Raw genomic sequence first — 239,383 nt, forward strand, 5'->3', positions numbered from 1 at the left:
TGCCTGCAGGACTTGCTTGACCCTCCCTGCTCAGGTGCCCCGCTGTTTCCCGCCTCGGAGCTTCCCACCTGAAACACCCAGCCCTGTCTCTATCTCTAGAACTTGATCACTTGCCCTGGACTGCTATGTCCCTGGTCTGGATACTTCAAAACTATTTCCCATTTCACTTGAAAGATTGAATCCTTTCTAACTTGTTTAACTGTGAAACCTTTCTTGTGGTAATACATATTCCAGATTCCTAATACCCAGATGTTTGTCAGATTCATCTCTTTTTCTTCAATAAATAATTCTAAGAACAAAAAAATATATTTTTTATTCAACAGTCACTATAATAGAGGCAATTACTTTTCTACCTTCATTTTACAGATAATGATGAAGGTGAAGCTAAACCTTTAAAAAAACTAAAGCCAATGCATTCTAAAGGTATATTTCATGATGGATCTGCCTTTTGCTTCCTAGGTTAAATTTCAGAAATCACATCAAGTGCTGGGGATGGACGGGGGTAGCTGGATGGGAGAGAAGTCCAGCTACAATTTTACAGTTGATGCCAGGCAGTGCCAATTCTGAGCATTTCTATCTATTATGAAAGTCAAAGAGGACTCCAATGCAGTACACCCACCATGAGCTACTGGAATGAAAACAGACTGAAAACTGACCCAATATTCTCTTTCATTCCATGAAATATTTGTATTTTTTTCCATGTCCACAGGGCAAGTACGAGTATCACTGTAATTTTATTACAATTTTATTTTCATGGAATGATTTTGAAATTTTTTTGTTTTTATTATTATACTATGTGTTTATGAGAATACATATCCAATAGAAACCTATCATACTAGGAAATGACTATCCTTACAATGCTGAAAATATCCAAGGGTGAAAACTTCATTAAAAAACTTAGAGGTAGAAAATCTTAATCTTTTCATCTACTCTTTTGTAATTTCTTTTGTTTGACTATTGGATTAGCCACTCCGATTCTCAATGATGTCGAGAAACAGGGTTTTCTCACACTTCCTTACACATGCTCTTCCAGAGGCTAGCAGATCTGACTGATACAGCCTTCTTGATATTCAGATGTAGTCTCTTTTCTTGAAGTTCCCATTGTTCTTATTTATAATTTATATTCTTAAATAACATGTCTTCAGGGTTTCTGAAAAGAAGTCACTGTTTTGAGTCTGTGCAAGCAGAAATGAAGCCAGGCTGGATGCCCACACAGCCCTCTGTGGCTCCCCAGGCCAATCCAGGGACAACCAGGTTCCATAGCTGTGCTCGGAACCAAGGCTGAAGGGTCTTTCTTTTTTTTTTTTAGGTGTCTTTTGAGAGAAGAATAACTAAAAACTTACAAACAAGAGCTATCTTTGTGAAAATTTCCACTTCTTTAACCCTCTTAATTGAGGGTTGCCAACCAATCACCACTGTATTCAACACAGATTAAAATATTCTTAGTACATTTATCTCTTTGGCCATTTCCATCAATTCTTGCCTGGTGTTCAATTGTAATCTTATTAAACAACGGTGTTGAGTATTTAAGGAGGTAATGTCTTTTTGGTACGTAACTGCCTGTTCAATGTCTGATATCTCTCCAGACTTTAAACTCTATGAAAAGAGCGACCATTCATTTCTTAATTACCACCCCATTCTTGTGAATGGATGTTTATAACAAGGAGAAAGTATGCGATGACCTCTTTGTTGTTTAGGAAGTATGAAGAAGAGTAAGTTAAAATCCTAGGGCTTTAAAGACTTACAAAGTAGCGTTTATATTCCCAGTAATCTCTTAATAATATAAACCATATTATCATCAATTAACGAGTGAAAACTGTGTTTGGGCTTTTAAAAAATGGAAAAGATACGTTTGCTGAACCCGTGACTCTAAAAATTAAAGAAAATATTTCCCAAACAGCCATTACATTGAAAGGATACCCAATTTGAAACTTGTTGAGTTATTCAGAGGAAGTAGTGTAAGCCTAAAATTCATTGTTCAGAAACACCTGAGATAATCTGTAAGTTCTCATTTACATGGTCTTTGGGGTATAGCTTTTGACTTAAAGATAACCTCTCCAACTTGACAAATTTATCATTATAATTAACAAATAATCTTCTTTTTCCAGACTGTCTCATCCTCCTCTGCAAATCCCACAGAGGACACAGTAGAGAGGGCAGGAATGCAAAAGAGGCCTGAGGTTTGGAAATGGCCCAAGACAAACCAAATTTTTCTGAATGTACATTAAACTGTCAGCAAAGAGCACCATGACCCAGAGTTTGAACAAAGGGAAAATCCTATAGCTCTCTGAAGTCACTGGTTCTGTGAGTTATTTTAGGGACAGGGCAGACAACCAGGGATTATTCACATGATTAAAATGTGTCCATCCAAGCCCTGATAAAAACTGCCTCATGAACAGACAACCGGAGTTATTGCCCCTTCTCCATCCCTCGTGAAGTGTGCGTTCCCCTGAGCAGCTCAGTTTTGAGAACACTTACTGGACCTGTAAAATCCCCACTTCTCCTCTAAGACTTGCAATGTAAGGTCCTGCCCTCACCCTAAAGGAAGGTCCCAGGAAACTAACATCTAAGACCTGGGATTGCAAGATCATTGGAACCTGAAGGTAAGCAACTGGCCCCAATTCTTCCTGAAGCATCGCATTACAGGGACATCCTGGCGAGCTTCGTGGGATCCCTGGCAGAAGCATGGGAACAGGGAAGGTGGAGGCAGCAACAGCTCTGTGCTCCAGACTGTCCATCTCTTCTTATTCTGGAGTAACTAATGGCAAAATCAGAGGGCAGGTGAGAAACATCTACCCTCACATATTTATTAAGCTCTTAAAGAATAATTCCCAAGTTACTATATTGATTCATGTATTTATACCCTAGGGACATGAAAGTTAAGATAGTATTACTGACACAAAGTAAGGAATATGCAAAAGCATCGAGTTAAACGACTTTAATAACCAGGGTTCTAGTGTCTGCTTAACTAGCCATGTGAATCTGAGCGATTTAATTAACTTCTATAGGAACAGTTTCTCCATCTTCTAAATGAGGCAGATGAGGCCAAAGTTTCTAAGATTACTTCTGGCTTTACAATTATATGGTTATCTGTCCCTTGTAATGAATTTTTATGAATGCTATATGTAAGCCAAATAGAAAACATGTGCTGTAGGATATTCAATAATAATAAAAAGAAAATCATGAGGGATGTGAGTCAATGAATTTGCTGCTCTTTTCCAGTCATCCTGGAGGAATTTATGAAAGAATGGGATGTCTAAATGTGTAAGAATGTCTGCTGAAGTAAAGGGTGCATGCTTCCTAGCCATGTCTTACAGCCAAGAAAATGGAACTGAAGAACAGAATATAAGCATTAAGAAAATTTTTCCTAGATATAAACAAATACAGGCAGCAGGAGTGGAGGAAATGTACAGAAATAAACTGATATGAAGCAGAGAGCTAAAGAGCTTTGAATAGAATGTGAGGACCCAGACAGGTTTCAGAAGGCATGTCATTGTCAAAGCAAAGGACAGAAAAGATGACTCAAGCGCACCATCATGGATATACAGAGAAGGCCAATGGTGGTAACTGGAAATCCATTAGGATAGGATAATTCTATAATCTGTCTTCTGAGCACTTACTAAGTATTAGAACTTACTACTAGAAAATTTATAAATACCTGTCTAATTTCTAGAACTCTCTCCCAGGATATTCGTGCTATCCATCATATAATAAGTAAACAAAAGCTCAGCAAAAGTGACTTCCCAATGGCACACTCAGGTCTATCCGTGCTATTTTCAATATATCATTCCTGTTTACCCATGCATAGGAAAGCCTCCTAATTTAGGGATTTTGGAAATCAAAATTATTAAGAAAAGTAATCAGAGGTAACCACTGATAGATCAAATGGAACTATTTCTCCTTGAGCAAAGGGACTGTGTCTTCTTTATCTACTTGTCCCCTGCACTTAGCCCAGGGTCTGGCACCCTGTAGTAGCCACAAAGATGTGCCACCCAAATTGCCCCTTCAAAGAAAGACCTGCTGCCCAGCTGCTGGAAGTGCAGTCGGCCCCAGCTATAGAAAGAGAATAGCCTCACCTGAAGTCATTCCCTTTTCCAGAAGCCTGCATCCAGTAACCAAGCAAGAAGAGGGGAGTATATCTGGAGGACAAAAGCCCAAAGCTAGTTATGGACAGCTCTGATGGGCAGTGCTGACTCCAGAGCTCACTACCAAGTGGGCCGAGACTTTGTCAGCCCTGCTCTGCAAGCTGACCTCTCCCATGGCCCACTTCTGCTTCTGCCCCCTTCTTTTCACAGGTGTTGTTACCTAATGAATATCTTCCACTCCAGATTCTATCTCCGCAGCTACTTCCAAAGAATACAACCTGCAACATACCCATTATGTACTCAATAAGTATTCAATCAATGAATGGATTGATAGAGTGGTGTGAGTGAAGGAGCATTTCTAAAGATTCCTCCCCCCCACCAAAAAAAGTGTTCCCATTAGCCAATGACTGAGATTCTACAATTAGAAATTTATTCCTTGTCTTAGGACCTGCATTTGTGACTACACACCAGGTAATTAGCATGTTAAGCTTATTGGATACTTATACCCTAGTGTAAAGAAAGTTCTAAAGCACATTCTGATAAGAAGAGAGGAATAAAAAGCACAGAGCACTGATGAAAGAGCATCAAGACCTTAGTGCCTGGATTCAATCCTCATTCTACCACTTACCAGCTGTGTGTCTTTGGACAAACCACTTAACCTCTCTGTGTCTCAGTTTCAGCACTTGTAAAATGAAAACAATAACTGTAACTATCTTAGGAGGGTTGTGAGAATAAAATGAGTTAATTCACAAAAATGTTTCTGACTAGTGACTGGCATGCAGTAGAGCACTCGATAACTACTAGCTGTTTCTATTCCTAAGTTCATACTTTAGCTATTGGGCAGGACTAGCCATGTCTAGACACTAAATATTGAGTAGGGGGAGAAGACAAGAAAAAGTGAATAAAGAAGGATTACATAAGTACTATTAATAATAAAATCAGATTTATATATTTTTCCATCACATTCACCTCCAATCCAGCCTGGGAAATGGGGTTCTGTTATCTCTTGTATATATTTTCATCACTTGAGTTACCACATTGTTTTAAAAATTACCTGTTTTTGTGTTTATTACCAACCTCACCCCACCATTGTGAGATCCCCAAGGGTAAGATATTCCATCTTATTCACCCTCATACTGCTTTTCCATCCATCCATTCAATCACTCATTTCTTCATTTAATAAACAGATATTAAGTGCACTTCATGTGTGAGATAGTGTTTTGGCAATGAGACAGTAAATGAAGTTCCTGCTTTCTTAGAGCTTATATACTGGTGATTTACATGGACAATAATAAAATAAATAAATATTTACAATATTGTCCAGGGAAAGAGTATAAAGAATTACCCAGTGCTGAGCTCAGAATAGGTTTTCAATAAATATTTCTTGAATTATTGCATTTATATAAAAGAAATAAGAGCCAAAATGTGAGTATAAGACATTTTTCTTGGTCTCTCTGCTCAACTCAGAATGGAAGAGTTATGTAGGACACAAATGGGTGGAATGGGGACACTTAGTTTATCTTCCACAGCTCAGCCATTCAGAAGTTGAGCAAAGGGAGGCCAACACAGAAGCACAGGGAACCATGGAGTACATTTAAAAGGAAATATTATTTCCTCATTTATGCTATGTTGACATTGCTTGCACACTAATTTCCACTCTCAGATTTTTTCATCCCTGTGGTGACAGATTCCATCATACAGCAAAAAAGAAGCTCAAGCTTTCTAAAGAGTCTGTTTATCATAATCATCATCATTGCTACAACAGACAAACATTATATGAAATTCTGTCCAGAAAAAGTCCAACCATTGTTAATATAGCAAGAATGGTGTGCATGACATTGATGTAACCAGGCAGCAAAGAGAGTGGCCTGGAATGCACCTGCATGAACAATGACAACTTCACTGTACTAGTCAGCAGGGGTGGTAGACACCATTGAGTGAGCATGCATACTGTGTGGCTGTAGCATTCAAAATGAGCAAGAACAAAAAATCTGCATCGAATTTTGCATTAAGCTTGAACATTCCTCCACAGGGACTATTGGCATGATTCAGAAGGCTGCAGCTATGGGTAGCTGGTGATTGGCAGCTTCCCCACAACATTGTACCCCCTCAGGCATCATGTCTTGGCAGAGTTTTTTTGCAAAACATCAAATCGCCCAGGTGACTCAGCCCCCCCACAGCCCGGATTTGGTGCCCTGTGATTTCTGACTTTCCCCAAAACTAAAATCATCTTTGAAAGGGAAGAAACTTCAGACTGTTAATGAGATTCAGAAAAAAAATAAGACAGGGCAGCTGATGGCGATTGGGAGAACTGTGTGAGGTCCCAAGTTGCTACTTTGAAGGGGACTGAGGCATCATTGTCCTATGTACAGTGTTTCTTCTATCTTGTGTCTTCTTCAGTAAATGTCTCTATTTTTCACATTATGTGGCTGGATACTTTCTGCAAAGACCTCGTGTCCCCATTTTAACTTGCCATAGTGTCAGGGTGGCCACTGTCCTTCTCCAGGCTTATTTCTCCTTCGTATGTCATTGTTTGGCACACGTCTTTAAGACAAAATGAAAATGACACAACTACTTTTATATACAATGATTCGCCGATTCAACCTCCCCTTGGTCAACTGAAGGACAATATCTCTACAACTGAATAGCTAAAAAATATTAAGTTGCTTCAAGGTACTTTCAGTCCTTTTTAATAAATACCTTGCTCTATAGAAATTTCTCATCTCTCCCTTAATGTTTCTCTTCTAAGTATGACCTTACAACCTGAAGACAGTTTTTCAAAATCTAATGCATTCATATCTATTCAGAAAATTCAAATTTTACAGATTTTACATTAGGTTGTCGTATCTAAAATAGTCTTTATATACAATTTGGAAGAGGAAAAAAAAACACCCTAAGGAATTGTGCCCCCCCATAACTGCTCTGTTCTCCCCAGTGAAACACTGACTGGTGATGCTTCCTGTCCTCCTGTTCATCTTTAAACTCCTGTCCAACTCCATAAATTTATCCTCTACTATGACCACACTATCAACATCCCCTGCCATTCCCTATTCAACCGATATTCTTTTCCACCAATGTACATTTTTGCTTCCCTTTATGACTCCAAGTTTTGAAAGGACAGAAAATTATTTCTTTCCTAACTCTGTACTTTCATTTAAAATTTCTCCCCTTTTCCCCTTCTTCTCATCCACTCACCACATCTCCAGCTCACCTTTGACCTCCACACTTCCCCAGTCATTTCATCACTAACTTGGCTTGAGCCAGAGGAATGATTCATGGAATAATAAAACCCAGGGTGGAAGAGACCTTAAAGGTCAGCTAATTCAACCACCCAACTAAGTGGAAAAAACGGCTCTTATTTTTATTCTTTCTTCCCTGACTTCCCATACTTGATTGCAAACTTAAGAAGAGTTTCTCTAACTGTTATAGACCTTCATGCTTTGAATCAACCAAGGTTGATTGCCCTCTCTCTGAGATAGCTTAGGTAGGTAGATTCCTGCCAACAGTAGCTAATGGATTAAAGATGAAAAAACCTATAATCCTCTGAATATAGAGTTGGGCACTCTTTCAAAAAAGTGTTTAAATGTGAGCATATTTATTTTACTTACTCCATATATGCCACAGGACAGCTAAATATTGTTTCCAGAAATAGATGATTCATCAAAAAAAGATATTAAAATGGCCCATAAACATAGTAAAATATAATCAATCTCTTTTATAGATAAGATAAATAAATGCCAATTAAAATTAAAATAAGATAATATTTCTCATTTATCCCATGGCAAAAATTTAAAGCAGGCCTTCCCATACATTGCTGGTTGGTGTGTACAAAATCTTCATGGACAGGAATTTGCAATAGCTAACAAAACTACATATGCATCTACCTTTTGACTCATCAATCCCACTTCTAGAAATTTACCCTAAAAATACACTTCTAAAAACATAAAAATATATCTGTACAATATTATTCAGATGATTGATTGCAGTGTTGTTTATCATCTGTAAGAGGAACCCAATGAATAAAATGAACGAACAAAACAGAACCACAGGCATGGAAACATGGGACAGATTGAAAGTGAGGGGGGACAATGGTGGACAGAAGGGGAAGGGACTAGACAAAGAACACGTATGAGTGACCGTGGACAACAGCGCGGGAAATTGACTGTGGGAACAGCGAGCGGGATGAGTGGAAGACGGCAACGGGGAAAAATAGGGACAACTATAATAGAAAAACAATTAAAAATGGTTTTAAAAATATTGTAAACAACCTAAATGCCCATTTATAGAAGAGTAGTTGAATAAACTATGGTGCATCCACACAATGGAGTACTACGCAGCTGTAAGAAAGAATGAGTCAGATAAGGAGCCAATAGCTGCTCTCCAGAATATGTTGCTAAATTTAAAAACAAAAGCCTTATCTACAGTAAGCTTTTTGTGTAGGAAAGAAGATAAATTTAGAAAATATACATGTATCTACTCATTTGTGCATGAAGAAACGCAGGCAGGATAAAGTAGAAACTAATGAGATTGGTGAAGAGAATAAAAGAAGTACTGGGAAATTACACCACTTTTTATATAATCCTGATTTGTGGAACCATGTGAATCCTTCACATATTCAAGAAAACAAAGGTGAACTAGAAAGTGGAATTCAAATAGAAACAAATAAATGTACCAAACTGGGGGACAGAGGGGAGAACTAACTCAAGTAACTTTTAAGTGAAATAGTTGGACTATATACCTTCAGGCTAAAGACAAATAGAAGTGTTCATTACTGAAGTCCACTCATGAGGGGGTTTTTTTCCTTATAGACCTGCAGTTTCATGATTCTGAATCTACTTTCTGTATATTCTAGGATTAAGCAAATAAGAAAACACACTGTGGTGAGTGACAGCCAGATTTCTCACTAAAAATGAAGAGATACTACTGTGGACAGGAGGAAGGTCTGAATGATCCCTGGTGATTTTCCCGGCTCTGTCTGCCGAAAGGCCTAGAGGCAATGATACCACTCTCCGTGTATAGAACAAAACAAGTCTGGGGAAGGGAAAGTGCAACTTAGAGTCTGAAATATCTTTTTGGGGGCAAAGAATTAGGAAGTTCTCAAAGAATGATGGGGACATATCAAGAGGACAAAGAAGCCAGCTTGAAAGGCTTCCCACTAGTCAAATCTTGGAAATATGAGCATCAAAATAATATGACAGTAACTTATAATAACCTTTTAAAACAATAAGAATTTATGAGTCCATAGTCATAAACATACATACATACATACGTATAAAGAGAAAGTTCTTCCTTATAGTACAAAGCCAGCTAAAAAAATATAAAAGAAATGATGGACTAAGAAAGCCACCATTTAGCAACCATCACTAGAATGTGACTCAGGCAAGAATCATTAATGAATGCTAACCTCGTATGTATGAATTTGATGAATAATAGGATATCTATATCATCTCAAGTTTCTCCCATAGAATATTAATTACAATAAAAATATAGTAATTTTTTAGTGGACAAATCTGGCAGACACCACCTTAACCAAATGATCAAACATCATCAGCAATGGTGCATGTCCACATCCCCTCCTCCTAGTTAGATGGACTGAGAAGGACACAGCATCACTCCTATGAATTTCTGACAAAAATGTGTAACTCAAATCTAATCATAAGGAAAGAGACAAATTCAAATTGAGGAGCATTCTATAACTAGTAATATACTTCAAAAATGTAAATGTCATAAAACATGAAGCAAGATTGAAGAATGTTTCAGATTAAAGGAGACTAAACTGAAAGCAATGTAAGATTGGCAGGTTTATCTCCTTGCTGCTGTTGTTTTCTATATAGAGAAGTACATGTACAATTTGAAAAATCTGTCTGTATATTAGAAAAGAGGTATGTGTCAATGTTAATTTTAATGATTATAATTGACTACATAAAAAATACACCTGGATTTTAGTACATACAGTTGAAATATTTAGGAGTAAATGGCATCATATCTGCAACTTTCAATTTTTGTCTTTTTGAGACTCTAGATGAAGGGTATGTGGGAATCCTTTGAAATTCTGCAACTTTTCTGTATGTCTGAAATTATGTCAAAATAAAAAAGATAAGAAAAGGACTGCTTTCTTTCTGTGGTCAATCCCCCCATTATGTACTGGGCATGTGTTGTGTGCTATCTCCTTCATTTTGTGTTCCATTCTATAGGGTCTTCCATCCACTCACCCGCATTTTAAAGAATGAAGAGTTTGGGTGGATTAGGCAGCCTTTTGATTCTTCTCTCAGATGTAAAAAGCAGACATATTTCCATTTTTGTTTAACATTTACCTAATCCATCCTTCACACACAATAGCAGTTGTTACAGGTACATATGCTGCTCTCATTATGTCATCTACCAAAGGTGGCTGCAAGAATATGATGTGGGACATTTGGGCCAATTCCAACACTTTTCTATAAATCTATGCTAAAGCAGAAACACTTAGACACCAGTATAGTTGGTCCAAAGAAGGCTAAAGAACAATAAAATAGGTACATTTGTACTTTTTGAAAGTATCTTTATACTTGAAGATGAGCTTATGTGCACTATATTTAATTGGATGTTCGAATGTCTGTAACTCATTTATTTATTTATTCATTCATTCATTCAGAAGGTCTTTATGGATAACTTAGTAGTACTTGCTAAGTTTTATGGGCAATGCCCATAGATTTCAAAGCTGAAGGAAATGTTTCTCTTCTAGAACAGTATTTTCAAGAAAGAACAATATGATAAGTGCTGTAATTGAATTACGGTCTAAATTTTATGGAAACACAAAAACAACTAACCTCACACCAATTGACATTAAATCACAGAAGCAAGAGTCAGAAAGCCATAAAAGGTTCCTCCACTAACTGCCTTTACCAGGCTGACGTCCTAAATCTTGCCTGCGGCGTTCCTGACCGGGGAGCACGAGGAGGGGTGTGGTCCTGGCCCTGTGCCTTGGCACTGACACAGAGGCAGGGTTGGGTTAAAGGCGGGGCCCTGCAGAGGGGACACAGTTGACCAGAGCAGCAGATGTCCTAGGCTTCTGCCTCCACCTATTCAGAGTGCTTTCATTGTATTTCTTTAGAATACAGACTTTCTACCTAACAATATTTCATTTGGTAAAAAGACATTAGGCTAAAAGGTTGAACTGAGCATGAATTTTATGACGTGATTTCTTATACGGATATGAGGGCAGGGTGTGGGGTTCCAACTGGAATGTAGTTCTCTCAATACGTGGCATCCAGGTAAACAGAAAGTTTGTTCAGAGAGGCTGTGTTAACAATAGTTGGTTTATGAAAAGCATAATTATTGCAGCAGTATTCATAAGAGTGAAACACTGATACAACTTCAACATCCAGGGAATGGTTCAGTAAGTGCTACACTGAGCCAGCAGTACTATAAAGGGATCTTTAAGGAGGTAGATTTATATGCGCTCATATAGAAGATTGTTCCAGATGTATTGCTAAGCGTACATACACTTCTATTAGCATTACAGCGCTAATGAAGAATGAATCTTGATTTACAAACTCAGATATGTGAGCAATGTAACTTTTTAAAAATAACACATTTATTTTCTGTGTTAATCTTATTCTTATCCGGTCATAGAAAAGTAATTTCTGATGCTGCATGTGAGTTCCATAGAGGTCTACCTACGGCCAAGATGTGAGTGATGGGATATCTCATCCTTGGCTTTACCCTCTACCAGTACGGGTGTCCCAGGATCCAGCCTCACCCTGTCTGGTCACCCATATTAGGATCATGCAAGTCATTTCTGTGTCCTCCCCTTCCCAAGTCTGGCTCTCCCAGTTAATTCCATGCCCTTCCCACGAGTCATTCCATTCATGCTAGGCTACAGGAAATTCTGAGAGACTAACATCCAACTGGTCTAGACACACCCCAGTGGCATTCCTTCTGCCCCTGGGGCCTTGTCACCACCTCTGCCTGTCCATGTACCATGAACGCAGGCACACCCCCTGTATCTTAAAGTTGCCTAAACCTTGCTTCAGTCCTAGCTCTCCATTGCCAAGTTCACCTGAATCGGGAGACAGGGCAGAAGATCTTTTTTCTCAGGAACCCCCAAGGAAGGATGCCTCATACAGCTGTGTGGTTGAGCACTGCACAAAGATCCTTGCTTGGGCATGAGAAGGGCTGAAATCTAAAAAGTCAGGACCCTCGGCAGGGGCCCAAGCATGCTGGAAAAAGAAGGGGACTTTTGTCTTTGTACAAAGGTGTTGTCAGCTTTTTAAGCCACAGTCCCTGGGAAGGATCCACTCAACAAGGCAACTTATTGTAATTCATTCACCAAAATGTGGCCTTTTTCTCATTTTCAGAGAGAAGCAGCATAAGCTGTCAAAAGTCCTTTCTTCCTCTCTGAAACTCTTCTCCCAAGAATTGAAATTTTTTTTTTATCTTGTTCTGCAAGCTCTAAGGCTTCTTCTGACTTATCATATATTCTTCTAAATCTCTTTTTATTCCCACAAGGGCTAGAAACTCTAAAATTCAACACTCAAAAGCTATTGACTTCCTTTTTTAAATGCATTCAGTTGGGTCATCTTTTCCCTGAGGCAATGAATGCAGAATGTGCTAGCTGATGGAATGAGTGAAAGGCCAGGACCACCAGGAAATACAGTGGGGGAAAAAAACTCAGTTAATATTTCAAAATGTCATCCTGCCTGTTGTGTGTGCATAGAATATCTCTGGAAGGCTGCACACTTGTCTAAATTATTAGCAGTAATTCCCCTGAGGAGTGAAGTTTGGAGATGAGACTTCTATTTTTTGCTATATAAATTTCTGCATCTGAATTGTTTTTACAAAGAGCTTGTATGACTTTTTTAAATTTTTCAAAGGGTTTTTTTAAAACTGGAAGAAATTGCTCCAGTGTACTTTCAGGAGTGATATTCAGAATGATAACTTGTTTGTTCTCCCTTCTCATGGGTGTTTTGGGGGGAACCTCTCTACAGAAGAGTTCAATGAATTTTAAATTCTTGCTCGTTTAAATGATATTAGTGTGAGTTATGGAAATGGCAGCATTAACTGGTGGAAACAATATGGATTTAAATATACATAATTTGCATAATTTAATGTAATTTCCCAATTTCTTTTGCAGATGAAGAAGGACCAATACTTACCAGATAATAACAGTAAATTCCTGAGGGTGGTCCAAAGAAACTGAGAGCCTGGGAGAGCTGGGATAAAAGCTCCAATTGTCTAGATTCCTGTCCAGTTCTTACTTTTGCAGAACACACTGTCTCAGTTTGGTTTACTTCTCTGCCTCAGTGAATATAGACAGAATGGTATGCATAGGTGGGTTTAAGTGAATGAATTTCAGCTTTGAGGGCCTCATTCGCATGGGCCTTCTCCAACGGCTGCAGCATTGGATTCACATGGGCACGTAAGTTTATTTAAAATGTGCAGAGTACTATTTTTTTTTAAAAAGTATTTGGTGAAGGCCACTGTCTCTTTCCACTACAGCTTCCCCTCATACTAGGTAGCATCAGGTGGTCATGTGCCTTTTGAGAACATGATTAAGGAGTGGTCAATTAAGTTGGGAACACATATATATATATAGTTTCAGTACATTGTCATATATAGTAGTCCCCCCTTATCCATGGGGCATATATACATGTTCCAAGACCGCCAGTGGGTACCTGAAACTGTAGATAGTACCAAACCCTATACATACTGTTTTTTCCTGTACATACATACCTATAATGAAGTTTAATTTACAAATCAGACACAGTAAGATTAACACCAATAACTAGTAATAAAATAGAACAATTATAACAATACACTGTAATAAAAGTTTTGTAAATATGGTCTCTCTCTCAGAATATCTTGTACTGTTCTCACCCTTCTTCCTGTGGTGATATGAGATGATAAATGGCCTTATTCGGTAGAGGATTTTCACCTTTTCACTTAAAGGAAGCAGTTAACTGCTTCTTTTTGGCATATTTGAATTGTCGCCATCACTGCTCTTGTGCTTTGGGACCAATATTTAGTAAAATAGGGCCATTTGAATACAAGCACTACAATACCAGGGCAGTTGGTCTGGATAATCAGTTGGGCTACTAAGTGATTAACGGGCAAGGGCGTATATCGTGGGAGCTGCCACCAGGATGATTCACGTCCCAGGTGGGTCAATGTTGAGAGATTTCCCAGAGAGATTTCTTCACACTACGCAGAATGGTGTGCAATTTACAACACAAGAACTGTTTATTTCGGAAACTTTCCATTTAATATTTTCAGACTGCAATTGATCTCAGGTAACTGAAACCATGGAAAGTAAAACTGCAGATAAGAGGGACTACTGTATTTACATGGTTCACAGTTATTTACTTCCAGGAAAATTATTGCTGCTATCCCAGTGTAGATAGATTCCAAATATCCCCTTCCTTCCTACTGTGTCAGCTCTCTTCTCTGTTGCTCAGCTCTTACAGCATATTGGGGGTGCAGAGAAGAGGTTGAAATGCGTGGAGCCCAGAGGCTAATCTGTAGAAAATTCTTTCAATCATCAAGTGTGTAAAATTTTAAGAGGATTTGGTTCTCATCAAGATCTAATCGAAACAGATGTTCTCTCCTGTCAGGAATATATGAGAATGCAGTACTACATACAATTATAAAAATGCCATATTTTTCAAAGTTTACAGTAATTGGGTGAAACAAGATTTATCAGAATCGTTAGATTTTAAGGGAACAAACTCATAACTACTAAACATGGAGAGCAGGTCTATTATCAGTTTAATAGTATGGTAAGAGGTTTTCCTAATTTAACACAGCTATAAAAATTTATATGACATTACTAATAATGATGCTGCTAAATTTTGTAAACTATCAATATTTTTAAAAAACAATCAACACTAGAGTAATTATCTTTCTAAACATAAAATTGAACATAAAATTTAAACATAAATCAACATATAATTTATTTTTAGGAAAGAAGCAATCAACAAGTATACAGCTAAAGCAGTATTTTTTTTAAAGTATTATAAAGATGTGGTAGACAATTAATTTAAAAATTGCTCCTTCTAGATCATTTTGGTATTCATGGCTTTGTAAGCATTTATGTACATTGTGTAATCCATGTGATCTTTGTGTACCTTTCATATTCTTCTTTTGAAAGAGGGACCTTGAAAATTGCATAAGCCTCGGAAAGCCATTAAACCCAGATTCACACCAGCAATGAGTGTAGTTTTAGATTTTCTTTTGATGCTTGCCTCTAGCAGTTTCATTAATCCCTGCATTTTACCAAATTCCCATCCCACTTACCCCTATTCCTTGGCTCCCTTATCCTTGAAGGTAACATATACAGAAGGCTTCCTAAGATACCCAGCCAGAATTAATGATTCTTTTTTTAAATTTCCATAGTTGCCAGGGTTTACCTCTGTTAGCATACTTATCAGAGTCTGCCCTGGATTAATTTATTCAACAGTTATGTATGAAGCACTAGTTACATGCTGGGTTCTGTGCTGGGGTTCAGTATCTCCCTTAGACCAGACCTTGCCCAGGTCCCTGTGTTTCAGAAAGTCCCCAATGTATCCCTTCCAAAAGGGCTGAGGGCCTTTTCAGCCAAAGCGGCATGTTCATCCAGAGCCCTCATCTTCCTCCCTAGGTAACATTCTAGACACCTGGGACTCCAGAATTCCTTGCTTAACTCCATACTGAGTCTGTTTGTGAGCCTCTTCCCCTGGTATTCACTCCAGAGCTGTGATTTGCCTCTAGTTTGCTCCATCCTAGGAGTTATAACCCTGAGTTATCAATCCCAGTTAATTGATACTTTTAATTAGTCAGTTCAGATTAAGCAAGGTACTACTAAAATTGGTGGAGTCCAAGACAGCCATCTGTTCCCTTTGTAAGTATTAATGTTATGTAATGTAGAGTTTAGCAAGAAGATGAATTTCTCAACTAGAAATTTTCTTAACATTAGCAAAAGGTGAATGCTTAGGAAATAAAAGGGAAGAGCTAGGGGACAAACTAAAGGCAGGATAAAAGAGGGAAAAAGCCTAGGAAGAAAGGAAATAGTCCAATTATTTGCTATGTTAAGAGAATCAAACTGAGTATAACCTTAGACATCTGTTTGTGCCGGTGTTGCTCTTCATTGGAGTGGAGGGAGGTAATTAAAATGCCATGTAGCTGCTTGCCTTGTATGCATTTCCAAGCATAATTCAAACTCTTATGAATCTGCCCTCTGAAAGAAATAGCTGATTATAGAAACAGAACAAAACCTCTTTGATCCCTCTTGTGATACAACTAGGTCATGAGAAGCAGAATTCCCAATCTACTCTCAGTTTTGGATGACTTTTCATGGAAAATCTGACTGAAGGAGATTTAGAAATGAACAATGATGGAAACCAAGGCAGAATATAAAGTAAAACACTGTTAGCATAAAAAAACACCAACTCTGCAAAGGTTACCTAAATGGACTTTCTGTTAACATGACCATTTTTTGTAACTTCCTTCTAATACGGTTTTTTCCTAATGAACAATGCCTAAAAGTGTGCGTAAAGATGGATGGACTGATTCTGCCATGCAAAACCCATAATAATGTCTTGGATCCTCGGGAAAAGTTCTTAAAAGGGGGACATTTGTGAGTTTCTCATAAACTTCTAGTGGCTTTGTTATCTGAAACACCTAAAGGTCTCTTTGTCTTCTCGTCAGAGGAAAACTTTCGTGCTTTTGGAATTAGTTATGCTTCTCTCTAAAAGCAAAAACAAAATATTTCGTAAAGAAGCTAGCATTTTTTAACATTAACATGTGAAATAATAATATGATTAGAATAAGGTATATACATCAGCTAAGCGTTTTTCCCCACTACTAAGAAGAGACAACCAGATACAAACCAGTTTTGAAGATAAAAGGGACCTTATGTCTCATAACGGTGAAGGTCACCGTTAGGACTGGTTTCAGATGAAGCTCAGTCAGGGACCTGGCTACGTTTTTCTACAGTTTCCTTGATTTTGCCCTTCTCCATAATGTCATCTTCAGACTTTCTTCATGATTCCAAAACAAGATTCTTGGGAAGATGGGTTTCGTGTGTTCTCACCCACATCTCTCAATCTGCTGCCTGACTGAACTTCCCCTGCACCAATCCCAGTGGTTTGGGATGACCACACATGCATCCATGACCCTAGAGCGAGCAGAAGGGGAATGTCTCATTGGTTTGGTTTAAACTAATTCAGGATCCACCCTTTCACTGGAGTCAAGTTCAAACCCACCCCAACTAATGGCTACTACACAATGAGGAGGGGTATCGCTCCTCAAAGGAAAATCGAAGCGCTGCAATTAGAGAGAAAAGGCGTAACCGATATTGGGAAGACAATGTTCACGAAGGGTTGTTCCCATTAACTGTCACAGCAGCTCTTACGTTTTCTCAGCAAGTGTTGACTCTACAATTTTTGCCAATTAAAAAAAAAAGAATCTTTCCATCCTAAATTATATTTTTAAAATGCAGAAATATCAATGGGTTTTTCAGGGAAAAAAAAAATCAAGGAATTGAATTAGCAAGGATTTCAAACAAGGGAAATGGTTTATGGCAGTGGTTTGGATTCACTTAGCAAATATTAACTGAGTAACTTTACATGTACCAGATGTTGTTCTGGGTTTAGACACCAAGCATCTCTTTAATATTTTCCTACATTAATTCTACATTGCAAAAATTTTACCTAGCAAACTACAAAAATACTAACTTGTTTTCCTATTTTAAAAAGCAATCAAAGACACAAAAATTATAAGAAATTCCAATGGTAAAAAATGATCAGTGCTGAAACTTTGGAGACAGCTGACAGTTTTATTAGTTTATTCCATATCGTTGTGCTATAAATAAATAGATATGTTATTTCTTATGCCTAAAAAGCATTATTTCAGATTTAAATAAATAATACATATGTGATTTCTTTTAAGATTTTATAAATAATGACTTTTTTATCTCAAAATTAGTCATTACTACTGCTGTGAACCACTAGTGATGCAAAGACCCCACATTAGGAGCAACGACAAAAAGTGTAGATGCTAAATATATGTATAAGTCATATAAATCCTATATACTATTGCTATTAACTTTAAAGCTCAATTCTTCACTAAATCATTCTCTAGCAGGAAAATATACTCTGATGAGGGTCTCACAAGTGACTTATTTACCTATAGGAGGAGTAAGATCGAGGCATCTGACTCAATCTAAGTCTGTATCATATGACATGAGCAACTAAACCGCAAACCTCAGGGTGCCACTGGGTAAGCAGTAGGCAGTTAACCTTAAGAATTAGTATCTTTAGTATTCAAGTAGCTCATAGCACTCACAAATTTCTCTCTAACAAAGAGTAGCCTGTATTTTATACATTAGTGAAAAACCCAGCAGAAATATACGCAGGACCAGCCAACCACACAGCTGACTTCATATCAGCAATGAATGCAGACTAAGCACCCACTTCCCACTTTCCGTATTTCCATCCTGCCCCCACACAGCCAACCTCTGTTTAGATTACCATTTTTACTAAACACTTCACCTCCCACAAAGCAATAGTGTGTAAGATTTATATAATTAATGTTTGTAAGGGGCCATTAGAGCCTTGTCTGAAAGATGTCTTTTGAAGAGGAAAGAATTGTTGATACTATGATGTCCTGGATTTCTTATACTTATCAAGACTGCTTCTATGAGGAAAAGCTACAGAAATGATAGATGAGACCACTTTTATTCAGCACAGTTACAGGTGGCAAAACACTGCTGTAGGACTCAGGCAAGAATATGTCCCCAGCGACATCAACTGTATAAACATGTATCCTGTCAATCACTAAGAATGCAGGTACAATACTTTGTAGACCAAGGATAATGTTAATTCCATCCTGCTTACAGTGTGCTTTGTACTGAAAAAGTTCAAGGCACTATGCAAGAACCATAATTTAGCAAAGCTTGAAATGAAAGTTGCACATAGGAAAATTGAGGCATTTTTAAAAATTAAGACATCTTTATTTGGCCATTAGTCAAGAAGATTTGACATTCAGTGCTACAAATGCTCCCCGCCCCCTGTACAGACTACTTGTGTTGTTATTTAGGAAAGGGAGGAAAAGGAAATTGACCTTCATTAAGTAATACAATGGACTACATATCGCTAGGAGGTTTCATATTATTTATCTTATTTGTTCTAAAACAACTCAGTGAGGTGTATTTTACAGTTGATACAACTAAGACTTAGAGGAATGATTAAAATGGCTGAGAGAACATAGGCTATTGACTGAACCAGGATCTTAAGCCAGGTCTGCATGATTCCAAAGCTATTGCTCTTTCCACTACATATGTAACAGTAGAAGAATGAACACCACCAATCTAATGGTTTCTTTCTGCTAAGAGCTTGTCCTTACTGTTGCGAACAGAAGAAACATAACTTTTTCCAATAAATTATTGTTGTAACACCCATAAAGCTGTCGTATACCATGCCAGCCTTCATTTCTCTATTCCATCCATAAACTGTGGGCTGGAATACACAGTTTAGAATTTGATTATTTACAGGAAGTCTCTATTTTAAAATAGTACCTGATTTACAACTACCCACTGCCAATCAGACCACCTCCAACACTTCCATAATCACTGGAAATTCAAAAAAAAAAAGTGGTGGGGGGGGGATTAATGGATTCATCAGGGAAAACAGAAGTATCTGGCAAACTAGAATGACTTAAGATGATAGTTTGTATAAGCAGGCAGACTCAAGAAGCTGGCCCTCATCTCAAAAATACGCTACTGTCCTATAGGCCAGAGATTTTCAACCAATGTGCAGTACGAATTTTTAAAACATGAAATATCTGAGTATTTAGTCAGGGGCACTGACCTCTTTTTCCTTAGGTTGTCAAATAAAAAAATGACAACAGTCAACACCATAACTGTCCAGTGTTAATGAATCAAAATTATACCTTTCTTTTGTCAGATCAACAAAAAATATGTTTTTTGGTGTGCCACTGAATTTTAGTTATTTTTTTGTGTGTGTGCCATGAAATGAAAAAAGGTTGAAAATCGCTGCTACAGATTAAAATTTTTAAAGACACTTTGTTATACTATTGAAATTTGAAAAAAATTAAGCAAATAATTTAAGTTCATGAACTTCCTTTTCCTAAAATACACATTTTATTAATACTAAGAGGGCTAAGAAGCATCTAACATTCACAACTTAGACACAATTCAGATTGTTTTTTCCAATACCTCTGTGAGCTCAATTACACTAAGGATCCGTCATTTTTATTAGGATAATGAAGATAGAAGTAGATAATATCGAAGCTTGGGGCAACTTGAGGGAAGGAAGAGTTCAAGGATCAGGGTACAATGTTGGGCCTGGGCCAGTATGAAGGCCCTCCGTACTAGTAACCTGAGAAGAACTGATTAACAGAAGGAAGGAGAGGAAGAAAGAGACGGAGAGGATATTAAGAGGATTTGGAAAAATTACTTGACAAAATGATCTAAAGTTCTTCCAGAAGTATAAATACAAGAGTCACCCCCAAGAGATGAATGGACACAAAAAATGTGATATTACATGCAATGAACTATTTTCAGCCATCACAAGGAATGAAGTTCTGATACATGTTACAATATGGATGAACCTTGAAAACATTATGCTAAGTGAAATAAGCTAGACATAAAAGGACAAATGTATGATTCCACATATATGAAATACCTAAAATAGGCAATTTCATTGAAAGAGGAAGTAGATTAAAGATTATCAGGGGCTGGAAGGAGGGGGTCCCGGGAAGTTATTGTTTAATAGGTAGAAAAGATTCTGTTTGTGGTAATGAGAAATCTAGAAAGATATAGTGACAATCGCCACACAATATTGTAAATATAATTAATGCCGATTAATTGTACAATTAAAAGTGGTTAAAGTGGCAGATTTTGTTATACGTAGTACGAGGTCTGTCCAGAAAGTATCCAACCACTCACCCACTTCGTGATGGGTGATTTACTAGCACACCTGTCCACACCGTACTGAGTGGTCAGCAGTTTTTGACCATAACCAGCGTGACCCTGTGCCCCACCCTCCCTAATCACTCAGTCTTGCCCCAGTGACCTTTTCTTATTTCCTCAGATGAAAAAAGTCCTCAAAGAGAAACGTTTGCCAATTTGGGAGAAGTGAAACAAAAAAAATGACAAAAGCACTAAAAGGCATCAAAATTGTCAAGTTCAAAACTGTTTTTAGCAGTGGAAAAAATGTCTCAATAGTATATTGCATCACATAGAGAGTACTTTTAAGGTAACTGAAGTTTAAACATGTTAGAATAAATACACAATTTTTTATAAATAAATTCTGGAGCTTTTTGGGGTCCCCCCTAGTATATTTATAATGCATGAAATAAACATTAACAGCCTTGATTTATAATTAGCACTATTTAAATTCAATAATAAAATGACAATACCTCAAGAGAAAAATTGATATAGTCACAAAAAATTATAGTCAATAAGTCTATGAAAAAATGCTACTACCATCATTAGTAATCAAAAAATTAAAACTAGTCCTGAGTGGTGTGGTTCAGTTGGTTGTCATCCCCCTGAGCAAGTGGTCGCCAGTTCGATTCCTGGTCAGGGCACATGCCTGAGTTGTAGGCTCAGTCCCCAGCTGGAGCGTGTGCAAGAGGCAACCGATCAATGTTTCTGTCACTCACTGATATTTTTCTCCCTCTCTTTCTCCCTCCCTTACCCTCTCTCTGAAAAATAAATAAGTAAAATCTAAAAAAAAAACCCCTAAAACTAAAAGATATTATTTCACCCATAAGGTGGGCAACTATCAATCTATCTAACATTGTTGATTTTTCAGGGAAACGAGTATTCTCACACATTGACAGCACATATATAAATTGGTATAACTGTTATGAAAGGTAATTTGGTAGGAAATATCAAAAGTGTTTATAATATGAATACCAAAAGTGTTTTTAATACTGATTCTATTTCTAATAATGTAGACTAAAAGTAATTAAAAACATGCACACATTTTTTACATACATTGTTGTTTATTCCATCCTTGTTCAAAATAGAAAAAATGTAAATATTTAAATGCTCAAAGGAACAGTTAAATAAAATTTTTTTACTAATTTTTCTGCAATGAACGTATATTGCTTCTATAACATAAGCAATAAAAGACAGTTTTAATTTTAATAAAGAAACAAAAAAGTAACAGGGAAGTTGGTCTCCTGTTCTCAGGACCCCTAATTGATTAATCAGCTACAATCTCTCTCTTTCCATGTGTCAAGAAAAAGCATTTAATACCATCATTCTATTTGATCCTTACCCTTTTATTAGGTATCATTATCCCCATGGATGAGGCACTGGGTTCAGAGCAAGGAGTGAAAGGCCATGCCCCTAATGACAGAGCTGAAATTGTTGTCCCCTCCTACCTCCACCCCCTAACTCCCACTCCCACCAACCCTGGCGTATGATGCCAAACTACATGTTCTTTACCACAAACTTGTCTGGGGCCTCTTGTGGAGTAATTAGGCTTTTTGAACGTAAATTAAAAAAAAAAAAAACTAAACACCACATATAACACAGTTTTGGCAACACAATTTTTCCTTAAACTTTTGGGCCCTGAAAAGGAAGATACCTACTAAGAAGGGCTTTTGGTGGCTAACTGGGACCATATTTTTTTTAAAAAAAGAGCCTAGCAGCCATTTCTACACAGGGGCCTCTCATGCAAACCGCACTTCACAGAGAAGCCTGCTGAACTGCTTGCCTATGCATTCAACTGCCTGCCTGCACAGTGTTCCTGCCATCTGAGCCAGTGTTCCTTATAAAGGAGTTCCTGGAATCCTACTTCAACCAATAGAACTGAGGCTTTCCCCATCTAATTGGAGCTGCACAACTATAACCTCAACATCTTCACCAACCAGTTAGAGCAACTCCATTCTGACCAATCAGGAAAGTGCCTTTTGGACCAATCAAAATGCAAGGATTTGGAGTCCTTGTTTGCATGAGGACAGACCAGTCGGGGACTGGGCAGCTGGGGGAATGCCGGAACTTTCATCTGTATCAGCCAGCTGCCCTCTGGCTTTAATAGTGCACTTTCCCTTTCCACCAGACTGCAGATTGTTTCCCTGGACGGGCATGGCCCCAGGGCTGCCTCACAGCTGAGCTATTTTCACAACTGTACTGTATCACAGTTGAGCAATTTTTCACTGAACACTTTCCATCTTCACTGCACCCCAAATTGGGGATTCCTGTTGGCATTGAATTGGCACCAATAACCATTGGTTGACAAACTGACATTGCTTCTATCTGTTTAAACTGTGTCTGTGTCACACACAGGATAATGGTTAAAAGCACTGGCCCAGAATTAAATTTCCTGGGTCAAACCTGACTACTTGTTTAAATCATAAAACCTTGGCATTGATTTAACTTCCCTGGGTCTGACTCCTCACCAGGAAAATAAAGATTTGTCCTACCTCAAGAAGTTCCAGTAAAGACTAAATAAACTAATCCACATAGTGTTTTGTTAGCTAAGTGTCTGACATAGCGAGCACTTTGATAAATCATTTAAGTATTCCAATCATTAAAGTATATTCTGGACAATAAATTTCCCAAGGGCAAAAATCGCATGTTACATAACCATTAAATTCCCTAAAGAATTCACTTGATGACTGATCAACGGATTGAAGCTGGACATAAAGTAATACCTGATGGGAAATCTAGGCACTGCATGTTTTCTGCTCTGATTCAACAAGAGCCCTAAACTGCTTAACCTTTTTTCACTAATAGGAACCTTGTTTTATTCTTGCCAGCCATGCAGTGACTAAAAGAAAATCACTATTTTAAGGCTGTCTTGCATTTCCTTATTAATCATTACTGTTCTTTACTGATTATATATTCAATATTTAAATGCAAGTTATTTTCAACAAGACCTTTCATGTAACTTTACCAGTCTAAAAATTGTTAAATAACAGCTGTATTGAAACACCCTTGAATATTTACCTATGGCAGCCTATAGAAAAGTAACCATAACCTATTTCTCTCTTTTAGAAAGAAAGTAGCAGGAAAGAATCATGGCTCAATCTTTCATTGAAAGTATTTAATCTGGATAAATCTGAGATAGCTAGCAGTGTTCATATACTGTGCGTTACTTTGAAGTCAATGAAGCTGAAAATCTCACTTTAGAAAGTTCTTTTAATCCTTGACTGTATAACAGTGTGATTTTAATTATAATGTGGCCAATTTTAAAACAAATCTGTAAATATTGATGTGCAAGTCCTGGCATAATTCTGTGAATACACTACAAAACCGGCAGTGAACATGTACTTTTGTCTAAATCAGGTCACACTCAATAAATCCAAGGAACCCAATTAAAAGCTGTAAGTTTCCCAAGGGCTGAGTCAACAGTCTTGCCTGACAATCCTCTTCTAGTGGTTAAATGACTTGCATTGAGAAACAAAGAATACCAAAAATTGAATTTATTTTTTTTAAAAAACTGTCCTGGAATTCTTCTACCATAAGGTTTTCAATTCAAATTAGTGATGATAACAAAAACAAGGAAGAAACTTGACTGGATCAATCTAATGAATTATAGTTCTGAATATGTCACTTCTCTTAAAAACATCCAGTGACTCCCAAATGGCTTCAAGAGGACACCCAGCTTGGCACAGGGCCCTACCATGCTTTGGCTACAAACTAATTCCTCCCCCAAGACAACTCCTCCCTGCTCCCCCCTCCCCTTTTCCCCCAGATCCTTCACTACAGCTAAGAATCGCCAGTCTTTCCCTAAGAATCACCTGCACACTTCAGCCTCCTTGTGTCTTTACAAACGCAGATCCCTTGCCAAGGCAACATTTTTAAGATTGTAGCCACTCAAGGCTTTGCTCAAATGCCATTTTTCCCTTTAATACTGTGATTGCACCAAGGGGAGTAGACACCTCCCCTTCTCACAATGTTTATCAGCAATACAAAGACATCAAAATAAACATAACATCTAAATAAAAATGGTATGCTCATCTAAAAGGAAATAGAAAAGAAGTATCTTTGGACCATGCCACCCTTCCAATTGGGTTGCTGTCTCTTATACTATGCAAAAATGTTGGAGCTGCTGCTGAAGAGATCTCCCTTTAAAAATGAATCGTCTCTCTCTTTGTGCCCATAGCATGCAGTTTTCCTTTTACTTTGGCCTTGAATATATCCAATCTTGTGTAACAGCTGCTTGTGTTTAGACTCCTGTATTTCACCCTGCTATTTCCTGAGAGCAGGACTTGCTGTGTATTAAGCAGGTATCACCACACTGCTTAAAAGGGAACATTACTCAAAATAGGTGTACAATACTTTGGTGGCCTAGAAATGACAACAGACAAATTAAAAGAGGCACCATCTGAAAAATTAGGCCATGATTACTTTCACCTACACACACTAAGCGTTCTGTCAGTGATCTGTCTATAATCTCCCTGGTTTCATTTTTAAATCATTTCCCCGCAGAGTGCTGTTTTAGTTCTTACCGTGATGTTCCTAACATATCAGTTTCAAACTACATTTTTTTAATGAAAGTAAAGTGTTTCATTCTTACAAGTATGGCCATTCTTCTCTCAGTTTACACTCAGAATACAATTATGACTAGCATTTTTCAGTTTTAAATTTTGCTCAAATCTGTTATCTCAACTGAACTTATGCTCACAAATATATAACTTACCAATATTTCATGGGTTCATGTAAAAAGAACATAATTTTTCATGTGTTCCACCTGAACGCCAGAAGCAGTCTTCCAACTCTTTAACATAGCCTTATTCCCATTGCACCAAGACGTTCAAAATACTAAAGTCTGCTTTTCTATGGGACAATATTTTTTAAATTGCATTAAAAACTGATTTTAAAATGTATATATAATGGACAAAAGATAAGGTATTTTAGTATCTAAAATAAAATAAACTGACACACAGGTGACTCCAATTTTCAAAAATAGAGAAAATATACACAAAATATAAATTTTGCAAATTCACCTTACAAATGGTGGTTTAGTTACAAAACTCAGCATATTTCTCCCTGGCATGAGTTACTGGCCTGTACCATATATTACTATAGACTTTTACATATTAACAATCAGATCATGTCAATTTAAAACCTTTAATTATTTTGTGCTTTTTATATCTATCCATATGTAGATATTTCTATTTGTAGATAGGGTATACACAAGTACCCATATGCAGCATTTACATTGTTTTTTATTTTCTATTTGCTGTGAGTTTTGATTCATGATTCAATCGTGCCCTAGGATTCTCAAAAGTGCTATGGAAATGTACAGTGCACCTTTCTTCCATATTCAAGGCACAATACACAGCCTTCTCTGTGCTGCAGCTGAGCTTGGTTATTCTCTGCTAAGCACCATGACATTTTGTTTCCAAAGGGATTGTATTGTCCTGATGAATATTACAATTCCTCAAAGAACCATTATTTTTTTTAAGTATTCATTTCCCAGAAATGGAACAAACTATTACTTCAGACCCAATTTATCTCTAAAAAATTTTAGTCCAATATTCCCGATACATTATTATATTATTAAATTATTATGAAGACTAAAACCAGAAAAAACAAATTTCTGTGTTGTGCCTTTGAACCAACAGACCAAAAACACTAAACTCTTATCTGCTAGAAACAAAACAGCCATGTCTAAGAAAAAGAAACTTGCTATTTTTCTCTGTTTCTCATAAAGTACGAACCTCAATAGGTTTGCAAAGCATGAAGGTCCAACAGTATTCTGTACTTTTTCCAGAGAAAATCTATTATTGGAAACTTATTCCTAATCTGCGAGGGGTCTTTAGAAAGGTATCAATTTAAAGATAAATTGATAAAGGTATAAATGTGCACACATCTAATAAATTGTTCTAATGAAAGTGTTAAGAAAATAGAGATGTTCATTTGCATTCTAGTGGAAAATACTTTGTCTTGACATTTCAGAAACCTGCAGAACCACTCTCTTTCACTTTCATAAAGTAGTACCAGTCAACTAGCTCCAGTAATCATTAATTTTTTTTTTCTTGAAACTCAAAGCATACCTTTTTTAGTGAGAATCCATGTTTTTGTAGCTCTGTGGATTACTGTCCTATTAATGTCAATTAATTAATCTTGAGACTTTAGTAGATGGCTTATTTAACTGTCAGGAGATAAACTGTTGTCTTCATTTCTGCTTAATATAAATGTTATTATTTATGTTATAATTAATATACATACTTGGAGAATTTTAGACAATGAAAATAATTGTTTAAATAAAATAAAAATTTTAACGTCTGTGAACAAGACAGTTCTTTCAAAATTCAGCAACTGGATAAAACTTCTCTTTTTTGAAAAGCAATGTGCTTCATCTTTTCTGATAATAAGAATTAGAAAACTCAATAACAGTGTTTCTCTTTCTCACTTGTCTGCCAGGAAGCTCAGGGCTGAAATAAGGGTTCATCCATAATAAATGCTTTCCTGCTCATGTTTAAGCATATCCTCTCCATTTTCACATGTTTTTTTCAGTTCATGGTTGTTTAATTTTATTATCCCAATGTATCTAAATTCTATATATATGGAAAGAAACAGTGATTTCATTAATTTCAACAAGAAATTCATTCCAAACCATGTATTGTGCATCCACTATGTGTCATTCCATTCTAGAAGGATGTAGTTATTTTTAAAAGATTATTTTTATGAAAAAAGTGATTATATCTAACTGTATCCTTAAGAGAGGGGAAAAGTTGTCAATCAAACCAACTTTAAAATAGAATTTTTTTTTTAATCCTTAAAAGGAAAACCTGCCAACAACAATTTAACCCTCACAAAGAGGAAGTTAAAATAGTGTTGGACTGTTGCTTATAGGAAAACTGGTTACTTTATTATACAATCTTCTCAAGTTCCTGCAATAAAACCAGACTTCATCCTTGGGCATATGCTAAGCACTAATACCACCACTCACAAAAATAAAAGCTTTTAAATAAATTGCCCCTTAATAACAGAAATCAATTTAAACATTCTAACTTCCAAGAAAGGGGCTTTGCATCTTAGATTTCCTATCTTAGAGCTCGTGATGTAACAAATAATTAGCACCTATTGGAGCAAGCCAAAAAATACGATGCATTTTGTGTGGCTGGCCAGGCAAAAATAATTACCTAGTGAAGCAGTTTTATAGATGACTTCAAGGTTGATGGGCCTAAATTTGCCCTTGCTTTCAGTTTTGTTTTGCTTTACTGGCTTGAAAATAGGTGTCACACAGTGGCCCTATGTTGACCTGCCTGATGCCAGCTTAATGTTGAGAAAGATATTGAAATTTACAAGGATTTTGCCCCTGGCCTCCACTCTCAGGGTGCAATATTCTCATACTCGCTTGAAAGCATTCCCAGCTCACAATAGCCTAGTCGTTAGGGAAGGCAACCCAACAAGCTGCCTACAGATACATGGTGTGTGTCACCTGCCCCAGCAATGAAAAATAGACTACCCCTGCTCAGGACCATCTTGTCCTCACTTTGTAAGAGAAACTGCAACAATTATAACATTTCAGATAGGGCAAAATATTGGACTTAATTTGAAGTCTGTGCATTTAGCCTTCTTAGACTAATCAAGTTCTTAAAATAACAGAGCTGCCTATATTTCACTGAGAAACTACATTAAACATTTTTTAAGTAGTGTCATGCCTTAGGGAATTTCTATGGGAACCCAAACACTGAAGTGACCAGAAACTTTTTAAGTAATTGTAAGCAGCATCTCAAAGGATTCAGAGAAGCCACAAATGAAGTGTGACAACTGATCTTGAAGAAAAAAATCAGATCAAGAAGAATTTTTCTTAAAAATCCCATGTTCGTTCCCAAAATGCTGCAAGGGGAATTTTAGAACTGCAGTAATCACGACATTAATTTGTGCAACATAACTCAAATTTGTGGGACAAGGTAAGCCTAGGTCACAGTCGCCAAATTTATAGATAAGGTGCACAAACTGCAACTTTATAGTACTAAAGGCTGGGGAAAGAGTTGGGGAGAAGGATTAGGACCACTGAGAGTCAGATGTTTCCAGGTCTCTTGCATTCAACATCTCACTCTCACATCTTTTGAGTTAAATCACATAAGCACTAAACGCCGGGGAAATGGCCAAATTCGGGAAAACGGCCGGTTCTCTCTTCCTCCATTCCCTTTAGATCCGTAATGCCGAGCTTTCTTTCCTAATGGCATCTCGTTTGTAGGAAAGTCCCTCGTATCTTTCGGTCTAATTATCTATTTGTACAAATCTTTGAAAAGGAAAGAACTGGGTTTGCTCTGGATGCGGACATCTTTTCTTCTGCGCGGGCTCTTAGGAAGCCTTCAACCAACTTTCGCGGAACAGGACGTCGCTGGAGGGCGATGAGGCTTGAAATCCCGCGGTTTCCCATCTCCTCTATTCTTTCTCTCCGCATACACCGCCCCTACACCTCCCTCCCTCAGCCCCCCACAGTCCACGACCGTTATTAGGAATGCTGGGGCGTGTTAAAGAGTTTCCTCCCTCTGACCCGAGACGCACTTTCTGTGGAAGACACCAGACTAGGCGCCTAACTAGGGAGTAAGAGGCCTAATTGATAAATCTCGTGCTGCCCAATCGCGGTTAAGTATTTTGCAGATAAGTGAGCATATTAATCTTTTCATGGTGTTCAAAACGCGGAATTTTTTTTTTTTTTTACCCTATGCGTTCGTTTGCTTAACAGACTCACATACCGCTTACCGTGTATCAGGCACTGTTCTAACCGCTTGTAGAATATGATCCTCTTTGCTTGTAAAATATATTTAAGCGACATGAAATCCACGTGTGGTTTTCGAACGTCCCCCACTATATTTTTCTTTATAACACGGTACAGCGGTTAACAAAAAAAAATGGGAAAACTAAACCCAGTTGCAAGCAAACCTTTTCCCTATTCGCAATATTTCGCAATTATTGCAATCAAACACACCAGAATAGTAAAAAAAGAACTCAAAAAAAAATTTTTTTTTTCTTTCCAACGACGATCTCAGGTTTTTACCCTGGCATTTGGAACCGCCTGCTAATTTGCTTGGGTAGTGAACGTTAATTGCACCTGCAGGCATTCGCTTTCAGAAAAACGTTACAGCCCTTGCTGAAAGTTGTTGAGTTCGCGCCAGGCAGGCTGCGGCGCTCTCCCCTGTGGCCTGTGCGAACTGGCCATAGGCGCATCCTCCGACGAGTTGGGGCGGCCGACCCCCTAGCGCCCGACTCTTAACCCGCTGGGCGGCGGGGACAGGGAACCAGGTGGCGTCGTGGGAGGTCGGAACATGTGGGATGCGCGCTCGGGACGCCGGTGCTGCAGCCTGGGACCCGCCCCGAGGCCGAGAGCAGAGCTGGGGGTGGGGGTAGAAGGGTGGGGGTCACCGCCCCCGGAGGCCCCATTGTCCTGAGCTGACCCAGTCCAGCCCCGGCAGGCCTCGCCCGGCCCCCGCCGACTGTGTGCTTTGCTCGGGGTTAAGTTTCAGAAGTCAGGATGGAGCGTTTCGGGTTTCTGTTCACACGGCTATTGCAGGCACGGCGGTGGGGACCGTACAAAAAAGAAGAGGGCGTGTGGGGAAGAGGTTTTGTGTTTTAATGAGGGCTTAACACGCCGGCTGCAAATCCTTCCCGCTCTCCCCCTGCCCAACCCCCGCCGGGCAGGGTCTCTCAAGTCGCATCCTTTCCTCTTCTCCCAGTCCCGCGCGGGTCTCGTGTGGGGTGGGAATAGACTGTCGAAGGGACGCTCTTAACAGATCTCCAGAGAAATATGAATCGGTCCGTGGTGAAGGGTGGTGGAAACTGATAGATGTCCCTTTCTCGGGGGCTTTTCTCCACCGAGCACGGAGCTGTCACGGCGCAACGAGTGGAGTCTCCGGCTGGAACCCTATCAACCCGCCACTCGCCTCCCGCCTCCCGCCTCCCGGTACGGCGGCGCCCGGGCGGACAAGCCGACCCCGGCTGCCCTCGCGGAGGCACATCGGTTCAAAAATACCGCAGAGCATGGAAAGCATGAAAACATGTTTTGAACGCACATCTAGAGTTTTTACAACTTTCAGTGTCCGATGCACTGAAAACGGGACACGACTTCGAGCTTTAGAAAACAAATTCAATTTCCAGAGAGATTATTCACGTCCGGGATTCTAATTAAAATTACTGCTACGACTGCACACATCAGGAGGAGTGAAGAATTAAAATTATCTGGATAATCCAAGCCCGAAAAACTAAACTTGAAAAACTACTAAAATTGTGTCCTGAAATACCCGCATTATTGCTCTACTCCTGCCTGCCGCCACAGTAGACACAACTCCAGGCACCGTCTACTCAGTGGGATCCACTATCCACAGCCCCAGTGGCCAAATGGCAATAAGTGACTTAGAGTAAATCGAAAATCGTGTGGGGGCCAACCTCAGACCCTCCGATCGCCAGCGGTTAGGTACCTGGTAGGGGAAACTCACGTGCTTATCTGCTGGCAGGCCAGAGGCCGCGTAATTAGCCTCGGGAGTTGCAGGGGAGAAAAGTAACTCTGATTTAAGGTTTTCAAAAACCCCAGAGGGCAAATGTGACCGCCGGGGTCAGCCAGTCAGCAGTTTTGGTCCCGCCAGGCCAGCCGAGTGGGGCGGCTTGGTTAAGCCACGGCGCCTCCCGACGTCACACACGCTCGCTCACACTCAGCCACGCGCTTGGGGTTATTCTTTAAACTCAGGACTGAAACTTTACCGGCAGACGGCGGGGTGAGAAAAGGGGGCCAAAGCCCGAGATCCAAGCGCCCGCCCCGCGCCGGCCCGCCCTCGCTGTGCCGGCGCCCACGTCTGCGCGTTTCCCTAGCTAGAGATAGCAACCTGGCGCTCACGCTCGCCACGGCCTCTCCCCTCCCGCGCGCAGCTCCCGGGGCCCAGGTGTGAGGCTGTGTTCCCACGCTTCAGCCTGAGCCTCGCCGCGGGCAAGGGCGGGTGCGGCCCCGCCTCTTTGCCCCAGCCAATTGCGGGCCACGTCGACCCCGAGGAGGCGGTACCCGCCGGGGTGGCGGGGGCCGCACGAGGGAGGTGTGAGGGGGGCCCCGCCCGTTGGGGGGGCGTGGCCGGCGCCGGCTCTTGCAGCAGTGCTGGGCTGCGGCGTGGGAAAGAGCCCGGAGGAGCAGACCGCGCCGCCGCCGGAGCTGCGCCTGCCCGGGCCCCGGGAGGGAGGGAGGGAGGAGGCAGACAGGGAGGTCGCTGCGCCACGCTCGGCGTTCGTCGCTCCGGCCGGGCTGCGCCCCGCGCCGTCTTCACCGCGATGAAGCGCCCTTGCGAGGAGACGACCTCCGAGAGCGACATGGACGAGACCATTGACGTGGGGAGCGAGAACAATTACTCGGGGTGAGCGCGGGCTCCGCGAGAGCTGCCCGGAGCCCGAGGCGTCGGGGAGCTTTGTGTAGGAGCCGCTCCATGGAAATCTCTAGGCGCTTTTCTGCGGCGTCCTAAAGGAGCGGGGAAAAGTTTTGCTCGAGAAACTGAGTGATGGGCGCTCAGGAGCGTGCGTTGGGTGGGGCGAGGGATGTTGGTTTTCAGTCTAGGGGTGGGGCGCAGAGGACAGGGGACGCGACTGAAAGGGCAGGAGTTGGCGAGGAAGGGTGCCTGGCTGTCAGCGTGGGGCCCGCGGACAAACACGTCCCGGCGACTGTCGACGCCCCGCCACTGAAACTGTTGGGGGCGCTTTCGAAATGAGCCAAGTGAAAAGAAAGAATAATTTTTATTTTTAAAGAGACTAAAAAGATAGCTTGCTTTCTGGAGAAGTTAAAGCAATTTGCGATGTCACGTCTATCTAGGCTGAGCTTTCCAGGTTGACGCTGTGAGTTGGATGACAGGAGGGTGAGTGACAGATCGTTTCGGACATCATCTCTTTGACTACTCGTTCTTAAGTCTGGAAGAGATCGTGGTCTTGATCACAGAAGCCAGACCTCCACTTTCCAGTGACAGAGGGAGATTACCCAGGCATTTTAGTGCCAAGGCGGGTCAAATGATAATTGCTTCTAATGGGCATCCCCAGAAGCACCTTAATTATTTATCTACAGCTGTCACTCAAAGAGAAAAATTCTTCCTACCTTTGGAAAACTTTTAATACTGTTTTTTTTTTCAGTGCTGTTATTCTAATACATACAAACCAAAGTCTGAAATCAGCAAGAACAAAGATATTTATTTACATGAAGCATTGTTTGCAAAGTATCTTATTAAAATATTGTGCCATCTTAAAATATCAGATCAGAAAAACAGAAAATGTCATGTGAAAGGCGAAACCAGTTGGAAAAGGGTGGGAATGAGAAAGACAGTTATTTCAGAAATAAGATCCAGAAGTGAGAAGATGAAGTAATAAGAACCTGGTGTGTGCAACATTTCTAAAATGAAAGAGAACAAATAATAGCAACCCAGAGAATCTGAGAACATAAAGAAGCAGAGAATCTATGAGTTAGAAAGAGTAGCAGATACGAACTAGAAAGGATGTCAAAAATTCTAAGTAACAAAATAAGATTTGATTGAACATTCAATATAAAATATCTTTTCATGGGGAAACTCAAAATGAGTTGCAGCTCCCAAAGGTTTAAGCTTAGATTGAAGGCACAAAGATATTCACCTACCATGTTTCATTTTCAAAATAAAACATTTGCCTAGTAGGTGACCTAATTTTAATTTTCCTACCAGTGGCATATTTAATTTGGGGCATTCTTTTGGAAGATTAGTATACAAAACATTAAATTTGTCATTTTTTCCTTGCAAAATAAGACTATTTGAAATAGGTAGCTTCTGTTTATTTTAAAGGTTGCATCTAGAAACAACAGTTGGACATGTGATGACTATGTATCTGTTTGATAGTGGTACTAAGCATGGCCTTTATTTTAAAATAGCTTTGCTTTGTTCAGTATGTCTTGACCGGAAAGAGGAGGAGGATGCTATTAGAGATTAGTCGACTTTTAAGAAACATTTATGAGTGGAAGAAGGAAGTACTGATATCTAATTTCTCACCCTGACTGCTCATAATTGTTTCACTGGGAGACTTAATAAAAAAGTTTAGGGATGTTTTTGCCAATGGATTTGGCATCTAAAATACTCATTAAAACTTGAGGGGAAAAAAAAAGGCATAATCTTACCTGAAAAAAGATATACAGGCTGAAAGCAAAGTTATGTGGAGAGTAAAGCAAGAATTAAGAATAAAATAACACAGACCTGAACTGTGCAGTCACTCTCAGTATTTAATGGGTGCCATCAAGTCCTCAGAAGAAACAATGGTTATGTTAATGCAGCACCTGACATAACTCTTTCTATTTCATAGGCAAAGTTCTAGCTCTGTGATTAGATCGAATTCTCCAACAACAACATCTCAGATAATGGCAAGAAAGAAAAGGAGAGGGGTATGTGATTTTTTTTCTTTTTATTTCATGCAATCCAACCTAACGTGTAAGAGGTATGTTTTTCCATTATGAGTAATTTTATCAGTTGTGTATTCATAAATTTTTGTTTTGCTTTCTTGGGATAGATAATAGAGAAAAGGCGTCGAGATCGGATAAATAACAGTTTATCTGAGTTGAGACGACTGGTGCCAACTGCTTTTGAAAAACAAGTAAGCTACCCTCACCCCTGACCACACCAACCAAAAAGCTCAAAAAAATCTGATTCTCTCATCTGGGAATGTGGGTTCCTGTTAAAGCTCATTAAAATAATGGTGTATGTGCCCTGATCTGGCACATAGCAGTGATTTCAATAAAATGCTTTGTTGTGGCAAAACTATTAAAAACATAATCCATGGTGAAGTTGAAAAACATTTCCATTCTTGAGCCTATTTTCCCTTTAAGGATAACAGTGTTCGTGCTTTCTCTGTTCTTTCTATGAAGACCAGTAGTGGTTTTGTTTAAAACCAAGATGTATGTAGTATTCTTCAAATAAAAAAAGATACGTGAAATTTCATTTTTGTTTGTTTTTAAAAAGTCAGCTTATTTTATAAATAACTACAGCCCAATAAGTAACATCTCTAGCTCTATTTCCTTAATAATAATCCTAATAAAATTTATAGACCAACCCACATGGTTTCATTTCTGGGTTAACAGAATGATGTTCGATTTGGAGCATCTTTTTTGGAAGTTTGGTTAAAATCAAACTAGCCATATACATTGTTCAAAATTCAAGTAAGTATTTCTTTACTAAGGGGGAAAAAAAGATTTTGCACACTTAAAAAAGAATAGGAAGCCAAATATGTAAATCTTTCTTTGTCGTTCTGTAGAAGTTATTTCTCCTCCTGCCACCATGGCTAATGGCACAGATTTCTAAGAGTATCTTTCAAAGAATGAGGTATACCCTTGTTGAAAATACTTCCAATTTAATTTAAATAGAGTATAAGACAGCAGTTGCTTCGTTACTTCATTTTGTTGTTTATTTCATGAGCCACAAACATCATAAAGCCCCCGGAAATTATCCAGGAACTACAATTTTGTTACTAGTCGTCTTCACTGAAACTACTGTATATCTTCATGGAAAAATTGAACACTGACAGAAGTACAAGATGTAATATGCTATTGATTATACAGTTTTAAGAGAAACACAGGCACGCATTCTATATGCTGAAACTGTCTTTGATTAAGTAAATGTAATACGGAAATTATAGTTTTGATTAGTAGCACTTTCAATGATTGTAAGCTGAAAATGAAAATATCAGTATTCAGTGGTATTTTTACTCTGAGTACTGAAATGTCTACAGTTATAAGGAGCCATTAAGCTTGGTGTGTATTTTTTTGTATGTTAGGTTTTTTTTTGTTGGTTGTTTTTGTTTTTTGGTTTCTTTGCTTAAATGTCAACTTAAAACCTTAAAAGCAAACCTCAAACCTCAGTTGTTTGATAATTAGTTACCATAAACACAGATTTTCCCTTTTGCAGAGCTTGGCTACCAAGCCTTAGTGAGCTGGCCCTGTCACAGTGTGATTTGGAAGAGTGTTCTTTCAAACAATTTAAATAACTGGCATCGTGCTGATAATTTTCACAAGTAAAGCATAAACTTCAGTTTCCTTTTCAGGAAAACATATTGATTTAATTATTTAGCTCTTTCAGGAAATTAAAAGCCACCCACAGCACCCTGAGACAGTTTGAGGAGACCCATTTTTCAATTGGTTTCTAGAGGTTGCCTAATTTTTAAAACGAAGAACATGAAAATACATTTCCAAGATAATTTTATAAGAGGACAAAATGGTAATGTAAAAAAATTGGAAAAAAAGCTTTTAAAGGGTTTAAATACCCTTACACATTGCTGATACTTACTATATAAGTAGTAAATTATGCTTTCTTATTTATTATCTTGGAATTTGCAGTGACACCTGCTGGTAATTATTGGGAAAAATATTAAAAATCTTCCCTTCTTTATTTTTGGTTCTGCTTACCCGTCATCTAGTATGAATTACTTTAAAGGCTTATTAAAATTTTTTATTTTAAAAAATATACTTTCAACAACAACTTAAGATCGTATTTTCTTAGCCTCCAGAGATGTATTCAAGTGACCTAGACTTCAGCATTATATAGGACTATTGGATGTTCTAAATATAATTGCTAAAAAAAAAATTAGGCAGGCTATTAACCAAGGTACTGATTGGATGCAAAATTTTAGATTTCTGCAATTTTTCATAATTTTTGTTGAGTGATACTGGGAGTGTAGTTATTCTTATGATAAAAAAATATATTTATTAGGTCTTTTAGTCCTTAAACGTTGAAATGGCCCTGGCCAGGTAGCCCAGTTAGCTTAGAGCATTGCCTTGATATGCCAAGGTTACAGGTTCAATCACCACTCAGTGCACATACAAGAAGCAACAACTAATGCATGCTTAAATGGGCTCAACATCAAATGGCTATTCCTCTCTCTCAATAAAAAAATTTACAAGTTAAAATGGCAAATATCTGTCATTAAGTGTGACATAGTAATTAGTGTTTTCATTTAAAGTTTGGAAAGAATTGATTGTCCTGTGAAAAAATTAAAGTTTGAATTTTCTAGTTACAAGGAAAATTGAAAATCCAGTGTAAAATGTTCCTAATTAGTTTTGCTAGGGCTCATAAGACTTTATTATTTGTTTATGCAGGGATCTGCAAAGTTAGAAAAAGCTGAAATACTACAAATGACAGTGGATCATTTGAAGATGCTTCAGGCAACCGGGGGTAAAGGTAAGTCGGTGACTTCATTTTTCCCCCCTTTCCACCTTCCTTTTTTTCATTTTCCCCCCCTAAGATTGTAAGGAAGTCATAGTTGAACAGTTCTTTAACAAGCTAAGATAGGAGGTCCCAGATTAAAGCCGTGAAAATCAATGCTAATGGCAGGATTGAACTCGTGGGAAAGAACTTCTGGGACAAAAGAAGCACTTGACCCTGGGCTTGTGTTTGCTTTCATAATACTGTGGGAGTAAAGCTTCATTCACAGCTGCCTGGTCAGAGATTTGTTTGGGACTTCAGAAGCGCACGCTGGAATCTGTACAGAAAGACAAAACAAACACACAAACATCCAAACATAAACAGGAGGTTAGAAGCAATCTTTTTCTCTTTTTCTTCTTTCCCTCCCCACAAATTCCCCATGAAGCTCGAGCTAGAACTCAGTATAATGCGGCTATTCCAAAGGAAGTGACTCTAGAATGTTTTTCATTGTTTTGTTCAGGTTTTGGTTGGTCTTGGATTCAGATCAGACAGAGCATTTGAAGTGCAGGTAGTGAATCTCTACTGGAAACTGTTAATGGAGCAGTCATTCCTGCCAAGAGCAAACAGTAGCAGGTGCCCTCAGCCCAGCGCCCTGGAGAAATGTCCTCTGTATTCCATAGTGAGTTTGGGAAGAATTGTCCAGGGGACAGGGATGGACCTTTACCTCATGCTAAAATTAGACTTGAGGTTGCAAAAGCTGTAATATTCATTCAGATTTCATCATCCTATTTCTCAATTGCACTGGATTCACTCTTATATCTTTTTCATCCTTCAAACAAGCCTTTGCTATTCATCTTAGCCAAGGGTGTTATTTAGTGCATTTGACAACTCAGTAAGAACGGGTACCACAAGGGACTAAGTGCTGCTGCACGTACACTCTGGAGGCTGCTGTGCTTACTATCAGCCACTTTGCTCTGCAGTGCCATAGGTCGCCCTAGATCATGGCAGGACTAGGGCACTGGAGGAAAGTAGCTGTTTACCAGTTGGTATGGAAGTAGTTCAGTGTTTTAACTCTACTATGGCCATACTGCTGAGAACCTGTGGAACACAGCCCTGACCACCTCTAAATCCAAGACCAAGCAAAATCTGAAAAAAACAAGGAAAGTAATTCTCAAGTCACTTCCTTTGGAATAGCTGCATTATACTGAGCCCTAGCTCTGATTTAATGGGGATTTGGGAAAAGAGAAAGAAGAAAAAGAGAAAAAGATTGCCTCTGACCACCTGTTTATATTTGGATATTTGTGTGTCAGGGCTGATCATTGTGCAGGGAAGCCCACATGGTGTGACTTAGGCTTGGTTATGCTTTCTCAAGGGAGCATCCTGAATGATGGCATTTTTGAAAATTTCTACTCATTAAAATTTAACCCAAAGTTTAGGATGCAAACATTCTTACATAAGGAAGAAAGGAACTGAATGAAATCTTAAAAACCAAGAATCCAGCCCCACTTGGCCACTGCCTCCCCTGTGAGCAGAGGCAGGCGTGCGCCAGTGCTCTGAGCTCTCAGGCCCCTCCAGCCCGGCGATTCCGTCTCTGTACCTGCGGCCTCAGGGCACTAGGGCCCTGACTGAGTGAGTGATGGTGCAAGGGAAGTTGTTTGATTATTCTGCCTCCCTTGGCATTGTTAACCACAAGACTAAGAATTCTTATCGAGGTTTCAAATATTTGGCAGGCAGTATACTTCTAAAAAGGAATATTGTTCTTATGACTTATTATAAAAACTAAGTTCCATCTTGGTTGCTATTCTTGGCTACCTGAAAAGTCCTAAAATTCATCCCAGAATAGTTTATGAACACACATTTCCAAGCAAGCACATATAAGTGGCTTGACTGCCAGGTCGTTAAACAGGTCATCAAGCAGGATAATGTGTGGGCCTTGAAGAAGGGGGGCTGGCAGTGTGAGTTCACATCTTTCAAGACTCACAAATGCTGTAAGGGCCCTTTCATCTCCAAGTCATGTGACAGACAGACAGACTGGAAACTCGTTACCGTGAAAAAGTTGACTAGGGAATTTCACTATCACACAATACAAAGGAGAGACTCTATAAGTATTTCCCCTGTAAGTATTTGAAACATCTATTTGGTTGCAAGAACAACTGTAGTATATAGCATTGCTAGAGTTGTCACACCTGTGCATTGCAAAGTACACTTTCTTAACTTCCGCAAAAATTACAACCATAAATACTTGGCAGTGTTTTCAGAAAGGGTTGTCATTCTGCTTATACTTTCTGAAGGACAGAGTGTAGTATAGTTGGTGGGGCTCTTAGTAACTGGGTAATTTCCTTCTCCCCCACCCACCGCCCACTTCCCCCCCCATCCCCCCCATCCCACTTTGCTCAAACCCCCTTGTAGGCTACTTTGATGCCCATGCTCTGGCCATGGACTTCATGAGCATTGGATTCCGAGAGTGCTTAACGGAAGTGGCGAGGTATCTGAGCTCGGTGGAAGGTCTGGACTCCTCGGATCCACTGCGGGTGCGACTCGTCTCTCATCTCAGCACCTGTGCCTCGCAGCGGGAGGCAGCAGCAATGACGTCGTCCCTGGCCCACCACCATCACCCGCTACACCCGCACCACTGGGCTGCGGCCTTCCACCATCTACCCGCAGCCCTGCTCCAACCCAGCGGACTCCACGCCTCGGAGTCAACGCCTTGTCGCCTCTCCACAACCTCAGAAGTGCCTTCTGCCCATGGCTCCGCTCTCCTCACGGCCACCTTTGCCCACGCAGATTCTGCCCTTCGGATGCCGTCAACGGGCAGTGTTGCCCCGTGTGTGCCACCCCTCTCCACCTCTCTCTTGTCCCTCTCGGCCACTGTCCACGCGGCCGCTGCAGCAGCCACCGCGGCGGCGCACAGCTTCCCTCTGTCCTTCGCAGGGGCCTTCCCCATGCTCCCCCCAAATGCAGCCGCAGCAGTGGCAGCCGCCACAGCGATCAGCCCACCCTTATCGGTATCAGCCACATCCAGTCCTCAGCAGACAAGCAGTGGAACAAACAGTAAACCTTACCGACCCTGGGGGACCGAAGTGGGCGCTTTTTAGGTTTTCACCGAACTTCCTGCAATAGTAACTGAATGTCCTGATCATTTCAGAGTCAGCTTAAAACCTCTGCACCCCGAAGGTAGCCATACAGATAGACGTCTACAGATCCACAAAGTAACAATAAAGCTATTTGGACACAAACCTCACAAATGGAAATGTGGTATTACCTTTTGTTTTGTTTTGTTTTGTTTAAGGCAGCTTGGTAACTGACATCAACAACTTTTGAAAACTTCACACTTGTTTCCATTTAGAATTTTCCTGGAAAATATGTGGACCTTACCATCCAGCAGTGCATCGGTATATCTGAATTGGAGAAGAAAAATGCCCTAACTGAATTCTCTTGAAACTAGATGGAAAAAAATATATATATTTGTATTTTCTAAGTGCCTGAGCTAGTGAAGTTTTTTCCTAAACATATAACATTGCACAAGTAAAGAGCGTAGAATTTAAGTTAAGAAAGGAAAGGGACATAAGGCTTGCGTTAAGCTGCAGACAGAATGCCAGAGAAGAGTACCATGTTGGAACCAACAGGTTTTTATTGGCCAAAAGAATTGCTGAAAATAATTTTCAAGTTGAAGGCCTAGTTTTATTTTAGTTTGCTTTCTTTGTACAGATTTGCCAAGTGGCAACATTCAGCAATGAATTGGAATAAGCAATTATTCCCTCAGTGCTCAGATTAACAAGCATTCTGCTCTGCCTGCAAACCCCTAGGCACCTTTTTCTTTCATGGCTCAAAATATGGTGCTTCTTTATATAAACCATGCATTTATAGAGTGCACCTAGGAGCACTTGCCTACTGTGTGCCCACCAGAGGCTGATTAATGCCAACTTGAAAACGCCAGTTCATAAAAGCTTAGATTAATTTATTGTTTCATTTGGACTATTATCACATTCTCTTCATTTTTTCCTGATAACATGTACTATCTATTTTTGTCATCCTTTTGGGAGAAGGTGTATTTCTGGAGGTGATACACAGGAAGATAGATACCATTAGGAAGAGAAAAGCCACGATTTTTAAATGCTCTTGGTCAAGTTTAAGATTGCATTTGATCCCCAGTCAAGGTGAATGTATGCAATGGGATGTACATAAATTAGTTTTGTCCATGCCTAGACTAGTGCTGCATAATGGTGTTTTGGTTTTGTTTTGTCTATTTTGTTTAATGACAAAATAATCTCTTAATACATTGAAATTGAGCACGTGAGATTTTATGTTTGAAAGATAAAGACACAGCATGTATTATTATGCACTTCATTTCTCTGCTGTGTGGAGAAAGCAATAAAAAAGAATGTTAAACATTATGTAAAATTATACTTTAAAATATTTGTTTTAAAATTATTGTACCTAGGGTTGGTTTGTTGTTTTTGTTTATTTGTTGGGGTTTTTTTTTTGCATTACTTTGTAACCTTTTTCTATGCAAAAGTACGTATCACTAATTAAATGGAGTCCTCTTTGACTTTTTATGCGGATGAGTTGCTTTGCAGAATGGAAAGTTGATAGATTTCAAGCAAAACCTTTCACTGAAGAGTTAAGCCATGGCCTTTTTCTCGTTCAAAGTCATTTGATATAATTCACAGCTTGCTTGAAAATAGCATTTATCTGCACTTGTCAATCAATTGAGCATTGGTGGATATTATGTTATTTGAAGGCAGGAAGTGATCAGTTTTCTTTGCCTTTTATTCTTTACCATGGTTCTTGAAAAAGTGCAAATACAAGAACTCTAAATAATAGTATACTGAGCATAGGATAATAAGATAAAATGTGTCATATATTTTGTAACTCAAAAACATTTGTATGGTGTTTGTAAAAATCACATGCATACATGATAGGCATATAGACGCCTCCTGATGATGAATCCTCTATATCTACCTCAATGAAAATTTCTTTTGATGCTGTAGAAATTATGCAGATATTTCTCATTTAATAAAGCCAGAAAGAGACTATTTCAGAGTTCCCGAAGCTGTTGGGCCAAACATGAAAAAAAAAAGAATGTTTTTATTATGCATTTCACTTACGCTCAAAGCTAAAGACGAAGTGGGAGGCTTCATACATTATTTCAGTTTTAAAAAATCTAATTTCTTCTGCCTGGAAGTGGGTAAAAAAAACTATCAAAAACAGATCACCTTGTTCTTTCTGTCTATAAGCTCTGTGGTTATTAAATTTTCTGCTAGCTCTGATGGAATTAGGTAGCAAATAAAATGGATTTAGTATTTGAAGTTTGCTTTTTAATCATGATTTTGTGAACTGGCATAGAAGTAATTTTTATTTAGGATCTAATAGTTGATTCTATGCCTATTGTAATATCAGCATTTAAATAACTCCTCTTTTGGAATATAAATTGTTATAGAGATCAGGATTTTTTTTTAAATTTGGATTAAATACGTTATGATAAATGCCCTTCCTCCTTTCTTCCCTTTCTCTTACTCTTTGTTTTTTTCATATATTTTTTCTTCCCAGTTGCATATGTGTTATTTTTTCAGCTTAATTGATTCAAATATTTGCAAACCAACTTGCCACCTAATCGCTAAGTGTTATTGGTATCCCTAAAGAAAATCCTTGTTAGTAATTTCATTGCTTATTGTTCTAAATCAGTGTTTCACATCAGCAGCTTTTAACATCAAATTCATGGACCAAATGTTTTTGGTTTTTTGTTTAGGTTTTTTTTTATAAATTTTATTTACAGAGAGATGGGAGGGAGAAAGAGAAGGAGAGAACATCAATGTGTGGTTTCCTCGGGGTTTCAGGGACCTGACCTGTAACCCAGGCATGTGCCCTGACTAGGAATAGAACCAGTGACCCTTTGGCTCATAGGCCGGCACTCAATCCACTGAGCCACACCAGCCAGGGCTAATCAGATGTTTTTTGTTTTTTTTTTAAGTGGTATTCCTTCTTTAGGGATGGGGACTTCCATGTTTGCTAACAAAATAGACAAAAAAAATTGTTTTCATAGTTCATGACAGAAAGAACATTTTGGACTTCATTTATCAGTGACTTTTATTTGTGTAAAAGTTGGTCCCAAAATTAACTCACAGAAATATTGGCAGGAACAAAGGGGAAAAAACAGAACAGGGGACATTTCTAGAAATTTGGTTTTCTTCAATGTTAAAAACTGTATTTATGACTAATTAGAACAGTTTTGTATTTCACATGAGTAAGCCAGGAGATTTTTATGAAATAACTACTGTGTACCCAGCGCAGTGCTGTATACATGTCAGGTTTTGAATGGTGTGTAGTAGCACATCATAGTAACAGGTATGGCTGCTACCTTTGCTTTCACAGAGACCCTCAAGAGAAGTAGGTACCCTGAGAGTGAGGAAAGAGGTTTCTAGAAACTGATCAGGGAGGCTTTTTCTCTCCTTGGAATCTTGCTGTTACAAATATTATATTTCCTATCATATTTGAGAACTATCTGGGACTTTTAAAGTAATGTTGAAACATAGTAAAGTCCAGCTATTAACTGAAGTGATGGCTATTTTACCCACATGTACATATGCATCAAAAATCTTAAGCCTTTGGATTATCTTCCTTATATTTTAAACTTGTTTCTTTTACCAATAATTAAGAAAAAGTAAGAGAAATAACTTTAGGTAACATCAACACAAAGCAAGATGATTTCAGAATATCCTATTTTCATAAGTCAAAGATTCCATCACTTGCAAGATACATTATTGGTTTAAGGTCAGTTTTTACACAAAAGAACCACCACAGCCTAACTTTATACATTGGTCATAAGATATCCCAGTTTCCAGAGTAAAAAAAAAAAAGAAAAAAATGCATTTGGATTTGAGACAGTACTATCACATAATATTGTACTTGAATGCGATTTTAAAAATCCACAGCTATAGATATACATAGATTATAATGTTGCTGATTTAGGTCACTTTAAAAATATCTCATCAGGACAGGGTCTTAATCAAATAAAAGAATCTGGAATGACTTAGTAAGCTTAATGATCTAAAGATAGATATTCTATTTTTTAAGCTTTTCATGTTTTTATTGCACAATGGGACTAATCCTACTTCTACATTTTACTGAAGAATGGAATTTGACTTCCTTTATAATTCTTTTAATATCTAAGCAATAACTGATTGTAAATGCCACAGCAACTACAACAAAGAATTACAGAAAATGTGACATCCTACTGTGGCTCATACTCTTTGGGAGGATAAGTCTTGGAACTCAATGGGAGATCCTAAAAAAAAACGTCCCTTAGCTTTCATAGACACTTTTGTATGAGGAGTCAGAGGCATATGAGAAATGATTCTCTAGGTACCAGGTGGCACCTTCTCACTCCCTTCTAACTTCAGAGGACAGACAGGAATGGGGTTGGTCAGAGAATAGGTTCCCCTGCTATAACTGACAGAACCCACTGTGAGTCACAGATCCAAAAAAAGAAAGAAAATACAATACTAGTTAGTATTGTTAATACTAGTTAATACTGTTTGGTTGGTCTCTGTGCTAAGCTCCATGCTAAGTGTTTGAAATCTGTTATTTAAGGCTCATTAACTATCCTATAGAGTACATAGTATTATTATCTTTATATTATTTATTAAGAATTGGAGAATAAGAGGTTAACTGTCCAAGATTATACCTAACAGTTTGAGCTATAACCCAATCCAGACCTGTCTGGTTCTTAAACGCATACCCTTGATTTTTACACAGTGCTTTTTTGGACTCAGACTCATTCAGACTAACCAAAAATATTTCAACCTTTGTGGGATCACTCTGAACTAATGGCAAGAGTTAATCTGTGTATAGTATTAGCATAAAAACCTCCACCATACCACCTTTTAATATAAGAAAGGATGAGAAAAGAATAACTCCACTTCGTTTTATCATACAACATAAAATTATTTTGTCAGTTCCCTAATTTGAACTTTCAATTTTTAAGCCAGTCACACGTGACTTATCTTAATTTGTGAACTTACTGTAAAGATGAAGCAAAATGGTGAAGTATTAAGACTAGATATCTGAAAATTGAGTACCAAAAATAATCTTGTCTTTCATGAGATGTATCGATAAAAGATTTAAGGGGCATATGCTGGATTATACTGTATGTTTATACATTCCAAGTCCATCATGTCATAAAATAATGTTCTTCCTTTAGCCTATAAAGACCTGCCCAATAACCCATTCACTGTAATAATTCTCATTATCAGGAAGGGCTTTTCAAATAACCTAAATTCCAGCCTACAGTAAAGCATGCTTTCTATAGCAGTTAACAGTTTATATGTGTATAATTTTTCAAAAATCTTATAACTAGAGACATTTTTATATGCCTCTAAATTCTTGGTCTTCTGAGAACTGAATTTTCTGTTTTCTTAACCTCTGTTGTCATTGTATTAGTCTGTGGGAATGATGAGATCCATGCATATGAAATGGTATATGAATGTAATAGAATGCCTTAGAAGCTTTTTTTTTTTTCTCTCGGGTAGAAAGAGGTTGAGTATTTTTGGCAAGTTAAGCCAAAATTTCTTGCATTAAGTTTGAATTGTAATAGTTTTAAATTTTCATTGCAGCAAAAAACAAAGTCACATTTTCTCATGTGGAATAAAAAGTATTTTGCAAAGAATGGCTATTTTCATAATCTTCCACTTATACAAGTGGGATGATAAATTTACAATTACTCATCAACTCCAAAAACAGCTGAGTAATTGAGTTAACTCCTCCTTTACTGATTATAAGCTGTCAAACTAAAGATTACTTACCGTAGTATAAAATTCTGCTTCCTAGATCTTTCATCACTTCTTTTTAAACTTTTTTCCTTAATTACAGAGAAGCTAAAGACTTTTTTTTTTCCCCATTAAAACAGCACAACTGGAGTTTTGCGCAGCTCAGTTTGTGTAGACTTCCCCCGGACCAACAATAGCTGGCTTCTTCCCTGTCCTAGCCAGTCTGTCCCAGCTCAGCTGCTTTAAACAGGCGTCCCTTAGGGTCTGGCAAGATGATGGAGATGTGTCCGCAGTCAGGAGGGCAAATCATAGAGGCACATAGACCATATTTCGCTCTCCTCATAGGTCACAGTCACAGTCTGCCTCCTACACAGGAACTAAGCCAGGCACTTTTTGTGTCTCACAAGTAGCCACTTAGATTTCTTTTATTATTTTGACATATTTCTAAGGGAAGAAATATATGCATAGAATACTACAAATGATCAGGTGTGGTATCAGCATCAAAACCTTCAGACAACCTGGTGACTATCAGGTGAGGGTACTGCCAAGCTCAGTGGGAAGGCATTGCCTTTGGTAACATGCATTCTTTACTACTACAGTAAAGACTTGATAGGCCACTGTGCCCTCTTTCAAGGTTCAATAAGCTGCACCCCTCCAAAAGGTTTTCATGAGTCCATCATTGCTGAATCATTAGCAGGCATAAGGCATATGTGTTGCACCAAGAAAACAGACTTAAACACCAAGGGCCCTCTGACCACAACTATCATGGGAATGAGTCTTACTAACAAACCCAAGATTTATCTGGTCCATTCTTACCAGTTCTTCCAACAAAGCAACTCCTTTCATGTGACCATCAAACCCCAAGTATAGGAGCCAAAGACAAAATAACACAGGTGCAAGTAACTCAATATAAATACTTTGAATCACTTCTCCAAATAACAAGGTCCATCAGGCAGGTTTCTTGGTCTGGGTATCGGGGAGGTTGAGACAAAAGGAGAAACAAAGTCCACCATTGTTTGTCTTCAGGATATCACATAGTTAGAAAAACAGTGAAAATCATTTGTCTAATTGTTCTTTTAACTGTATTAGCTTGGGGGTTAAAATTCTGTAAGCGCATTGAAGGGGACCAAATGTTTACCACTCCTGAACTGTGACTTTTGGGATATCGATTTTTAAGCTGATTATTATGAAAAAAAAACTCAGAATGTTTAACCCTCCCCCTTTCCTGACCGATTTAGATGGAAAGGGCTGCTTCAGGAAGGGAATCTTTTAATTTACTTATTTATATTTATTTATTTATTTATTATTTTTTAAGACTTTTAAAAAGATTTTACTTATTTTATTCGAGAGAATGGAAGGGACGGAGAAAGAGAGTGAGAGAAACATTGCCTCTATAGCGCACCCCCAACTTGGAATGTGGCCTGCAACCCAGGCATAGACCCTGACCGGGGAATCAAACCATCAATCTTTCAGTTTGTGAGATGGCACCCAATTCACTGAGCTATACCAGTCATGGCAGGAAGGGAATCTTAACATATTCACTTTAGTATTAGAGAGGAAGTTTCCAAATAAGACCAGCAGCACTGAAAGAAAAAGAAACCAACAGAGACAAGAGGGAAGGAGGGAGGAGTGGGCAGGGAAAAGGAAGGGAAGGGGCAAGTCAAGGAACATATAGCAAGGACTCACGGACAAAGCCAGTGTGGGGAAGGACTGAGGGAGGGAGAGGGGAGAGGGAGGCAGGGGAAAGTGGTGGGGGGAAGGCAGACACAAATGTATTTGGAAAAATAAATAAATTTTTTAAAAAGTATAAAATGTGTTGCTAAGCTCTTGGTGAGCTGATTTTATTATTTTATTTAAAAAAAAAAAAAAGGAAGTTTCCAGACAGGGGCCTGTTAGCTAGATCCCCACCCTCCACTCTCACTGTTTTTGGCTCGTCTAGCAAGCCTGTCACTTGTGTTCCACTCTCCCTTGTAAATTCCCTATTTCCTTCGAATTTTCAGACCCCTGCCCCTTTTCTCCTTTGTCCCTAATGGCACATAAACCTCAACTGCTCAATGTGTTTTGGGTCTCATGTCTGATGACACCCCCAGCATGTACATCCATAATAAACTTTGTACATTTTTCCTGTTAATCTGTCTCTCGTAGTTTGATTATTAGCCCAGATAGAAGAATTTAGAAGGTGGGAGAAAAAGCATCTATTTTAGCCCCCACAGTATTTTCTATGGCTACAGTAAAGACAAATTAATAAGGAGGTGATTTGCTTATTGTTAGTGCAACTTCACAGCCATATCCAAGATAATACATGTATAATTAGTTAAATTAAGTCTGTTAAGCTGTTTTGTTTAAAATGTGGGAGCTTATTAAAATTCTTGGTACTTATTCAACAAACCACTTAGAAATAACTTGAAATCCATGTTGATAATCCTAGTGACTATATCTCTACTTTACTCAATATTTACAAGTCATTTTTTAAAATCTCAACTCTTCAGTGCATGTAATAAATAGTATAATGACTGAAAGGACAAGTCCTGGAATCAGATGGATCTAGAGATGTATTAACTGTGTGACTTTGGACAAATTACTGAGTATCTGTAAGCTTTGTTTTTCTAATTAGTAAAATAGGATTAAAAATAACACCTACATCAGGTTCTTTTTCTGAGGATTAAGTGAAATAATGTTCATAAGACCTGGCACATACTACACTATCAATAAATGAGAGTATAGCTTATTTAAATTTAGTTTATTAAAAATGACTTAAGATTCAGTCTGGCTGGTGTGGCTCAGTGGATTGAGTGCCAGCCCGCAAACCAAAGTGTTACTGGTTTGATTCCCAGTCAGGGCAAATGCCTGGGTTGCCAGCCAGGTCTCCAGTAAGGGGTGCGTGAGAGGCAACCGCAACCCACATGTTAATGTTTCTCTCTCTCTCTCTTTCTCCCTCCTTTCCCCTCTCTCTAAAAATAAATAAATAAAATCTTTTAAAAAAATAAAAATGACTTAAGATTCAAAATAAGTCTCATTTAGTTTCACTGACCTTTATTCAAGTACATGCCAAAGTAGTACCCCAAAACCTGCTCTCTTTACAGTAGTCACTTAATATACTGCTTTTCATGAATATATTGGCAGATTCACAGAATTTCAGAGTTAGAAGAACATAACCTAGACAAACGCTTCATTTAGCAGATGAAAAAAACTGAGGCCAGCCAAGTTAGATCATCTTTCCCACAACCACGCAACCCATGTCTCCAGATTTCTAAGACATGTTTTTTTTTTCTGAGACATGACCATAAAGTAAACATTTTTTAATACTTTTTATATTTTAGGTGCCAACATTTTCATTTTATTGTAGATGAAATAAGTAGGTCTCTCTTTCTCTTCCCTGCCCTCCCTTTTAAAGATACCACAATTTGTTTCCTGTTTTCAAAAGCAAAGATTTTCAGTCTGATTCAAAATATATAGTACAAATGGAGTCATTTCTTTAAAAGAAAAAATGTAAATCTAATGAATATGGCTGAAATTGAAATTACGTTATTGTTTTATTTTGTTAAACCTTATTTTTATTGTTGACACTATTACAGATGTCCTCATTTCCGCCCCCTTCAGCCACCTCCGCCCAGTCCCCCTCCTTCCATCTGGCCATCCCCACACTGTTGTCTGCGTGTAGGGATCATGCATATGTGTTCTTCGGCTAATCCCTTCACCTTCTTTCATTCATTCTCTTTCCCCCTCCCCTCTGACAGCTGTCAGTGTAATGAATAGTGCTGAGATTGAAATTATATTACTATTTTTAAATGATGTCTTTCACCATTAAAAAAAAACAAAACAAAACAACCAATCACACATAGATGAAGAGAGCTGTGCCATTATTTAGAACTTAGGGCAAAGTCCTTCCTGTGCACTGACGAAGCTACTGATTCACCGGTGACTGGGCAAGGGCTTTGAGCTGCTGCTGTATCCACCCTCCTTTCTGTGGTTCCCTAATGCTCTTCCTGTGAAGACAAACTCCTTCACCTCAGGCTACACAGGTACATAAGATCAGTACCTGGACCACTTCTTAGGCTTCTCTTTACTTCTCTCTGCTATCTCTGACTTGCCATCGAGCCATCCTGGGTTTCTTTCAGCCCCTGGTATTCTCCCTACTCTGTCCTGCTACATAGTGCTGCACATGTTCTTTCTACTCAGAATGCTCTTTTCTCTCCTTTTTGCCTAGGTAACTTGTCTTCAAGACCTCAACAGATCTGGCATCACCAATTGATTCAAAACCTTATTATGGAAATACCTGAACTACATACATCTCCTTCATAGAAGAATTTTTCACTTGCAATTTAAATTTGTTATTATATGATATTATATGATATGTCTGGTGTCCTGGTGTCTCCACCATACTACATCATACATACACTGACTGGTATTTGCTCTCTATTAATTCTCTAGGGCCTCTTTGCTTCTGTCTGGTAAAGAAGGGGAGCTCAAATAACATTAGTGAATACTGGTTAAATGAATGAATGCATGAATGCATTGACTGACTAAATGAGGAATGAATAAATAAATAAATGAAGTGCATGCTAGTTGCATTGAATGTATTTGAATTTCTTCCCCCAAACTTTAATCTGATAACACAGTTTATATGCAAGTCAAATCAAGCATAATTGATGAAGTGAGAAGAAAGAGCCTAAGCGGAAAAAATAACCTTCCACTGTTCCCTGTGACTACAATAAACTAGATTTTAACTATACCCAACATTTCCAAAATATGGGTTACTTGGATTAAATGTAACCCGTTAAATGTTTGAATGAGACACATGAGACTAGGATGCCACCTTGTGGTTTATATTCATATTTATCATTTTTCACCTGCCAAGAACTTTCCTATTTTGAAAAGCACGATTATAAACTACAAAATATCAGTGTTCCCCCTGATATTTCCTGTACCAAACTGGCACCATACATAGTTATTACAATATTATTGACTATATTCCTTAAGTGGAATTTTGCTTGCATGCTATTATCCTAAAGAGTTTATTCAAACAATATCATTCATCACTTTTTGTTTTTATTTTTATTAAATATGGAATTGGTAGAGAAAATAGTACAACATGTGTATAAGTTATAATCAAATGAGAATTAATACCTGTGTGCCCACCACCCAGATTAGCTCTACCAGTGCTTTAAATTTTATTTTATTTTATTTTTTTATTTTTGATCAAGTACAGTTTTCTCCCTTTACTCACCACCACTTTCCCCAGCCACTTTAAATTTTAAGACACCTTTTTGCTTCTTGCAAATTCTTCCTCCATGTTCTCCACTAACCAGAAATAACCACTATTTTGCTTTCATTTATAGTTTAACATTTATGTATATATCAATAAACAATATTTTAACATTTTAAAACTTCATATAAAATGGGATTATTCTGTATTTGACTTGTCTTTTAAATTACATGTTATTTTTCTGGGATTCATCATGTCGATGAAAGAAGTTGTAACCCATTCACTGTCGCTACTCTGCAGTATTTCATTGTATGACTATACCACAACATATTTAGCTGCTCTACTCTTTTTGTTTTAGATTTCTGAGTTCATTAAAATGCAGAAGTTTAATCAATAGGTTGATATTATACTCAAGTTCCAAAATCTAAGAGGAATGTCCAAAGAAAAACACTGGTAAGTGCGAGGGAGCAAATGTCTTAACCTCTACACTGAATTATTTCTAACACAGCATACAGAAAATAAACAATTAAAATAGAATAACATGCTTTATTTGTATCTATGAAAGGTTACTAAGAATTCAAAATCCATGTCAACATTTTTCAAAATTATCCTTTTTCTACCCAATTTTCTTTTTTTAATTTTATTTTTCAATTATAGTTTATATGAAATATTATATTGTATTTGTTTCAGGTCTATAACATAGTGGTTAGACACTTTACCAAGTGTGTCACCTGATATTTCCAGTACCCAACTGGCACCACACATAGTTGTTAAAGTATTATTGATTCTATCTCCTAAGTTGTACTTTACATCCCCATTGGCTATAACCTCTTTACCGCTCCTTTGCTATTTCCTTTTTAGTTATTCTACTTCTTCCCATTCTCTTATATTGTATTCTCACCAGGGTTTTGTTCCTTGGTCTTTTTTGAGAGATCCCAAATCTTCTCAAACTTCTAAGATAATATCTCCAAAATCTGTATCTTCAACCCTAACTTTTATCCTGTAAATCCAACTACAATTTGGCTGTACTGCCTATGTGGAGGTCCAACTGAATTCAACTTCCCTCCCCAGCCTATGTTCTCACCTCAAGCTCCCTATTACTTTTTATGCCACTCCAGTGTTATTAACTGCACAGAACACAAATCACAGTCATTAGTGATTCTTCTCCATTCTTAACCCTTTATATCCTATCAGCAACTAAGTCTTCTTGCATTCCCTTTGAAACTAGCTTGTCTTAGGGTCCTCCGTAGTCTGGCTGCACCAACCTATCTGATCTTGTCCTGTGCTGTTCACCAGCACAGGTCCCCTTATGTAGTCAGTCTGACTTAGCCATCTTGGTACAGATGTCAGGCTTTGGTCATCTTGGATCCCCTTAGAGGGGTGTCCAACCTGTGGCCCATGGGCCACATGGGGCCCAGGATGGCTATGAATGCAGCCCAAGATAAAATCATAAATTTACTTAAAACATTACGAGATTTTTTTTGTAATTACATGTCACAATGTACTTCATGTATGGCCCAAGACAACTCTTCTTCCAGTGTAGCCCAGAGATGCCAAAAGGTTGGACACCCCTGCTAGATAAAATGCCCAATCACCTCCTCTCAGGCTTTCCAGATCCTACTGGCCTTTAACTTAGCTTTGGGATCAGTTTTCAAGTTCAATTTTTATTCTTGCACCTACTTCCTTCTCCCTTCATTGTATGTTATAATTATTTGACAAGCCTACCACATACCAAATCATCAATAAATTGTGCCTATTTTTTTTGTTAATGGCAATAATAAATATATTTCTGTCTTCCTTCCCCAATGGAAGATTCCTTAAACACTAAGGTCACATCTTTTTTTTTTTCTCAACTCCCTGAACCATTAATAAATACTCATTATTTTCCTCTTCCAAACCAGTCTCAGCACAGCTACAAGGAAAGAAAAACAAGGCTATTTTAATCAAGCTGTTAGTTCATTTCTATGTTATTGTGTAATTTTAGGTTTAAAAAGAAATGGCCAAAAAACCCAACAGCTCAAAAATTGACAAAGGATAGAATGTTGTTGAAATTTCGAGATTAAAAAGTATTTGGCTTTGCAGCATCTACTCCAAGGATGAAGACCATTCTCAATAATGAGACTGTTGACATTCCAGAAAATGTCAACAGCACTCTGAAGGGATGGATGCACAGTTGTTGTAAAGGGCCCAGAGGCACCGTGCGAAGGGACTTCAGTAACATCAATGTAGAACTCAGTCTCCTTGGAAAGAAAATGAAGAGGATCCAGGTTGACCAATGGTGGGAAATAGAAAGGAACTCGCTACTCTTTGCATTAGTTGCAGTCATGCACAGAACATGATCAAGGGTGTTACAACTGGGCTTCCATTACAAGGTAAAGTCTGTGTATGCTCACTTCCCCATCAACATCCTTACACAGAAGAATAGTCCTCTCGCTGAAATTAGAAATTTCTTGGGCAAAAAATATATTCACAGGAGTCGGATAAAGTCAGGCATTGCTTGTTCAGTATTGTATGCCCAGAAATTTGAGTTAATTCTAGAAGGAAATGACTTTGAACTTCTATGAAATTCAGTTGCTTTGATTCAGCAAGGCATAAAAGTTAAAAGTAAGAATATCAGAAAAAATGTTGGACGTTATCTATGTATCTGAAAAATGAACAGTTCAGAAGGCTGCTGAATAAGACCAAATAAGACCTGTTATCCAGCTACAGCAACAGCAAGACGCCAGATGATTCCTCAGACTTACTTATCTGTGGTATTTTAAAGATGTAATAAAAGCCATGAATTGATTTTGGGGAAAATATATCTCACTGTCTGTCTTCTCTTTGCCTCCAACATTTTTATATTTTAGGAGGGGTAACTCCCAGAATCCTCCTTTCCTACTTTTTTTCGAATGTAACAATTCCTAATGATACCTAACTTGCTTTCTTGAGAGGCCCATATAATTTATCCTCTGGAAATTACCATGCTGGATGCAAAAAAATTGCCAAATTTGTGGGACTCTATTAGAGAAAATTTAAAACACAACAGTTAAAATAACTAAAATGAAGCATTAAAAGTAAACATAATAAACCATTTGGTAATTAACCAAAAATATACTATTAAATAAATCTTAGATTCATAAATGAAAACAGCATAAGAACAGCTCCAATATAAACAAATAACCTACAAAACACATTACATATATATATAATTATATCTATCTCATGACTCTAAGCATGATGCAAAATAGGTATAATCTCTCCTAAAATAATTTCACTCCCTATATTAGTCAAACAAAGCTCAAGATTAAAAAAAGACTTTTAAAAATTAATTCTTGTATACACATCCAGATTGTATTCAAAAGCTGGAAAATTTAGTTTTACAAGTGGCTTAAAATTTTTTTGGACAAATATTTTAGAGTACTTTAGAAATCAGGGATCTTTTCGGTATGCATTTGAATGCATACAGTACAGGTAAATAGGAATGGCATATTTTAAACTGTAGATTAAATAACACTTAAAAACTAATTGCATTTTTATGAGTAATAAAAATGGCAAGAACCATCCAATGAAAAGCAAACTACAGGACTAAAGCCAAAAAGTACCTTCCCTGACCGGGAATCGAACCCGGGCCGCGGCGGTGAGAGCGCCGAATCCTAACCACTAGACCACCAGGGAACCTGACTAAAAGCCTTCCAGAATCGCCTTTGTTACTTAAAAAAAAAAAACTGCTTTCAAACCTAACCAATAGGAAACAAGATTGCTGTTTCAAGCTCTACCCCATTTCCTTCCTGTTCTGGGCCTTAGTCCCTAAAGCTGGAGGAAATCGTCCGCGCTCCCTGCAGAGTTCCACTGCGGCTCCTAAAAGAAAGAGTTGGAACCTCCAAATCCAAATCGCTTCTGCTGCTGGAAAAGACGTGCTGAAATTGTATTCTAATTACATTACATGTAAATATCTATGCTTAGACTTGTTAAAATACCGTCCAGAACCTTATTTTCTTAATCACCTCGCCGCTTTTTCTAAATCTAGCCTATCTCTGTCCGTCTTTCTCGCTAAAGCAGACGTTAAGTTCCACTAAACATTTTACTAAATCTAACAGTATACTGCCATCGGTGGAGAGCGTTTCACGTTGTCGAGCTGGGTGTGACACCGCACACATTGTTGGCACAAAGCATATGCTCTCTAAATGTGGGTGATGAAGGGCCAGGTGGCCTTATGGACGCGTGGTTTCATTTATATATATAAATAAAATGTATTGATTTGGGGAGAACATTATATATTTATGTGTGTATCTATCTATCTATGTGTCTATATCTGTAACATGATGATTACTTATTTAGGAATCAGGCTTACGAGGCTGAGAGAGCTGTGGGTGGTGCCTGCTGAAGAACCAGGGCATCTGAAACCATATTCATATAAACCCTTCAAACCCTCGATACCCATTATCCTCATATTTTTCAAACAGTATTATTATCTGGGCCGTTGCTTCACCTCTCCGCATTTTGTACGAGACACAGCTAGGAAATGATGCAATTACCAAATGAGTCAAGAAACCTTACCGCCCACCTCGATTCAGAAAGGCTCATGAAATAACGAGCAGAGGCAATAGGATGTAACTCAGCTTTGAAAGTGCCAACCGTTACAGCCAAACAAATGCAACCCAAGAGACCCTTGTTCCGCTGCAAGATGCAAGAAGGCTTAAGTAAAACAGATATAAATTTGTAATGAACTTGCTCATAACATCCGGCGCCACCGTAAATTAGTCTTCATCCATTACCACAGAATTTAGGTGAGCCTGTGCTTGCATATTTTTTCTTGTTTTCAGCAACTCAGAGATGAATTTAGATTGTTGGTAAGATTTATCTAAAATTATTTAATTGCATGCAAACAGGAAAATTAATAGGATTTATTAAGGCTAATAAATAAAGATGGGAAAACCAGAAGAAATTTCTAAACTTTATTATATTTTGGATGAGACACACACCTCTATCCTACAAGGAAATTTTAGGAATTGAGTTCAGTAGATGGAGCTCTTACCTCTAAATTGGGGTTTGCCAGAGTTTAACATTAGTGTCTTGTTTTATTTTTTTAAACTGAGGTAACCTATGTTAACATTACATAAGTTTGAGGTATACAACATTGCAATTCAGTATCTGTATAACTATGGCATATCTGGTTTTGAATAAAAAGATAAAGGAGATAGTACTTATAGAATAATTTTAATTTGTTTTAATAGGTTTAGTCACAGTATTGTACAAAAGGTAGAAAAGGGTACAGTGAAAACCACTGTCCCTCTCTTATCCCCTAATTACTCCTCATTTTTTCTTCCTAGAGGTGACCAGTGTTAACAATTTCTTTTGTACCCTATTAGATATAGTTTGTGGATATACATTATCTATTTTTATTGTCCTCTTTTTATCTTGAAACACTTCAAACCTACAGAAAATTATGACACTAAACACACATAATACTCATCATTTAGATCTGTGCTATCCAGTTTAGTAGCACCAGAAACATGTGGCTACCGTGCAGTGAAATGTGGCTAGTACAAATTTACATGTTCTATGTGTTGAACATATACTAGCCTTATTCTGAAAAAAAATTAAAAAGGTAAAATATCTCAATATTTTTATATTGGTTACATTTTTAAATGATTAAATATATTGAGTTAAATATTATTAAAGTTAATTTTCTTTTTACTTTTAAAAATGTAATGCTGTATATACAGTATTTAAAAGTATATATATGGCTTGTATTGTATTTCAATTTTACAGTAATGATCTAGATTCACCAGTTGTTAATATTTGCCATATTTTTTTTTCCTTGATCTTTTTTTCTGAAGCATTTGAGTTCACTTGCAGATATCATACTTTACTTCTAAATAGTTTATCATATATTTCCTAAAAACAAGAAATGCATTTATGACACTTAAGAATTTTAAATGTGATACAATATTATTATTTATTGCACAGTTAATCAAAATTTCCTCTTGTCCTAATAACACTTTTCATACTTTTTATTCAGCATTCACTCAAGGATTATATACTGCATTGATTTGTCATGTTTCTGTAGTCTCCTTTAATCGAGGATAATTTCCCAGTCTTCTTCCTTTAAAAAAAATTGACTTTTTTGAATAGTGAAGAACATTTGTTTCAGAAAGTCCCTCAATTTAGATACCATTAAATATTTCTTTTGGCAGGAAAACTACCTTAAGTGATGTGCTCTTTTCAATGCATTACATCAGACTGCACATAATGCTGATGTATGGTATTATCTGCAATGTAAATGTGGTAGGCAGACTGACGATGCCCATGGAGATGTCCAAGTCCTAATTTCCAGGACGCAAGAATGTTACCTCACATGCAGTAGAAACCTCATGGGTGCTATTAAATTAGGGATGTTGAGGCAGATTATCCAGCATTAGCTAGGTGGATCCAGAACATCACCTGTATCCTTATCGGTAAAGGAGGGAGGCCCGAAGAGTCAGAGTCCCAGTGATCTGAGGAAGGTTCACTCTGCTTCTGCAGTCTTTGCGGGTGGAGAAAGGGGACCATGAGCCAAGGACTGTAGGTGGTCTCTAGAAGATGGACAGTGCAAGGAAACAGGCTATCCCCTGGAGTCTCCAGAAAGAAGTCAGCCCTGCCAACAGCCAGATTTTAGCCTGCTAAGATGTGTGTCCGATTTCTGGACTACAGAACTAAGGTAATACGTTTATGTCATTTTAAGTTCCTTAGTGTGTGGTAATGTTTCACAACAGCAATAAGAAACTTATACGGAGGTTTGATAATTTCTTTAAGGTGTCTGATGTATTTCTCCATTGTAAAATTACCATTTATTTATACCTGTAATTAATAAATATTTTTAAAAACATATCACTCACAGCTTTGAGAATGTACGAATCTTTGGTTCCTCAGCAAACTTTCACCCAATGGTTTTCATATGCAGTGTTAATCCTAGCCCAAATCAATTATTATTAGGGTGATTATAAAATAATGATATTTCAATTTTTTCATTCTCATGCAAAGAACTTTCCTCCTGCTTTTATTATCTATTTAATTATTAAATATCAGTTTGGACTAATTCTTTTTCTGATTTTGTGGTTTTTTAATTCAATGTTATAATCTATTGCTGTCGTTATTCATAATACTTACATTATCCCTAATTTGTCCAAGAGTCTCTAGGCTGGCTCCTATATTCTGTTGACATGTCTCTATAAATTTTGACCACTTCTTTACTGTCTAGCACAAGATGGTCCAGGCACACCCTGTACTTTATCTACTGACTTAGGGACAATTAACATCTTTATGCATGTATCTTTTAAGTTTCCTTATTTTCCAGTTTCCTTTATTTTCACACGAAGAAGTGTGTACTCTAATACACGTCTCTAACCTTTTTTTAAGTCAACATTATTTGAAGGATGTCCATTTCTTACATAAGACTTTTCTCATTATTTTTGATAACTGCATAATATTCTATTGTATAGATATTTTTAAAAGTGGTTTCTTATCATTGGTCATTTAGATTATTTCTGATAGTCTTCTGTTACCAAAGTAGTACAATGAATAATGTTAGCCTGACATAATTTAGCAATTGGTTTTTATTAATTTGCCTACAAGTGACTTACATAATAGAGTGCCTCAATATCTGATTAGAAAATGTTATATATTGGAATTAAAATCATGGCATCGAAGCAAATTCAATTATAGTTATAACTTACTGACAATTTTATTTTTCAGTATGGTTTCAGTGTGGCTCAGGTATTCTTCTGTTTGTTAATTTGTTCATTCACTGAAAAAATATTTATTGACTAACATATGTCAGGTACTATGTTAGGCATCAAAGACATCGAGGGGAACAAAACAGGATCCCTGACCTTGAAGTTTAGTCTGGTGGGGTTCAAGGAAACAAACAATTAGAGTAGTAGAAAGTAAAAGAGATATGTGGCTATACTTTAATAAATTTATTTAATAGATTAAAAAAATCATAGCTCATCATGCATACTGTGTTGATGGAAATATAAAATGGTACATCCACTCTGGAAAACAGTTTGGCAGTTTCTTATAAAACTAAACATTCTGGGACCATGTGACCCAGCAATTGTATTCTTGGACATTTATCCCAGAGAAATGAAAACTTCTGTTCATTTATAATACCCCAAAACTTACAATACTTCCCAAACTGGAAACAATCAAAATGTCCTTCAGTGAGTGAATAACCTGTGGAACATATCCATACCATGGAATATTTATCTGAAAAAGGAGCAAACTATTGCTACACATAACAACTTGGATGCATTCTAAGAGAATTAGGCTGAGTGGAGGGGGAAAAAGTCAATCTAAAAGGCTACATACTATACGATTCCATGTATTTAGCATTTTTGAAATTATAGAGATGGGAACAGATTAACGACTGGCAGAAATTAGATGTATCAGGCAGAGGACGGATGTGACTGTACAGGGGCAGGTTGTGGGAGCTCTGCAGAGACAGAACGAAGCTGTATCTTGTGGTGGTGGTGGTAGGAGAGACAACTGCATAGAAACACACACACACAGAACTTACGTAAAGCTGCTAAAATGTGAATATGCCCTGAAGATTGTAACAAGGTCAATTTTCTGGTTTGGATACTGTACTGTAGTTATGCAAGATGTTACCATTGGGGGAATAGCTAAGGCAGAAAGGGTGGGGAGAAACTTTCCTCCAAGACTTTCCTCTACATTTCTTGCAACTTTTTGTGAACCTGTAGTTATTTCCTTCGAAAAACTCCCTTTTTAGCTTATTGCAGTGTAAATCTCTTTCATCCAGTAAGTCCAAACAACCACCATCACTTAATGTCACTTTGAGTTTATGGATTCATTTCAGAATTTTAAATTATATCTTAGCACCAGCTTATTTGAATAAGTTTTTCAGAAGATGTAAAAATATCTAATGAATTCTCAAGCTATTGAGCAGACTATTTTTAGCAGAAATAAGACAGCAGAACTGTCCAAGAACAGATATTTTAAAATTTATCGTGAATAAAAGAAAAGGGCAAATTTATTGGGCTTAATTTAAATAATCAGTCCTAAATTCAGCATGCTAACAAGCACACAGACAGCCATCTCTTTCTATGTACATCAGTGTTTTCTTTAGCAATAATACACTCTGGTAGGCTCCTCCTTTTGAATGGTAAGGAGATTTCTACTTCCTCTTTAGCCTTTATAACAAGCCAAGAGAAGCGTGGAACCTAGGCCCCAGTTGTGAAAATGAGCCACTGCCTTCAATACTGTTAAATAGTGAAATCCATTCTGCCTCTGTAGGTGCAGGATGGCTACCCACAGACCTCCATAGATGTCAATCAGCATTTACCTCCTATGGAACTCCTGCCTCTTAACCACCCTGAGTCAGTGTGTGAAAGGAGGTGTTTCTCTTTCTGCTAAAAAGAGGAAGAGATGTTTAACCACTAAAAAGTGAATGTTTTTTGGTGCTAGTAGACTAAACTCATCACCCAATGCATAAATCTCTTCTCTGACATCCTTACTGAGAAAACTTCCAAAGAAGTTCTGTGATCGCATTGGCTTCGGTGGCTGTGAGCTCATTGCATATCCAGGAAGCCTTTCATTTTGGCAGTGTGTAGACCAGCATTTGCCAATGGTCCTGGATCCCACTTTGATGTGAGGTTGCCAGTGTTGTGTTTTTAAAAAGCCATACAAATCGTACTTCATTACAAAGTTATTTTTAGATAGATATGTAAGAAAAATACTGAACACCTTTGCAATAACAGTTGCTGTTGTTTGATGTTTCCTGAAGCCATGGAATTCCTACCCAAGCCCTTCAGGAATTCACCTGGGAGAACACTTAATACCTAAACTCAGGGTTCCAGGTGCCTCCTACTGGTCCAGTTCCTGTCACGTGGCACAACAAAGAGGAGTAGGGCAGGTGAAGTGATCCCTCTTTTTCTCTTCCTTTTAAGAGCTGAGGGGATCTCTGCTTCTCTATAACTACTCCATACAAGGTTACTTATCCCAGAAAACGTGAGATGATAGTCCTACCTACAATGGCCTCTACTCTTCAACAGAGATAGGTCAGTTTTCATATTTAACAGAGGCCCTCATATCCATAAAAATTAATGTAGCATTGTAATTTCTTATTAACTCCGCATTTACCGAGCATCTTCTATTAGACAGGTACAATAAGAGTTACTAGGGATAAAATTTTAAAAAGGAAAAGCTTTATTATAATTATGTATATTATTAGAGTAATAGCTGACTTTTCTTGAAGGTCACATTCTAGACTTTAAGCATCATTCGTGGATTATCTCATTTAATTTTAATCCTTCTGTCTACCTTGTGAAGCTGGTACTATTATCCTCCTTTTACAGATAACGCAATGGGGGGTTAAGTAATTTACCAAAGGTCAGCGTGCAGTAAAGCGGCAGTCGGAAGCCAGAGCCTAAATTCTTAGGGATTACCGTATTCTTAAGAAGGACACATTCTAATGAGGTTTGATCTTTAGTGTACTACGATTTCCAAAATCATTTTATGTGTTATATCTTATCTCCTAATTAAAATTTCACCTATTTAGAGCAGCACTTTCTGGAAGAGTTCTCTGCAATAATGGAAATGTTCTATTTTATTATGCTCAAAATAATGGTCACTAGCCATGGTTCTTGAGTACTTGAAATGTGTCTTCCGGGGTAAAAAACATTTTTTAGACGTTTTTATTTATTTATTTTTAGAGAGAGGGGAAGGGAAGTAGAGAGGGAGACATCAATGTTGCCACTCATGCGCCCCTACTGGGGACCTGGCCTGCAACCCAGACTTGTGCCCTGACTGGGAATCCAACCAGTGACCCTTTGGTTGGCAGGCCTGTGCTCAATGCACTGAACTACACCAGCCAGGGCAAAAAACATTTTTAATTAAATTTAAATTTAAATTTAAATGGCCACATGTGACTAGTGAGTACCGTATTTGACAGCACAGTTATAGAAAGAAAGGAAATGGTTTTATGACTTCTGATTTCTATATAAACACAAGGCTTTGGCAAATGAATGTGTTGAGTTTAATGAAATATAATGAGTGAAGAATCTTTAAGGGGGAATTTCTTCCATCCTCTAAGCTAGGGAGTAGAAATCTTTATTTTACTGGGACTTTCACTGTAATAAAATGTTAAAATAAATATGATACAGCATGCAGTCCTGTGAATTCATGAAGATAGTAAAGAGGATCCTTAACTTACATGCAATGTTTTTGAAAGGCTGACATTTTATAATTGATGGTTACTTCTTTTAAAATACAGGGGTGGGCAAAAGTACTGTGCCATTGTGATACTTTTGAATAAAGCTATTGTAATAATGATAACCTGCATGTTTTTCCCATACAAACAACTGTAAACCTACTTTTGCCCAACCCTGTACATACTTAGTTATATCTTTGCTAATAAAAAAGATCACTACTTAATTTGGGCCCGTAGGTGGAAAAAGAAAGAGGGATTTGGGTGGGAAAGGATGTAATCAGTCTAGAACTGCAACTCAATGAACATTTCCTGCAGAAGCTATATTCTAAGGCAGACCTCTTTACAAATTATGTTAAGCAACTGCCAAAATATCATTAAGTGACTTCATTATGTCACTCATACATCATATACTGTATAAATATCACACACACACATTCCTATAACTGAGTTATTTTGATTTGAGGGCAACATATCATGAATAGTAATAGGCAATTTTGAAAATAAGCTGGGGCTCTAGATCAGCTGGAGTCCCTGGAAGTGGTCAAGTGCTCATGTTTCCTGAACCCAGAGCAGTGAGTCTCCTCCCTGCTTATGCACTGGACCACAGCTTTCCTTAGAGGAACTCATCTCAAAAAGTCTAAGTGATTTTATCACGATTTGTATTGCTTTGAAACATATCTTTTCCTTTGCGTTTTAAAAAATTATTATTTTTTTATTAAAAAACTCCTGGCCGCAGTAAATTCAGCCCACTGTCCATTCCTGTGTTGCGTTTTGCAAAGGAGCCCCGCGGTCTCCCCTCCCTCCTTGTTCCCGGCCGGGTTACAGCATGCCGGATGCTGCCAAATCGCAATCCTTACAGCAATAGGGACGTAGCAATTGGACCCTCCAGCCTGACTCTTGGCAGAGAGCCGAGAGAGCTTGGGCTGGGAAGATCTGCACCGGCAGCCGAGCAGTGCCTGTGAGCTTCCCATTCCCACTTGGGTGCTGTTCATTCTCTGGTCCCATGACCAGCACGGCAAGATGATTTTAGATTTTAAAATCATAAAAGCACTCATCAAAGAACTGTGAGAACAGTTTCTCTGGACATCTCAAACCATGTTCTTTTAATTCCATGAAATCAACTCTATATTTTAGGAGTTTGATTTTCCCATGAAAATAATTTCCAAATAGCACGATACCCTAAAGAAAGAGGAAAACACCTAATTTTTCACGTTGAAATTATGAAGATGTAAACCTGAGGTCCAGTTACATTCATGATGAGTAAAGAATTGGGCGATTATTCTATAGTCTGCAAGATAATACAACATGACCGTTTGCAACTGAAACCCCAAAGCCACCGCTGTTAATTGCTTCCGAACGCCGCGAGAGGCTGTTAAGCAGCGGCAGCAACCGAAAGGAGGCTGCTATCTAATGTGACCGTGTGTGGCCTCTGACACACCAGTCCTATCAGACCAGCTGCAGGCTCTGCTTTGAGCCCCCGCCCGCCCTTCTGAGTAAGGGTAAACCTTGCGGCCAAATCCTCCTAGTCATCTTGCCGTGCTGGTCATGGGACCAGAGAATGTACAGCACCCAAGTGGGAATGGGAAGCTCACAGGCACTGCTCGGCTGCCGGTGCAGATCTTCCCAGCCCAAGCTCTCTCGGCTCTCTGCCAAGAGTCAGGCTGGAGGGTCCAATTGCTACGTCCCTATTGCTGTAACGATTGCAATTTGGCAGCATCCGGGATGCTGTACCGGGGACGGGAGCAGGAGGGGGAGGAGGAGATGGTGGGCCCCTCAGCGAAACGCAGCGCTAGAGAGGACAGAAGGCTGAAGGTACTGGTTCCCGAGCTAGAATGAAACTCTAGGCTTTAAAGCTTGAGGATAACGCTCTAACTCCAGCTCTGCTCTCAAAGCCTTACTTTCCACGTAGAGTGATGGCTCCAGCAGCCCAGCTGTAGGGCATGAAGCCCAGGGAGAGGTAAGATCCTCCCAGGCTCTGCCGCCAAGCGTCTGGCCGCCGGGGCAGCAACGAGTTCGCTGTCGGGAGGCGTCACAATGGGCCGCGGCCTGCGGAGGCCGCGCGCGCAGCTCTCCGGGGCGGAGCCGCCGGGCCGAGGTTGGGGCTGTGCGGGGGTAGCGGTGGTGCCTGGTCTCCCAGCTTCGGAGGTCGCCGGGGCGAGGAGGATGCCGCAGTTGCAGCCCGAGCCACCGAGCCTGGCCTCCGAGTTCCCCGACCCCCGCAGCGGCGGAGAGGCTCAGAGCGTGGCACTGGCCGGGCGGAGCTAGAGGCGGGCGTCTACCCCGCGTCGCGCCACCCGCAGCTCTCCGCCTCCGGCCGGGCCCGAGAGCCTGTGTAGGCGGATGCCCTGACCGCAGGCGCAGCTGCGAGGTTGGCCCGGCGCCGCCGCTCGCGGGGAGAGGCCTGAGGAGTCCCGGGGGTGGCCGCGTCCACCAGCTTCAGACGCCGGTCCCCGGGAGCGCTCGCCCCTGCGCTCCTTCTTCCTGGCCCAGCTCTTCCTTAGCAGACGTTCCCCCCACGACCCCTCCTTCCCCCGACCTAGAGGATGCGTTCCCCTGCGCGGAGCATCAGAGGCCACCACTCCCAGAAATGCGTGCGCCCGATCCCCATCTCCCGGACCCGAGGAGCCGGCGCCCCCGCCCTGTAGGTAGGTGGGTGAGGCGAGTACCAGCCTTCGCCGCCTCCCGCAGCTGATGCTGCAGCTAAGAAGAGGCGGGGGGGGGGGGGGGCGGGGGAGGCGGGGGCAGGGTCCGGAAAACTTGCCTCCCGCCTGTGTCGCTGGAGCGTTCCGAGGTGTGCTGATGGCCCTGGGCACAGCCCTTGGTTAACCTGACAACCTCTTCTTGAGCCCGGGTGGCCGAGCGGAGGCGGAGGGGAGCCTGGCCCTTCCCCGCCCACCCCCTTTGCCCCCCGCGCGCTGCGGGCAGGGGTGGGGAGGACAAATTGGCGTCTGGCTGATCGAGGGGGGGGGAAGACCTTGGATTTTCAGCAGCTCAGGTAGAACTGTGTCACCGTATTTTTTCGGCTGCGTGAGCTGATGCGTTTTTTTCTGTTTTAGCTAAAACCACCTAACTTGGAAAGCGCTATTTTAGCAGCATATAGAAGCCGCTGTGGATTTTTGTGTATTTAAGAGCTGGTTGGCTGGTATGTAAAATAGGTGGCTCAAAGCCTTATGGCCAACATTTTAGGGCCAGTTAGAGAAGGTCCTTTTATTAGTCAAGTTGTGTTGGAGATACGTGAAGCTGGGATATTCCTGTGCTGCCTACTTGGGAGCTTCCTGCTTAAATGGAGGGATGTGTTTAAGAGTGGCAAGTTTGTTACAGGTGTCGGGAGTTGACAATATGCTGGACGCATGCACTGAGCTGGCCAGCAGAGGCAGCCTTGGGCGCAGCCTAGCTTCCAACTAGGTTTACGGTTTGTATTTCTGAGAAACTGGTTAAGAATTCTAACAGGTTTTTAATTTTTCTTTAAACAGTAAGGTTTAGAGTTTTGGAAAGTGGATCATTGTATGGTCCAATTTTGTATTGAGGTATTGTGGTTTAGAGCAGGGGTCCCCAACCCCCGGGCCGTGGACCGGTACCGGTCCTTGGCCTGTTAGGAACCGGGCCGCTCAGCAGGAGGTGAGCAGCAGCGGGCCTGCGAGGCTTCAATCTTACTACCTCCTGTGCTCCACTTCCCGCTACCCCCACCCCTGTCCACGGAAAAATTGTCTTCCACGAAACGGGGACCTGGTGCCAAAAAGGTTGGGGACTGCTGGTTTAGAATTTAGGAAAATAAACCAGTGTAAACGCCAGCAGGGCAGAGCCTCCCTCTGGTTCAATCCCGAAATCCCCTGGATCTGATGCTCTTTGCGCGTTTACCGTATTATATTGGGATTAACTGTTTCAAGCTTCATCTAAAGAAAATTTAGTGTCAAAAATGTATTTTTCTGTCCTGTGGTTGTTGAAGTTTAACTGGATTTTAAAAATGGCTTATTTGTGTATATATATAGTCAAATTCAGTTAACATCTGAGTTTGAATTTTGACATTTTTAGGACCATATGCTATCCTTCTCTATGAGGTAATTCTCCCCAACTTCTAATAAAAGTTCATTTCCTGTCCAAGCTTGCACATTTCCAAGTCTTACTGGTAATCAAACTTATTTCAATTAAACTCAATTTTTAAAAAGTACAATCCATGTTTAAAAGAAAATTCTAAGTTATTCCAGAGGTAACAGTGATTTGGTTAATAAGTGACATATTAACTCACTTTAAAGTTGAGTTGTTGTGGTTGATCTAATTATAATGTATTTTATTACAGGGAAAGATAAAAATAAAATGTAGAATTGTCTATGATTCATAAATGGTTCAAAATATATGGTATACATACACATTTTTAACTATAGGGGTTTTCCTTAGGTTATAAGGATATCAGTTTCCAAGTTTGACAAACCAGGGTGGTTGTGAAATCAGAAATTTGGGAGATTCAGTGCCTTTCTGTTTTTACATTTAATGTTTTCTTGAAAAAAATCGAGGATAACTGCATTATATTTTATTTACTTTATTTTTTGCACTGTGATATTTCCTGTTTTGATTTTGTTTTGGGTTTTTTTTTTTTTTGATATGTAAGTTTTATGAGTTAGTATTAACCTCTTCACTTGCTTAACAAAATTATCTGGGTGTGGTTCAGTCATTTGCTTTCTTTCTTTCTTTTTTGTTATTTCAATACCTCTACACCATCCTCCCTACATACTACCCCAAAGACTCATTTTCACAAAACTGTGGTAAACTGCAGTTTATTCTTATTGCTTCTCCAGCCTACTTGGGTTCTTCCTAGATGAGGAGGAAATAATACTTTGAAACAAAAGCTAGTAAGATTGAAGGAACCAACAGGGGGAGGGCACATAAGAAAAATACGTTATGATTCCTTGAAACAAAGCAAAAGTTCCTTTAAGAAGTAAAGATAATTATATTTTACATATCTTAAATTTGTAATTAAGGATATTGAGCAGTTAATTTACATTGTTCTTTCTTACTTTAAACTTCTCAAAAAACTGTCCCATATGTCTCAGTAAACTCTTTTTACTTTGTTGTAGATAATAAACACTTATTTGTTCACTTGACAAACAGAAGTTGAGTGTTTAAATTGTGCTGGTACATTTGGCCTTGAAATCAGTGAAGTTGGTTCCTAATGAGAGGCATTATTCTGTGTCTACCCTGCACTTAAATGCCAATGTCTCTATGATTGGATGGTTCACTGCCTGGGCCCTGTCTACCGAGCCCCCAGTATCCTACCTCTACAGGCATCACTGGAGTGCAATTCTAAGGCTTGAATTTACTGTGTCTTACTTTTCTGTATCTTCCCTAAGCTTTTATTGCAGAAAGCTCTATCCCTTCTTTGTTAAATGCTGTCTTTTTTAATCCTGGCATAATTTTTTTTATTCCAGGCTTTTTTTTTTTTTTCACCCTAGCCCATGTATTTGTTGTTGTTTATATCTAATAGGATTCACTCAATTCACGTATGTTGGAACCCAAATTGTTATGGTTGCAGAAAAGGTATAAAAAAGAAAATTTGTAGAGCCTTGAATTTCAAGTGTGGGAACAGGTGGTTGAAGAGTAATTGTGTACTCATCGCCCCTCAACAGTAGTATAGAACGCCTTTGTTTTTGCACATACCAGAGAATATGAGTTATCTGCTCATAAATTTGATCAGAAGCTTAATTAAGAGAAATAATGTTTACATAAGGTTGACTGAACAAAGGCCATGACAATCCCGCCTTGTCCCTCCAACTCTAGGTGTTAGGCCAGGAGTCTAGCCACATCTTCAGAAACTCTGTACCTTGGTTACCTTGTTTTGCATCCTTTCCAGCGCCCCGACCCTCCTTGTGCTCACATGGAGGGATTTTATTAATAAAAATAGTCACAAGAAACCTACTGTTATGTTACTTATAAGATGTCGTTATTAAAATCATGGCCCCTTCTACAGCTCCTGTTTGAAGACAGTGCAAGAAATTCCATTCAGTTCTAAATGCCAAAGAAAAGCTTTACTTCCCTTGAACAATTATTGTGTCTATTTTTCATCATGCAAAACTGGAATCAGATAATTGATTAAATTTCCCTTTCTGATTTGGCAACAAAGAAACAGAGACAAATTTGTAACTCAATTTTAATAAACCTATAAAAACCTATGACCTTATATTGATGTTCTGACCTTCCCTTTGGTATTGAGCTTGTGTTCTATCTTGTTTTTGTTGATTCTGATTTTTATCTAGTTATATTTTCCCATTTTTGAATTTACTATTTTAAGCTGACTCACATCCTTTGTGGAACAAAGCAAAACATAAAACATAAAACCAAATAAATGAAAACAGTTGTCAAATTGATCTCTGGACATAGTATGTTTTTGATTAACAGGTTTAATCAGTTCCATTAAATGTTTTGAATAAGTATTGCAAGTTTCACAGATTTGAGTTTACATAGCCAAATAGAAAACAATGTTACATAGTTTTGCAGAACTAAATTGTACTTATTTTTTTACCTGTTAAATAAATGTCCACTTACTGCTAATTTAAAATGAGTGAAACCATTCAATTTAAGTTAGTCATTCTGTAGTACCTACCTTATATGCTATGTTAGGCTGAACAAAAGATTCATTCCATATAATTAAAAAAATCATTTTTAGCCAAAGAGCTAGCCTAAACTAGGGTAACACTAACCACTGGACCTTACATCTGATCTCTTTCTCATCAGTAATTTATTTGATTCATCTTTGTTTTAATAAATCAGATATAGATTCTTCTTTGAGCCTTTTTTATTTATCGTAAAATTTAAAAGATTGAGTTTCCTGGTTAATTGCCCAGACTTCATTCTGGTGTTTTGACAACTACCTGTTCAGTTGGTTGAATTTAACCCAGTAAATAGTTATTTACAATTACATGATATCAAATTAAGTTTGATAAGTTTGGTATGTTTTTTACCCAGGTCGAGAGAGAGAGGCAGAGACAGAGACAGAGAGAGACAGAGAGACAGAGAGACAGAGAGAGAGACAGAGAGAGAGAGACAGGCTTTTCTCAAGGGAATTAAAAAATGCAACTAGAAACATCGAAGAGGATTTGGAGAGAGATGTGAGCACGTTTTTTATATAGAGGCATCTCATTCCAATAACTTTTATGTCTTTTATAACAATAATCTTTATAGTAGGTAGTACTTTAATGTGATTCAAATGGTATAGATGGGTTTACGGTAAAAGGACTCCTCATCTTTCCCCCCTAATTTCCTGCTTTTCCTAGCCACTCGCAACCAGTATTATCGGTTAATTGAGAATCCTCCAGTAACATTTTATGTATATATAAGCAAATATCAACATTTGGCATGCTTTTTTTTTAGGTTTTTTTAAAAAAAGATTTTATTTATTTTTAGAGAAAGGGGAAGGGAGGGAGAAAGAGAGGGAGAGAAACGTTGATGTGTGAGAGAGAAATTGATCAATTGCCTCTTGCACACCCCAACCTGGGGGCCCGGCTGGCAACCCAGGCATGTGCCCCAACTGGAAATCCAACTGGTGACCTTTCTGTTCTCTGGCCAGCACTCAATCCACTGAGCCACACCAGCCAGAACTGAAGTTTTTATTTATTTTTAGAGAGACGCAAGGGAGGGAAAGAAACATCAATGTGCAAGAAAAACTTCAATCAGTTGCCTCTCTCTTGCCTCCCAACTGGGGACCTGGCCTACACCCCAGGCCTGTGCCCTGACTGGGAATGGAACCTTTGACCTTTTGATTCATAGGCTGGTGCTCAGTCCACTGGCCTGCTTCTTTTATCTCTTAATTTCCTTCTCTCCATTCCCACTGCCCCGTTTTGCCCCTTCAGCTGCTTTTGGCAGTTGGACTGCATTTTACTTTCCTCTACATTTAAACTAGTCTTCCTTCTAAATTTCTCTCTTCAAACCTTAAGGATTTCCATACTACACAGGAAGGAGTCCACCGCGAACCTTAGCCCAGTCTCTTGGGCCCTGAGTCATTCATCTCTAGCCCCGCACTCCTTCCCTGCTACGCGTTGGGCCCACAGTTGTTATTAACTCATCCTCTCACATGCACCAAATCACGGGCTCTTTAAAGAAATCTGAAAGTTCATGGTCTCACACACCACACACACTATTTTGTTTACATGTCCTTGTTTATGGAGCTCAAGTTAAGAATATTCAGTAATACAAAAACCGATTGTTCCTTCCAGCACATGCATAGCATATGATTTTTTCTCCTCTATACTGTCCCCTCTACGTGGAACACTCTGTCCTATTTTCATTAGCAAACCACACTTGGTTCTGGTGTCATCTCCAGGGGCTGTTCTTAGTTGAGATTCCATAAACTTATGGAGCCTTCCACATGCAATTTAGTGTCCCAAGCAGGCTTCCATACTGGGAACAGGCATTTCTCATAAATAGCGAATAGTAAAATTGCCCTTCTACTGAAAATTAACTGTGATTTTTGGATAGCATGCTAAGATTGCCCCCCCCCCCAAAAAAAGCCCCTAGAGTTGAAGCTTTTATTAACCATTCATTTCTTCTATCCTCAGTGGAAAGCATGTCTGAATCATTTTCTTTAGCATCCCTGCCTTACAGTATTAATTCTCAAACACTGTGTTGACACTCATTAAAAATAACTTCATATATATTACGGCCTTCTTCTGGGAGAGTGTCTTTTTATGTCTCCCCTCCTGGGTTTGCCTCTGTTGTTGGTACTCAAAAGGGTGAAAACCTCCAAATGGGGTGCCACCAAAGTTTAGGGATCTAATCGGAGAAGGTGTTACTCTTAAGAAATGGAAGCTATGAAATGTTGACCCTGACGGATGATAGGAACCAGCTGGAGAGAGTGGTCCCTTCCTAAGAAGTGGCTCCTTAGTCTATGAATGAGGTATTTTTAATTCCAAGTCAAGTAACCAGACAGTGTCCAAGGTGCTCAGTTTCATTGCAAAGTGCCTGACATTCAGTAATTTTGTGTTGACTGATTAACAGAGGATTTACAGAGTAAGAATTGAACAGCATTTGTTCAGCATTGTTCATGTGGAATCCTCTGACTGGTGGATGACTCTGATCACTAATCAGGTATGTTGTGTAGAATAGGAAAAATTTGTGAGATGACTCCATGTGTGTGAGAAACCTCAAGATCTTTCACCCTCTTTCTGTAATGGTGACCTCACTAAGCAAACCAGACATGTTGGTACCAGGAATCAAGAGTGCCCTGAGTAGCAGTAATGCATATTCTAGCAATTGGATAAGTGTAGCCCCGATGTACAGTATAAAGCACAGTTTCAGGCTGTTAGTCTGTTGGGACAGCCTGCTCAGTCGTTATGGCTCCGGGGGTGCTTACCACTGAGCCTGGAGCCCTCGTCCCTGGAGATGGCCTCCCGAAGTCCTGCCTGGCTGGCGGGTGCCCGTGAAAGAGCTAATTAGCAACACTATTTATCTTGAATCACAGCATCTTCTAAAATAGTGTAAATGTAACATAACCTGAACTCTTTAAAAAGCATTCTACGAACAACTTTAGTCCATTTGGCCTGCTGTAACAGTACCGTAGACTGAGTAGAAGCAGCAGAACTTTGTTGCTGACAGTCTGGAGGCTGGAAGTCCAAGATCAGGGTGCCAGCATGGTCGCGCTGTGCAAATGCCCTGGCTTCTGGGTTGCAGACTGCTGACTTCTCTTTGTGCCATCACAAGGAGGAAGGAGCTAGGGATCTTTGGGAAGCCTTTTTATGAGGGCCCTACTGCCATTCATGAAGGGACTGTCCTCATGACCTAATCGCCCCCCAAGGCCCCACCTAACAGCATCACCTTGAGCATTAGGTTTTCAAAAATTGAATGGGGGTAGGGGCAGTGCACAAACATTCATTCTAAACAGGAATAGAAAATTAACAAAACAGGAACTACAAATTTCCAAGACGTGAAAAAAAATTAAACTTGATTGCATCAAAGGAATGCAACTTAGAATTATTTTTGAAAGATTTTATTTATTTTTAGAGAGGGGGAAGGGAGGGAGAAAGAGGGGGAGAAACATAAATGTGTGGTTGCCTGTCACATGCCCCTTACTGGGGCTCTGGCCTGCAACCCAGGCATGTGCCCTCACTGGGAATCAAACTGGCGACCCTTTGGTTCACAGGCTGGCATTCAGTCCACTGAGCCACACCTGTCAGGGCTTTAATTAGATTTTAAAAGTCCATAGCAACAAAGCCAAAGTAGGGAAGGATTGAGGGTGGGAGGTGGGGGTGTGTGGGGCAGGGGACAGTGGTGGCGGGAAAATGGAGACGTGTATTTGAATGATACAAAATAAAAATAAAGTCCATAACAATGCTGGCAAGGTTTAGGTTGGGTCACATTTTATTACAACAGGTGGTCACTGGGTTTGTGGGTGTATCATAGATAAGAGAGCAGTTAAGCTCATGGTGGAGTCCCTTAGCACCAGTGATTTTAGGAGTGCATCCTAAGGAAATCAGAGATGAGGGTTAATTTCAGTGATGAGCACGGTGTCTCTGGGAGGCAAATGGTATGGCAGACAATGTTAAGAGCAGGGACTCGGGAGCCTGTTGCCTGGATTGGAGTCATGTTCCACTATTTACCAGCTATGTGCACTTAGGCAAGTTAATTTCTTCTTGATTTTCTCAGCTGTAAAATGAAGATAATAGTATCTCCCACAGTGTATTGAGAATTAGATAAGTACATAAAGAACTTGGAACCCTGTCTGTCACAGAGTAAGCAACTGTATAAATATTATTATCAAGGGTGATATTATAAACATTTGAGACAAATTCAACAATGGAATCATTTTTTAAATGATAGTACAACAAACTGTATGTACAAGGAGGTTGTGATTTGATTTTAAACTGCACCTGCAGAGAAGAAAGACAAGAAAGTGACATGTTAAAGCTTTTTTCCCCGTTGATGGGATTATGGTGGTAATGGGACCATTTTCATTTTCTCACATTTTTATTTGTTATCCATATGTATTGCAGTGATATTTGTCACAAATTATTAAAATTATAGGATTCTTACATTCTGTGCTTCTTTATAACATGCATATTCATTTTGACATATTTTACTTTCTTTTCCTGCTTTCAAAGCAACTCATGTTTCACTTCCCCATCCTCTTCACCCACGTGCCATCTGCTTGGTATTTCCTTGTGTTTAACTTGCTTTGTGTATAGATCAGCCCCATCAGCCCCAAGGCTTATTCTTCAAGAATAAGCAGACCAAGTTAAATGATTCGTGAGATTTTATGGGTGTTAGCTTTCTCTTGAAAGTTTAAGCCAGAGAATTCTGCTTAGGTCATAATGGAATTGTGACCTCTTCGCATTTCAGGTCCTCAGCTTTTTCTCCCACTCTCCATGTGCATGAACTCAGCACTCCATCCGGGGCAGAATCCTCAGTACCGCTTATACCAAGCGGGTGGGAGGGGGTGTGCGTGTGGAGGGGAATTCCTGCCTCCATGCTTTTGGCTGCCCCCTCTATCTGAAATTTCGATGCACATTTCTTTTTTTTTTAAAGCCAATAGTCTGCAGCAGGTAGATAGTCAGTCCATGAACCCTTCCTAAGACATCTACTGTACCCCTGATTTCAGATTGTTTGGCACTTAAACAGTTGTACCACAAATTCAGTATTGGTTTGTTTTATGGCTTAGTTCTTACAGCAAGCTGATGGGGGTTGTCTTTTACATTATGCCCTTGTAGCAGTGTTGAGATCTGCCTAGAAAGTATCCAGCCACATAATATGGAAAATGGAGACACTTACTGAAGAAGATCCAAATATAAGAAACATTGTATATGGGACAATGACACCTCAGTCCCCTTCCAAATAGGCACTTTGGGACCTCACACAGTTCTCCCAGTCACCATCAGCTGTGGTGGTGTATTTTCCTGAGTCTCACCCCTGGTCTGAAATCTCATTCTGTTTCAAAGGTGATTTTAGTTTTTGGAAAAGCCAGAAGTCACAGGGCACCAAAGCTGGACTGTATGTGGCTGAGTCACCTGGTGATTTGATGATTTGCCAAAAAACTCTGCGCTGGGCATGATGCGTGAGCAGGAGTGTTGTCCCGTGATGAAGCTGCCAATCAGCAGTTGCCCATAGCTGTGACCTTCTGAATCATCCGAATCATTTCCGCGGAGGAATGTTGAAGCTACATAAAATTTGATGCAGATTCATTGCTCTACTCAGTCATTTTTGAAAGCAATGGCTACACAGTACACATACTCAACAGTCACTACCGCACCTGCTGATGAGTGCAGTGAAATCATCATTGTTCACACATGCGCATTCCAGTCCACTCTCTTTGGCTACCAGGTTCCATTGATGTTAGGCAAACCCCTCCTGTTACACGAACAATGGCTGGACTTTTTCTGGACAGACCTCATGCATGCACATGGAACACAGGAAGACTGGATGTTGTGTTGAAGACAGTCTTAAGAGATGATTTATGAGTTTTCTGTCCCTCCTTCCCCTATGCTCATCCTTATTCTCTCTTATCTTCAAGATCAGGATGTTATATAATTTGGTTCTTTCAGTCCTACAGAAATTTACCTGAAAATTTGATAATTTTTCATTCCTAAAGTCAAAAAACTAAAGGGTTCCATTTGCAGAGAACACCACAACTAGTAAATGCATTTACAGTGGGACTCTACCAATATAAAAATTCATCCTAGTTGCAAGGACAACTCTATAATCACTTCTAAAATATTGCTTGCTCGATCAAGACAATTTAATGAATTTGCCAGGGAATGTATTTAAAGTTCATAAGTATGTTTTATTCTCAAAGATTGTGCATTTCTTGGAAAGGATCAAATCACTGGAAATGTTTTCAGTACCTGCTGTCCTGGTCTGTTCGTTTCTAAACTGATATCCATATGCCCTATGAGGGAAAAAATTGTTAGGATGTCTATATTGTCTTTTTATGACTTCTGTTTTTGTTTCAGGTTTTATAATACATATATTACTGTATATGTACCCAAAGTCAGTTTCTTTCCTTTTTTCCTAATCACCCAAAGACATTTTTTTCATTGCTTTTAGAGAGAGAGGGAGAGAGAGAAACATTGATGTGAGAGAGAAATATTGATTGGTTGCATCCCTTTTGTGCCCCAGCTGAGGATTGAACCCACAACCTAGGTATGTGCCCTGACCGGGAATGGAACCGTGACCCGAACCACACTGGCGAGGGCCAAAGTCAGTCAGTTTCTTTTATGTATTTAGCCCTAACAAGTAAAAAAAAAAAATCAATGTATTAACCATAAATCCTATGTTGAGCCTACACTAGTTGTCATTTGTATGTTTGTAAAGGAGCTTAGAGTCTGGAAGGAACGTGGGTGTGAGGAGCAATTAGATAATAGTACAACACAGCATAAGTGTGTACAAGAAACTCAGCAGTATGAGTTTGTTAGACTAAACTTACTAAAAGTGTGATAAGAGTGGCATAATACATGGTGATGCTACTTTCTCAGAATATGTCAAAACCCTTTTATAAGACTTTTTCCTTGATAATCAGGTCAGCTCTTAGGCTCCCTAATCAAATACGGTGTGTTTGAATTATCTTCTGGGTACAATGTTTACAATGTGAGTTTTCTGCTCTAATCGTCACACTAATATTTACCAATGCTCTCAATTACATGCCCACATTTCCTTTAAATTACAAGAGAAAGTAGCAGGATAGACATGGTGGGAAAGTATTGAATAATACCATTTTTGATGTGGTATCCTTTGGAACAGTAATAGTGTATAAATTTTTTAAAAAGTGATTTAGGTTATTAGGGCTGTTGTACCACAAACTCTGAGGAGCTTAAAACAACAGAAACTCATGATCAGTCCTGGAGGCTGGAAGTATACAGTGTGTGTTAGCAAAACCATGATCTCTCTGAAATTTATAGGAGAATCCTCCTTGGTCTCTTCTGGCTTCTGGTGATTTTGGCATTTTTTGGTTTGTAACTGCAGAACTCTGATACCTGCTTTTGTCTGCATGTGATGTTCTCCCTGTGTGTCTCAATCTTCATATAGCCATGTTCTTGTAAGGGCACCAGTCATATTGGATTAGAGGCCCACCATACTCCAGTATGATCTCATGTTAATTACATTTGCATTGACCATCTTTCCAAATGAAGTCACATTCTGGAATACTGTGGATATGACTTCAACATTTGTGGGGGAGTGACACAATTCAGCCCATAACCTCCCCCCCCCAAAAAAAATTCCAGGCCTATAGATTACTATACTAAGATTTGCAGAAGTCATCCTTGGTGACAGGTGATGCCTTCTTATAGCCATGCCCCTTGGTTAAGGCCAAATGATAACTGGAAGGAAAGGAAGCCTCCTTGGCTCTTTGTGTTAATTGGCTGCTTCTGTCCCTGGGTTTTGGCATTCCAGGTCTTGGTAGAATTATTCATATAGAAAGTAATATGTACTATGTGACTGGTAAAAAATCCACAAAGTAATTTGTACATCAGGATATTTCTAAAGGTATATTGGTTTCTTTGTTGTGATAATGTTACATAGCATCCTCCAAATTTTAGTGGCTTGGAACCACAAATATTTATTTCACCTTCATGAATCTGCAGGATGACTGTGATTGGCTGCTCTTGTCTTGATTGGGCAGGGCTGGGCTGGACTCCAAAGTTGAGGTGGGAGTTGTGGTCTCTCCCACATTTCTTTATCCTGGAATTAGTTGTGAAGAAGGAAAAGCGGCTGCCTGGAATATATACTTCTGGTGAATTGCAGAAACCTGCCAGGCCTCTTAGTCAAATTAGGTACAGTGTTAATCCTTGGTCTTTTGGTCAAAATAAGCCACATGGTCAAGCAGACGGATATATATACTCTGGGTATTAGAACAAAGCAGCACAAAGTGGCATAGCCATTGTACAATTCTTGTTCAGGGAAGGAATTCATAATTGAGAAGAATAATCCAGTCTAAGCAGCAGGCCATTTTTCTTTTGAATTTTGCCAGTACTTTTATATCAAGCAACTTAATAAACCTTTAATAGAAAAGTACTTAAACTGTAGCTGTGGTTTCTTAACCCAGTCTCTTGGAAAATTGTACTTGAAACTCATATACATAATTTTTTTCAAGAAGAGGTCATAGTACTTCACAGTGCTGATTTAATTTCATGTTGGGTAGGTTTCTGGCCCCTTGGACACTTTTCATTATGACTTTGTCCTGAGCCATGTTTGTGTATTTACGACATTTTAGACTGTACCAACTAAAGCACTACTTGCCTCTCTCTCCATCTTTACCTCAGACATGTGAGGCGGAACTTGATAGAATTGCTGTCCTTCTGAGCATGCAGAGAGAGAGGACATTTGCTTTAGGATAAAACTGTTTCTGGTGCACAGATGGTTGTTGACTGCGTCGCACTATTGAAACATAACCACGTATGATTGCTTTGGGTGTTGTCGCGCTTCAGACACCTTCCCTGACAGCCCTGGCCCCTCTGACCTGGCCCTTTTCTTTCTGATAGTACTTCTCTATGCATAACCCATTTTATTTGGTATTAATTTTTATTATACTTTTTTTTTCTGATTGTTTTCTGTAAATTTTATCTCCCTTGCTAGTAATTGAAGTTTCCTTGGAGAACATTGAGTTTAGATTGTATACCCTAAAAGGAAAATTGTCCAGAAAGCTGGTGTTCATCCTCCTACTCTTTTCAATGGTGGGTAAATTCAGGAAGAACCAGGAAGTTGAAGTGAAAATTCTGTGTAGTAACATAGCTTAGCATTAGAGGATGTTATTAGTGGTTCTGCTTTTGGTAGCACACAAAGCTGACTCTTCTGGCTCTAATTCATGTCTCTTTGACCTTGAAGAAGTTCTTTAATCTTTCTAAACTTCAGATTTTTTATTTGAAAAGGATTGAGAGTATTGATTCTCTCATACAGTCATAAAGATTATTCTCTGTGTAACAACACTGAACAAAAAAATTGGGTGCATATGGTTAATGTTCAATAAATGTTTAATTATTGCTGCTTGTTGCTGTCTTTATATTCACTAGAACTGCCTAACTTGAGTTAGTTCACTATATGACTTTAATGTTTGGGGAAAATTTGAATCTAACTTGACAGGTGTTGTTGAAGGTAGGAATCATTTTCATGAGCACATGAATATTTGGGTTCATTGAAATCTCCGTGGATAGAATTTCTGTTCCCTGGGACACTAACTGAGGAAATGTTTAATCTCTATAACAACCCTTTTACAGATAAGGAACTAAGAGCTGGAGAAATTGAGTAACCTGCCCATGGCTACATACCTTAGAAATACTAGAGTCCGAAGGCCAGCCAGGCCTGTCCTGCTTTAGAGGTGCTATGCTGCCTTAATAACATGGGTCAAAGGGGTTAGGTGAAGCACAGAGCATCTTTGAAACGGGGAACTTCTCACATGTGGAGTTTATAAAATACCAGCTTTGAAGGAATTTTTCCAATAAAATATTTTTAATTAAAAAATAATTTAAAATACTACTTTACCCATAGAGCTGAACTTTCCCCTGTAATAATGGTACAGTATTCCCCCACCAACGTGCAGTTTGGTCAGGACGATTCTGGCGGGGGTGGGGGGCGCGTGCACTACTAGCATTTAGTTGGGGGAAGCAGAGTTGCCGAATGCCTTGTAATGAATGGGATAGTCCCAAACAACGAAGAATTGTCCCTTACATTTGGGAATTTCCTATCTTCTGTAGGGCTTAGGTGAATATTTAATGGGACACGAAAGAAAGGAAAGATTGGTTCTGAGTTGCTATGTGTAGAAATATCACTTTGGTTATTATTTATAGCTCTATTTTTTATTCTAAGGTTCCATGAACCACCCCCCGCCCATTACCCATCCTCTCCCTCCTGCTCCTTCATTTTCCCGTACTTCTGGTTATGTAGTGAAATAGTTCCTGATCTCATTTCTCTTCCCGCTACACTTGTCCTATGTAAGTAGGTGTAAGCATCTAAGTGTTTCACTATGTCTGCTAATGAAGAGCTTACTTATTGAAGTATCTGTTAGAAGTTACTTTTCTTTTTGGCATTACATAGACTTTATAAAATTAAATGTGCAAGTAGGCTATATTATCTGTGGACTTCATCTTAATATTAGAAGAGGAATATTATTAAATATATGTTTTTCTATATGTGTGTGTGAGGGGTGCGGATTTTGGTAAGGTGGAGAGCCGCTGGGCTACAGCCGTCCCCTGCGGTGCTTGTTCAACTTGTGCTCAGTCCCTTGGAGATTCGGAAGCCACTCTCTCTGGAGGCAGCTCATTGCATCTGTCTGTAAAACAGTTCTTTCTTACTTGAGACAAGACCCCTCTCCCTCCATATCTAATGCCTGGTTCTAGGGATACCCCTGGAAGGCCTATTGGTACAAGCCTGAATCCTCTATAAGATAAGGTCCAAGACACATTTGCAAATAGCTGTCATTTCATCCCAACTCTTTTCCAGGCTAAACATGACCAGTTCCTTTGACTAATAGTCTTAAAATTTAGTTCTATGTCATGTAACCATTCTGGTTACTCCAGCTTCTGAATATTTCTCCTGTTGTGTGACACCCAGAGTTAAATGCAGTCACCTTGATATACTCTAATGTTCAAAGAGGGTGGGACAGAGCATCACAATCTTTTTATTCTGAGCAGATTGCATTAGTGGCTTTTTCGGGGGGGGCGGCATTGGAATCACATTTGGTTATATGATCTTACTGTCACCTAAAACTGCAAGTCTTATTCAGTTGTGCTAATGGTAAGCTCTACCTCTTTCATTCCTTAGCGCCTCACCCATATGTAGAACCTGAGATTCATGTCGGGTAAATTCCACCTTCCTACAGATAGCTGAGGTCTGTCTGAACCCAAATGCTATTAATCAGTATATGATTTATCCCTCCATAAGTCTAATAAGGGGTCCCCTATTTTAATTCAAGTTAGTGGTCAATTTACTGAGGGCCTAAGGAGGGATACTGCATTAAGCTGTTTACAGTCTCCCTCACATTGAGGATGGAGGTCAGCTCCCAGCTCCATGTTGAGGTCGGTCGGTCAGCATGTACCTCTTTATAGTACAGTGGCTCAATGCTTTCCTTTATTCATTTAATCATACAGGCAATCCACCCATGTCCAGCCCAGTTTTCTCCATCATAATCCATAAGGACACCAGGAAAAACATCAATTGACTTTTAAGAAAATTACACCATGTTTACCTTATTTCTTTGGTGTCCTAGAATAGTAGCTATGTCTAAGGGGGAAATGAGGTCAGTGCCGTTGGGCTAAGCTACCACTCCCTGAACTTCTGCCCCTCCACCAGGTCTGCACACCAGCCGTACCAGACCACTCAGGAATCTGAGCCCTGCACATTCCTTCCCAGTGGCTTGCATATCCTCATGCTGCCTAATGAGCTTAGATTCTTCTACATTCATATCTGGGAAACTCCTGCTCCTCCTTCATAGCCCAGCTCTGGCCATTACCCATGCAGCTTCCCTGCTGCTCCTTCCCTTCCTGGCAGAGGTAGTTGCTTCTCCGCCGTGCTCTGCCAATATCAGAGCACTTACCACTTATCTTAACAGTTGATGGTTTTCAGTTGCTTGTTCCACCTGAACTTCCTGGCCCATGAATACTGTCTTCATCTTTGTATCTCCAGCACAGTACTGAATGGTTGGCTTTCTATGAACATTCTAGATCTCAGGGTTCACTGCTTCCTCTTCCAAGCCCTTTCCAACTCGGCCTTTAATGAACATTTCTAATGTTTTGCTGGGGCTCTGTGTGGTGTTCTCCAGTGTGTAATTTGCATAAACCCTTTTCTAACTATGTTAGAAATTAAAATGCATTTGCCTGTGGTCAGGCTTCTGGCACTTTCCACATTTTCAATAATTCTTGACCCTGCCAGTGACATTTTAGAAAGCCGCTTGCACATTCTCTTGTTAGAGAAAACTTGTAAAATGACCTGTTTAGCCCAGAGATGGGTCTTCATTTGCAGGGGTGTCCAATCTTTTGGCATCTCTGGGCCACACTGGAGGTAGAAGAGTTGTCCTGGGCCACACATTAACTACATTGCGACACACAATGTATTTAATCACAAAAAAATCTCATAATGTTTTAAGTAAATTTATGAGTTTGTGTTGGGCCACATTCACAGCTGGCCTGGGCTGCATGTGGCCCGCAGGCTGAAAGTTGGACACCTGTAAAAGAGAATCTAACTTCTTTGATGCAATCTCTTTGCTCATACTGGTAAGAAAGCACCGACACTCACATTTGTTTAATTCTTTTCAGGTCTAATCTCAGTTCCCTGGGCAAAGAATAATGGAGTAAGAGTTGATGAGTTCTCCATTCATTTTGCCATCCATTTCCCCAGGTTGCAGACCACTGGTCTGTCTTTGATCATCACCTATATTCAGGCATAACTTTTTAGCTCCTCCTTGCTGTTAAGTTCTGTTTTCTGTTGTGTTGTTTCTGTGGTACACATTTGTTTATTAGGGGCATTATCTCCTGGGTGCTCCCCTTATATGTTTGTAGCATACTTTTGTATTTGATTCTATGTCTAAGAGAATATTCAGATTTCTGACTGGTTAACAGTGCCATTTGAATATCCTTCCTTTGTCGTTTTAGATGACAGTGTGGCTCTGAGAAAGACCAAACACCCGTTACACAGGGTCCAGCAGAAGTAACGTCTGCTTGAGTGTGGTTGGTAGGGTAATAATATGGGTGCAGTAATTTATAGTTTTAATTTGAACATTTCACCTAAAATGTCATGTGGTGTGCTTGAGTGTGAAATTGTTATGTTACAGAATTACATGCTTATGGTTTTGTAATAAGAAAGGGGCGTTATTTGTATTGGACCCCGTATTTCTTTTCAGTGCCTGCACAGAAAGAAACATTTTGGTCTGTTCCTTAAATGGCCACACTTAGTGTGAGCAAGCCTCAAAGCATGTTCTTGTCATTATTTCATTTGTATAGTAAAAACATGTTTTGGGGAAAACAGTTGATGGACATCATGAGTATACTGTTTTTTTTCCAGCCTAGACTGGTTATACCTGAATGTACAAGGGGCTGCTGTGCGTTAGATGTGAAGCCAAAAGCTGCCCGGGACTGTGTGGGTCCACACTGGCTGGATATAATTCGGAAGTCTCCAGTAGCTCTGTGCTTAGATTCTTTTTGGTGGCACTGTGGTGTCAAACAAGGAGCACTGTGCTGGCAATCCAGGCATACTTTGTCTTCAACACAGCTCCTACGAGGTAAGGATTATGGATGTGCTGTTTTTATTTGACTAATGAACTGAGTTTAGGTTTAAATTGACTATCCTGATTTAAGATCACAAAATATAAATATTTAGATAGAAGATTCATCTTGTGCTCCCTCATAAAATTCTTTTTGGTCTGTAATACACCGTAAATGCAGGAGACTTGTAATTCAGTGTTTGGATGAGTCTAGAGTTTATTCATGTGAGGAAAAGACAACATTAGGTGAAAGAGGGCTTTTAGGAAGCCCATTATAACCACTTATAATGGAAAATGTAGTTTGCAATAGTGATGGATTTTACAAGCTCTGGTTCTTCACCGAAGCATGAAGGCTGCTGTGTGGTGCAAATCATTTTTATGGCATCCTTTGCTGATTTCTTTCTGGTTAATCTGTTGCTGTGTCTGGAGCTCAAAGGGCTGTATCAGTCTTGTTTAAGGAATATAAAAATTCCCAGAAATTTAAAAGAAACCAAAGATTAGCATATTTTTAAGTTATCGAATAGAATATATTAAATTAAAAAAAAAAAAGATTTGCCAGTTCTAAAGTGACACAGCAGCACCAGATGTGAGTCCTCAGATCATTTAATCCTTTTCTCTTGTGCTTATTTTTGTCAATATTTTTCCAGTGGAACTAATTATTAGTTTTTGGCTCAGCTTGCAATTTAAAAATTTTCCAATTAGATTGTTATGACTTCATTTTTATTCATGAGGGGAAATCTAATAAAGAGAGATCATTGCAGATGGTAGTGTGCAGGAGAAGAACTTTAAAATAAACCACCTGGCCCAGGGCAGGGCAGAGAGCTGGCATTCTAGTCCTGTTTGGGGTCTGAGAGAGGTTGTCTTGAGTCTTCATCCTCTGGGAATCCTTGAATTTATATCAGTTGATCTTACCCCAAGTGTAGATTAGTTTCTTAGCTTTTATGTGGATTTTCTTCTTAGTTCTATGTTAGGTATTAAAGGAAATACAAAGATAAGGTAAAACGTGGTTTTTGACTTGAAGGGACTTTTAGTTTGTGGCTGGGGAGTCTAAGTGAGATGGCTTGTCCATTGTCACCCAGCGTAGGATGAAGTGTCTCCCAGTAAGTGATCAGTGACATGTGAAACAAGCTCCCAAGGAAGAGAGACAAGTGCATGCAAGCAGTCAGAGAAGGCTTCAAAGCAGAATTGGACCTTGTGCTAGATCTGGTTAGCAGGAGGGCTGTAGCAAAGCTACTTCAAGCTTGGGGAAAGGGGAAGAGATGTGGCCCTGTTGGAGGTCTCGCTGACGCAGTCCCCCAGTGCCCAGGTGCATTTGTCTTAATCTGCAGAATTCGTGCTGAGATATGGGTTGGCTGTTGATTCCAATTTTTTTTTTCTAGCTCGTATCAAAATGCTTTCTGGTTCCACAGTTATTGAAAGGCACTGAAGTGTACACAAAACCAGCTTTGTGCTGGTTCAACTGCTGCTGTTGAACTAGGAAAACTAGTACCTCTCAGCCTCATTTTAATGGCTACCTCACTTATATGTGGTTGTCAGGATTAACAGAGATAACATGGAAAATATGTTGAAATGACTTCCCGTAGGCAGGCATCGTGACTCGCTCACTTTTCCCACCTGGTAGCCACTCTTTCCTTCTTGCCTGAATGTCAGGCCCTTTTCACGTCCCTCCCTATGCTCAGGGGTTCCCTCTTCCTGGAATGCTGTTTCTCTCCTCTTTAACTGTTAAAATCCTCACTGTCCTGAAAGATTTACTTTAACATCTCAATCGAAATTGGACTTTGTGTCTTTTGGATTCTTAGTAGTAGTCTTTGGGACAGCTCCAAGTTACTACCCCTACATTTTAGTTATTTGCACGTCTTATTTTCGCTCCATGTCGGTAAACTTGAGGGTGGAGCCCAAGTCAGGGACGTGGAGATAAAGCAGTAAGAAGAGTTCACGCTGCGTTCCCCGGACTGTGTTTCCGTACAAGGCCTTCTGCATAGCTCTCATGGTTGCAGGGTGTTCTCATCATCATATTGTTTCCCCCCCTTAACTATAACCATATGCTGATGATTTCTCAATCTTTTTCTTTAGCCCTGACTGCACCCCTGTGCTTTAGATGTAATCACATCTCTGGTAAATGTCTCCAGGTGACTGCCCCACGGGCACCTCAAAGACAACATGTCCAAAACTGATCTCTCACCTGTTTAGGCTCCCCCGCCCCACGCACAGTGTGATCCCCTCATGTACACTGTGGTATCACAGTCTACCCCGTCCCTGAAGCAGCAACTTGCACATTCTTCATTTCTTCCTTCCCCATGTTGTGTGTGTTGAACGAGTCACCAGATCTCAACTAATCTGCCTCCTAAAGATTTCTTGAGTTTACTCCCCCTCTTTCTGCATTAAATACTGCTTTCTCTCTGAAGTAGTTTCACTGTCATTTCTTTCTAAAGATTTACTGCACCCTATGCTCAGCTCTTTTAAGTCCATCTTCTGCAATCTGTGCATATCGCTCCCTCACGTAAAATCCTGTGGTGGCTTCCTTTCATATACATCAGAGATGTTTATTCTCTTGAACCAGCTCTGGTCAGTTCGGTCATGTCTGCTGCGAGTGCTGCCGTTGCGTTCAGTGTGATTGCTCGGCGACGCCTGACAGGTGCAGTGAAGGGGGTGAGCCGCACATAATGCACAGCTAAGATGAAGTTCAAGCTCTTCAGCGTGATGTAAAAGGTCTTCCTTGACCCGAATCCTGGCCTTCATCCTCCAGTTCCACTGTGCCCTGCTTCACCTTTAATAATGGCATAGCAGGGAAGTACTGGATCATGTCTTCTTGCTTTTGTTCAAGCTGACCCTGCTTCCCTGTACCCCTTAACGAGGAAAGCTCTACTCATCCTTCAGATCTTGGCGTGGCTGAGGAGTGCCTGGGGTGGTCCTGCAGGAGGCTGAGTGCTCTTCTAGGCTTTAGAGGCGCCTGTGCCTTCGTCTTAGCAGCTTGTATCCCATTGACTTGAAACCCTAGATGCTTCCCTTACAAGACAGTAAACTCTATTAGGGCAAATATCGTATCTTATTTATTTTTGGGCTCTGTTACTTATCACAGTTCCTTCCATGTAATACGTATTGTGAATTGTTTATTGAGCTGAAATGAATTAACAAACAATTTGATTGCCGAACATTCTTCGCTTCTACTTTGATACCCCTTCAGGGTTTAAAGATGGATTTTTAGGAAAGGTTAGCACTCTGCAGAAAATTTAGATTAGTGAATCGGTTAGTAAGTAGACATTGGAAAATTTTGAGCAGGGGTATGGTGATGAAAGTGGTATTTAAGGAAGATGGATCTGGAGATAACCTTTTATTCTAGGTTTAAGTTGCTCCCAGAAACATAGGTGAAGGTAGCAGAGGTGGGGAGAGGGAGAGGCAGAGGCAAGCATGTAAAGCCATTCTGAGCAGCTTCCAGAGGCTTTGTACTTTCATTTCCACATTTGCTCAGATGGGATGGACTCACTGGCATGTTTCCGAAAACGAAATAGAACAGTGGTGGTATTTTTATTTTTAAGGAAAGAACATTCCTTTAAAACACCTACCTGATCCATTTTTAATAATATGTATGAAACACATTCATTATTAATTGCTGAAAACGAGATTATGAGTTTACATTTTAAGACTAATAATTAGCTTCTGCATAGCTAGCCTAAAACTCTTCCAGAGTCAGTGGTTTTCATTTTAGCACTTTTTGAAATAATTGTTAATTGTGAGGAAAATACTTCAGTTTCTTTTTCTGGCCGCCTTTTAATTTTCAGTTTAACACCTCCAGTCTAATTTATAGGATTTTAGTCCCGCATGGGCTTTTGTGTTTCATATGACTTGTGATTGTGTTGACTGGTTAAAGCTTATCTTCCATTTATTTTGGGCCATGTAGCTCCACTCTGTCTTATTCTTAATATTGGCCATTGTAAGTGTCTTAATTTACAGTCGTTTTGTTGTTTTTTCTATTACAGGGTTATGACTCATTGATTAAAAAGAAGAACTTTGCCAAGTACTTTGCACTTTTGGCTGCATATTATGGATACCAAGGAAGAGAAGAAGGAACGGAAACAAAGTTATTTTGCTCGGTAAGCATTTGCTTTACAAGATCATATCAGTACTTAAAAAAATTGAGGGGATTTTGTCCCTTTACTTTGCATTTTATGTCTTATGACTGTTGATAAAAAGAGCAAGTAGCCAGTAGAAGTTAAATATATTTTGTTTCCTGCTCTGTAGCTTAATTGGTTGAGCTGTAACTAAAAACATATAACATAGTTAAAGCCTAAGTTGTGGGGTACCTGTTATTTAAAAGTTATTTTTGGTTGAGGGGCTGGGTGAAAAAGGTAAAGGACTTAAGCAAAGGGAAAAATTCATAGAGAAAAAGAAGAAAGTAAACAAATAAGTAATAAATAAATAAAAAGTATTTTTTTGTAGGAGGTTGGAATGGATGAAATTCTATCATTGGTTTCCATGTCATTTTTAAAGCTTGAATTCATCCAGCATATATGCATTTGTTGGCGTCTGGTACAAGTGATCTAGTATATGATCAGTTACTGTGTACAGATTTAAACACCCATATGGAAGCCACTCACTAATCACAATAAAATGAATGATATGTGAAAACATTTATACATCAATTTGATCATTGGAATGTTTTCAAACTCAGAGTGAGAACATAAGCTTAAAATGATCATTCTGGCCTCCTAAACAGAAATACTTCTTAAGAACAGACTTCAGGCTCACCACATCCCCGAAACCCAATTTACACTCATTAAAGAGGCATTTCCTGTTTTCCAAATATAAGCCTTGGAAACAGACAACCAAAGTTTTTTGTTTTTATACAGAAATTAAACTAGGTTTTAGGTTGTTAATGGGAAAAGGAAGGATGTGAATATTTAAGGAAATACTTATTATGTGCCAAGTACTTATTATTTTATTTATCATCACAATAAACCTATATTTTAGGTTTTCTCCTATTTTACCAATCAGGTAGTTAAGACTCAAAGTATTTCGCCTATTTCATGCCATGTAAGAGTCAGTATTCAAATGTAGGGTTGTTTCCAAAGGGTGTGTTCCAGTTGGTAATAGTAGACCCTTAATGAGAAGCTTTGGAAAGCTAGAGTAATGTTTTTCTCTATTAAGACTACAGAGAATAAAAAGATTGTTTGGGCAAGGAAGACATCAGGCATCAAATGGGTGAAACATTAAAAAGACAGGACACTTAGAATAAATGAGAACTGTATAGTGATTTTTAGAAACACTTTATTTTGAGATAATATAGATTCGCGTGTAGTTGTAAGAAATAATACAGAGATCCTATATCCAGTTTCCCACAGTGGTGAAACCTTACATAACTATCCTATAATATTACAGCTAGAAAATTGACATTGATACATTCCACGGACCTTATTCAGATTTCACCAGGTTTCACAAAGCACTCATTTGTGTATGTTTGTGTTTTTATGTATATTTATTCCGCGCGGTTTTATCACAGGTGTGGGTTTATGTGGCGACCATCACCATCAAAGTACAGAACAATTCGGTCAAAAAGATCCCATGTGCTACCCTTTTGTAGCCATATTCAATTCCTTTCCTCTGTCCTCCCCCCTCACAACCACTAATCTGTTTTCAATCTCTGTAATTTGAGATTTCAAAAATATTATATAAATGGAATCATATAGTATATAACCTTTTGAGATTAGATTTTTTTTTCAATTAGTACAGTTCTCTTCATGTCTCAGTTCATTCAGAATGTTGTAACAAAATATCACAGACTGAGTGGCTTGTAAACAACAGAAATGTATTTCTCACAGTTCTAGAGGCGGGATGTGTGAGGTTCGGGTCCCAGCATGAACAGGTTCTGTGTCTGGTAAGAGCCCACTTGGTTCATTTAAGGTCTCCTCTTGGTATAACCACAAGTGATGGAAGAGGCAAGGAGCTTTCTCAGGCCTTTTTTTACAGGACCACTAATCCCATTCATGAGGGGTCTACCTTCATGATATAATCATCTCCCAGAGGTTCCACCTCCTAATACTGTCGTATTGGGCATTAAGTTTCAACACATGAATTTTGGGGGAATATTAGTATTCCCCCAAATACTAATAGTTTGTTGCTTTTAATTGCTGAGTAGTATTCCATGGTTGGAACATACCACATTGTTTCAATTCACCTGTTGAAGCATATTTGGGTTCTTTCCAGTTTAGGACTGTTACACATAAAACTGAGAGATCAATATATCAGTTGTCCTATTTAGAGCAACATGCTGTTTGTGAACTGCTTTAAGGATACAGCCTCACTAAAAGAGGAAGATGTGGTCTTGTTCACTTTTTGTTTTAAAATATTTGGGATATTAAAAGATATATTCAAAAAAGCAGCAGCAGCAGCAGCAAGGCCCCTTTAGATTATTTCTGTTTTCTATATATATCTGTGCCTTATCTAATAAAGAAATAATAAATAAAGCTGATAGTATCATTTGTGTACAAGATTTTGTGTGAATGTAAAAGTTTTAATTTCACCAGATAAATGACCAAGTGTAACATTGCTGGGTCAAATGGTAAATGCATGCTTAATTTTGTAAGAAACTACCATAATCTTTTCCAGAAGGGCTATCCCATTTTTCATTCCTTCCCATCAGCAATGTAGAAATGACCAAGTTTCTCTGAATCCTCATCATCACTTTGTATTATCACTCTTTTTTATGTTAGCTCTTCTGATAAGTGTGCAGCAAATATCTCATTGTTAAATTAACATTTATTTAATAACTAAAAATGTTGAACATCATTTGATGTGCATATTAGCCATCTGTCTATCTTCTTCAGTGCAGTGTCTTTTAATGTCTTTTGTCTGCATTCTAACTGGACTTTTTGTTGTTGTTGAGGTTTGAGAGTTCTCTGTGCATTCTAGGTAGTGCTAGTCCTTTGATATATGGTTTGCAAATATTTTCTCCCAGTCTGTAGCTTTTCTTTTTGTCCTCTTAATATTGTTCTTTTGCAGAGCAAGAGTTTTTAATGTTGATATGATTCAATTTATAAGTTTTTCCTTTTATGGATTGTGTTTTTGATGTCAAGTCTAACAACTCTTTGCCCAGCCCTAGATTTTCTCTTTTCCCCCCATAAAATTTAATAGTATTATTTTATATTTAAGTCAATAACCAGCTTGAGTTAATTTTTATGTAAGATGTGAGTTTAAGTCAGAATTTTTTTGGGGGGGTGTTTAATGGATACCCTCAATAGTGATTTCAAAAGCTGTAGTGCCTTCTCAGTCGGAATCCAAATGGATTCCAATAGTAAGGGTGACTCGTGGGTCCTGAACAACTTGCTGAAAGTTAACCACTTTTTGTTCCTAAGGTGGAGAGTTAGGGGAGTCTCTCAAACTGAGAATGCAAGATCAAACTATTCTGAAAAAAACAGCATAGTTTTTTCAGCTCACAAATGTCAAAGTTAACTGTCATGCTTGCTTTGATCTCTTGTGAAAAGTATTCTAACAATGAAAAGAAAAGCATATCAAAAAATGAAGTGTGACCTTAGAAGCACAGAGATAGCAGGACACGGACAAAAATCAGTGGAGCTATTAAAACAGTAGTAGGTGGACATGATTTTTACTAGGAACTGAGAGAGAGAAAAAAAGACAAACAGACAAACCCATAGTTCATAATGCAATGGCAGCCAAAAATGGTAAGCCCATTAAAAGCAAAAAGCAAACAACAACAAAACCTTTCATTATCAGAAAAGAGACAGCCAAAGTCCTAAGTCTTCTCAAATGCCTCCTGACCAAACCGTAGCATTCCATACAATCAGTTACTGAGAAAGCCAGTAACTTGAAAGCCAGTTCCTGACAACATTGGGCTGATTTCTCTGGAGCAGTATGTTTAAGGTCAGTCCAAGCAAGATCTCAAGAGAAGAATGTAAAGTCAGGCAAAGGGCAGACCGAACTGATGCAATCGCAAATCTCTAGGAGTGTGCAGAGATCAAAAGGAAGATTTCTCCCGACTTCAGCCTGCCACCATACCATGTATCTGAAACCCTAAACATTGCTTTTAAACTCTGTTCACCCCTTCCCCATCCTTTTTCCCTTAAGAGTACTTACTGGTAAGTAGCCTATTTCCTGGGTGCACTATTTTACCTTGTGTTTTCATTAACATTGTGTGATGGTGCTTGGTAAATAATCTTTTACCCCCCTCCTTTGTTGATGTTTCTCTTTCTCTCTGAATTTAACATCAAAGAAAGGTAAGTTTAAAGGACCCTATTTTAACAATTTTGGATTGAAATTAGCCATTTGAGGATCATGCAATACTTTCTCATAATTTATCTTGAAATATGCCTTTGTAACTCTAAATGGAAAGTTTGATTTATTCTGGATAAACCGTAAGGAATTTAAGGATCTCCGGGCCCGGCCCACCTGCTTTTCAGGACGTTCAGTGTTGTTTTTTACCAGCTGTTTATTCCAGATTGAACAATTCATGAGACATTCTTCCATGCATTTCCAAAGAATTTATACGTACGTTACTATGTTACACGTGTGTGTAGCAGTTCCTCGATACTTGACAGGTCTTGAACGCAAATGAAAAGCTGAATTGTTGAAGCAAGCGATGCTCTCTGAACTGTCCTCTGGAGGGATCGTTATTTACTGTGGCCCTCGTGCCCTCTTTCTTCCTCTTGTAGTTAAAGGCAGGTGTTTTCTTCCGCAATGCCACACAGTCGCTTCCACACTCACACGGACATTACTTGGCTTTGTAGAATTTAGAACCCGTTTAGTGATTTTTCTGTAGGTTCCTTTATGTTCTTTGTATGTGTCTTTGAAAATTCTGTAAGAACATCTTTTTCAGGATCAAGGGTTAATTTAGGATATCAAAAATACATTTTAATTTTTTGATTTCGAAGTTCTTTATTAAGGAAAAAAATCAAGAATAATGCAAATGCTAGACTAGTACATAAATATACTTTTTTATTTAATAATTTTTTATTGTATTTTTTCCATTACCACTTAGTAGTTAACCCAAAGTGGTGTTTTCCCGTCTGCTAAGTCTGAGAGGGCCTGTAAATAGTCACTGAGGGATAGAAACCCCTCAGGAGATTGGTGTTCATTTTGGTTCTCCTCCCTACACTTTCTGGCCCCTCCCTCTCTTTTTTCGTTATTAGGAAAAGCAGACCTGCCCCTGCCAGGTCTCTTCTCTTCTCTTGACCACTGTCTGCAGTGCCAATAGTAGGCCGCAAGGAGAGGGATGGGGCTCTTCTTTCTGCCTCAGCCCCGACCCCAAGGAGGCAGAGTGTAGAACACATCTCAGCTGCCAGGCCCACTCCTTGGACATCTCCCCCTTCTGTCTCGAGCCTTTGCCCTGCCAGCTCTTCAGCCTTGAACCCCTGACCCAACAGCAGAATACCTAGCGTTTGAAAATCACTTTGGTGTATAATCTTGGCCAAGTTTTCTAAACTCCTTCATGCAGTGTTTCTTCAGTTTTTAAATGTGGCTAATATAGCTGACTAACAAAACGACTTCAAAGAAGGAAGCATCCCAACCTGAGTTGGGAGGAGAGGTCCGAGCGGGACCCAGCAAGGAGGACCAGAGCTGATCCAGTTCTGTCCACACTGATGGAAGTTGACCTCTTCTTCAGGGAGGAGGATCTAGAGACTGATATCTGACCACAGGACTGTCATTTATTTATTTTATGAAGTATATAGTAAGGTGTGTTGCGCTCTTATTTAAACAAAAGCAAACCGAGATGGCTATGGAGATTGATGTAATGTACGGAGTGCCTGGTACAGCGAGTGCTCAGTCACTCCTGTGAAAACAAATCACTCCTGACCTTAGCAGCTATGCCTGCCTACACCTTCCTCTTAACCTAGAAGAATTCTCATTTTAATACCCCACCCCAGCCCTGCTGTTCAGATCAGGGAGGTAGGAGCAATTACAACAATGCAAAGTGGAATCGTAGTTTCCCAGAGGCATGTTATGAGCACAGCTAGGTTCTGTAATATCATGAAGTCCAACTATTATAGTCCGAAGTGCTTTCAGAAATCTTAGTCACCCTTTTACTTAACATTCGGACCCTAAGCCCATGAGAGGAAATTGTCAGTGATGTCTTGGCCCCCATAAAAGGGCACTTTGTGTGTGTGTGTGTGTGTGTGTGTGTGTGTGAATTTCACAATGCCTACTGATTCTTATATATAAAATATATAAACTACTAATCAGAGCCTCACCACTGGTGTTGCTTGAAAAAATCTCATGGCTCAAGTATTGCCAGAGACCCTAACCCCTTAGCCCTTCGGGTGGCCAGAGAACACAGGCTAGTCAACTTTGGCCATGAGCAGCATCTTACCCCAGGGTGCAGTATAAGTACTGTCTTCTTCTGTACAAGTTTTGATGTGATAAGGGTTGGGAGAAGGGGTCCAAATCATCTTCATACCAAGCCTCTGATATAGAAAATTTTTTATCCCCAAATAGGTCCTGTCATTTGGCTCTTGTTAGCCCTGGCAGGGTAACATTAATTTACAACAATGTAAATTAATTTGCAGAAATGCATCCTGGATTTTGGAGACCTAAAGTATAAGTAACATTTTGCAAAACAACTTGTTTATAACTTGAAGATATCCTATGTTATGTGTCTTGTCAACTTTATCCATCCAGGACATGGTTAATGTCACAGCATTAACCAACCAAAGCGGCAGGAAACATGCAGTCTGTATACCCCAGCTGTGTAAATCAGGGGTTTGCATTACAATGATCCACTTTCCTCTCTCGGATTGCATCTTGTCTAAAAAGAGTTGCAGCCATTGATAGAAATGAGTGCACAAGTGCATTTGGATAGAAAACCTCAGCTTGACCGCTTGTTAAAGTAGAGAGTCTAAGGTTCAGTGGGAGGAGCCACCTGGGTGGGTGTGGCTGGTTAATCTGCAGCACCGCTAGAACATGGGGTGCTCCCCCTTTCCAGCCCCACGGGGGCAGTCTTTGAACCCTAGGAAACAGCTGTCTCTTTGTGGCATGCCTGTGCTAACAATTAATAGACCACATTTAGAAAAAAACCTTAGTGTGTCCAAGACTTGAGGAGAAACTTTATTACCAGTTTTTGGATTAGACATTCAATCAGATTGCAGGTTTTCATTGAGTTGATACATGAAAAGCAAATAAAACCATTTGAAGTGCTTAGTAATTGTTAGACTATAATACCTTCTTTATATTTGGTTAATACTTTATTCTCTCAGTTTCACAATGCCAACTGATTCTAATAAAACTTAACAATAGCATTTTGTTAGTACTTTACCAAGTGTTTTCATATGCGTCTTGTCACTTTCTCCTCACAATGATCTTATGAGTAGATTTAAATGCAGATGATGAATATATAGTTCAGGAGGTTAAATAACTTGCCTTAAGCCACTTAGCCTTTAAATGGAAGGTCTGAACCCTGAATGCCAGTACACTTTGTCTGCATCTATCATTATTTTCTTCATTCCATGTCATCTCATTGTAAATTGCATTAAGCAATAAGTTTTACTTTGTCAGAGAGGGGGGTTAGAACATGGTGTTGTCATCATAATATGATGAGTAGAAAAATTTGTATATGGGTTTCAAAGTAGAATATTTCCGTTGACTTTACTGAAAACCATCCCAGAAAACCTTATGGCTCTTAGGGACACATGCCTATAGTGACCCACAGCACTGCCCAAGAACAGTTTTGAATGTGATCTAAATAGTTCTTGTTCGTTTATGTGTTTATAGTCATTTTGCCCCCAAATGGGCCATCTGGAGCGTGGAGACACTGTTATAGTTCAGTAACTCCTTTCTGTGCCATGTTAAATTGTGGTTGGTATATAATGTGCTAAATGTGTGTGTGTGTTTGTTTTGACTAACTGACAGAATGGTTTGTGAGTCTTAATTTTTGTCATTGCAAACTTTTCAGTATTCAGCCATTTTATTAACCTTAAAAATGATTAAGAATATTTTAAAACCATTTCCTGTGAAAAAGCTATTTGTGCCTTATTTGAAAGCATTACCAATTAAAATCTTGTGTGAGCTGTAATGTTGCTAAGGTTTATGTTTCCTATTTTCTTGACTGAGTTCAGATTAGGCTGCTCTTAAGGGAACATTTACATATTGTTTGTCATTCATTTATGGAAAAAACATCCATGGACAAGTTTGATCTGATGATGTTTTCAGGAAATCATTAACTTTTTTCTACAGATTAAAAAAAGGCTTATAAACATTTACACAGTCATAGTTAGGCTCATACTTTTTGCTACATTTTTAATGAACAGGAAGAGCTACTTGATTTAATTCTATGTAGAATACTGCTTTCAGTCTGTAAATTACAAACCCATTGGAGCATCATGAAATCAATTTAGTGGATGGGAACCAGCATTTTTTTTTAATGGAATGGAATAGATTAGTCTGGACTAAGCTAGACTGATTGGAAAATATCAGTGTATTGTCTGTAGTCATACATACTTAAATACTTAGGTTAAATATGATAAAAAATGATAATGATTTTTAAAGGATTCTTTGGTGGTTAGTACGCTAGAAGTGAGGTTACTTTTCCTCATTGAAAAAATAAAGTTCTTTGAAAATTGTTGATGTAACATACATTAACCAATTGTTCAAAGACAGCTGTACATAAAGTACCTGTTATATAAATATACAGGGGTACCTCAGTACTTGTCATTAATTCGATCCGGAACTCCTGACGAGAGCCAAAACCGACGAGTGCCAAACAATGAAGCATTTTCTCTTGTGGGGTGGTGTCATGACTCATGCAAGTTCTAGCAAGTGCGTCCCGAGCAAGCGCTAAGTGCCGAAACATTTTTTTCTCGTCAAAATGCGATGCGTACGGGGTTTGATGAGTCCCGAGGTAGGGCTGTACTTTCCCATAGTGCAGTGTAATGGGACCATATAAAACTCATTTGAAGGAACAGTGATAAGCATATCTTCATTAGCCTGAAATTCAGGGCTGACCTGGACTGTCCCAGAGAGACCCACTGAGACTGTAACCTACTGAAAGCACCAGATGGAACTAATGTGGTGATGAAGTACGGGCAGCTTCTGTTTGCGGGCCTCCTGCTGGTTTCTTCTCCGTAGAACTGCTGCTGAGCTGTGAGGACTTGGGGATAGTTTTCATCTCTCTAAAATGAGAATAATGGACCTATCTTATCAGATTGTTGAGAGGACTGACCAAATTAAAACACACAAAGTCTTTAGAATAGGCACTAATGAAAAATAAGCCCTGAGGAATTTTAATGTAAAATCACACTGCCTAAATGAGGAACACAAGAATAAATGAGAAAAAGCAAGAATAAAATGCATAGGCACAAATTTTGTGTAAATTTTCAGGGAGTTTATATATCCTTTGAAATGTGTCCATTGACCTCTAGTCACACAGCCTTCAGTGAAAAATCCAAGACTCCACAATCCATACACAGAAAAGGTGGGAGCACATGAAAAGCGATTTAATCTGACCTCCTCCTTTTTAATGTTGCTGCTGACAGTTGAGGAAGGCTTCAGCCAAACTGACTCCTAAATTTGGACCTCAACTTGGTACTATTAACTTAAGATACTTTTGTCACACGCATTTGAAACCTTTTGTTGTTGCTGGTACAACGACTCTTCAGCAAGAGAAAACTGAGTTCTGAACCAGAACGTGCTTTGTGTTTACAGCTCTGGAAACTTTATAGCTCATGGCTGTAGTCCAGCTGTTGGTGACTTTAGTATAAACTCCACCCCCCCCCCGCCCTGAAAATTCATATCTGAAAATTCCAACAGTCTGTCACCCCATCCACCATCATCAGTCAAATGCTAATTGCATATCCTCCCACTCAGCTTCCCAGATTAGTCATCCTGAGACACGGTTCAAATTCGTCACTTCTGCATTCCCAATTCTCTCTCAGAGTTAAGGTTCTGCTCACTATGGCTCACTCCTACCTTTCTGTCTTTATCTCCTACTTTGATTTTTTTCTATAAATGTCTTACACTTTGCCCCCTCCAAAGTTTGCTTTCATTAGACAAAAAAACTGCTCTTTACTGTCCTCTGCTTATAAAATGTGATGTCAAACCCCTCACTCCGACAAACCCATCTTTAATTGTGACATTGTCTCCCCAAGGCCTTTCCTATGTCATTTAATCCTTCACCGGCCCCACCCCCCGCCCCCAGATGTGCTGTCGTCTGCCACTGGACTTACAGGGCATTGCTGGGCTTCCTTTACGCCTTCTTTCTCTTGGAGCCCTTAAATCGGCCTGTCTTTGAAAACACCCAGTAATAACGCTCTCATCTCTGCACTGTTTGACTGTTATTTATTGTTAGTTTCTTTTTTCATTTTTATATTCCTCACAAGTCCTAGTTCCTGCCCTGCACCTAACAGTCATTTACCATGAGTGGTAGCTAACATTTGTTCAACATATACTATGTAACAGAGACTGATTTGCATACTAAGGTAGTCTCATAGTTACCCCATGGAGTAGCTAGGTCCTGTAGAGAGTAGATAGATCCTAACTACAAATAAAGATGATAAGCCTTATGATAGATGATACGTAATTTGCCCAGGGTCATACAACTATGAAGCAGCGGATCCAGAACTCAACCTCAGTGCGTCTTACCGCACAACCCATGTTCTTAATTATTATGAATGTTGAGTTGAATTTTATAGAACCTTGTTAGTTACCCACACAAGGATAAGTGAGACTCTCTGATCTAAATGATTAAATGCACTAGACATTTTTTTCTGATTTTCAGCGGAAAAGTGTTCTTAGGAACTTTTGAATAAACTAGAAGATTGCTGCTTTTCCAAGGAACTTTGAAAGTCCCTGCATACCAATAAAAATGTCATCAATCTTTTGACCTTTCTCTACATTTTTGGGATGAAGCAAGAATTCCCCAATGCCCCTAATTTTTTCTTCCTAGACTCAGAATTGGAGGCTCTCACCGCTGAAATTCAGCTTTGGCACTTCTGTCGTAAAGGTGGTGACCTCCTGGTGCTTGAGCTGAAGAGCATGAGGCCATGCATTTTTATTTTTATTTTTTTTCTCATTTCCCATTTCAAATAAAGGTTGCATAAACAAAATGGTTAACACCCCCTTTTTTTTCCTGTACTCGTTTTGTGATATATGACATCCGTGAAGGTGCAGGAGACCCAGCCTACTTGTTTTAGGTTTTTGCTTCTCACAAATAAAAATGGTAATGAAAAAAGGATAACAGGCGGGTTGCAGGAGACCCAGCAAGACAGAGGGTGGTGTGTGGTTTGCAAATGTGACTCCGCACCAAGTAAAGCCGCTGGTGTGTTAGTACCATAGACCATGAATCTGAGTGTCCTAGGGACAAGATGGGGAGGTGAATAAGTTGGATTGAGGAACCCCCGGGGCCTCTTTCCAAAGCATGACAGAATCTAGCGTCTGCTGAGGCAGAAGGTGGTGGAGAGCAAGAAGGAGATCTTTCCTTAGTAGTTCTGTTACTACAAACATGCAACTGATTTCTCATGAAGAAAAATCAAAGATGACTGTGAGGTGGGGATATCATGAACTGAAATGAGAAATAGAGCTTACGGTTGTGAGCTAAGAGGTGTTTAGGTATGAATGGAGAGTATGAAGTGAATTTAAATGTAGATAAACCAAAGAATAAAAAATATGGATTACATCAAAAATTTTAAATGGTGTTGATTAATGTATTTAGGAAACAATTAACTTAGAGACCAGTTATTCATGCTTAAATATTCTTTTCTATTGGGTTGGCCAAAAAATCTGTTTAGTTTTTTTCCATAAAAGACACATTTTTCATGTTCACCAATGATTTTATTGATTTGGAACCTAATTGTATTTCTAAATTACTCTATGGCATTTAAAATTCAGATTACATATATATTTTCAGTAACACATCTGTTGTACAAAGCAGAATAGAATCAAAATTGATTTACTTTTGAATAGGTGGAGTGATTTAAATCCAATCACTGGGTTGACGATTTGAACTAAGTCATGAGTCATTCTATTTTAATTTTCTCTGTATGTGAGACGATGTTAGTGTTGATTATGGTACATGCTCTTCACACTTTTGAGCTAGAAGAGCTTTTGGTTTTAGAAGTTGCATAATTTAAAGCAGATGAAATTTGATATTTCAGATAATTCTGTTAGCACAGCAGAAAGCTGAGCAATAATTTGAATATTTTATTTTCAGAAGGTAATCGAAGCAGACGTTGGTGGTGAGGCCACTGGGGACTGAGCCATCTCCCTTTCAATGGCTGTATGTTTTTTTTAAGGGGATGGGGGGATTACCTTTTACTCTGCTAAATCAACTGTTTTCACTACATAGTGAGAGATATTTAATTTTTTTTACCACAACTCTGAGCTTATATAATCAGGGTTTTGGGGTTTCTTTTTTTAATAAGATTAGATGTATTTTAAATGTAAAAATTAGTTATATGTATATACACATATATATGCAAATATATGATTTTTCTTTTATAGGTATGGATTTTAAAAATATAAAAGTTATAAACACATATATATCTTTTATCTTTCAGTGCAATTTGTATTTTCTAAGTCATTGAAAGCTTAAAAGATAGTTGGGTTATGGACCTAATATGCATGTTTGCCTTCTTCCTGTGTATTTTTAATGCAGAGAAGACCCTTTCTCTAATTTTGAATAAATGACCATTTTGGTTTTTATATTATCTGATGCAAGTAGATACTTAAGACATCTCCAGTTCTTTGGCTTAATCAAATGTAAGACATTAGTAGAGTCATGTAATGTTTATCCTTGGATTTGAAATAAATTACTGTGTTCTGGGAATACACTTATGCATTGCTTGTATCTCAGACAGACCTTATGTGCCTGTACCTGTTAAGCCCAGATGGTAGAGTAGTGAACACAACAAATATGGGCCTTACACTTATGGAGATTACTTTTCACTAAGACATTAAACAAGTAAACACATAAATGCATATGTCATTAGAAATTGCAGTGTTTGTTGTGAGGGAAAATAACAGGATGTTATGAAATAATTGCAAGGTCAGTATCCACTTCAGACAGGAGTGCTGTTCAAGGAAGATGTGCTAGAAAAGTGGCATGTAAGCTGCTCTTGGGTAGGAGCAGGAATTTGCTAGATGATCTATGTGTCTAACAGAAGGGCCAGGAGAAAGGAAAGGAGGAGATTGTTCCAAGCAGCGGAGACACTTAGCCTCAAAGATTTTAAGGTGGGAAAGAGCTTGGCAGGTTCCTGGATCTTCAAGAGGGCTAGTGTGGCTGGAGCAGAGTGCTTTCAGGAAGGGTGGAGAGGTTGGCGGGGTAGGCCATTCAGGGCCTTGTTGTCTGTGTTTAGGAATTTGGATTAAGCAAGCAGGAGTGTCCAACTCACAGCTCAGGATGGCCATGAATGTGGCCCAATACAAAATCGTAAATTTGCTTAAAACGTTATGAGATTTTTTCTTGTGATTACGTGTCACAATGTATTTAATGTGTGGCCTAAGATGACTCTTCTTCCAGTGTGGCTGAGAGACACCAAAAGGTTGGACACCCCTGACAGAGAGATGGAGGTCCATTAAATGAAATAGGAAAACTAGAAATTAACAGTTTAGAAAAGGGATCTCAAGAATTTAAGTTGGGATGTTTTATGTTTGAGATGCATCTGAGACATCCCATTGGATGTCTGCACAGGCGGGTATGTAAACCTGGAGTGAAAACAGTGTGATCTGGGCTTAGGTAGAAGTTGAGGAGGTGTTGGTCGCAGCCAATGGGATCATATAGCGAGAGGGTATAAACTGAAAAGAGAACAGAACAAAGGGATAGGGGTGCAGAATTGGGTAACTCCAACAATTAGTGGTCCAGTAGGATGAAATCCAGAAGTGGTGGAATCACAGAAGTCAAGAGAGCATTTCAAGGAGAGAATGATCAGCAATTTTCAAAGCAGCAAGAGGTAAATGAAGATGAGGACTGAAAGATATCCATTAAATGTGACCAGTGGACATCACTGGTAATTGAATTAAAGCAATTTCAGTACAAGGGTGAGAGCAGCCCGTTTAATGTCAATAGGAAGCAAGGGAATAGAAACAGAACTTCTTGGCAATTCTTCTGGGAACCGGGCTGGGAAGAGAAGCCAAAACTTAAGGCCAGTATAGGGAAGAGATGTGGGGGTCAAGGAAGGGTAAGTTTTTAAAGAGGTATTAGAGCATGTCTGTCAGCTGATTTGGATGATCCATTACAGATGGGTCCCTCAAAGAGGCAAGCTTGAAGACCAAGCCTCATGTAAAGGCAGGAGGACATCAGCAAGGTGATGAAGGAGGACTTGAGCCACACCAGGATGCCTGCACCCTGCCCACCCAGGGCCTAGAACACATTATAAAGTGTTACTTGTGTATATTGGTGATACGACACACTTTCTGTTCTTTTCTTTCTTTCTTTCTTTTTTTTTTTTAATGATTGCTCACTCCGTGCTAAGTGCTTTACAAATTTGACCTCATTTAATCCTCAGAATGACCTATAAGACAGATAATGGTAATCTTCCTCATTTTGACAGGCAAGGAAACAGGGTTGGAGTGATTTAGTAACTTCTCAAGTTACACAGCTAGCAAGTGATGGATGATGCCAGGATGTCTTCCTATTTGTGGCTAACTCCAAAGCCTTTAGTATTAGCTACCTCCATAGTACCGTTCAAAGGTGTATAAAATTATAATAAATCTGTTTCATAATAAAGATTTTCAGTTTTATATCTTCAATGAAAACTCTGGAAATTTTTTAACAAAAGTTTTCATAACAATTAAAAAAATTATTATAATGTGCCCCTTTATAATATGTATCCAAAGGTAGTTGGAGAATTATGAAGTGTTTTAAGTTTACTGAGTATAACTTTTGCATATTATTTTAAGAAATAGATGTACAGTGCTAGGAATTAGAGTATCTTGGTGGTATTAACAATTCTCCTTACTGATAGGAATTTTTAAAATAAACTGTTAAATGACTGGATTTTTTCAGATCTAATTGACATATGACATTATTGACATATTAAATAGTAAATATTGAAATCTAATTGACATATATAAATTTTTTATAATAGCCAAGATCTGGAAACAGTCCAAGTGTCCATCAATAGATGAGTATATAAAACAACTATGCAACATTTGCGCAATGGAATACTACTCAGCCAAAAAAAGAAGAAAACTTTTCCCTTCGTGACAGCATGGATAGACCTGGAGAACATTATGCTTAGTGAAATAAGTCAGAGAAAGACAAGTACCATATGATTTCACTCATGTGTGGAATCTAATGAACTAACAAGCAAAATAAAGACAGACTCAGAGAGAGCAGGCTGACAGCTATTGGTGGGGGCGGGTGCTGGCAGCAGGGAGGGTCAAGGGATTGAGGGAAAAAAAAGAGACAGAACTCATGGACATGGCCAACAATGTGGTGATTGCTGGGAGGAGGGGGTAGGGAGAGGTGGAGGAGGGTTTGGGGGGGATACCTGGTGAGGAGCAGAGACTTGCCTTGGGGTGGTGATCACATAATACAGTGTACAGATCACGTATTGTGGACTTGTGCACCTGAAACCTGTATAATTTTGTTAACCAGCGTCATGCCAATAAACTCAATAAAAAGGAAAAAGAAAAAAGAATGTGGACTTGGGGTTCATATATTAACTTTATCTCTTGACTCTTGTTTCCCGTTCATTCTCAGGCCCCGCAGTGAGCTCCTGGGGGGTGTTTCTAGACTCTCATGTGGCGACAAGAAGACTGGTGCAGCTTTAGCCCCATATCTTGCAGGGTAGGAAGGTGTAAGAGTGTTTTCTGGTAGCTCATTCAGTCCAACTCAGAGTCACCCTGATTGGACTGCGGTGCAAAGCCTGACTTGGGAACAGGAGCTCAGAGCAGCACACCCTGGCCAGTGGTCATCTGCCCTACGGGATCTGGCTGAACAGGACCAGCAAGTTTTCCCTGCTCTGGCAGTGGAGTGAGTTCTCTGGTCAGCTCTGTGGCAGCCACCAGTTCTGCTCAGAGTGGCTTGCTCTTGTCTACTGTCCTGGCAACATAGAGTAGGAGGCCTCTGGGAGCCGACTTCTCTAACAGCCCAATTTCTGATGGCACAGATTTGGTGATCTAGAGACTACTTTTGGAGTTGAGCAATTCCAAGTCCATTTTGTTTCACAAATCAGAGGGCTCTCTGGCGATACAATCTCATTTGAAAATTTTGCAGACTTTCATTCTGTTTTCATTGGCCAAACACCTGCGGCTACTACAGGAATTAGAGATACGACCGAGTCATGGTCTTGGGATGGAGGTTGAATTTGGCTTGGAAATTTTGGTCTCAGCAGTGAACTGGTGCTCACCCATCCCCCACCCCCACCCCACCGCCTTCAGAGCAGTGTTCTCTCTGGGTCGCTGCTCCAGGGCAGTAAAAACCAGTGCAGTGAGTTGAGGAGGCCCTATTTATTTGCTTCCTAGGAGCCCTGAGCCGATGGCATAGGCGTCAGTGCAGCCGTGCAATCATCCCAGAGGTCTGGCCGCAGGAATACCTGGAGGTGTCTGGGAGGGTCCAGAGGAAGGTCGGCCTCTCACAGATCCTCATCTGTGTACAGTGACGTTTCATATTTTACCTGCACTAACTTGTCTTTGGGGCAAATAATTTAGCTTTTCCACCACTGCAAGACTTCAGGTTATCAGGCTCTCAGCTGCTGGAAGCCACAAACAAAGGTTTTCTCTTAGCAGAGTTGTATTTTTATCTGGCTGTACCTTCAGCAGATCAATAACAGCCCAAGCTTGTCTCTTTTTTGTAAGACCTTATGGAAGGCTTAAACAAAAAATTTTTTAGGATTTCCAGAATTCCAAAACTTCTCTTAAGTCCCATAAATGATATAGTACTGATAGACTAATGATCCAGTTTTAAGATACCGCAGTCATCCATTTTATTGTCACATGATAAAGGCGGCCAACTTCCCAGCTGCCATCTAACCCCAGCTCGGCCAGGCCACATTTTACGGTCATACACATATGCATTTCCATAACAGGGCTCTCTTCCCCCTTCACGGGGAGGGTTCCAGGTAACAGAAAACAAATCCAACTAGCTTAGAGGGGGAAAAAAGGACTTCAGGGATTTATTGGAACATGTAAGTTAAAAGTCTTGGGTTAAATTTTAGAGTTGACTTAAAGAATGATCTGGAGCCCAAGCAATGTTATATGACTCACTTTTTCTGTATCTAAGCTTTTCCATTTTTTTTGTATTTCTCAGATTTTACTTGATAAACGTTTGCCAACTCAGAATCTCTCTTGTGCCACTGCAGTCAAAGCAAATGTGTTCACTTGGGTCAGTAGTTCATGTGAGTCCTGAGGTTCACCCTGACTGGACTAGCTTAGAACATGTGCAAGTTGTTGACATAATCACTGCAGTTGGGCAGCTGTCCAGAGCAGCCTCATTGCTTTGATTGGACAGGCCTGGGTCAAGTATGTCATCCCTAGAGGTGGGTGGAGTCCTACCCAGATATGGTATTAAAAGAAGTTAAGGAAGGGTATTTTTATTGAAAATTGGTCCTTGATGTCAAAACAAGGAGGTCAAGATTGTAGGGAGGCAACAGAAACCTATTTTTATCATCTAGAATGTGTCAGACACTGAACTAGGCACTGGAGTTAACATTTTAAAAAGAAAAATTATATATGTTGGGTCTCAGTGGGTTTTTAGGCACTGGAGTGTTTTGAAAGAATCTGAAAGTATAGTAGTTAATTCCATCATTGGATGAGCCCATGAGATGATTTTTAAGGAGTTTTCCTATCTGAGATTTTATGTTTTATGATTCTTGGAAAGCAAAGTAGAAGAGATAATTTGTTTATTAACTCAGGTAGTTATTTTATCATTTTAAATTATTATTAATTTACCATTTTAGGATTTTTGATATTGTGGCAGCTTTATAGAGAATTCTGAGAACTCAATTCAGTGCTTTCTTTAACATTGTAAATTCCCTAAAATAATGTTTGAATGTAAAAGAATTAATATATTGGTGAAGAGCACCTTATTTTTTTGTGGGTATAGTGGTCTTACTAAAAATATAATAGTGGATAAATGCTAAATTTTAGATTTCACCCATACAAAATTGTAATGTATACATGGATTAAATATTGACTGGAGTGTCTTTGTCCTAATCCATGTAAACAACAATGAAACTTCTTTTTACTTGACTTTGATTTGAACTGTAGCTGTATTATACTCCCTGTGGAGAGTCTCAGTAATAGTGAAAAACATATTTATTTTCCCTCATCTTATGAAATATTGTTATCATTACATTTTGGTTTTCTTTAGAAGTCTTCTTTAATCTCAGCCAAAAGAAAGTCCAGCTGAGTTTTCCTATGAATTAATGTGGAGACATGGAAATCCACAGGAAATTGGATAATTATTATTCCAATATTGTAAAGGTTTAAACGGGTTTCATAATGTGTATTAAAATTGAAAGAAATTCCTACCACTAGAACATTTAAAACTATACAAACAAATATTTATGAGAAATTACCTTGCCTTTTATTAACAGTTATTAAAACATCAAAAAGAAAATGTAATAAAGCCCAAGTGAAAGTTTTTTGGTAAAGATTGCTATTGGAGAGGGTGGTTTAATTTCTCAGTTTATGGCATGTAAAGTACTTTGTTTCACCTCAGTGTGCCAAGCGAGATACTGGATAGGAAGAAGAGTTATTGAAAAGAAAGGCCAGTTCTCTTGTTCTGGGGGACATGAGCGAGTGTTCAAAGGATGGGAGAATTATTAGGTCTCAGTGGGTGATTGCTCACCTCAAAACACCTTATGTTAGTACGTTGGCGTGGGTAGAATTTGATTTCTGCCATTGTAAGGTTGTAGGAACAACTTTACTTGCTATATTGATTGATCCCTTTTAGCCTATGTGACATGGTCAGATTCAAGGGTTTTATTGTTTTGCAAAATTTGACATAGGTAACTCAACTTACAATTAGCCTGCTTTATTATATTCCAGGACTGAAGTTATTCATTTCTTGTTTATATGTTCTTTTGTTCATTCATTCATTCATTCACACCCTACCTTATTCCACAAGATTAGAGGCACCTTGTAAAAAGTGCACTTATGTAACTCATGTATAACCAGCCTTGTTTTGGTCCAGTCCCAGTGTTAAGTCCAATCAAAACTAAGTATGAAAGAGAAAATAATTGAAAATAATTCAAATATTTGCCTCACCTCTTAGAAAATACCCAAGAGGGAATCAAATGCATTATATACTCATAATAGAACTTTTTAAAAAAATCCTCTTTCCCCATCTCTCCTACTGTTTACATGCTGTCAGCTCTTTGCCCAAATTAACTCTCCATTTTCTTGAAACGTTCACACAAGCTTTTCCCAAATCCAATCAGTCATTTCCTTTCCCCTTCTTTCCCCCACCTTTTTAAGGATCTTTTCTTCTATTACCTCTTGCACTATATGTCCTTTCCCACTTCTCTCCTCCTAATTGATTTCTCACATCTGTGTTAATAAGCCCAGAAGAAGAGAAAGGGAAAAAGCTGAGAATCAGATCCAGAGTTTCCCTTAATAGGTCACATGGGAATGAGGCTGCAATTATCCGTGTATTAATATATTCTCTTTGTTGCCCTTATAAAAATCATAAAATGCTAATTAAAAATAAAAAGTTCAGACCAGGGAACATATAAATTTGGATGAAAAGTGGGACACCAAACTGCATGCTATTAGTTACGTAGTTGACTCAGAACTACTTCGTAGTCAGGGATGGAAAGGACTCCTTTCCATAGTTCTTCCCATTCATGAGTAAAACACATACCAGTTCCCCAGGTGACAAAGCCCTTCCTGGTCCCTAACTCTAAAATTATATAGGACTTCACATCCTTTGTAAAAGGAACACTAAAACATGTAGTGGTAGTGACTTTAACAACATCAGTAAAAGCAATTTATTGCAGTGACATGAGAGGCCACGCTGCTAATGTGTAACTCAGTAAAAGTCATTCTGCAGTGGAGCGCCACTGTGTGGTCCAGGACTGCAGCTTTATGATGACCTGCATTGACCCAAGAATAAAATTCTGCTTCTGGAGCAAAAAACAAAACACACACACACACACACAATGACGTTTAAGTACCAAAGCAGTGACGTCAAAGAGCGGCTGATAAGTTGTAACTGCCAGGCGTGGAGGCAGTGCAGGGAAGGAAAAGGCCGGGGACCGGACGGCACGTGCCGTTTTAGAGGAAGGACACTGCTGGCACTCAGCTCCTCCTGCTCTGCCCTGGGTGGTTCTAGAGCAGTGCTCTTCCTTCTTCTCCTTCAAAGTGAGCTTGAAGTCCTGATGTTTACGTGAAAGGTTCTCACTTAAATGTTTATCATTCAGTCATTTGGATTTTTAAGAAGTGCTCATGGGTCAGGGAGAGCATACCAGCCAGCATTCAGTCTTCCATCTCTGATCAGAGAAAATGTTAGCCTGCATGTCATCTGTAAGCGTCTCTATCAGTCTCACTTCCATCTTCTCTGCTATACTTTAGGTTGGTCCTGTGGCAAAGGATAGAATCTGGTGATCTCTGTTTCTCCAAAACCACCTGGTATCCAACCATTCAATTCAATTCTGACACTAACTGCTTGGAGTGAGTGTCAGACTCCACAGGTGTAAGGGCTCAGTCCCTCCAGACTGCCCTCACTTTCGGACACTAGTCATAATTTCCAGATCCCCCGTCACCCCATATTTCTGTCTGATTTGGCCATACATTTGGAAGCTCCCATGAACCCTCCTAAGGTTTAAATTCACTAGGAAGACTCACAGGTCTCAGCAAAACACTTTACTTAGGTATACCCATTTTTTACCCATATTTATATTTTATAAATATACCCATTTTTTATCACCCAGGAACAGCCCATGGAAGAGGTGCACAGGACAAAGTATGGGGGTAGGAATGTCCAGAGCGTCGACAACCTTTCTGGGCACTTCATCCTGTACCGCAATGTGTTCACCAACCCAGAAGCTCTCCCAACCTTGTCATGTAATGGTTTTTATGGAGGTTTGGTTGTGTAGACACAATTAACTCATTGGTGATTTGCGATTGAACTCACTCTCCAGCCCCTGTCTCCTCTTCCCAGGTATGGGAGTGGGGCTGGAAGTCCCAAACTTCTGACTGGGGCTTGGTGTTTCTGGTGATCAGCCCCATCCCGAAGTGATCTGCCTCCCCCCACCCCCACCTCCTCCCATGTGCACACTGGGAATCATCTTATTAGCATATAAAACTCATTCTTTTAGGAAATGCCAAGCGTTCTAGGAACTCTGTGCCAGGAACCCGGGAGGGGCAAATATCAAATATGTACTTTTTATTATGCCACAGGTGTTCTTTTTGGTTGGTGAGGAGGAAACTAGACTATCTGAGCGATGAGCCCTGAGGAGGCTTTTTGTGGAGTCCGACCAGGACTGCCATGTGGTTGGATGGTCATCCCTCTGGAGATGGGCCTTAAATATATGAAAAGGCCAGGATTTTTCTTCAAAAATCTATTTTTGGTTCACCATTTTACAGGAGTGAATTACCGCAGAATTCTACACCAATTTAAAAGGGAAAAATTTCAAAGTAGGTATGACTAGTCTGCCACCCATGAATCCTGTTTTGAAGCCCTGTCACTTCCCAAGGATACAGCCAAGTTATATCAACTGGAAAAGTACCTGTAAGAAATGGAATGGGCATGTTGGATGTAAACCAACTAAATTGTGGGCATCTGCCAGAATAAGATTTAAAATTTTATAGCTGGTATTAGATTATTCTTTCTGAAAGTACCTATAATGACAGGGCGAGTTATAATGCTACTTCTCGTTTATGTCATTGAGATAACATTATCATAAAAGGGTAAGAATACGTGTATGTCTAAAATTGTTCAAAAGCAGCTAATTTTATTAGAATATATTTTAAAAGTTGGAAAGAGGGAGATAAGTTGAGTTAGAACACATTCTAATTTTATGCCGCTCATAATTGTTTTCTGTCAACAGGCCATTTATGCTGATCATAAATGTTATATTTTACTAGACTTTCAGGAGAGCCTGAATTTATATACTAAACTGATTATTTTCAGGATTGTACTTTTTTAGCCTTTATTTTCCTTCATTCTTCTGTAGTTTAAGCAGTTAACAGAACAAGATCCCTGGTGTCACTGTATTTCTGCTTGAAAATTTTTAAGGTAGCAATGCTTAGTTTGCTGAAATGGCTTCAAGAAATCAAAATCTGTTTCTCCAGAAGAATTGTGTCCCTGAAATAAATTGCTGTTGTACTGATATATTAACATCATTTTGAAATATATCCCAATTCCATTTTCTCTAAAAGTCGTTGGACAGTCTGAGCATATGATTCATTTTGAGTAAAAAATATTTTAAAAAAATTAACTGACCCTAAAAAAAAAAGATTTTGGGGCACACTAATGAACTCTAGTAAAAGAAAAAAAATATTTGGAAGACGTTCTTGGCTTTGTAAGTGATTGTAAACAGTGATAACAGATTTAAGGGAAGAGTGAATTAATCAGAAATAAAAATGAGATTTAACCTTTTAACGTGTATTGATTTTTTTTTAAGGGGGATGGAGAGAGAAACACTGATTTGTTGTTCCACTTATTTATGCGTTCATTGGTTGGTTCTTGTATGTGCCTGGACCAGGGATTAAGTCCACAACCTCAGCGTATTGGGATGATACTCTTAACTGAGTTACCCAACCAGGGCAACATTTAACCTTTTAGAGATCCTGTTAAAATTTTTCTTAAAATATCCCCACCCCCAAGAGGCTTTTTTAGAGTTACCCACCATAAAACGAAAGCTCAATATCTATAATATTTTCATTTCACCTTGAGATTTCAGGATAGTCCTAAATAAACTTTTTTTTCTTTAGAAATACATGCTCACTGTTAGTCACTGCCATTGTGAACTTCTTACTGTAACATAGACAATGCACTGTGTACACATAGTAATGGTTTGGACATTGAAAACTAAGAACCTACAGCGATATGTTGCTCGATTTACATTTCATTACAACACAAAAGCTAATTTACTCAGTGTGGTAGCTGGAATAATAGTCTCTGAATACATCCAAGTCCGAATTCCTGGACCTGTGTTTGCAATTTTCTATGGCAAAAGAGAACTTGACAATAAGTTAAGAATTTTGAGATGCAGTCATCCTGGATTTTCCATGTGGGCCTCTAAATGCAATCTCAGTGACCATCTTAGGAGGGAGGTTTGACTACGGAGAAGGCAGTGTGACCTTGAAGACAGGTACTGCTCTGTTGGCTTTCAGGGTGGAGGAAGGGACCACAGGAAATGCCATTCTAGAAGCTGGAAAAGGGAAGAAAAGAGCCTCTATGGGTCTAGGGGACCTGCAGTGGATTTCAAACATCTGACCTCCAGACTAAGAGTATAAATGTGTTGTGTCAAGCCAGATAGTTTAACTATATTACATTAAATAAACCACATATATAAAAACATCATAAAGCAAAAGAGAATTTAAAAATTCCCAAATTCTTTATCACTTCTTAACATTTCTAGTTGCAGATTTGTTGGTGAAATTCTGTGTTACTATGTTTATCAGCTTATTCTTGGTTGATAAGCAATAAAATTCCTAATATTTAAATGCCATACTTACGGAACCATACTGATTCCTCTTAGCACAACACATTTCTCCTACCACCTGGAGCAAGTTCCCTTTTCTGGTTCTGTTCCTCAGTTTATAGCTGACATATATATGACTGTGCCGTTGATGTCCCCATAGCTTTTTCAGGCTGTAACTCAGCATCCTGACTTTTAGAAAAGGAAACCAGACTCCCACAAAGGCAATCTAGATATGCAACAAAAGCCTGTCTTGTTTCATAAACACAAGGCAAAGGTTCTACACACTATGCATCCATTTTTTGACAGTGCCATTGTTGTCCTGGTACTGGCGGGGGAGCGTGTGAAACCTGACATGCTGCAATGTCCTTTATGAATACACTCGAAGATGACTCTGACAGGGTGACAGTTTGCATCCATTCTTGACACCTGCCCTTTGATGACCAAAGGACCCTAAGATCTGCTCACCCCATCACTTTTAACAGCACGCATACATCCTTAAAAAAGGGAAATTTATGGTTTGTCGTTGCTGGGCATTCTATTTAGTGGTCTTTAGTAGGAAGCTGTTTTTTTCCCCAAGGTCAGGGGAAATTCCGTTACATGTGTCTCTGTTCACCTGTATGAATATATTGCTAGTTATTGAACTTGAAGCCAAAGAATCTCTTATTCTAACTGCATTGATACTTTGGAACCAGAGTATTTCCAATTGAACTGATGAATTCTCTGGGGCAAAATCTTATCAAAATCAGACAAAGTGAAAAAAAGAATGCACATTTCAAAGGTTAGGCCTAGAATCAGGTACATCTACAGATTTTTTCAATGATTACTCGTAAACTTTGGGTTTTGGTCACAATTTCAAGAGAGAATTTTCATTAAGTGATTTTTAAAAAAAGAATGATTCCCCTCTGCCTCTGGCTTTAAGTTTGATTTTACTTGGCATATATCATCATTGGGAATTTGCAGTGGAAACTGAAAACTTACCTTCTATTTGTGAATTCACAAAAGGAAATGGAATACTCGAAGCGATGTTCTCTTATAAATAATAAGTGGCTTTGTACTGTGACTAAATTCATAGCAGAGTTAAGTAGGATTATTTATATACAGTGAGAAAAATAATGTGAGTGCATAATTACAATATCTAGAATTTATGAAATACCTTCTTTGTTATGTTTAACCTGCTTTATGTGTTACTTCCTTTACTTGGATTCTGAGACATCCCCAAGTAATGACAGCAGCTGCAGCACAACGAGGTAATAACTCCTGGTTATTGAGCTCCTATGCGAACCAGGCACAGATTGTTTTTAGTAGTAAAAGTAAGCTTTCTGTGTGTACTGTTCAGTTTAGTCACAAAAACCCATCAGATGCTACTATTTTCCTTCCAAGGACAAGGAGTCTGAGGCTTAGATTTAGTAATTCGCCCAGGATGCATACCTAAGAAGGAACGATGAGGTCCGTGGCTACACTTCATTTCCCTGAGTCTGGAAATGGCAAGAGTCACTTTTAGGCCACCAGGAAAAAACAGCCTAGACTCTGAAGGTCAGAACAGTACATTGACAAGGTTGCAGAGGAACAGCCAAGAATAAGAACCTAGAAAAGGTCTCCTGAGGGTGACCGACGGGCTCTGTCTGATAAGGAAGGGGGTAGGGCTGCGGTGCAGGAATTCGCTGTCATAGCTGGACTCAGGAGAAAAAGTAAACACTGACAGAGATTTAGAGAAACGTTGCCACAGCTGCAGATACTTAACTTGTGCAGATTTTTTGATGTTAACGACTACAAAAGTAATAGAAGCTTGCTGTACAAAAAGTTCAATACCAAATCATACGAATGTAAATAAAGTTGCCCCTCTTCTCTCTCCTTCCCTATTGACCAACCAACCATTTTTCCGTAGCTATACAGGGGCAGCTCAAAGTAGGTTAATAGTTGTAATATGAATAAATAATGCAATCATTAATAAATAATGATACAAAAAATAAACTCTCTATTTAACGTACTCACAACTGTAAACCTCCTTTTGCCCACCCAGGTATATCTAAACGCACGTACAGATATGGCATAGTTGTTAGCCCTGGAGAGTTTTGCTTTTTTTTTTGTCCTGTTCCACAAAGATAGGGACACAGTGTTCTCTAACTTCTTTCATGAAATATTACATTTTCATCTTTTATGTCTGGACTCTTATTTTGCTTGTTAAAAAACAAAATTCAACTGAGTACTTTTTAAAGATCTTATTGACTTTATTCAGTGATTCATGAATTGGGCAGCATCCACTCTTAGAGACAGAGAGGAGCTTGGAGGACCCGGACAGGAAGGGATTGGGACAAGGCAGGGTTACATTAGCCAGAAGTGGGTTAATTACAGATTTACTGATTTCAGATTTCAGTCCTGGGAAAGGTCAAACTGTAAGTAATTACTAAATTTTGGTCAGCATAAGCGATTCCATTTCAGGCATGTTATAGCGTGTTTTTAACACCCCACAGAGGCGATTTTGAGGAGAAAGATTCGTATTAAAGAAGGCTGTTGGGGGTACTGGTTATGGGTGAGGTTGGTCAGAAGATACAAACTTCCAATTTAATGGGGATGTAAGGGACAGCATGTAGCCCTATTTAATGATACCATAGTGCATATTTGAAAGTTACAAAGAGCCCGGGTTGGCATGGTTCAGTGGATTGAGTACCGGCCTGTGAACTGAAGGGTCACTGGTTCGATTCCTAGTCAGACAAAGGCCTGGGTGGCAGGCCAGGTCCCCAGTTGGGGACATGTAAGAAGCAACCACACATTGATGTTTCTCTCCTTCTCTTTTTCCCTCCCTTCCTTTCTCTCTAAAAATAAATACATAAAAGCTTAAAAAAAAGTTACAAAGAGAGTAGATCTTAAAAGCTCTTGTATAAAAAAAAATTGTAACTATGTGTGGTGATGGACCTTAACTAGACTTATTGTGGTAATCATTTGACAATATAGAAACACCAAATGATTGTGTCGTATCCCTGAAACTAATACTATATGTCAACTATATCTCAGTACTGACCTCAGTTTGGAGGTCAGAACTTAGATCTGATCTGCTTGAGTGTAGTGATGGGGGAGTTTACTCCTTTGTGAAGCAGCTGATTTCATTATTGGATTGTTCTGTTAGAAAGTTGTACTGGACTAAGTTTTGTTTCTCTGTGACTTCTCTCATCCATTAGTATGCTCTCCAGAGTTCCACAGCTCAAATCTCTCCTCTTCGCCTATAACCATGAAATGAGACGCCAAGGTGGTGGGGTAGGGGTGGGGGACAGAATAGCTTAAGGAAATTGAAAAAGCAAAAAACTAAAACAAACAAAACACTCTGTTTCCCTCATGGTCGGTCATTTTTGACATTTTCTCCTTTTGTTCATGGGGCTATTAGCTCCAAATCACAGAACAGTGCTTTTTAAAAATTTTTTAAATTTTTCCCTTAACATGACTGGGATTCTGCCTTGACCTCTAGGGCTGGGAGCTCTGTGGTGCATGGAAAAACGTAATCAGACGTGAGGGACACAGGGAAGTGCAGGCTCTTGGGAAGATTTAGTTTTGATTTAAAATATAGGGTCTGGCAGTAACGCCTGCTTGAGTGTGGTTGGTAGGGTAATAATATGGGTGTAATAATTTATAGTTTTAATTTGAACATTTCACCTAAAATGTCATATGGTGTGCTTGAGTGTGATATTGTTACATCACAGAATTACGTGATTATGATTTTGTAATAAAAAAGGGGACTTTGTTTGTGGTGGACCCTGTATAAACATATATATATTTAACCTCAAAACAGGTTTAGCACACTTCCTAATCTTAGTCACATGTAAGATGTAATGGCCAGAGAGGACCTTGAAAATCTTGCCAGGCTTTTGCTTTTGTTTACCTCAGAAGTGCTGGAGTCTTTATCATATTTCCAAAGAAGGTTGCAGCTGATAAACAGAACCACACCCAGAACCTAAACCCCTCCTTCCTGTGAGTGTTTTCTTCACTGAAGACCACTAGATTCCTAGGCCATTCTCCCCTAAATAGTTTATGAAATTTCCAAAGTCCAGTGGATTTTATTTCCAAGTCAAGTTTGGCATGTGTGCCATAGGACACTTTCAGGAGAGGTCCCAGGGGGCCCTGTGGCCATTGGCTCAAACTCTGCCTGTGTGAAATCCTGCTCCACAACTTAGCAATGCCCTTTGATTTTAGGAAATGGCCCTAATTCTTCTCAGCCTTCCTTTTCTTATCTGTCACACGGAGATAAGTTTGCCTACCTTGTTGGACTTTCTGAGGATACGATAATATTTGTAAAGTATGTAACACAACACCCCATTCCTTAGCCAACGCAGTTGTCGCTGTTAGAAGAAAACTCTTTTAAACTTTTCATGATAACCTTTTCTAAGAAGTAAATCTCAGTTTCTAAAATTGGACAATGTGTTAAATTATTCTTATAGTAAGAAGACTTCAAAGGCTAAATACTTTTAAAAATTTGACTGTTATACATGGTATAAATCCAAAGAATAAAAGAGAAAACACAATGAACAGTAATATTTCTTACTCTCCCTTTCCCCCCAGCTGCTAACTTTCTTTTGCTGGAAATAATTCTTTTTTGTGTGTGTATAATCTTATAGGCATATTCTATGCATATACTCAGTAAGTTTTAAATAGTAAATGATTTCTGTCTTTATCTTTTCCTTTAGTCTCTTGCTGGTAGGGCTACCAGGAGCGCTAGGTCAACACATCCAGTCCTTTCAGTGATAGTAAAAGTATTTCATATGTATGTTGTCCAACACAGTACCCGCTAAGACATAAGTCTGTTGAACTTTTGAATTGTGTGGCACTTGCAACTGAAGAACTGAGTTCTACATTTCTATTAAATATTAATTAAATTTAACAACCACAGGTGGCTTGCCAGTGGCTATCTTATTGCACAATGCCATGCCAGGCACTTATGTCTGTGGCACTTTTTACAGGAAGACAGGGACCTCAAACTGTGGAATTAAGGAGTCATATAGAAACATTAATTTACAATTAATTAAAGACTACATTTTAATACATTTTTAATTACATGTGGCCAGTATATCTTCTTTTTATATAAATATCTAAATAAGGAAATAGAAGTTTATTTTTGAGAACATGCTGCTTGCTAATTAAAGAAAGCTGTAAAATGGCTTGTGTGTAGAAGAGCACTGGCTAGGAGAGCAGATCTCAACCAAATTAGAACATAGCCTCATTCATTCATTCATTCATTCATTCAGGAAATATTTATCGAGTGCCTAAAAGTGTACCGTGTACAGGCCCTGGGAGTGCAGCATGAAACAAAACCTAGAGGAACCCTTGCCCTCCTTAAACTTTCACTCTAGTGCTAATGAAAGCCTGTCTCATCATTTGGTGCTTTTTTGTGTTGGGTTCCCCTGGATGTCACCAAGCAACAGAAGAAACCTCTGCAGAGACAAAGAAAGGAATTGGCCCAAGGCCCTGGCTTTGAGTGCTGCGGGTATCCTGAACTTACTTCCTTTAGTAGAGGAAAAAGCTTCAGAGGAAAACAGTTCATTCAGCTATGAAAAAGTGCTTTCTTTAGCAGTATCACCTTATTTATTTCTTCAGTCGGCTAACTCTGGATTGGGATACTAATAATGGAAAAAAAAAAAGAGGTATGCATGTGTCCTATGGGTACACACAATTTTAAAGTAACCAAGCCAAGAGATTCCAGAATAAGCCCTTTAATTTTATGGGAAGGGACCGTTAAGAAGCTCAGAAGCATGATGAGCCATTACTGCCTCCCTCTTCTGCCTGCGAGGAAGGCCTGAATAGTTTAATTATACTATCTTTTACATGATCTCCCCCCAAAAGTGATTGCTTCTTAGCTTAAGCATTTTATTTGATTTGTTTTATTCTTTTCAGTCTTGTACATTTTCAGACTTTTCTAATATGAACATGTATTATGTTTGTAATAAAACAAAATGTCCTAAATTATATTGTGAAAAATAGTGCAGGTTGAGAGATAATGAATGCCTGAAATGATAGACAGGAGTAGAGCTCAAGAAAAGATGGTGAATTTGAAAGGGAGAGATTTAGAAAATTGAATTGACAGGGCCTAGTTGCAATAGTGAGAGGAGACTGAATAATAGAAACTTGTTTTATGGAATTCTGATCTCTTCTAAAAAAAGATAAATGCAGCATAACAGAATAAAGATGTCCTTTTTTTTTTTACTTGTATTCACAGCAATCAAATGTGAACTATGTCTCATTATTTTCAATCACTCATCTGTTTAAGATGATTTGTTAAAGTATTCTTTGAGTCCACAATATTAATAAGTGTACATTTGGGATCATTAAAATTGCCTAGGTGAAATAAGGGCACTTTATTTCCTTGTATAGCCTTTTGTTTTCAGTTTACCTTAATTTGGGAATAACAAAACCCTATTGTGAGGACATCTACCATGATACTGACTTGAGAACAAAAGAGAAGGCCTAAAAGATAAAAGCCCTCAAACAGAATGTTTGAAGAGCATTATTAACTACACGCATTCCTCAGACTGGCAGCCATTGCCTCTTAGAAAAGGTGTTAAAAGGTGTATTTCGGAGCTTTGAAGGAAGGATTTTATGGTGGGCTTCTACAACTCACCTCTGATTTCCAGTAACAGGACCAAAATGTTCCAGTCATGGTGATAACCACCAAAGAAACAAATTCTCATGAGTATGCTATAGTCAAAAAAGATGTAGCTGGTTGTAAAATTAGTGAAGTATTAAATTATACTCTGTTTTCTGTTAAACAAGTTTAGGATGGCTGTTTTATCTAGCATTTTTTTCTGAAATAACGATGTTTGGTTAGATGCATTGACAATAATGGTCTGTGCGGAAAAGAGGGAAAGCGAAAGAACAATGCATCCCGTTTTCTTATTTCCAAGTGTGAAAACCAGTCTCTAATGGGATGTCCCCAAACAGTGCTTCCGTTCATCAGAATGTATGCCCTCGATCTGAGTGAGTTTAATTATCACGGGGACAGTGAAATGAGGACATTGAAATCAACTTCAAGTGGAAAAATTCAGAAGATTAAAAAGCAACATATCTCAGGCTGCATAGAACCAATTTTTGTTATCTCTTATTCCTCCTAGAAGGAATAAGTTTATATTCAATATTATTTTGTATTAGTTTCAGGTGTACAGAGTAGTTAGACAGTCACATACTTTACAAAGTGTTTCCCACAATATTTCTAGTACCCACCTGACACCATACATAAGTATTAAAATATCATTGACTATTCAAGCTTGCTTTTGATAAGCCAGTATAAACAAGTTCAGCTCAATCCTTTTGGATACAGAGATCCATTCTGCATTGACCTTCCTCAGTAAAGAGCTGATCTCTGATCTGTATATCTAGGTTACTGCATATTAATTTCAGCCTCATATAGAAATCTTGAGGAGAGAGAGATTGTTTTGTTAGGAGCATTATCCGACTCAAGTTTCCAAAGAGACACCTACTGTTTTACCAGGGAAAAAAAAGTTTACAATCTGAGGATAGAAAATATATTTACTGATTGTAATTCCTTTTCATGAGTCTCCAATTTTGCTTGATTTGTGGTTCTGTTTTTTAAACAAATAAACATAAAAAGATAGCTAAACTAGAGATGGGGAATATAGTCATCTATTACTTTTTTCCTAGCTATCTTTTCTTCTATGCTATAATCTCATTTATTAGCCAATGAAAGTATAAGAACTTGGCTGCTCAGTGTTCAGTGAATAATATCCTAGTTGAAATATTTTGTAAGAACATGAGGCCTTTATCTCAAAAGCCGAATTTGTTATATACCTCATGTTATTATATGACTGTATCAGGAGATATTTTACTATTTCTGTTTGTGTTATATATTGACACATATCTCAGTTGATCCTAGTAAAACACCCTGTTAGATAGCTAGCTGTTACCAAAGGGCTTCTCTAGACTGTTGAATTGATTTGTCTAACATCACAGAACAAAGCAGCATACAATCAAACCTAGTTCCTGTATTATCCTCCATTTGCTTTTCTCCCCAAACATTTCCTTATCTTTGACCAACATCAAATTGTATAGATGCTCAAGAGAGCAAAGGAAATAGACATGTAAGAGAAAGCTGACTGTGCCTAGATAGAATGGGGGCAAAGGGGTCCTAATTAATAAGTATTTACATATGAGCCAACTGCCATATATAGTAGAGGGCAAGGATTTGTTCTTTGCATTCTGGTAAGGAAAAAACATTCTTAAGGACCAGTATGTACAGAATGACCATGAATTAATTAGAGTGGTACATCGATCAGAACAGTTTTGAGTTACCGAATTTCAGTGAATTATAATAAGCTTCATCTTTTATACATCTGTGACTCAGGCGTATAAATTGAAAATATCAAATATGTTAACTGATGTTTCATCTATTACTAATCATAAGGATAACTATACATTGTCACTGTGGCATTTTCTATCGGGAAATGCAGCTCTTCTTCGGTACTGCTGTCATATGGGTAGAGGAAAAGAATTTGTTAACCTTAAACCTGCTTGCACCCTGACAAATCTTTATATTCATTGAGCCAGGTATAAAGGGTTTGTTTTTACAGGTGTGCTTGCCCATCAGTCCAAGGGTACCATTAAAAACCAGAAACACTTTTAAAAATGTAGCATTCCAAATGTGGCAATATATTTGGGTAACAGTTCATCTTGACAAAAAAAAAATAGTCACCATTTTATAGCCTATAGATTAATTTAGTTTCTCCTCAGGTCTAGAGCACTTCCCATTCATTTTCTGAGACATCAGTATTAAGACTATACAATTGAGGAAAGGCCACTAGTCTCCATGTAAGAATTTTTAAGTGATTAGGAATGGAAAATATAACAGGAATCTGTAAATAACAAAACTATAAAGGAAGTGTTTTCTATATCAATTTCTGAAAGCCCAATGCATGAAATTAATATAACTTCTCATAGCCAATCATTTCTCCAATGTTTTTTTTTCCTTTTTGTCTCATTTCTAGCTTGAAAAAGAAAAAACAAGCCAAACAAAATGCAGAGACAGCCTCAGCTACAGCTACAAGGACTCATACTGGAAAAGGAGATGTTAATACAGTCATTTTAGAACAAGACAAGTGCAACATTGCTGTGGAAGAGGAACATATTACTGATGAGAAAAAAAAGAGAAAAAATCAGTTAAAGGAGATCAGACGTACAGAACTAAAGAGATATTATAGTATTGGTGAGTATTGGTGGCAATATTGCAGAATTTTCATTTTAAAAATCTGTAGTAATTTTAAGACTATAATTTGTAACTAATCATAATAATAGTAACAGTTTATTGAGCAGCTGTTATGTAATCAATGGCCCTTGGTGATCTTTGGTAAAGGAATGAAAATGAAATAATGTTGGCATGTCTTATTCAACTTTGTATTCCCATCATCTAGCACAGTGCCTAGCAGATGGTGTGTGCTAATAAATATTTGTCAAATGAATGGTCACTTTCCCTGTATGAGAAATATTTTTCTTTATATATAGACATAGCCATAAAAGTGTGTTGGTAAAGATGTGTGTACTTTTTAGCATCAGTTAGGCAACAGAAAATAGATGGAGACATGGCCCGGCATCTGTCAGTTAAGAGAAAAAAAAAAAATAGATGAGTTGGGAGTTTTACTTAAGGGGAATATTAAAATGAGACTACAGTGTTCCACAGTTTCTCAGAGTAGGCATTGCATCTGAAACTGCCTTAGGAAAAGTGGTGTATCTAGCGTGATGGAAGTAATAATCCTGCTTTACCTGGATCATCCATCTCACACCTGCTGCCCCTCTCACATGCAGACCTGGAGCATGTTCAAAAGGGAATGCAAGGGAAGGGAACTGTGAGCCAAAACGTGTTGTGGCGTACAGGTTGCGGGTGCTCAGGATTGCCAGACTAAGAGAGGGAAGACTGAGGGGTGTCTGCAAACATGTTGCAATATGATACATGAAACATGGTTTTTTTAAGTTTCTTTTAAATATATTTTATTGATTATGCTATTAAAATTGTCCCAATTTTTCCCCTTTGTCCCCCTCCACCTAGTAACCTCATTCCCTCCAGCAATAACCCCCCTTAATTATTGTCTGTGGGTCATGCGTGTAAGTTCTTTGGCTACTCCATTACTTATACTGTTCTTAATATTCCCCTGTCTATTCTGTACCTACCCATTTGTGCTTCTTAATCCCTTCACCTTTTCCCCCATTTTGCCCTTTTCCCCTCCCAACTGATAACCCTCTGAAAGATCTCCAAAACTATGATTATGTTCCTGTTTGAACCGTGTGTATGATTCTGCTTGTTTGCTTAGTTTGTTATTTGGATTCAATTATTGATAATTATGAATTTATTGCCATTTTAACATTTATCATTTTGATCTTCTTTTTCTTATATAATTCCCTATAACACTTTATATAATAAGAGCTTGGTGATGATGAACTCCTTTAGTTTTACCTTGTCTGGGAAACACTTTATCTGCCATTCCATTCTAAATGATAGCTTTGCTGGGTAGAGTAATTTAGGTTGTAGATCCTTGCTTTTCATCACTTTGAATACTTCTTGCCAGTCCCTTCTTGCCTGTAAAGTTTCTTTTGAGAAATCAGCTGATAGTCTTATGGAAACTCCTTTGTAGATAACTGTCTGCTTTTCCCTTGCTGCTTTTAACATTCTCTATCTTTAACCTTTTGCATTTTTATTATGATGTGCCTTGGTGTGATCGTCTTTGGGTCCATCTTGTTTGGGACTCTCTGTGCTTCCTGGACTTGCATGTCTATTTCCTTCACCAAATTAGGAAACTTTCTTTCATTATTTTTTCAAATAACTTTCCAATTTCTTGATCTTCTTCTTCTCCTTCTGGCATCCCTATGTTTAGGGTGATGGTACATTTAAAGATGTCCCAGAGGTTCCTAAGCCTACCCTCATTTTTTTAAATTTGTTTTCCTCCCGGCTGTTCTGATTGAATGCTTTTTCTTCCTTGTGTTCCAAATCACTGATTTGATTCTCAGCTCCATCCTCTCCACTGTTGGTTCCCTGTAGATTTTTCTTTATTTCACTTAATTCAGCCTTCATTTCTGCCTGGGTCATTTTTATGCCATTGAAGTACCCAGTGAGTTCCTAGAGCATCCTGGTAACCAGTGTTTTGAACTGTGCCCCTGATAGGTTGTTTATCTCCATTTTGTTTAGTTCTTTTTCTGGAGTTTTGTTCTGTTTTTCATTTAGACCTTATTTCTTTGTCTCCTCATTTTGGTAGCCTCCCTGTGTTTGTTTCTGTGTATTAGGTAGAGCTGCTTTGACTCCCTATCTTAATAGCAAGATCCTTTGTAGAAAAGCACACCTGTTAAGTTGTATGGGGTGGCGCCTTAGGTAATTGCTAGGGCAGGGCAACCCGGATCACTGCTCGGTTGTTCTGTGTCCGGCGGGGTGTGGGGGAGAGCTTGCAGAGGGGACAGTGTTTCTGCCTGGCGTCTGGAGTTTTGCCCATGAGGAAGCTCTCTCTCAGTATTTGCACTTCTCCCCATATGCTACTGGTGCCCTTCCAGCTGTTGCCCTGGTGCTGAATCCCAGTGGGGGGTGGGTCTGCATGAGTCCTAAGTCCACTGTGGGCCCTTTAAGAGAAGTCTCTTGCGAATCCCGCAGTTTTTTCTGCTGCCTCAACCGCCACTGGTTTTTATAGCCAGAAGTTACGGGACTTATCTTCCTCATGCTGGAACCTGGGCTGGGTTGTCTGGACTGGGGTTGGGATCCCTCACTCCCGTGGAATCCCTCCCATTTTTTTATCTACCACATGTGGATGTGGGACTGCCTGTTCCCATCTCTGCACCTCTCTACCGCTCTGCTTTCTCCACTCCTCCTACCCATCTGGAAGAATGTGGCTTCTTTAAATCCTTGTTTGTCAGACTTCCACAGAGCTGGATTTTCTGACCATTCTGGGTGATATATTTGTAGTCTGGTTGTATTTTTTGCTATAGTTGTGAGGGGAGGTGAGGCGTGTTTGGCTGCTCCTCCATGTTGACCAGAAGTCTCTATAAAGCAAAACATGTTCTTATAGCAGAGACTTATTTCAGAGGGCCCCAAAGTTGGGTCATATGGAATGCCAAAGTTATCTGGAGACGGACCGTGTTTCTGTGTTTAATATCACTTTCTAAGGGCACTCATCAAAGACCGAATGGGCTGCCATTGGGGTGGTAAGTGAGGCTGTGCTGACATTGCTCCAGCGGAGGCAGGAGAGGCAACTGCAGCAGAAAGCGCGGGTTCCTAGCATTCCAGCGGGCTCATGTGATTGTATCATATCTTACACAGCTTAATGGAGGCTTTTAATGTCAAGCCATTTGGCATTTTATAAAAAGTCGTACCTGCCAACCTATTGAAAGATGCTTCTTTGTCATCAATAAAGTTCCTCTTAAAATTTAAAGTGTTGAGTATTATTTATTTCCAAAAAGAAGAAGATGATGAAGGAAAATTTCATTTTATACCTTCATTTACATACAATTTGTACACATTGGACTTTTGAAACTGTGTGGATTTTAGAGTTGTGCCATTTAAAATACAGGGTGGGGCAAAAGCAGGTTAACAGTTGTTCATATGAAAAACAATACAAGACTGAACACTGTGTTAAACTTTGTTTCGCATACTCACAACTGTAAACCTACTTTTGCCTACCCTCTGATCTTTTTTTTTTTTAATCCTTACTTTAAATGCTGTTGCTTAAGAAGTATTTTAAAGTAGAGACCTTTTAGCTTTGTAGAGTTTCCCTGAAGGAAGCTGATAGTCCTACCCATTTAGGGTTTTTTTTTGTGGTGATACTATACTAACTGGATGCTGCGTTAGATAGCTTTTCAATGTGGTTCCCTCTGCTGCATGTGTTAACACTTTGAGTCTGAAGCAATACCCTTCACTTTACTTTTTACCTAACTCTCACTTGACTTCACAATCAGCTCAGACTTCGTTTCTTCCAGGAAGCCCTCCCTGTCCCTGTTCAGTCTAGGCTTCCCTTCTATGGCTTTATTTATCTTTTCCCCTTTTTCTAGGCTCCCCTTTTTCAAGGCTCCCCTTTTTCAGGACTCAGACCCTGAGTCCTGAAACTATTACTAGTTTTGTGCAGTATGTATGGCCTTATGGGCACTCTTTAAATGTGCATGAGGAGATGAATTAATCCATAGATAAATGAATACGCTGTTTGATTTGTCTGAGTTTCGTGAGAATTCTGAAGGGATATATATATATATATATATATATATATATATATATATACATACACACACACACACACACACACACACACACATATACATACACATATACAACAGTACAACAGTTGGGTCAGAATTATCCTGTGTTATTATTTGGTAGCAATAAGTAAAGAGATGCCATCCTAGCTTTGCATCTGCTCCCAGGAATGGCAGCAACAGGGGTGGGAGGCTTGGGCCATTCCTGTAGGAGAATCCAGCGTTTACACGAAACTACTAGGTAGGCCTTTGAATTCCAGAGTTCCTTGTTCCTTTTCACATCTGGCTCTAGCCGACATGCCCATCCTGGCAGGTTTGCTTGACCTCAAAGGGCTTGCCTGTGTATTCCCCAGATCCCTGTCCCAGGATGTTCTGTACCACCAGGTGGAGCACGAGGCCATCAGTGAGGGTAGTACCTGTTCCCTGCTGTCAGTGGCTCTGCAGAGAAGTCACTAAAATAGGAGGATCTTGTGAGTCACACTAAGGGTTTGGACTTTCTCCTTTGGGGGAACTCCATTAACTTTTTGTTTTCAGGTGACAGATTGAAGGATAGTGAGTGGAAGCAAAGTAACCAGGCTGTGGGAGATGGGATCAATGGAGGTAAGCACCCTGAGGAGAGATTTTGCTCTCAGAAACAGCAATATTCGGTAACTAATGGAGTATGTGCTGGAGAAAAAGAGTAGTCAAGAGTTTTCAAACTAGAAAACTCAGCAAGAAGCAAGGAAGATAATGAATTTGTTGAGATGTTTTTCGGGTGCCAAGTAGATTAATGTAGAGGAGCCTAGATTTCAGGTGACAGGTCTGGAAATTGCTACTAACAGGGATGAGGTAAATCCATAAATGTAAAAGAAGTCATCCAGGTAACACACAGAGATAAAACAAGAAATGGGTGACAAATGATAATAAATTTCTAGAAGAACAAACTAGAAGGATCAACAATATGTCAATAATTGTTTTCTCTGAGTGTAGAAGCTGCAAGGGATTTGGTTTTCTTCATTTTGGGGGGCATATTTCTCATTTTAAAGTTAGTTTTCATATTACTCAAAAAATATAGAGAACTGAATAATATGATGGAGTAAACCCAAGGGCTTGGCCGGAAGAACATTAGACAAATGTAAAGTTCTGCAATCAGTATAAGTGAAAATTACTTTCTGTAGCTATCTACCTCCACATCTATAGCATTACCTACCTGATCTAAGGAAGCATGCTTTGACAAAATTTTATTCTTACTCTTAAAGTAGATTTGTCTGTGCCTCATGTAAGCCTTGAATTTGGTTAATTTGCTGGAACAGTTCATAGAACTCAGAGAAACTAGATCACTGACTGTAAAAGGAACAGCCAGATGGAAGAGATGCAGAGGGCAGGGTACACAGAGCTTCCGTGCCCTCTCCAGGCTGGCCCTCACCTGCACCCCCGGGCGTTCACCAGCCTGGAAGCTCTCTGAACCCCAGCCTCTCATTTTTATGGAGGCTTCATCACACCATGATTGATTAAATCATTGGCCGTTGGGAGTTGATTCGACCTTTATCCCCCTTCCCTTTCCCTTCCCTGGAGATCAGGAATTGGGACTGGAAGTTCAACCCTCTCATCGTGCTTGGTTCCACTGGCCACCAGCTGCCATCTCTCGGTACTTTCTGAAGGTCACAGCATTAACATAACAAAAGACAGCTTTATTCTCCACACTAAGGAAATTCCAAGGGTTTTGGGAACTGTGAGTCAGAAATTGTGGACAAAGACCAAATATGTATTAATTATAAATCATAATATCGCAATTTCCTGTCATTTTTGTTGTTTCATGTAGCAAGCTCAGAAAGTCAAAGCTATGTTATTTTGATAAATGAATTCCCAAACATATAAGTAGGTCAAGCTACAGACATATATTGTAATAATATTTTTCTTCTATTCAAAAATAAGGATCATTCTGGTACTATAGAGTTCAAATCACAGAATACGGGATTAAAATGGACTTATGTGGAAAGAGAATATCAAGAATCTACCTAATATATTCTTTAATCAAATAGCATATAAAGACTTGAGGGACTTGGGTATAAAATAAATTGGAATTATTAGAATGGAAATAATTAGGCTGTTCTTCTTGGGGCCATTAAGGAAGTCAGAGTAATGTTTAAATGAAGTTCACTGTAAAAACCCAGGGGGTGAATGGGACAAACCTGGCAAGGCCTCCCTCCGAAATGTACAGGAATGTTGCAGAAGGGTTGCAGTTGGTGGGAGAAGATGACAGATAAGGGAGGCTTGAATGAAGAGTGTACAAATCAAAGGTGTTCTTGGTTAACAAGTACAAACAGTGGGAATGGAAGCAGTAGTCAAACCTAATATAAGAAGAATGTTGTCATGAGCTGAAACTCATACCTGATTTTAGAAATCAAAAGAGCTTATCCCATTTAGACTAAATTAAGGGGGAAAGTCAGCACTGAGATAAACTGTGGCAAATGTTTGCAGGTCATGGATAAATGCGGGGGGGGCGGGGTGGGAATCTTACCCTACAAAGGAGCCAAGAAGAGAGTCAGGCATAGACTTCACAGCAGTGGACACCAGTGTTCTGAGTTGTGAAGTGAATGCTGGTTTTCAGGCTCAAAGACAGCAGGATATTCTCAGACACACAAGGTCTCATACCTTCTCCTGAAAGGTCTCATACTTGTATGTCTCATACGAGGAGACATACCTTTTGTTGTGTCATACCTTTCCTGAAACATAGTTACTGAGAGGGAGAGATATTCCTTTTTAACTGAGATACTTGTTGGAAATCCGGGCCTTAAGTAATTTTATAAAAGAATTGGTGGTGAGCATTGCAACTAATTTAAGATAAAATTAAAAAATATATAACCCTGGTAAATATGGTTATAAACATGAATATAAGAAGGCATCATAATTTTCCCAGATTTATTGAGACATAATTGATATAACATTGTGTAAGTTTAAGGTTTACAATGTGTTGGTTTGATTTATGTTTGGGCGTATGTGTGTGTATTGTAAAATGATTACTATCATAGCTTTAGCTACCACCTCTATCAGCTCACACAATTATCATTTATTTTTTTGTGGTAGTTTCATAGATCATAACACACTTAAGATCTACTCTCTTAGCAACTTTCAAGTAGATATTACAGTGTTATTAACTGATCACCATGCTTGTACATTAGAGCCTCAGAACTTATCCTGTAACTGGAAGTTCATACTCTTTGACACACATCTCCCTGTTTCTCCCTCCCTCAGCCCCTGGTCACCTGACTGTGATTGCAGTAGCTTTCACTTTTCCTTTTCCTGTCGCAGCTCCACACTCTCATGAACTAAGTATGCTATACTTGATTTTTGTCATAGTTGGAACAAAAAGCATAGCCACCAAACCAAGGGGCTATGTCATACTACGAGTTTGAACTCAGAGTCTAGTTCCATTATAATCATAGTGGTCTGTGTAATGCATTTCTTATTCCCTAATTAATCTGTCATGTTATATCACAGTTGTGTTATGGGAAATCTCACTATCAGAGAAACACCGAAATGTGGTTGGGCTGAGGCAAGGACAATAATTTAAACTAAATATATGGTCAGTGATTTTTCAGCTTAAGTGATTTTGAAAAATTAAATTAGACATGAACTGGGGAAGGTGCAAAGGAAAACACTCTAATTCATTGATGGTGGGAGAGTAATGTGGTCAGACCTTTTCGGAAGGCAGTCTGGCCATTGTTATCAAGAGCCTTACCTTTTGCATACCCTTGGCCCCAACAGTTCTGTTTGCAGAAATTCTCCTTAAGGAAATGGTCATAATGAGAATGTTAGCAGATTCAACTATGGTACCTGTCATTGAATTGTTTAAAATAGTGGGAAAATAAAAATAATATAAATGACATAAAATGAAATACTCTGTACCATTTTTAAGTGATGTAGAGAAAAACAATGACATGAGAAATTTTCACAAAATATTGTTATAGTAGAAAATGTTGGCAATATGATTCCATTTTTCTTCAAAAAAGTAACTCACCTACATGCATATTACCAGAAAGATGGATTGCTGTTGGAAGTATACTCATCAGAATGCAAACATTTGTTTTCTCTGGGAGGGGGTAACATGGATGATTTTATATTTACTTCTTTTGTTCAACTCTATTTTTAAATGACCATATATTTGTTTTGATTCAGGTAGAATTGGTTTTTATAATTTCTGTATTATCTTCTAACATTTAAATTTATCCAGTTAAGTCCTTGATATGTTTACAAAAAGGAAAAAAAAAAGCCATTTTGAATGAGCTGTGAGACTGGGAAAAGAGTAGTAAGATAGGAGGAGCAATATCAGGCCTGAGGAAAGAGAGAAAAATCCTGTTTTTTTGATGAGTACCTCTGGTGGGCTGGATGCTTTATTTCATCATTTAATTTACTGCTTGTCATGATGTACTTCAGGCACTGGTAGCCTATTTTTCAGATGAAAAACCTTGAAGCCCCGTGACTCAGCCAAGTGTCACTGCAGATGAGCATGAAGCAGGCATTCCAGCCCAGCTCTCTGGCAGCAAAGCCCCAGGGAAAACTTCAAACATCATTTGCTTTCCCAGAATCAACTCCTGAGAGAAAAATAAGGCAAAAGTTAAGTAAAATTGTAGTGTCTCCTCCACTGTCCCAAGCACATTGTTGCTTAGGGAGGAAAAGATGACCACACTTGGCATTTCATGTCCTCTGAGCTATAATTTAAGTGATGATAAGGTTGACATTTCTCTCTAGTTTAACTACTTGACCTGGTCCTATATGTTGTTACATTTAAAACTTACCTTGGTTTGATAGCTAATATAAGTCAAAGGCTTATATACAGAACAGCTAAAATAATGTTTCCTCAAATTCAGAGTGAGAAGCGTTCCTTTATTTCCCAAATGCTTGAGGGCCCGCTCAGGGCTGACGGAGGTGCTAGGCTCTAAGGTAAAGCAATCCACGAAGACAGCTGCCTGTCCTTCTCGCATCCCAGGTTTTACTTCGGTGCGATGCATTTTAGTTAAGGACTGGACCACCCATGACGTGCTTGAAGGAAGGAAAGTAAGAGCTACTGCCTGTTTCTCTTTGTGTCAACAGGTGTTAAAACATGGAGTTCATATTGAGGACAGAGTTCATTCTTCTCCACCTCCCACCCTCTCCATGCTCAGGAGGTGAAGGCTCCTCATGACACATTTAAAAAAAAATTTATTGTCACAGTTTATGGTTCTGGTATTCCAGAAGTTATCCTTAAAATGCTAAACAATAACATGGACTATTTTAACTGCAGAGTCAGGCCAGTAATTTGAGATGTCTGCATTACTGATAAAGAAGGCTGTATTTCTTTAAGCAAATATAAATAAGTTCAGTATTTTCTTCGAAGACATTCATGACTTTGTTTTTCCCTATTAAATTTTGAATCCATCTGTGTTGATTTGAGAGTGATCTAGATTTCTCTACAAATCTTAACAATGTTTATCCATAAGGTTTTCTGAGCCTTTAGTTCTCACATCACGGAGTGCTTTACCCGAAAAGAGTTGTCTTAAGTAATCCCTACAGTATCTCTCTGGGAGTCCAGCTGGCGTCCCCATTTTATACACTGGGAAACTGTCTTTGAATATGTACGTGTTCTTGTCCAAGGTCACTCAGTGGGTCAGGAGGAGACCAGGACTCTCCTTTAGTCTGTCTGATGCCAGAGCCTCCCCTCTAACAGGAAGCTTCATGACATTTACAGGACAAGCCAGCCTTTCCTTGCTGGTTTATAAAGCCATCTTTATTTTACACTAAATTTTTTTTCAGTGCTCATTTTTAGTTATCTCACCACAATGTTTTAATTGCTCTGCTTCTATCATGTGTTTTAACCTAAATAAGGTGTTCCTTCCCTCATTTCTCGTTTTAAAAATAATTGTGGATAGTTGCATCTATTGTTGTTTCCATATAAACTTAGCTAGCAACTTGACATATTTCCATTCCCCAAATTTTTTTAAAAATTTGGATTTGAATTGTATTTAATTTAAACCCTAATTTGTAGAGAAAGTGAAATATTTATAAAAATAAGATATTCTATGTAGAAACATTATATATTCCTCCTGTATTCAGGCTTCCATTCATATACTTAAGTAAACCTTTTAAGTTTTCTTTATACATATCTTGCCATTATCTTGCTATATTTATTCCTAGATATTTTCTCCTTTGATAACACTATACCTGGGACTTTTTCAAATACATTTCTATCATAAGTATAAAAGATTATTGTATCTAGCCATCTTACTAAACAATGTGGTTATTTCTGGATTTTTTTTCATGATGTTGGTTCTTTAGGTAGACAATTCACCTGCTAATAATCAAATTTTCATTTCTTTCTTTTCAGTATTTAAAACTTCTTGATTAGTAGCTTTGAGTAGAGATTCTAGAACAAAATTGAGTATACACCATGATAGTGGGAATTCTTATATTGGTTAATGTTTACTTTTAGTATTTGCTTTTGGTTTCTGATGTAAAGGCTTACCTCAGTTTACACAGGTATGCTTTAGGAGAGTTTAGACTACTGCTTCATTTCTAAAGAGACCACGCATGAACGAGCGGTTCCATGGAGGACATTCTGCAGGGGTGCTGCCTTGCTGTGCTGTGGAAGGTGGCCTCCGATGAATGGCAGGGATTCCCTCTTGATGCTTGGGGTTTCCAAACGGCCTCCATTATGTTTGTAATGTTTCTGCTTTCATCTCCACTACAGAGTTTATTTTCATGACCCTAAATACTTGTGGTTTAGCCTTGCGTCACATTAGATGAGCCTCTTTGTTGTAATTTAGTGAAGTGGAAGATATTATGTCCATACGCCATAAGAGCTGTGCTGGAATTGCTCTCAAGCACTTGTCTTCCGCAGAACCGCAGGAATGAGAGGCCTGGGTGGCGCTCGCACAGGCCCTGTGCTGCGGCGCCCGCTGCACACCCTGCAGTCTTTCTTCTGTAAAGCTGGGGCGAGGGCCTCACGAGGGCCTCACGAGGGCTGCATGTGGGTAATTAATGAGCTACTGCGCCCCTGGAAGTGACATCATGACATCACTCAGTTTTCATTCTTAATGGAAAATTGCTTTTGATATACACCTCCTTGGGTCCCATTACTTTTTCAGAAGCACATTTCTAATGAATATCAAAGAACTAAAAATTCATCATCGTGTTAAGGAAGCTCACTCTTATTCTTTGTTGTGTAACAGATTTTTAAATTCTTTTTAAAAATATAATAATGGCTGTTTAATTCTATCAAGTGCTTTTGGTCATGTATCAAAGTGATCAGATATGGTTTTTCTCCTTTAAACAATTTATAATCATGTATCATGTTAATGCTATGTCTCTCCTGTATTTCTGGAATGAAAGCTTTTTGCTTTATGGTTTATAATTCTTTTAATACTCTAATCTATTCAAACTGCTATTAACTTATGTTGACAACATTAGTAGTAGTAATAATAGCATTAATAGCATTTGTTAAGCACTTACTCTGTGCCAGGCTCTGAGATAAACACTGTGTCCCTCATGTCATTTAATCTTTTGAGCAACATTATGAGATAGTTCTTCATTTCACAGATAAGGGAACGGAAGCACAAAGATTTCAAGTACCTTGCTAGTATCACACCACTGTGGGAATGTGTCAGGGTTGCTAGTTGAACCCAAATCATTTGGCCCCAAAATCAAATTGTAAGCAGAATGATTGGTGCCCTGGCTGGTGTGGTTCAGTGGGTTGAGTGCTGACCTGCAAACCAAGAGGCTGTTGGTTCAGTTCCCAGTCAGGGCACGCGCCTGGGTTGCAGGCCAGGTTCCCAGTTGGGGGCTTGCAGGAGGCAACCAATGAATGTTTCCTTTCCCTTTTCTCTAAAAATAAATAAAATCTTTAAAAAAAAAAGAATGATGTTTGGTGATATAAAGGAGATGGCATATGACCTGATTTTATGGTTAATGTTAGCAAGCTGTCATAGCCAAATGCATCATTTCCTAGTGTCGAGATATGCCTGTCAAACAGATTCTCCTGTTTATAAATCAGGGTGCCCCCTTCTTAGAAAGACCTAGAGAAACAATTTTTGCTTCTCTGATTAGCCCTCATTTGGTTACCATGGAAACCATCCTCTTCCTTTAGGCAAGGTGTTGAGTGCTTTTTGCTGTCAGCCTCATATACCCCAATCAGGTGGTCTTACGATAAAAAGGAAGGAGTAGGGAGAGCTGATTCCTTCAGGGGAGTAGGGCAAAAAGGAGGACATACACCCCCACCAAGTAAGTGTGAAACCAGTGCAGAATTGGTCCTGATAATCATTTGAAAACCTGATAGTTTTCAAAACTGGTGCTTGTTCCAATAATTGATCACAGAAAGGCTACATACTGTCTTTTCTGTGCTTCCTACATCTGTGTAGAGAATATAGAATCAAGATCAAGGGAATTCACAGTGTCTCTTTTGTTTCTGCTTTCAAGCACATAATGAATAATGTCCATTGTCCTGACTTCACTCAGTCCCTAGTGGTCTGTGGCAGGAGCCAGGCGCCCAGGTTTGAATGACATTAGTGTTGTTTCATTCCAGCCAGTTTTTCTCAGAACCAGAACATCTAACCAGTGCTGCATTCCTTAACACCCTCTGTCCCCCACCCCCTATACACTCACATACCCAAGATCATGACTTGAATCCTTAAAAATTTCCTCTTTGAATCTGAACCTGTCTTCCCATGTTCTCCATCTGTGGTAGGCAGCACAATGCCACCCTTCAAAAAAAAATGTGCATGTCCTAATTTCCAAAACCTATTATGTTACACAGCAAAGGCAAATGGTTGTAGATAGAAATAAGGAGAACATCTTGGATTACCCAGGTGTACTCAATGTAAACACAGGGCCTTCTTTCTTTCTTTCTTTCTTTCTTTCTTTCTTTCTTTCTTTCTTTCTTTCTTTCTTTCTTTCTTTCTTTCTCTTTCCTTCCTTCCTCCTTCCTTCCTTCCTTCCTTCCTTCCTTCCTTCCTTCCTTCCTTCCTTCCTTCCTTCCTTCCTTCCTTCCTTTCTTTCTTTCTTTCTTTCTTTCTTTCTTTCTCCTCCCTCCCTTTCTTCCTTCCTTCCTTCCTTTCTCTCTCTCTCTCTCTTTCTTTCTCTCTTTCATTGATTTTAGCAAAAGGGAAGGAAGAGAGAAAGAGGGCAAGAAACATCAATGTGAGAGAGAAACATTGATCGGTTGCCTTCTGCACACGCCCTGAGGGGGACTGAACCTACAACCAGCTGGGTGCCTTGACTAGGAATCGACCTGGCAACTTTTCAGTTTGCTGGATGAGGCCCAACCAACAGAGCCACACAGGCCAGGGCTAAACATAGGGTTCTTAAAAATGAAAGAGGGTGGCAGGAGAGAGAGAAATGGAGAAATGGTTGTGTGAGAAGACGTGGCTTGACGTTGCTGGCTTTGCAGATAAAGGAAGGGACATTGAGCCAAGGAAAGTAGCCTACTTCTAGGAGTTTGAAAAGGAAACTAATCTTTCCCTAGAGCCTCAAGAAGAAACTGACTGCTGACGTGGTGATTTTAGCCCAGTGAGATTTGCCAGACTTGGAACCTACAGAACTAAAATGATAAATTTGTGTTTATTTTTCATTTTGAGCTCACTAAATTTGAGCCCATTAAAGTCGTTACATTAACAATAGGAAACTAATGCATCATGCCACACTCTTAACTCCAGCACCTCAGTGCTCCTCCCTCACCACGGCTCTAGCTGCAGCTGCCCTGCCTGCATGTCATAAACCCCACAGTTAGCCATGACAGCAGGGTATTTGCTTCTTCCTTACATGGCCTGTCACCCTGGTGTTGATACCCCACCCCTGGGTGAACCCTTATTACTGCTTCCCTCAATATTCACATTATGGAAACCTTATCTTTGCCATAGTAACTCTTCCAAATTACACAACCCCTCAAGCACCCCCAATCCTGTCTTTACCCCATTACATTTTAGGAAATGACCGTATCGCTACTTTACTGATAGGGCTAACACCATGTCTTGAGATCCCTGTGCTTTTGACCTCAGGAGCTCTCTCTGGCCTCCCACTTACCCATTTCCAGGTTTCCATCTCTCACCCTCCGTGCTGCATTTGACGGTGTCAAAGCGATCTTCCTTTAACTTTTTCCAGGGCATCTGTGACATTACACTCATTCTCCTCTCCTTTTAATCCCACCCCCTCCCCAGACATACTTCTTTTTACTCCCCACATCTAAGCCTTCCTTTGGTTTGGTTCTCAAACCTTAGATCTTCTCTTAAAATGTATTCCTTTGGCAGCTGTAACCTCATTCAAGACTTCACAGATCACCACTGCAAAGGATTCCTTCACATCCAGCCTGCAGGCCTCTCCAGGCCCCCAGAATATACCTGAATATCAAGTTCTTTTAGCTCCAATGCACAGAGAGAAGTCTTCTTTCCGGAAACGTGTACCTAGGACTCAGATGCAGGAGTTAAGAACCTTGCATCTTTGTCCCTTGTCTGGAATGGGAAGGGAGGAAGCAGGACTTGTGGGCGGGGCGCCAGACCCACTGGGGCTGAGGTCAGCAAAGGCCCCCTCCCCATTTTATCCTGCACCTCCAGAATTTATGAGAAATGAAACAGGCCAGGCTGAAGGACCTGTATTTCTTTCCTCCAGGGTATTTGTCAATTTCGTAAGACTTGCTTCCTTATTAGATTGAGAAAAACTGGCACTGAAGACTTCAGAGGTGGGGCAGGTAGAAGGTTCAGATGCTTTGCTGTGAATGGCGTTTGCAGAACACCTGGCCAACCTTCCCCTCTGGCAGCACATTCTTTTAAATTATTTGCTTCAGCTTCCTGTAAGCAGGGAGCGGGTTAGAACTTGAATAGGTACAAAAGGCCTGAGGAGGCCTAAAGCGGGAAGCAGAGATGTCAACATGTTCAACATGTGTCATTGGAAAATAGTTCCATCCTGGGGGTGTTCATGGGTCCTCTAGTTCCATCCTGGGGGTGGTCATGGGTCCTCTAGTCCCATCCTAGGGGATAGTCTTTGGTCCTCTAGTTCCATCCAAGGGGATGGTCATGAGTCGTCTAGTTCCATCCTGGGGGTGGTCATGGGTCCTCTGCTTTCATCTAGGGAATGGTTATGGGTCCTCTACTTCCATCCTAGGGGATAGTCTTTGGTCCTCTAGTTCCATCCTGGGGGATGGTCATGGGTTCTCATCTGGAACATGAGACCTCCATCCAGAAGCGCAGCAGAGTAGCCCTTTCCTGAGGTAGCTTGGGACTCTTCCCAGCTCTCTCCAGTGCTGTGTGGACTATGTATTGCAGAACCCAGCTAGGTAAGGTATACAGGACTTCACTTATTGAGACACAATGTTGGCTCTCTTTAAAATTTATTGCAGAATATTTAGGAGCCCTGACTGGTGTGGCTCAGTAGCTTGGGCATCATTCTGCAAACCAAAAGGTCTCTGGTTGGGTTGAATTTCCAATTAGGGCACATGCCTGGGTTGTAGCCTAGGTCCCTGGTTGGGGGTATGTAAGGGGTAACCAATCAATGTTTCTCTTGCACATTGATGTTCTCACTCTTTCTTTCTCCCTTCCTCTCTTTCTAAAAATAAATAAATAAATAAAATCTTTAAAAAGTATTGAGGAAGCAGTATGAAACCTTACCTTGTGCTGTAATGATATGAAGACAATTGAATTTGTCCTTAGAATGTGCCAATTCTCTGCTTTCTATACTAAGTCAGCTGTAAAACACAGTATTCTTTTTGTGACTTTGATTCGTATGGTTTTCCTGGTGTGATGTTCTACCAGTGAAAATGTCGCTGACAGTCAAACTTGTTGGTCTCCTTGATTTATATTGGGAAGTTTATTCAGGTATATATACTAGATATCTTATTAAGGCATATGAGCTTTAAAGATAGGTACATCATGGTCCTTGCCTCAAGAATTTCAAACTCTTAGGCTCTGGAAGGAAGGGTTTTATTTTTTATTTTAGTAATATTACCAAGTTTGACATTTTTCTGGCCTACCCACCTCTGCCAAAGGAAAATAATTTTTCCTACTTCAGATGCACATCGTTAAAGTTTATTTTGGAAGGTTCGACTAGCACTTGTTTTTCTTCTGCAGCTGAGCAATATGGAAACTCTCATGTTTTGGTGGCTTAAAGCAGTGCTCCCACGGGGACCAGAGGTCATTATCACAACCTGTGAAGGGGCGTGGGGGAGAAGCTGCCACTGGAGGGAAGAGGAAGCTTAGACTCCAGAAAGAGGAAGCACTTACGGAAGCTTATGAAGAGACTCCTCTGAAAGCAAGAAGACCAGAAGTGACAGCTATTTGTGGTGACAATGAGAAAGACAGGAGTGTGGGACAGAGAGAGTGGAGCTGGGAATTAAACGGGGTGATCCTTCAGATCCCTGTGATACGGGGTTTTGAATAGGCTGTGTAGACTCTCCCAGTCTGCAGAATGAAGACCCAAAAAGCACAGCCTGTAGTGTCATCTTTCTGAAGTAATTTAGAAGTGCAGCCGCAGGAGGGTAGGCAGGTCCTGTTTTTACCACCTGGAGGGATTTTGACAGCTTCTTTGGTTCTATGAATGGGCCTGATTAAACATACAAATAAGTAGTAAAGGACTCTGATGGCAGCATCTATTACTTTTTTCTTGGTTTTTAATTTTGAATAACATAAAGGAAACGTTGAAAAGGCAGATAAATCTCATAGGAATGAACTATTTTCATGTTTTTGTGTTACCTTCCAGTTCTCATCCAGTGCACCCGTGTTTGTCAGGTCGGTGACTGGCATGGGGGTGTGTAGGACCTCGGCTGTAGAGGGCTGAATTAATCACACTTCTCAGCTCGCGGAATGTCATATCCGGTCTGGGCTGGGCTCCTTGTTATGAATTCATTAATTCCCTTTTATCCTCCCCTTCAATCCCATTTCTCCCTCCACCACACACCATTCTGTTGTGTCCAGCATGTACAGACTTGTACTGTGATATGGCCTTGAAAAATGTGTATAGCTGTTTTGTGTGCCTCTCCTTTACCTATACATAATGATATTGTTTTATACATCCCATTCTGTTTCTCTTGGTGTAAACGTGTTGCAGTGTATACTTCTGTCTTGTTATTTCTAATTACTGCCTATAATTCTAGAGTACGTCTACCACATTTTCTTACCCTTAAGCTGTGCTATAGATGACACTGGTGTGGACATCCTCAAGCAGGTCACTTTATGATGTACATAAAGTGTAGACCTTTTGGGAGTGGATATATATCTGAGTTAGAATGTTGAGTCATACAGTCTACAAATATGCTTGATTTGCTGGAATAGCTGTACCAGTTTATATTCCTAGTAGTAATTCACATCTCTGTGAACACTAGAAATTATCCATCTTTTTCATTTTTGCCATGCTGATAGGTATAAAATGATACCTCACCTTAATTTGCATCTTTATGATTACATACAAGTTAGAGCATCTTTTCATAGTTAATTCAATTTTGTATTTTTTTCACTTAAGTTTTTATCTATTGCGATATGTCTCTCTGGTTTTCAACATCTGGGATAATAATATTAAGATGTATTTAATCATAACATTTAGGTTGAATCATATGCAGCTTGCAAACTACTAAGATGACCAGTTTTGTTCTATAAAAACAGCAGTAACCATATACTATGACATATTTTTCTTCTTTTGAATTTTTCTTTGGGATAAATTCCAAAAGGAAAGAATGTCAAAGAATGGACATTTTTATGGTTATTGTTATGTTAAGAAATCACTTTCTAAAATGGATGTACTTATTTACATTATTTGTATCGTAACTGTGCTAGTTTTACTCTTTAACTTCTTCATTAAATATTATCATTTAACCTATTATTTTAATAACTATAAAACTACCTCATTGTTATTTGTACTATTTTATTACAGTTAACAATCATTTATTCAGGTGTTCATTGATGAATACTATGTTTTTTTAGAAGGAGGATCTATTTATGCTCTTAGCCCATTTTATTTTGTTGTCTTTTTTTCATAGTCCATTTGAAAGTGGGCTTTAATATACTGTAGATTACCCTATCCTCAATTCCTAAAATTAAGTTATTCATTTACATACATTTTTATTCTTCAGATGACAATCAAAACAAAACACATGATAAAAAGGAGAAGAAGATGGTGGTTCAGAAGCCCCATGGTACTGTGGAATACACTGTAAGTATAAACAGGAAGGATGAATGTTTATTAATACTCTAGATTTACATAATATTTCTCCTGACACAGGCTGCCTCTTCGCTGCATTCCCTTATGTATCCAGTACAGTGAAGCTCCTTAAGACCTGTTCTAAGTCATTGTCTTCCCTCCATATTTTCTCCCTGGGCAATCTCATGTAAACCCGTGATTTGGATTACCTATGATATGCCAATGACAACCAATGGTAGGTCTCCATCCCAGACATGCTTTCTGAGTTCCAGAACCAGAGATTCAGTTGACTTCTACTTAGACATATCTACTTAGACCGTCACCCTTGGTCTTTTTTAAAGAAGCAACGGCTCCATCACCCATACCTTTCTGTAAGCCAGAATCTATCCTTAATATCTTCCCATTACTCTTTATGTGCACCCTTAACTTTTGTAATCATCCAGCAAGTCTAAGCCAGATCTCTCTTCGTTTCATTCTCTCACAGTATCATGTTCCTTTACATAATTTATCTGAGTTTAACATTGATTCACTAGTGTGATTGTTATTTTAATATCTCTCTTGTGCCTTGATTCGTACATCCATGAATAGACACTAGACCCCTTTGCAGCCACCATTGCATTGCTGGCGCTCACAGGGTGCAGACTTGTACTGGTGAATCAGTGGCTGAATAACGCTGTGCAGGTGTTCATTACGGCACCTCCACATTATGTGGCATGTGTTCGTCACTCTCACTGCACCGTGAGCTCCTCGAAGCCAGGGGCCGTGTCTGTTTATTCTAGGCCTGGCATGATGTGGGCGACTCCATCATAGATCTGTTTTAGTTCATGTTGAAATAGCACTGTTGTGGAGTGTTGTGACTTCTAAGAAGAAATTAAGTGCTGTTGCCATTGCCTGGTTTTGTCCTTCTCTTGTGTATTTACTTTCCACTGACTTTGTGTGTGCACCCCAGGCTCTGTGTAAGGCAAGCAGCAACACCCACTCCCTCCCTGGTGGTCCCTCTGGAGTGGCAAATCTGCTCCAGGCCTCTGTAGAGTCATAGGGAAGAGTCCTCGCGCAGGCATTTCCTACTCAGTGCTCCATGAACATCTGTAAACATCTTTCTGTGGTGTGTAGGCCTAGTCCTTTGCAGAAAGGATTTGGGATGATTATACAAGGGGGAGACCCAAAAAACCCAGAATTTATTTATTAAAAAATTGTGTATTTATTCTTAAATGTTTAATCTTCAGTCACCTTCAAAGTACTCTCCATTTAATGCAGTACACCTATTGAGGCATTTTTTCCACTGTTCAGAACAGTTTTTGAACCATCAATTTTGAAGCCTTTAACGCTTCTGCCATCTTTTTTTCACCTCTTGAACACTGGCAAAACATTTCCCTCTGAGGACTTTATTCATTCAGGGAAACAAAAAAAGTTGCTCAGGATGAAATCGGGTGAATTGGGCGGGTGGTGTATGGGTATTTTGGTCAAAAACTGCTGAACACGCTAGCATGATGTGGGCAGGTGTGCTAATAAGTCACCCATCTTGAAATAGACAAATGGGTTGAAAGCATCTTAAAAAAAAAATCACGGAAGCCAAATACAGCCTCTCACAACACCACCAGCTGGCGCACTGATGCAGGTAGGTTCCTAGGACACTCGCCTAGCAGGGGAAGCCTGTACTACACGGGCCTACCCTCCAGAAGATAATTCTAGTTCCCCCCCTCGTATATCTCACATTACCACTGTTATTACAATATGTTTCTTATTGATCCCATAATGCCTAGCATAGTGCCTTACCTCATAGTAGGTACTCATGAAGTGTTGGAATATTTGTTATTAATGACAATAGTCTAAAGCTATTTATGCATCCACAAGCTCCACAAAGAAATGAGAAGTATTATTTGCTAGGAGATGCTTCTGTAGCGGATACTAAACAATGCAGTGAGGGTAAAAATCAACTCCCAAATTAATTCATATCAACAGGTGGTAAAATTAGTAATGCAGAAATGCCCACCTGTTTGATATATGTTAAGGAGATTAGTTTTAACTTAACAAGTTATTTTGTGTACTTTATTGGAAATAAAAAGTGATTCGTGAGTTCACGTTTAGAGAACCACGCTAGCTCTTATGAGATTGCTCATATTGCTCCTGAGTTGTAGATAGTCAAGCCTTCGGATAAATTTTGAACATTTAACTATATCAGAATCCTTCCCAGGGTCTGTGACTCGGTTCTCAATGTATGTCTTATCCTTATTTCATAATTCTAGATTGATAAAATTTCTCCTTTCCTTAACTCTCTATACACAGTATCTTGTACAGGTTTTCAAATAAAAACATGAAGTGACTTTAGGGATCACTTCCCATGAAGTAAGTGCTGTTGAGCAGAAATTATGATTATCTCTATTTGACGGGTAAAGAAACTAAGACCCAGAAAGGATAAGCAAATGACCCCTGGTCACACAGCTAGCAAGTGGAAGATCTGGCATTCAGAGCCAACAGTCTGACTCTAGTCTGTATTCTCAATCTGTGTCTTATACTGATTCCAAATTCTAAAAATCCCTGATTTGAACATATAGGAGTGGGTAAAGGTAGGTTTACAGTTGTACTACAAATAAATAAAACAATAATTACTAAATAATAATACAAGAATAAACTCTGTGCTTCACTTACAACTGGAGACCTACTTTTGCTCATCCCATATTATGTAAATAATATTAAAAAATATATATTTAATTTTTTTTTCATTTTTAGTGTAGATAGTGTTGCTCAGGGTAGAGGCTGGAGCATATATTGTTTTCAATGATTTTTGAAAATATGTATTTATATCCTAACTTCTTTTAGGAATGCTCTAAGGTAATTTTAGTGTAACCTATAACTATGACCTGGTTAGCCTGAGACAGTCCATCTAGGGGGTGCGTTTTTGATATGAGGGCAGTGGTGAATTTAATTCTGTTCACGCGCTCACAGTCTCCCACAGCCATCTCAAATCTCTGCCTACTTCAAGGCTCACCTTGTGGAGATAGTTGTGTTTATGGGTCAGCCACCAGTCTTGACCATGAGCTATAGATGGGAACTTCCTGGTACCCATCTACGTTCACCAGTGTAGTGTCCTGCTAACAAGTTCCATTCAGTGATCCTGGCCAGGGAATCTCTCCTGGGATATTGACCTGACCAGAAGATTCCTACTTCTTTTTGGGAGGCGCTTTTTTACTATGGATTTTCACATTTTCTCACTGCCCTCTTTACTGCTGTTCTGTTAGAGAGAAAAGAAACGTATGCACTTACAACATAGATCAGAAGTTTTATAGATTCATGGAATACCACTGATTTAGCTGGTCATAGGATGTTGTCATTTTTTTACTGTGATTGATTGATTGGTTGATTTTCATTTTATTGTATTTTACTTTATTTTTGTATGGTTGACACTATTACAGACATCCCCATCCCCCCTCTTTGCCCTCCTCCACCCAGGCCCTGCCCCTGCTTCCCTCTGGCCATCACCACACTGTTGTCTTTGTCTATAATTTATGCATATGTGTTCTTTGGCTAATCCCTTCACCTTCTTTCATCCAGCCACCCCTCCTCTCTTAAGGAAGTTGTCATTTTTAATGACAGTGAACAAATATTGGTAGCTAACCTAGATTTCTTTCAGCTTTTGACTGTATTCATTCATCAAATCTTTGAGTACCTTCTCTGTGTCAGGCACTGTGGGAGGAAATGGTCATTAACAAGTCGCCATCCAGTAGTCTGTAGAGCAGTGAAGAGACAGGCAGGTAGGCAGAAAATGGCAGAGAGAGAAAGTTGCCTCATCCCCTGTGGGTAGGACTGTGTGTATGTTTTATTTCTTTTCTTCTTACAGTTTTTTGTTATGCCACATGGACCTCTAGTCCATACACCAGAGTTCTGCCAGAGTAAGTTTAGAAATCTCTTAGTGAACAGTGGAATTAAAGATGAAGGAGGCCAGAAAATGAATAACCTTTAAAAGTTTTTCTCTTAAGAATTGAGCATGTGTTTACTCTTTCTCTTAATACATATATAGATGTATGTATTACTTTTTTATTCATTCTTATCACAAATAGGTTAATGCTGTGTATCCAAAGGAATTTGTTTTGCTTTGCTTTGCTTTATATATTGAATCTTGTTTGTTGGATTATTTCTAGGCTGGAAGCCAGGACACTCTGAACTCCATAGCACTGAAGTTTAACATCACTCCCAATAAATTAGTGGAACTAAATAAACTTTTCACACATACTATTGTTCCAGGCCAGGTAATGATTTTCTTGTTGCATATTACTTTAGAAATTTTACATTTATCTTTTATTGCCACTTTTAATACCTCATTATTAGTGGCACAAAATTATCATCAATGATAATGTGCATTGGTTCAGTCTTTCCTCTCCTTTGGGTCCAAAAATTCTGAAAGCATCTGGTATGTATGAACTGTTTAGAGATGAATATGTTACAAATGATTAACTCAGTTTACTTAATTATTATTAGTTCATGTTGAAGTGTTTTCTAGGGTATCCAGAAAAGTAAAATTAATATGACCATTTTTCCTGTAGAATATCACACAGATATTTTTAGGATTGCAAGCTTTAGTATAGTGCCCTTCTAGGGTACAGTATGGCCATTGTTTAAAATTAGTCAGAAATTTTTTGTCATTTTTGTTTTGAAGTGTTACCATTTTGACAAAATTACTCAGTTTGGCCGAAAGCAGAGACATTCAGCAGGACCATCAGGGAAAGGCCACAGAAATTTTCTTGAGGATTTTAGTACTCTTTTGTTAAACAGAATGAAATTGACAAATTGTATAATTTTGCCACTCTTGATTAATCTAGCAAAAATTATTATTGTTTTCTACATGATAAGATATTCTTGCCTTTTTATTTGAAAACTATATTTAGACATTAAATGTAAATGACCCCGTCTTTGGCAGATCCGAACTAAAGCCAAGTTTTCAGTCCCATCCATAGAGCTGCTTGGTTGCTATGAGCACATTCTAGTTTCATTGCTGACTTACTAGAACATCTTCCTGCACCTCGATATTATAGTGGCATTTAATTCTTTCAGGATAGATATTGCTACTTTTAAGTATAACTTCATTTCAAGCAATAAAGTCTTTACTTTTTTTCCATGGGAAGCACATGAAGCCAATAGGCCATGGTTGGCCAATTTGTACTATTATGCTTTTTGTATTTATATCCTTGTCAAAAGGAGAAATTAGGATACTGCCAGTACCAGGTAATTAAGGAGAAATATACATTAAAGCTTTGAAAAAAATTAATAAATTTTCATCTCTAGGAAAATTACTGCATAATGTGTACATTAATGTGATTTATAAAAATGACCAAAATATATTTCCCATATAGACATAGCTGGGCAAAAGGAGGTTTACAGTTGTGAGTATGCAAAACTCTTTTCTCTTGTATTGTTATTTATTCATTAATTATTGTATTATTGGTATGTATTATTATGAACCTACTTTTGCCCACCCCTGTGTTTGGTCTTCCACAATTCCTGACTCACAGATCCTGAAACCTTTGATATGTTCCCAGTGTTGAGACTGATAAAGGTGTCTTATGTTTTGCAAATGAGGTGACTCTTGGAAAGCACCTAGGGGTGGCAGCTGGTTGCCAGGAGACAACCCTGTTATCAGGGGGTTGGGACTTTGAGTTGGTTGTCTCCCCACACACACCCCCACACATACACCCCTCATCCACATCTATCAGGAAGGGAGAGGTGCTGGAGATTTAATCAATCATCAGTGGCCAGTGACCCAGTCAGTCATGAATGACCATGTGATAAATCCTCCATAAGAGCCCAGGATGACAGGGTTAAGAGAGCTTCCGGGTGGGTGAACACACGGAGATTCCGAGAGAGCAGCGAGCCTGGAGAGGGCGTGGAAGCTCCCTGCCCTTTCTCCATGCCTTGCCTGTGCACCTCTTTCTTGTGGCTGTTCCCAGGTTGTATCCTTTTACAATAAACCAATGACTTAGTAAGGAACATGTTTCTCTGAGTTCTGTAAGCTATTCTAACAAATTAATAGAATCCAAGGAGGGATTGTGGGAACCTCTGACTTATAGCCAGTTGCTTGGAAGTATAGGTGACAACCTGGACTTACAGTTGGCATTCTGAGTTGGAGGGGGTTGTTGGAACATCCAGTCTATAGCCAGTTGGTCAGAAGCACAGGTAAGAGCCATGGCTTGCAGGTCTCTGAAATGTGCGAGGGTGCAGTCTTGTAGGACTATACCCTGAAACTGTGGAATCTGATGCTATTTCCAGGAGATCATGTCAGATTTGAGTTGAATTCTTGGACCTGTAATGGTGTCTGAAAATTCTTGGTATGCATACACATTGGAATTGGGTCCAGGAAACCTTCACCTTTTGTAATTGGCCCATAACAGAGACCCTAGGCACATATATTTACTAATTCAAGGCTGAATACTGTAGTCACTGGACACAGTGAAAAATTCACTGTGATTCATTATTCTTTCACCCATAAACAGAACAGTTTCTTAGTACTTGATCAAGGTCCAGTAGGCAATAAGAAGTATAGGGATTGTTTAAATATGCCAATGTCAAGGGTAAAAATATCAGAAATAGGTGCTCCAATGTGCACCTATTATTATTATTATTTTTTTTTTGCCTTGAAATAGCTATTTGACTTGAGCAACTCACTTTTTTTTGGACTTCAGTTTTCCAGTTTCTGAAATTAGGGGTTTGGATACATTATCTTAAATGTCCTCCAGCCTTGCTGTGCTGTCCAGCACTCTTGACCGGAAGCCATATCTCTGTTTTAACTTCAGTTATTTAAATCTCTCGTCATTCCAGAAAAAAAATATGAGATGACAACAAAAGATATATTAAGACAAATGTGGGGGACTTCCAGTTAAGACAGTGGCATAGGTAAACATGGTTCACCTCTCCACACAACCACATCAAAATTACCACTAAACTATAGAACAACCACCACTCAGAACTATCAGAAATTGAGTTGAATGGAAGTCTGACAACTATGGAATTACAGAAACCACATCCATCCAGTCTTGTTGGAGGGGCGAAGATGAGGAATGTGCTGGTCCCATATCCATGTGTGGTGGATAAAAATTCGTCAGGGATATCTAGGGAGTGAGGAGTCCCAGCCCAACACCAAAAGCTGGGGTGGCAGCTTGAAGGGCAGCAGTGGCATAGTGGGAGAGGCTGAAGTGTCTGGCATTGGGGCAAGCAGAGGACATTGTCCCTTTTCTGAGCATTCCCGCTATACAGCCACAGAACCTGCAGGCTGGTGCCATATTTGAGACTATCAACTAGGCTAATACTGTTTGACCTACCTTGGAGATCTCCAGAATCCCCACAGACTCCCCTCCTTTCAGCTTTTGGGCCCACCCATCTTGCTTTTCCATATGAATGGCTGCTTTATAACTTCCTAAATCCTATCAAACAAGTAACAGCTGGCCTCACTGAGCTCCAGGCCAGGGCACTAGAAGCAGCCAGTTTAGTTTCACAGTTTGGCTTTGCTGGGGAATTTCCCAGCCCAGCACAAGTAGCAACCTTCTCAGATTGCTTTATAGCTCAGGAAGGGCAGCCTGGGCAAAACAGTAATCGGGGCTGACCTTGATCTGAACAACCCAGGAAGCCCCAGGCCCACTACACCCAGGGGACAACTACAGACCATGTGGGAGCACTACCACCCTCCCCCTGCACAGCTGATCTTCCACAGAAGACGGAGGTTGGTGGTAAGTGGTCACAGCCAATCCTCGCAGCTGACTGGCCTGGGTAAATTCCTCTCATTTCCCTGCCAACAGCAATCAAAGCTCAACTATAGGAGGAGGGTGTACTCAACCCACTTGAAATGATAGGGGATTACTCGAATACCCAGCTTGAGTGATAGGGGAGGCTGTGCCCCTTGACCCTACAGGACACCAGTTACATTAGGCCACACTACCAAGGCACCGAGTCATAGCAGCTCTACCTAATACATAGAAACAAACACAGGGAGACTGCCAAAATGAGGAGACAAAGAAACATGGCTCAAGTGAACGAACAGATCAAAACTCCAGAAAAAGAACTAAACAAAATGGAGATAAGCAATCTATCAGATGCAGAGTTCAAAACATTGGCTATAAAGATGCTCAAGGAACTTCGTGAGGACCTCAACAGTATAAAAAAGATCTAGTGAGAAACGAAGGCTACAGTAATTGAAATAAAGAACAATTTATAGGGAAACGAAAGTAGAGTGGATGAAGCCAAGAATCAAATCAATGATTTGGAGTACAAGGAAGCAAAAAACAACCAATCAGAACAAGAAGAAGAAACAAGAATCCAAAAACATGAGGATAGTTTAAGGAGCCTCTAGGACAACTTCAAGCATTCCTACATTTGCATGATAGAGGTGCCAGAAGGAGAAGAGAAAAAGCAAGATATTAGAAATCTCTTTGAAAAAATAGTGAAAGAAAACTTCCCTAATTTGGTGAAGGAAATAAACATACAAGTCACAGAAGCACAGAGAGTCCTAAACATGATGGATGCAAAGAAGCCCACTCCAAGACACATCATAATTAAAATGCCAACAGTTAAATGTAAAGAGAGAATCTTACAGGCAGTGAGAAATACAGTTAGTTACCTATGACAGAGTTCCCATAAGACTGTCAGCTGATTTCTCAAAAAACAAACAAACAAACAAACAAAACTTGGCAGGAAGGGACTAGCTATAAGTATTCATAGTGGAGAAAAGCAATGATCTACAACCAAAATTGCTCTATGGAGCAAAGCTATCATTTAGAATGGAAGGGCAGATAAAGTGCATCCCAGATAAAGGAGGTCATCATCACCAAACCATTATTACATGAAATGTTAAAGGGACTTATTTAAGGAAAAGAAGATCAAAACCATAAACATGAAAATGACAACAAACTCAACAAGTATCAACAACTGAATCTAAAAAATAAAAACAAAACAAAAACAAACTAAGCAAACAACTGGAACAGGAACAGAATCACAGGCATGGGGATCACTTGGAGCATTACCAGCTGGGAGAAGGAAGGGGCCGAACGCGGGATGGCGCAGGGATTGAGAAGTGTAATTGTTAGGAACAAAATAAACGGGGATGTTAAGAACAGTGTAGGGAAGGGAGAAGCCAAAGAACTTACACGCATGACCCATGGACATGAACTAAGGGGGTGGGGGGATTTCTGGAGAGGAGGGGAGCACTGAGTGGAAGGGGGCAAAGGGAAAAAAATGGGGACCACTGTAACAGCCTAATCAATAAAATATACTTAAAAAAATAGATGTGACTGGAGAGGTGGGAGAGAGTGAATAACACTATTGAACAGGTATTATATTATTAGCTCTGAACTGTTTTATGGCATTAAAGGTCATCATTTTAATATTGTATGCTTGTATTTGATATATGCCAAAAGGTAGCATGTTTCATTAAAAGAGTGTTTAATAGCAAGATCATGATATCATTTCAGGAACTAGAATATTTTGCAGAAGGAGGTTATTTTGTACTATCTTTGGGGATTTTTAGTTTTGTTTTTAGGAAACCCAGAGAGTGATGGAAGAGAAAGTATTCAGATTATCGATATCACATTGTATAGTTGATAATATAAGGACCTTAGTACATTATCACTCAGGGCCTGCTTGGAGTTAGCAAACCTGGATTTGTTTCATTTCTTCTTGATGCAGGTGTTCTATTTAGAAAAATGCCATGCTTCTTTCTCCTCTTTCCTCTGCTGTCAGTACCCTTCCCTGGAAGGCTCTTTCCCCTATCCAAATGCTATAGACTGTCCTCCTCAAGGCTTCATTGGACCCACCTGCCTCACAGGGCCTGTGCAGAATACTCACCCACTTACTCCCCACTTTTCTGAGCTTCTGCAGCGTCTACAGGTGTGTTCGGTATCCTTTGCATTGCACACGATCGTATTGCTGCGTATTGTTTCGTGAGCTATTCTAGAAGACCTCATGTTGCTTGAGTTCTGTGAAATCCAGCTAGTCTTCGTCATGCACCAAAATGATACCATGCAGAGAGTAACTGCTCTGAACATTAGCTAGGATTTGCCTGATTCTTGGTACTCAGCTGGCTTTTCTTTCCCATTCTCAGGTACTTTTTGTGCCAGATGCCAACTTTCCTTCTAGTACCTTCAGATTATCATCATCCAGTCCTGGTGCTACTGTCTCTCCTTCATCATCAGATGCAGAATATGATAAACTCCCTGTATGTATGTCTTTTATGTACTGTAGTTTACATTTACATATGAACTTATAGAATATATTTTGTTATAGAATTCTACATGTTCTGTTTCACAAGATTTCATCTTAAAATCTCTCCAGGAGAGTGGAGTTAAGTGTAATTTGTTGTTAGCTGAGAGAACGCATTTTATCCAAAAGAAACCTGTTCATCTTTAAGGTCTTAAAGGCAAAAACACATGCCTTGTTTATATAAAAGTATGAAGTTAAACTCTCACTGAGACTGGTAGTTTATTTGTACTACTTTTATTCCTTTTTCTAAAGAAATTGAACCGTGAGTCAAATGTGAATTCATTTATTTAGATTATTTGCTGAAGCCATTTGGTGAGCCATTTTGGGGGGTTCATACATATGCACTTTTTAAAAAATTTCAGTTTGATTTAGATACTTATTTTTAGATATGTGATATTTTTGAATGACAAAAGACATTTGTCTTATTTATGTTTAAGATCAATAGAAACAGGTTACTTACAGGGAACTCTGTGGCTTGATTTATATAAATAATCTGTTTTGAAAAATTGCTTCCTTTTGATTTTGGAAATTTTTGCTTTCTAAAGGATGCTGACTTAGCAAGAAAGGCCATAAAACCCATTGAAAGAGTCCTGTCATCTACTTCTGAAGAAGACGAGCCAGGGGTGGTGAAATTTTTAAAAATGAACTGCCGATACTTCACCGATGGAAAGGTATTATGGCAGTGTAACTTGTTTTCTTTTCATGAAATCTATGGAAAACTAAAGTAGGTCTCAAATTACTGAAGGCAGGCCATATTAAATTATTTTCCCCAAAGTTTCAGCATAAGACTCCCCAAGTGTCCCTTAGTTTTCCCCAGTTAAATGCCTGGTGTTTTACTTAATTGAGGAGAATTGTGATCATTGAGTGGAAATAGGCTGCTTTTTGACCCTAGATTTATCATTTTCACTTCTTGGCCTATAAATTGTTAGGGAGACGGTGCAGTATATGTTTAACACAAATGCTAGAGTCAGACTTGCTGAATTTAAATTCCAAACCTGCTACCCATAGCTCTGAGACCATGGGCAAGGTATTTAAATTCCCTAAGCTTTCATTTTCCTCATCTGTAACATAGGAACAGTAATAAAATTTAACTAGTAGGGTATTGTAATTAAAGGGGAAAATTCATGTAAACAGAGTAAGACCTAACCTGGAAAATGGTGAGTTCTTGACCCTTTTGCTGCTGATGATGCTGGTATTAAAATGTGTGCTGTTATTTATGTGTTTCGTGTTTTTTACAAAGAACAAATCCAACTTTTAGCAAGCCTCTGAGGAAGGAGTTATGTTGATATAGAGTGAATTCCTGTTCTCATAGTACAGACTTTATGGCAAGTTCCAAAAACAAAAGGAAAATGCATGATTGATACTGACATAACTTTTTCAGTCAAGAACAAGTAATGCTTGATATGGAAAACTTTTTACAAAGATTATCAGTGAAGTCATTAAAAGTACAGAATAAAGCATCGATCTAAATGGAGCCATCTGTATCCTGCTCTTTCTGGTAGACAATATCCTTGTGGCCATGAAGGTCTGTAACACAAACTGACCAAGCTTTAGACTTGTAAGTCCCCACCAAACTGCTGGTTTTTGCTTTTAATTTTCATAGTTCAGCTATGTTCACTTATGCAACATTTTTATATTCCTATTTGTGTCAAATTTTCCTGGATATGGGCTCTCTAAACACTTTAGAGAGAAATGTTAGGATCGTTCATTGGCACCACGACTCGGAGACAGCTGCTCCCTTAGCGCAGTCCCATCCCATTGGTCACGTGGTGAAGATGCGCTGAGTGAACTGCAAAGCACCTGGATCTCTATCAGAGAAGCATCTGGGGCAGCCCTCTCATTTTACAGGCAGGAATTGGGGAATCCGAGACTCCTATGCGTCATCCAGGATCCCAGCACAATCATGCTATTGTAGCGGCTGTGCTAGAACCAGGCTTGGTTGGTTGCACAGTGAGTCCAGTCTGTTTTCTCTGCCTCACCACACAGCACCCAACACCGCGTTTCTTCAGCTTATTTTTCCAGCCCTCTTAAAGGGGATGTGATTGTCATGTGGGGATACTGTGGGTCACCAACGTCAGTGGAATGGCAGCACAAGTTCATTAAAGCTCCTGTGGGGTTTACACTCTGCCCGTAGTAATTCTGCCTTGTCCATTTGTCCTACAGGGTGTGGTCGGAGGTGTCATGATTGTCACTCCTAACAACATCATGTTTGACCCTCACAAGTCTGACCCCCTGGTCATTGAAAACGGGTGTGAGGAGTACGGCCTCATCTGCCCCATGGAAGAGGTGGTTTCCATTGCCCTCTACAATGACATTTCCCACATGAAGATCAAAGATGCCTTGCCATCGTAAGAGACATTTCTTGTTTATCAAGCGGGAGTTGAGGGGAGGACAGTCCTTGGGAGAATTAAATGCTATTAAAAAGCGAGAGCTTTGGCCAGAAGCAAGGGATTGTGTGGGGGTGAATTTCAAGGTGGGAGATTTGTGAACTTAAGTTAAAAAAGTTGAAAAATAAGAGGAAATGGAAATGATAAAGTCAGTGGTAGGGAAGGGTTGAACATTCAAAAATGAAAGAAGCAAACGAGCCAGCATACAGAAACGGTATTTGTTTGACTTATTTTTCTGAAAAGCAACACATGTTTCTTAATGGATTTATGAAAGAAGAAATGGAGTTTTTCTGAAGGAATTTTACTGTTTTCCTCTCTGTTTAATTGTTAAGCAGTGATGTTCTTTATTCAAATTTCGGGACAGGCGGTCTTTCCAACTCATGTCTCCCCTCAGTCCTGCGGAGGACTGGGGAGCAGCATTGTCCCTGTAGCCAGGCTACCTCAAGTGGTTTGAAGTGGCGTTGTACTAGTTTGTTTTGTCTCTGAAATGTGGATGAATGTTACTTCAGTTACTTCAGTCCTGATTAGTTTTGCCTTATAAAACTGAGAGGTAGTTAGTTGTTGTTGTTGTTCTTAAAGGAATCTCCCCATGAAGAAAGAGAAAGAGGGTTAAGGAAACTCAGGGAATCGATTCACTTGTAGGAATAATCTAATTCTTACTGTCATTTTGTCAATGTATCTGTTTCTATAAATATATAGTAGCAGTAAATCTTTAGAAACCCTTAGTGATAGGAAGGTAGTGAGGCAAAGCTGTGAATCCTAATTGTGCAATGGGAACCTGGACTCACGAGGAGAAGGGAAAGTAACTAGGGAATTAACCCAGACACAGAGTTCCTAGGGGTTTGTGCTTGAAGGTTCCCCTGGACTTTTATTAAAGTCCTTGGTGTCTGACCTACTTGGCCCTTACCCAACTCCAAGCCATTGAAGCTACCACCAAACATGGGCACTGACGTCCTTTCTAAATTCTGCTGGAAGTACGAGGTTTAGGAGGCGACCCTGCAGAATGATTAGGCCTGGGGCCACACTTCATAGGTTTCCCCAGCTCTGCCACTTTTGGCTTCATGACCTGCATGAGTTCATCTCAAGCCTCAGTTTTCTCATTATAAAATGGAGCTAATAGTATTTTTCAGCTTATATAGAGCTGTTGTAAGAACTAAGTGCATTGATGTACCAAAACTCTTAGAAAATAGCCTGATACCTAATAAGGGTAGGCTGTTATTGTGAGAACCCTTAATTCATATCTGAAGCTCTGTTCATTGTGCAGTGTAAGTCTTGTTATCCTTGTAGATCGAGGCTTCTCATGCATCTTAGTCCGTGAAGATGAGTGGGTCATGGGCCCTACCCCTGAGGAACCTGCAGTCTACTGGGTACAATAGACCGGGGGAGAGAAGTCATTCAAAGGCACTGTACACATAGAAGTGTCCACAGCATTCCATGAGAACCATGTTAAGGAGTGTCCTACTGACTTGGAATCTTAGACAGAGGCAAAGAAGAGGCAGTAAGGAATTAGTTTTGGAAAGAAAGAATGAACATTGTGTTCTCTGTGAAAAGAGGAAAGAAGATAATAGGTAAAGATATAGTTGAGGGTAGCAGTGTGTGGTCAGGCAAATAAGGGCATTTCTTACCTAGCGATAACTTCTAATGGGATAATACTATTGCACATCTTCAGCTTAGGATGTTAAGTATTTTTTTTTAATCATAGAAAGGGAAGGTAATCTTTACAGAAAGATTTCTCTCATTGTGAGATTGTGTTTAATGATCCAGGATACAGGGCTAATGACATAGCTCAGAGAGACAGAAGAGTTGAGAACTGGCTGGTAATGTGTTGAAATTATTTCAGAGTTGTGCACTGATCCCTGCCCTTGATGCAGGTATATAAAGACTTTTCAGTCTAATGCACAACATATGCGCCAGTGAGTGAAATAGATTGTATGAGTGCAATCCAGTGGGAAATGAACTTAGTATTACTGACCTCAGAATTCCATCACTTGTTTAAAAGTTTAAAGTAGGTTAAAATTTTATTATTACTAAAAATTGTATGGTAAAACAAGAACTATAAACTATCTAGCTGCAATGTGCAAATGTGCATGTGTGTGCATGTGTGTGCGTGTGTGTGTGTGTGTGTGTGTGTAAAATCTCTCCATCCTCACCTTCAGGCTTTGTATTTTTTGTGTAGGACATTTTGTAACTCCAGCTGCCACAGAAAATAGGAAGGGAACAACTGAAAGGATTATTGATCTTCATTAGGTGCCTGGCTCGGTCTAGAAAACATTCATCAACAGCAGAGTCGGTTGACACAACTATGTACTTTGCCCCAGTGGTGCTTGGCAGCTGCAGTGAAGGAAAAGTGGATGACTAAATTAATTTCAGCTTGGATTAGAAAGAAAAACAAGAAGGGAGGGGTAGACAAGAAGGTAATACAGGAGGCTGCTTAGAGTGCAAATGTATTCTTTCTGAGGGTCTAGCTAAGTAGATAAGGAAGCGATGAGAAAGGGCTTTGAATGTTTATCGAGGAAAGTTTTGCTTATTAACCAAATGTGTAAAGAGCTAGGTTTCTTTGTTGCAGGACTTCTTATAGCCCTTAATATGCCTAATTAAATTTTGGATCCTAAAATGGAAATCATGCCACATTACACTAATTCATTGGACTCGAGGATTGAAGCATCTCTAACACCTGAGTGCCACTTCTGTGTTGGGCATCACACTTCTGTGTGCACAGGTTCCTGCGGAACAGAGACACTGCCACAATACTTTTTAGCATATGATATTTAGGAGCTCAATGAGTGCTTATTGAACTGAAGTGAATTATGAAGTAAAGAGGCTTTTTAAAGCATTTGTCAGAGCCTAACAATTATGTAGGCTTTTGTTTTCTATTGGAAAAAACATGGATGTTCCATGCAAGTGATTTATAAAATAACTGGTGAGACAGTCTTGTAACTTGAGAACTTCCTGGTCCTCATAAAGTATTACCTTACTATGATCTAGACTTTTCAGAAAATAAAAATATTTCTGAAATCTGAAAATGTTATTTTTAAAAAGGTTTTATATCTCTGTGTTTTAACCCAGTGTAAATGTTAAGGTAAGTGAAAACAGGGGTTACTCATGACATTTCCAGTCATAGTTTAAAATGTCTGGTTTTTGACCATTTATCTTGAAGTTTGGAGAACATGTTTAATCAATATTTTTTTTTAATAACTCAAGCCTGGCTAGTAAGGAAAAATGAATTGACCGCAGCCCAGAACAGTAAATTTCAGCTGATAAAACCAGTTGCCCATTGCTGTAAAGTAAAATGATACTATTATCATGTGAAAGAGTTAAGAAATTTAAATTAAGTATTATAAGAGCTTCTTTGATTTACATCTCTATGAATTTTTAAGTTATAAAATGGAACAGGTAATATATATCTATAATAATAGTGGAAGCTTCTTCTTGCTCCCTTGGGAATAGAAGGATGTCTGTTATCAGAAGCATTAGATCCTAATTAGATTATGAAACCTGAAACAGGGTTCAGGGCCAGTCACTTTATAAAACAGTTAAATGTGTGGCTACTCAATCAATGAGCCGTTCAGATTTAATGTAGCTGGTTTATGTACTATATTATAAAAAAGAAAAACTTTTCATATTAAGGAATGTTAGTCATAGTACTAAGTCATTTCCTCTCCTTTGTCCTTCATGAAAATCAGAAACATCATTTCATCATTAAAAGCTGGTCGTGACATCTCCATGTTCATAAATGACTTCAAACACCGTTCATGTCTTCTAGCAGGATGTGCAACTTTCATGGTTCTTTGTTTTGCCACTCCTTTTAGTTGATTTATGTTTCATTTTGAAGTTAATTTTTTTAATTTTGTTTTTTTACTCTGAAATCATTTAAACATTAATTTAAGTTGTGGTATATTTATGTTTTGGTTTTTGGCTGGGTTTTGTTTTGGTTTTTGCTTTTCCTCCATTTTGTTTTTGGTTTTGTTTTTAACATTCCATGTGCACCCACCATTTTTCCCTCAACAGTGACCTACCTCAGGATCTTTGTCCTCTGTACAGGCCTGGAGAATGGGAAGACCTGGCTTCAGAAAAGGATATCAACCCGTTTAGTAAGTTCAAATCTCTCAGCAAGGACAAACGTCAGCAGAGTGAAGAGAGAGCTATCACTTCAGATTCCAAATCAACAAGACCTTTGGAGAAATCAACAGAACACACACATAAAAAGCCATTAGACAGTTTGCTGTCAGGAAAGTTGAAGAACATGGAATCCTCTGTGGAGGCAACCAGTGGGTCTGCCACAGTACCTGAGGTCAGCAAGGGACCTCCTGACACTCACACTGCATTTAAATCTATAGCCAAAGAAAATCCTCTTTTAGGAGGAGAAGATGACTTCACTGACTTGGAAGAACTTCCTTCTCAAAATGATAGTGGAATGGACAAAAGAGACATCTCAAAGGAGTGCCTTTCTCTTGACCCAGAGGAGCAAAGGAAGGCTAAGTCCCAAATAATCAGTTCTGCTATGGAAATGCAGGAGCAGTCAGCCCTGAACTTCTCAAGAATAGAGAGTGATGCCGAACTGAAGGGGGCCCTAGACTTGGAAACCTGTGAGAAGCAAGATAAAGCCCCGGAGGTGGACAAGCAGTCTGGTTCTCCAGAAAGCCAGATGGAAAGCACACTGAGCATACATGAGGATCTAGATAAAGTTAAACTTATTGAATACTATCTTAATAAGAACAAAGAAGGGTCACAGGTATCTGATAACTTGCAGAAGGCAGAATTAAGTGATGGCAAAAGTATGGAGCCAGGGGGAATAGACATCACCCTTAGTAGTTCTCTCCCTCAGGCTGGGGAGCCCCCAGCTGAGGGCAATAAAGACCCAGATAAAAACTGGGTGAGAGAGAAGGCACCCCATCCACTGCAGCTGGGCTCTTCTACTGAAGAAAATATGAGTAAAGAGTCTCTAGGCAACTCTTTGGAATCTACTCTGGACAATAGCTGCCAAGGCGCACAAGTGGATAATAAATCTGAAATCCAGTTATGGCTGTTAAAGAGAATTCAGGTACCCATTGAAGGTAAGCCACTTTGCTTTAATGTCTTTATATCCTGTTATATAGTTGGCTTTCTTGAACATGCAAATGCAGTAGTAGCACAACTAAGGCAATCATTTGAGAGCAGTGTATTCTCAATAGAACATGGCTTTACATCAATAAATGGAAAATACTAGCAATATATGGTATCTAATTTGAAACTTTAAGCATAACATAGATTTCAGTTTAAGTTTGCTTATTTGAATCTTTTACTTTTCCATTTTTTTACCTTGAATTTCTAAATCTAAAGGACTTTCAAATATTTTTTGAAGATATTTCAGTTCTAAATTGTTGTATTATGGTGTGATTGGGTCCTCAGTATCACTCATTCATATATGTATACTTGTGGCTTGTCACAATTCCCCACTGTTTGGTGTTTTCTGGTTTTTATGCTTATTCTCGGTACATAGCATCTTACATGATGTGGACCAACCTGGAACGTCCCAAGCTTTCTCCTTTTGTGCTCCAGAAGGTCTGAAAAGTTTAATTAGTCCAAATGTGACGATGGCATATGATGTTTCTGCCATATGTTTTGACTTCTCATCCCTAAGAGGAGATTAAATATTATTCTTTGTAAGTTGAAAGGTTTTACTGTCACTAATATTGTCACTACTGAGGATATTTTGCGTATGTGATTCAGATATACTTCCTTCAAAAGAAGAGAAAAGCAAGACTCCACCCATGTTTCTGTGCATTAAAGTTGGAAAACCAATGAGGAAATCCTTTGCCACGCACACTGCAGCCATGGCCCAGCAGTACGGCAAGCGGAGGAAGCAGCCGGAGTACTGGTTTGCTGTCCCTCGGGAGAGGTGAGTGTGCGCTAATGTGGAAAACCTGTTGGTCAGTTAGGTTCTAATTGCATCTTTTTTTTTTTTTTTTACTTAATCTTAAAATACTTAATTTTATTCTTAAATAAGAGATTTATTATGTACATTTTAGAATTTCTAGAAGAATATTATTTGAGGAGCTATCTGCTAAAGGGTGGTTTCAACACAGTAAATTTGAGGTCGTCATTGGTACTGTGTGCTGAACCACTTTCACAACTTTCTGCACAGTTGAATTTTAAATGAAAGAAGATTTAGATATTCTCAAGTGCCGGTAATTGGAAGTGCTCTTCTGTTGAGAGGAAAGGAATTCCGTGGAGCAGATCCAAACCCCTCTAATGCTGTAGAGAGGCATGATTGTAATTTTTTAAGTGCTTATCATTCTGGGGAACTAAAGATTGCTTTGGCCTTAAGGAGAGTACTTGCGACTCAGCAGCTTGAGAAATGTGACATGAGATCATGTGGATGTGCTCCAGGGAATGGATACCTCCAGCGAGATTTGTAGTTTAAAATGCGAAGAATAAATTGGTTATGTGACAGTCCGGGGTAGCAGGCTGTGGCGTAGAAATTCGTCAGCAGTGCATCACTGAATTCATTTATAATAAAAATAGGAAATGTTATTTTGAGAAAAAAATGTTTTGCTTTATTATATATGGTAGAATAAAAATGCCTTAAAAAAAACCTGGCAGTTAGTTTTCAAAAATCATTAAACTGACATATATTTCATTGTCCTAACTATTCATCAAACATCAGCATCTGGGCAGAAATTTGGGCACACACTTGCCAAAACAAATACTCAGCGAACTTCCTTAAGTATGAATTGCAAATAAAGCAAAATTAAATTCCAAGCAGGGGTATATTTTCCGGCTGATTAGTACTTAGAATGAGACTTCTCATCAAGAGTTGCCTCATTTTAATGAATTGTAGTTTAATTTGAAAAATAAATAGGCCTTAAAATTTTGAAAAAAATAATTGGATTTTAGTTTATGAATTCACTAATATCTTTTCTCTGTCTTAGACACAAGCCTACATTAACATGAACATTAAACATAATTTGTTTTGTATTTATGTAATATACCCCTCTACCTATGCCTGTGACCCCCACAGTATCTCATTGAAACTTTAAACTAGGAATACTGTGGAGATAAAAAGAAAATGTGTTTTTTGTTATTATTTTAAAATATTTCTACAGAATCAATGTGAATTTGTGAAGTCCTATTAAAATCAGAGTTTGAAAACCAGATGTCAGAGCCAGACAATACCTTAGAGATTTAAGCAAGTTCCTGATTTTATAAGTCAGGAAAACCAAGCACTGAAAAACTTCCAGCCATGTGAACTTTGGGGGTCTATCAGAAAACCTACCTATCATATATGCCCCTTTTTCCCTGGGAAAATGTATTATTTATAATATAAGGAAAGGGAATCTTCTAGAATAATTCTAGCAACCGCACACATGTAGTTAATTTTACTGTCATTCTTTAACCCAGAAGAAGTCTGTAATGCTGAAATAGTACTTCTCTTTGACCTTTCATACAAGTGTTTTTTTGTGAACTGTTTAAAGTAGGTCACTTGTTGAATTCCATTATGTTGTATTTGATAATGTCCTTGACTTATCTGTCTTTGGCTAGCAAATAACCTGGCAATACTTAGATTTCTTTCTTGAACTATTAATTAACCAAAAATTGTCTGGGAGGCATTATATCTCACTGTGTTAATGATGGATATTTTTTGTGTATATTTTTGAAAATTTTTGTTTTAATTGCTCCTTTATGTATTTCCATTTCAACCTACCCTAAAGGAAGCCACATTGTAGTTTAAGACTGAGAAAGATGGAGAAATCCTATAGTTAATTCCCACCTAGAACTGCAAGTGCACAGTAAGAAACAAGAAAAGTTTATTTCTATTTTTAATTTATGAAATTCTTTAAGACTTGAGGCTCATCAAAGTCTTAAGGAACCAAGAAGTAGCATGCAATGATTTTCTTACTCTGATGGTGATTTCTAGATTCCCTTGCTACAAGAAACTAAGCATTTCTACTTGCCTTTCTACTTAATGGATCTTTACATGCATTAAAGTTTCAGCAGCTGAGTTTCATCCTAGCAGTGGTTCCCTTGCTAGGTTACAGTGTCCTTTCATAGGCCTTCTAGACTGATTGTCATCTGCTCATGCACCTAAGCGCCTTGTCACAGGAAAATAATATTTTGATGTTGACATGACTTTGCAGACGGTTTCACTATTCCTCTCTGTACTTCTTTATAATGTTTGTGCTTTTTTCTTTTTGTTATTATTACTAAGAAATTCAGTGTACCAAAATATCCCTTCTGCATTTACAGTGTGCTCTTTGGTTTGTTTAACTCCATCAATGAATGAACAGTCTGCCAAGTATGAAAATGGAGAGGGCAGGGAGCAGGGAAAGCAGGGATGGGAGTTTGCATATAGTCCCTTAACTCCTTTGCTTTCAGTGCAACCCTTGTTATTAAATTTTAGATCCTAGAAATTAGAGATAAAAAGTAGTTTAAAACTGCCTAAATACATAATACTTTTACTTAACTTCATTGAAGTTGTCAGAAGACCTAAGACCATCGTAGACTGAAAATGCTGGTAGTCTTGCACACTCACACACTGCTACTTGAGACATGAGCACTTTTGCTGAGGATTAAGTGCATATCAACTTTAAACCCTCCCTGTCTCCATTGCCATTTGCGGAATCACGTTCTTCTCTTAAATCAGCTGAAGATGACAGTGGTGTGCTTGGGAGATTTGCAAAGTGTCCAGAACTTGACATAAACCTGGGACATGAAAGGTTTTTCGAACTCTCACTCTTGATCTTATTTACACATAAGGACAAGAGATATAATGTCACCTTATTTTAATTATCTATACAGGATTTCTCAACCTTGGCACTATAGACATTGTGGGCTGCATAATTTTTTTTGTCCTGTGAGTAGTAGGATGTTTAGCAGCACACATAGCCTCTATCCACAATGCCAGTAGCACCTCCCCAGCTGTGACAACCAAAAGTGTCTTCAGACATCTCCAAATGTACTCTGAGGGACAGAATCACTTCAAACTGAGAACCACTGTCAAGTATTGTAGTATTAGACCAGGGCCTACACACCATTCTGAAAGTGATTGTGAGCCAGAATAGCCAAATCATTCTGGAATTTGTCTACTTAAAACTTTGTTGTATTTGGACTTCAAGGCAAGATGGAGGCATAGGTAAACATGGCTCACCTCCTCGTACAATCACATCAAAATTACAGCTAAACTATAGAACAACCATTACCCAGAACTGTCAGAAATCAAGCTGAATGAAAGTCTAATAACTACAGAACTAAAGAAACCACATCCATCCAGGCAAAAAACAGGGAGACGCAGGATGGGCTGATCCCACACCCACATGTGGTGGATAAAAATTCAGGAGGGGTCTATCTTGGGAGTGAGAAGTCCCAGCCTAACACCAGGACCCTAGCCCAGGGTTCCTTTGCCAGCAGAATAAGTCCCCATAACTTCTGGCTATAAAAACCAGTGGGGTCCGAGTTGATGAAAGCAACTACTGGAATCCTTTTAAAACAGCTACTCATAGACTTATGCAGACTCATTCCCTCTGAGCTCCAGCACTGGGGTGGCCACTTGAAAGGCACCATTGGCATGCAGGGAGGAACTGAAGTGTCTGGCATCACGGCAAGACCTAGGGGATAGCTTTCTTCAAGACAGAAAGGAGGGCAGAAGCCATTGTTCCTTTTCTTAGTCACAGAGCTGGCAGGCAGGGACCATAATCTGAGACTCCATCAACCTGGCTAACATGGTTAGCTTTACCCTGATGAGTCCCTGAGGCTCCACCCCACCCAACTTACAGCCCCACCCAAGCTTTTAACAGGGGCTTTTCTATATGAATGGCTGGCCTCAGCTCAGGCTTCATATCTTCCTAAATCTTCTCAAACAAACAATAGCCAATGTCAGTGGACTGCCAGCCCAAATACCTCTGACTAACAAACCCTATGACTGGCAACAGCATCAGCCAGCTTTAAATCATGGTTTGACTTTGCCTGGGAGCCTCCAAGCCTAGGACAAGTAGCAGTTATCTGCAGATTGCTTGGTAGCTCATGCTGGGCAGCCCTGGGCAGAACACAGGTGGAAGCTGACCCTAGTCTATACTACCTGGGAAACTCTGGAGCCTGCATACCCAGTGGACAACTACAGACCACTTTGGGGCACTACCACCCAACTCCTGCACAGCTGATCCTCCACAGAGAGTGGAGGTTGGTGGTCAGTGGTCACAACCAGTCCTTGCAGCTGACTGACCTGGGTCAGTCCCTCCCACTGACCTGTCAACTGCAGTCAAGGCTCAACTACATGAAGAGGGTGTACTTAGCCCACACAGAAGGTGCACCAAGAGCACTTGCTTGGGTGGAAAGGGAGGCTGAGCCATAGGACTCTACAGGATGCCTACTATGTTAGGCCACACTACCAACACAGGGAGTCATAGCAACTCTACCCAATACATAGAAACAAACACAGGGAGGCTGCCAAAGTGAGGAGACAAAGAAACATGGCTCAAATAAAAGAACAAATAAAAACTCCAGAAAAAGAACTAAACAAACTGGAGATAAACAATAATCCAGATGCAGAGTTCAAAACACTGGTTATAGGGATGCTCAAGGAACTTAGTGAAGACCTCAAAAGCATAAAAAATATCCAGTCAGAAATGAAGGATTCACTGATTGAAATAAAGAACAATTTACAGGGAAACAAGAATAGAGTGAATGAAGCTGAGAATCAAATCAGTGATTTAGAACATAAAGTAGCAGAAAACAACCAATCAGAATAAGAAGAAACAAGAATCCAAAAAAATGAGGATAGTGTAAGGAGCCTCTGGGACAACTTCAGGTATTCTAACATTTGCATCATAGGGGTACCAGAAGGAGAAGACAAAGAGTAAGAAATTGGAAATCTATTTGAAAAAATAATGAAAAAAGGATTCCCTAAATTGGTGAAGGAAATAGACATGCAAGTAGAGAAAGCACAGTGAGTCCCAAACATATGGTCCCAAAGAGGGCCACACCAAGACACATTATAATTAAAATGCCAAAGGTTATTAGTCTTAAAAATAGCAAGAGAAATGCAGTTAACTACCTACATGGGAGTCCCCATAAAACTGTCATCTAATTTTTCAAAAGAACCTTTGCAGGAAGGAGTTGGCAAGAAATACTCAAAGTCATGAAAAGTAGGGACCTACAGCCAAGATAGCTCTACCCAGCAAAGCTATCATTTAGAATTGAAGGGCAGATAAAGAGCTTCCCAGACAAAAAAAAAATCTAAAGGAGGTTATCACCACCAAACCATTATTTTATGAAATGTTAAAGGGACTTATTTATGAAAAAGAAGTATATCAAAACTATGAACAATAAAATGGCAATAAACACATACCTATCAACAATTGACTCTAAAAACAAACTAAGCAAACTAGAAGAACAGAGACAGAATCATGTATATGGAGAGCATTTTGATGGTTGCCAAATGGGAAGGAGGTGTGGGGGGACAGGTAAAGAGGTGTGGGGATTAAAAAGTACAAACAGGTAGTCACAGAATAACCACAGGGATGTATAGTACAATATGGGAAATAGAGTAGTGAAAGAACATATATGCACAACCCATAAAGATAAACAGAGTGTAAGGATTGCCTAAGGGAGTTGGAGGTACTGGGTTGGGGGGAGCAAAAGAGGGAAATTGGGGCAACAGTAATAGCATAATCACTAAAGCATAATTTTTTTAAACTTTATTACATTTTATTATATTCACAGTATTTGCTCATCTGCATATACTTTGTTTCCTTTATTTAAACTTACATTAGGCCACTTTTGCAAATTATTAAAATTTATTTTTAGTTTCCTTATTAATCTATATTTCTGTAACTGTAAAAACAATACTATTGCTTCTAAAAAAAATATTTTATCTGAAAGGTAACCCTACATTGATAGAGCACTACAATCAATAAGCTTGTTGACAAGCATTATTTTTGCATCTTCACTTTGTACAAGCCTGTGCTAGAAGGTATCTGAAGTAGAACAGACAATACCATGCCCTGCCCTGGAGGAGGGGTGCGGGGTGTTGGGGTGTCCTGCTCTGGCCAGTGAAACAATGACCCCCAGAATCGGCCAGTGATGAAAGAGAATCCTTAGAAATTGTGGACTCTTTTGCCTGTTTGAAACACAATTTCTTAATTTGAAAAGTGGGTCCTGGTGATTGTTAAGTAAATAAATCATATTTGAACAAACAGTTATTGAGTGCATGTGCCCTGGCAGGCACTGGGCTAGTTGTAGAAAAATAAGTCGAGGACCCTAGCCTGAAGAGTTTATGAAGAGTTCCTAGTATTTTCTAGAGACTTAATATATTGTATTCCAAAGATTCAGATACTGTTCTACATAAAACATAATTATTGTCTTTTTTTTCTTTCTGAATTTTAAGAGATTATTAGCTTTTTGGTACCAGTAATTCCTTTTCAAATTAAAACTTTTCTTTTTTCCAATTACTTATTGCCTGTTAATCTCTGAAATGTTTTAAAATAATTGATTTCATATCATGCAGCTTTTTAAATAAATAAGATGGAAACGGAATTAAATAGCAGGAATTATGTAGAGCCTGCCAAATCATGCATAAATGTTTAATCTAAGCTGAATTAATTTGTTAGTGTGATTCGTGTAATAAGTAAGCTAGTAAAAGAGGGAAAAGGGGGTTTAAAGACATTTTTTAACTTAAATAATTACGCTAAGATAATTTTAGCAATACTTGAACACACAGATGAGCAGGGGGAATGGGCAGAATCTGCATTTTGCAATCTGCTTTTTTCCCTACTTTATAAGTTGTGCACATTTTCCATATCAAAAACTGTGTTATTTTATGTATATGAACAAGATAGATAGCACCTCCATTATGTTTCCCCATTGATTTAATCATGTTCCTGCTTTGGATGTTAGGTTGTTCCAAATTGTCATTATAAGCAATGCTACATTAAACACCTTTGTAAAATCCTTCAGGTGGTTTTGCAAAGTCAGAGGATACTTTTAAGGCTTTTAAATGCATGTTGCACAGGAAAGCTTGTTGGCATTGTGCACCACCAACTAAGAATGCCATTTTTGTCCCATGCTGGGAAATGTAAGTAGTGCAGTTCTTTATCATTTTGGTAGATGAAAAAGGAAGCTAATGTACCTTTAAAAATGTTTTATTTTCAAGGTGAGAGATTTTCTATAACATTTGCTTGATATAGTCAATAATGGCCTTAGGATTTTTATTCTATGTGATATCTTTAGTAATAAATTTATTTATATCTTGATATACAAATACATATTTAATTCTTAATTCTAAAATGCCATGTTTCTCTAATCAGCTTCTAATTGATCATCAAGCCCTTTGATTTGTGCCTGCCCACATTTAGAATAAACATCGTACACGTTAAATTTATTCTGTTTTAGAAAGCATGATATTCCCTTAGAAAGCCTGATATTTCCCTACATGTCGAGAGTAATGGAAGTTCCCAAGCACTTTGAAATAGTTAGGATTTTTTTTATGCTTTTCAAGTTAAGATGAGTAATGTACCCATGAGCATACAAATATCTGACCTTTTAAAAGGTGCTGTCCATGTAGTACAATATATATATTTCTCAGATCCAGTTTGTGAGCAGCAGAACTTTCTGCACTGTGTGTAATCTCTCTCCCGAGTTCTCCCTGGTTACCTAGCCCAAAGGATGGCCCCAAAAAAAAAACAGGACCCTGTGTTGAAGGCCCTGTTTTTTAGGAAGTGTGCCTTTTCTTTAGGTCAGCAGTTCCCCCAAAGATATTTAGTAGAAATCTCATCCCATAGACAATAAGTGTTCATAGTTAAATACGTTCCATAGTTAGTTCTTAGCTCTATCTAAAATAGAGTTTTATGCTTATAGTTGCTGTTCTGTTCCCTTAATAGACCGCTATAGGAATTTCTTGGTTTTATTTTCTGTACTTTAACTATTTTTCCTGTTACTGGTATAATAGAATATAATTGATTTTTAAAATATTTATCTCTAATCACATTTTAATTTTGAGATTACTTGGTTATCCATATATCCATATATATAGGTGTGTGTATATATATATATATATATAGTCTTTAAATATTCTTTTATATATGTATTTATTTAAAGACTATTTTAGTCCAATCTCTGTGGGTTTTAAATTCTTTACTATAGTAAGTATAAACTGTGATTTATTTTCCCATTTCTAGTAGCAGCAGCCATGCATACAAAGACCATGTATGTAATTTTTTTATATTAAAGCTATATTGTATTCTTAGGAGTGACTGGTTGATGGCAGATCATAGTCAGAATCTACCTTTTAACTCTGTGTTTTCCTTTGGTCTTTAAAAAGTATTCACTATTAATTTTGGAATCTTTAGAGTAAAACCTGAAAGTCATGAGTACTGAGCTTTTTGTGATGGGCCGTCCATTTGAAACCTAATTCAGTTTTAAACTATGAGTCTAAGCTTCTTTGGACCCTGATATAAGTCTGGTGCTTGAATTGCAGCTTTATATAAAATGCATCAGATTATTCTGGTTGAGGACACACCTTTACACAGATGCTTCTGTGGTATCTTCATCATCCATAGTAGGATTGCCACTCTTAAAAACTCAAAGACAACGTCAAAGAAATTAACTCACCTGCTCAATGATCAGTTTCTCCAGTTCCAAGTCAGAGATGGCTAAGAGAGCAGGCAGGGCATGAAATCAGTGCCCTCCTGGCCTCCATGCTGGGCACGGTACTCTGGATGATCCTTTGCATGCGTTATTTCGGTTAACACTCATGATAGTTCCATGATGCATGTGGCATTTTACCCCCTTTTACAATTGTAGAAACCACTTTGCGCACACTGGCAAATATCAAATTGAGGGTTTATCCTCAAATCTGGTAGATTTTAAATCCCATTCTTATAACCAGATACCACAGCAGGCAGTTGAAACTATTAATTATATCTTTATTTAGTCCAGTGATTTTCAACTGGTATGCTGCAAAAGGCACACTGGTGCACCACAAAATTTTTTTAAACATGCAGTACCTAACTATTTAGTCAGGATCACTGACTTCTTTTCCTCTAGATTGTCTAATTAAAAAAATGACAGCAGCTAACACAACAACAGCTGTCTGGTGTGAAGCCTAAATATACAGGTCAAATAACAGAGTTGTATCTTATTGGTCATGTCACATAAGGTGACAGCTGATTGGTTAATTCTTGGTATTAGAAATCCTTATTTGCAAGTACAGGCACTTGATTTTTTAAAAATTCACTCAAGAGCAAAAGGGGCAATTACTTTTTTGATAAACCAATCAAAATTCTACCTTTTTTTGTCAGATTGGCAAAAAAAGTATATTTTTGGTGTGCTGTAGAATCTTAGTAATAAGTTTACGTGCGCCATGAGATGGACATGTTGGCAGCAGAGTGGTCAGTGATTGCTGGGGGGGGGGAGGCCTACGGGGACTAACTGCTAATGGAAAAATATACAACACATTTTCAGTCAAAAAAGAAAGAAAAAGGTTGAGAATTGCTGATTTAGTCTGACAGATCACTGAAATGGAGTGGGAGAGGAATCCTTCCTACACTCAAAGTCATTTCTTGGTTAATGAGGGAATGAAAATTTGCAGCATCCCCAGATTTATTCATCTCTTTGGATTTTTCTGAAGTACTTTTCATCTCGTTAAATGGGTTTCAGCGATGACGTGCAGAAGAGGTGACTGACATTTTATGGATGATACTGCAAGGGTGCTCATGAATGGAATGGTGAGGGGTCTCATCTGAACATCACGTGGAAAGAACGAGCTTGGCTAAAATCTCCTTTTTCTGATATTAGATGTCTTAACTTAGTTGCAGGCTATTTCTAGCATCAGCTCATTATTAGAATGAACTTCTATGGCCACAGTGGTTATCTGGCCAAAAACTAACAAATGCACAAAATTTGTTCTCTGAAGCTAGTATCACAAGATCCAGGTACCTTATTTTACATATTATTATGAACACAGCACCATGAACTTAAATGTAATTTCCTATTCTCTAGTTTCCTCCCCTTAAAATGTTTTATACCTCATGGCCACAAATACCTTGTAGAAGGGCAGTTTGATCTTGTCATATTGTTGCAAAAAATGTCTTCAGCCTTCTGGATTAAAGTTTAAACCCCCTGTTAGTTTTTAAAGCCCTTTGCACACTGACCTGCCTTTCTAGACATTTCTAAATCTGCCTGAATCTGCAGTTCTGTTGAGATTGGTTACTTTGTGGGTTTTACCCAACCCACAAAGCTTGTACACACTTGTTAAATACTCTACCTCTAAACCTGAGGGGCTCCCCTCTCTTCTCTACTCATGTAAATCCTTGTTTCCCAAAACAGTACACCCCGCCGTGATCTCTCCCTGGGGTGGCAGTCAGAGCCGTCCCCCAGCCCACACCGGTCTGGGGAACCAGGCGCAGGCACAGAGACATGCGGGGAGGAGGCTTCGAAGTCTGGCGCTTTTTCCCCTTACAGTAGCCATCAGTCTCAGTTTCTAAATTCTGAAACGTTGCAGACTAAAGCCTGTGGAGAAATATAATCTGTTTCATAAATACCAAAACGTATGGCGTTAACAAAGAATTCATGGCTTAGATCAATGGATGCCAAACTTAAGCTCGGTAATCGAGTCATATAGGAGCCTCTACACATTCAGAGTACTCAGGGCCTTCCCTAAACATCCTGCCGCTTTGGATTTGGGCTAGAATGCTAGAGCCTCATAGTCATTCTCCGTAAGGTGATACACAAGGCGCATTATTTTGTTCTTGTTTTACTTTAACATTCTAGCATTTGACATCATTGACCATCCTCCATTTGACACCCTCTTTTCATCATCCCATCCCTTGTCTTTCCTTCCTCTGTTTCCTCATTAAGTATTTCCCTTTAAATGACTTTCTCTCTTTCTCACTATATATAAAATTGCCTGCACCTAATTAATTCTTTCTTTTACACCCATCATTTAAAGCTTAGAACTTTCTACTGTGCTCCAAACACATATACACCTCGTAGTCTTTAATTTTTGGATCATCCATGGCTCAGACGCACACAATACAGGTCATGCCCTGCATGGGTTTTGTATTTCCGCCTTTGTCCTTTCCACCCTCCCCAGAACTCCAGCCTCCTGTTTTCTCCATCCTGGTAACTGGGACCACCGGCCACTCAGTCTGCAAAGCCAGAATGTGGGCATAAGCTGGCCTCTCAGTCATCTCCTCACGTCCATCGGTCAGTCACCACATCTAGCTTTTTTTAAATCTATTTAACATCTTTAGGATCCTTGCTCCCTTTCTGACCCTTCTGTGGATAACTAGCTGTGTGTCTACATTAAGAAATGTGAACCAGACGTAGTGCTCGGGGCGCTCGACTTCCCCTTTTACCCCCTCGCCTCACGACACGTGTTCGGATGTCTCCTCTAATAGGCGTTCCCTGCCTAGTTTAGATGCCCCTCCACCGGCCTCCCGCCTCCGCCATAGCCCTTACTATACTCTTGTGTAAATGTGGACTCCTCGTGGCTTTTTCTTCCTGGGCCTTAACCTTCTGAGGGCCGGGGTGGGGTCTTAGGACATTTGTGTCCTAGGAACAGCCCAGGGTCTACTATGTAATATCCTTTTAAATGTTAGTTGGATGGATGCATGAATAAATTAGCCTATAGTCTAAACAGAGAAAAATGCTTAAATAACTTGGCTTTATAATTAAGATAATGCGCACAATTTATATAATTAGAAAAATACAGAAAAGCAAAAAGGAAATAAAAAGCTCATAACTTTGTTACGCAAAGCTAACTACATTTTATTTTTGTAGTTTCTTGGTCTTTTTTCTATATGTGGATTAATATAATAATTATACACACATATGTATACACTATTTTATAAACTACTCTTAAAGGTATCTTTCTCTGCTTTCATTCTATCTGTGTGCATTTAGTGAGCATGTATTACTTTTGTAACAAGAAGTAAAATCCTAAAAAAGAGAATCGAGTATCCTCTGAAACTCACTTTACAGTAGGAAGTTGTCTGAGTTCTAAGGACCCTCATGAAGACTAAGCAAAATGCTCTTAAGAACATTATCCTTACAGAGAAAAAAAAGAAGAATTAAAGGAACCTCGAACTGGTCTAGTTTTCCAGCATGAAATCTTTAACCATAGTTTAATGCTAAATTTTCTGATTTAAGGTCACCTGGCTTTTAATGGGATTGGGACTAAATTGAAATCTATAATGACTATCATTGCTAAGAAGACCAGAGCATTCAATAGTCTTTAAAATACTATACTTTCTAGAACAACTTAGGCCCTACATAGCCAAACCCAGAATACCTCAGAATACCCACTGTATTCTGGAAAACTGTAGTTTGAAGTATCGTACACCATTACATCATACTGTAATTTTATAATGATGTTTTAAGGCATGTCACTAATAAAGAAAAAAAAACCAAAAGGCCTTCAAAGCAATCTCTAAAGAATTATTTTTCTCTCTTTGTGTTAACACAAGCTATAAGTTTTGGAAAACTTATAGCTTGCTGAACAAATATAAGCTACAGGATTTTTAGTCATTTATGTAAATAGTCACACTTCTCTTATTTAATACTTCAGTTCTCCTTTTTTAATACTTCAAAGTGTTTTGAAGCAATAACACTCCCTTCCATTCTTTTCTTGGGCATTTTGCCTTTCTTCATCAACTTAAAGTTCTAGAAATTCCTCCTTACCTTCCTGAAGGACCTTACTAGGCAGTCACTCTTGAGTAACTTCACTCACCAGCGTTGGCAAATGCCTTGAGTTAATCAGTGACTCTGTAGCCGGACCTACGCTCATGAAAAAATAACTCCCTTTATAAGTGAGCTCTTCACTGGAGTGGCTGTGCTTTCTGGTGGAGGAGTGAGCGCCAGCACTTTGGAGACTAGCCCGTCAGCCTTTCTTTCCCGTTGCAGGATAATTCTTCCCTGCCAATGGGTGCTGCACACAGTGTTTGGGAGTAAGTATGCAGAAACTGAAATTACTGCAAGCCGAATTGCCTGCAGAAGCCAGACAAGGAATGGAGGGAGGGAAGCTCCGAGGCCGGGTCCATTACCAGCTCTAGGGAAGAGCGGCCCAGGGTGTCTGCACTACGTCCAACCGGACGTTGCTATGTGGGGACGTGAGCTTGGTGTTGCTAGGTCTTCCCATCATTTTCAAAAGGAGCTGAAATATGACTTATGTGTGTCAAATCTCCCCAATTTTTCAAGCCACTGTTTAATTTTTTTAAAGTAGTATTCAGTCCACAAAGAATACACCTGCTGCTGAGTCCAAGCTATGGGCTGGCAGCCTTAGGCCTCCATCATGGGTATTCATAAAAACTTTTAGTTCTTACTTATTTTTGAGTGGTCCTTTTGCAACTTGTAAATGGTGTTTTTGATCAATGAGTCTCAAAAGAACTTTCCCATTATTTTTGGTGAAGCAGACAAAGAAGCATATTTAGTTAGTACTTTGTAAATAAAGTTTTCCTTCTTTCATTTTACATTTTTTCCAACTCTATTTTAAATAAATTATTTTAGCTTAGTTTAACTGTGAACAATGCCTTTTCCAATAATTTATAGAATAAAGTTTTCTTTTTATAGGCATACTAAGGCCCTTTAAGAATGGACATTATACCTGAGCATCACCAACCATTGGTTTCATTTGCAGGGGTGCCCAACCCGTGGCCCGCCCCAGGATGGCTATGAATGTGGCCCCGCACAAAATTGTAAATTTACTTAAAACCTACTTTTGCTCATCAGTTTTCGTTAGTGTTTATGTATTTAATGTGTGGCCCAAGACAACTCTCCTTCCAGTGTGGCCAGAGACACTAAAAGGTTGGACACCCCTGCTTGGGGCTACAGAATATTGAATCTGTAGAGACTTTACAGGACAAGGAAAATGAACTTTTTCCTATAAGGACCTCAGGACAGGCCATTGAGGTGGGTTTTAAAAGGTGGTAGTTTTCTGATAACAACCTCTGTAGTGAAGAGTGCTTTACCTTACTGGGCTTCTGTGGCTGTATTCAGCATGGAGCCTGCGGAGATTTTAGAATGGAGTGCATTGATATGTCTTTAATTTATAATCAATAATAAAGTGAACATATATATATATTTATGTGTATAAATATATACCTATATACATACATATATATTTTAGTACTCTCTAGGTCATATTCTTTCTCTCTCCTTTCCTTGTTTTATTATTTGCCATTCTCTGTGCCATAATGTATTCTGAAGTGTGTTTTATAATGTAATAGCTATTGAATTGTTTAATGCTTTCTGCTTATAATTTTTAATTTAAGTGGGTAATTTGGAGATTATATCTTGCTCTATATAGATAGCTCCAATTTATTTTTCTTACCAATCACATTACTTTTGAAAAGACAGAAACTGCCTTCTGGGTCATTTTGGTCAAGTTTGTTGGTTTGTATGGGAGCAAGTTTTAGATAACCACATGGAAGGGACTTTCTAGAAGATCTGCCCGAAAGTAGAATGAACTTCCTTACACATTTGATGTTCCAGAAACCTATGTAGGCTTTCTTCATCTTAGAGGCTCAAAGAGGTTAATTATTAATAATTGCAAGCCTCAACGGTGCAGGAGCCAAATGTAGGGAAGGAGGGAGAGCCACTAAGAGGCCAGTGGTAGTTGCCTGCACTAGGGGAGCCGCCGCTGAGAGTCTGCAGTACCTCCAGCCAAGCGTTCGCCAAGCCTCCAGCTAGTAACCAGCAGCACCAATCTGGGAGTTCAGGTCTTTAACTTAGAAATATGTACTTCTTTTTTTTTTTTTTTTTTTACTTTACCTCACAACTGTGTTAAAAAAAAAAAAAAAGCAACAGTAAATTGCACCCTACTGTAATTAGTAGGCTTTTTTGATAAAATAGACTATAATTATACCTAATGCTCATACACCTAAAGTACAAATAGTAGAATCTGTTTTGTTCCAAGCATCAACTCAGGTTTTTGACCAGATCTTATTTATATTCCTCAACCCTACAGCTCTCTCAGTGACAGGTTTCTATTAAAGCATAAAAGCAGGACAGTAGGACTGACCATAAAGGAAATGGTAAAGCACATTGGTTGAGACCACAAACTGACCAGAGGTAGAGGCTAGTTTCACCCCCAATGCTCAGTTAAGCTGTGTAAGCATCTGTTTCTTCCTCCATTAAATCAGAACGACAGTTATAGTGGTCACTTCCTGGAGTTACTATGGGGGGAGAAATGAGCTTGCCCTTGCACTAAATGAAAATTAGCTTTTGCTGCTACTGTAATTTCTTCCACAATCTGCAGTGCTTTGTTGCCTTACGTGAGGCTACTGCCTTCCAAGCACCATCTTTGAATTTCTTTTTCAGGCATGGCAACTTTGCCTGCTAAATCGAGATCCGTAATTTGAATTAGGTGTTTCCTTTGGGGTGAATCCCGAAAAGAGCCCGTATTGATGATAAAGACCTTTGAGTTTATGAAGAAATCTGATTAAGCTCAAATTTGTAATTTGACGGAAAATCTAAACGGAGCCCGAGTGCCAGGTTTGGGTAGTAACTGTTGCTGGATGGGTTGGAACTGGTTTTGCGCCTGCGGGAGTGTGTATAGCTTCTCCTCTTGCCCAATGCCTGTGCTCTGGCCTTGGTCATCTCTTGGCTGGGTCACTGTTGCAGCCTTCTCAACAAAGCCTTTGTTTCTGGTCAGTTTTATCTTTTCCTGACCGTCCCTGCTTGGCTCCACAGCCATCTTTCTAAACTGCAGAGCTGGCCAGGCCTCCCCGCCCAAGCCCTGGGTGTTGCCTCCCCACTGCGTCTCAAGCTTCAGTCCTTCGCACTCGTCCTTCACAGACATCCCCATGTCTGCACACTGGCTGCACTTCTGTTCACTTCCGAGTGCTCTTTCAAGGGCTCAAATCCTTTTGTTTTCTTAGCCTTTTCCTGAGCAGTCGTATCTGTGAAATCGTAAGTATAATAGGCTAGTTGTACTTACTATTGATACTCTTTAAATAAATATGTTACTGTCAAACTGTGTCCCTCTGTGTATCCTCGGAATCACTGGAGCAGCCCCTGCCACATTTTGGGACGCTGCGGCCTCAGGGTAAGGTCCAAGCATTTTATCCTGTGCCCAGGACTTTCTGTGATCCAACCTTTTTTTTTCTTCAGAGTCTGTGACTCTGGCCTTTTCTTTCTCTTCTCATCTCATCCTAGTGGACATGCCACTCCACGGAGGAATTAACCTCGCTCTCATTCCTCCTGTCCCGCATTCCTCCCCTGTCTGACGAGTCCTGTTCAACACAGACAATCTGCTCAGCGGCCCCCTGACTTCTGTCAAGTGTTGTTCAAATTGTATGAGGAGGTTTTGTTGTCTCTCCTCAGATCGAGGAGTGTGGGGCCGGGCTGGGTCTCCTGCATCTCAGCAGCCCTGTTCCTGTTACAGAATCCCTGTCAGAAGTCACCAGCGACCTGGTTCCCTGGCCCTTCCTTCTCCCTGCCATGTCCAGCTTGACCTCCTTCCAGCGTCCCCCTGCTCTTAAAATGCCGTGACTGTCTGGAAGCGTTGTCTCTGGTGGAATGCCGTTTCCCCTCCTCCCTGCAACTGGCTCTTCCTGTCCTTCAACACTCAGCTTCACCGTGCCCCTTGGGAAGCCTTTCCTGACCCCAGCCTGAGATGCTTCCCCGCTGGCCTTCCCTTTGTTGTCATTCTTTTAAAAATAATATAAAGAAAAGAGGTGGCAGCATGAGCACAGGGGCCAGAATGGATGTTGAAGGAAAGATATAATAGCACATGGCTGGGACAAAGAGAACATTTTGGGGATTGGCACAAAACAAGGCTTGCAGGCAGCCCCAGGGAGTTGGAGTGTATCGTAAAACCTGTGGGAGGTTCTTAGGGGGATTTTACATTGCAGGGTGAAGTGATCAGACTTGCATTTTATAAAACTGCTTCTGCTTCTCTGCCATTTCTTCCTGGCACCCTTCCAGGACCACTTCTGCTGCTTCCTCCTTAAACATTAGCATTTGCCAGGGCCCAGTTTTTGACCTAGTTCCCTGCTCACGTGTGTTACCACTCCCACGGTTCATGGCCAGTGCGGTGGTAGTAGCTTGGCCAGAGGCTGTGGACCGTGTCCTGAGCAAAGAGGCTGAGAAATGCTCAAAGACCCATCAAGACCACAAGGTGAATCCCTGAGTGAGCTTCAAAAAGGCCATCAGCAGGCTTTCAGAGGTCAAGACCAATGATGCCTAAGGTACTGTTCAGTTTGACAGTAACTGGCCACTGGGAGAAAATGAGCTTCACTAAAGTAGTGAGGGAGGGGACAAGATTTTAAAACTTTGCCTCCTTTTCCACAGTATCTGAGGCAGGTTTAACCAAAGGCATGTACTAAAAGGTTAATAAAGTCAGAATGGAAGGATGCAAGAATGAAAAGCTGGAAAGTCTGCTAACCCAACTGTTAAAAATGTACTCTGAAGGGAATATGCGATATGGGAAAGGGAGCTCTAGGGAAAAACAAGATGTAGAGGCTTTTCTGTATTGAGGATGGGGGAGTGCAAGCAGGGTTTGTGGATCCAGATGAAGGAGATGCAGGGATGGAGAGGACAGAGAGGTGACGTAAAAGTAGTGGAGGAAATCCAGTGACGAGTGGGCCTGTCGGAAGTGCAGAGGGGAGATTAAAACTGGAGAGGAGTTCCTTTCCTTGGGGAGGCAGATTGCCAGGAGGGCCGGCGGAGGGGAGCGCGTTGTTGGAAGGGTATAGCGGACAGTCCTCCGGACCGAGAGGGAGGCAGGTGCGCGATGGAGGCTGAGAGCCTGAGAAAGCCGAGGCCTGCCATAGCTGTGTGTGGCGTAGTTGAGGAAGAGGCCTGGGGTGAGCAGGGCGCCCCGTGAGGGAGGGTTTTTCCTAGCCGAGGCTCGCTGCCTTGGACTTACAGTGGATTCCTTAAGCATGAACAAGCAAGCCCAGCAACGTCCTTCATCACAAAGGAGGAGCTGGAACGATTGTTTCTGTTTCCGTGGGCAGGTGTTTGAAAGGGCAGGTGTTGTGGAAGACGCACGGTGCTGTGCCCCTAGGGGACAGCGAGGAGGGTGAGACGGAAAGATTGACTTGGAAGTGTGGGGACCCAGGAGGGGCTCTTGGCCGGGGTAAGAGGAAGGATGGGGGTCAGGTGAGAGTCTTGCTGATAGAGCCTTGAGGAAGGAGTGGGTGAGGGGGAGGCTGAGGGCCAGGAGGGGAATTTTCAGAACTTGAGGCCTGTTTCCAGAGGGGGAGGATTGAGTTCTGGGAACTAACCACCAGGAAAACCCAGTTAGCCAAAAAGAACCATTCCAAGAATTTGGTTGAATAAACTTCAATAAACTACTCTAATCTGGAAGGGAAAAAGATGAAGTCATATCCTCTCCCTCTCCTCCCCAATTAGTAAAAATAACATGAGCAAAGGGTGGAGAATCGAGCAAAAATAGGGCTGGGAAGAGGGACACTGAGTCTTCCATTTGGTCAGAATTAAGCCATCAGTTTGGTTCCAGATGAACTCAAATTTTCTCTTCTGGAACATGACTTTATCATTCCTCATTCCTCCTGCTTTTCCATTAGAAGCTTGGTATGGGGGACTTTCAATGTGAGAGAATGAAGAAACATTATGAGGGAGGCTGTTATTGTGGGAAAGCAGGCTGTGACAGTGTCTGAGAGGAGACATGGACACGTCCCACTAGGCTGCCCTGTTGTAGGTTTCCCATCTCATCTCACCTGAGGCCTCCCAAGGTGAGGGAGGTGACCGACCTGTAAGGCAGAACCCACCCCTGAGAGCCGAGGAGGGCCATTCAGGGCTGCTGCCCTGCCTGCCGCAGCCAGTGGAGGGCCGTTCCCACAAACATGGCTGAGGTGCGGCGGCCGCCCCTCAGAGTCCCCCAAGGGCAGAGCACAGAGCTGGCAGTGCCATGCGCCTGCTGACGGAAGGTGTAGAAGGAGGAACAGGGAGTGGGCAGCGTGGCCCTAAGGGCATTTCGCTAGTATTAAACTTCAGTAATAAAACCCAAGGCCAAAGTAGTTGCCTTATTGTGAGACCTCTGACTATGGACAGGTAGGTACAGGAATGCACTTGTCCCTTGGAGTTCAGCAGCCATAAAAGGAGAAGCAGTTAGCTGAGATGGGCTGGAACCTTTCCAGGGATGCAGAGTTTGGGCATATTGTTCTATATGCTGAACCTCAGTTTTGTAATCTTTAAATTGGGCATAGTAACACTTGCCTCTTAGAGTTACAGTGCAGTGGAAGGTCCCCGAGGCAGGGAATCCCATCTTTTGTTTTTAGGTAGCAGATATATTTCATCAGCATTGCTAAAAACTCTCAGGTTGCTTCTGTGTTTAATATTAAAAATGCTTATGATTCTGAGGCTCTTTTTTGTGATATTTTGAGAATGCCTTTTTCCTCTTTGTCCGGAGACTCTCTCCTGTGGTAAGTCTAGCAAGGCCAGGGCTTACTCAGTTGAAAGGATTGGCCCTGGCCGCTGCTGTCTCACCACTGACTGCTGCAGAATAGGCCGCCCACTCTAATGACAGCCCCAGGGCCGAGATTCACCACTCACTGTGAACCCGGCAGTCTCAAGAGAAGAGGCTTGGGAGCAGCCCACTTACCTGGTCAGCCCAGGTTCCTACCCAGGTTGAGATATTTTTTCCAGAGAGAATGGCTTATGTAGGCAAGAATGCTTTGTGCCTAACTTGATATATGTAGCCACTTTCTTCATAGTATGCCCTCTGTGTCAGGGAGCTTTGTCTAAGTTTTGCCCTGAGCAATACACTGTGCCCAGCTAACCAGTTCCTAAAATAATCAAGGCATTCGTATGGATCGCGAATCATCAGTCTGGACCAGATCACTCCCTCTTCTTTTGAGGAAGTAGGTAAAGGAAGAGGTGTTACCCTTTCCTATAGGCTTACCTCTATGAGGACCACCTTAATCCATCAGAGGTGCTCTAATAATCCTGAACTGCAAAAGAGAAAGTATTAGACACAAGAATTACCCCTCGCAGGAAATCCTTTGGACGTCATACAGATCTTCCCTTTCTCTCATTTTTCATCCTTTTCACCATCCCAATGGGTTGTAGGAATGGGTAGTGTTCATCAAGCAGAGGGTGTCTGACTATACCCTCCTCCAGAATACTGGGTCCTTCGTACCATCCATCTTCATAATTAAAAAGGGCTGCTCAGCTGGTCTCCCCAAGCAACTTAATGTCTCCATCACCAAAAAGGGAACTGACTGGCAATTGCTAAGATATACTCTCTCCTTAAAATCTTTATAGACCTGCAGATTTTCACGGTTTATATTTTCTTATAACATCTAAGAAGAAATGAAATCTTAACTCCAAACTTGTGCCTTACCCCTCATTCCCTTGCGTTCTTGCGCAGGGTTATATATCAGCATGAGCTTTTAGCATATCTTGCAATGCTTCTTGAATGCTTCTTGTGCAGCAACTTCCCCTATCAGATAAAATGTTAGAGGACAAATTAACAGTTATTTGTGGAAAATGGCTCCAAAAACTGATAAAAATCTGTCTTGTGTCATAACTAGGAAGCTAACTGGGACATGGTTCAGAAATTGGTGTGGAATTAAGTGGAGGACTTTGTAGTGTGGTTGAAGGAACTCTCCTTGCCACCTGTAGAGATCTAGTCCTGGCTGTGAGGCTGATGGTAGACTTCAGAACCCCCGTTTCCTTAAAACAAAGGAGAGTTAATTGGGTTAAGTGATATCCAATATTCCCACCAGCGGTTATGTTCTAGAAGGTAAGCTCCACAAGGTCAGATTCACTGGCATATAGTGAATACACCAGGAGTGTTGTCAAAGGAAGCAGTGCCCATCCAGCCAGGGACCACCAGGAACATGCCTGCAGGTGAACGGCCTGGGCTGACTTGTGGCAGTGGAGCACAGCACGCACCGTGGAACCATGGACCACCTCAGGAAGAGGGTGCTAGAAAAGAGTTGTGGGATGTAGGTTTGTGGTAGGTGATTCGGGGAGGACCCAAGGAACAGGGACTTTGCTCTAGGTTGGATGTTGTCAGGAAGCAGAGGTCATTCGATGATTGGGTTTCTTCTAAATCTTACCTAGGAGGGAAGGCTAGAGAGGTTAATGCTGTAATTGGCAAAAAAGAGCAGTCATTCATAGTAGCCAGATTTGAGGGATATTTGGTCATTTTTGTGGCTGGACGATGTTCTGTTTTTGCTGTGTTCAGATATGGGACTTCAGAGAGGTCCTGTTTTTATTATGATTCATCATGGTGATAGAGTGGCCTCGTCTGATGCCGACGTACTGTGAGTAACCAGCTAGCTCCTGGCAACACTGCAGCCTGCTTAATGAAGATCAGGCTAGATCCCAGGTATTAGGGACTACTTTTATCTTTCTCACAAGTAAGCTAGCCAATAAATAATTAGGAAGCCATTTTATCCAGTGTGGATATACATGTAATAATGTCTCCTTTTCCAAAGTTTGACTGAAGCTGATTTGATTCTCAAATGTATTACAAAATATACAGTTAAGATGGGTAAAATTTTAAGTGTGAAGGAAGCCAGAAAATTTAAAACTGTATACTTAGAAAACCTCTCTGGAGTGGTGATTTATTTCATTTATCCTGAGTTAATTATTATGAGGAAATTTCATATGACATGGTAAGTATAGTTCAGAGATTGTTCCAAGACTCCATATTGCTGATGGGAGAGCAAAAATGATATCCTTCTAAAGGACGATGGTATTATATCAAAATTGTGAGTGACTTGTTCTTTTGACAACACTGTCTCACTGCTGGGAATATATACTCTACCTGTACCTGTACACATACGAAATGACTCACACAGCAAGTTATTCATCATCACAACATTGTTTGTAACAGCACAGTATTGTAAACAGCCCAAGTGTACAGCTATAGAGGATGGTTATGTAAACTATGGTAAACCCACACAGTAAAGGACAGTGTAGCTATAAGTAAAACGATGAGAAAGCCATCTGTATACTGATGTGGAAAGTTATTCAGGATATATTAAGAGAAATAAGATAGAGAAAAGTACTACCTTTTGTAGAAATGGAAAACAAAAAAAATATATTCATATTTATATATACATAACACCACAAAAACATAAGAAACTAAAAAAGTGGTCACCTATACAGGAAAGGGTAGTTACAGAATGTGGTAGACAGGGTTGTGAGGGAGAAAGAGAAGGAAACTTCTCATTCACTTTTTAAAGTATAATTTTGATGTTTGAATTATTAAAATGTACTACCTCTTCCAAAAATTAAAATAATTTAAAGATATAATGTAAAATGTCTTTTTCCCACTCGATTTTATTCCCCACAGGTAACCATTTTGATTAATTTCTTATATAGACTTATAATTTCTTATATAGAGTAGACCACTGTATTAGTCAAGGATCTCCAGAGAAACAAAAATAAGGGGGGGGGCGGGTGGGTGGGGGTGTGTGTGTGTGTGTGTGTGTGTGTGTGTGTGTAGAGAGAGAGAGAAAGACAGAGAGAGATTTGTTTTAAGGAATTGGCTTACATGGTATGGAGACTGGCAATTCCAAAATCTGAAGGGTAAGCTGATGGGCTGGATACCCAGGGAAGAGCTGAGTTTTGCACTATGCCAGCCACCTAGAGACAGACTTCTCTCTTGCTCAGGGGATTTCAGTTCTTCTCCTAAGGCCTTCAACTGATTGGGTGAAGCTCACTCACAACATGGAGGGTAATTTGCATTACTGAAAGTCTACTAATTTAAATGTTAATCACATCTAAGAAAAGCAAACAAACAAAACAAAACAGAAAAAGGCCTTTATGGCAACATCTACACTAGCATTTGACCAAAAACTGCCTAGGGCCAAACCAAGTTGACATATAAAATTAGCCATCACTGTCATGTACAATTATAACATGTATCTATATCTGTTTGCTTTTTTAAAATAGAAATATGGTTGCATATTATACACAGTGATAACACACCTTGTCTCGGGTGAGAACTTTTCATATTTTGAAAGAATAGGAGAAATCTCAAAGGAAGTATATACCTTTAAAGAATATATATATAAATTGGTAATTTTGTATTATGGAAGAAAGTACCTGATTAATAGGGAAACAACAGCCTAGGAAGTACATGATTAAAAGGGAGACACATTTGGTCGTGGTTAATGTTTACATTATCTCAATGCTCCTGCAAACTGAAAAGGGAAACATTGATTCCACAATCCCAAGAGCCAACTCAAGGAAGGAAATCTGCAGCTAGCCAGGAAAAAACCTTTTAAGAAATGTTTCTCCCGCTAACACTCTCAGAAATGCAAAGTGAGTCTGGTAAAACTTAAGTATATATTAAATTCACTTTTAAAAAAGGGATAAGCAACATTGTTACAAAACTTGGAGGCAAATTGCAATACTGGTGTTAAAGTAGCATTTCAAAAACAGTTTGGCAAGATGAATCACATGCTAATAAAATCATGCCCTGTGGCCCAGTAATCCTTTTCCTGATAACTAATTTTGAGGAGATAATTTAAAAGATGGTAAAAGGCATAGATCATGAGGATGTTCATTATAATGTTCTTTGTACAATCAGAGAAATGGAGACAAGCTAAATATCCTGAAGGCATAAGAACACAGGCTAATTATGGTTCATTACTTTCATGAAATGTAGTCATTAAAAATCAATACAAAGACTAGCAACATGGCAAATGTGCATTATTTAATGGTACATATAACAATTATGTCTTGGCCTTGATTACAATGAATAGAAAACTGTACATGTGGACAAAGACAGGAATATGGAAACCTCAAAACAGTTTATCAGAATTAGATAAACTGTTATTAGAATATCAGAACTGTGTGACATTTTTTATTTTGTTTTAGTCTTATTAATATTTGTCTTCATTCATTTGTGCTGCTATAACAAAATGCCATACTCTGAGAGGCTTATAAACAACAAAAATTTATTCCTCACAGTTGTAATGGTTGAGGTGTCCCCGAGATCAAGGTGCCAGCAGGTATGTTTTCTGGTGAGGGCACTCTTCCTGGTTCATAGATCTTTTTCCTGTGACCTCATATGGTGAAAGGGAGCCAGCTAGCTCTACGGAGTCTCTTTTGTAGGGGCACTAATCCCAATCATGAGGGCTGTATCTTCATGACCTAAGCACCTCCCAAAGGTCCTACCTCCAGATACTGGCACATTGGGGATTAGGTTCCAAGCAGTGGATTTTGGGGTGATGCAAACATTTAAGCTTATGGCAATATTGTTATTGTATAGTATTTTTATGTAATTATAACTTTTAAAAAATTAACAGCAAGTTAATATTGTCTCAGGCAGTAGACTCAAGTTGGAGTGATCATTTTGTAATTAGAAAAGACTTTAAGAATCATTTGACCCTACCTATCATCCACTCCCATCACTGGATGATTGCAGGTGTGGAATCTAAAGTCAGAGAGCTTGTGGCTCGCTTACCTGGGGAGATATTGCAAGTGTTGGGACTGAGAGCTATCATTTTCTTCTTGGAAGCTGGCCATCTCTCTATCGATTATGCTGGGAGAGATGCTTCAGAACCTTTAGATATTAAATCTATATAACAGAACAGAAAAATTGAAAGCAAACTACATTCCCATATCAATGTAATTAGCTCTGTTTCAAATATTAAACAATAGCTAGTGTTACTCACTTTGTAGTTATTAAAGTTGTTTCATTAAAATTATAATAGTGCTTCATTCTACAAAAAGACCTACCAGAGTATTGTTTATCTTTGTTCCCACCTTAAGCTTCAGATTAATTTTTTTACAGTGAATACAAGTATATAATAAATGAAGACCCAATGAGGAAAACATTGGTATATTTCATTGTGTTTTTCAGATTTATGTCCTTCCATCACTTGATCTTTTTTTCAGATTGAAACAGTTTCTCAGCATCTATGGCTTTCTGCTTTCATTTGTTCACTTATTCTCCAAATTTGGGATGTACTAGTAGAGATCATCTTCACTGTGAGAAGTTTCCCAATTAGCAAAATGGATTTACCAAGCAGGAAAAAGATGTTTGGATATGCCTAAGTCCCTACTAGTGCCTGCCAGGAAAGCGGATTTGATGTTAATTCCTCTGATGAACTTGTCTTTCAGGGTGGATCACTTGTACACATTCTTTGTTCAGTGGTCTCCTGACGTCTATGGGAAAGATGCCAAAGAGCAAGGCTTTGTGGTGGTGGAAAAGGAAGAACTGAATATGATCGACAACTTCTTCAGTGAGCCAACCACCAAGAGCTGGGAGGTGAGTGCTCAAGCAGGGGCTCTCCTGTCGTGGTCCTTAGACCTCAGCATTCAGTCAAAATGTTCTTGTGTCCGGATTCCAAGAGCCCCTTGCTTTACGACAGAGTCGGTTCCCTGTGCCCCTTTGAAGTTACAGTCTGATATAACCTTAGTCCTGTTTGAAGCTAGTTATGTATGTCAGCAGGGTGACCCCACCACCACCACTGGGCCATTTCACTCCCCTTTTCAAAAACCGACGCTGTGTCCCTTTTATGTATAGCATGAAATTAAAGCTCCTTACTTTGGCTTGAAAAGCCCTTCATGGGTTTGGGTTTTTTTGGGGGGGGGCCAGTTTGAGCACTTACCAAACCCTTCCGATGTTTGGGGCACAGTGGCTGAGATATGTAGAAGTTAGCACTAAGGAGTTTAGATAAAGCATTAGATTATAACAAGAGATTTGTCATTGTAAATGAAGTACCAGGCTCTACAAGAGGCTGTAGCCAGTCATCCAAATGGAGCAGGGGGAGCAGGGAAAGCTGCCCAGAAGTGACCTGAGCTGAGATCAGAAGCGCAAATGCAGGCAGTTGCGGTGGGAGTGGGACATGGGACATGTTCTGGCCAGAAAGAAAATCTGTGCCGAGAAATGACTCAGGGGAGAAACAGAGAACATAGGGCATTTTTTTTTAAATTTATTTTTTGTTAATCCTCCCCTGAGGACATGTTTACTGACATTAGAGAAACATCTGTGTGAGAGAGGAGAGAAACGATGATCGGTTGCCTCCTGTATCCATCCCAACTGGGGATCAAACCAGTAACTTCATCATGCGCCTTGATCAGGATTGACCCCACAACATTTTGGGGTATAGGACGATGGTCCAACCAATGGAGCCACCAGCAAGGGCGCATGGAGCATTTGATGAACTGACAAAATCCGTGTAGCTAGAGCATAGAGTGCAAAGCTGAGGAAATAGCAGGGAGGGAAGCAGGAGAAAGAAGCAAGGACAGATCACGAAGGATCTCTGTACCCAGTGTAGGAGATTGTTTTGGTTCTTTCCCTAAGGGCAGCAGGGAGCCGTGGAGCTGTTTTGAGCCTGGAGAAGTATACACAGAGGTGCATGTTTGGAGAGCTCTTTCCGCCTGGCAGAAGGACAGTAGACTGAGAATGAGAATGGGAAGGCCCATTAGGAGGCTCTTGCAGAAATCAATGTTGAGAGAGAACAAGTGCTGGAAGCGTAGCAGCAAGGATAGAAAAAAATTGAGTGCTTTTGAAAGATAGGAGGCAGAATACACAGGACTTTGTGAGTAATTGATTGCCCATGGAAAGCACAGAAGATGTCAAGATTGATCTCTTAGCTTTTAGAGTGGGAACTGAAGAGACAGTGGTGCGTGCTCTTCACTGAGATAAGGAGCACAGCAAGAGGGGCAGATGTAGAAGAAAACACTCTTGTGTTCTGGTTCTAATCGAAATTTGAGGGACCCGTGGTATGCCCACGAGACAACCGAGTATGAAAGTTAGGAAAAAGATCTAAAGCTATACTTTAGGAAATCATCAGCAGAGTTGAAGTTATGCGTGTAGATGACGTCACCCCAGGAGAGTGGAAAGTGGGAAGGGAGCAGGGCCCAGAACAGAACCTTAAGGGTCCCAGCATTAAAAGGCCAAAGACAGTAGCGCCCACAAAGGTGACTGAGAAGGAGCAGCCAGGGAAGGTGGAGGGAAACAAGGAAAGACATGTCTTAGAAGCCAAGCAGAGAGAATGTTTCAAAAGGCAGGAAAAATGACATACTGTCAATTTGACAAAGAGGAGTCAAAAAAATAAGAACTAAGTGATGTCTTTTGGGTTTAAAACCAAGGAGATAGTTGGAGACTTTGATAAAAGCAGTTTCATTAAAGGGATGTGTCCAGTAGTTTAAAGAATGAGTAGGGGAGAGGGGATTGGTAGATGGAGCTGGTAAAGGGGGGCAAACAACTCAAATTTGGTTTTGGAAAATTAAAAACGAGGTAAACTATTAAGCTGGAAGAGGAGGTGCAGTTGGGAGGACTTTCCCTCTTGTTAGAGAGACTTTTTAACATTTTGGGTGAGGTCAGCAGGAATGATGGTTGGAAGAGGAGGGAGAGAGGGAGAGAATGTCAGGGGAGGGGATCCCTGAATGTCCGCAAAGGATACAGGGATGGGGTTGGGCCTAACCTCAGATTGGTGGTCAGACAGTAGAAAAGAGTAGGTGGTGGCAAATAAAGTGTAGATTTTAGGTAGTAAATTGTGAATGGTTTCTTTGAAGCAAAAGGAGGGGGCATCTCCTAGAAGTGAAAGAGGAATTAGAGGAATATGGGGAAGGTGTGAAATGGCAACTCCAGAACTGGGAAAATGCTAACGGTGTGTATGAAGGCCCCCTTGTAGTGGGCACCATACTTGGATAAGGACACCAGGCTGCAGTGATGGATGATGTTCTCCAGAATCATTAAGCGGGCAGTTGGATTCTTCCAAATCTAGACCTTTGGATGATTGGAATGACCAATGGTGATGAGGCTGGCCCCTGAGGTCTAATCCTTTCTGGAATGCCAAATCCTTTCATACACGTTTTTGCTGTCCCTCTTTCCTTTCCCATTCACTCCCTTCAAGTCCAGCTCATTTGTCACTTCTGCGATGCTTCCCGGAATGGTTACTCCTCCTGGCCTCCTAAGCCCCTTGTTCATAACTCTGCAGTGTATCGCCCAGGAGTTCTCTCATTTACATGTGTTTCTCCCCATAGTTCATACACTGCTCCTTTGAGACCATTGTTTAAAGATTTCAAAGCCTGTCTCTTAGACTCTCCCTCCCATAGCTTTGTGTACACCTCTTTCTCCCAAGCTGCTGCTTTAGAGCTCATAATTGCCCTGTAGGCACTGCTGAGAGTCTCCACCAGACAGGGATTGTGTGGCATTGGCATTCTGACCAAGGCACACGGGAATATCAAGTCTTGTCCTCACTCCTCACCTAGCCTTCGCTGCCCAAGAGGCCCCGTGAGGTTTGTGCACAGAGGAAGCCACGTCTGAAAGGGTGTGTCTTCCTACCAAGGCTGTGGTCTCTTGGCCTGTTGTGGAGCCTTAGAAAGATTTAGGTTACACTGAAGACTTAATCCTTTCCTCAGTAGGCCTGACTATTTTGAGCCAAAGCAGTTCTCCTAAGGCCTATTCTGCCTCTTCTGCCACTAATTCCTACCTTGAATCTCTTGACAATGCCAGTGAAAGAAGAGGCCACACCCACCAGTACCAGGGGCTCAAGTGGTATTTAGAGAGAGAAAGGCCTGCTTCGGAATCTAGAGCCAAATGGAGGCTTGGACAGGCTGCCCCAGGCCTTCTCAGCTTGAGCCACTGGGAAGAATGAAAGGGGGCAATCCCTCTAAACCTGTAGTGAAAGAGGAAGAAAATTGGTGGTCTGTTCCAGGCTCCTAGTGCTCTGGCTGCAAGGCACACAGGGGAAGAAAAGAGAACTGGAGAGGTGACTGGACCAATCAGGCCACCTTATCCCTATTTTCTTGCCACATGGACAGAGTTCAAAAGTATGACATTAAGGAGGCTGCCCATTTCCCTCCCATACAGGGGCCAGCTCTGCTCACTGGCCTTCCTGTAAGGCCAAGCCTTTCTCTCCCCTGTGGGTGGGGAGGAGGAACCTCCCCTCCCCTAGGAGCTGCAGGGGTCTTATTCTCAGCAAGCCCCAAGCAATATCTTCCTCCCAAACCTGGTTCTCCTGTATTCCCATCTCAATTGGTGATGCTGTAACCTAGCAAATGGGACGTGTTCACGTGGTGCTTCGGTGCATGACCCAGTACTGGAAGGAGCAGGTCTTTATTTACAATATTCCAACCCTGGGGTGAGGGGGTGGCTCAGAGCACTTATGCTTGGAGCCCCCCTTTCCCATGAGACCCAGCACTTCCCTTGTTCCACAAAAGGCTATAAGGCAAACGCAAGCACAATAGTTCCCCATATTCTTATCTCAAGCTGGCTGCACAAACAGTTCTCCAGTCCCTCTGGAAGGTACCAAAGTTGCCATCCTCACGCAGCAGCTCTCTCCTTCGGGATCTGGGGTACGTTGTCCTCAGCCTCCATGTAATAGTCCCATAATACATGAGTCATGGTGCACTGGATCATAGTGAAGTACAGGAGACATAAGTCTCAAGAGTTCAGTTGAGGTCCAGGTTTGCAAGGCAGCAAGTCACTGTCTTGTAAGGGAGAGTCTCTGGAGTCAGCTAGAGCAGGCACGGTCAGAGGAGCAACACACCTCCTTCCTTACTCCACCTGGCGGGATCCTGACTACCAACCACATAGTTGCCTGCTTACTTCTCCCTCTCACAGGGCTCTTCTACTCCCTTCCAAGCCGCCTCGCCTCCCGTATTCCCTCATGGTGCTTCACCCTTCCTTTAAATCCTGCAAGTCACACCTTTTCCCCCAGGGTGGTAGCACAAGCTACTATAACTATTAAACTAGCTACCAGCTCGCCATAGATAAGCAGAGTATCTTAATATGTATTATCAGCTTCTAAGGCCTCCAGGGTTTTCTCCTATATTCCTGGGCCCCCCTCACCCCGTACCCCGTTACAGTGCTCCAAGCCAGAAACCTTCCCAGATTCTTCTTCATCATCACATCTAGTCATTCATCTCTAGGCAGAATGTTCTGGATTCTGTTCTTAAATGTGCAGGGTCCCCAGCTCCCCTCCGCCACCACCGCCCCAGTCAGCCGGTCTGCGCCCGTTGCTGGGACTCCCAAAGGCACTCCCAGTTCCAACCCTCCCAATTGTTTATCCTCCCATATGCAAGCTCCTTAAGTAAGTTTTACTTCCTAATTTTATCAAAGCAACACCTGCTTGTTTTAGGAAGTTATAAAACGAAGATGCAGAAAATTTAAAAATAGTGTCTACCGAACATGACACTTTTGTACCTTTCCTTCAACTTCTTTTTTTCTTTTCTGTTTTAGGGTGTTTTCTAGGGGATGAGGCTGGAGTTAAGTCTTCTCATTTGTTTTGCAAAATGGGATCAAACTCTCTCTATAAAAGCATTTTATATAGAGAAAAGCCAGTTTTGTACCTGCCTTTTCTCACCTGAAATACTGTAATAATTATCATAGTAAAGATTTTTAAGCTGCACTTTTAATGGCTGTGTAATATTGTGTCTCAATCATGACTCATTTAATGGTTCCAAACTTTCAGGAATCCTTGTGCTGATGCAAGGTTTTCACTAGGATGAGATAATCTGCAACTTGTAGCTTCTTGAAAATGAAACTACATGGTATAAGGGTGCTAAGGCTTTACACAATGCCAACTTGTGAGCAACGGGAAGGAAACTCTTTTGTGCTTCTGCCACCAGAAAATATTATGATTGTGACTCCTGTTTAAAAATGTTTGCTAATTTGGAAGTTGAGAGATGATACATTTTAATTTTTATTTTCTTGATTAGCAGTGAGGATAGAATGACTATTTGTATGTGTGATCATATCACATCATATATACTCCGTTTCGCTGTTGTGATGCCCACCCATTTTCTTTGCCATTTTCCTAAAGGGATCTTAATAGTTTCATCGTGCTGTTTGAGCTCTTTGTGATTAAAGATATTAATTCTTTGTATCCTGTATTTTTGACAGATACTTTCCTAGTTTGTCTCTTCCTTTTATTTATGTTTTTGTTAAGGTTTGTTATGATAGTGCTTTTATGTATAGTTGGCCCTGTGCAATCAATTTAAACTCTACCCATTCTGCAGTTGATTTGCCGCTATATGATAGGTAATATTTTTAACTGCCAATTTTTTCAGCACTGTTTAATGATTTGTGATGTGTTCTTCGTCATGTTTAAAAGTCTTGCGTATGTGCTGTGCTGTCTGTTTAACTTGTTTTCTAAGTAAGTGATCAGGCAGATGATCACAAGCGTGGTCTATGGGACAAATACTCACTGGTTCTCCATTGCCCAGAGCAGTCATTACCCACCTGGCCAATCATCCCAACCACCACTTGGCAAATTATTATTTTTTCAACTGAATCCTAGACCCTCACCACTAGAGACATTAATTCAGTGGGTCTGGGGGAGGAATGTTGGAATCTGTATTTTTAAAAGCTCTTAGATGATTCTGAAGAACAGACAGGTTTTAGAAATACTGTCCTGTAAGTTCTATGCCCCTTCATGGCATCAAGATTCTTCAGTTTCTCCTCTTCCCGTCCCTCCCCTGCCTCCTCTCTACTTCCCTTGCTCTCTATTCTCAAGCCATACTGAACCTAGGACACAGCTGTGTGTTACTGCTGTCCCCTTTACCTGGACATTTCCCATACTCACCCTTTCCTGTGAAGCTGAGTAAGCAATCTCAAAATTCTCTAAGTGGCCCCAGCCTCCTTTGAGCTGCTATTAGCATTTGTCTCACATGGAATGGCATTCATGTATTTATAAATGTCTCTCTACTGTCTCCTCACCCCCAGACTACAGACCGCTTTGCATCCCTGTGCCTGACAAAGCACCTGGCACCACCACCGTCATATAGAAAGCATGCAGTAATTGTTAGCTCTCTTATTTCACTTAGCGTAATACTTCTCGGGTCCATCTGTGCTGTCACAAAGGGTAAGAGTTCCTTCTTTCTTACAGCTGCATAGTATTCCATTGTGTAAATGTACCACCTCTTTCTAAGCAAAATAAGCCAGTCAGAGAAAGACATCCCATATGATCTTACTCCCATGTGGAATCTAAGGAACAAAATAAGCTTACAAACAAAATAAAACCAGAGACATGGACATATAGAACAGACTGACATATCTCACAGGGGCAATGTGTGGGGGTCTGGAAGAAATTAACCAAGAACATATATGCACATATGCATAGCCCATGGACACAGACAACAATGTGGTAAAAGCCAGGGGCGGGGCACTGCTGGGCAAAGGAAGGAGGGAGAGGCGGACACCTGTAACCGTGTCAACAATAAAAAAAGTTAGCCACCATGAAGTGCAGGGGCTTAAAGACATGCCACCTCACCGGCACAAAATGCTAGTGATTCTGCCCCAGGTCGTGTCCAGGCTGTTGTGCTGAGAATGACTTCTGGCTGACCGCGACTGGCCCCAGGTACCTGCCAGAGTCTTCCTTAGGGCAGACCCCCAGGATGAGCAGGGCCAGAGCACTCCCGTCCCCTCTGCAGGACCAAAAGGCTGTTTGGGATCTGGAAAAGTCACAGAAAGAGCACTGAAAATTGATCCACAGTGTTCTGCATTTCTTTCCACCCCCCTGACATTGGATCTGGGGAGTAGAGCCCGACTCATCATGCTTCTTAGTCTTTAAGATTAATATCCTAACGTTGTGGTAAACACAAAATGCCACATACAGATGATGCATCATAGAACTGTACGCTTGAAACCTATATAATTTTATTAGCCAGTATCACCCCACTAAAATTAATAATTTTTAAAAAAATATTAATACCCTAAAAAGTATAAAAGTTTACCTTTTTTTAAACTTTGCCAGCTGTTTTGAAAAACTGAATCAAAATATACTTTTTTCCCAGCCTCATATAAACCAGATGTTTTCGCATTCTTTTAAGTTGTGCCCACTTAACAAACATGACATGATATTGAAGTGAAATGCCATTGTTCTAAGTATAATGAACTTCGGGTAAAGTCTCCTTTTCATCCTTCCCATGAGATTCAAGCTGATGTCAGGGAAATTACGTATAATTTAAAATGGAGGGTTAGCTTTAGAGAAGGTGCTGAAAAAAATGCTGGAAAGTCAGGGTTAGAAAAGCTAGCTTAGCCGAGGACAGTTAAGAAGAAAAAGAAAAAACAATGGGATTTGTTGTACTGTTAGGAAACCACCATTTCAAAGGTGAAGTGTCATTTTACAGCCTCACAGCTATGCCTGGCAGGAAGTTTGTGTTTGCTCTAAATCCTAATTTGGGTGTGTTCCTGTAGAAATGTTGAACCTTCTCCTAAGGGAAACAGAAACTCAACCATGCAGGAAACTAGATACTGCAGAAACGGTTGTGGCTCAGCGTGGTTCTAAGTAACAGTGTGTGGAGGCAGATAGAGAAGAAAACCTCTTCCTCATTAGAAAGCAAGCAGGCAGCTCTCACCGGATCACGGATCACGATGAGAGTCCGAAGACTGCCCTTGGACATTCAGATTTTCTATTGTGCCAGACCTAACCAAGAACCTTTTGTCAAGGTATGTTGTAGCCCCCGATTAGTAATTAGGTGCCTGTGAATCCGCAGAGATTGGCCCCTGAGTGTGTTTTGAAATGTTTTCTTCATTAGAAAGGATTGTGCTGGCATTTCAACCAGAGCAGGTTGTTTTATTTGTTTTGAAGATGGGTATGGTGTGCTTTGCCTCCCTCTTTGAAGTAAAAAAATCTGTATTTGATTTTTTTTCATTCCACAGCCTCATTTTGAACCTCTGTTAAATGTAGAGTTCACCAAGAAAAAAAAAAAGTGCTTTATTTAATACATTGAAAATGCTGGATGTGTGATTCTATGACAGTGTTTTCTTTAAGAATTTCCCCTTGAGAAGCTGGTAAAATGTATACGCTATTTTTCTTACCTGTGAATCTGGCACAGGCGATGGCAGGTACTTTAGATCTATGACCATGCATTTTGGAAATTGAGTAGTGCATTATCTGACAACTTTTACCAGATACAACTTAAATGTTTTTCTCTATAATGCAGAAGTCATTAATATTGGTACCCAGGAATTTTAGCAAATTAGTCACTTTGTGTGTGTGTGTGTGTGTCTATGTGCTTGTACCTTCAATTTCAAAATAATTCAGTGATTTATCTACACTTTAAGAAGGGCAAAAAACAGATTTTTAAGGGGAAATTTACTTTGGTACTTCATAAGCTTAGTTATAATGAAATAATGTTGCGTATAGCATCATATTTCTCAGTTTTGAAGGAAAGTTTACTCTGGTAGTTTCTGAACTGTAGGAATCGTAACCCAATTGTAATGTAGACTACATTTGTATTTCTTTGGATTGTTGCTCTGGTAGCTGTTACCGTCTGACATTTCTATCAGGGCTGGTTGCTAAGTGCACAATCTTAAGAGAAAACATTAGGAGTCTTAAAAAAAAAACTACCTTATCTATCCAATATCCCTATTTATAGATGACTTGCTCATAGAATGATCTCTGATAGTCCCTTAACAATTTAAATTGATATGCATGCTAAAGGAGAATAATTAAGGGCACTTCAAGGGCATAAGTTGCTTGTGGAGTTATACATAATTCTTGCTCAAGGACTAAGCAGTCAACAGCAAAAGGAAAGAGGAAAACTTGTGAGTGTAACCTGTACATATTAAGTACCTCAGCTATACTGTGTTAAATTCTGCATTTGTTCCGAAATTGAAAAATTAGCCATTTCCCAAAGTCCCAGTTCAATTTACATCCTGCTGCTAAAACTCCACCTGTTGCGGGAAAAGCAGATAGATCGTGAGGCGGGTTTTGGCTTATCTGTTTTCTGCATTTCAGATCATCACGGTCGAGGAGGCAAAGCGCAGGAAGAGCACGTGCAGCTACTATGAAGACGATGACGAGACAGCCCTGCCGACCCTGCAGCCCCACAGCGCGCTCCTGGAGAACATGCACATCGAGCAGGTGGTCCCTGGGGACTTGGGGCGAGGGTCCTCCAGCCTTACAAAGCACTTCCCAACCCTGACCACATGTGCTCATTTCATTCCGGGCGGTGAAGGGTGAGCCAGGTTTTAAAGGAAGATGGCCAGCAGCCAAAGGGAGGCCAGGGTCCCTTTCTCCGCTTCCGAAAGGGATGGCAGCGCCCCCTGCTGCCCTCTCGGGTGCGTGAGGGCTCAGGCAGACAGCACGTCCAACTCCCAGGCCTGAGCAAAAAGCCATTTCTGGTTTTCAAAACAGTTTTTAAAGTGTTCTACCATAGTCCTAGTACACTTAGAATCCAAGTTTATCCTAGTGATTACTGCCCTCTTCCAGTGTTTTTAATTTACTAGGCTCAATAAAAAACATATAGCAAATACACTTTATTTGCTTTATGAAAGCTACCAACCAGTAGGAAGAATTTTCCTTTTTCTGTAGTTTTCCTTGTATACTTTATGTTTTCTGAAAAATGTGTTACTTCTGTTTTATGAAATATAGAATGTGCTTGCATTTGATCTTTAGTCAGGAATCTTTCACTTCCCCCATCAGTCAGCTTAGACCTGAATTTCAGTGACGTTAGGGAATCATCAAGTTCAATACCTTCAATTTACAAATGAGTTGACAAAGGCCTGGGAAAGCCAAGAGATTTGACCAAGTTGCAGAAATGGGGTTTAATCTAATCCTAGAACTGATGTTCAGCATTCTGAAGACTTCAGTACTTCCTACCCTCCTTTGTTAGTATTTTTGAAAAGATGCATTGTTGGTATTTATAGTAGTCAAGTTTAAGCTAAGTATTAATGTAGTGAAAGATACAGGTGCAATGTGGACAGACTACATCTGACTACTAGCATAAAACACTGTATGTTCTTGTTGTCACTTCTGTGGGAAGCTACAGTCGCCAGTAGCAGCTCTGAGCCTTTGAGGGTTTAGAAAGAACAACTGAAGAAACATGCACTATGTGGTGAAAGCCAGGTTGAAGTGCAAAACAGAAAATACATCTAATTCATACTTTTTTAGCAAGCTAGGTGCTGTTTCTCCCAATGTCTAATGGCATAAGGAACCCACAGTCAGGCCCTTGAGGGTAAAAGCGTGCTCTGGGCAACGTTCTGCTAAGGTAAACACCAGCAAGGAATGATTTTCCCTTCCCTCTCTTGGTTTATAGCAGCAAATATTTGCCAGAGTAAAGGGGAACAATAGGTAAATTCATGTAATTTCAAGTTTGTTCCATAGGCACATACTCTGTGCTGCACGTTCATGAGTGGTCTGTGGGTGAACTGTGCATTTACATGTCCATCTTTGGATTCACAGCTGGCCCGACGCCTTCCAGCAAGGGTACAAGGGTACCCATGGAGACTCGCGTACAGCACATTGGAGCATGGGACCAGCTTGAAAACTCTCTATCGGAAGTCAGCATCGCTAGACAGCCCTGTCCTATTGGTCATCAAAGATATGGATAATCAGGTGAGGCTTGTTCCTCTCTTAGAAAACATTTCTTTGAATGAAGATTTTATGGAGATTTTTCAAATGTACACAACAGTAGAGAGACAAGTACAATGAACTCCTGTCACTGAGATTCCGCAAGTTAGCAGGATTTTGCCACATAAGCGTCATCTGCCTTTTCTTTGCCGGTTTTTCTTTGCTGAAGTGTTTTGAAGTAAATCCCAGTTACTGTCACACTTCAGAATGCATCTCTAAAAAAGGAAATGGAACATATTTTCAAATAGAGTCACATTTTAGGAATTTTTTTTGTATGTACTTACCACGTAGTAGAAAGAAAGCTGAAATGATTTTCCACAACCTAAAGCTGGAGAAGTTGGAGAAAAGTCAAGTCTAGGTTTAGAGTTCATTGCAGAAAGAAATTCCAGTGCCATACCAGAACCCTTTCCAGGTAGCTGAAGCAGGGCCAACAAACCTTACCTGCACAGTTGCTGAGGTGGAGAGCCAGTCAAGGCCATGGAAGGGCCCAGTTGTTATGAAACAGCAGGGAGACTGCTCTGTACTATGGCTCATTGCACTTTTACCTCTGTTGCAGTCAGTCTTGCAGACACTGATGAAATCTAGATATTTCTCCCATCTACCTGACACTAGTACTTCTCACCTCAATCAGCTTGGCGTGCAAGTAGAATCTTCCCTGGATTCTTTTATATACTACCCAGTCAGGCTCTTGCTTCACAAAAGGAAGGCATCTTTCAAGTCTGTTCTTTCTTTATTTCTGTTTTGTCTATGATATATCAAGAAGAAATTCCTTCACATTTTTAAGCTGTGGATGCCATTCTTCTCTTTCTGGTACTGAAGGCAGGTTTTACTTGACAACCATTCATTCATTCATTCATAAAATGTATAATGAGTGCCTGTTACATGTAGGGCACTATTATTCATTGAGAAGCTTGCTGTGAAGCCATGTAATTGGGATCATTTTAGGGGAAATAGTTCTTTGCTGTCATAAGTTGCCTTGGGAAAAATTAGCAGAGAAATGGGGTACCGAAGCACCTTTCTCAACCTTGCTCTTTTCCTGGGACTTTATGGCAGCTTAAGAGTTCTGTGGAGTACTTTAGCTGTTATCATTGTTACTAGTATTATTTCCTGATTGATGGCATTTAATCGTGATCCAACTGAATAGTGGGTAGAGTCAAGTTAAAAATTAAAAATAATAATAATAGAGGTTTAATGTTGAATTATTTAGGGTTTTAGTGGAATGTTTGAGGAGTTGGGTGCAATGTTTTTGACAAGATATGGCTATGTGGCTTTAGACCCCATACACAAATCCTCTCCATAAGATTGTTAACTTGTTGGGGAATGTGTTGGCTGCATAGAGCGGGTGTTGATGAAGCACAGTTTCACCCAGCACCCTGTTAACAGATATGTAAAGGAGGCCTGTAACTGAAGGTTACACTGTTTGTCAGGGGTGAATCTTACCGAACCTGGTGCCTTCACGTCACTTGCATTGTTTAAAGACACCTAAACTCTAACTTTTTTACCCCATCCCATCCACCCCCAAGGCAAGAATGTGTTTTTGCTGTGTTTGAGAGTATGGTAGGAAAAAAAGTATAACTTTATCTGGAAATGAATTATATAAAATTTTAATAGAAAAATATTACATCCACAGAATGGCAGTAATTAAGAAGCTCTGCCAGTTCAATCCCCGGTGCAACAACCATACCGGTGGGAACTACAAAAATAATAATCACTTGAAGTCTCTGGAAACTGTCCTACGGGCATACAAATGAAGAAACATTTGTTCAAGAAAATGTAACAAATCTTGGTAGTAACAGTGAGATCGGTGGCACTGGAAGCACAGCCTGTGCCCTCCACTCAGCCCCCAGGTCAGACTGACAGAAGCTTCACTCTGGGCGTGTGCTGACCAGAGGATGGGGCTCCCTCTGCCCCAGCTCCCAGGCAAGGTCCCCGGCACTTCTCATCCCTGCCCCAGATCACTGCTTCGGAAGCTAAATTGCACGCAGGGGTGGCCTAGAGGGAAAGGACTGTCCTCCACCCTGCGCTTACTCACAGGGCCGATGCTGTACATTGGACATGGCAGGCTGAGAATACAGGGGTCTCTGCTGCCTTTGTCCCAGCCTGTAGGGCAGAGTTCCGTGCCAGGTGAGGTGAGCCAGGGCCAGCCTCTACCCTGCCCAGCATCCTGCTCATAAAACAAGACTATTTGAGAGAAGGAAGCTGCTGTCCAGCCCCCAGCTCCAGAGCAGCGCCCCTAGCTCCAAGCTCCAGGGGGAGAGACAGACCATAAGATGCGGAGCTCTGAAGCTCTCCTCAGTGGGACTGACTTTATGTGGGAGAGTATGGGGAAGTTCAAGCCAAAGGGCCTCCAGAAACAATGCCAAAACAATTATGAGAAGCCTGGTAGCTCCATTAAGACAACGAGCTCAACTGTAGACCATCTAGTTTACCAGAGAGAGACAGGGAAAGAGGCAGCCAAGGAGAGCCTTCCTGGAGTCAGCATAGACTCACCAAAGGAACTGCCCCTGCAAAGCGGCCTGAATTTCATCACGTTAGGCTGGAGTAACCACAAGGCACTATGGAAAACAACAGAGCAATTATGCAATTAACAGTCTGATTTATACTAAATTCCAGTGAGGTATAGAAATATTAATCCTATATTGCTCTACGATGTTATTCTACTTTTTGTGGTATTGTGTTATATATATTACAGTGATTAAAAACCCAACAATAAGTTGTTATGATTACTACTTTCTATAATTTTTTATCTACCAAAGAAGCTGAAAGAAGAAAAGAGCGCAATTATGCATTTGTAGGTTTTGGTTTTTTTAATATTAATCTTCCTTTATCACTTCTGGTTGTCTTCATTTAATCTCATAGATTCCTTTGTTCTCTCATTGCCAAATATATTAAATTTTTATATGTTATAAACCCAACAATATTATTGTATACATACTATTTTATGCAATTGCTTTCTAAAAAGTTCATAGGAAAAAATAAAATGGACATTTTCTTACATAACCGCAATGTTATAAACCTAACAAAATTAACAGTAATTCTCTAATATTATCCAATCCTCAGTCCTTAAACAGATTTCTACATTTGCTAAGGAAATTTTAGCAAAGAAAAATATAACTATTTAGACTCTTGGGATGGGGGGGTAAAGGAGTAAGTATGGCTTTTCCTATTCGTTGATTAGAAGGGAACCCAGTTTCTTCCATGTATGGTCATTACCCTCGTTATATTTTAGCACATGCTTTAAAAAATAGATGCGTATCTCAATTGTATTTTAATTCTTTTACTGGAAGAGAACCAGAAGAAAGGAAATGGATTTTTGATGTTTTTGTTCTTGTTTACTCTTAGCAGCTCTATGGAAAAGTTTGTAGCAGGAAGTCTGAAGAACATTGGTTAGAAAGGGTTTCTAGACTTCTACACTACCTAATTTTTAGTATTTCAAGAAGCCAGAAATTGAGTCTAACTGTTAAAGAAGAGGTTCCATAATGATTATAATTCAGTTTGAAAAGTGGCAACTTTACTCAGCTAATCTCCATTTAAAGCAGCGCTTCTCAGAAGGAGTTCAGAATAGAAAGTATGTCAGAATTACCTATAGACATTTTCAAACTGCATGTCCTCACTCTTGCCAGCCCTCACTCTGGCAAGTACTGATCGGGATCCGAGCAGAAATACAGGAAGTTGAGGCAGCAGATGTATGTATTCTGAAAACGCTGCTGCTTTTACTCTCAGCAAGGAAAAATAGAAGAATCATTGATTCCAATACATCCAAATCACCTTTAAAGTCCATAGTACATGAAATTATTTTTTTCTTAAAAGCCAGTTTGAACAAGATATATTGAATCAGTCATGTTATGGATACAATTTTAATAAGCGTATGAGAACTCATTTTTACAAATTGAAAAAGAAAAATTTATTTCTCTGGGGAAATGTCTAGCTGCAATTCCACTTACAAAACACATAAGAGGCATGGCTTTGTTCTCTCAACACTCATTTCTGTGTGCAAGATGCCTCTTGTTTAATGTTCCCAATATGTCATCTGTAGTCACTAAAGGAAATATGTCTCCCCTAGTGGACTTTGGAAGTCTTTTAAAAATGAAACAATTGTTGGCCTTTGACAAATAAGTCCTCTGAGCCACTTGGATTCCAGTTAGAGCTGGAGACATTTGCTATATCTCTTTGTTGGTGGTCTCTGACGTTCAAGAGCTTCAATTTAGTAATGATATTTGCTGAATGAGGTATAATGCGATCTCAGGATTGTGTTAAAATATTTCAGAAAGTCTTTCTGTGGGAGGTTTAGGTTTGGAAGCAGCTAACGCTTCTGTTTTCTTTTCACAGATTTTTGGAGCATATGCCACCCATCCGTTCAAGTTCAGTGACCACTATTATGGCACAGGCGAAACTTTTCTCTACACGTTTAGCCCCAATTTCAAGGTACCTAGATGAGAGGAATATCTGATTTCCTCATGGCGCAGTGTCCGGGGTGGGGGTGGGGGTGGGGAGCTGCTGCTGGAGCCGCAGCTGGCCTGTGACCGCACCTGGCCTCACTCAGGCTTCGGTCAGCCCTTGATGAAGGTAGTACCCCGCCTGCTTGGGGCCCCGCTGTAGGCCCCGGGAGCTGCTCATCAGCATGTTCTGGGATCCAGGGAGGGATCGCAGGTCAGAGTCCCATGGGCCCAAGAGAGCTTCCCGACTTCATAACCCTTTTGGAGATCACATCCTGCCAGTGGGTCGTTACAGAGGTGCTCTTCTAATGTTCCGGTTTTGCTAATTCTCCAGATTAAAATGTCTATTCTGTCTTGTGCTTCTACCCTAAGGTCTTCAAGTGGAGTGGAGAGAACTCATACTTTATCAATGGAGACATAAGTTCTTTAGAACTTGGTGGTGGAGGGTAAGACTTTTGTTGTTGTTATTAATTTACCACCTGACCTGAGTGGGCCTGTTTTGACCCAGGTAACCAAAACCTTGGTGTCAGGTGATTTTAGCAAGTCCATGTATGTACTTACATTAATTAGGACAGTGGCCTAATATATGGCAGTAAGAGTCAGAGATAAAATGATTTATTTATGTGTCTAAATGAGGGACTATTACCACTTGTCTTTTAGGAAAAACAGGTCATTTAAATGAAATAAAGGAAATGCCCCCTTTGTTTTATAAGCAGTTTAGGGGTTTTGTCTGTCTGTAGCATAAAGGGAAGATGACTGCGGTAAGGAAAGACAGAAAGTGGGCCACATAAGTTTGAAATGTTTCCACCTTTGTTTTTTTTGTTTTAACCTCTTCAGGGGACGATTCGGTTTATGGCTAGATGCTGATTTATACCATGGACGAAGCAATTCCTGCAGCACTTTCAATAACGATATTCTTTCCAAAAAAGAAGACTTCATAGTTCAGGACCTCGAGGTATGGACATTCGAGTGAAACTCAGGCTGCCTTAACATACAATAAAAAGACTGGGTTTGATCAGCCCCGCTAAAGCTGGCTGGAAGACGAAGCGCCCGCCTAGACTGCCTCATGCCGCCATGATGCTTGCTTTCTGCCGTCATCGCAGAGCATGATCCCATTGCAGAGCGAGCCTGAGGGGCGCGTGTGGAGGGCAGACACTGACCAGAGAGGTTGAAAGTCCAGATGGTTGAAAGACTTTGTACTCCCACTTTCTTCAAATCCATGCAGTGAGGAATCAGAGTATTTATAGATGTATGAGTCGAATGCAATTTTTATTTTTGGTAACTGTGAAAAAAAAAAGATACTGTGGAAATATATACATGCCTTGTGTATTTATCAACATAATTTTCATTACCAAAATGTACAGCATACTATTGTTTGCCATGGAAAAGGTTAGTCTCATTTAGAAAAATTGAAAGTGCATAGCACTTAAAGGGATATGTATATGATTTTTTTAAAACTTTTATTTATTATTTCTAGTATATTGTCTGAAATGTGTTGCCAGTTTTTTTTCTCTTAATGTGTCAAATCTTGAAATAAAGAAATGTGCTGTTTGGCAACAATTCCATTTGATTTATACAGTTTTATATTGAGCTTTTTTTGCCCTGATTGTTTAGGGTGATAGATCTTAAATTGTGTGTGTGTGTGTGTGTGTGTGTGTATGTATATATGCTTACATACACACACATATATATGCTTAATTGTGAATTTTAAAAACTCATCACCAATGTTCATTGATTTGACTATTGTAGGCCAGCTCTCCATTTAGTCATTAAAAAGGTACATTTTTAGTTACTTATTCTGAACACAGTTGTGTAAAGAAGAAAAAGCCATTTCTCATAGTTACAGCTTGATATTTATAGAACTGGATACCTTTATGAACATAGACTAGAACAAACCCTGCTTTTGAAATGAAAATGTTTTGTTTCTTATAAACTCATTTATTAGTAACAAAAACTTTATTTTCATAGTGTTTCTGCATAATTTCCCCCAAGTTTTTACACTAACAAACAAGCCTCTGTTTTTAAAGAGACTGCTTTGTATCGAAGGAAAAATATCCAATTAACCCAATTGCCTTGGTTTCTAGACTCTTCTATTTGAGAAAAAACAATGCAAAGATGCATTCACACCAGAATTGGAACAAAAAGTAAAACCTATTTTTTAACATCAATCCATTTTCACATCACAAAACACTTTTATTAAATATAATAATAAAACCTTACTAAAAAGTTAACCAATATTATTGATTGCCAGAATATTATGAAAGCCAAAGACTGCTAATGGAAAAAATTTTCAAATAATAGCCAAAGCTGAGAAGTGATCTGTCATAAATTATACCCCCAGTGACCTTGGAAAGAAAAAAATTAATAACAAAAGTAGTATTTATGTAATTGCATTTAGAAAAATAATACACTTCTTTAAGCCTTAAGCTGGCAGAATATTTTCTTGAGATTATTCTCTTATTTTAGACTCTTCATAAAGGAGAACAAACAAATTGCCAAGTGGCCTTTTGTCAGATCAACAGTTATTTTACTCCACTTACATTCCATGCAAGTTTAAATGAATGCTGTAACGTCTGAAGTCTGTAGCCTGGATGTGCTTTCCCCTGAGTTTTTCTATTGAAAATTCTTGATGAACAACATACTGGCAGTTTAACCCTAATGTGCTCATTAAATAATGTGTTGGTGTGAGGTATCAGGAATGTCTCATGATGATCACGTTTACCGGTTACGCCATTTGCAACCATATGCTATTAACAAAACAGTCATTTTGCATATAACTCACTCTTACCTAGTTTAGTCCATGATATTATACGTACTTGTGAGAGCATATCCAGATGCTGTGTTCTCTATTTAAAACAGTATTGTCCAATTCGAAATGTGCGGGCCTTCATTTATGGATACCGAATATATGTAATGCAGTGCTAGCCCAATATTTTCAATAAAGGAATTTATGCATTCAGTGTGATTTTCTTTCCTGAGGATTCATTCAACAGGCATTTATTGGATGTTAGAATTTTTACTTGTTTGAGAAGATGGTGAAATATCCAAAACTAAGGTCCGATGCTCATGTTTTTATTTTTATTGCCACCCTGGAAATGCCTTCTTCATTCCCTGTAGCCACCCTCCTCTTCTCTCATCCATTCATGAAAACTGCTTCTGTTGTAGTGACTAGGGACAACGGTTGGCTCAAAATCTGCTAGTTTCCTTGTTCTTAGTCCTAGCCATTCTTGGAATAGCGACCTTCTCCTCTTAACATCTCTCTTTTGACCTACTTTCTAATTTCAATGGACACTTTACCCTCTGACCAGTTTTCTTTGGCATCCTGTCCCCTACCCCTGAAGATGAACCCCTGAGCAATCTTCATTGCTTCTCACTCCCTCAGGTCATGAGTCAACCCCAAAGTACTTGGGTGGGAGGGAGCAATCAAATGTCTCACCAGACTCTGTTGAAAATGAGGTAGAGACGTTCCCATGTAACAGGCCCCCAGGGACACCCCAAACTAGTGTGAGAAGTAATATTGTCCCTCATTTGATTTTATTTGCCTTACTTCCTTTTAAAGTTGCAGAGGTATGTGAAACAAGACTAATAAAACAACTACTTTCCTTTAGAGGAAGGCATTGAAAATCTCTTCAGCCAGAAAGGGAAGCTAAGATTCATGTTCTTCTTAAGATGCCTGACCAATTTTTACCAATATAATCAGATAAAGAAAGGGAGATCAGAAGCCAAAGAAAATTTCAGAAACACAAAGTGAGTCATCCTCGCCCCTTGTGCAAGTATCAAAAGTACCTTTAACCACTTCCTTCTGCCTTAATCAGGTCACAGACTCCTCATTTAGGGGAAGTCCTATCCTCAAAGCATTCAGCCGCTGCTCCCTCTTCCTGGCCTATGACCATTATCCATAGTGATCTCTTAACAGACCATGTCTTCACACCAACATCTGACTTCTGACCCTTCTATTTCAAATCTCTAGTGGCCGACAATAAAAACTAAATAGGGCCTCAGTCCTCTCTAGTGTGGTCAATCGAGCCATGAAAATGATGTTTTCTAATAGAATATCTTTGGTGACCTGTTGTTTATCTTCTAGAATCAGGTGTCCAACCTGCAGCCCACAGGCCACATGCAGCTAAGGATGGCTGTGAATGTGGCCCAACACAAAATCATAAATTTACTTTAAACATTATGAGTTGTTTTTTTTTGTGATTACGTGTCACAATGTATTTAGTGTGTGGCCCAAGACAACTCTTCTTCTTCCAGTGTGACCCAGAGACGCCAAAAGTTTGGACACCCTGTATCTAGATCGATGCTACCCAATAAAACATTCTACATAATGGAAATGTTCCAGAATTTGTGTTGTCCTTCTCGGACAATGCAAGACTACCTACCATACTAGTCTTGAACTATTGAAATGGGACCTGGGTAATTGAGCAACTGACATTTTAAATTTCATTTCAATTAATTTAAATTTAGCCACATGTGGCCAGTAGCTCCTGCATTGAACAGCACAACCCTAGATCAAGGTCAAGATATGGCTCAACCAAATCATATTTCATCAGCAATGAACTCAGACTGGTACTTCCTCACCAGATATTACTCCATCACCAAAAATAACCTTTAGATCTCAATGCTTTGTTTTGGCTCCACTATATGGGTCTTCACACAGCTTCATACCACCTAATATGATAGTGTGTGTCTCACTGTTTAGGGAGTTAGCTAACAAAGCCACCAGAACTCTGAGTTCCCTGAAGGTCTTTCCAAATTGAAAACTTGGATCTCTATAGGATTATTGATCCTCATCACTAACCAAAGGCAAAGATTTCTCGCCTTGGCTATTGGCATGTGTTTTATTCTTATACTGGACAGTCTACTGCCCATGGCAGCCCTGTAGGATGCCATATCCCCCATCCACAATGCATGAGGGACCACACGACGGATAAACGGATTATTCCTTACATAGAATTGGGCACCCTTTCTCCGAACCACCAAGGAATAAAGGAATCACCAAGAATGCCTCAGGCAGTTCTATTCAATGACCAATTGTCCTTACTAAGCTTGCCAGCTGGGAGCTACATGCACACCCTGAGAACCTGCTTACACGCGGAGAAAGTTTCAGCATTATCCTGTTAGAATGAAGGGTGATCAAAAGGTGTAAGAGAAAGACCATTAGATAATTTCAGTGTCCTAGTCACCCATCAACAAGTGTGCCATCAACCACTCCCCTTCTAGGGTTAGAAGAAGTAACCCTGACCTAGCTTAACATAACCTTGAGGAAAATGCTAAACATGAAACACATTCACACTCAATAAACTTGGATGACAAGGCGTGTCTTCTCATGTCTCTGCAGCTAAAAAATCATCCTTACCCTGACACGCTTCAAAAACATTGGAACTCAGCCAGTCAGTTCAGCCTGCAATCCCCACAGCAATTTTTGGCTTAACCTCGATTTCCACTGGCTAATGAATCAGCCACATTTTACCTGAGAGCTGACTAAAACAGCCCTTTCATCTTTGAAGACTCCAATTAACAGTAAGAAAATTTATACAAAGATATGCTGCATTAAGGTGTCGACCTTAAGAGTTGTTAAAAGGCCCCACTATTACTCCACACCCAGTACGTCCTAAGCTTGTTCCTTGCAGTGTCAAGAAAGCCTATTGTAAGCTTTCTTTGAATGTTCGCAAAATTAGCTATGAATGATGTGTGTGCATGTGCACAATTTGCTTGGTCTATATTTTTAAAATGCATGCATTTTTTCATACATGAGGAGTTGCATAATTACAATTTCTTTGTGTTTTAGATCCTCCAAAGGGTCAGAAAAGTAGATAGGCTTGACCAGGGGTGTCTCAGAGTGAGTTGAGAGGATATGGCATGTGTCCCTTTCAGCAGGTCATATAATCAGATCACCCAGGCAGAACTCAACTTCTAAAGACTTCAAAAGGCAGCAAGCATAGCAGTTAAAGCATGAATTCTCTGCAGCCAGACATCCTGAGTTTGAATCTCAGCTCTAGAGTTTTGCAGCTGGTGAGCTTGTTGGTTAAGTAATTGAACCTCTATGGGCCTCGTTTTCCTGATCTATAATGTGAGGATACTAATATTGTAATAACAACAACCTCATGTTTGTATGATGATTAAGGCACTTAAAATAGTCCCAGGCATGAAGTAAGCACTACTTAGCATTAGATAAAATAATGGAGGAATGCCTTCTTCAAGTGGAGGAATCAACTAATGATGCGAAACTTGCAAAGGAAAGTTTATCTTCCAAGGCAGCAACTTAGTTTTTAAAAACTATTTTCAGACATATTGCAATGGCTTCTATGTGCTCTGTAGGCATTTTTATTTAGACATTATTTAAGTTTTCTTTTTTAAATTATGGAACTAATACTGTTCATGGTAGTTTCCAAACAGTCCAGAAGTGAACTCAGTAAAAGGCAAACATTTCCTTTCCTGCATTCCCAGAGGTAACAACCACAAAAAGTTCCTTGTGTTTACTTCTAGAGTATTTCTGTGCACTTATATATATATATATCTTCTTCATGTTAACAGACATATTATACATGCTGTTCCTCAGTTTGCCTTTTAAATTTAACGATGCACTGTGAACATTTTGTATCGGTATATGTGGACTTACCTCGTTCTTCAGTGCATGGGTCATCATTGCTGAAACAGTTCTTCATGAAAGGACTTTTTTTGGCTACTACATACAATTCTTAGAGAACATCCTTGTATAGAGAACTTTGTGTTGTTATGACTGTATATTTCTGAGATATTTTTTAGCAGTAGGTCAAAGAGTGTATGTGCTTTTTATTTTAAAAGATACTATTAATTATTCCTCCATAAAAGTTATACTAGTTTATACCAACTGTGTATGATATGCCAGTTAGTTACCTCGCACACTCTCATTACTAGTTTTATCAATCTCTTTCATTTCTGCCAAAATGGTATCTTATTTTAATTTTCATTTTATAATCATAAATGGTGTTGAGCATCTTTCCACCTGTGTTGGCTATATTAAATCTTTTTTTCCTGACTATGTCCAAGTCATTTGTCTGTTTTACTACTGAGTTATTCATAATTTTACTGATTTTTTCTTTATTATTTATTTTTGGAGAGAGAGAGAGAGAAACACCAATTTGTTCCACTTATTTATGCATTCAGTAGTTGATTCTTATATGTACGCTGACCAGGGATCAAACCTGCAATCTTGATGTTTTGGGATGGCACTCTAACCACCTGAGGTACCTGGCAAGAGCATAATTTTACTGATTTACTGATTTTACTGATTTGTAAGCTTTCTTTTTATGATGTTTGTGCATGTGCACAATTTGCTTGATGTATATTTTTAAAATGCATGCATTTTTCATACATGAGGAGTTTCATAATTACAATTTCTTTGTATTCATAGTTCTTAATCATTTCTGTTATAACTTGTGGACTGTAATTTTTTAGGTCAAGTCAAATTTATTCTGGATAATTTTCACTCCTTACTTAAATACCTTCCAAAGTATATATTAACACTATCCTCCCCATTATCTAAAATGCATTCTCCTGCTGACTTTTTTGCTAAATTACACTCCCAACCCCATTAAGAAATAACCTCCTCCAAGATCAGTTTCACTTTGCTCCAGCCTCTAATCTTGTTAACACAGGTCAACATCATCAGGAAAGGTCTTGTGACAAGAACTGAATGTTCATCTTAAGTACCTTCTTCCACTGAGTAGGCTACAGCTAAGCAAGTTTGATGGACATCTTCTGCCTAGATCTCCAAATTCTGCCACAATGACTTGCTGAGGAACAATCGATATACAAGTATTAACAATAATAATAGTGTTGAAGAAGAGAATGAGTGGTACAGGTAACACTTATTTATCATGACCCTCTTCTTTTTTTTTTTTTTTTTGGTATAAGCATTATCTTACTTGAGCCTCAAAACAAAGATAGTATAATTGTCATCTCTGTTTTAGGGTTGAGGAAACTAATTTTTCAGGAGGTTAGGTAACTTGGCTGAAGTCACAGAGCTCATGAGGGTTAGAGCCAGGATATGTTTAGTTATAACTGACCCCAGAGCTGATCTCTTAACTACAACAGAACATTGACCTTTTCAGCCTCTCTAACATCTCCACCATCTGGTTACTCACACTCTACTTAACCACCTCAGGCACCAGGATCCATAGACCTCTACTGCACAAAGCAAGCTCTTTAATGATGGGAGCTCCTCTGTGGCTAGCCAGTTCTTATCCACTCTTACGTGCAGGACTCCTAGAAGGCATTGGATAAATGCTAATCAGGTTTAACTGAACTGAGTGTATAACCGAAGGACATGAACCCCAAAGGATTAAAGGATCTGTCCAATGTGGCCAAGCTGGAACTAAAACACAAGTTTTAGACCCCTTGGCTTTCCTTCCCTTCCCTCCCTGCTATACAATGCTCAGTCACAAGTCTACATACACCATTTTTAAGATTGTGCTGCAGGAAGGAATGATCCTCTATCTGCTCTACTTCTTCCCTCTGGGTTTTAGGGGTGTAAGTAAAAGAACCCTGGGGAAGTGATTTCTGGGGCCTGGGGGGAACGTGAGGCTGCCTCTGGGAAAAGAATTCCTTCATTTTCAGATCTCTTATTTATTGGCATTCTGGAAAATGTGGACTGAAGAGAAGTTCCAGGGTCTCATGGATTTAGAGCAGTGATAGTGAATCAAATTCTGTTTCCAGAAGAGAAACTTAGAAACTGGTTCAGAAAAACACTGAGATGAAGATCAAACTATTCACTGAGTTTGCAATTAGGTGGCGGGGTTGAAAGAAGAGTGGAAAGACATATGATAAAGTGGATTCTCCAGTGCTAACTTGTATCAATTTTGAAAAGAAGAGATATTAGTCAAAAAAAATCAAGAAGGACATTTTACAAAGAGTATTTTTCATAAAACATAACCTGGGCAAAGTCATAAATGCCCAGTACTGTGTAAGCACGCAGCAAGTGTTAGCTCAATACTGACACCTCTACTCATTAGCAAATTACTTAAACTCTCTGTGTCTCAGTTCACTTATCTGTAAAGTAAGAGCAATAGTACCTTCCTCAAAGAGATATGAGAATTAAATTGGTTAATATGTGTAAAAATGCCATTGTAATATAGACATTTAGACATTTACTTCTTAGGGACATGGTTTTTTTCTTCTCCCTTCGACATTGCTTCTAAGATTCCTTCATGTAGCTGTTAAGGCAGCTATATTTCCTTTGTGTGTGTTTAATATTCTACTATGTAAACATACCACCATACCACTATTTATCCGTTCCCCTGTCAGTGGATAGATAGTGTTGCTTGTAGTTTTTATACTTTTCATTTTGTACTTACTCTGGCCATTCTCCACAGGCCCACGTGAAAGCATCATACAGGGATAGAATGACCAGATCATGGGGTATATGAATATTTGGCTTCCTAAGATAACCTACAATGTTTCACAAAGTGATTGTATCATTTACATACCCATCAGAACCCTTTGTCCAATATCTGATAGATTTCTTAGTTTTTGCCAGTTTCAAGATTGTGCAATTTTATTTCATTGTGGTTTTAATTTACATTCCATGACAATTAATGAGGATGAGCAAGTCTGAGTATGTTTCTTAGTCATTCATATTTTCTTGTTTGTGAGATGTCTATTCATGTCTTCAGCCTGTCTCTCCTAGTTTGTTTTCCAGAAAGAGGACACATGAAATCCTTGCTGTTCCTGCCTTAAGAATAATAGGTATTAGTGCAGTCTGTTAACCCTATCTACTTCTCTGAGGAGGACAAATAAATAACATAATGATAATCACAGAATCTGGGGCCCTACAAAGGTATTTTCTCAGAAGTCTTCCTTAAATTGGCAGTATCTAGGAAGTGGGATGAAAAGGGAAGATATTTGTTGGTTTCTGTTTTGCTTTATAGGTTTGGGCATGTGTTGGCACTTACTAATTTGGTTATGTGATTTTTTTTTTAATAGAAGCAATATCAAGCAGTTCAGTTGTAATAGTAGTAAACATTTATTGAGCGCTTAGTGCTAAGTACTGTTCTAAGCACTTGACATGTATTATCTCAATTCAGCTTCGTAATAACTTGTGATAGTAATGAGATAGGTACAACCATTATTATTTCCCAATTGAGGAAACGGAAGCCTGGAAAAGTTAATGACTTGTTCAAGGTGGAGTCACTACTAAATGGTAGAAATGGGCTTCAAGTTGAGGGGGTCTGACTCCCTAGCCCATGAGAGGGTAAGAAAGAATTGAAGAGAGAAAGATCCTGAGCAGAAAGTACTAAGATGTTAGGCTAGATTGAAAGGTGCTGGGAGGAGTGCTTGCAGAGGTGTGAAGAGGAATTGAAGTTCAGGTTTTCAGAGAATCTGAGGAAACATGTTAGAATTTTGTGACAGGAATGAGTTGTGTTGAAGAGGAATAGAGGCAAAGGGCAGGTGCTTGAAAAGTTGTGACTCAGGGACTTCGATGCTGTCGCCTGAGCTAACAGCTGGAGCTTGGCAGCATTTGCAGGTTGACGATGAAGCTTTCTGTGAATAGGACACAGTAGCCTAGCAGGCGGTGGATGATGGTGATTATGCTTCACGCTAGGGCGCGAGACTCAGAAGGGTGCAGAGGGTGGGGAGTTGCCAACTGTTAGCAATGGAATCACCTGGAACTGGCAGCTATAAGCTTGAAGAATATTCACACTGTTTTCAAATCTCTCTTCACACATTGGAAGGTGGGGATAAAAAGCCGTTTTCATTTGTCAAGGCTCGGCGGAAGCGCCATCCTTGGCGGAATGCCAGGTAGCAGTTAAAAGAAGGTGAAGGCATGGTTCTGTGAAGAGGTTGAGTTTGCAGATTAGAGTACTTACAGGAAATTGTGCCTTTACAGTGGAAGGAGTTTCAAAGAAGTCAGTGGTGGAAAAAATTGGAGGCAGGGGAAAGTAGCATAGGATAGTTTGGCTATGGGTAAAGAGAAATGTTTTTCTCCAAGGATAACTAATAAGAACCAGAATTAATGGTGAGATGTGATTTATTGGCCTTGAGATTATGAAGAAATACAGCTATGAATTTGACAAGAAAATTGACATTAACTTCAAGATGATGGAGGTGTACCGCTTTACACAGAACTGCTCTCTGTTGATTTCGGGGAAACAGTGCCTCTGGTGCTCCTAAAAAGGGTGCAAGATGGACCCCTCTATCACCCACAACTAAGTGATCCCGTGTGGGCTCATTCATCTTCCTGTGCCCCATTTTTCCCACTTCTGAAATGGGGTTAATAATATCTACTCTCTGAGATGCCATGAGAATAAAATTTATGTACATATAAGTACCTTCAAAAATCATAAAAGCCGGACAAAGATGAGTTAGGATTATTATGGTATTAGTCATATCAGATTTTGTTTTACTGAATTCTTTATCAAAAATGCAAAGTCCAAGTGTAACCTTGTTCTTGATAAAAAGGAAGAATTACTTTCAATGATTTGTTTGAAAATAGGGCCTTTAGGAAAGCATTATGAAAAAAAAGCAGAAGTGTCTGCATCATATTCTGTAGACAAATAAAATAATTGGTCAGGGAAATAACACGAATGAGAAAGTCATTACAAGGAAAAAGGACTTTTTCTTTTGTCATTCTTTCCATTACAAATGATTTACAGTTTCCATTTAAGAACAGGTCAGCACTTCCCTTAAAGTCCTTTAGCAAAGATCAAATAGCCGCAAGTTGGGACTCTGGGGCACTTGCCAGTATTTATTCAAAAAGTGCTCTAAGTAAGTCAGTTAAGAATCAAACTGGGAATTTCTCTTCTCTCTCACAGACAAACACTCCTTCTTCCCCTTCTTTTGCCTAGACAGCTCACCCATTTCAACCGTGAAGGCCAATGTATACACAACAGTTAGTAGCAGGCAACAGCCACTTTATCCTTTATTTCCTTTTATACTATTTTTCTTAAGGAAGGAGAAATGCAGTCATGCTTGTTTTTCTTTCACCTTCTGAAAAATCTAATATTCTTCAGACACTGGTAAAGTAGCAAAATCTTATTTTTATTTACTAAATATAAGCCAGGGAAGGTTTTTGTATTTATGTTAAAAAAAATTCTATTTAGGATGTGGAAAAGGGGTGTCCAATGTTGGGATAATTTATGGGATTAAGATAAACCCACCCACATGCTTACTATAGCCTCTGTGTGGCTTACTATAGCCACTAAAATAGAAACACTACACTGTATCAGACATATGGTCATAGCAGCTCTGTGGTTCATCTCTGCCAGGAATACCAAGAAATCTACCTGAAAATGCCCTGTAAATTTCTGACATCAGAGTTGAACAACTCAAAAATTTATATAATGAGATTGTTTATGAAACAAAGAATGATTAAAAAAAATTAAATCCATCTGAAATCCTGAATTAAAAAAAATAGGATGTTTTCCTTGTGAAAATGCAATATATTTTCATTGTTGTAGATGTAAAATATACAGATAAAGTATAAAAATATCAAGCCATATTTATCAATCCAAAGATCACCGTGCAAATATATTTGGTATACACCCTTTCAAGCATTCTCTTACAAATCCATATGTATATTTAACAAACATGAACTGTTCTAGACACATCCTCTTGCGACCTAGTGAACACGTGCATGTGCCAATAGCACCATAGTTAAGAATACAGATTCCATGATGCTGCTTGCGTTTCGGTGCTTTGTCCATGACTTTGTCAGTGACTAAATGGGATGACCTCAGGCCAATTTCTTAATCATTCTGCTGATGGAACTGGAGGTTTTGAGCAGAGAAGTGATAGGATCTAGTTCTGGATGGATGAGGTTGCCGTCAGCCAAGATCAGAAGTCTGTGAATAAGAGAGGTTTGTAGTGGGGAGATCAGCAGCTTAATCTATTTGACATCTGAGTGGGAACATCAAGTGTGCAACTGGGGTTTGATTTGGAGAAAGGTACGAATAGAGTTAGAAATGTGGGAGTCATGGGCATGTAGATATTTAGAGCTTTGAGACTAGAGGAAATCAAGAGAGTAAGTATAGATAGAGAAGAGCAAGGAGTAAGCCATGGGGCACTCTCACACTAGGAGTTTAGAGAACAGGTACAGAAAAGGGAATTTAAAACGTGACAAAGGTGGTGTTAATTCGTGTGGAAAGGATAATGAGTTAGTGCAGCTTCCTCAGGTTGCAAGGACTGGAGACACCGGAGTAAATGAACTTGAATGATGTATATTTACTTAGAGTTGGCAGCAGTCACTCTACTCCTGTGCTCAGATGTTCCAGGGCTTCTGCCTCTCCTGATCTTTATCAGCATGGCTACGGCCTCTGATATTCTTTGTGTGTATACATTCTTTTTTCCTGTGAATAATGTGTGCTCTACTTGCTGCCTGGAATGTATGTATTAAACGCACTAGAACCAGGCTTCTTCCCCAATCCCAACAGTAAAACTGCCATTTACCAGCTTTATCCATGACCTCCATGCAATTCCCGGTTCTCGTCTCATCCTCTCAGCAGCCTTGGCAGGGCTGCTCACTCCGCTCTGTCTGAAGCAATGTTTGTTTTGCCTCCAGCACCCCACTCTCTCCTGGTTCTTCTCCTGGTTCTCACGGGCCACTTTTTTCAGTTGTTTCACGGTTTCTCATTTTTCTAATTTCTAGATGCTGAGGAGCCCAAAGCTCAGTCCTTGGAACTTTCCTCTTTTCTATCTATACTTACTATGTTGGTGATTGCTTTTAATTTCATGAATGTAAATACTATATTCTAAAGATTCTCTTTTGAACTTGAGTTTCATATATCTACCTACCTAACGACATTGGCACTTACATGTTCAATTAGGCCACTGCAGCACATTGTATCATTGTTCAAAATAAGTTTTTCCTTTTCCATTCCTAGGATTACATTTAACCCCGTTTTGCTGATGTCAGGATTGACCGTGTGACTTTAGTTTTTTAAAAAATATATACATTATTTTTTTTTAAGATTTTATTTATCTTTAGAAAGGGGGAGGAAGGGAGAGAAACATCAATGTGCAGTTACATCTTGTGTACGTCCTACCAGGGACCAGGCCTGCAACCCAGACATGGGTCCTGTACTGGGAATCGAACCCTCAATTCTTTGGTTTGCAGGCCAGTGTTTAATCCACTGAGCCACACCAGCCAGGGCCATGTGACTTTCTTTGGTCAGTGACATATGAATTGAAGTGACATGTGCCAGTTCTGAGAAGAAGCCTTAAGGGGCCATCATGTGGCTGTACTGTGCTCTCTCTTTGCTCTGTTCTAACACTGGAAACATCCCTGCTCCCTCAGGCTGGGTCATGGGATGAAGTCTTCACAGCCAGAGCCAACGTGCGATGGACACAAATGTGAGCAAGAAATAAACCTTTTTGTTCTAAGGCATTAAGATTTTTAACATTGTTTACTGCAAAAAAACGTAGTGTACAGTGCAGTAAAACGTAGACAGACTAATACAATGTCTCAGTATAATACACTCACAGCTGAATGCCTGGTCTTCTCCGCCCAAAGTCTGCTTTTCCCCCATGTTAGTAAACCCCAGCTTCAACTTTACAGTTTTCAGACTAAGAACCTTGGAGTTGTCCTTGATTACACTTGGTATCTCCTACTCTACATGAACTAAAAACAAGCAAAAAGGATAAAACTTGCTGTTGAGTTTATAGTCAGTAAGGATGAAACAGAATACAATAATCATAGTAAGTTAAATGTATAATATTCAAATATTTATATATAATAATATTACTATGTAATATTAAATATTTAAATTTAAATATCTAGAATGTAATCGATTCTATGGAAATAATAGAACAAAGTAAAGGGGAAGGGAGTGCTGGGGGCGCAAGTGAGCAGGTAGGTTGCCGGGGTGGTCAGAGCTGACCTCGCTGGGGAGAAGCATTTGAGTAAAGACTTGAAGGAGGTAAGAGGCATAATCTGCATGATAATGGTAGAGTCCATTCCAGGCAGGGGGACAGCCACTGCAGAGACCCACATGTGAAACCATGCCTGGCTGGCACAAGGAACCACAAGGAGTGCAGTGTGGCTGGAGCAGGGGAAGTGAGGAAAATATTGGTAGTGGCTGATATAAAAATGTCCAGAGCTGGGCAGGTGGCATATCATGTAAACACTTATGGGTCCTCATAACTTTACCTTTACTCTCAGTGTGACAAGGAACCACTGGAGCATGTTGAGCAGAGGACTGACATTATTTCTCTCTCTCTCTCTCTCTCTCTCTCTTTCACACACACACACACATTTTTTAGTTTAGCACCACTTATTAAGTGATCCCAGCTGTTACTGTAGCTGCTGCATGTCAGCCTGTTCTTATAACCTAAAATGCTCTTCCAATTTCCCTTGTCCAGGACAGAAGGATCTCCCAGGTAGCACGCCAAAAGAACAAGAGACTCCGACGATGCCAGCTTCAATGATGATGCCATCCAGGCAGGGGTCACGGTCCGGTCAACCTCAGCTGCGGCTCCCAGAGGTTTTGAAAAAGGAGCCTTGCGGGGCCTAGCCTGCTAGGCATTTTGATGCCGTCAGTGTGGGTTTTGTATTCCAGGATGGTGTCGGGAGGTAGTTTAAGCACTCGCTGAACAGCATCCTGGATTCGGGCTGTGGTTGCTTGGTCGCCGGCAGTCTTATTCCATACTGAAATAATGTCCTCCTGAAACCAGGCGGAGACCACAGCCGCACGGGTCTCCTCTCCAACCATGAACTGTTTCCCCAGCGTGGCCTGGATGAGAGATTCCCAGCAACAGGCTGCCAAGCCCTTCCGTAGCTGAATAAGCCTCTTGCCACGATTTTTTTTTGCTTCATCCTCGAACATGGGTTTGATTCCTTCTTCGAAGAGGTGGAAGTCATGGTGGCCTGTAAGGCCTGTGAAGCCTCAAGAATTGCTCCACAGAGGCGAAGGTGCCAACCTGTTCGATGTTCTATTCTCAGCCCTGTGAGCTGGTGGGTCGGCTGGGCATTTTCCCCGAGTACCAGAATGTGTGGGGTTACTGCGGGGGATGATCTGCCGGTCCAGGGTCAACAGCCTTCCTCTTGCTGCGGCTCTGACCTTGGTCTCATGCCGCTTTTTCCTTCTCATCATCTTTCTGTGTGTTGTTTTCTTCATTCCGATCATGGTCCCTACTGTTATCTTCAATGTTTCAAACTTTTTATCCTTTTTCCCTTGCCACTGCCTCGCAGTGTGATTTCCACTTCTCCTGCTCCTGTATTTGACCTACATTTTAAAAGGATCCCTCTGGCTGCTGTGTTAAGACTAGGCAGTAATGAGCGTGGGAAGAGGGTTGGAAGTAGAGAGACCAGTCAGGTTATGGAATAATTCACATGAGAAGTAGTGGTGACTTAGTCAAGACTGATATAGTGATAACATCAGATTTTGGATGTCCTCTAAAGAATTTTGTGAAGGACTGGACATGAAGAATTAAAGAGGAGCATCAAATGTGATTTTAAACTTTTTGTCCTGAGTTGATGGCACAATGGAGTTTCCCTCAACTAAAATAGTAGCAGGTTTTGGAAGGGAAAGAGGAGCTCTCTCCATAGAAGCTCAGTTTCAGACATGTTTTTAACATATTCATGGGATGGTTGAACAGGTATTTGGTATTCAAGTGTGGAGTTCAGGGAAGATGTCTGTACCAGAAATTTAAATTTGGGAGTCGTTGGCATACATGGGTATTCCTTGAAGATATTGTGGGTTAATTCCAGGCCACCTCAATAAAATGAATATTGCAATAAACTGAGTCACAGATTTTTCTGACTTCCCAGTGCATATAAAAATTATGTTTATACTATATTGTAGTCTATACTCTAGTGTGTTCAGTGTGCAATAGCATTATATCTAAAACTGTACATACCTTGATTTAAAAATACTTTGTGTCCTAAAAACTGCTAACCATCAACTGAGCCTTCAGTGAGTCATAATCTTTTTGCTGGTGGAAGGTCTTACCTTCAATATGTAAAAAAAAAAAAAAAAAATGAATTATCTGTGAGGTACAATAAAGAAAAGTGCAGTAAAACAAGGTGTGCCTGTATATGGTGTTTATTTAAAACCACAGACTGTGTGAGATCACCAAGAGATTGAGTGCAGCTAAAGAGAAGAATCTCATTAAGTTGTACACATTAAATATGTGCAGCTCTTTATATGAGAGAGAGAGAGGAGATGAGAAGCACCATTAGTGATGAGAGAGGTTTGGAAGAAGAGGAAGCGGCCAAGGATACTGAGAAGAAACAGCTAATCAAGTAGAAGGGAAGCTGAAGAAGGGTGGTGTCCTGAACCAAGACAATGAAAGTTTATCAGGGGGAACAGAATGATAAACTGTTCCTGAAAAGGCAAGCTTTGAGAAGTGACCGTTAGATTCGGGGACATGAAGGTCATTGGTCACCTTAACAGAATAGTGCGGATGAAATGATGGCAGTGAAAGCCTGCTGGGAGACAGCGTGAGAGGCGAGGCAGGGGAGGGTTCACAGGTGTTTAGACAACTTTTGGGAGGAGTCTGGATGCAAAGAAGAACAGATAAATGCGTCAGTAAATGATGGGGAAAGCAAGGACAAATAAAGGCTTTTTAAAAAAAATCCTCACCTGAGAACATTTTTTAAACTCCCCTCTCCCCCACTTTTTTTTAGAGAGAGAGAGAGAGAGAGAGAGAGAAACATCTATCGGTTGCCTTCTTATACATGCCCTGATTGGCAGAGTGAACTTGCAACCTGGGTATGTGCCCTAATCAGGAATTGAACCCTTGACCTTTTGGTCTGTGGGACAACTCTCCAACCAACTAAGCCACACTGGCCAGGGCAAGCCTTGTTAATTATGGTATGGTATTTAAACTTGGCTTTTAATAAAGGCTTGCTACTGATAATAATAATGTGACTTACATCCATATCTTAAATTATTTTTAAATAAGATGATATCCTGATGCATCATTCTATGTGCAACACATTCATGGTTTTTTCATGTCATGTTTTTAACCAAGAAAAGCAGCTAAAGAAATGAGAATTATGGGTAAATTCCCCATTAATTAACTTTCTAAGTTGGTCATGGTAACTATATAGTAAATACTAGAAAATAAGAAACTTGACCTCTAAAATTGAAAACATTATTGTCTAAAGTAGTAGCCAGATTGTTAGTTGCTTCAAGTTTATCCTGGTTAGTATCATGCAGGATAAATGGCATTACAAAGCATAACCCAGTCTCTGTCTTATGAACACTAAAGCTTCTGTATTTAAATGAAAGTGAACCATCTGATCACTTAAGTTGTTTTACTATCACTACATATTGGTAATAATCATTAAGATTTATTGAGATCTTTATGCTAGGCTTCCAGGCTCTAGTTCTCACAACAATGTTTGCATTAAGCATCATTATTAGCATCATTTTATCGAGAAGAAACAGATAGCCTCAGCACAGAAAGATAAATAACTAAAGTCTTCACAGATGGTAAGTTGTAGAATTGTCTGACTCCAGAACCAGCTCTGAAATAGAGCTGCTGCTAGCCCATATGCTATTCTTATGCAATTAGAAAACAGCATTCCATTTTGCAAGTAAAATTTTATTGTTACACAACCTGAATGGCTATTTCCCAGGGCAGCTATCCAGAGCACCACTTGTAGCATCTCTGTCTGTGCACTCACAACCGCCTATACTTCTTGCCTTTCCCCACACCAGGACGCATACTCCAGCCACTTTTCAAATACTTGGTGTTGCTCCTCCCATTTCCATGGTCGGCAATTACATCAAGTTTAGAGTTGGGGAATGGGAAGCAAGTCTTTGTAAGTGCCAGGTAAGAGAAGCCATTGCAGTCTTCACTAAAAATAAAGTCAGGACGGGTGTAACTTGAGTGAATGTGTGTGCCAGCATGTAGGTGAAAGGTCTCCTGAGTAAGTGTGTGCGGCCATATACACCCAAGGTGGGTTTTTGTAGGAGTCAGCTCACCACTGCTCCAGAACTTGGTCAGGAGGCTTGGAATATGCTTTTATATGAGTTAATATTTGTCAATGATGTGAATTAGCCTTATTTGTGCTGTACTTTTTAAAGAATATATTTATGTTATTTAGAGAGAGGAGAAGGGAGAGAGGAAGAGAGGAAGAGAAACACTGATAGAGAACCATGGATCAGTACATGTCCCCACTGGGGACTGGACTTGAAACCTAGGCATGCGTCCTGACCAGGAATTGAACCTGTGACCTATCGCTTTGCAGGACCATGCCCAACCGAGCCACCTCAGTCTGGGTTATTTGTGTTGTTCTTGTAGGATGTGCAGACTGAACACTCCTATGCAGCACCCTTATGCCTAATCATTCTTTTGTTCATTAGACAATTGTTAAGTGTCTATCTACATGCAAAGCACTGTACCAGGCACTATGGGAGATTCAAAGACCCCTGTTCTTTTTATCAAGGAACATAATTTTGAATTGGAAAAATATGTATGTAAATAGTATATAATGCAATGTAATAAAGCCTACAAGTATTGAAAACTGCTGTGTGAATTGACAAGAGGAAGTACTTATTTCAGTTTAATTAAAACTTCATGAAAAAGGTAGCCTTTGAGGAGTGGCTTGGAAGGTGGAATTTGGTTGTACAGAGATGGAAAGAGTATTTCAAACAGAGGCAACAGCATGGATAAAAGCACATGTGAAGGTGGACTCTATGCATGGAAATAGTGGATACTTATATTGAACAAAGTAATGTATTGAATCTGAACCCTGCCTTGGGCTCCTGAGGGGCTATGAAGGTATTATTGTTGTTCCCCAAGCCCCTGGAAAGCTGAAAAAGGAATGACAAATGCCTTGAACACATACATATAACTACTTTTAATATATAAGTGCTTTTGTTTAATATAAGATGCATTCATTCAAAAACATTACTGAACTCACGAATAGGTCTTTGTTACATGTTTTCTAATCAACAAATCCCAAGGGTACAACTACTATAATGAGCTAGCTTAAGAAAAATTTCAGTGATTAAAAAAAAGCTCTGTTCTCAGAAAGCCTGGTGGGTTCTAGAGTTGGATAAACCTTTATCTGAACTCTGTCACTGTCAATGGTTAGTTGTGTATGGTATTGAACACGTCTTGCTGAGTTTGTTTCATCTCTGTAGTGTGAGTTATAAAACCAACCGTTCTTGTTTCAAGGATTACATGCCACATTTTAAGTGTTTAGCAAAAGCCAAGTATTATGAAATAAAAAGTTGAGGACAAATCAGAGCCCACCTTGAATATCAAGCTAAGGAATTGGTACTTCTTCTTTGGGGGCAATAGTTACTGAACAGTTTTTGTTTGAGTGACATACGAATCATGGAGGAAAACTAGTCAGAAGGTTATTGCAGTAGTTGAGGTGAAGAATAATGAGACATGAGCAGCGAATTTCTGTGATATTTTAGATGATCCACTACAGGGCTCTGCATTACCCTGTGTATGAGGTACGCGTTACCAAGGCCTCTATTTTGATCTAGTTGGTGCTGTTCACAACAAGGAAGGAGATGTGAAGTTCGGCTTTGGACTTTGTCATCCTAAGCACTTGAAACACTGGGCTGAAAATGCACGCAAGAGCATCAAACATGACCACGTTGAAAGGAAGCTCTAGAACTTTTGTTCATTCTCTTTAGGCCATTGCCATCATAACAACACATTCTTGGGGCCTTCTACAGTACAGAGCTTGGGAAACGAAAGTCTACAATACCCAACAAGTCGCATTTGGCGGGGCGTTAGGGCGCACTGGTGATGTCACCAGAACGCGGGGCGTGCTCCTGCGTCTCGGCGGACGTCTTGCGTCATTACCAACAAGACACAGGGGGCGTGGCAACTCCTGCTTTCGCCGCAGGCTCCTCCCTGTGGTGCCGTAGTGCGTACTCGTGCGCCCCCTCGTGGTCTCAGGCTTCGAGGCCAGCCGCTGGCTTTGAGGCCCAGCATCGTGTCGCCCTCCCCCTAGCGTCAGCCTGGATCAGCGCGTGCGCCCAACTCCGCTCCGCCCAGCGCCGAGCGAGGGGCGACGCCACGAGGTAAAACCGAGAAGGTGCAGGAGGTGGACTCGGTCTAGGCCCACGGGTCCGGCAGAAACCGAGGCTCTGAGCCTTGGCGGGCGAGGGAATGGCGGAGGAGCAGAAGCATTGTAGCGTGGAATCAGATCCCGGCTACGAGGCAGCGGCGACTGCCCAACCTACGATGCCTTCATCGAAGACCGCCGAGGTGGCCCCAGAGTCGTCGGAGCCCGAAGACTACAATAGCAAGTGCGTGTTCTGCCGGATTGCCGGGCGGCAGGAACCGGGCACGGAACTCCTGTATTGTGAGGTGGGCAGCGACGAGCGATCGGCGTGGGTGGAGACCGATCGTCCCTGGTTGCTGGGGAGCGAGGCCTCGGGTGGGGACTGGGGCGGAGGATCCTGTGTGAACCGCGCTGGGGGAGTTTGGGTGTCCTAGGGTGGATGGCTGCCTCGCTTCTCTTCGCGCGGGGAGTTTCTGCAGAGGCCTCTTGGCTGTCGCGAGCGGAGGAGATTGCTAAAGCCAAGCACTTTGATCTGTCTCTGCAGGTGTTGAGGTACTTGTTTTTTTAAGTTCTGCACACTGATTCTGATACGAGGCGAAAACTAGTAGAAAAATGATAATAGTAATTGTGATTTTGGGGGCGGGGGTTAGATTGACTGAAAATGGGCTGCGGGGCAGTAGGTCTGAGGTCAAGCTGTTGCTCAGTAGCTTCTGATTTTCATTGGAGGGTTCAGTTCCTAGAAGTGTTATCGTTGTGATGTGTGCACATTTTAAGAGCACTAGCCTTAAAGCAGATATCTTGGTTCACACTTTTTCCGTCCGTTCTACTTGCCTTTAAAGATAGAACTTTTTCAGAATCCAAAAGAGAATCCAGACATCGTTTTTGTAGTTATTTAACTACAGTTAACATTTGTTAAAATTAAATTGAATTTCTTCTAAGCACTTAGTGTTGGAGAGGCAGTGATAAGATAAAGGATAGCCCCTGTTCAGATTTCACCATCTAAAAGGTGGAATGAGTACAGACAGAAGAGGTGCTGATTACAGTGCCCTGTGCTATGGGGAGACGATTTATCACCTGTGGTATTGTGCAAGCCTGTGGGAAGGGCACCTAATCGAGATTTGAAGGGTCAGGGAAGTTCTTTCTAGAGGAAGCGAGGCATGAAGAAATTAGTATGAGTTGACCAGGTGAGAAGATAATGTCATAGGTAGAGAGCACCTTCAGAAGTTCATTTTATGCCATAGAACTAACAGTCTGTCTAATGGGAGCTTAGTGTTTGAGGTGAACAGTGAGGCTGGAGAGTTAAACAAGGGGCCAGATTATTAAGGGCGTTGCAATCATTTTCAGGAGTTTTATCTTTATCTGGAGAGTGGAGGGAAGCTGCACAATGTTTAGTATTGGGTTGGGGGAAGGTGTTGGGTTATCTAAAGGGGTTTGGTCTTTGAAAGATTGTTCTGGCCCTGTTCCTTAGATTGGAGGAGACCGGTCTGGAGGCTTGGAGACCTGCGGGGAGGATCTTGAATCATCTCGCCAGATGATGACCCGAAATAAGAACATGGCAGTGGGGATGGAGGAAGTGGCTCAATTTAAGGATATTTAGGAGGTAAAGTGGACAAGGCTTGTTGATGAATGCAGAGGAGTAGTTCTTAACTGGAAGCAGTTGCTCCCCAGGGGACTTTTGTCGATGCCTTGAGACACTTTTGGCTGTGACAGCTGTGCAGTCAGGGAGGACTACTGGTACCTAGTGGACAGAGGCCAAGGTTGCTAATATTATATAATGCACAGGACAGCCCCCTGTGGCAACGAAATTATCTGGCCCCCAAATGTCAATAGTGCCTAGGCTGAGATACCCTGCTTTCGATGTGGGAGAATGAGAAAGAGGAAGATCCAGCATAACTTCCAGATTTCTGGCTAGGGTAAACTGGTAGTGCTGGTACCATCTCTTTCCGATTGGAAAATAAGAGGAGAGCAGATGGCCGGGAGAGTAGTGGGAAGTGTCAAAGCTATGAGTTCGGTTTTGGAATTGAGTTTGAGGTCAGTGTGAGGCATCTAAGTAAGGACGTCCAGTAAGTGGTTAGATAGTCTGGCATTCTGAAGAGATCTGGATTTCCAGCTCAGATTACAGGAGCTGCGAGCGTATAGGTGGAAATTGAAAAGAGGGTAATTGAGGCGATGGCCTAGGAAACGTACGTAGGGTTAGAAGTGAAGGGAGCCTTCAGAGAATCCTAAAGAACACTGATGTTGTAAGGGAGAGGCAGAGGAAAAGGACCTGAAACGGGGCCAGGGAAGGGACAGTCAAAGAAATAGAATGAAAACTAGGAAAGCTCAGAAAAGGGAGTATGTCAGGAAGACAGGAATGGGCAGCATTACCAGTCTTCCCTGATTCTCAAGTCTGGGGTAGGTGACCCTCCCACTTGCTTGTGGAGAGGCCAAGATAGAGCAGAACTGGTTCTGTCCCCACAATGATGGTCATTCACTTCTAGGAGTACAGTTGCTGTGCCGTGGCGAGTCAGAAGGTGGATTGTAGTTGATTGAGAAGAACCTGGTGATGAAAAATTGAAGAGAACAAATATAGACAACTTTTGAAGGAAGTTTGGCAGTCCTGGGGAGGAGGAAAGGGAGTGATAGCTCTAGGAGGAATTGGGAGTTGAGAGAAAGCATTTTAAGGAGTGAAGACTTTGGCACGTCTCAGTACTGATCAGGAGATGCCAGTGGACACAGTTGTAAAGTGGCCCGAGGGTTAGAGCTTTGTCCCTGGGGAAGAGGGAACTCCACTCATCATTGCTCAGTATCTGAGCGAATGCCTTCTTGCACCAGGTGCTGTCGGAGGCAGTGGGATTCAGAGGTAAACAAGATGAGCAAAAACCCCTGTCCTCGTGGGCACAGGCAATCAACAACAAGCCAAATATTAGGCAAAATACATAGTTTATTAGGTGGTAAAAAATAAAAGAGAAAGGGATGCCCCCAAGTGTCAATAGTGCCTGATGAAGTTTTAAATTTTTGTCAGGAAAAGCTGCACTAAGAAGGTGGCATTTGAATGAAGGCTTGAAGGAGGTGAAGGAGCAAATTACCTGGTTATTTAGAAGTAAAAAGTCTGGAGAATCTCCTCTGGAGGCCAGGAAAGGGAATCAAGGAGACAAAAGGATTGTTGTATACAGTTGAGGGTCTGTTGAGGTTGAGAACATTTAATTTACCGGCTGCTCAGCTGTGTCCTTTTTGTATCCCTCCAGCAGCCTAAGTCTAGTTGCACAAAAGGTGTCAACCCAGGGTTGGGGCCTGGCCATATGGGTGTTCTACAAGTGCAGTGGGGCAAATATAAGAATTTTTGGCTACGAGATTGGCTGAACTGATAGACCATGACATCTCCGTTGAGTTGGGGAAAGAAGTGGAGAGGGAGCAGCCGACAGAGAGAAAGAATAAGCACATCAGTTGTTTCCCTGCAAAATAGGCCTCTTGCTGAACTGATCCATCGAGTCAGAAGGGACCTGGCTCTGCCTCTTCATTCACTCTGTATTTTACTAAGTATAAAATTAGGTTAGCAAGAGGTAAAGTGAGTTTAACTTTCCAGAGTTCAGTATTTCTTCGATTTCTAGAAACTGCTTTTAAATTTCGTATACTCTGGTACCAATGTTGAAGAAAACTAGTAGGAAATCGATACTAGTAGTTGTGGAAAGCTTTGTCTGAAAATAGTCACGAGGAGGGGGTGAGATGGTCCGACTTCTATCGCAGCTTTCCTCTTGGCCAAAGGTCAGAATTTTTTTTCTTATTGTTATTAGAAACATTCTCAGAATAAACTATATGAAGTGTCTGGGAACATTTTTATGGAGGAAATTAGACATGATCAATACTTTTAACTAATTTATACCCTAAATAGGGAGCAAAGGATGAATCCAGGCAATGGATTTTATAATACGGAATATACACATGCTTGTGCAATGGTGCTCCAAAAAGTTGTATGTCTTTTTCTAATTGAATCTAAGATGATTTGATATATAAGAGCTCACTAATTAAAGTTTTAAAGATAAGCAAGAGAACAATTACCTAATATTTAATTTGTATGTTTTACATTGTATAGATTATATATTCATTTATATGTTCATTTTAAACATTTAGAAACTACTGGGCTTATATAAAGTAAGGCAGTATACTTATAATAAAACACAGAGGAGATAATTTGACTTGGAATAATTTGACTTAACAGCACCACATGTGGTTAGTCTGGGAAACCTTTGTGGAAGAAGCTGCACAAGACTCCTCATTGCATAGGCCTCTATATGGTTTTTCTTGTTGTATATTGAAGAATTCAAACTAAGCAAAGGCTAGATTGTGCATTCTCAGTGAGGGAGGTGTCACGCACAAGGGAGTGAAAATTGGTTCTTGGGGGGATAATATCTTATTTTTTTTATGTATGAGGCAAAGGTATACAGAGAGTACATAACCAGATGTGGTAGTAAAATATCATGGGGGTAGGGTTAGGAGGAAAAAGTCTTAAAAGAGTCCTTATGGGGGCGATAATGAAGAAACACTGGGCTGGGTGTTCATTTGCACTTTGCTTGAGACTATAATGAAGACATACTAGGGCAACTGGAAAGTTCTCCTCCTCTTTCAGTCGAAATTGCCTTGCAGCTGAGATGGCATGGTATTGAAGTGCTCTTTAAAATATTTCTTTTCATTTGTTTTAGATACCAGTCTGGGTTCAGTTAAAGGAAAGAAAATATTCTATTTATTTTAAGCAGAAATTTATTTAATATAGACAGTCACTTGCTGGAAAAGTCATTACAAGGCTGGAGGAGCAGGTCCTGGAAAAGCCTCCAAGAATGACACCCAGAACAGCACTGCCGAGCTGGCTCGCGGGAGAGCGGTTTTGTCTGCCACAGCCAGGATGGTGGGAGTCGGGGGATCGCCTGCCAGTGGAACTTGGACTTCAGGAAGATTCCTCTGTATGTGTGATTCAGAGAGGAAGAGACGGTGTTACTGTCGCTTTGGAGCAGTGTTTCCTGGGGGAGTACTATTGGCATTTTGGGTTGGACTCTCTTGTGCAGGATTCTGGCTGTTCTGCCTATTGCAGGAAGCTTTGCATTCCTAACCCCTGGGTGTTAAATGCCACCCACAGCCAAAATAGCATCCACAGCCAAAAGAGCACCTATGTATTTCTAATTCCATTCGAGAAACAACACAGCTTCAGAGCTACACTGTTTCTGCTGGGTTCACACTGGTAGTCCATGCTGACCAAAAAAAAAAGTCTCGTGCCTGTCTCTTCACTCCCGTGAGGCTAGTGACTAGACATTGGAAGGGGTGGGGGGAGGAAGAAAAGGGGAGGTATCTCTGTAGTCTTGGAGCTGACCTTGTTTGCCAGCTGGAACTGGCAGACGCAGTGGCTACCTTTGCCACAGGTCAGCTTCTCAAAGCACCTAATGTTCTAAGTACATCTAATTGGCAAGATCTGAATCCCTTCTGAGATTCTGAGCTTTTTTTTAGTTTCTGTAGTACAGAAAGCACAGCAGTATTTGCAATGGAGGATGAGTGCTCACCGACCCTGTTCACCACAGTTTATTTGTTGTATTTAAGTGGATGCTTACTTAGCCCAGATGGTTAGATTCAGTGCTGATCATGGAGTCAGAATAGACTAGCTGTTGGTCTAATCCATGCATTCTTAAGAAGGGTAAAAATTGATATTCTTGCCTGGGACAGGGGCAGTAAAATGTTTATTTTTTATTTGTATGAAGCACAGATATACCATACAGGACATAAGCAGATATACAATATACCTCCAATATTAAAGTAGCATTGGGTGGGGGGTAATTAGGGGAAAAAAAATCACGCTTTAGGGGTGATAATGAGGAAAGGTGGAGAAAGACTGTTCTGATCGAACAGTGGCCAAGTTTAAAAAAGGTGTTTTGTAAGGACAGACTGAAAGATCATGACGAAGCCGCCTCTCTTACTGGGAAAGTATCTGAAAGCCTAACGACACACCACTTGTTTTGAAGGAGGAGAGGAGGGAGTGTTGGTAGCTTCATTTCTCTGTGTAAGCAGCTGTCATTTATTCAAGTTTTGCAGGCTTAATATGTACTGTTCACTTGGAGTTCAAGGAGGAATATGACATGTCCCACACTTAAGAAGCTTGCCTATGAATTGAATTGAAAGCAGGAAATAAAAATTCTCTTTTAATGGGTGTTGCTAGGGATGAATAGTCAAAATTTTGCATCTCAAAGTTACTTGAAATCATCTTTTCCTTGTATGGTTATGTTACCAATATGACATACAGTTAGGTTCATTTGTTTCTTTTTGTTTTCAGTTTTTATGGATTATATTGTTTTTCTTTTTAAGTTCAGAAATGTATGCTAAATGTTGACTCTTAAAGTTAAAATTGTAAAGCAAGTACATTAGGAAAAACCTAGCATCCATTCTCTTACGATCGCTACCGTGTTCCTCTTCCCCCATAAGAAACTTTTAAAAAACATTTTTGTTTGTCCATTGTAAGTAAATATGTATGTTTGTGTGTTTATATTTGTATTTTTCCCTCTTACACAAAAGATAGCTTAACCACTTTCCTGCTCCTTGCTTTTATTTTTTAACTTAGAAGTATGCTGTCTAAACGGTTTTGTAAGTTTGTAATGGTATTCCTCATTCCTTTCTATAGCTACATGTTACTCCATTGCATGGGTTTACCATAATTTAGTCAATCAGTTTCCTAGTTGAATTATGGACATGGGTTATTTTCAGTCTTTTACTATCATAATTATTCTATAGCCTTTTACATATATCATTGCATATTTTTTGCCAGTGTATCCTGGGAGTAGAAGAATAGTCTTTCTTAAAATGAAAAGTCCAAATAATGGCTGGGTCTGTAGTAGAAATGGGAGAGAGGGTGACATCAGAGAACCAGTTTCAATATTTTAGAAAGCTTAATGGAAATCTAATTCAATCATTGATTGCATAGGCTAAGACATCATGTTTTTTTAGTTGCTTTTTTTTTTTTTTGACAGGAATTTTATCTACTTTTGGTAATGACAGTTATATTGATTGTTTTGTTACTTAGAATTGGGAAAATTATTCATATATGATATTTAGTAAATAAAATCTTTCAAAATAGGGGCTTGGGAAACAAAGATGGAGAACTGGGCCTTTGGTTCATTCCTGAAGCTGAGTCATGGAGTTTGAGACAACACATTTTTAGGAGTTTCTTTAATTTTTTTCTCCTGTTTTATTTTAGACTGTATTTTCTTCCTCCTCTTCTTTTTTAAAAATCCTCACTCGACGATTTGTTTATTGATTTTAGAGAGAGAGAGAAACATAGATGTGAGGGAGAAGTATCGATTGACCGGTTGCCTCCCTGTTGTGCCCCAACCGGGGATCAAACCCGCAGCCTTTCGGTGTACGGGACAGTGCTCCAACCAGCTGTGGCACCGCGCTAGGGCCTTAGACTCTTTTCTTGTTTCATCAGTCTAAAGCAGTGTTACTTCTGCCTTGAGGTAAAATTCAGCTACATTATCTCAAACTGATCCCAATCAGGCTTTATTCTGTACCAGAAAGGATTACCTCTGGATTTAAAAAAAGTTAATGCCATAATTAAATGGAAATAAAGACATATAAAATTATTGTGTTATGAATTAATCTGGAGAGTTCAATAGTGGCAATTTTCGTTGTGCTGTATTTGACGCCCAACACTGATAGTTTCTCAGCTGGAAGCACTAAAGCAATGGTGAAAAAAATGTTAAACAATCACATTGTGGTCCTTGGTCTCATCCTTTTCTAAAACATTTCATGGATATCAATGTTTAAAGTTACTATTAGTCAGAAAAGCCATAATTAAAATGTATCAGAATTGACATAATAGTCTTATTTGTTATTTTAAGGTTCCCCAAGTCACTCAGCCTTCCAGGATATCTCTTTATATACATACATACACACATGTTTATATGTGTATACATCTAAATGCATGTACATACATGTATGCATGTGTGTGTGTATGGACATACTCACACAAAGCTGGCCTGAGCCTCTTTCCATAAACCCCAGGAAAGTCAGCACTTCTCTCAGTCTGCCAGAGGACTTTCTCATGGGCTGGGAGAAGCTTACTGCACACATTTTGTGTAGTCACTTCTCATGATTTTCTGTCTCTACTTAATTTTCTGCCTCAGCCTCAAACTTTTGTCTTACATTAACCAAGGATTGTAACACTGGTTCTTTTCCTTTCATTTTCTTGATACTTTAGTACAAATTAACACTTGCTTTAAATTTTTCCTGAAAGTTTGGGTGTAGTGAAGGATTCTCATATTCTTCAAACACAGCATCAGAACAGATCCCTGCCTCTGAAGGCAGGAGCCTCAGTTCAGTTCTTGTTTGAGTACTTTCCCCCTTGCTCACGTTACAATCAGTTGACCCATCACTGTTAACCACAAGATTGTAAAAACAACAATATTTTCCCCTTCCTGCTACCATCTTAAAGGCAGGTTACACTTAATAGCTGGAAAAATAATCAAGATTTTTGTGTTGGTGTGCCTCCGCATTTTAGCAGCTTCTGTGCTGAAGATATGTAAGTGTGGACAGCAACAAAGTCAATATTTAAACAGTATTTTAATAAAGTAATATTGTGGTATTTTATAGAAGTCTTGAGATAGGAAACGGTTATATAATACCTTGTTTTTGCCGCTTTCCATTTCATTTATGGCTCTACTGAGAACTAAAGTAGACAAAAATTCTCCTTCTCAGTGGAGGTCGACTTGTCAGCTACCTGAAGCTTAGATGAGCAGTATGGATAATGCTAAGGAAGTTAATGATGCAATACATACAGTTGCCTTTGACCATTCTCACTAGAACCAAGATTACCGGCATGGATATGAGGCCCTCGTTCGAACTGAGTTTTGGGTCCTCAAATGGAGAACTAATGGACAGCCGTGCATTGTGGGAATTTTCCTGAGGGAACCTTTGCTTATTGATACTGAATTTTATTTAATTTTGACAGTTTTTTTATATAAGGTATTGAATAAGGTTATTAGGGAATATAGACTTTTCTCTTGGAAAGCTTGAAACTTAAATGTTAATAGATTGAAAAACTCCTTTTTCAGTTTCCTTTGTTTTTCCTAACATTACTATATGGAGTATGTAAACCAGAAAACTGATGTAATGAATTGGACACATAACTTAGTACCATATGCTGCTGTGTGTTTGAACATTTCAAAGGCAGGTAAACATAAAGGAAAAGTATTTGTGTATAGTTGCTGTAAAAATGTATAAAATATGACCCCTGACTATGTAGATTCCAGGCAATGTTCTTGTTATAATTGAGGAGCATGCTGCTTTGGAGAGAAATGAAATATAAAAAAGTATTTATCAATTTTGCTATGACTCTGTAGTCAAACCTTTAAGAGTACATATTAAGAGTGAAAAAACCTTAGGGTAGAGATGGAGAAATATATAGTGAAATAAAAATAACTCTGAGATTGTTGTCGGTGAATTTTAATGAACTACATTCATAATTGTTTTCCTGAAATTGATTTTATATAAGTCTTTTTATTCTCTGGAGTAAACAAGCATCTCACAAAGGCAGCTAAAGCTTGTCTTTACAACTTAATGCATAATCACAAAGTTGCCCCATGGGGCTTAGTTGTAACATAAAGTACCGTTTGCCTATCAGATTGAGATTTGTGATGTTGTAGGAATGCCAGAACAGCATTAGGTAAGTTTTGTAAAAAAAAATCACTAACAACTGATATGTTTTTTACTTTTAGAATGAAGACCTAGTTTGCTTCAAAGATATCAAACCAGCAGCACCTCATCACTATCTTGTGGTGCCAAAAAAGCATATTGGAAACTGCAGAGATCTAAAGAAAGAGCAAATAGACCTTGGTAAGATGATGGTAGTATTCTTCATGATTCTGTCATCTTAATTGTCCTCAGTGATGGCCGTGACAATTAAAAAGTCTAGCCGGGTATTATGAAAAGGAACACTATGACTTTCTGAAACTTTCATTATGAACAATTTCAAATATATGCAGAAATAAAATAGTATACTCTCCATCTATTCATCACTCAGCCTCAACATTTATTAACTCATGGCCAACCTTTTTTATCTGTTGATCTTTTCCCACAGTGTATTTGAAAGACATCCCAGATATCATGTCCTTTTTACATGCCGTTGAGTGGGCCCCGACCCCTGGCGACTCTGTGAATGAGTAATGTCCAGTGTTCTGTCCTCAATGGCCCTGCTCAGCTCCTTGTACACTCACATCTAAAGCTTCTTTCATGGAGTCAGTCCAGCTGATAATTTGTCTTTCTCTTTTCCTGCTACCTTCTTTTTTCCCAAGCATTATGGTCTTTTCCAAAGAACTCTGCCTTCTCATGATTTATTTAATCATTAAAATCTATAAAAGACATTGCTTTTCATGTTTTAAAATGATGGCTCTTGTTGACTTTGAAAATGAAAGGTGCTGTGAAAAATTATATACAAGTAAGTTATGATGTAACGCATGAGCTCATATTGCCTGAGAGTAGGACCATATTGGTACCTGCCTTGTAGTTTCCTGTGTAGATGAAATTTTAGTTTAATTACGAGATTTTACTGATGAACTTTTAGCCCCTGGAAAGGAGATTCTGAATTTTGTCTCTTACAGGGTTATCCTGTGTTTTTATATTCATGATTTCTGGGACTTGTCAATTATCATTTACTAAGATATTTTTAAGTTCATTTCCAATCTGCTTTGATAGCCTTTGTCACCAGGGTTTGGGATTAGTTAGGAAGTGGGCAAGATACATAGATTGGACCAGATGTTTTGAAGGTGAATGAGAAATCCCTTTGATAGAAAATTTTGATGTGTAGTTCACTAGTACTTAGACTACTGAATTACCAGTTTTTAAACTGTGTTCTTCTAGATAATGCAAGTTCCTTAGTCATCTGAAGTTCTGTCATTCAGGATGAGTGGTATCACACTCCTTCCAACAGATGGAGGCCAGGATGCATGCACTATTTAGACTAGGCAATAGCCACCACCATAGCATTGAGTACTGAAATACTTTTATATTTCTGTTTTACTGTTTTTCTTGAGAGGGAGAAATTTTCTTTTTCTAGTATTTCTATTTTTTTAATTAAAAGTTTTTATAACTGTTGGAAATCAAATGTTACTAATTTTTGAAGCAGCATGGTAGGTGTTTGGGGTTTTATTATACTTATGCTGTTCTTTCTGATTTTGTGAACATTTGAATATTTCCATAATAAAAATTTTTAAGTACTTGTAATTAATACTTTATACAGTCTTTAAAGTTGGAAAAATAATACACATATGGAAGAGCTCAATAACACTATCAAGCATTGTGATTATAACTGACATTTATGAAACTCTACCTAACTATAGAATATACATTTTGTTAAGAGCACATGTTCACCAAGATGGACCATGTTTTGGGCAATAAAATGTGTCTAAATACATTTCAGATCATTAAAATCTCATAAAATATCTTCTTTAATGACAGTGGAATAGGAAAATAAAATCTATAATAACACTATTTAAAAATGAACACACTTCGGAATAACTTTTAAATAAAAAAGTCAAAGAAGTCAAAATTTTGGATTAATCAGTAACAAAAATACAGCATATCAGAATACATGGAATGCAGCTAAAGCAGGGCCTAAAGGGAAATTTGTAGCTTTAAAGGCTTATATTAGAAAAGGAGGTTTAGAATGAATGACCTAAGTTTTAACTTTAGGATGCTAGAAAGAGTTGAGCAAACCAGACCCAAGTAAGTATAAAGAAAGAAAGAAGAAAGAGTAGATACCAATAAAAGAGAAAGGAGACAATAGGTTTTGTTCCATGTATTTTGGATCTGATTTTAAATGAGTACATAATTCTGACTGTTATTTTTTCTCAATGAATTGATTCTTTTTTATTATAAAATGTCCCTGTCTATCTCTGGAAATACTTCTTGAGTCTATTTTGTATGATATTTAGCTACTCCAGCCTTCTTATTACTTATTGTGTTTGCACCGGTTATCTTTTTCTATCTTTTCAACCAAACTGAATATTTATATTTAAAGACTTGAAGGTAGCAATATAGTTGGGCCTTTACTTTTTTTTTTTAACAGAAGTATGAAAATACCTGTCTTTTAATGGGAGTGTTTAGTTCATAAGCATTTCATGTAACTTTTGATGTAGTTGGATTTAGGTCTATCATCTTGACATTTATTTTCTCTTTGTCCTTTTATTTGTTCGTTTGTTTCATTTCCCTATTTTTTACTGCCTCCTTGTAGTTGATCAGTTTTTTTTTTTTTTTTTTAGTATTTCACTTTATCTCTTGCTGTTTTAGGTATTCCTCTTCACATTTTTTAAAAGTGGTTGCTCTAAAGAGATTAAAATACATATACTATAATTATCACAGCCTATTTGAACTAACATTGTATCACTTCATGTAAAATGTGAGACTTCACAACACTTTATTATTGTTGTCATACGCATTTCATCTACATATTTTATAGCCCCATAATACTGTTACAATTATTGCTTTAAACAGGCTTACATGTCTTTTAAAGGGATTAAAAAATAATATGGCCTTTTATATTTACCCTCATTTGGTGATCTCTGGCATATCTTAAAACAATATACACTCTGGCTAGAAGTAATTTGAGCTTATCTTTGACATGGAAGTCTGGCAGCCTCCTGTGTCAAGTCTGACTGAGAGAAGTAACATCAGCTACAAATTTATAAGCCGTATTATAACAACCATTCCCGGTAAAGTCTCTCGTTTTTTCCCCCTTTTAAACAGTTAATTACCCTTCAGAAACAAAAGAGGTCTAAAATTTGTCATTGTGATTTGAAGATACCAGGTTACCAAAATTTTTCTAATGAGGAGGCATAGTCCCCTCTGAAGGCCATGAAGCACCGAGACAATAAAGGCAGATGACGTTTAGAAGCCAAAACAATTCCACAAATATTTAGCTCTTCAAGGCTAGGCTGACCAGAAGGGATGTCAAAATCCCTAATTTGGACTCAAAGACAAATTCAGTGTTTTCTTGTCTTCTTAATTCAAACAATTTTTTAATTATTTGGTCTCTGTATGATTAGAATTAGACCTCATTAGGATTGGATGTCCGTAATAGTCACTTGATAATACCCCTCAACAGCTGTTCAAAGCCAGCCCATGTGTGATATTTTGTGGTAAGTTGAACTTCATTTCAGTTGTTGATAAGCAAACTTCTCAGTGACTTAAAGCACTGAATGTGCCTTTAAATGTTTATTCATTTGATACAATTTTGACTATGACCCTAAAAATGAAGATTAATAACACTTTTGTGAATGGAACATCTCCTATGGTGTAATGTAGTTTCTTTCCTGTTTTATAGTTGAGAACATGGTTACTGTTGGAAAAACCATTCTTGAAAAGAATAATTTCACTGACTTCAAAAATGTGAGGTATGTATACTTACTTCCATATAGAAACCAATATTCACAGTTGGTTTTTCTGAAACATTATTTCCTCATGGAAACAGAAAGGAGAGGTAGATTTCACAGTTTAAATACAGTTTTCCTGAAAGTGAATGTATAGTTCATTGATTGTGTAAATTTAATTAAAAACCTTCTTCCTCTCATGTTTCAACATCTTCTAATAATCACCACTTATAGTTTGGACAGACAAGTTATTCAAGCAGTAGGTAAGCAGATAATTACAAGTCTACTCTTCTTTGTTCAGTATGTTCATTTCTATAAAATTGTGGATAAATCAAATTTCCTTAGAAAATATTTTGTGATTTAAAAATACATTATTACACTTCTGGCATGAAATTAACTTGAATATGTTGCCTGCTGAACTGAACTCCAACATTTGTCAAAGTGTAAGCAAAAGCACAAAAATGTTCAATTTGGCAACTGTTTTTTTTTTTCTTTTTAAAACATTTCTGACTTTTTCTTTTGTGACCGTAGCAGTACCAAGGCAGGTATAGTGGTGATTACTTCTTATACTTCTGAACTGGAATTCAGAGAGACATGAATTCTAATACTATCCATGCTACTTGCTGTGTATTGTGCTTGTATTGGCTGTATTACTTGTTAGACAAGTCTTTCAACCTCTCTAAGGTGGTACCTGCTCTGCCTCCTTGTAGACTCAGATGAAACAATGTGTGAAAATGTCTCTGAAAACTGTTAAGTACTACCCAAGGGTGATAATGACAAGGAACAGATGGTATTTGATATCCTTTGGCCAAAAGCAGCACATTCCCTCCCCAGTCATAGGAGTGTGTGCTTGTTATAAGAATGGACACTGCGTCTAAATCCTAACTCTACCACTCCTTAATATTGAGACTAGGAATCTCTTAAACATTTTGGATCTTGGCTTCCCCATCTTTAAAATGAAAGGGTTGAGTGAGCGCTCGAGTTTCTTCTAGCTTCCAGATTACTTGATTCTACATTATATGCCTCATATTTCACAGAGGGAAAACCTAGTCTCCTTTTCTAGAAAGTGGTGACAGCTTTTCGATATGTGCTGCATATCTGACTTACACTGTCAGTCCTATGTTGATATGGCATAGGACTTCTGTGACTTTTTCCACTTAGAATAAGTGGACTTGCAAAACTAAATTGGTTTTTAAGAGGGTAAATCATATTAAATTATTTTTTACTAGTCAAAGGAATTCTCTTATGTTTTATAAAGAAAATGAAAATAATTATAATCTAACCTTTAATTATAAACAGGAAACTTAAGGGGTAAGGTTTTTTTAATGATGACATGGCTAATTTTACTACTGAATTACTGGTTGTAAGGAAATGATTTACTGCCTTTATTAGAGGATAGAACTCGCCATCTGCTGGTGATGTCCTGGAATAATGGAACAATACTTGAGTGCCCTGTAATTTTTTTTTTTTTAAAGATTCATTGAAGAGGCATATCTTAGGAGAATTAAAGCTTAGTATGATAAAGACTAAAAGGGATAGGACAGAATGCCAACTCAGAATTCATGAAGGTTATACTAAGGCATGGTGTGCTGTTAAGGCCTTCCTTGATGAAGACTTTATGTAACTGAGCACTTAAACATGAAAAGAAGAGGAACCATGTGAATATTCTGAAGTATATAAAGAAAAACAGTAAAAGAAATGTTTGAATGCACATCTACCTTAGGTAACCTATTTTAAATCTCTTTAACATTTATGTGTTTTAACACAAAAAAATAGCTTTAAACTCTTGTAGAAATGACATGTCAGTGATGTGTTGCATTTCTGTTTTAGGATGGGTTTCCATGTGCCGCCATTCTGTTCCATTTCCCACTTGCACCTCCATGTTCTGGCACCAGTCGATCAATTTGGCTTCTTTTCAAAATGGGTTTATAGAGCGAATTCCTACTGGTTTATCACAGTAAGTGTTACTGATATACTAGCAGCATACAAGAATATTTAAAATATTTGTCCTTTTTCTTATAGTTTTTCTTTTCTTGGCAATAGCTTTCATAGGATTGATCATCTGTTTTAACATACTGTGTGCACATATCCAAAATAATACTTTTAATTTGGGGTATTTTCCGGATCATCAAATCTGTAAGAAGAGAGACCATGGCTAAGTCTCTCCATTGCAAGCAAAGCATATGATATAGAATAACCATGGCATTGATAGTTCAGAATCCAGAATGATATCTGGATTCAAATTCTGCCTTCATTAGTTACTTGAGGGACCATATGCAAGTTACTTAGATTTTTCAAGGCCCAAGTTCTTTATCTATTACCTGTAAATAGGTAATAGTACCTATCTCTAGGGTTGCTAAGAGAATTGATGAAATAATTTACTTGTAAAGCACTTAAAACTGTACCTTGCAAATAGTAAGTACTCAGTCAGTGTTACCTGTGACATCTATCCTCATAATTAATGGTATTGCAAAAACTGAGTTTTTGTAATTTTTGATAGTCAGTTTAAACTCCTTAAAAAAGGTCTGCAGTAGTAGCATCATGTACCAGATCTGAGGTTGAAGCTTAGAGCCTAATAAATTACAAAATTCTGCTTTGCTAGGACAAAAATAGAACAGAATTTAGCTGGTTATAGATCTGTGGTCTGACAGTCAAGCCTCAGTTATTAAATGGCTCTGTCCTTCCAGGGCCGTGTGACTAGTAATTTACCAGTCTCGTATTTTCTCTGTCCATGATGATAAGGTGATCTACACTTGCTGTGTCTGAATAATTATTAAATTGCAGATTAAGTAATTACCATTAGCTAATGCATATTATTATTATAGTGGTAGTATAATATATAAGAAATTCGAAAGCATCTGATTTCTAGAAACTTGATATTTCAAACTTATTCCTCTCTTCAACTTGTCTAGATGATTTTATTTAACTAAAAATATATTTAAGAAATTTTTGTGTGTGAATATGTGTGTATTTGAAATAAAATAGTGGAAGATTCTGTAGGACGGTTGGTTTGGTCTCTAAAATATCAGTGGGATAAAAAGGATTTTTTTCTTATTTGTATTTCTCATATTCTACATGGGCCATGCTTTTATAATAAAAAATAATTAAAAATACATATTTGTAAAATACTGCTCCCATATTTGTAAAATACAGTCTAGGGAATATAGTCAATAATACTGTAATAACTGTGTTTGGTGCCAGAAGGGCACTAGACTTACTGGGGTGAACACTTCCTAAGGTATATAAATATCTAATCATTATGTTGAACACTTGAAACTAATATTATATTGTATGTCCACTGTATCTGAAAAATGAATTTAAAAAAAAGGAAGGGAATTCTGCTATAACATGGATGAACCCTGAGGATGCAATGCTCAGGGAAATAGCCAAATGGCGTATGATTCCACTTATATGAGGTACGCAGAGTAGTCAAACTCATAGAGGCAGAAAGAAGAATGGTGGTTGCCAGGAGGGAGGCCCTATGAGGGTGGGGGAGGGGTGAAGGATGGGGAGTTATTGTTCAATGGATATAGAGTTTTTGTTTTGCAAGATGAAAAGGGTTTTGGAGATGGATGGTAGTGATGGTACAGCGCATTGGGAATATACATAATACCATTGAACTATGTATTTAAAAATGATTCAGATGTTATATTTTATGTGTATTTTATCACAATAAAAAATTTAAGAATGAAACAAAAATTCGTTTTTGTAATGTTTTAAACTATTCTTACATAACTTTTTAGTTAGAAAAAATGAACAAAGTTATAAGATCTGTTAATGGTTCACCCTGGAAATCTGAACTCTTCTTAAATCTGTCAGTGTACAATATATTATGAAACTTTGAAAAAATCAAGATAAAGATATTAAAGTTTATTCTAAAATCTCTTACATAATATTCTAGATCGAGATAAGATGATCGAGAAAAGTATCTGAAATGATACAACTAGAAGACTTTACTTTTAATGTTTCAGATAGACTTTATTTGTTAGGGCAGTTTTAGGTTCATGGTAAAATTGAATGGAAAGTACAGAGCTCCCATATACTGCTATCCCCACACACTCAGTCTGTTGACATCCTACACCATAGTGATATGTTTGTTGTAACCCATGAAACTACATGGGCAAATTGTTATCGCCCAAAGTCCGTAGTTTTTATTAGAGTTCATTCTTGATGTTGTACATTCTATGGATTTAGACAATGTATAATGACATGTGCCTGCCATTATAGTATACAGAATAGTTTCACTGCCCTAAAAATCCTCTATGCTCTGCCTGTTCATCTGTCCCTCCCCCTTAATTCCTGGTAACCACTGATCTTTTTAATGTACCCACAGTTTTGCCTTATCCATAATGTCATATGGGTGGAATCGTACAGTCATGTTCTATTTTCAGATTGGCTTTTTTCATTTAGTAATATGCATTTAAGGTTCTTCCATGTCTAGTTTACATTTAAAAACTTTAGTATTATATTTTCCTTTTCTTATTGAAACTTTTTAATGACTGTGCAGTGTGGATAAAATATGCCTACTTATATGCAATGTAGAATACCTTTACTATAGTTTATAAAACTATTATATTTAGTTGTTTTGTAAGATATCTTTAGGAACAGAAATTTTATTACCCGGCTTGTCCGCTGTGGTTTATTATAAATAGGGATGCCAATAGAATTATTTTACACTAGCTATGATGTGTGAAATAAAAAATGTTGTATTTTTAAAATTACAGGCTGATTATTTGATTGAAAAGCTAAGAACATGAAAATGACAACAGTGGAAGATTTTCTTAATCTTGGCTCAACAGAAACTAATATTTCGGTTCCTTTTAATTTAAATTACAATGGTAAGGTTTGTTGGGTTTTATAAAAGGCTATTATTACTGGGCAGCCTTAAATCTTTTCTGAATGTCAGTTTCCTGGGATCTGTGATATAGTTATATGAATACTTTGTCACTGAATTCTTTATTGGTTTCTTGTCTGAGGTTTAATATACTATAGATAAAATCCCATTAAAATAAATGCTGTTAATCAGGAAGGATGCTGTATTAAACATTTTTTCAAATATTTTCATTTCTCACTATAGTCAATTATAATAATGATATATTATGAAGAATAAACAGGCATAGAAAATACTTTGTTGGAGTCTTGATTACTATGGAAGAGAAAAAGAAATTCACTACCTCTTGAAAGTTCCATAATTCTGCACATAAAATTTCAAAATAAAGAATACCATATTACACAGTAATCTCTGATCTTGATGGAAAGAATTTGTGTATCTGTCACATCTGTCACTTTTTACTCAGATTTCAGATACTGGTTTTCAGTTCTTGAAGCCTAGCATCTGTGTAATAAATTAGTCCTGAAAGAGATATAATATATATAATAATTTCTAACAGTGGCTTTGCAATACCAATCAATTTGGCTATCCAAGGGCATTCACTATAATTGAATTTTATCTGTAAGAACATGTGTGGGGAAGAAACATGAAATGGTTATATTAATTTATTAAAAGTAGCAGAAACTGTTACTTTATGGCTTGTTTATTGTACCAAAGGAAAATTAGAATAAAAAATGATTGGATCTAGCTTTTATCAAGAAAACATCCTGATTTGAAAGTAGAGATAGACAGTCTTGGATGAGAAAATTTATTTTAATAACAGTGTTAATTTTATTGATATATCATTTTATGGGGCATATTTCTTTAGGAATTGTCTTTTGTTGCTAATCTAGACGAATTATGTCACTATATGATAAAAAGGAGGCTCTGAGAGCTAATCCGGCATTGTGCCAGTGTCTAATATAGTACTGTGTATATGAATATAACTGAACATGAGGATTAAAGTATTGATGTTAGAAATCGGCTAAGATGATTAGTTTTTTTTCTTATATTTTACATTATATTAAACATAGTTTTAAGTTATGAAACACTAATTACGATGTTTAGTGACAACATCTGGAATGAATGTTTGGTTCATTCTTTATTTATTCAGTCGGTGTTTGCTGAGCATTTATTGAAATGCTCAACAAGAATCAGACAAAATTAACGATTACAGTTGACTGTGTTAAGTGCTATAATGTCTGCAGAGGAGGCTGTGGAGAGGGAAACACTGTTGAGAGTAGGTGGCAGTAGAATTGAGTATTTAAGACTCAGTGTTAGGTAGACAGTGGAACTTTAGATCAAGAGACTCAAATATACTTTCCTTGTGTTCTGCTTCCATTATTATTTACTTTACAATTAATATGAATGCCCAAATTCCATTTTATTTACTGGAAGTGGAAAGAAGGATTTGGGAGTAGTGGTGTGGACTCTCAAAATTGGATTTACAAGTTAACGCTTAGCTGCTTTGTTATGTAGCTTGCTGAGCACCTACATAGATTAGCAGCTACAAATTTATATAAATCAGTTCAAATATGACCAGATGTAGAAAAGGAATATTCAACATGTGCACCATGTTGTACTATGTGAACTTGCAATGATATTATTGACAATATTATGATAGTAACACGCAGTATTTAAGGAATTTTCAATCCCTTCTAAATCTTTTTGAAAAAAGTGATTAGCCAGTTGATTTAATTGATAAGTTTATACTCTCTCACAGTAAGTTTTTCTTCTTTGTTGGAAAACCTTTGAAACTTCACAGTTTTAATGGCAGTTCTACTTGTAAAGGTTAATACTCAAATTATTGCAATTAAAATTCACTCAGCCTTCTCAGTAGTTTATGAATTTGGTAACTATAGCTATCTATAACATTAGTTCAACACAAAGCTAATTTAAAAGCTGTCTTAAGCCCTGGCTTGGTGGCTCAGTTGGATGGAGAGTTGTCCTGTGCACCAAAAGGTTGCCAGTTCGATTCCCATTCAGGGTACATACCTGTGTGGCAGGTTCATCCCCTAGTGAGGGTGGATATGGGAGATTACTGACTAATGCTTCTATCTCACATCAGTGTTTCTCTTTCTCTCTCTGTCTTTCCCTCTCTCTCTCCCTAAAATAAATAGACATATTTTTGGGTGAGGATTAAAAGAAAAACAAAAACAAAAAACACTTGTCTTAAAAATGTTTAAAGTAGTGTCAAAAGCATTTTTTATGCATGTTGTCATACTTTTTGTTTGTAATTGAAGAATTGTAAAATTATTAATAATGAGCTATTTCAAACTACTTAGCTAAGAGAAAGTTAAATAAATGTGGAAAAAATACTGTGTCCAATTTTGCATATCTGAACTTTTTGTTTGCTTTTAAAGACTTTAGTTTTTTAGAATGGTTTTAGATTCACAGCAGCATTGAGACGAAGATACAGAGATTCCCTATATACCCCCTATCACTACGCGTGCATAGCCTCTCCCACTATTAACATTACCCACCAGAGTGGTACATTTGTTAGTACTGGTGAACCTACGTTGACACAGCATAATTACCCAAAGTCCATCATTTTAGGGCTCACTGTTGGTGTTGGGCAGATGTATAATGACATATATCTATCATTACAGTATCATACAAAATATTTTCACTGCTCTACAAATCCTCTGTGCTCTGCCTATTCAGCCCTTCCCCTCCAACCTCTGGCAACCACTAATTTTTTTTATTGTCTGCATAGATTTACCTTTTCCAGAATGTGGGCTTTTACTTAGTAATACACATTTAAGTTTCCTTCCTGTATTTTTGTAGTTTGGTAGCTCATCTCTTTTTAGTGCTGAATATTATTACATTGTTAAATGCACCACAGTTTATGCAACCATCTACTGAAGGTTATCTTGGTTGCTTTCAAGTTTCAAAAGTTAAAAATAAGGCTGGTATATACACCTGATCCTGGCTCAGTTGTTTAGAGCATTGTCCCTGAAAAGCTGAGGTTGCTGGCTTGATCCCCAGTCAGGGCATATACAAGAATCAACCAATGAATGCATAAACAAGTGGAACAACAAATTGATGTCTCTCTCTCTCTCCTCTCTTTTAAATCAATTTTAAAAAATCACCTGTATGCAAGTTTTTGTGTGGACATAAGTTTTCAATTCCTTTGGGTAAATACCAAGGAGCACTGTTGCTGGATCATATGGTAAGTGTATGTTTAGTTTTGTGAAAAAACTGCCAAACTGTCTTCAAAAGTGGCTCTATCATTTTCCACTCCCAGCAGCAATAAATCAGAATTTCTGTTCCACATCCTTGCCAAAATTTGATTTCAGCGTGTAGGATTTTGGCCATTCTAATAGGTATGTAGTGGTATTTCAATTGTTTTAATTTGCATTTCTCTGATGACATATGATATGGAGCATCTTTTCATGTGCTTATTGGCTATCTGTATGTGTTCTTTGTCGAGGTATCTGTTAAGGTTGTTGGCCCATCTTTTAATAGAGTTGCTTGTTTTTTAATTCAGTTTTAAGAGTTCCTTCTATGTTTTGGGTAACAGTCCATTATCAGATGGGTCTTTTG

At 39.3% G+C, this 239,383-nt stretch overlaps 3 protein-coding genes, 1 non-coding gene and 1 pseudogene across 8 annotated transcripts; 3 read left to right on the forward strand and 2 right to left on the reverse strand.

Annotated features, from left to right (window-relative positions):
* Positions 1 to 32,219: 32,219 nt before the first annotated feature.
* Positions 32,220 to 41,511, forward strand: HEY2 (hes related family bHLH transcription factor with YRPW motif 2). The gene is made up of 5 exons (XM_054568922.1): positions 32,220 to 32,381; positions 34,330 to 34,408; positions 34,534 to 34,617; positions 37,112 to 37,193; positions 39,567 to 41,511. Exons 1-5 carry the CDS (start codon positions 32,299 to 32,301, stop codon positions 40,250 to 40,252), a joined length of 1,014 nt encoding a protein of 337 aa, XP_054424897.1. The 5' UTR covers positions 32,220 to 32,298; the 3' UTR covers positions 40,253 to 41,511.
* A 13,202-nt stretch (positions 41,512 to 54,713) lies between these two features.
* Positions 54,714 to 54,785, reverse strand: TRNAE-CUC (transfer RNA glutamic acid (anticodon CUC)). The gene has a single exon. It is a non-coding gene; the product is annotated as a tRNA-Glu (tRNA).
* Positions 54,786 to 64,429: 9,644 nt separating this feature from the next.
* Positions 64,430 to 199,594, forward strand: NCOA7 (nuclear receptor coactivator 7). Of its 5 annotated transcripts, XM_054569926.1 has the most exons (17): positions 64,430 to 64,964; positions 86,461 to 86,574; positions 118,992 to 119,209; positions 137,285 to 137,364; positions 141,492 to 141,599; positions 147,434 to 147,547; positions 148,137 to 148,262; positions 149,755 to 149,939; positions 153,987 to 155,032; positions 155,688 to 155,856; positions 181,005 to 181,152; positions 189,187 to 189,288; positions 190,583 to 190,708; positions 192,029 to 192,181; positions 196,526 to 196,621; positions 197,005 to 197,078; positions 197,470 to 199,594. In XM_054569926.1, exons 2-17 carry the CDS (start codon positions 86,525 to 86,527, stop codon positions 197,603 to 197,605), a joined length of 2,931 nt encoding a protein of 976 aa, XP_054425901.1. In that variant the 5' UTR covers positions 64,430 to 64,964; positions 86,461 to 86,524; the 3' UTR covers positions 197,606 to 199,594. The 5 variants fall into 5 exon arrangements, with proteins under 5 accessions (XP_054425901.1, XP_054425896.1, XP_054425899.1 ...); XM_054569921.1 differs by lacking the exon at positions 189,187 to 189,288; XM_054569924.1 differs by lacking the exon at positions 189,187 to 189,288 and having other exon boundaries at positions 154,020 to 155,032.
* A 12,463-nt stretch (positions 199,595 to 212,057) lies between these two features.
* Positions 212,058 to 215,330, reverse strand: LOC129066920 (eukaryotic translation initiation factor 4E type 2-like; annotated as a pseudogene).
* Positions 215,331 to 217,572: 2,242 nt separating this feature from the next.
* HINT3 (histidine triad nucleotide binding protein 3) lies at positions 217,573 to 238,313 on the forward strand. Its single transcript, XM_054569927.1, has 5 exons — positions 217,573 to 217,896; positions 227,320 to 227,437; positions 230,922 to 230,991; positions 232,798 to 232,924; positions 235,692 to 238,313. The coding sequence occupies exons 1-5, from the start codon at positions 217,696 to 217,698 to the stop codon at positions 235,722 to 235,724; spliced, it is 549 nt and encodes a 182-aa protein (XP_054425902.1). The 5' UTR covers positions 217,573 to 217,695; the 3' UTR covers positions 235,725 to 238,313.
* Positions 238,314 to 239,383: the final 1,070 nt, after the last annotated feature.

This window comes from Pteronotus mesoamericanus, unplaced genomic scaffold, assembly GCF_021234165.1.
Source record: "Pteronotus mesoamericanus isolate MK-2021 breed Mesoamerican mustached bat unplaced genomic scaffold, CSHL_Meso_final contig_20, whole genome shotgun sequence".
NCBI classification, from domain to species: domain Eukaryota; kingdom Metazoa; phylum Chordata; class Mammalia; order Chiroptera; family Mormoopidae; genus Pteronotus; species Pteronotus mesoamericanus.

Coding starts and splice junctions, on each gene's coding strand:
- HINT3 (XM_054569927.1), top strand. CDS start 217,696: ATGGCGGAGGAGCAGAAGCATTGTAGCGTGGAATCAGATCCCGGCTAC. Junction 217,897..227,319: donor CGGAACTCCTGTATTGTGAG/GTGGGCAGCGAC, acceptor TTTTACTTTTAG/AATGAAGACCTAGTTTGCTT. Junction 230,992..232,797: donor ACTGACTTCAAAAATGTGAG/GTATGTATACTT, acceptor TTTCTGTTTTAG/GATGGGTTTCCATGTGCCGC.
- HEY2 (XM_054568922.1), top strand. CDS start 32,299: ATGAAGCGCCCTTGCGAGGAGACGACCTCCGAGAGCGACATGGACGAG. Junction 32,382..34,329: donor AGCGAGAACAATTACTCGGG/GTGAGCGCGGGC, acceptor TCTATTTCATAG/GCAAAGTTCTAGCTCTGTGA. Junction 34,409..34,533: donor CAAGAAAGAAAAGGAGAGGG/GTATGTGATTTT, acceptor TTCTTGGGATAG/ATAATAGAGAAAAGGCGTCG.
- NCOA7 (XM_054569926.1), top strand. CDS start 86,525: ATGGATACCAAGGAAGAGAAGAAGGAACGGAAACAAAGTTATTTTGCT. Junction 147,548..148,136: donor CAGAATATGATAAACTCCCT/GTATGTATGTCT, acceptor TGCTTTCTAAAG/GATGCTGACTTAGCAAGAAA. Junction 189,289..190,582: donor ACCAAGAACCTTTTGTCAAG/GTATGTTGTAGC, acceptor TCTGCATTTCAG/ATCATCACGGTCGAGGAGGC.